Here is a 243,304-nt window from a genome sequence, read left to right as displayed (position 1 = left end):
GATGGGGTTTACCCTTTTCCTGCCACCATCCGGACAAAACTCCTACCCCCCCAAAAAAAAATCTTCAAGGGAAGCTTCCATGGGCACAATGGAGGCTTCCCTTGAAACGCAGCTGAGGAATTTCTAAGAAGTTTTTTCCCCCCCAGAACTTGGGGTCTCCTCCATGCAAATCAGGTACTCAATCACTGTGTTGTGGCTTTCCTTTGGTTAATTAACTTGTTGGCTGAGGACCTGAAAGATTTCTGTCCCACTGTGTGGAAGTCCAAATACAAGGTGACCAGTGAACCTGGTACTGGTCTTTTTCAAGATAGTTTTAAGACATCAGCTTATGCTTTGGAGAAGGGAGGCCAGCCACAGGCATGGCCTGTTTGTGCCCTACAGATGAGCTTCCAACATCATTTGCCAACCACACCTTGGTCTTATCTAGCAAGACGGGCCTTATGCAGGCTGTGTTTGCACATGAACAACAAACGAGACTTCCTGGTTTATTGTATGTGTGTGTTTCTAAACAAGCCAGCAGTATGCGATTGTTCTGATTTCATTCCTCCCTGGGTGCAAGTGGGGTAAGACATACCGGGGAGCCTTGTTTGTTTCTCCCTAACAAGCCATGATCGGGAGCCAACCTGAAGCCATGGGTTGTTAAGAACATAAAGAGTCCTGCCGAATCAGGCCAGTGGCCCATCTGGTCCAGAATCCTCTTCTCACAGTAGCCAACCAGATGCCTCCGTGGGAAGTCCATCAAAAGCACTCTCCACTCGTGTGATTTCCAGCAACTAATATTCAGAAGCATACTGCCTCTGATAATGGAAGTAGAGCAATGGCCATCATGGATTGTAGCCACTGACAGCCTTATCCTCCATGAACCCTCTTTGAAAGCCATCCAAATTGGTGGTCATCCCTGCCTCATTCCATAGTTTAACTAGGCACTGTGTGAAGCAGGCCTTTCTTTTGTTGTTCGCTTGCTGATTGCAGCTTGTTGGAGAAACAATCTATAGTGCCTGGCCTGGCTGTAAAGAAAACCAAGGTTTCCTGGTTGGTTTATGTCACTTGCACCAGAGGCGGAATGAAGCAGCAGCTAAACCGCAATAAACACGAGACCAGACTTTCCGGTTGTTACATACAAACACAGCCTGCTCCTCCATTTTTTTCATAATGAATCAAAACACCGGCATACAAAAACCATTTATTTAGCAAGAAAAAAACAAACACCCGTTTTGCAACAAATTGCTTCTACCGGTGCTGCTTGTTTTCATAAAAGAAAAAGGAATGTTGAAAATGATGCAGTTAAGCACATTTTCACAGTTTGTAATGGTCACGGCTCTAATGCAAAACATGCACTCCCTGCCCAAACTTCCTAGGTTCAAAAATGCTTTGGGGGCTCACTTAAAAAGACATACATTTTAAATGACTTGCTTAGCTCAGTAAGATGGCAGAAAGGTTGGGAAGAGAAGGGACTGTCATTATGGCTCTTTTTAAAAAAGGTACTAGTGAAAAGAAATTGGCACACTTTCCACACCCCCCCCATGACCCACTTCCTCTTGCTATGAGATATTTTTGTTGCAATGCTTCTAAGGCACTCAAAATAATTAATGGACATGTGATGACCTCTTATGACTGGACTGAGGACCTAGAAATGCCTGATATTATTATTACTGTTACTGTAATTAAATATGTCATCCTTCCTCCAAAAAAGGAGCGCTGGGCAACACTCAAATGTTCATCATCTCCAACCAGCATGGTCCATTGTCAGGGATGAGGGGAGCTATAGCCGAACAGCATCCAAGGGACCTCTGCTTCCAAAGCCCTGTTTTAGGAGGTTGTTTAGGGTTGGGGGGGGGAGCAGAAGTTGGTAGATCCCCATCTGTTTCCAGCAGCTCAGCAAGGGTTTCTTATTCCCAACTGTGTAGCCACAGCAATAACTCAAATAGCTGCTCCTCTTGAAAGAAAAAAAAAGTGAGGCTGTTGAGAAACAATATTTGTTTAACAGAAAACCAGGAGTGGGGTTTTGTGTGTGAAAGAACGGGTGACCCCGGTTCTGGTTCTGATCACAAATTCCTAGGCAGAGAGCATGTGCACCAGGATCTTCCTGGTGGGCCAGCTTGCTATCTTATCTCTTTGCGAGATGCAATGATCAGCCAAACATCGGTGCTTGCAAAGCCCTGATGTGACAATGTGCCCCCTTCTAGCTGTAGATGTAAAGGCCCAGAAGAAAACCAGAAATATGTTTTTTGGGGGGGAAGGGGGAGGAACCACACACACAAAAATTCTTATTTCCAGGCCTTCACCTTTCTACATCTGGCTCAGTAGTAGCGTTTCCTTAGCGAGGGGAACTGACACTCAGGTGTGTGTGTATATATATGTATGTATGTGTATATATAGATGTGTGTGTGCGTGTGATGTCAGATGTAGGGGGTAGGTGGGTATGGTTTGGCCAAAAAGGCATTGGGGGCAACTAGGGAGAATGGGTTGGCCTAAGTAGGTCCATGGGCTGAAGCCTACCCATCACTAATGTAATATAATAATCAGCTGTGGGGCTGATGGGAGTTGTAGTTCAACATCAGGCGGGCCAGAGGCTCCCTATAGCTGGATGTCTAAAGATCAGCAATAAGGATGATCAACAAAATGTTTGCTAAACCACTTCTGTACCTGCTTGGTGCTGACCAATGCATTCTGACTTGGCAAATTGCACATGGTTTTTGGACACAATGAGCTGCTAATAGCTTCAGAAGAGTTCTTTTTTTTTATAAGAGGAATATAATGTGACAGGAAGAGACAAAAAGAATTCTGGCAAAATACGTTCTACAACCTCTTGAAGACAAAAAGGACAAAGGGTTGACACACAATGTTTGCTTCTATTTTCCGTACCGAACCACACAGCAATTGGAACCATGCATGTAAAGAAATATATATTCAGAAGAAAATGCATCGCTCTTAAAAATGACCGACTGCTGCAAATGACCCCTTTGCAAAATAAAACTCTTTCTCTCACACACACACACGGGCATCACAAGAGTCCTGAGGTAAGTGTTGCTGCAATAGATATCCAGCCCTTACGAGGATCAGCACAAAGCGTTTAGGGGCCCTCTCTGAGCTTACTGATAGTATATGACAGAGCCGTATCAGGAATCCACCGTGATGGTGCCTTATAATAGATTTACAGTGAATGAAATTAATTCATCAACCACGTGGAAGAAGCGGGCCTTCCTGTCAGAGGATCAGCATGAGAAGAGCCCTGCTGGATTAGGCCAGTGGCCCATGTTGTTCAGCATCCTGTTCTCACAGTGACCAACCAGATGCCCCAATGGGAAGCCTGCAAGTAGGACCGGCGCGCAAGAGCCCTCTCCCTGTTTGTGATTCTCAGCATCCAGTGTTCAGAGGCCTTTGACGGGGAGGGAGCACATCGCCTTGTCCTCTATGAATAGCTTTGGACCAATCCTTGCTCCCAAGAGGGGCGCGAAAATGGAACTAACTCCACAGCAGGAGCAGGCATGGTTCTTGGCAAACAAGGCATTTGTTGCTGCCTCCTTTCATATGTTCCTTTGTTTCCTTAACAATAAATGGAACAATAAATAAAGCAAAGAGGAGGAGGCAAGTACCATCTTCGCCGCCTCTGTGCGACAGGAGAGGCTTTGTGTCCTGAGGGACCAGTGAACAGCTCACTGACAAGAGGAATTAAGGGAAAAAGACGGTTGGGGTGAGGAGAGAACAGCAAAGAGGAACGGGGAAAGTGCGGGACACCCTAAACTGGAAGATCTAGCGCTGTCGTGAGGGTACACCAAGCCTCTTCCCAAAAAGAGAGACTCAAGCTACCACCAGTGTCCCATTTTTTTTTTTGTTTAAAAAAAAGTACAGTCATTGATTGTTCTTTCGTCATCCCTGTTCGATGAAAACACCACATCTTCCTCCCCGGAAGTGCTTGGAGTTTTGCTGCCCTTTGACCTCGGAAGAAGCCCTGAAGAATGGCACAGAGGCGGCTACAAGAAAGGGGAAGTGATGTCACTTCTTCCAGGGGCAGAAACAAAGGGTTACGTGCAGTAGCCCCCTTTTTGCAGTCTTTGAAGACTCCTGACCTGTGGCCTAGAGGCCCTTTTCAACTCCCATGCAGGAATCCACATGAGGGCTGTTGAGGCATCCAAGAATGTGACTCCCAAAGATGGAGGCAGCCAGCCTTCCAAAAAAGTTAAGAGGGCTCTAATTCTTCACATGTTGGGTGCCTTGGACCCATAATTATTATTATTTTGCAACTTCAGCTGAATCCAGCGAAGAGGGCCTTCACCCCTCTTGGTTCCTCTCTTTCTAAAAGAGGCAGGATCCTCGCAGACACCTCGCTTTATTCAGATCTGAAGCCAGAGACCTGCTGATCCGCTTGGTGGTGAGCTTCATATCCCTGGCGGCGCCCACGGCACGGCTCAGAGACCAGTTCAGGTCCTGCAGGCTGCTGCAGTCAAGCGCCAAAGAGCAACAGGGACCCTCTCGCGGTTGGCGCCAAGAAGTCCAGGTTTTCGGCTCTGCAGCCTGGTGCTTGCTGGTGTGGTAAGAAGGACCAGCTGGGGAGGAGGTTGATTGAGGCATGAGTGGAGAACAATAACTGGAAAGAGAGAAAAAGAGACTGAATAAAGCTCATTTCTACACTATGGGTTGAATACACCTAAGTTTTACTCGGCATTTGTTGTTATCTGCCTTCAAGTCAATTACGACTTTTGGCGACCCTATGAATCTTTTTGAAATATTCATAGGGTTTTCATGGTAAGAGGTATTCAGAGGTGGTTTACCATTGCCTTCTTCTAAGCCTAAGGCACCCGGTATTCCCAGGCGGTCTCCCATCCAAGTACTAACCAGGCCTGACCTTGCTTCGCTTCCGGGATCAGACAAGATCAGGCCTGTTCAGGGTAGTATTGCCGTAGGCAGGCCAAAGCTTAGATGGCATTAAAAGACAACAACGAGGGATTGGAAGGATCTAGTACTAGCACTCAGCTATGACAAGCCCAAGAACAGGATCCGAGCACAACAGCAACTCTCCCCACTTGGAATTCCCAGTATCTGGTATTCAGGGACAGACCGTCTCCAACAGTTGATAAAGAACAGTTGTCACAGCAAGTAGTGGTTGACGGATGGCCCCGACGGCATTGTGAAAAACATCTGCCAACCCACTGTCATGTTAGTGGCCAACTAGCTAAATGTCCACAGAGCGAGAAGGTCATCTCCAAGGATGGGGAACCTGTGGCCACTCCAAATGCAGCTGGACTACAACTCCCATCATTCCTAATCACTGACCATGTTGGCTGGGCCTGATGGGAGGTGTGGTCCATCAACATTTGGAGGGCCACTGGTTCCCCATCCTTGGTCAGCACAATAAGGGAGAAATTGTATCTCTCACAATTCTGACTCAACTTCGGGTTGAGTGGTTCTTACGTTACAGATGATGGAGGATAGGGTGCCAGGGGAATCGTGGGGACGTAGCTGATGGACGAAGCAGGGGACGGGACTACCCAATACCAGAGACCAGGCTGCTGTGGCTGATGGTGGCGGCTGACGGTCTGCTGTGCTCCAGAGCTTTGCGCTAGTGGGTTCTCTTTGCCATGGTCTATCCCTGAGGGCGAGTGAGAAAACAGGATTTAAAACTTGCCCTGGACAGAACTAGGAAGAGCTGATTATCACCTATCTATCATCTATCAAATCTACACACACACATTATATATATATATATACACACACACGCACACACACACACACACACAACACGTCCAACAGGCATACACACGACCACCTTCCTCCCAAATGTGATTCTTGAGAATGTCTGAACCTTGTAATCAAAGCCAACAGGCCATAGCCTGCTTCCGAATTGTCATCTCAGGAAAAGAGGCAGATGCTGCCCAAAATGGCTGCCCAGGACTAACCAGTGCTGGCTGGTGCCCGTTGGGATTGGTGGGGCGGAAAGCAGGGAGACCAGCAGGAGGCGGAGCCAGACCCAATGAGAGACAGAGCCGTCCCTTGATTAGCTGTAGGTAAGAAGGCAAGCAGGTGGAGGCTGGCTGAAAGCAGACTGAGGCTGGTGGCGCAGCGCCCCCCGTCGCCCTAATGGACCAGCCTCCACCACCACAAACATTCCCAGACACCAGGGCTGGCTGGGCACTGCGAGGCATACTTGGGGCAACTTTTGTGGCAGAAACACTCTGGGAGAGTCCATCCCTGACATTTGTCCTGGATGCCATTTTTATTTTTAAAAATCCCTTTAATGCGGGGGGCACTCCACTGCTTTTTCAGATTTGCCCACAATGGTCCAGAAATTGTCATTCTGGAGCATTGCAATGGGGGGGGAGGAGAGATTGCCTCCATTGTTTTGTGGCAGCTACTTCTTCCATGATCCAAAGCGATGCAACTTCCAGGGCAAAGCCAAGGTGGCACCTGGAAACCACTCACAGTACAGATTAAAAAAAAGGAAGTGAATATCATTTTTATTTTTTAAACAAATAACTGGTTTTTTTAAAGGGGGAGCGCCTAGGGCAGGCATCCTGCATACAGTGGGGCCAGCCAATGGTACTTTACCTCTGTCCGTGAAGTTGGCCCCATCAGTCATGGCTATAACATTTGCAAAAAGAAACTCACCCCCACCCCCCACATCAAGCTGTAGTCCCTGAAATAAAAATGGAGGGAGGGAGGAGAAGGGAGCTTGAGGAGTCGCCTAGAGAATTTGCAAGCATTAATGAATGACTTTGGCCCCAAATATCTGAAAGACTGCCTCCTTCCCAACAGACCTTCTCGCGAATTGAGGCTGTAGGCCGAGTGGCACCAGAATTTCAGAAAACGGTTCCCCGTAGAAATCATATAGGTACCTCCAATTTTGATAGCTTGCTGCCTGTTGAAACCTTTCTGTTTCGCCCCAACGTTTTTAGAGAACTAATTTGATTTGGTGTCAGTCTGAATTTTATGATGTTGCACATTTTTGCAATGTTTATTTCTTAAATTTGTTAGTCGCTTTTCTACACAAATATGTGCACTCCACATCCGCTTCGGAGGGGGCACACGAAGAAGGGCCTCTGATGCTGAGTGCAGGGTCCGGGTGGGTACATAATAAGGAGAGGCGGCCCTTAAGCTATCAGGGTCTTGAGCTGTAGAAGGCTTTATAGGTCAAAACCAGCAGTTTGAATTGCGCCCAGAAACTAATTGGTAGCCGGTGCAGTTGCACCAGAATTGGTATTATGTGCTCAAACTGTCTTGTCCCAGTGAGCGGTCTGGCTGCTGAATTCTGCCCTAGCTGCAGTTTCCAAACCATCTTCAAACGCAGCCCCACATATAAAGCATTGCGGGAATCTAACTGAGAGGTTACCACAGCATAAACCACAGAAGTCAGGCTATCCCTGCCCAGACAGCATCATGATGTCACAATGTGTTCAAGATTTTTACTGTTACTGATATTTTTTTATGAGTTGTTTATAAATAACTCTTTATAAATAAACTGTTCCTCATAGGATGTGATTGCCAAACACCTCATCATCCTGGCCGCGTCTGGACATGGCCCAGTTTGTCAATCTTATGTCAGTTTCTCACACCAAAAATGTCCGCTCACCATGCACAACTTTACTTTTTGGTTTCCCAGCGTCCTTGCACAGACGGCAGAGCCCTTCTGGCTTCTTTTGAGTCTTTTGCTGGGAGGGTCTGGATGAATCCCCTGGGGAGTCGCAACCTAAAAATGCAGGGCAAGGCAAATCAGTACCTCCCTGCCCCACAGACCCTGAACCCCCAAACAAAAGTACCCAGAATCAAAGACTTGGAGAGGATTAACATCTATCATTGCGTGGAAACAGATAAGAGACTGAGCGTTAAGGTATGCTTTAAGTTGGATTTCTGCACTGAACAGAGGGGTGGATACAATGTTCTTGTAGGCCCCTTCCAGCTCTGCTCTTCTGTGATTCTATGAGCTATGAATCAGTCAGAAAGTCCCGAGTTCGAATATTGCCTCAGATGCAAAACTCATTAGATGGTATTGGCCCAGCCACTCACACTCAGCACCTAACCCAGATTTGGATTTTTAGAATCTCTTTAAAACACAGATCAAGTTCTCATTTTTTTTAAAAAAAAAAATGCAGACTGGGCCCTCATTTTAGGAATGCAGCAATAAATAGGGCACCAGTTAACATTTAACCGAGGGTAATAGAGCCCTGTAGCACTTCATCCCACTTGTTGCTAAGCACCGGCATTGTAAAAACAGAAAAGTCAAAGAGAAAATTAAGACAGAGAGCCAGACGAAATACAATTTCCACCACCTGATCATTTCCACAGTTGTTTCCGTGAGCCGTGTGGTTGTGCGAGCCACATGTTAGCTAAACTCTTCTCATCAGTTACAGTGCAGAACTCCCGGTTCAGAACCGATCCTGCTCACAGAATCCGATCTCCTTGCTTCTCTGATAGAGTCCGCTGCTCACACAAGTCAGCCACTTAAACAACATTTCCTAATTCCTGGCACTGAGAATTTTGTCCTGATTCTGAGGTCTGGATTGTGTGAGATGAAAATGGAAATGGGCTGCCTTCAAGTCGATCCCGACTTATGGCGACCCGATGAATAGGGTTTTCATGGTAAGTGGTATTCAGAGGGGGTTGACCATTGCCTTCCTCTGAGGCTAGTCCTCCCCAGCTGGCTAGGGCCTGCTCAGCTGGCCACAGCTGCACAAGCCCGCCCCTTCCTTGCAACTGCCAGCTGGGGGGCAACTGGGCTCTTTGGGACTATGCAGCTTCCCTGTGGCTGCACAGGTGGCAGGGCATGTAACCCCTGAGCCACTCACTGTGGGGGTGATCTTTAGCTGGCCCTTGACACCCAGGAGACATGAGTGGGGATTTGAATTCACAGACTCTGGACTCCCAGCCAGGCTCTCCTCCCCTGGCAAGCTGTAAGTGGGGCTCCCCTTGATATCTACTCTAGAAACTGCAGCTGGTGCAGAGCGCAGCTGCCAGACTGCTCACAGGAGCAGGCTACTGACAGCATGTTACTCCTACCGAGAGAGTTGCACTAGTTGCCAATTTGCTACCGGGCCACCTTCAAGGTTCTTGTACTAAATTCACAAAGCTCTAAACAACGTGGGTCTAAAGTACCTTTAGGACCATTTGATTCCTTATACCCCACCTTGATCACTGCGATCTTCTGATGGGGCACTTCTGGTGGTTCCCCATGCTTCTGAACGTCATCTGGCCTTTATTCAGGACTGAGCCTTTAGTGTTGCAGGCCCTGCCCTGTGGAACTCCCTGCTGGTAGAGGCCTACTTTGAGATGTCTCCTGAAAACTGTGTCATTCAGACAGGCCTTTGCAATGCAACCTTTCCTTTTACCAATCAGTTTTTACTGATGTTAATTGTAATTTTGCATGCTGTATATCACCTTGCTGTATTGTTACGGAAGTGCGGTCTATAAATATTTCAATAAATAAAAATAAACAGTTAATTAGGAACTCGCATCGTTGGCCATAACTTACTGAGGCTCATGGGAATTGGGAATCCCAGTGACATTCTGGAGGGCTATCCCTTGTGTAAGTTAACTGAGATGAGAATATTGCTGGGTGATCTCCTCCCACCCCAAAGCTAGCATGGTTTGGAATTTGGTTTGGTAAACTGAGCTATTTTACAAAAGCAACACTGTAAAAAATCCCTATATATTGCGAACCCAAAGCACTGAAAACCACCATATTCTGAGCCCAAATCTGACCTCACACTCCCAATGCTGTCATCAGGCGTGCAACAGGATCTGAACATATCCCCCACCCACTGATTACAACCCCTTCCACCTCAAATCCTTTCTGTATATAAAGTTGCATGCTCTACTAATAAAGGCACAGTCCTTTCCACACGAGAAGAACACAGGGCGCCTCTGCAATTTCTTTATTTTCTGCAGAAAACAAGTGTGCCTCTGGGGAAAATGCACCTAAACTCCCTTTACAAATAATTTTCATCGCATCATAGAATAGAATAGTCGGAAGGGGCCTATAAGGCCATCGAGTCCAACCCCCTGCTTGATGCAGGAATCCTACTTAAAGCAGATAGCTTTAACATTCATCATTCACTGAAGTTCACCACTGAGTTACCTATGAGTTCCTACCTGTGAAAGCACATAGGGGCTGATTACAGGGACCATACAACTCCCCTGTTAAAAAAGCTCCACTGGCTGCCAGTTTGTTTCCAGACACAATTCAAAGTGCTGGTGTTGGCCTATAAAGCCCTATATGGCTTGGGTCCAGGCTATTTGTCAGATTGCATCCCCCTCTATGTGCCTGCCCGGACCCTGAGATCTTCAGGAGAGGCCCTTCTTTCAATACCTACATCTGCACAAGTACAACTAGTGGGAATACGAGATAGGGCCTTCTCGGTGGTGGCCCCTAGGCTTTGGAATTCCCTCCCTAGGGAGATAAGAATGACCCCTTCCCTGCAGTCCTTTCGCCGACAGTTAAAAACCACCTTATTTCAGCAAGCCTTTGATTCCGAAGGCGGCCAAGGATAGGCCCAAAAGGATGTTATATTGTTCTTGCCAGTTTATTTTTTTAATTATTCTGATTTTATGATTATGTTTTTTAATTATTAGGAACAGTTTAGTGCTATTTTAAACTAGAGTTCATTTTTTTAATTATATTTGTTTATACTTATTCATTTATGTATTATATGCTTTTATTTTTGATAGGTTTTTAATTGTATGTGTCTTTTATCTGGAAGCCGCCGTGAGTTCCAATTTGGAAAAACGGCAGGGTATAAATAAAGTTAATAAATAATAAGATAAGATAAATAGGCAGGCAACCGTTTCCCCCCCTACTGAGGACCTCATTTGCTTGGGATCATTCTGTCAGGGACCTCATACCAGCCGCCGAACCGCTCCCTTTCTGCCGTCCCACATTCCCCTCCCCCCCACTTGCCACCTGCATGAGCCAACCCCTGCAAGCTGTGAGCAATCAGCGCTGTTGGAGCAATGCTTCATCACACGGCACCTAGTCAAACTATGGAATTTGCTTCCACAAGAGGTAGCCACGGCCACCAACTTGGACGGCTTTAAAAGAGGGTTAGACAAATTCATGCCAGAAAAGGCTATCAGCGGCTACTAGCCATGAAGGCTATGTCTGCGTCCACTGTTGGGGATCGCCGGTTCCTGGGGATCACAAGTGGGGAGGAGTTGCTCTTGCACTCGGGTTCTGGTTGTGGGCTTCTCATCGATGCATCTCGTTGGCAACTGTGGCCCCGTTGGCACTCTACATTTAAAGCAGTGTTAATACCACTTTAAACAGTCACACCTTCCCCAAAGAATCCTGGGAACTGTTGTTTGTCAAGGGTGCCGAGAGTTTCTGGGAGACCCCCTATTCTCCTTGCAGAGCTACAATTCCCAGAGTGGTTTAGCAATTAATCCCTCTTCCCAGGGAATTCTGGGAACTGTTGCTCTGGGTGGGGAGCAGGGGGTCTCCTAACAACTCTCAACACCAACTACAGTTCCCAGGATCCTTTGGGGGAAGCCAGGACTGCTTAAAGCAGTATGGTACTGCTTTACACGCCTAGATGGGGCCTGTGAGAAAAGGATGTTGGACTAGATCAGCCTTTGATCTGATCCAACAGGGCTGTTCCTATGTTCTTACGATACCTTTGGAGTCTCTGGCTTCTGGCTCACTTGTGGATTCTTCTTCAAGCTGTGACTTGGCATCCTGGCATTGCGGGCAGGGGGCAGAGCCTTTGAGGGTCTTTGGTTCTTGGGATTCAGGACTGAAAACAGGGTACCGGATTCCTACAGAAATCGAAACAAAGAGAGTTGACACACACACTCACAGCATGTGGCTGGTCTCTGTGGGAACGGGATACTTGAACTAGACGGCCTTTGACCTGAACCAGCAGTCAGGCTCCTCTGATGTTCTTATGTTAGCATATGGCTTTTACTGTAATGCATTGCTCTGCATTGTAAGGTATTTTTAAACCATGCTATGATTTATATCGTAAGTTGTCAATTAACTAATAAATTTGAAATAATGATACCTGTCCACAAAACTGGTCCAAAATCCCAACCACTTTGGCTAGGATGCTTTCCCAGCGGGGACCACCATTTCCCCCCAGAAATGATGGCCACTAACCAATCAGAGGAAATTCCCCCTGAAAATGACATCCCCAAAATGTTAATAGGGAAAAAGGCAGTTTTGCCACCGCCCCATCCTCACCCACTCTGAATTTGGGCCCAATTTTTGACAGTATGGAACTTCAGCCCAGCCTTCCTAGTCTACCTGACTGCTACCTCTCTAGTTTTCCCCCAGAGAATTTGTGTTGGTAAGTGAAGAGTAGGCTCAGAGGAAAGACCTTTGCTCACCTGTGTAAGGTCCTCGGAGGATGGGCTGCTTTGGAGATTTCATTCTAGAAGCAGAGGTTTCGTGGCGCTTTCCTTTCCAGGGCTTTGGTGGAGAGTAGTCAGACTCTGAAGGGCCTGCAAACAACAGAGGAAGGCACACCAGTGCAGTTACTACATTATGTAGTCCAGGATCAAGCGCAAGGGAATCAAGCACTGTCAGTTTGGAGCAGAAGCCACTTGTGCATAGCACTGATTGGATAGTGCCTGTGACATCATAGACACCGTAAAGCTGGAAAGGGCTTAGGTTAGATTTATTCAGTTTATACATTGCTTCCCATTTTTTTAAAAAAAAAGTCAAGCAGTTTTCAATCGATGTAAAAATATAGACATAAAAATAACATAAAACATTACTAAAAATAGATTTAGGAGTATGATATGTAGTACTGCCCAAATGCCCAGGAAATGGAAAACATATTTGCCTGATGCCAAAGAGATGATAAAGCTGGTGCCAGGTGGACTTCCCTGAGAAGGATTCTGTAAAGGGGAGGGGGGCTACTACAGAGAAAGCCTGTTCTCTTGCTGCCACCCTCAGGACATCCCTCAAAAGTGGCACGCAGGGAAGGGCCTCAGATGATTATGTTAGGGTCTGGGCAGGTTCATATGGGGAAAGGAGCAGGGTCCAGGATCACTTTGCAGGACAAAAGACCCCACACCACATCTTTCTGAAAGGCATGCCTGTACGCAGCCTCAGTGTAGAAGATAGCTCTTTACCTAACCAGACTAAAAAGCGGTGTGCATCACTTTAGTCTGGTTATGCCAAGAGATGTCTTTTATACTAACACTTCTGCTACTTACTGAGATCCAGCCGGGTCCCGTCTTGTGGGAGCGATGGTTTCTTTGCCCAGCTGTCTGCCTCGATCAGAGCTGGATCCTCACAGGCAGCTGCGCTCTTCCTGGACGTTTGGCTACTGGATGAGATGGGGATGTGGTCAGACCTGGAAGTTAGGAGTGAGTGAGTGAGTGCAAGAATATGAATATATGTGCGTGTGTGCGAGAGAGAAAGAAAGAATTTAAAGGGGGGGAAGTGGTGGGCAAGAGGAAGGGGGGTCTTTCCCTCTGCAACGCCACCTCCGTTCCTTGAAAATCTGAGTCCCAAGTCCCATTTTTGCAGCAGCAGCTTACCAAGTGTTTGATTATAAACTCCCTTGGGCATCGTGTTGTATGCAAAATAACATTGTGGGATCTAAACATTCTAAACAGACAAACAATAACGTATCTTAGGACTGTTGTCACTGGGGCTCTAAGTGGGCTTCTAGCTGACATAAACCCAGTGAAATAGCAAGGAAGAAAGCTGGGCACCTGGCACTTTACATGAGCAGCCAATGGCATCGGAGAGAACAGGCTTGTTACTGTGTAGAACTCCATTGCCGGGGCTGGTGTCAGCAGTTGGCATCTTTAGGCAACACCCGGGGGCTGGGTAACGACTGTTGGAAGTGGGGCAAGAGCAACTCCTGTTTTGTTCTTTTGTTTAAGCTCCAGAAGGAAGATAGGGCTACGGTCCTCCAGATGGATAGGCTTGTTTACCTTTACCTGTGATGCTCTGACTGACTTCCTTCTGTTGCTAGACTGTTGCATCTTTAGGGAAGCTTACCTGCCCCTCCTCCTTCCACCCTTTCCACTCTATTGTCCTCTGACTGTCCGGGAGACAGGAGAGATCCCTTTGTCTCTGCTCTCTCTCCTAGTCATGCGGCTAACTCCTGCACCTGAGTGTTATGCCTCCAACTTAGCTAGTTAGTTAGAACTAGGTATGCCTTTACTATGTATTTCTATAAATAAAGTAGCTTTTCTTATTTTACTAAGTCTCAAGTCTCAGTGATGCTGATGCAGGGTAAAAGTCTGCTTTCTTAGGCAAACACACGCTGGCACACTCGCATTTCAACATCTGCTGTTACTCTGCTGCTGTTGTGTTGCTTTAAATGAAATTAAGCACACAAATGACACACAGCGCAACAAGGACCACCACTGCTCCCTGCTCCGGGCATCTGTTTGATTCCACCCTCACCCTGGCACTCCAAGCAGAACACGGCAGCTGAGTCCAGCAGCTGTTTTCATTTTCCACATCCCCTAGAGAGATGCTACGTCAGGGGCATTGTGGGAAACTCCTTACATGAGCTCCTGCTTCTCTGCCGTACCTGCCCTGTGCTACTTACTCAGGACGCTGCCGCCAGCACTGCCCTCAGGGGCCACGGGGAGAAAAGAGGGCCCACTAGAGGGGAGTTTGCCCAGGCCCACCTCAAAACTGGAACTGGACCTGCCCAACACTTACCCCTTCGGACTGGCACTTGTGGAGAAGCTGGCACTGCCTTGGCATGGCACCCGGAGCGTAGAAGTGCATGGGGAAGATGCCCGGTTTGGGTCACCGTGTGGCTGGTGGAGGGTCTCCTCCAGACTCTGGCGCAGCCAAGAGACTTCCTTCTGCAAAGCCGCGATGGCCTGGCTAGGATTGGGACAGAAACCCCCCACAGGATCAATTAAAATCAGGACTGACCGTGACTACAGGTATTCTTACCAGGTAGTATTAAGTGTGCTGTTATAATCCGAGGCCAGAAATCCTAACTGTGCACACGAGGGGGTGGGATGGGATGGGGGGAATCTACAGTCTGCATGAATGATCTGAACCAAACGTGTATATGTCCTCTCCTGCGCAAAACAGTTGTGTTTTTAGAAGCTGTTTAGAATAATTTAGTCTGATGGTGCGATCCTGCATATGAATGTTAGGGAACCTCCAGCCCAGGGGTCAAATGTGGCCCTCCAGGCCTTTCTGTCTGGCCCTTAGAACTCTCCTGAGACCACATCCCTCAATGGCCCTGCTCTGCCTTCCTCAGTGGTTGTTCTTTTTTTGGCCTAGCTGGAATGTGTCCTTTAATTCAAATAATCCCTGAGTGCATGTTAGAAACTAGCCTACCATACAAAGGTGAAATTCACATTTGTTGCTCTGCCTGCTTTTGCCTCTGGCTCTGCCCACCACAGGCATGTGGCCCTAGGAAAGTTGCCCAGAAGAGAATGTGGCCCTCAGTTTCCTCCCCCTTGCTATGCATGCCTACTCAGAAGTTCCTCTCACTGAGTTCAATGGGGCTTACTCCTAGGCAAGTGGATACCACTGGAAATCTTGTTAACCTCACATACACACCCTAGCACTTGTGATTTCCAACAGGCACAGTCCTCCCAAATATTTCTTTTCAGTCATAAGGACTAGAATTGTGACTTTTAAAAAGACAGCTGAGATTCTCTGCAAGCCGGATTCCATGCTCATGCCATATTCTGTGTTTTTAAAAATGTACTCCCGTGAAATGAAATGAACAATGAAATAATGAAAAATGTCTGATAGCTGAAAACAAAATTACTAACTGGTAATCAAACTGAAATAAGTTTTCAGGGCTAAATCAAAATATCCAGGCTGGGGCAGACCAACCAGCTCAAGGAAGACTCCTAACACGACTTCACCCTTCTTGGTGAGGCCCCTTTATTTATGGTTCTCATAAATTAAATACAACACGCAGCTGGATTGCTGATGGAAGGTTCTTCCTGCTGGAGTTAACTCTCAAGACCGCTGGGAAGTTCCTTGGCTGACAGTTCAATGGAAGCTTGCCAGAGCGCAAACCCTTAACAAAGGGTTAAATTGCTGCCTTTTGGAGTTAATCTGCCGTGGAGGGAAGATCCATAGTTGAGTGACAGAGCTACAGCTCTGCATGCAAGAAAGACTGCGGCTCCGTTCCAGGCGTCTCCAGACAGGGCTGAGAGAAACTCTAACTTGAAACCCTGTAGATGTGCTACCAGTCAGGGCAGGGGTGAGGAAGCTTCTTCAGCCCACGGGCCACGTTCCCTTGTAGGCAACCTTCCGAGGGCCACATACTAGTGGCGGGCAGGGCCAGAGGCAAAAGCAGGCAGAGCAATGAATGCTGGTTTTAACTTTGCACAGTAGGCTTGCTTCTACACAGGCACCCTGCTCTATTCTCCCATTGGCTTTCATCAGAGCTCCTGGACACATTCCAGCCAATCAAAAACACTCCAGGAAGACGCAAAGCAGGGCTGGTGAAAGGTGCAACCTAGGGAGTGTACCAAGGGCCAGAGAGAGAAGCCTGGGGGGCCCCATTTGGCCCCCGGACCCGAGGCTCCCCATTCCTGGTCTATCATGTTCCTTAAACCCACCCACCCCCCATTTCCAAAGGGGAAACTTCGTTGTCGTTATGTGCCTTCAAGTTGACTTATGGCGACCCTATGAATCGGTGACTTCCAAGAGCATCTGTCATGAGCCACCCTGTTCAGATCTTGTAAGTTCAGGTCTGAAGGGGAAACTTACTCTCGTTCCAAGCGGGAGTCCAGAAGGCTGTGGCGGTGAGTCCGGACTGGAGAGAGCGAATCGGCAGAGGAAACAGGAGACTGCCTCGCTTGATCGGGAGGGGTATCGTAAGGGTCGAGTCCACCAGGCACCTCAGCCTCAGAGTCGGTGAGAGCTGGCGAGAAGGAAAGCCCCACTGAATGTTTCCAGATACAAAGCCGCCTTATGCAGAGTCAGACCACTGATCCATCTAGCTCAGTACTGCTGCACGGACTGGCAGCAATTCTCCAGGGTTTCAAGCAGGGTCCTCTCCCAGCCGCCCCCCAGAGATGCTGGGGATTGAAGCTGGGATGTTCTGCACGTAAGGCAGATGTTCTGCTACTGAGTGACGGCCCTTTCGCCTTTTAAAGCCCTCCCCGCGTGACTTAAAGAGGTGATTCACAGCCACACCCATACTACACTGTGTCCCTTCCTATTCAATGTACTGCATCTCACAGAGTGTCAAGTGGTGCAAAAGGTCCATGATTCGGGAGCGTTGTCTGATCTGTGCAAGCCATTGCATGGAACTAGCTCTCATTGAGGCGGTGCAGCCCAGACAGACGGAATGTGTGTGAGGGTGGGGGAAATGGAGGCTCATGGGAATGAGCGTTTGGGGTGCTGAAGTTGGAAAAGTGAAGCCCGTCATTTGGGACAGGTAACATTAAACTGGCCTTCCTTCCCACTTACTCAAAGCAATTAAGCACTTCTCAACTCACTGCCATCTGTGCCCGGATCCATCTCGCTGGTAATGCTGTTTGTCCACCTGGGAGGGGAGTGAAGCTGGAATGGGGTTCCTTTGGACAGGCTGCACCTCTGCACACCGTCTTCTGGTGGTGTGTGCCTGGACGACGTGTTCATCCTCAACATTTCCATTGCAACAGGCACTTTCTTTGGAGATGTTGGTTGGAAGGCTACTCCAACAGGTTTTCCCAGCATGCCACGGGACCTGTACATAAAAAAGGAAAACAGGAAGCCATTTTATACTGAATCAGACCACTGGTCCATCTAGCTCAGTATTGCTGACACTGACTGGCAGCAGCTCTCTCTAGAGCTTTGAGTAGGAGACTTTTCCAGCTTCACCTGGAGATCCTGGGGACCGAACATGGGATTGCATGTAAAGCAGATTAATTTCATATTATTATCACCTTCCTCCTCCTCCTCATCAATAACAATAAATTAAATTTATATCCCACCCCTCCTCCCAGTAGGAGCCCAGGGCGGCAAACAAAAACACTAAAAACACTATAAAACATAAAAACAGACATTAAAATATATTACAACAAAACATGTTTTGTGTTAATATGTTTTTAAAGATGTTTTTAATATGTCTTTAAAAACATCTTAAAAAGCAATTCCAACACAGAGGCAGACTGGGATAAGGTCTCTACTTAAAAGGCTTGTTGAAAGAGGAATCACAAAATGTTAGATGTTTCAATGATTGTAAAGATATGCATAACTGCCCTGAGCTCCTATGGGAGGAAGGATGAGATAGAAGTACAAATGGTGATAATGTTAACAACAACAGCAATAATAATAATGAGGATGCAGGGCTGGGGAGCCCGTGGTCTTGCAGATGTGGTCAGACTTCAACTCCCATCAGCCCCAGCCAGCATGGTCAATGATCAGGGATGTCAGGAGCTGGAGTCCAACAACATCTGCAAGGCCACAGGTTCCTCCATCTCTGCTGTGTATATTTACTCAAGAAGCAAGTCCCACTGAGTTTAACTGCCCTTACTGCTAAATGAGTACAGAATTACAGCAAGATTCTTCAGTAAGCCACACTTAAAGGTCATGCCAGGGATCTGTGGTCATGTCCCCCAAATACAATTTATTTTTTTTAAATCAAAGCTTGCACCAATTTGTCATTTTCTTGCTCCAGGTCTTTCCTCGCCCCCCAGTACTGATGCATGCCAGCCCAACACCTGGTTTTATCCGCTTTGGTCTTCAGATACCTTCCATGCTTTTAAAAGCTTGTAAATGTTCGACATGTTCTAAAATGGCTTTTCGTGGTTTTTAAATACGTTTTCATTTCGTTTTAAAGAGTGTTGCTGTTTGATGCATGCCGCCCTGGCCTCCTTTGGGAAGAAGGAAGGGCGGGATGGGAATTTAAACTAGGATCATCTTCCCCCCGTTCAGTCACATCTCAAAAGGAGGACCCAAAGAGTTAATGCAGCAGCTCATAGGAAAAGATAGATGGAAAGGGAAAAAAGAAAGAATAATAAGGAAGGAAGGAGAGAAAGAAAGACAGAAATAGGGAGGGGACAGTCCATACCTGAGCTGGGTTGAACGGTGCTTTGGCGTCTGTGCCAAAGGGGACACCCTGCTGGCTTCTGACCCCACAAATCCACTGTCCGTCTCTGGGGACACAAGCCGTGGATCCTGCAACAGAGGAGAAAAGGAGGTTGACCAAATAGAGGGTGGGGACCCTCTGGCTCGGGGGCCAAATGTGTCCCTCCAAGCCTCTCCGTCTGGCCCTTGGGACTCTTCTCAGACCACACCCACCCCTGGCCTGGCTTTGCACCCTCCTGGAGTGGGAGGCGACCTCGAATTCTGGCAATGCCTCTCGCTTAGTCGGTATAGAGGCTAGGGAGGGTATGTAGAAACTAGCCTACAATAGAAAGGTTGCTCTACCTACTTTTGCCTCTGGCCCCACCCACCACTGACATGTGACCCCTTAGAAGGTTGCCCAGGAGGGAAGGCAGCCCTCGAGGTGTGAAAAGTTCCCCCACCCCTGCTGTAATGAGATGGCCACTCAGGCCAATCAATGCTTACCTCGGGCAATATTGTTTCGTTCTTCCACAAGGACTTCCGGGCCACGTGTTCGGGAACAGCGCTGCCTGTCACACCGGCCATGCTGCTCTGTGGCGAGAGGTGCTCTTGCGGCCTCCTAGACAAGGATGCTTTGCGAACAGCAGCAGAGGGCTTGTTTTTCTCTGCTGATTCCTGAGGGACTGCCTCGAGTTCTTCCGGGGCAGATGGTGAGCGGCTGATCCGTTGAGATAGCTCCAGGGGCTTTCCTGAAAACAGCTCAGGAGGTTCCTTTCGTTGAGGCTCCCTGATAGAAATGGGAGATCAGAGAGATAGAGACTCTTCAGAACCTTATGGACCAGAATGACCTATTCCAGTTATATTCTGGTTTGGCAGCTTCCGAACAAAGCCGTCGGGTCAAAGAGGTAGGCCAGTGTGGTGTAGTGGTTAAGGTGTTGGACTAGGACCTGGGAGACCAGGGTTCGAATCCCCACATAGCCATGAAACTCACTGGGTGACCTTGGGTCAGTCACTGCCTCTCAGCCTCATGAAAACCCTATTCTTAGAGTTGCCATAAGTCAGAATTGACTTGAAGGCAGTACATTTAGATATACTTTAAAGAAAACATAGGTGGCTTCTGGGAAACATTCACCCACAAGGGCTAAGCTGTCAACAGTCTCTCGCGTGCTGGGCAACCCCCGATTTCTGGGGTAATTTGCTCAGCAGGTTTGAGAAGACATCAGCTGATGTCACAACAGGTTAATGGTTGCTGGAATGTCCAATATAAAGATATTCAAGATGGTAGCTGTTGTCCAGGGTGGGGAACCTGCAACCTGCCTGGGGGCATTGCCAGACCACCAGTTTATTGAGCATTCATCCGGATTTGCATGCAGGGAGATTAGATGACGTTGGCTATTTAACAAGTACTTCTTATTTGTTTGCAAAGAGGTTAGATGATGTTGCATCAAAGCAAATGTTATCCGACACTTTCTCATTACTTTCCTTAGTTGCAAAAAGTCTGATTTTGGGGGGAAGCGGGTTTGTTGCACAAGACCTCTCAATCAGCTGTAACTGCACAACCCGAATTTGCCGGAATGTGATTGAATCCCACCTGAAAATACCGACAATCTGGAAGAGTCTCTACTTTAATGCAAGGGAGAAGAGGTGAAAGGGGGTGGCAGAGAGAAAAGAAGGTTCCCTGCCCACTTCACCTACTTTTGCCTCAACCCCCCCAGCTTTGACCCCCACCCACCGCCACCTTGCAGCCCCCAGAGATTACCGCTGAGGGAATGCAGCACTTGAAAAAAGGGGGAAAAAAGATTCCCACCCTTAAATTAGCCTCTCCTAACCTTTGGGTCCCCAGGTGTTGCTGACTACAATTCCCATCATCCCCAGCCAGCATGGCCAATGGACAGGAATTATGGGAACTGTAATAAGTTTTTTTTAATAACGTTTATAACCCTTTTCTAAAGTTCTTTTTTAAAAATGTTTTTAACGCTGTTTTGTTTTAATGTATTTTAAGACCTGTTTTTATGATGTTTTAAAATGTTTTTAGTGTTTTGTTTGCTGTCCTGGGCTCCTGGCTGGGAGGAAGGGTGGGATACAAATTAAATGATAAATAAATAAATAATAAAATAGTCCACCAGCATCTGGGAACCCAACGGTTGGGAAAGGCTGCCGGGTTTAAATGGCATTAGGAGCTCTGCCAGCATGTGTGTGTGTGTGTGTATATATATATATAAAATTTAATAAATCTAGCCAAAACGCTCCAGGCTCAATATGCAGTCCAGCTCATTAATCTGGGGCCTTCCACTGCAAATCTCTCTTTCCAGCCTTCCCCTAGGATCCCTCACTGCAGCTCCGTGTCTCTGCTTACTTTTACCACATTTGAGAGGAGCACAGTTGCTATGTAATTTCATGAAAATACTTTGGGGTCAATAATAATAATAATAATAATAATAATATTCCATGCTACTCCTAGACAGACTAGACCTACTGAGGTTAATGGATATGATTAACTTAGTTTCATTAATTTCAATGGGTCTACTCGGAGTAGATTTAGTGGCATCTAACCCAATAACTTAATAAAAAATTGATTTGTATCCGTCCACATTTTACTCAGAGTAGACCCACTGAAATTAATGGATCTAAGTGAGACATGTCCATTATTTTCAATGGGTATACTCTGAGCAGGACTAGCATTGAATACAATTCATTAATATTATTGTCATTTCCCCAAATTGTTTTTATGAGATTGCATATAAAAAAAGGTTCCAAAACAAAATTCACCCAGTCACAAAGTATATAGAAGAGAGACTATACAGAAAGCAAGTAAATAAAATATGTTGATTCGCCCCTATAAAGTTCTGAAATAAGAGATACAAAAGCTTGTATCCAGCTAAGCTCTACTCAGAGCAGAGCCATTGAAATGAAGGCACCTAGGTTAGTTATGGCCATTATTTTCAATGGGTCTGCTCTGAGAAGGACATTGGATGCAACTTCCAAAGAGACATAAAACAAGATCAGCGACTAAAAAAAAGAGAGTATTACAGTCAAACTATTCCTAAGAAAGCATATGGCTGAATTACTTAGGGTCCCTTGTCATTCCAGTACTGGATAAACGGGCCCCATTTCTGTACAAACAGGTCATTCTGTCTCCTACCTCACCCCCGAGATCATAATATTAATAATCCCAAATCCTTAAGAGCCGATCTTCAACAGAAGGTAGATTAACCTCCCCCACCCCCATGTAGAAGTTATAGATATTGCGTTGTCGATGATAATATTTTTAGCCTGCCCAGGCATCCGGTAAGAGCCTTCTAAAAAGCAAGAGGTCCATCTCTGCTACAAGGACTTTGCTAACACCCCCCCCCCCCAAAAAAAGAGGTTGTTCCTGTCAAACCTCACACACCCAAGGACTGAGGAGGCCTTTCGTTCCCAGCCTCTGAAAAATCGGAGCAGGGTTGTCGAACCACAAAGGGGTTTTTCCGTGGGTTTATAGAAGCGGCAGTGGGTTTTACATAAGCGAGGCAGGATGGGTGGGAGGGAGCTATGAGCCTGAGCCACTCACCGTGCGGAAAACCAATGAGCCTCGGGCCTCCTGTAAATATGCAATGAAAGGGGGGGGAAAGGAAGATTTTGGTACACAGCCCCCTCCCTCCACTCCTTCAGATTCCAGGCTTAGCATTTACTTCCTTCCTGTCAAATTCCTCCTTTTCTTCAGTCTCCCTGTTCTTCCTCGGCCCTGCCAACTCAGCCCTACCAAGCAGCATGCAAGCAACAGCCAAAAATAAAATAAGGTCAAATAAAAGTTCCTTTGTCCAACTCTGGGAAAGAAAACAAAGAGGAAGAAAAAAGCAAAGGCATCTTTGTAAAAGAAAAAAAAAAAGGCAAGCCCCTGCTTCTAAGTTTAGTCACATCCCAGAACACCCACAGGCATCAAGGCGGCCAGTAAAAGGGCTCCCACCAATATTTGCAAGACAGTGTGGCACAGTGGTTAGATCAGACACAGCCAATCTGGTGCCCTCCCAATGTTTGTTTATATTATTGTGATTGTGATTATTATTCAATAATATGGCAAACACCTAAATGATAAAACAATGAAAGTGTCTACAAACAATTCCAATACAGACACAGTCTGGGAAAGATCTCTACTGTACTTCAAATTTGCACTTTCTGAAACCATACGAGAGCCGAAACGCAGCCATCCGTTGAAAGTTGCACTTATCCAAATTTTGCAATGCAGTGCTTCAACCAACCGATATTTCAAAAAATACATATTTTCAGGGAAAGCGTGTATAAAAATGAATATATTTGTGCACATAACCTACAAAATTGCATCAGATGAGGAGAAACAACTGGCAAAAATGTGTACGCTACTCAAAGGTGCATACAAAAATGTGTTTATTAGGAGAAATTTTCACTAAAAAGCCAGACAATTTTCAGGAGGATTTAAAAAACCCACACAAATTACTGCAGAATGTGAGCTGAATTTAAGACTGGAAAAATGAGAAACTGAGAGAATCAAAATTGTCAGATCTTTCCAGCCGTAGTCTACAGCAGGCACCAAAGAGTGTTATTAAACGAGAGACAGGGAAATTCAAAGAGCAGATGCCACAACACTAAAGGCCCAATTCCTATATTACACAGAAAAAAAACTCCTGCAAATTCCATCTTATCCTTTCTGCACAATACAGGAACCAGGCCTTTGGCATTCGTCACCTACCCTTTGGAATTCCCTCCGGTTAAGTATTTGATGGTATCTGCAGGAGGCTGTCATCTGCAGAGTACAGTGATCGACTGGGTATATGAGGGGTGAGACGTTCTATCAGGGATGAAATGCGTTGTGGGACTCCAACTCCCAGCAGCTTCAGCCAGCAGCACGGCCAATGCCCAGGGAAGATGGGCGCTGTAGTCCGACAACATCCAGAGAGCCACAGGTTCCCTACCCCCGTAATAATCAGGGTATGGATGATGTGCGTTTTTCCCCCTCCTGGATGACTTACTGCGATGCTGAAGACACGCGGGCAGCCTTGCCATCTTTAGACACGGTCAAGGGTGAGCCTTCCTTTGTCCCAACGTCCCCCGAGGCTGCAGCATCTGTTACGTCTGGGGGCAAGTTATGTCCACCGAGGTCCAGCTGTTCCAAGCTCAGAGCCTCGGGCAAAGACTTGAAGCTGCTGTAACTTTGGGCAAGAGGCAGAGGATTAAACTAGGGTCCGTCAGCTAGGTTTGGTCCCCAGCATCTCGAGATGTAACTAGGGGAGAACCCTCCCTGAAACCCCAGAGAGCTGCTGCCAGTCAGTGTAGACAATACTGAACTAGATGAACCAGGCAGCTTCCTATGTTCCTAACTCGGGATCCCAGCTATTGTATTGGTGTAATGGTAGAGCATCTGCCTTGCGTGAAGAAGGCACCGGGTTCAATCCCCAGAATCTCCAGGTAAGGATGCGAGAGACCCCCAAGTGAAACCCCAGAGAGCTGTAGAGAATAGTGAGCTACATGGTTCAATGGTCTGACTATGGTGCAATGGGCTCCACCCCTAAGCTCTTGCACAGCCTGCAGGGGCATTCAAACAAACAGGGACATGGGAACAGAGGACGCCGCCTTATACCGAGTCAGACCATTGGTCCGTCTAGCTAAGTATTGTCAGCACTGACTGGCAGCATCTCTACAGGGGGGTTCAGGCAGGAGACTTTCCCAGCCCGCCCTGGAGATGCCGGGAATTGAGCCTGGGACCTTCTGCACATAAAATGAACACTGCCACTGAGCTCCGTCCCGTCCCCATTCCATGGAGCTAAAACCACCATGCTAAAACAGCAGCAAAATGCAGGAATTATGATTTCAAGATTATAAAAAACAATGTTAACCTTAAAAATATTTTTAAAGTCCTATATTTGTTTAAAAGTCTAGGTTTGTTTAAAAAAAAATATAAGTCAACAAGTCCAAAAATGGAGTCAACAAGCATCTAGGCCATATACACAAAAGTCATTCCCTTACTGGTCCAGGAGCTGATCAAAGTCCTTCTCCACTTGGACCTGCATGTGCCGCAGTGGTTCAGGAAGGCCTTCTCCCTCCTCCCCGGTCTCATCGCTGATGGAGCCCACTTCTACATCTGCCTGGCCTCGGCTGTGGCTGCTTTTGGGGACAGGGACCTGAAGAGCAGACAGGAAAGACTTGAGCGAGGCCCATGCAAAAGCACCAGCCTCTAAGACCAAAGCAGCATCTGGCAATTCGTATAAGATGCTAGGCATTTTTTTTTAAATTGAGTATCAACCTAGAACGGGTTGCCAAGCTTTCTGGGGCCGGTGGGCACGTTTTGGAATCCAGAGAAAGCGCCGTGGGTGCCAGTCACAAAATGGCTGCCGTGGGGGCGTGGCATATCATGAAGTGGATATTTACAGAGACCTTTTCCAGGCGCCATAGGAGGTACCTGGAGCAACCCTGACCTAGAATACCAACACAGAGAGATAGCAAAGATCCAGGGAAGGTACACTCTATAAAGAAATTAGAAAGATGAATCAAATTTGAGCGAAAGGAATTTGGAAACTGGGACGGCAGGAATTGGCCCTGGCCACCAGTTGCTGATCATTATCACAGCCAGACAGGAGCCTTCTTCAGGCACTCTACTCCATGCAATTTTAATTGGGTAGGGGAAGAGAAGAGGGCTGTGGCCACTAGCTCTACTCCCCCCCCCCCCAGCAGCCAGACATTGAAAGGGCACAAGTGTCCTACATAGGTGCTTGTCCTACACAACTAAGCTCCCCCTATGATGATAAACCCCACACAATCACCGGAGCAGCCCATGTGCACAGAGCTATCTTTGGAGTCTCAACCAACCCTCCCCATAGATGGTGGGGTGTGAGGCCCTGACCACAATCATATGAAGGAACGTCCCTAAAGCAGCAGCCTAAAATCACACACTCTGGACTAAAAATATGAAAGTGGGCACTCATATATTCAGAATATTAAACAGGTTTTTTTTTTAGATGGGTCCCAATAACCTGGGTTGCGGCAGGAGAGTAACATGCGCATACTCGCAGATTTCTGCCTGCTCTACGGATCAAGGAGCCTGCAATGACTCTCCCAGCCTGCAGGGGCCACTGCTGTCTTTACACTCCAGTAGGAGTGTGCTCCAGACTGAGGGCCGCATTCCCTTCTGGGCAACCTTCTGGGGGCCACATGCCAGAGGTAGCAGGGGCCAGAGGCAAAAGCAGGGAGCGCAATGAATGTACATTTCATCTTTGTACACTAGGCTAGCTTTTTAGACACACACACACACATGCACACTCCTCTCTGACCTCCATGCAGGCACTCAAGAGGCATATTCAGAGTACAAGGTGAGATTCTAGCCAGGCAAAAACACCCAAGGAAGGCCGGTAAGATGGCATGGCCTGAAAAGAGTCCCAAGGGCCAGACACAGAGAGAGGCCATTTCTTCCTTCATAAGAACGGAGATAATAATGTGTGAACTTCCAGCTGGTGGACCAGACTTGGCCCACCAGGTCTCCCCATTTGGCCCACAAGGCCGTTTCGGGGAAGGTGCGCCCACGTTGGAAGTTGAAAGGATCAGCGCGGGGTGCCCTGCAAAGCACAGAGTGGGCAATGCCCCTTCAGCTGTGCTTCCCAGGCTTGGGAAGCCTGTGCAAGGGATTTTGACAGGTGGGTGGGGCAACATGAAACATCAAAATGATGTCATCTGATGGGCTGGCAGATCCCCCATCTGCCTATTAAAGGTGGCCTGTGGGGTGGAGCCAGGTAAAGATCTGCCCCCCCAGCCATAAATGTTCCCCACCCCTGTTGTAAAGGGCCCCCATGTAACACCATGACGTCCAGGGTCCAAAATGACTTCGCTGCACCACTGTGCAAGGGAGAGACCTTTAAATACTTCTTCATTGCAAATCCCCATTTAAACACACCATTCGTCACTCCCCACCCACCGGTTCCTCACTTGGGGAAACTTTGAAAAAGTAATCGGATATAACCTGAGGGTACGCAGTACGGGCAGCCGGGACTGGGGCTCGAAGAGATGGCGCTGGCGACCTCATCTGTGCCTCAGAAGGCTGCGCTGAAAAATGGGTGGGAGTCGAGAGAGGTGCCTCGGTGCTGCTCTGTGCAATTGGCTGGTCCCACAAAGCCCGGCCAATCCTCTCCTTCAGCTCCTCCAAGTGCATCTGCAGATGGAATATCTCTCCTTCCACCGCTCTGGAAAATGGGAAAACAAGTCAGTAAAAAGGACAGACTTTAAAATATATTACAACAAAGCATCCTTAAAAACACCTTTTTTAAAAAAAGCTTTAAAAACATCTTAAAAAGCAATTCCAGCACAGATGCAGACTGAGACAAGGTCTCTACTTAAAAGGCTTGTTGAAAGAGGAAAGTCTTCAGCAGGCACTGAAAAGATTACAGAGATGGTGCCTGTCTAATATTTAAGGAGAGGGAATTCCAAAAGGTCGGTGCTACTTCACTAAAGGTCCGCTTCCTATGTTGTGTGGAATGGACCTCCTGATGAGATGGTATCTGCAGGAGGCCCTCACCTGCAGAGTGCAATGACTGGCTGGGCATATAAGGGCCAAGACGATCTTTCAGGTATCCTGGTCCCAAGCTGTATAAGGCTTTGTACACCAAAACCAGAACCTTGAACATAGCCCAGTAACTAATGGGCAGCCAGTGCCATTTTTTCAGCAGCGGGGTGACATATTGTAGATACCCTACCCCAGTGAGCAGTCATGCCGCTGCATTCTGCACCAGCTGCAGCTTTTGGACCAACCCCTAGGACAGTCCCACGTACAGCACATTACAGTAATCCACCCTGGACAACAGTGATCAGGCTATCCCGGTCCAGAACCCAGGTGCCACTTAGAGCTTTGGAAAGCATAGTGCCTTTCGCTTCTGCGTTTCAAGGGGGCGGAAGTTAACTTACCTTGCCATATCAAGGGGGCCGCCAGTTAGGGGGCCTTAAGTGGAATTCTCACCCACTGGACTCCGGTGTCAGTGGAAAAGCTGCTGAGTTTGCAGCAAGCATGCTCAGTCTGCAAACTGGGTGAGCGTGCGCACGGTGATAAAATCCGGGTTCAAATCCAACTAAAGTGGAATGCTTGCCCATCCCTAGTCCACAGCGACTGACAGTGGCTCTGAGGGTTCCTCTCCCAGCCCTGCCTAGGGAACCTGTAACCTTCCACACATCAAGCAGCTGCTCTGCCACTCAGCCACGGCTGTTCCGCAAAGGGGGAGAGAACTTCCAAGCCCTCCAGAAGTTGACACAATAGATTCGCATGAGCCGCCAGCCATTGCGGTTGGTGTGCCAAGTGCAAGCATATACAAACACAACTAAGTCGACAAAAGGTCCAAACTAAATTAGAAAATATATCTACAATCTAAAAACGCAGAGCATCACCGGGAGGCTTATTTTAGGGGCAACTGCTAGAAATGTGGCAGTCTTTTGCCGTCACCAGCTTATCTGGGGAAAAGTCATATACTAATCAGCTGGATGCCTCAGATGATATAATAACAGGGTGATTATTAACTCTTTACACAAATCTCTGTACAAAGAGCAAAATAGTGGTGCAGGAACCAACATTAGTTACCATCTCCACATGGATGTGATGGACTCCAAATCCCATCAGCCACAGCCAGCGCAGCCAGCATTGAGGGAGGATGGGAGATGTAATCCAGCAACATCCAGATGCCAGACAAGAGGGACTTTCGATCAGATCTAGCCAGGCTCTTTTTAAGTTCTTAAAACAGCAGCATATTTTCCGGGCACCAAAAAGTTGCTAAATGCACATCTCTCTGGGAAGAGCATTCCGCAATCAGGGTGCCACCACTGAAAAGGCTTGTTGCACCTCTCTCAGAGGGAACACACGAAGAAGGCTCTCAGATGATGTTCAGACGTCTCCTCCCCCTCCCCTAAAGCAGGTGGTCTGAGGGCGCGACAATAACAAGGTCTCTGCATTTATACAGTTCTTGCTCTGCTTACATTTTGGGAAATAGGTCAACCATTATATATTCCTGTCTGACTGGAGAGCTGCTGCCAGTCAGTGTGGACAATTCTGAGCTAGACAGACCAATGGTCTGATTCAGGATAAGGCAGATTCCTGAGTTCCTAAGCATTTGGCTTGCCTTCAGGCTTTTAGGTACATGGGTGAAAAAATGCTACATCAAAAGGCTTAGGGAAAGAAGTTATAATTTCTAAAGACTCATGACAAGATGCTTGACAAGCTGGAGAGCTGCTGCCAGTCAGTGCAGACAATACTGGGCTCAATGGAGCAATGGTATGACTTGGTATAAAGTAACTTCCTATGTTCCTGTTTTAAGGGGAACAGCTGTAGAGCATCTGCTTTGCATGCAGAAGGTCCTGGGTTCAGTCCCTGGCATCTCCACATGGGGCTGAGACAGACCCTGCCGGAAACCCTGGACAGACGCTGCCAGTCAGTGTCCTGAGCTAGATAGACCAATGGTCTGGGCTCAGTATAAAGCAGTTTCCTAGGTTCCTCACTTGATCAGCCTGTGCAATGATATCTACATACCGGTCAGGATCAAAGTCTTCTTCCACCCCCAGAGGTTGCTGATTGTTCTGCAGCTGCTGGAATTCGTCTCGAGCTTGTAGGTATGCCTGTTCCAGGGTGCCTTGGGCTCCCTTTAGCCTTGCAAACCCCTACAATGGAGAACAGGGTTGAAAGAGGCAGGTGATCTTGAGTAACTCATCATCCCTTCTGGGAGGAAGGACAGGAAATACATTAATAATAATAATAATAATAAAAGAAGAAGAAGAAGAAGAAGAAGATTTAATAAGTTGTAACATTCATTCAAACAAAGAGAAGAGGCTGTACCTTTAGCTGGTCCTGAAGCGGCAGCCTCCCAGTTCGAATCAACTCCTCCAAGTTTTCCATCTAAATAAGAGCATGCAAAACACTTTTTCATATCCTGCTTGTTTTAAGAGCCAGAAATGCCATCTTCAGATGAACCCACTCCACTTCTTCTGAAGTTATCCCCATTTTATTTTAAAAATCTTGGCTTTTTAAAAATATTTTTTCCATCAGTCTTCATAAAGTACTGCCTTGCGATCTCCATTTGCGTCGTTTCCCCACTTCCCTTTTATGGAGAAACGATTGGTTCGTCTGCCTCAGGATTCCCTACACTGAGTCTTACGCAGCTCAAGACCCCAATACCTTAGTGACCACCTACCACTGTAAGAATCTACCCAGAACCTGCGTTCATCATCTGAGAGCCTTCTTCGTGTGTTCCCTCTGAGAGAGGTGCAACAAGCCTTTTCAGTGGTGGCACCCTGATTGCGGAATGCTCTTCCCAGAGAGATGTGCATTTAGCAACTTTTTGGTGCCCGGAAAATATGCTCCTGTTTGAATTCACATTTGGTTCTTAGTGGTATGAAGATACCCTAGTCTGCATTGGCGATCGTCTTTTAGTAGGATGGAATAGGAGTCATCCTTTTCCTTATATTGCAGGATGAGCACCGTTGCAAACCCGCCCTTCACCAGGGATCATCCCTCCTGACACCCCACGCTTGGTTCAGGAAATCCCCACACAGCAGGATGCTTGTCTCAGCCTGGGTCAGAAATGCTCTCTTGCACAACAAGCTTCAACCCTTCTACCTTTCGTCCCACCCAAAAGGTGACCACTGGCGTGCCTGTTAGCACAGGCTATACCGATCCTGTAGGTACAGGAACGGAATAGGACCCTGATATGGTAGCACATGTGACCAGGCAGACACGGAATTTAAATGAACGAAATAGCTTTATTAAAATACAAGATGTTCAACAGTATGTTGCTGTATAGTCCCTATCTTCCCTACCTGTCCTATCCCCTAACTAATATGTAATCCACCGTTTTCCACCCTGCTCACTCCCACAACACAACCTCCCTCCTTCCACTCCAAATCCTGACAACAAAGAACTCCTGACTGTCAAAACCAGCTGTCTTTCATTCAAACCTCCCTTAGAACTCTCACTCACACGCCCCCTCCCACCTGACAGTCTTACATCGCTCAGACTCCCAGGCATTCCATTAACTCCTTCAAACCCCTAACACATTTAATAACAGTTCCCGACAAGTGGTTTCGTACAAGCACTTTCAGTCAATAGTGTTCTTTTATCTTGTTTGATGCATTTTAAATTTTGCATTCTGTATCCTCTTACAATTGCATGTCACTTTGAGACATTTTATGTAGTAAGTGACAAATAAATGTCAATAATAATACTAATACACTGACTGGAAGCAGTTCTCCAGAGTTTCAGATAGGAAGTCTCTCTCAACCCTTCCTGGGATTGTCTGGGATGATGCCATGTGTCTGCTCCATCACGGAGCTACAGATAAACTGGGTGCAGAATTTTAATATTTCTAGCACAGGTTGCAGATGACCTTGGCTGTGCCACCCTTTGAACCCATTTACCTAGGAATGACTGCAGTGGCTTTGCCCTGCACTTAAAAAGAGTCAGGGCAGGAGCCCATGGGCACAAATTTGCATATGCCAATTTATATTTATTTATTATTTAATTTATACCCCGCACTTCCTTTCAGCAGGGGCCCGGGTCAGCAAACAAAAGTAGTAAAAACACTTTAAAACATCCTAAAAACAGACCTTAAAATACATTAAAACAAAACAACTTTAAAAACATTCTTTCAAAGAGCTTTAAAAATATCTTAAATAAAAGGGTTAAAAAAAACATTGTTTAGAAAAAAAATGTTTTTAAAAGAACATATTAAAAGCAATTCCAACACAGACGCAGACTGGGATAGGTCTTAACTTAAAAGGCTTGTTGAAAGAGGAAAGTATACATGCAATTTTAGAATGCAAATATCACAGAAGGCGAACCAGCTAATTTCCCATCCAAATCACCCCAGATCATTCTTCAGTTCATTTGCACCCCACTCTAAAATCAATTCCTCTTCAATTCATCTTAACCAATGAATGAACGGAAATAAACACAGTACCAACAAACTGAGTGAAAAAACAGACCATCAAAACATCCTCCCAATGTGTCTGTAATTAAGGCTCAGTGTTCTCTAACAGCATCCCTTCCCTCACTCTCTCCCCTTCGCCATGCCGTCAATGGCGCTGATTGAAAAAATAGTGCTAATTGGGTTCCATGCCCAATTAGTGACCAAATGAGCACAGCAAACCAATGCCATGCTAAGACGCTGACTTTTCTCCCTCTCCCTACTGCGATTCTATTGTTACTGAGGGGCTGTGATCAGATTAGACCAAGTGGGTGTGTGCATGTCAGTTGTGCAACAGCAGCCCCCCCAGAAAGAAAGGGCAGCGTGATCAAACAGAGGCTCCAGTATTACAAAGCATGCTGTCTTGAATGAGTGCATGTGTGTTCCTTTAAGCGAAGATCCAGAGAGAAGTGGGCATTTGAACAAGAAAAACGTAATGATACAGACCCAGGGCCTGCAGGAAGAGAACATCGCTGCCCAGGGAAGGAGAGTCTGCTGCTGCTGTGGGATTATCACCTCCACCACCCTTCCCTGTGGGACTTCTGCCTGGCAGACCTGCATCCTGCAGGACCAGGCCCCAGGTACCCAGCCAGCTGGGACTGATTGCTACCACCTGTCCCTCCTTGGAGGGATACATAAGCCGGCTGGCTGAGGTGGCCTGGGAGACCCAGGGCCTGCAGGAAGAGAACATCGCCGCCCAGGGAAGGAGAGTCTGCTGCTGCTGCTGCTGCTGTGGGATTATCACCTCCACCACCCTTCCCTGTGGGACTTCTGCCTGGCAGACCTGCATCCTGCAGGACCAGGCCCCAGGTACCCAGCCAGCTGGGACTGATTGCTACCACCTGTCCCTCTTTGGAGGGATACATAAGCCCGCTGGCTGAGGTGGCCTGGGAGACCCAGGGCCTGCAGGAAGAGAACATCGCCGCCCAGGGAAGGAGAGTCTGCTGCTGCTGCTGCTGTGGGATTATCACCTCCACCACCCTTCCCTGTGGGACTTCTGCCTGGCAGACCTGCATCCTGCAGGACCAGGCCCCAGGTACCCAGCCAGCTGGGACTGATTGCTACCACCTGTCCCTCTTTGGAGGGATACATAAGCCGGCTGGCTGAGGTGGCCTGGGAGACCCAGGGCCTGCAGGAAGAGAACATCGCCGCCCAGGGAAGGAGAGTCTGCTGCTGCTGCTGCTGTGGGATTATCACCTCCACCACCCTTCCCTGTGGGACTTCTGCCTGGCAGACCTGCATCCTGCAGGACCAGGCCCCAGGTACCCAGCCAGCTGGGACTGATTGCTACCACCTGTCCCTCTTTGGAGGGATACATAAGCCGGCTGGCTGAGGTGGCCTGGGAGACCCAGGGCCTGCAGGAAGAGAACATCGCCGCCCAGGGAAGGAGAGTCTGCTGCTGCTGCTGCTGCTGTGGGATTATCACCTCCACCACCCTTCCCTGTGGGACTTCTGCCTGGCAGACCTGCATCCTGCAGGACCAGGCCCCAGGTACCCAGCCAGCTGGGACTGATTGCTACCACCTGTCCCTCTTTGGAGGGATACATAAGCCGGCTGGCTGAGGTGGCCTGGGAGACCCAGGGCCTGCAGGAAGAGAACATCGCCGCCCAGGGAAGGAGAGTCTGCTGCTGCTGCTGCTGCTGTGGGATTATCACCTCCACCACCCTTCCCTGTGGGACTTCTGCCTGGCAGACCTGCATCCTGCAGGACCAGGCCCCAGGTACCCAGCCAGCTGGGACTGATTGCTACCACCTGTCCCTCTTTGGAGGGATACATAAGCCGGCTGGCTGAGGTGGCCTGGGAGACCCAGGGCCTGCAGGAAGAGAACATCGCCGCCCAGGGAAGGAGAGTCTGCTGCTGCTGCTGCTGTGGGATTATCACCTCCACCACCCTTCCCTGTGGGACTTCTGCCTGGCAGACCTGCATCCTGCAGGACCAGGCCCCAGGTACCCAGCCAGCTGGGACTGATTGCTACCACCTGTCCCTCTTTGGAGGGATACATAAGCCGGCTGGCTGAGGTGGCCTGGGAGACCCAGGGCCTGCAGGAAGAGAACATCGCCGCCCAGGGAAGGAGAGTCTGCTGCTGCTGCTGCTGTGGGATTATCACCTCCACCACCCTTCCCTGTGGGACTTCTGCCTGGCAGACCTGCATCCTGCAGGACCAGGCCCCAGGTACCCAGCCAGCTGGGACTGATTGCTACCACCTGTCCCTCTTTGGAGGGATACATAAGCCCGCTGGCTGAGGTGGCCTGGGAGACCCAGGGCCTGCAGGAAGAGAACATCGCCGCCCAGGGAAGGAGAGTCTGCTGCTGCTGCTGCTGTGGGATTATCACCTCCACCACCCTTCCCTGTGGGACTTCTGCCTGGCAGACCTGCATCCTGCAGGACCAGGCCCCAGGTACCCAGCCAGCTGGGACTGATTGCTACCACCTGTCCCTCCTTGGAGGGATACATAAGCCGGCTGGCTGAGGTGGCCTGGGAGACCCAGGGCCTGCAGGAAGAGAACATCGCCGCCCAGGGAAGGAGAGTCTGCTGCTGCTGCTGCTGTGGGATTATCACCTCCACCACCCTTCCCTGTGGGACTTCTGCCTGGCAGACCTGCATCCTGCAGGACCAGGCCCCAGGTACCCAGCCAGCTGGGACTGATTGCTACCACCTGTCCCTCCTTGGAGGGATACATAAGCCGGCTGGCTGAGGTGGCCTGGGAGACCCAGGGCCTGCAGGAAGAGAACATCGCCGCCCAGGGAAGGAGAGTCTGCTGCTGCTGCTGCTGTGGGATTATCACCTCCACCACCCTTCCCTGTGGGACTTCTGCCTGGCAGACCTGCATCCTGCAGGACCAGGCCCCAGGTACCCAGCCAGCTGGGACTGATTGCTACCACCTGTCCCTCTTTGGAGGGATACATAAGCCGGCTGGCTGAGGTGGCCTGGGAGACCCAGGGCCTGCAGGAAGAGAACATCGCCGCCCAGGGAAGGAGAGTCTGCTGCTGCTGCTGCTGTGGGATTATCACCTCCACCACCCTTCCCTGTGGGACTTCTGCCTGGCAGACCTGCATCCTGCAGGACCAGGCCCCAGGTACCCAGCCAGCTGGGACTGATTGCTACCACCTGTCCCTCTTTGGAGGGATACATAAGCCGGCTGGCTGAGGTGGCCTGGGAGACCCAGGGCCTGCAGGAAGAGAACATCGCCGCCCAGGGAAGGAGAGTCTGCTGCTGCTGCTGCTGTGGGATTATCACCTCCACCACCCTTCCCTGTGGGACTTCTGCCTGGCAGACCTGCATCCTGCAGGACCAGGCCCCAGGTACCCAGCCAGCTGGGACTGATTGCTACCACCTGTCCCTCTTTGGAGGGATACATAAGCCGGCTGGCTGAGGTGGCCTGGGAGACCCAGGGCCTGCAGGAAGAGAACATCGCCGCCCAGGGAAGGAGAGTCTGCTGCTGCTGCTGCTGTGGGATTATCACCTCCACCACCCTTCCCTGTGGGACTTCTGCCTGGCAGACCTGCATCCTGCAGGACCAGGCCCCAGGTACCCAGCCAGCTGGGACTGATTGCTACCACCTGTCCCTCTTTGGAGGGATACATAAGCCGGCTGGCTGAGGTGGCCTGGGAGACCCAGGGCCTGCAGGAAGAGAACATCGCCGCCCAGGGAAGGAGAGTCTGCTGCTGCTGCTGCTGTGGGATTATCACCTCCACCACCCTTCCCTGTGGGACTTCTGCCTGGCAGACCTGCATCCTGCAGGACCAGGCCCCAGGTACCCAGCCAGCTGGGACTGATTGCTACCACCTGTCCCTCTTTGGAGGGATACATAAGCCGGCTGGCTGAGGTGGCCTGGGAGACCCAGGGCCTGCAGGAAGAGAACATCGCCGCCCAGGGAAGGAGAGTCTGCTGCTGCTGCTGCTGTGGGATTATCACCTCCACCACCCTTCCCTGTGGGACTTCTGCCTGGCAGACCTGCATCCTGCAGGACCAGGCCCCAGGTACCCAGCCAGCTGGGACTGATTGCTACCACCTGTCCCTCTTTGGAGGGATACATAAGCCCGCTGGCTGAGGTGGCCTGGGAGACCCAGGGCCTGCAGGAAGAGAACATTGCCGCCCAGGGAAGGAGAGTCTGCTGCTGCTGCTGCTGTGGGATTATCACCTCCACCACCCTTTCCTGTGGGACTTCTGCCTGGCAGACCTGCATCCTGCAGGACCAGGCCCCAGGTACCCAGCCAGCTGGGACTGATTGCTACCACCTGTCCCTCTTTGGAGGGATACATAAGCCCGCTGGCTGAGGTGGCCTGGGAGACCCAGGGCCTGCAGGAAGAGAACATCGCCGCCCAGGGAAGGAGAGTCTGCTGCTGCTGCTGCTGTGGGATTATCACCTCCACCACCCTTCCCTGTGGGACTTCTGCCTGGCAGACCTGCATCCTGCAGGACCAGGCCCCAGGTACCCAGCCAGCTGGGACTGATTGCTACCACCTGTCCCTCTTTGGAGGGATACATAAGCCGGCTGGCTGAGGTGGCCTGGGAGACCCAGGGCCTGCAGGAAGAGAACATCGCCGCCCAGGGAAGGAGAGTCTGCTGCTGCTGCTGCTGTGGGATTATCACCTCCACCACCCTTCCCTGTGGGACTTCTGCCTGGCAGACCTGCATCCTGCAGGACCAGGCCCCAGGTACCCAGCCAGCTGGGACTGATTGCTACCACCTGTCCCTCTTTGGAGGGATACATAAGCCGGCTGGCTGAGGTGGCCTGGGAGACCCAGGGCCTGCAGGAAGAGAACATCGCCGCCCAGGGAAGGAGAGTCTGCTGCTGCTGCTGCTGTGGGATTATCACCTCCACCACCCTTCCCTGTGGGACTTCTGCCTGGCAGACCTGCATCCTGCAGGACCAGGCCCCAGGTACCCAGCCAGCTGGGACTGATTGCTACCACCTGTCCCTCTTTGGAGGGATACATAAGCCGGCTGGCTGAGGTGGCCTGGGAGACCCAGGGCCTGCAGGAAGAGAACATCGCCGCCCAGGGAAGGAGAGTCTGCTGCTGCTGCTGCTGTGGGATTATCACCTCCACCACCCTTCCCTGTGGGACTTCTGCCTGGCAGACCTGCATCCTGCAGGACCAGGCCCCAGGTACCCAGCCAGCTGGGACTGATTGCTACCACCTGTCCCTCTTTGGAGGGATACATAAGCCGGCTGGCTGAGGTGGCCTGGGAGACCCAGGGCCTGCAGGAAGAGAACATCGCCGCCCAGGGAAGGAGAGTCTGCTGCTGCTGCTGCTGTGGGATTATCACCTCCACCACCCTTCCCTGTGGGACTTCTGCCTGGCAGACCTGCATCCTGCAGGACCAGGCCCCAGGTACCCAGCCAGCTGGGACTGATTGCTACCACCTGTCCCTCTTTGGAGGGATACATAAGCCGGCTGGCTGAGGTGGCCTGGGAGACCCAGGGCCTGCAGGAAGAGAACATCGCCGCCCAGGGAAGGAGAGTCTGCTGCTGCTGCTGCTGTGGGATTATCACCTCCACCACCCTTCCCTGTGGGACTTCTGCCTGGCAGACCTGCATCCTGCAGGACCAGGCCCCAGGTACCCAGCCAGCTGGGACTGATTGCTACCACCTGTCCCTCTTTGGAGGGATACATAAGCCGGCTGGCTGAGGTGGCCTGGGAGACCCAGGGCCTGCAGGAAGAGAACATCGCCGCCCAGGGAAGGAGAGTCTGCTGCTGCTGCTGCTGTGGGATTATCACCTCCACCACCCTTCCCTGTGGGACTTCTGCCTGGCAGACCTGCATCCTGCAGGACCAGGCCCCAGGTACCCAGCCAGCTGGGACTGATTGCTACCACCTGTCCCTCTTTGGAGGGATACATAAGCCGGCTGGCTGAGGTGGCCTGGGAGACCCAGGGCCTGCAGGAAGAGAACATCGCCGCCCAGGGAAGGAGAGTCTGCTGCTGCTGCTGCTGTGGGATTATCACCTCCACCACCCTTCCCTGTGGGACTTCTGCCTGGCAGACCTGCATCCTGCAGGACCAGGCCCCAGGTACCCAGCCAGCTGGGACTGATTGCTACCACCTGTCCCTCTTTGGAGGGATACATAAGCCGGCTGGCTGAGGTGGCCTGGGAGACCCAGGGCCTGCAGGAAGAGAACATCGCCGCCCAGGGAAGGAGAGTCTGCTGCTGCTGCTGCTGTGGGATTATCACCTCCACCACCCTTCCCTGTGGGACTTCTGCCTGGCAGACCTGCATCCTGCAGGACCAGGCCCCAGGTACCCAGCCAGCTGGGACTGATTGCTACCACCTGTCCCTCTTTGGAGGGATACATAAGCCGGCTGGCTGAGGTGGCCTGGGAGACCCAGGGCCTGCAGGAAGAGAACATCGCCGCCCAGGGAAGGAGAGTCTGCTGCTGCTGCTGCTGTGGGATTATCACCTCCACCACCCTTCCCTGTGGGACTTCTGCCTGGCAGACCTGCATCCTGCAGGACCAGGCCCCAGGTACCCAGCCAGCTGGGACTGATTGCTACCACCTGTCCCTCTTTGGAGGGATACATAAGCCGGCTGGCTGAGGTGGCCTGGGAGACCCAGGGCCTGCAGGAAGAGAACATCGCCGCCCAGGGAAGGAGAGTCTGCTGCTGCTGCTGCTGTGGGATTATCACCTCCACCACCCTTCCCTGTGGGACTTCTGCCTGGCAGACCTGCATCCTGCAGGACCAGGCCCCAGGTACCCAGCCAGCTGGGACTGATTGCTACCACCTGTCCCTCTTTGGAGGGATACATAAGCCGGCTGGCTGAGGTGGCCTGGGAGACCCAGGGCCTGCAGGAAGAGAACATCGCCGCCCAGGGAAGGAGAGTCTGCTGCTGCTGCTGCTGTGGGATTATCACCTCCACCACCCTTCCCTGTGGGACTTCTGCCTGGCAGACCTGCATCCTGCAGGACCAGGCCCCAGGTACCCAGCCAGCTGGGACTGATTGCTACCACCTGTCCCTCTTTGGAGGGATACATAAGCCGGCTGGCTGAGGTGGCCTGGGAGACCCAGGGCCTGCAGGAAGAGAACATCGCCGCCCAGGGAAGGAGAGTCTGCTGCTGCTGCTGCTGTGGGATTATCACCTCCACCACCCTTCCCTGTGGGACTTCTGCCTGGCAGACCTGCATCCTGCAGGACCAGGCCCCAGGTACCCAGCCAGCTGGGACTGATTGCTACCACCTGTCCCTCTTTGGAGGGATACATAAGCCGGCTGGCTGAGGTGGCCTGGGAGACCCAGGGCCTGCAGGAAGAGAACATCGCCGCCCAGGGAAGGAGAGTCTGCTGCTGCTGCTGCTGCTGTGGGATTATCACCTCCACCACCCTTCCCTGTGGGACTTCTGCCTGGCAGACCTGCATCCTGCAGGACCAGGCCCCAGGTACCCAGCCAGCTGGGACTGATTGCTACCACCTGTCCCTCTTTGGAGGGATACATAAGCCGGCTGGCTGAGGTGGCCTGGGAGACCCAGGGCCTGCAGGAAGAGAACATCGCCGCCCAGGGAAGGAGAGTCTGCTGCTGCTGCTGCTGCTGTGGGATTATCACCTCCACCACCCTTCCCTGTGGGACTTCTGCCTGGCAGACCTGCATCCTGCAGGACCAGGCCCCAGGTACCCAGCCAGCTGGGACTGATTGCTACCACCTGTCCCTCTTTGGAGGGATACATAAGCCGGCTGGCTGAGGTGGCCTGGGAGACCCAGGGCCTGCAGGAAGAGAACATCGCCGCCCAGGGAAGGAGAGTCTGCTGCTGCTGTGGGATTATCACCTCCACCACCCTTCCCTGTGGGACTTCTGCCTGGCAGACCTGCATCCTGCAGGACCAGGCCCCAGGTACCCAGCCAGCTGGGACTGATTGCTACCACCTGTCCCTCTTTGGAGGGATACATAAGCCGGCTGGCTGAGGTGGCCTGGGAGACCCAGGGCCTGCAGGAAGAGAACATCGCCGCCCAGGGAAGGAGAGTCTGCTGCTGCTGCTGCTGCTGTGGGATTATCACCTCCACCACCCTTCCCTGTGGGACTTCTGCCTGGCAGACCTGCATCCTGCAGGACCAGGCCCCAGGTACCCAGCCAGCTGGGACTGATTGCTACCACCTGTCCCTCTTTGGAGGGATACATAAGCCGGCTGGCTGAGGTGGCCTGGGAGACCCAGGGCCTGCAGGAAGAGAACATCGCCGCCCAGGGAAGGAGAGTCTGCTGCTGCTGCTGCTGTGGGATTATCACCTCCACCACCCTTCCCTGTGGGACTTCTGCCTGGCAGACCTGCATCCTGCAGGACCAGGCCCCAGGTACCCAGCCAGCTGGGACTGATTGCTACCACCTGTCCCTCTTTGGAGGGATACATAAGCCGGCTGGCTGAGGTGGCCTGGGAGACCCAGGGCCTGCAGGAAGAGAACATCGCCGCCCAGGGAAGGAGAGTCTGCTGCTGCTGCTGCTGTGGGATTATCACCTCCACCACCCTTCCCTGTGGGACTTCTGCCTGGCAGACCTGCATCCTGCAGGACCAGGCCCCAGGTACCCAGCCAGCTGGGACTGATTGCTACCACCTGTCCCTCTTTGGAGGGATACATAAGCCCGCTGGCTGAGGTGGCCTGGGTGTTTGTTTGTTTGTTTTGTTTTGTGTGTGCTGCTTTTTTTTTTTTTTGTGGGATTAAGGAGGATTAATTTTATGATGTTTTAATTGGAAATTGGTTTTAAATTGTTTAGGACTGTGGTTTGTTTTTGTATATGTATATTATATATAGCTTTTTGTTATTGTAAGTCGCCTAGAGTGTCCACTAACCTGGACAGATAGGCGACCAATAAATAAAATATTATTATTATTATTATGATAAAAGCGATCATACTGTTGCCAAAACGGCAAGCGTTTATAGATGGGCTGTGTTGCATGGAAAGGAGATGAGCTTCACTTTCTATGTGTTGCATGGAAAGGAGATGAGCTTCACTTTCTATGTGTTGCATGGAAAGGAGATGAGCTTCACTTTCTATGTGTTGCATGGAAAGGAGATGAGCTTCACTTTCTATGTGTTGCATGGAAAGGAGATGAGCTTCACTTTCTATGTGTTGCATGGAAAGGAGATGAGCTTCACTTTCTATGTGTTGCATGGAAAGGAGATGAGCTTCACTTTCTATGTGTTGCATGGAAAGGAGATGAGCTTCACTTTCTATGTGTTGCATGGAAAGGAGATGAGCTTCACTTTCTATGTGTTGCATGGAAAGGAGATGAGCTTCACTTTCTATGTGTTGCATGGAAAGGAGATGAGCTTCACTTTCTATGTGTTGCATGGAAAGGAGATGAGCTTCACTTTCTATGTGTTGCATGGAAAGGAGATGAGCTTCACTTTCTATGTGTTGCATGGAAAGGAGATGAGCTTCACTTTCTATGTGTTGCATGGAAAGGAGATGAGCTTCACTTTCTATGTGTTGCATGGAAAGGAGATGAGCTTCACTTTCTATGTGTTGCATGGAAAGGAGATGAGCTTCACTTTCTATGTGTTGCATGGAAAGGAGATGAGCTTCACTTTCTATGTGTTGCATGGAAAGGAGATGAGCTCCAACTTAGGGAAAAGGATGCAGCTCAGTGGTAGAGCACCCGCTCTGCAAGTACAAAGTCCCAGGTTCAAACACCGGCATCTCCAGGTAGGGCTTGGAGAGACCCCGGCCTGAAACCCTGCAGAGTTGCCGCCAGTCAGAGCTTGGAAAAGTTACTTTTTTTGAACTACAACTCCCATCAGCCCAATCCAGTGGCCATGCTGGCTGGGGCTGATGGGAGTTGTAGTTTTTTAAAAAAAGTAACTTTTCCAAGCTCTGCTGCCAGTCAGTGCACACAATAGTGAACTAGATGGACCAATGGCTTGACTCAATATAAGGCAGCTTCCTGCATTCTCTTCTCCCCCACAACCCCCTGACTCCTGAAACAGAAGGCCACACCTTATAGAGCAAAAACAGCATCTAGACGGAAAGGGACATCAGTGGACTGTAAATTGTTTTCACTGTTTTTAATATTGAATTTTAAATTGCTGTTAACCCACCCAGGGACCTGCTGGTGAAGGGTGGGTACGTATTATCATTATTCATTATCATCATCTCCTCCCTGCCACTTGCCCGTAAGCATCCTATATACTAATGGCTACAGAGGGAGCAGAAATTTGATTTTGTTTGTCTTTGAATGAGAAGCTATCCAATTTTCAGCTCTCAAATATGCAGAACCAATCCTTTGAAATTTGCACTTCTCCAGATATCGCAAAGCAGTTCTCCAATCATACAATATGTACAAAAATGCATATATTAGGGGAAAATGTGCATTAAAAAAGCATACATTTGAGAAAACATACAAAAATGCATTATCTTGGGAGAAATTGCTTGGAAACATGCACATTAAGATTAAAATAGCATGCAAAAATATGTTTGTTAGGAGAAATGCAGACTAAAATGCTGATACATTTCATTAGTTTTTTTAAAAAACTAATAATTGCAAATAGCTGTGGAAATGTGGAGAACTAAATTTAAGGAAGGAAAAATGAAAAAGTTAAGGGAAGTTAAATGGATAGATTTGTCCATCCCTATTAATGGCCAACTCATCTTCTAAAATCAGGATCATTCAGACCCTGGTCTTCCCGTTCTCTATGTATGGATGTGAAAGTTGGACAGAGAAAAAATAAACTCATTTGAAATGTGGTGTTGGAGGAGAGCTTTGCACATACCATGGACTTTGAAAAAGACAAATAATTGGGTGTTAGAACAAACTAAACCAGAACTATCACTAGAAGCTAAAATGAAGAAACTGAGGTGATCATACGTTGGACACATAATGAGAACACATGATTCATTAGAAAAGGCGATAATGCTGGGAAAAACAGAAGGGAGTAGAAAAAGAGGAAGGCCAAACAAGAGATGGATTGATTCCATAAAGGAAGCCACAGACCTGAACTTACAAGATCTGAACAGGGTGGTTCATGACAGATGCTGTTGGAGGTGGCTGATTCATAGAGTTGCCATAAGTCATAATTGATTTGAAGGCACATAACAACAACAACAATTAAGCATATGGTCAGGAGGGAGGGGAAGGAGATGCAACAGGTCACCTCCAGACCACTTGCCCTGGCCAGAACGACTTTGGAAGAGATTATTTGTTTGCTTATTTGATTTATATCCCACCCTTCCTCCCAGCAGGAGCCCAGATGGATAGTCAATGACATAAGTCTTAATTGACTTGAAGGCACTTAACAACAAAACAGCCTTGAAACCGGAGATCTTCCACTTAAGGTCACCAGAAGTTGTTGGACTAAAACTCCTGTGAACCGTGGCTAAGGCAGCTGGGGATTATGGGAACTGAAGTCCAAGAACATCTCGGAACCCAGGTTGAAGAGCACTGCTCTAAGCCTTCCATGCACAAGAGAGAGAGAGAGAGGGAGAGAGAAGTGTCTCAGCAGGCAAAGGGCACCCCAAACTTTGCAGAAGGATGACCTTGCCACCACTCTGCTCCTGTTGCGTTAAACGGTAGTGACACCGCTATGAGGAAACCACTCCTACCCAGCCTCTGCTTAAAATACCCCACAAACAGCCCACCACTCCTTCTGTTCCGCTGTTGAACCGCTGTCATCGTTGGGAAGTGTCTCCTAATCCAAAATCTGCTTCCTTGCCATTTCCACCCACTGGCTCTAGTCCTGCCCTCTTGAATACCTCTTGAATAGGGATTCAACCAAGCCCTACTCAAAGTAGATCCTCTGAAGTTAATGAACATACCCAACTTAAGTTCATCAGTGGGTCTAGTGTGAGTAGGGCTTAGTTTAATACAAACCACCATCTTCTGCTTGGGAGCTCTCATGGTTGTTCCCAATTTGAAGGAAATTCGGTTTCCTTACACACACTCCAAAACACTTGCTGGATCTAAGCAGCCAACTTGCCTGAGTCTGAAATTTGCTTGCTTGGGCAGCCAACAGCCGTGTCAAATGATCTCCTGAAATTGGTGTTTCTGCAGAGGTGCAGCCGTCCGCTCCAGGAATGTCTGTGATCGCGGAATTGGGAAGGAAGAAGGAGCCCGCCTGCACTCCAGGAAACCCTGCAATTAAAGCACACAAACGCCTTTGTTGCCTATGCATCGGGATCACTAAAACTAGTAAGGTCTTCCCCAGCTGCGCTGCGCAGAAGAAAAAAATTAGGATCTTTCCTCTGCATTGGATCCTGGTGCCAGTTCCAGACCACTGACCCTTTAGAAGAGACCAGTGGAACCTGCAAGAGAATGTTGTAGTCTGGAGTGCTCCAATTCAGGGTTCCAGCCCGGAAGCTATGTTTTTCTATTTCTCTCGCGCCGCAATAGCCGGTCAACATTTTGCAGCTGCTGAACATGCGCAGTCCTTGTGGGACTGCTTGGGGGGAGGGGGATTTGCACCCTTTGCTTTTGTTTTTTTTTTCATAAAGCTTTTTTCATCCTTCTGCAAAGCTTGGAATAAGGATCCATGCTCAGAGAATACATTTATTAGGAACTGTCATGTTAAAAAAAAGGAGAGGGGCTTCAGGGTTAGTGAATCCACCAACTTGGGGGCTTCCTATCAGCATGAGCAGGATGCTGGACTAGATGGGCCGTTGGCCTGATCCAGTAGCCAGGGTCTGCTGATGATCTTCTGCTCTTATAATTCAACAGAAAATCCACCAAGATAAAACATATGAATGTTTCCAAGGTACATATGAAGGCTTTAGACAGGGGCGGGGAACTCTTTTCAAACCAAGGCCTACATTTCCTTCTGGGTGACATGCCAGCAGTGGGCGGAGCCAGATGCAAAAAGTGGGCAGAACAATGAATGTACATTTGACCACAGTACAGCAGGGAAGATTCTTCACACACCCCTCTCTGTCCTCCACCCAGGCAAGCCAGAGGCATCATCAGAGTTCAAGGGCACACTCCATCTAGGCAAAAACACTGAAGGTGGGTGTGGAGCGGGGGCAGTGAGGAGTGAGGCATAGGGAGAGTTCCGAGGGCCAGACAGGGTGGCCTGGAGGGCCGCATTTGGCCCTTGGGCCTGAGGTTCCTCGCCTCAGTTCTGAGAGACTGCCATTCTGGTGGCTCAGTTAAGAGCATGGTCAACATGATGTCCTCTAGGTACTGCTGCATTGCAGCTCCTATCCTCCCCACCCATTGGCTGGTGGGAGTTGGCATCCATCATCATCTGAACAGCCACATATTCCCCATACTGGTTCTATGCTGTGATGGTGGCTCAGGATAGAGTGTGTGTGTTTGTGTGTGTAGCAGTATTTAACTATCAACATCATTATTTTGTTATGTATGTTATTTTGTTTATTACATTTCAATCCCACCCTTCCTCCAAGGAGCTCAAGGTGATGTGCACGGTTCTCCTCCCTCTCCGTGTCATCCTCGTAACACCCCTGTGGAGTAGGTTAGGCCGAGAGATTGTCCCTGGCTCAAGGTCACCCAGCAAGCTTCATGGCTGAGTGGGGATTTGAACCCTGCTCTCCCAGGTCCTAGTCTGACACTCTAACCATTACACCACCCCCTGGCTGTCTGAGAGCAGCCAACATCTAAGATAAGCCAATAAGTTGCTCACCTAAACCATGTCGTTTTTCCTAAACGGAACTTTCTATGAAACCACCTTTGTTTTTTTTTATTTCGGAGGATGATGCGCAGATCCCTCAGACCTACCTTCATTCCGAGCAACATCCAGTGCTGGGCTAGACCTCCCTGTGACCTCCACTGTCCTGACCTGAGGGATGGTGAAGGTCATGACCTTGGAGGCCTGAGACACAGTCCCCATCTGAACCCCGTGGCTGGGCTTTGGAGGGTCAGAGTACAGGCGCACCTGAGAGGCAGAAGAAATGCAAAGGGATGTTCAGTCTCAACATGATTTGGAAGCACATGAAGTCCTTAGGGAATGGCAACTTCTCAGGGAAGCACCTTCAGGCCTTGGACCAACTTCGCCCGCACAGGCTGGACAAGCAACAGGATGGACCCCAATGTCCATTGCCCTAACTTAGAAATCAGGCAAAGAATTGTCTTTTCTCTTTTAATGCCAGCAATCAGTCAAAGATTTTTTTAAAAGTTTAAACTTTATGGAGTTTTAAAAATAATTCCAACCAAAACACACTACAGTGAGATATCGAAACACTTCAGCCTAATAAACACAACACAAAAAAAAACAATTCCATGGGAAGATCCTGTTCACCGTAAGCTGAGACAATAACTGGGTGGCAGGGATCATTGGAAGAATTGATACAGTTCCTCCGTACATGTACAGAGTGTCTTTCAGGCACCATACCCCAGCTTTTAAAGCACATGCTGAAGGCCCCAGTTTCAGTCTGTGATATCTCCGGCTAAAAAGGATCAGGTAAGAAAGAATGGGAAAAGTGCTCCTCGTTGCTTGAGACATAGAAAGCTGCCTTATAGCGTAGTCAGGCCAGTGGTCCATCTAGCTCAGTATTGTCTACACTGACTGGCAGGGGCTCTCCAGCCCTACCTAGCCAGGGACTGAACCTTGGAACCTTCTGTTCGCAAAGCAGATGCTTTGCCAGTGAGCTACGGCCCTTCACTAGAAGCTGGAGAGCTGTCCCCAGGCAAATCAGACAGAACTGGGCCAGACAGACAAACAGCCTGGCCTAGTTTAAAGCAGTTCCTGGTGCGGCCAACCAGAGTCAGAATAAGAGTGCTAAGAGTGGTGTGTGAGCTCATCGCTGAACTCATTCATAAACCACTCCAGGGGCTGGGAAAAAGTCCCTTATCTCCCCACTCCTTCAGCCTTTGTTCATCATCGCTCACGTCTTTTCAGATGGCAGGCCCTAAAGCTGGGTTTCAATAATCCCTGCCATCTGTGCTGTGCATGTGCGTGACTCTCTCCCTCTCCCTGCCCCTCAGTGAACCACAGACCTGGAAATCCACTCTAATAGTATCTCGTAAGCGCATCCATTCAGAATCTAATTTCTGAAGAAGCCTTTCCTTTTGGGGGGAGGGCCGTAGCTCAGCGGCAGAGCGTCTGCTGTGCACGCGGAAGGCCCAAGGTTTGATCCTCGCCATCTCCAGGCAGAGGTGGGAATGCCCCTCCTGGCTGAAGCCCTGAAGAGCAGCTGCCAGTCAGTGTAGACAATATTGTGGTAGATGGACCAATGGTTGATAAGGCGGTTTCCTACGCCCCTGTTGGTCTGAATGCCCCTGCAGACTGCGCCACACGACCGTTCAAGACCTTAGTTGAGGTGCCCACTACAACTGAGCCACAGGACTAATGGTGGCCCCTACTATTGAAGAGTTTAAAAAAGGAGTTGGATAAATAAAAAGATAGCTGCGTTTTGGTTTGTGTATTGATTTGGGACGGTCTAATTAAGTCTGTTAGCATTAAAATGTAAGCCAAAGGAATTTCTTCCCCATCCCTAATTAATTTAATGCACGATAGCAAGACAGAGCCTCCACACCCAGTGGCATGATACCCAGAATACCAAACAGTAGGGACAAAAAAAGGGGAGGTGGGACTTGTCATGTTCATGCCCTGCCATTGGCTCTCTTAGAAGCATCTGGGCTGACCACTGTAGGAAGCTGGATATTGATCAACATTTGGCCTGATCCAGAAGACCTCTTTCTTTTTGTGTCTCACATCTTCCTTCCTCTTTCTGGGCTGCCGCTGTGGCTGTGCTGCGGTTTTAGAAGGTGCAGCTCTAAAATGCAAGAAAGGGGGCGGGGGGGGGCCTGTCGCAACCCTGAGCTGCTGAATGTTTTGGCACACTTCCCCCGCACTTCCTGTTCAAGCCGAGGCCGCCTGACTCACAAAAGCAAACAGGGCCCGTAAACCAGAGTTGGGGTGTGTGTGTTTCCTACAACAACAGACAGAACGATGATCCCTTCTGTCCTTGAAACAGATTCTCAAGAGCTTAAAAACGTTTGAAAGGTGACCTCATCGATCCAGAAGAGTCGGAGGAGGTCTGGGTGAGAAGAGCCTGGCTGCTGGACCTAGCCAAAGGCCCACCTTGTCCAGCATCCTGGTCTCACAAATGGCCAACCGGATGTCCCAATGGGAAGCCGGCAAACAGGACCTGAGCGCAACAGCACTCTCTCCGCTTGTGATTTTTAGCAACTGGTGGGGACATAGGAAGGTATCTTACACAAAGTCAGACCATTGGCCCATCCAGCTCTGGACTGTCTACCCTGACTGACAGTGGCTCTTCTGGGTTTCAGACAGGGGTCTCTCTCAGCCCTGGAGATGCCAGGGGTTGAACCTGGGACCTTCTGCACCACCTCTGAGCCACAGCCCGTCCCCATACAGCCCTGCTATTCAATGGCAGACCAGCTCTGACAGTGGATGGAAAAAGTAGCCATTGTGGCTAGTAGCCACTGATAGTCTTACCCTCCATGAATTTGCCTAATCCTCTTTTAAAGCCACATGTTGGCGGCCATCTCTAACTCTTGTGGGAGCAAATTTCGTAGTTGACCATGCGCTGTGCAAGGAACAACTTTCTTGCCAGCTAACCGCCTGCTGGCTGCAGGAAATTCAGAGCTCAAACATCCCCATCTGCTGGATGTCCTGCAACGGAGAGCCCACCACTTCTCCAGGTAACTGGCTCCATTCTTGAGTTGCTCTCATCATCAATATTATTTATTAATTACATTGATACCCCACCTTTTTTTTCATGACAGAAACCCAAGGCGGCTTACATATGGTTCCCAGGCAGTCTCCCATCCAGGCAATGACCAGACCTCACCCTGCTTAGCTTCAGCAGGGAGCTGGCCTTATGAGCCTTCAGACCATAGCCTGGGACAATATGTGTCTCCTTATGTGAAACTGACATCTCCCCTCCTGTAACTTAAGCCCATTAGGCATCTGGCAGCAAAGAAATCTTTGTCCTCTTCTGTATGACACAGTCTTGTGTTAAAGCCAGTTGCCTAGTCATCACTGGCGATCAAGAATTCCCTCCAGGTGAGTGAGTGCACAGGCTGGCAAAGGAGGGTCAGAGAGCCTGGAAGGGTGGAAGGCAGGGAGACCAACTCTAGGTGAAGCCAAAGTCAATGAGAAGCAGAGTGGTTGTAAGTAATAGGGCAGGCAGGTGGGGTGATTGAGGCTGGTGGGGCAGAGCCCCATTTGCCCTGATGGACCAACCTCCACTGCCACAGGGGTTGAGGAGATAAGAATCTAGCCCACCCACCAAATCCAGTTCCCCACTCCTGTCCTACACGTAGAAATCTAGCCTGGCAGGGAGACCATTGGATGAAAAAGAGAGCCAGGCAATGAAACAGCCCCAGATGCCTCCTACCTTTGCACCCAGACGTAGCCGGTCAATGGTGTTCTCAGCTTCAGCGTACTTTGTCAGGAGTTTGTGGTAGTCCTCCTAAAAAAGAAGAAAAGGAGATGGCATGCATTAAGTTCCTATGCAGAGTACCAGCCATCCCCACTGACAGAGCTCAGGCTGGCCAGATAACAAGAACATAAGAAAAGCCCTCTAGGATCTGAACATCAAGTCCAGCATTGTGGTTCCCACAGTGGCCACCCAAATACCGATAATAGGCTCTTAACATTTTGGAGAACCTTGCTTTTTCGTTACCCAAGATGTTGGCCCAGTTCTCCCCGAGGTGATGAATTCATGTCTAAAACTGTACCGCTTCAGATGGCAGAAGACCCACTTGACTGAATGCTCTTCCATACAATAAAAATACATTTTTTTTAAAATCCCCATACATAGAAAACTAGCACATCATCATGGAGAAGGGTGCTCATCCAGTCTTCTTCCCAACATGCTAGCTGTCTAGGTGTGGGGAGTTTCATATGGAGGAGAGCTCAATAATGTCAAATCATGGAACAGTGTCCTTTCTTTCTCCACTTGCTGTCCAATTATGGAATTTGCTAAACTATGGGTTGTAGCCAATGCTAGTCTAGTAGCCATGAGTAATGTAGGTCTTTCATTGGGTCTACTCTGAATAAAACTTACTTGGATACAACCCTCTATGGAATTTGCTTCCACAAACTGTACTGATGGCTTCCAACTTGGATGGCTTTCAAAGAGGACTAGACAAATTCATAGAAGATGAGGCTATCAATGGCTGCTAGCCACGACGACGGTGTTCTGCCTCCACTGTCCGAGGCAATATATGCCTCTGAAAATACCAGTTGCTGGAAATCACAAGTGGGAGAAAGCTCTTCCACTCAGGTCCTGCTTGCAGGCTTCCCATAGGCAACTGGTTGGCCACTGTGAGAATAGAGTGGTGGACTAGATGGACCACTGGCCTGATCTGGCTCTTCTGATGTTCTTAAGAGGTACAAGTTCAGACCCAGGTTGCCCGCCCAAATGAGAAGCAAGCCACATGTGGCTTCAGAACTTTTACAATGCACCGTTAAGACGTTACCTGAAGCTGATGTACCAGCTCCGTAGCTTGCTCTGGGGATTTGAATTCCTCAGGAATGACAGAAATGGTGGGGCATTTCTGCAGGGAGCCCTCACCACTGCTCAGCAACACCTCGCGGACAATCTCAGCAGGGGACTTGAAGATCACTGGCTTCCTCGACTCTTTGGCCCTCGCCGGGAGAGTCTTCCCCCGGGGCGGATGGTAGCTGTGGGGGTCCTTGGGGAACCTGACTCGAGGCTCCACTTTGGAAAGATCCGGAAGCGGGTAGTTGAGCTGCCCTCGGCCGTACCGCGAGGTGTCACTCATGATCGGGGACACCTGACTTGCTTGGATGGGCTTGCTCGAACCAGACCCCCCTGCCTTTCCCCGAGCGGCCCTCCCCTGTGGGCTCAGAGACCTTGACTGCCTGCTCAGTTTGGATGGAAGCCCATGAGGCACATCCGCTTTCAGCTTCCACAGTCTTTCCCGCTGCTGATAGCCAACTTGCCTCAGGGTATGAGGCACTTGCATCGCCCCGTTCAGATCCAAAGGCCTCTCCTTGGGTTTAGCCGCAGTTAAAGGAAAGCGCTTAGCTGATCTGGATCTGCCGGAAGCAGCAGCCGTCTTGACAACAGCTCCCACAGGTTGGCCCAGCTTCTCCACCCAGGAGGATTCTGGGAAGATCTCGGCCTCAATGCCAGGAGGATTCTGAAGGTCTTCTTCAGACAAGGGGCTATGACTCCGGTGTGTGGAGCCTGCCGGAGAACTGAGCCCACGAGGGTTTCTCCTTGATGGGTAGGTGAGCGCTGTTTCCTCAGGAAACTCCTGACTTTCGCCCTGTAGGCTCTGAGTCTCAAAGGCATCTATTTTCAAGTGGGTGCACTCCGGAGGAGGCCCAGAGGGAGAGGGGCTGAGGTTGGAGTTCTCCGAGAATTCCTCATCCTCACCTTCAGAGGTAAAACTGTAGGATTTGCTGGACTTATACAAGGCCAGAGAGTTTCTCAGCGCCTCAGGACTGGCGCTATACTCTGACCCATACTGGCCCTCGTATGAAAGTTCAGGGTAGGACTCTCCCTCGCTGTTGGCACACCACGCCTGTCCTCGCTTGTCTAGATCCTGGGAGCTGTCTAGACCTTGGTCATCTTCTGGGATGGCCAACTCTGGGCCTCTGTGCAGACGCCAGGTAGGAATCAGGCCATGGTTTTCGGGGCTCCTACTGTCCTCTAGATGTTCTGGGGGGAGGGGAAACAAAAGCTTAACTATTTTTGATTGCAGAGCTCAAAGCAGCTTACAAGCATTAAAACATTACATTAGGGCCTCATCCACACCATACATTTAAAGCACTGTAATACAACTTTAAACGGTCATGGCTTCCCCCAAAGAATTCTGGGAAGGATCCTTCAACAAGCCTTTTAAGTAAAGATCTTATCCCAGTCTGCGTCTGTCTTGGAATTGCTCTTTAAGATGTTTTTGAAGCTTTTTTAAAAAAATGTTTTTAAAAATGTTTTGTTTTAATATTTTTTAAAGATGTTTTGTTTTAATATATTTTAATGTTTGTTGTTATGATGTTTTATAGCATTGTTAGTGTTTTTGTTTGCTGCTCTGGGCGCCTGTTGGAGGAAGGGGGGGATATAATAATAATAATAATAATAATAATAATATGTGTTGTTTTTTAAGGGTACTGAGAGTTGTTAGACCCTCATTCCCATTCACAGAGTGCAGAGCATTCCCTGAGAAGGGGAAGTCATTGTTAAACCGCTATGGGAACTGTAGCTCTTTGGTCCTCCAGATGTTGTTGAACTACAACTCCCATCAGCCCCAACATACATGACCAATGCCCAGGGATGATGGGAGTTGTTGTTCAGCAATATCTGGAGGGCCAAAAGTTCCCCACACCGGCCACAGTTTAACTATGCACTGTGCAAAGAAGTGCTTTCGCTTGTTTGTCCTGCATCTCTCAACATTCCTTGTGCAGCTCCCATTCATTTGAACGAGGTCCACACAAGCAAAGCCTTAAAATGCCTCCGCTCAATCGATGGGCGTTCCTGGAGAAGCATGAACCAGATCTCTTGCGTTACTCACCGTGTGGGTCAGTGGGACTCCTGCGGTCGGTCTCTCCTGCACATGCAAAATCGTGAAGTTCACCGAGGTCAAAGCGCCAGTCACCTTCTGCCAAAAACCCCTGGTTGTCCTTAAGCTCTTCCAGAAGTCCGTTGTCCTCCGGTATCTCGTGGGGGGACAAGACATCCCACTGATCCATGCCCCTTGCAAGTTTGCTTTCTCCCACATCAGGGACTCCATCCTGATCCGCACCCTCCTCAAGCTCATCTTCCTCCTCCTCCTCCTGTTGGGGGAGCTGCTGCCATTCAAAGCCATCACTTCCCACGTTGGACATTCCCGTGATCCCCGGTAAGGCAGACTGATGCAGGGTGGCGTGGCAGAAGAACCTCCCGGGGCAAAGAAAAATAAGTGGGGGTGAGGCTCACTTGTGCCACTTCATCGCGGCTTCTAGAAGAGCGGGGGGAGGCAATACAAGCCTTGAAAAAGCAGGTCACATTGCGGCTTCATTCAACATTTCTCCACATTTTGACCCCAGGCTGCAAAGGGAGGAAAAAGACCGGAGAGAGATTGAATGGCCGTCCAGAAAGTTGGCGTGGACCGTCCCCAAACAGGCCTTTGCAGATAGTGTTTCTGAAGAGAGAAAGGCCTTAAAGCTGACCTAGAAGATATGCTCCAAGTGGCCAGCGAACAGCAAAGCAAGGCGATGCCTACAGACAGAATTTGGACAAAACAAGTGGTTGGTGGTCCTGATTTTCCGGCAGCAGCCCCAAAATATGCTCCCAGCTTTGGTCAACTCAAGAGCTTGATGTCATCAATCCTGCTCTGGCACTCTAACCCAGGCTGAATGTGGCCCTCCGGACCTCTCAGTCTGGCCCTTGGAACTCTCCCCAGGCCACGCCCCTCACCAGCCCTGCTTGAAGGTTCCCCCTCTAGCTTGAATGTGTCCTTGAACTCTGATAATGCCTCTTGTCTTGCTTGTTTGGATGGAGGACAGCAAGGGAGGTGGGAGTGTGTGTAGAAGCTACGGCTTGCATGCATCCAATATCAGCTCTACTCAGAGTAGACCCACTCTGTTAATGGACATGGCTCACTTCGGTTCATTAATATAAATGGGTCTACTCTGAGTAGAACTCAATTGGATACCACCCGAGCTTATTGTACAAAGGCAAAATTGGCATTCATTGCTCCACCTACTTTTGCCTCTGGCCCCATCCACTACTAGCATGCGGCCCTCAGAAGGCTACCTAGATGGGAATGTGGCCCTCAGGCTGACAAGGGGTCCCCACCCCTGTGCTAACCATTACAATGTGCCATCTTTATTTTCCCCCAATTTGTACATTTGATTGCAACACTCCTTTGCTGTTTCCTCTTCACTGGTTATCTTATGAGAAGCTTATGAGCTCTCCCAGGGTCAAGAAACAGAGATAAAACAGGCAACTTGTGGAACTTTAAAAGGCTAGAGTGCTAGAAAGCCTGAGTGGGGCAGCTGTGAGAGTGCTGGATGAAGGCAAATCCTCATGAAACTGGGGACAATCACCAGCTGTCAGTGTAACCTACCTTGCAGGCTTGTTGCAGGAATAAAAGTTGGGGTGTCTGTGGGTGGGTTAGTGGGGAGAACCATGCAGGTCATCCTGAGGTCTTTGGAGGAAGGTTTGGATGATAAAAAATGCCATCAATCAATCAATCCATCCATCCATCCATCAATCGAAACCTAAGGCCAGGGTGCCTTTTCTCGTGATTGGGACCACTTTGCACAATAGATCCTTCACTCTTCTTTGCACTCCTCCCCCCGACAGCTTTCCCCCCTCCCCTTCCATGCATCTGGGAGACACACAGAAATTCCTGTCTCGGGCTGTGCCATTTAACCCAGGCAAAGCGAGAGGCAGCGGAAGACAGAGCTCTCTCTCTCCCCTCTCCAGCCACAGAAAACAGTGGCATCAGATAACATCCCGTTTCCTCCAACAGAGAGATGGCATCGACACCAGAGCCAGCAAGGCCATGAAGGACTCGCGTAGACTCGAGAAACTCACACAACCCACTTTCAAGACTATGTTCATCAACTCTGACGTGCACAGCTGTTGGGAAGAGGAGCCTGTTGGATCAGGCCAAGGACTATTTTCTGTTTTATTTGGATTCCTGCATTGAGCAGGGGGTTGGGCTTGATGGCCATATAGGCCCCTTCCAACTCTACTATTCTATGATTCTATGACTCACCTAGCTCAGCATCCTTTCAGGGAAGGGCCAGAGCTCAGCGGCAGAGCATCTGCTTTGCATGCCGAAGGTCCCAGTTTCAATCCCCGGGATCTCCAAGTAGGGCCAGGAGCATCCCCTCTCTGAAACCCTGAAGAGCTGCTGCCAGTCAGTGTTGACAGTACTGAGCTAGATAGACCATTGGATCTGACTCAGTATAAGTCAGCTTCCTAGGTTCCTACCCTGGTCTTACAGTGGCCCTCAGATGCCTCTGGGAAGGGCAGGCCCTGAGCGCAACAGCACTCCGCCCACCTGCGATTCCCAGCCTACTGTCTCCGACTGTAGAGGCAGAACCTAGTCATTGTGGCTAGTAGTCACTGACAGCCTCATCTTTCATTAATTTGCCTAAGCCTTGGTGGTTTAACCTTGGTGGCCATTAGAGATGGAAGAATCTTGTCAACTGTGGTTTGCTTTTTTTCTCATTTTCCCAACCTGAATATTCCTGCAGCAATTTGTGAGGTTTTTTTTTTAAAAAAAATCCTCACGAACATTCTTCAGCATCTCAGTGCAAATTTCTCCTAACAAACACATTTTTTTTGCATGCAGCTTTGACTAATGCACACATTTTTGCAAGCAATGGCTCCCAATATCATGCATTTGAATGTTATTTTTACTAATAGATTCATCCGCATACACGCCTCCCCAATATATGTATTTTTGTAAACTTAGGATGGAGAACTACATCACAAAATTCAGATAAGCGCACACTTTGAAAGATGGCTGTGTTTCGGCTCACATGCAAAGGGCTCTCCGTTTTTGAAAGCTGCTTATATAAAAACAAAGTATTATTATTGGGTAGATCACAGCCCTTCTTAGAAAGTATAGCAAGGCTCCAGTCCTATGTCTGCTGACCCAGGAGGAAGGTCCATTGAACAAGCCTGTATAGGATTGTGTTGCAAAACCCTTGGTGAATTTCTGGATTGAACATAAGGGCAAAGAAACAAATAAAATTGTAGGCAGGCTGTTCGCTGACCACACCACCCTGTCAACTTTTCGGAGCTCTTTCACTACTATTGCACCATCCCATTTCCTCTTGAGGGCCTCTTGTGCTGTCTCCTACGCTGCTTTGCTGGCCAGCCTCAGAAAGCATCGTGGCAAAAATCACAAGTACAACAGCTCTGCAGAAAGGGCTCTGACGGCAGAGGAAGCCCCCCCTTGCAACCCTACACAGAAGGGAGAATTAGGAAGAGAGAGACAGCATGGCGTCGCAGTTAGGGGTGAGAGACTCTTTTCAGACTGAGAGCTGCATTTTCATCTGGGCAACCTCCAGGCCGGCAGTGAACTGGGCCTGAACAAAAAGTGGGCAGAGCAACGAATGTACATAGGCTAGTTTCTACACACACTCAGACACACACACCCTGTAATCCTCCACCCAGGCAATCAGAGTTAAAGGGCTCGTTCCAGTGAGGCAAAAACAGTCAAAGAGGGGTGGAAAGCAGGACTGGTGAGGGGTGTGTCCTGGGGAGAGTTCCAGGGGCCTGACAGAGAGGCCTGGAGGGCCACACTTGGCCCCTGAGGTTCCCCGCCTCCAAGTCAGAGTTTTTGACTAAGACCAGAGGGAGCCAGGTTCAAACCCCCACCCAGCCACAAAGCTCCCTGGGTGAGCTCAGGTCAGTCACACATTCCGTCTTGGCCCATCCTACCTCACAGGGTCGTTGGAAGGATAAAATATAGCTGGGTGGTGGTGGTAGAAGAGCACATATTCATGGCCTTGAGCTCCTTGGAGGAAAGACAAGATGATCAGCGAAATAAGACAAAACCAGCCAAGAAGTTGGGTGACCGAGACAGTGACTTAGTCACTGGTCAGCATTCTCGTGCCCTACACAGAATCCCACACTTGGAAAGATGCACCCAGCAATCCCTCCTTCACTTCTTCCGAGACCATCAAGGCAAACCTCTGAAAGCTACTGTCAGATAGGAATTCTCTCCTAACTCTTAAAAACAAAAGTCTGCTTGCAGTCCAACATCACTCCTACTCTTTGGCGGCCAGCCAGGTTTGTGCTGTTAGAAGCTAAAGAGACAGCAGGGACCTTGCTTTTTTTCCCCCCTTCCAGAAAAAGGGAGTGTAGCTTGGGGTGTCATTGAGAGATTTATTTCATGGGTCCCTGCAGACTGAGGCCCCATCTGCCCAATACATTGAAAGCAGTATTTTACCACTTTAAACAGTCACAGCACTTTTAAGAATCCTGGAACTGCAGTTTGTTAAGGATCTTGAGAGTTGTTTGGAGAGACACACACACAATTCCCCTAACATAGTGACAATTCCCAGAGTCCTCTGGGAAGAGGGGTAGATTGTTAAACTGCTCCAGGAAATGTAGCTCTGTGAGGCTAAGAGGGGCCTCCGAACACCTCTCAGCATTCGTTAACCAACTACAGTCCCCAGGATTCTGTGGGGGAAGCCATGACTGTTTAAAGTGGTTACGATCCAGCTTTAAATACATAGATGAGGCCTGGCGTTTTTTTGCAGGTGTAGTCTACAACATGTCGCTGACAAGGTAACAGAGCATTAGTGGCGGATTTATACTGGACCATTCACCCATCATTCTGCTGTATTAGTGGCCCTGCGATGCATCCCTAATGATATTATCGCCACCTGGAGGGGTGCTCTTGCGCTATGCCCCGACAAATGCCCCAACAAATGCAACAAAAAACCCCAGAATGAAAAAGTTACAGGATTTTAGCAGTAAGTTACAGGTCATGCACTGATTGGGTTAAAGCAATATTTCCACTCTGAAACTTTGCGAACGGTATTGAAAGCAAGATGACTGGCCCAGTACCAGCAGGAGCACAAATCAAAATGAATGCACAATTAAAAAAATATATATCTGGAGAGGCTTTTTCTGTGGGACTCCCCTGCGTCGTGCCCTGCTGCAAGAGGCAGCTGATTTCTCTCTGTTTACAAGCTCTCTGACTGCCAGCAATGGTCAGTCCGGCTCCCAAAGCAACATGTGACAATTTTACAAAAATAAGCTGAGCTTAAAAAGAAAATCTCCACCCAATACATCCAAAGAGCCATATTCAACTGCAGCTCCTGAGGCTGTAGGTTTTTTTTTAAAAGCCACTTTTTAGCCATTTTCTCATGCAAGGTTTACCAGTGGCCGAACTGTGCTTACAGTATCCTTTTGGGAGGAAGGGCAGGATATAAATTTAATAAATAAATAACTCTAATAATAATCAGGACTAGAAACTTAGGGTGGCGTTTAGTTAAGTCCTACTCTGAGTAGACCCATTGAAATTAATGGGCCTAAGTTAGCCACGTTCACTCATTTCAAGGGATCTACTTTGAGTAGGACTACCATTGAATACCACCATTAAAGGATGCTGTAGAAGACATCACTTTGAACAGAGACTCTTGGAACATGAAGTGGCCTTTGCATCTCTTAAACGTTTTTTAAAAAAGGTACAGGACCTTCGTCAAGCAGCAAAGCAGACCGAAATTAATCATCCAGGCTGCAGAAAATTGGATCTGTTGAACGGCAAACTTTCTTATAGCAAGGGGTCAGGCGGTCATTAAAAACATCATTCCAGCTTTCCCCCAACACATAACCAAGAAAAAAGCAAAAAAGCAAAAAACACAGGCTGGCTGGTAGAGATAAACCACAATGGATGCTCAGCCAGTAGTCAGAGACAAAGCCAGCAGGTTATCAATCAGGGATGAAGATGCCTGGCACTCTTCACTCCTTGACAAGTGATTAGATTATGGCTGTATGCAAGATCCCGATTCAGAAGCAGCATGAAACACCAGTTGGCAGCTCACAACAGCAGGCAAGGGCTCACACCCTCCTTCTGGGCTTTTCTCAGTGGCTGGGAATTGCAGGAATCCCTGCTGCACTCTGGTCCTGCTTGCGGGCTTCCCATTCGGGCATCTGGTTGGCCCCTGTGAAAATAGGATACTGGACTAGATGGGTCGTTGGCCTTACCCAGCAGTGCTTTTCTTGCATTCTTAAATGATTCCCTGGGATGGAGAAGGGAAAGGAGCTCTGTATGCGTTCAGAGGCATTCTAAGGTCTTGCTATTCTTTCATTTTAAAGCTTTTATTTAACAAAATTTATATACTGCTTGATTGTAATAAAATCCCAGAGCAGTTTACAATTAAAAAGATCACCAGTAAAAGGTAGTTAAAAAACAGATATTGAAAAATGTCCAAAAATTAATTAAAAACAGCAATAAGCTAGAAACTAATTAAAACACATGTCTGGATTAGATTTATGTTTCAAGCAGGTGACAGAAAGGATACAGCAAAGGCACCCTCTGATGTCAATGGGCCGGGAGTTCCAAAGTATAGGTGCTGCCACACGAAAAGATCGGTTTCTTACAAGAGTGGAAAAAAGGTTTACGTGGCACCTGTCCCAGTGTCAGCTCTACAGACTGAATTAATGCCTGTTTTGCATTGCTTTTAAATGTATTTTATGTTGCTGGACACCACCCTGATGATTTGCAAAAAGGCAGATATATAAGGGTGTTTTAGTAAACAAACAAACAAACAGGCCTGAACTGGAAAGGGAATATGTCCAGTATATTTATCCAGGGTGACACAATTTATTTATGTAACTTGCGACTGATCCATTGCTAATGTATCACATGACACAGGGCAGGCGACACAAGTGGCAAAGATGCATTAACCCTCATTAGGCATCAAAGGCCTTCCAAATTCTTTGATTGCCTTCCATGTTATATCCAAACACACTGATCTCTCCCTCGGCAACTCTTGTATCCAAGAGGTGGGTGGCGTGGGAAGCTACTGTTCAGCACCATGGGAATTATCCTGTGGTGTTCCGCAGGGTTCCATCATGTCCCTCATGCTATTTACCATGTATATGAAGCCATTGGCAGCTGTCATCTGGCGTTTTGGAGTGAGGTGCCATCAGTATGGAGATGACACCCATCTCTACCTCTCTCTTCCATCTGAATCAGGAGAGGCAGTCGAGGTGTTGAACCAGTGCTTGGAGGGAGTGATGGACTGGATGTGGGCTAATAAATAGAGGCTGAATCCTGAAAAGACAGGTGTTATGTGTCTGGAGTTCTCATGTCCAGGAGGTGGGAAGATGGCCTGTTCTGGAGGGAGTTGCTCTTTCCTTGAAGGAACGGGTCCGCAGCCTGGGGGTCCTCCTTGATCCAACTGTGTCACTGGAGGTTCAGGTGGCCTCAGTGGCTGGGAGCGCCTTTTTCCAGCTCTGGCTGGTTTGCCAGCTTTATCCCCTTTTGGACAGAGAAGACAGTGCTCCATGCTCTGGTAACTTCCAGACTGGTTTATTGCAATGCTCTTCACGTGGGGCTGCCCTTGAAGACGACTCGGAATCTTCAACTGGTCCAAAATGCAGCAGCCGGATTACTGGTTGTGGTTCTCTTTAGGTCTCACATAACCCCTGTTCTAAAACAGCTGCATTGGTTGCCAGTTCATTTCTGGGCCCACTTGAAGGTGCTCACGTTAGTGTTTAAAGCCCTAAATGACTTAGGTCCCGGATATCTGAAAGACCACCTCCTTTCCTACAGACCCTTTTGGGTGTTGAGATCAGCAGAGGGGGCCGTTTTGGTAGTTTTGCCACCCTCGGAAGCTCAAGGGGTGGTGGCCTGGTAGAGGGAATTCTCTGTGGTGACCCCTAAACTGTGGAACTCCCTCCCACCAAGGTGTGTCTGGAAACTTCACTGTGCAGCTTTCAGCGAATGCTGAAGATGCACCTCTTTACTCTGGCCTTCGACACCTGAGATGTATATTTTTAGGACCCAGGCTATTTTCTGTGATGTCGTTTAGGTTGTTTCTAACTGTTTTTAATTATGTGCTTTAAAATTGTTGCAATCTGCCCTGGGACCTTTAGGTGAAGGGCAGGTAATGAATTCTTATTCTATAATAATAATAATAATAATTCAGTAATTCAACAGGAATGTGGCAAATGGAGCACAGCAGGGCAGATAACTCCCCAAGAATCCTCACTTTCATTTTTTTTTTAAAAAAAGCAAATATTTAGATTTAAAAAAAATTAAAATCCACATCCAGGTGAGGGTGGGAAAATCTCCATTGCACAGAGGGCATGGGACACAGAAAAGAGAGCACCCATGATTGAAGCGGAAAGGGGAAACTCACTGGGCATCTCCCCACTACCAATGCAATTGGCATGAGGGCCTATGGGGGGAGAGACACAGTCGACATAACAGGGTCATTTCAGAAGTCAGTCAATGCTAGGGGTGTCGGAGCATTCTGACAAAAACAGACACAGGTGTGGAAACTGTCGAGACTCGTTTACTCCTCCCGTCTCTGCAAGAGAATTCAATCCAGCAAATATAACTGGCATTAGCTGGTGTTGTTGCTTTCAGTCTGCAAACAGTATGTTCCGCCCCTCCCAATTTGCATTGCGTTTCCTTTGCACTGAAATGAGTGGGGTGAAAGAACGTCATGACAACGCAATTTGAGTAATTTATGCAATTAAGGACATTAATTACGCAAAGCTACATAATTTCACCACAGCAGACATCAAGAAAAACAACAGAGGTTTCAGGGGGAGGCGAACTGCAGTAGAACAGAAACGGTGCTGAGTGCAACAAATGCAGGGCGGAATGGAAAGCGACATCTTCTTACCTCCCTACTAAGGAATGACATGCCCCAGTTCTAGCAAAGTGGGATCTATGGGGACGGCTGACCTGGATGTTAGCCTGCCTCGCAGTGCTTATTCGGGCCCATGTGAGCTGACAGATGCAGGCGCGCACATCCCCGTCTGGGGTTCAGTGAATGTGCATAATGCAACACAACAAAGGGTTGCATCCAGCTAAGCTCTTCTCAGAGTAGACCCATTGACATCAATGGCTCTAAATGGGTCAACTCCATTAATTCAAATGGGTCTACTCTGTGTAGAACCAAGTAGGCTACAACCCTAGAGGTGGACTGGAGCCTTTCAGCTTCAACTTACTATGGACATGGATGATGATGATCCAGCCATACAAAAGCCAAAGATTTTTTAAACACACCCACCCCTCAGTCCTACATCCAAGCAAGCAACAGGTACCATCAAAGTTAACGGGCAGAGAAACATAGGAAGCCACCTTATTTTGAGTCAGACCATTGGTCCAACTAGCTCAGTATTGCCAACACTGACTGGCAGCGGCTCTCGAGGGTTTGCAGCCCTCCTTGAACCTGGGATTTTCTGCAGCAAGGCAGATGCTCTACCACGAAGCTACGGCCCTTCCTCTTGGCCAAATCCTCCTGGGGCACATCCCAAAGAGGAGAAAGGCACCGCAAAAAGCATGAAGGGTCCGGCCTAGTAAAGTCCTAAAGGCCAGAAGGGATAAATTCAGTGCAGAGTTTCCCCTCCTCTGGTTTACAGGGAGAACTTGGATTGCTCAAAGGTTCCCTTTCTCGGCACATGTTCCCTGTAGTTCCACTATCAGCAACCCCACGAGGAAAAAACAAACGCAAGTCGGACTGAAGTCAAAGAGAGACGGGCCGCCCTGTCTGCAGACAAAGAGCAAGCTCTTTTTTAAAAAAATGCAAAAGCCACAGAAAGAGGCAAAGCTCAAACAAGAAGCAGAAGTGCCAACGCACGCGGCAGAGAAAGTGGATGGGAGAGAGGAAGGAAGGCAAGGACCAAGGCAAACATCGCCATTGCATCACTTCTTGCGAGTCACTGCAGCGGGGGGACTGCCGGGGCCAGGGTGGTTGGGCACCTGACGCGGGCCCACATCCCAACAGGGGGGCCCCCTGGCCCAGAGGGAGTGAGAAAGCAAAGACACAACAGTGGTGGTGCTGGGAGGAGATGTCACTGCCTGCTCGCTCACCGATGCTCTGCCTGACAAGCAAGCAGATGTTATAGCAATGGTGAGGAACGGGTAGAGACAAGGGTGGGGAGGAAGGGGGGATCCCTGAAGAAGGAGGGCTTACAGAGGCTGTCTTGCCCAATGGCCCTGCAAAACCTGAGCCAACACTATTTGGCAACGTCACATTCAAAGCACCCTTCAGGTATCAGAAGAGAAAGCAGGACTGGGACGTAGGAAGCGACTGAGTCAGACCATTGGCCCATCAAGCTTGGTACAGCCTCTGCACCAGGCGTGGGGGACCTTTGGCCCTGCAGATGTTGCTGAACTGCAAGGCCCATTGGCCCGGCTTGCTGGGGCAGATGGGAGGTATAATCCAGCAAGATCTGGAGAGCCAACGGTCCCCCGCATCTGGTCCAGACCGACGGGCAGCCGCTCTCCAGGCAGGGAGTCTGGCGATGCAGGCGAAAGGCCCTTGGTTCAATCCCTGGCATGTCCAGGTAGGGCTGAGAGAGACCCCATCTGAAACCCTGGAGAGATGCTGCCAAGAGGTATAGATTGGTGGTTCCCCCCTCCCCCCCATGGACCACTTGACAATTGCAGATGGTCTTGGCAGGCCACTCAATGCCTGTTGTAGCAATTGCAATGCGCTGCACTGGTTGCCGCAGGCTTTTCACTTTATTTCGACTTTCACCAACGATTTCTACTTTTTCTTTACTGCTTCTTTCATTCCTTATATTGTGTTTTATGGTAATACCATTTGCATTGCAATAAAATCCACTATAAGAAATGAATGCAGCAATAAAAATGCAATTAAGAATAAATATGAAAAAGTGTGTGTGTGCGCGTATATATATAAGTTATCCATCTGTGTGATGAAACACTTTGTGCTTTTATTTTCTGCTTGCTGAGTTGTTCCCCCCCCCTTTTTCTTTTTATTTCTGTCATGTACGCTTCGTATGCTTGGCGTTTATCATTGTATAAGTCTGGTTTTGTTTTTAATATATGTTTTTAAAATTAAAATAGACAGGCAACTAAATATAAACATGACCATGCTGTAGACCACCTGAACGAAGCTCGTGGGTTTGGGAACCTCTGGTGTAGAAAATACTGAAGTAGGTGGGCCAGCCGCCTGATTCTGCATAAGGCAGCTTTCTATATCCTGCACTGCACTGCATGCTACCTCCACCGCTACTCAACTATCATGCATTAAAAAAGTTTCCAAATAAATTCTATTTTTGAACAAACAACGTCAGATTTAGACAACAGATAAGGCCCCCAGCATTTGCTCTCTCACATTCTGTATAGGTCTCTCTCTTTCTCTCTTCGCCCGCACAGTTGTCAAGCAATTAAAGATTTTGCTATCGACACATGAGTTCTGCTCTTTGTTTTACACCAAGTCGTTTTCAGTAACCACGAAGAGCTCCCATGCAAGCTTTGCTCAGAAAGACTCTTCTCCTTGCCACCACATGCACCACAGAAAAAGTCCAGTTAAGAGGAAGCTTACATGCCTCTCTTCCCCCCGCCCCCTTCCTGCTTGCATGCGGTTCAGAGAAGTCAGCTCTGCTCATTGAATTATACATCTTCCCCAGCCACAGCCTCTTCTCCCTCGTAAGCGTTTCATAAAGCTTCACACAGCCCTCCCCCATGTCTGTCCAAGAGGCACTAAATAGGAACGGTCAACGGACGCATGTACAAAGCGTACATACAAAAAGCATGCACTATGTAGTTTGGAAAGTTTGTTCACTGTCCATCTGGACACCTCTTCACAAATCGTAACTATATTTTGCCATATGGTTCCTAAGATCAAGAAGCGGGTTTTCGTCTACGTTTGGATACAACGGGACGCCATCTTGATTCAAGATGGCAGACTGAGCCTTGGAAAACTGCACTGGTTTGGCAGGTTTCTTAGAGTTCCCAGGCAACACCAGAGACAAGTGACCTGTCCATACAACTGTACAATCTGCAATGTTATAACTTTGTGTCCTCATTAATTCACCGTCATCCATATGACGCTGCAAGCTAGTACAGACTTTTGCATTCACAAATCTGCATTAGAAATACCACCACAACCCCGATATGTTTTACGGTACCAATAATCAATTGCATGAACGTCTGTGTGCTCAGATGCTATGCCGCAGACTTTCCTTCAATAAGCAGTCCACGGGCGTTCCTCCATCATATGCCAGGCCCTGTCTCTTTCCCACCCAATAGCACATCCACAAGCCTGCACATGAGTGAGTGAGTGAGTGAGTGAGTGAGTGAGAGAGAGAGAGAGAGAGAGAGAGAGAGAGAGAGAGAGAGAGAGAGAGAGAGAGTTTCTGCGCTCTTCCAAAAATGCGTACGAAAAGCCAACAACTGTTATGGACTAATCACTGAAGGGATGGACTTTGGGGAGTCATCAGCACCCACACATATGGATGCTTGATAATCAGGTTTTCACATGAATCCGACCACAAACAGGACACACATGGATCTCGAGGCCACCAAGCAAATACGGAAAAAGTGGATTTTGCTAGGTATGGATGGGCCCACGGCTGCTAGCAGTTTATAATTGTCAATCTCGTTTGGATATCTATTCCAACACATAGTCTGCCTAAACTAATTTATACGTTTAAGTCAGGATTGACAGAATATTTTTATTGTTAATGTTTCTCCTCCCCACCCCACCCCCAAAATAAGTTTTAGCTAGGATCAGATCCCGGTTTGTTGATGGAGTTACTTTGCAACAAGTATCAGAAAACAGGGAATGTCAAAGGTGGGGAACCTCAGGCCTGGGGGGCAACTGTGGACCTCCAAGCCTCTACTGTTTGGTCCCTGGGACTCTCCCCAAACTGCACACCCTCCCTGGCCACACCCTTCCCTGACTCAGCTTTGCACTCTTCCCAAGTATTTTGCCAAACTGGAATGTGTACTTGAACTCTGATCACGCTTCTCGCTTGCCTGGATGAAGAACAGAGAGGGGCGTGCGAGTGATGTAGAAACTAGCCTACTTTGCAAAGGTAGAAATCTCATGCATTGCTCTGATTGCTCCTCCCTGGTATGTGGACCCTGGAAGATTGCCCAGAAGGGAACATGGCCCTTGGACTGAAAAAGGTCCCCTGCCCTTGTAATACAGAAACATTTGGAGGGTATGTCATGATGATGATTCCCCAGCCTGGAGCCTTCCAGGTAGTACAAACAATGCACAGGAAAGATGGGCGTTGGAGTAAAACAATATCATGTAGCCACTTGGAGAGTTTTGTGATTAAGCGGTCTATAAATCTTTCTAAAGAAACAAACCTCAGGTTGCACTGCACTGCAGAAAACTGCTCTGGATATTCCTCTCTGCTGAGTCTGCCCTTCGCAAGAGACTCTACAGCTTTTGTTGTTAAAACAAACAAAATATCTCCCACTACAAGCCTGCCTCATAACTGTGCAAAGATATCACACCATCCTGCTCTTTGTACATTCAGAAGATGAGCTGACCAATCTTCACTGCATCCACTTGACGGCTCCTGTTCTGCGGAATAGTATTCCGGCCGAGAGACGACACTATCAGTACTTTCTGGGAACAATAGAACAATTTTTGTTCTGACAATGGGCTTTTCCCAGCTGGATGAATAGGTCTCTGCCATGAGCTTCTGTTGGTTTTGTTTTAAACATACCTTTTTTTTTGCAGTTTTTATCGTACATCGCCTTGAGACAATGGTGCAGAAGGCAATTTATTAATCTGCTTGGAAATAAGTCCCACTGATTTCAGGTGGGCTTACTTCCCAGTGAATATGCCTTAACATCAGGACACATTCAGAGATCAATAAAGTACATATTTTGGCATGATATATTGTCCAGTTTGACAAACAAATTGGTATAACGTATACAACATTTGCAGATGTTTTTGCGAGCCAGAGAATGGAGCTTTGTAGATTGCTGCTGCTGCTTCAGGGTGCCCCCCCCCCCCGCCACAGAAACATTTTCTGGGTTCTGAAATACGAGCACACATTGCTCAGTCACAGTCACAGGCAATAAGGACTAGAATCTTGTTTATATTTTTTTAAAAGGAGAGAGATGTCAAGAATGCTGGATTCTGTGGCCCATACCACGTTCTTTGTCTTTATGGATCTTATATCCTGGCCCCTCAGTTTGATTTTTGATTTTTTTTTTATTTCTCAGTTGTAAGATGAAAAGATTAAAACAGAGCACAAAAAAGAACCCTAGAAGACCACTATGATCATTAGCAACTGAAGACACATTCCTTCTCCCAGAACAATACATGGGTCCTTTTGGAGGGGGGCATGGAGAGATGATGTAAAAACATTTGTCAAACATATTTTTCCAATTGTTTTGAGAGGTTGAGCACATAGCAAGCCAGTGAGAGATGTTTTGCTCTTAAGCGAGCACGTGCTAGTTTGGAAACGTTCAAGATCAAAGGCCCTCCTCCGGGTACCTACTCCAAGGGAAGCTCAGAGGGTGGCAACAAGGGAGAGGGCCTTCTCAGTGGTGGCCCCCAAATTATGGAATGATCTTCCTGATGAGGTGCACCTGGCGCCAACACTATTATCTTTTCAGCGCCAGGTCAAGACTTTCCTCTTCTCCCAGGCATTTTAGCATGTGTTTTTAAAACTGTTTTGATATTGTTTTGAATTTTAAAACTGTGTTTTAAATTGTTTTTAAAATATGTGTTTTAAATTGTATATTTGTTTTAATGTTTTTGATTGCTGTAAACTGCCCAGAGAGCTTCGGCTATGGGGTGGTATACAAGTGCAATACATAAATACATAAATAAATAAATAAATAAGATCCCAGAAAGCAGGAGGAGCAAGCCACCATCCCTGCCTCCTTTGGCAGTCCGGATGTTTGGAAGTTGCTTCCAGAGGACTACTTGTTTTATTGCGCATTCAATCCCAATTTGTTTGCAGAGAGATTAGACATCACTGGTTGCTCATTGGGAATCCATTGCAATTTGCTGACAGGGAGCTGATACTATGTTGCATCAGGCAATCATTAGCTACACTTTCCGGCAACAGCCATGCAGCATGGTGTGCATGTTTGGAGGGGGTATTCATTTTAATTAGGGGGAATATACTCTCTAGTGCTTCAAACGGGGAGCTTGCAGCCTAGAATTAAAATTTAAAAATGCAGCCACCAAGGGCAGAGTTCCAGGCCGTTGCTATTTTCGGGTGGGATTCCATTGTATATCAGCAAATTCAGGTTGCACAGTTACAGTTTATTTGGCATGCGCGCGCAACAAACCCTGTCCCCCCCCCCAAAAAAAATTGGACTTTTTGCAATAGGGAAAGTGACAGGGAAATGCACTAGAAGCGAGGGATAACAATTGTTTGACGCCATGTCATCTAACCTCCCCGTGAACAAATCAGAATGCATGCTCTATAAATAGCTGGCATTGTCATCTAACCTCCCTGCAGACTTTGTACAAACAAATAGGATGGATGTAAAATCAAAAGGATGCCTTGAAACGACTTAAGATTCAGCTTGGCCCTCGTCGACCCCGAAAGTCCGTGACGCATTTTGTGAAGCCTACTGAAAATGGCCCTGTCAGCATCAATCAGAGGAAAACAGCTTACTGGCCTCTCTCCGAGGCCACAACTTTCAGCCTCTAGAGCTGTAAATCACCCTACCGCACTGTTTCCATTTAGTGTGTGTCTCTCCTATCGCTTAACTCCATGTCAGCAATTTCATTCAAAGCCTATACTTTTGTGTGCCGCGGCAGAGACTTGGAGATGCCCATCATAAGCCCAGTCTTGACAGCATTTAAGGGATTAATTCCCACGGATCTGAGCCTGGCTTACTTCCAAGTAAACTGTGCTTCAGATCAGGACACACAGTTACAATTTCTTGGCAAGGAAAGTTGTTTAAAATCCAGACATATATTATCTCTGTATGACTTAAGTATTATTATCAATTACTATAATGACAACTTTCTATTTATCATCATTAATTATTATTGTGACTTACTATTTATTAATTAGGCAGGCACAGAGCTTGTGTCGTTTTCAGAGCTTGCTGAATTTTGTTTGTTTGGGCAAGCCTATCCAGGCATGTGACTATAATGTCATTTTATAATGCAGAATGGTGTTTATATGTTTGGTTAATCACAATTACATTATATATATTTCGGTCACTGACCAGCTCATGTAAAACACAATACTTTAAAAAAAATCCACGCAATATTAAATACAATAGGTTCACACCCACACCATACAATTAAAATGCATTGATGGCATTTTAACCAGTCATGGGTCCTCCCCTCTGACCCAACCCTAAGAATCCTGGGAAGTGTAGTCTACCCCCTCACAAAGCAACAATTCCCCTTGATAACACTACATTTCCCAGAATTCCTTTTGGGGGGGATGAGGTCCCGTGCTTCAAATGCATGACGTGGACATAACCCAATGGCCCTGGCCTACTGAAATTAGCAGGTAAGAAGCAGCGTGTGACATTCATCGCACAAGGGCCGCCCGCTCTATTTCTACCCGGCCCATGTTAGCCATAACTGGCCCCTCTCAAAGACACTGCGCTGGGTGGTGGCAGCCATCCTGCCCGCCATGCAGAATGTTTTTAAACTGCTGAGAGCACCCTCCCCATTTATGATTCCCGGCAACTGGTATCCAGAGGTGTACCACCTCCGAGAGTGGAGGCAGACCATAGCCATCATGGCTAGAAGCCACCGATAGCCTTATCCTCCATGGATTTGTTTACTGTTTTTTTGAAACCAAATGCAAGGCTTTCCCTGGCTGTCTCAGCAAATCTGATGGCAAAAGAATAAATGGACACAAGCCTGACATCAGGAACGGCTGAATCAGTGAGAGAATATTTCCATTCCTGATTTTAAGGTGGCGATTCAGGTGCAGAGGAACTTCAGAGGGAGATTAAAATGTCATCAGTTGAATTGCAACGCATCGAAAAATTCAGTCCTATCACATCTGGGTTAAATCAGATAAGACTAACAATTTTTATCATACGTGTGTTAATTAGCTTACCAATGCCAGGATCTCTGTGCCGTCCATGACTGTTTCTTATAATGGTTCCCTGCCCCGCTATGGATGTTAATGAAGTCATCTCAGAAATGCATTGCTGAATAAATTATCACCAATCGGCTACTGTATAAAGGTATGCATATTTCACATGCATATAAGCCATGGATGGGGAACCTCTGGCCCTCTGGATGATGTTGCATGACAACTCCCATCAACCAGTTCAGTAAAATCTGGAGGGTCGAAGGTACCCAACCACTGTTGTTGTGAACTGCCCAGAGAGCTTTGGCTATGGGGCGGTATATAAATGTAATAAATAAATAAATAAATAAATTAAGGCTCTAATTATCACCGACTGTAATTTTCACTTCTCATTGCCATTAAACTCCCACCTTATTACAAATAATGAATTACTAGTGCTGAATTGAGTGATTTGAATTTGTTGTGTTTCCACTCTTCATTTCTCCTGCTCCCCGATTAAAATATGTCGACTGGGACACCATGCAAACCAACATCCTGCACGGCACTGATGTGTCCTTTTCTTGAGCTTGCCAAGTTGCAAAATGGAAATTGCAACAAGTGTATCGACAATTTTGTAAAAAAAAAAAAAAGTCAAAGAAAACATGTATCCATTTTATGAATATCTATGAACGTTTTATGAATATCTTTGATTTTTCATTTTATTTAAATAAAGTTCATTTTCTGATGAAGAGAAGTGTTTCCACTTCTTCATAGATGCATATCATTAATTAGAAACAAAAAGTGCTGTATAATAGTATAGTAAAAAAAAAGATAACATGTATCATTAATTAACTCATTCTTATGCATTTAGCGCCATCATATTTTAGCACATCGTCACATTTATTTAGGTGAACAAATAGGGACCTCCCAAAAAAGGGATGCATGCAGGATCCCATGGACCATAAATCCATCACTAGCTCAATGGGATGTATAAAAGGACCACCCTAACTGTGCATAGAAAGAAACCATGAGTCAGTGATGATGCGGAAGCACTGGCCTGATGTGCTTATACTGCCTGCTTAGGAACATAAGTCCTACTATGACATTTATACTATGTCAGACCATTAATCCATCTAGCTCTGTACTGTCTCCACGGACTGGCAGCTCCAAGGTTTCAGGCAGGAGTCTCTCCCAGCCCTGCCTGGAGATGTAGGGAATTGAACCTGGGGTCTTCCGCATGCAAAGCAGGTGCTCTGCCACTCTACGGCCCTTCCCCCTTCACCGTCTAGCAGCCATATTTGGAACTGAATTTTCGGGAGGGTTTCCAAAGGCAGCCTCTGTGTGCAGTTTCAGTTCTGTATTCAGTTGGCTGCTTTTTCTTTCTTTTTAACAATCTGCAGGTGCCTTCTTTTAATGGTCCTCCAAACCGAAGTTTAGAGTGCACACATAATTCATTTTGAGCATTTTTTGAAACCAGCAGGAAATGCGGCAAAGAGCCAGCTTTGCAGCTCTGATGCGAAACCTGTGTTTTCAGAAATTTGGAAAAGTGTGTGTGTGGGGGAGGCCTTAATGTTTTTAAAATTCCGTATTTAGCATGTGGCATATTTTACTTGATTTTGGTTTAAAATGTCTTTGAACAGGAGCACTTTAATTTCTCAGCATGAATCTGCCCGTCCCACAGTGACGGTTTTATTATTTATTTTATTTCAACAATTTATATACCACTTAATGACAATGGTCTCTCAGCAGTATATGAGAAACTCAACGTAAAGGAAGCAAAGATCAGTGAAAGTGATAACATCACCTGTCTGTTTGCCCCTGGCTCTGTTGGTGGACCTTGGCAGTGGATGGAAATCTCATCAAAACCAAAGCAGATTGTAGCTCAGTAATGGAGAACCTGTAGCCTCCAAATGTTGCTGGACTCACATTCCCATCAGCCCCAGCCAGCATGGCCAATGCTCAGGGGAGTTGGGGGCCATAGTCCAATAATATCTGGGAGGGCCTCTTGTTCCCCATCTTGGTGCTAGCATAGCAAGTTTTTGAGTTGCACAGAACTCTTCTTCAGGATAAGGAAACAAGGTGTGGGAACAGCACCAGTGTCTTAGGATGGAGATCTCCAGATGTTGGACTTCAGCTCCCATCATCCCTGACCATCAGCCATGCTGGCTGGGGTTGATGGGAGTTGGGGTCCAACAGCATGTACAACAGCAGTCGCTTCAGTTCTACGCACTTGAAAAATGGACTGCCTTCAAGTCGATCCCGACTTATGGCGACCCTACGAATAGGGTTTTCATGGTAAGCGGTATTCAGAGGTGGTTTACCATTGCCTTCCTCTGAGGCTGAGAGGCAGTGACCAGCCCAAGGTCACCCAGTGAGCTTCGTGGCTGTGTGGGGATTTGAACCCTGGTCTCCCAGGTCGTAGTCCAATGCTCTAACCACTACCACACTGGCTCTCACCACACACTTATGTTACAGGATATGTTACAGGCTACATTCCAGCAGGACAGCCTTTCCTAACATGGTGCCCACCCAGATGGTTTGGACGATAGCTCCTATCATCCCTGGCCATTGGCCATGGTGGCTCAGGCTGAGTCCAACAGCTTTTGGAGGACATCAGGCTAAGGAAGACTGCAGTTGTGTTTGTAAACCCTATCCTGAAGTGTGTGTGTGTGCATGGGGGTGGGTGGGTTTATAACTATAGAGTCAGGGCATTATATAAGCCAGAAGGTCTCCTTTCTTCTATGAGCAACTGCTCATATTAACACCATCACAATATTTTAATATACAGCAGGGCCCCACTCATACAGCGGGTTACGTTCCAGACCCCCACTGTAAAGCGAAAACCTCTGAAAAGCGGAACCCATTGAATAGAATGGCGAGCAATGCCCGAAAACCGCCGTAAAAGAGGAACAAGCACCATATGAGTGGGGCTTTAGTCTAATTGCGTCTAATTGAGACCACTGTATTAGCGAATCACTGTAAAGCGAAGCGCCGCAAAGCGGGGCCCTACTGTATATAAATGTAAAGGCTGAATCCAATGGTTTGCCATGTCACTCATCAGAGCTTCAGATCAGAGGCAAAGCACTCTCTTGGCTGAGGAACTCATGATAAAACTCTGTTTTTTGTGTGCAAAGAGGCCCCTAAGCCTCAACTTCTATAAAAGCTTGAAAGCATAATTGATGCATTATTTCATTTATTGAGTTTCCTCCCAGGAGCTCAAAGTGCCTTACATAAGTTTTCCAACACACACACACACAAAAGCAACTCCAGGTACTATTAGAGTGACTGGTTCAAGGTTAACTCCATGACCTTCATGGAGATATTAACTTTGGCTCTCCTTGCCCTAATCCAATACTCTCACCCCAGGATAAAATATGTTTTCACCCAGAGGGCCACATTCCCTCCTGGGCAACCTTCCAGGGGCCACAAAGAAGTGGTAAGGAGGCCCAGACGCAAAACTAATGTAAATTAGAAACTAGTAAGCTGATTTCTACACACACGCCTCTCTCAAGCCAGAGGCATTATCAGAGTTGAAGGACACATTCCAGCCAGGCAAAAAACAATTTGAGGTGCAAAGCAAGGTCGGTAAGGGGTGAGGCCTAGGAGAGTTCTGGGAGCCAGACAGAGAGATTGGGAGGGCAGCATTCTGTCCCTGGGCTTCAGATTCCCCACCCCTGCTTTAAACACTACATTAACGGTGGAAATCTTCCAGATGTTGCTGGACTCCAACTCCCATAAGCTCTGATCATTGGGCATGCTGGCTGGGGCTGATGGGAGTTGGTGCAAAAATATTTGGAGGGCCACAGGTTCCCCACCCCTGCATGATGTTAATTAAACAAAGAAAGCAACAAAGACATTATCAACAGAGAATAAGCCTCTGCCACCCCTCTCTTTTGAGCAAAAAGGATTTGAGACTTTGAGGTGCTTCTCTTTAGGTGAAACATGGGGAAAAGCAATCACTGTGCTCCTGACTCTGTTTTCCTGTCTGTAAAATGGGACCTCTCAATTGACCCAGCAACTGACCTCTTGAAATTTGTTCCAGGGCAAAGCGAGATTGTTAAACGAAAACAACCAAACTCGCTCTCCAAAGAGCCACTTAACTCATTCCACGTGCCCATCTGAACTTTTTTGTCTTCAGCCACAGCTGTCACCACACACCCTTGCTGCACAGGAAAGCCCTTTTGATGAGTTACAAAAGCAACTTTTGCTATGGCATGAATTTACCCTGCGTGCTTTGCCTTACATCTCCACGATTCAAAGGGTTCTGCTGAATACTAAAACCTAATTTTCTTACTAGACACATTGAGTATGACCAACGTTGGATGCAACCTGGAGTAGACCCATTGAAATTACCAGTCATGACTCACGTAAGGTCCATTCATTTCAGGGGGTCTACTCTATGTAAAATGTAGTTGGCTGAAACCCATTTAGACTTACTCTTTTTAATCAATCAATCAATCAATCCTAGCTCCAGGTATGAAGATACTTCCTTGAGTTCTGTATAGCTTTACCTTTCCGTTGTTAAAAGACTTTGCAAGAGACTGCAGATTGCAGCTCATGTCCTGCCTGAATACCATTGATAATGACTCTTTATGAAAAGTACCTTTAACAACAATGGATATTGTTTCGCCACACATACACACACCCAAAAAAATAAAAATCAGAGAGGGACCTTTGAATTTCTGGAAGGGGGCAGACAATCCCCTCCAGCTACAGCCCTGTGGAAGAATTTAGGGCATTCCCTTATTGCTCATCCTAGTGTGTGTGTGTGTGTTTCTTTGTTTATCAGTGATAGAGCATCTATTTTGCAAGCAGAAGGTATTCCTGGCATAGAATCTTAGAGTTGGAAGGGGTCTATAAGGCCATCGACTCCAACTCCCTGCTCAATGCTGGAATCCAAGCTTACATTCAAAAAACTTGACAGAGGAGCTTGAAAGTGCTTCACAATACCCACCCTGCTGAAGCAAGGGTGTAGTCTTCCAGGGTCTCAGGGGGTCTTAGACCCTTTACTTTTTTGGGAGCCAGGTCCCAGTAAGGTGCCTCAAGCATCCTGGGAGCCAATCAGCATGAAAGGGGAGGGTGTTGGCCATTGAAAAGTTTTCTGACATGCGTCCTTGTCCTTTCCTGCTGAGAGGAGCCAATCAGAATGAAAGTAGGTGAGTCAGCCACTGAGAAGACTCTTTTCAGCAGCTAACACACTCCCCTTTCCTGCTGATGAGCTCCTAGGGATGTCTGTTGTTGCAGGAGAAGGTATGAACAAGGATAGAGAAGCAGAAAGCAGTATTCTGACCAGATTATAATCTTAGAAGGTTGTATAATCTTAGAAAGGGTGTAGCTATGGGGTGCCACGGCTGTGACTATCATGAAGGGAACCTGCACTTCTGAATTTGCCACTGGGCTACTGTGCTGAGGAGAGTTCTCACTTGCAAGTGAGCGGATATCCGCTAGTGACGGAAGTAGGATGAATGTTCTGTTTAACCAACTCATCTGCATTTTTTAAGAGTTCTGCAGCAATCATTGCCACAGGGGTGGTCCCATCATCTCCAGGTAGCACTGAGAGAGACCCCTGCCTGAAAACCCAGACAGCTGCTGCCAGCCAGTGTAGACAACACTGAGCTAGATGAGGCAAGTCATGTCCATTAATTTCAGTGGGTTTAGCTGGTGTAGCACAGTGGGGAGGAGAGCCTGGCTGGGAGTCCAGAGTCTGTGAATTCAAATCCCCACTCATGTCTCCTGGGTGTCAAGGACCAGCTAAAGATCACCACGCAGTGAGTGGCTCAGGGGTTATGTGCCCTGCCACCTGTGCAGCCCTGGGCAAGCTGCATAGTCCCAAGGAGCCCAGTTGCCCCCAGCTGGCCGTTACAGACAAGAAAGGGGCTGGCTTGTGCAGCTGTGGCAAGCTGAGCAGGCCCTGGCCAGCTGGGGAGGACTAGCCTCAGAGGGAGGCAATGGTAAACCCCCTCTGAATACTGCTTACCATGAAAGCCCTACTCATAGGGTAGCCATAAGTCGGGATCGACTTGAAGGCAGTCCATTTCATTTTTACTCTGAGTAGAACTGACACTGACGACGGCCCTATGTATGTAACTAATATTCGACACTAAACTACCCTAAGCACATCTACTCAGAAGTAAGCCCCGTTGAGCTCAATGGAGCTTACTCCCGGAAAGCGGATCGAGAGGCATGCAGCCTCTCTATACCAAGGATTGTTGTATTCAGCTAAGTCCTACTCAGAGCAGACCCACTGAAACCGATGCACCTCCAGTTAGTCATATCTATCCATTTCAATGGGTCTACTCTGAGCAGGACAACCAATGACTATCACCCCCAGTGGTTTCCTTTCTCCCCTGGGGTCAGAAGGGAAATCTTAACAGTCTTACAAAGGGAAGCGAGCGAATCCACTCACCAGCCCTGGCGCGCTCCGTTCGGTTGCTTAGCAAGCGGCCCGACACTAACAAAAGTTCCCCGCAGCCGTGCCTTGTTTTCTCCTTAAAATGTAACCACAGCAACAACAGGCTCGATTCCCGCTTTGGGAGAAAGACACACGCACGCACGCACACAGGGCAGCGCAGGTTTCTTGCCCTCATTAAGGACGCGCTTCACTTGGGAGTAAGATCCCTTTGACACGGTGGGACTTGGCTGGACAACAAAGAGGGTCCTTGATTGAAAGAGAAGGATTTAAAATAAAATAAAAAAAGTTGAGCGTAAATCCTTTGCTTTCTGGGAAATCGGACCCAACTGAAATGAAAGCGAAGAGAAGAGTTGGGACTCCCCCCCACCCCAGCCCACCCCAGCCCGGGATGGGGTGGAGAGCTTCACCATGGGCGACATATTGGGGCCCACGTTGTCAACTTTGCCGCTCGGAAGAAGAAAAATCTCCACGGATGGAGGGTCAAAGAGCCACTGCAGAATTTCTCCACGGGGGCGAGAGTGGAGATTTTGCCTCGACTGGGAGGGCCGGCCCTCCCTCCCTTCCTTCTCGATTTCCCCCCATACAAATACGCAAAGCAGTTTTGGAAAAAAGAGTGGCAGTCGAAAGAAACAACCAAGAAAGGGCGAGGATGTCTCCAGACCGAGCCCCCTGCCAAAGCCAGCTGCTCACCTCGCCAGCTCCGCTTTTTCCTCCGCGCCCCCCGGCCACAAAGCTTCCGCTTGGCCCCCTCCACTCGCAGCTTCGAAGCGTAGCGCGACAAGCGCGCTTTCCCCTCCTTGCGCCTTGAGTCAATTTCCTGGAGTTGTAACTTGGCGGCTCGCGGGAGTCTCCGCCAATACTGAGACGGGCAGAAGGCTGGGGATGGAAAGGGCGGGGCTCGCAGGGCTATCTGCATAAGGCTCCGCCTCCCAGCTGCCGCCAGCCTTCGTTAGCATAAAAGGAGGAGAATTCTGAAACTGGCGAACGGGACTTTTCGGGCTTCGCGGTGGTTGGGCAGAGATCGGGGGTGGGGGGTGAATTGGCATGCAGCTCCCCCCCATTAAACTAAGCAGAGCTTCCCCAACCCAGGGGGTGAGGGGGTTTCTTTGGCTAGGACCGGGGAGGGCAGCTATGAGAGAACTGGAAAAGGTCCTCAAATGCAAAGATGTATCACTGCACCCTAAAGTCAGGATCATTCAGACCATGGTATTTCCGATCTCTACGGATGTGAAAGTTGGACAGTGAAAAAAGCGGAAAAGAGAAAAATCAACTCATCTGAAATGCTGCGTTGGAGAGCTTTGCGCATACCATGTACTGTGAAAAAGACAAATAATTGGGTGTTAGAACAAATTAAACCAGAACTACCATTAGAAGCTAAAATGATGAAACTGAGGTTATCATACTTTGGACACATCATGAGAAGACATGATTCACTAGAAAAGACAATAATGCTGGGGAAAACAGAAGGGAGTAGAAAAAGAGGAAGGCCAAACAAGAGATGGGTTGATTCCATAAAGGAAGCCACAGACTTGAACTTACAAGATCTGGTTCATGACAGATGCTCTTGGAGGTCGCTGATTCATAGGGTCACCATAAGTCGTGATCGACTTGAAGGCACATAACAACAACAAAGGGGATCCGTTATAGCCCTGGTGCCTAATCTGTGACCTGGTGGTGAGAGATGACCGGAGTTGTCCTTCAATTTTGTTACCTCGCCCTTCAGCAGCAGGTCCCAGGGCAAGTAACAACAGTTTAAAAATCAATGTTGAAAACAGATTACAGTCAAGGAATGGGGTGGATCCTGAAAACATAAGCCTCAAGCATCAAAGGGAAAAGAGGGGGGTCATACCTTAAAAGCTCACCCAATGCACATTTAAATCACATGACTTCCCCTAAAGAATCATGGGAACTGTTTGTTAAGGGATCTGGGAAGTTGCTGCTCTGTGACATGAAAGCCACCCATTTCCCAGAATTCCTTGGGGGAAGCCATGTGCTTTGGACATGCTTTACTTGTACTCCACCTCTTTACATCTGGAGGGCTCCTGGTTCCTACCCGTCACATGTAGCATGCGTGGGGAACCTTTGACTTGCCAGATGTTGCCAAACTACAACTCCCATCATCCCCAGCAAGCATGGTGAATGCTCATGGATGCTGGGAGTTGCAGTTTGGCAACTTCTAGAGGGCCAAAGGTTCCCCCCACTATCATTACAAGGGCAGAGCTTTTAATCCTATGCACTTCCTTGGGAGTAGGCCCCAATAAAGTCAGTAGGACTTACTCCTAAGTAAACATGGCTAAGAATCATAGATGCAGTTCCCCCACACCCGTCATTCCCAGATTCCTAGCTTGCTCAGTGTCTTTTTTAAAGAATAAGCTTGTAGCATTTGTAGAGCCTGAGATATGATGAAGTGCAACATGCAGGCCCTGTTCTTGCATGTAAGAACATAAGAACATAAGAAGAGCCTGCTGGATCAGGCCAGTGGCCCATCTAGTCCAGCATCCTGTTCTCACAGTGGCCAACCAGGTGCCTGGGGGAAGCCCGCAAGCAGGACCCGAGTGCAAGAACACTCTCCCCTCCTGAGGCTTCCGGATGTGTTTGGTAGGCCTTTTCCCTGATGCTAATTAAGTATATTTATTTAATTGGAGTATTTACTTTGCACCTGCCCCTCCCAACAAAAACATCGATGTAGACACCCCTGCTAAGAAGGCTCCAGATGTTTACCCAATCTGTACTCCATAAGACGAGAGTGCCAACAAGCTGCCCTTATAAAACGTGCATTTTCATGCATTTAACGTGGCTGGTGGGCCAGGGATGATGGATCTGGGTGTCCAACCTCTTCTGGAGAACATTGGGTTCAAGACAGCTGAAATATGCATTTCACTACTGATCAGACGTTTGTCTCACCATAAAAAAAGAACACACACACACTCACTAGACACAGCCTTTCCCAACCAGTGTGCCTCCAGATGTTGTTGGACCACAACTCCCATCAGCCTCAGCCAGCATTGCCAATGGTCAGGAAAGATGGGGATTGTGGTCCAACAACATCTGGAGGCACACTGGTTGGGAAAGGCTGCACTAGAGGCTTCTTCACACACAGCAACCCCCAACCTGGAACTCCCAAACACACACACACCAGGCACTCCCCAACCCCCCCAGGCCTGACTCGCTTGCCCCGCTTGCTGCCCCCCACCTGCCATCCTTGCTTTCCTCCCTCCCTTGCCTCCCTTATCTATCTATTTATTTATTACATTTGTATACCGCCCCATAGCCGAAGCTCTCTGGGCGGTTTACAATTAAAACATAAAAACAAATATACAAATTCAAAAACATATATTTAAAAGCCAATTAAAACGATGTTTTAATTGGCAATGTTTTTGTTTCCAACCAATTTGTTCAGCTCCCAAGAACTCAAAATTTTTATTAAGTGTGGACATATGTATAGCAGATTAACAGACTGCCCACCACTGTACTGCACTATGACAAAACAAACGTTTTCCTTATAAGTACAAGTTACTTTCAACTCTTTTTCTTCTGGAATTCCTCTTTTTTTGTTGACTTGGAGTATCAGAGTTCTCTGCTAAGTTTCTCACAATTCCACTATTCACCAGATGCTCATTCTGGCTTATCGTCAAGGCAATCTCCCTTGCCTGCCGTCTTGCCGCCATGCCCCATCCCCATGTGTGACGACATGACGGCTTACAAAGATATCATATGGTTAGATACACACAGAGAGACAGACTCCACATCTCTCCATCTTCCTCCCAGGCAAGCAAGCAGAAGTCAATGAAGCATTCCAGACACTCAAAAACACTCCAGGAGGGTGTGGCCTCTAGTAGGGGGTGTGGTCTGGGCAGAGTCCCGAGGGCCAAACAGAGAAGCCTGGAGGGCCGCCTTTGGTTCCAGGTGCCCGAGGTTCCCCACCCTGTTTTAAATCAATCAATGAAACAAAACACCAGTTGCCTTTTTTCCCCCTTAATGTGTTTGGTTTATTGAAAAATTAAAAGCACAAGCTCTTTCATATATAAATACAGCAACACTGCTGGCCATTTACAAGGCATCTTCCATGGCTGGCTGTGAACGGATGGGAAATCAGAGTGTGGGAACCTCACACCAGGTGGGTCACGGAGAAGAAATCCCAAAGCGTTACAGGTGGTGCCCCCTGGAGGTGCCTCCCTCCTCTAGCAGTGCTTGGGAAGTGGGGGGGGCAATACATGGCTCCTTCCCGCACCCAACCCATGGGTGCTCTGAAGCAGTTGCAAGATGCTACCGTAAGATGCAAGGGGAGGAAGAGCTAGAAAGGCTGGGGTGAGGTTTTCAGAGAGGCGACTGGCCAACTCATTCAAACACAGAGACAAAATGGGCAGAGATGGGACATCTAAACCATAGTTTACCCACCAGGTGAGGATGATCTATGGAAAGAATTATTATCAGGAGGCGACTCTCTTTGTTTCCTGCTCCGTGTTCCTTTGCTTCTTGTTCCTGCAAACTGCCCTGTTAGGCTCTCGGAAGTGGTGCGAGCGGTGGGATACCTTAGCAGAGCAGCTGCCTCGGTCGAGTACCAGTGCACCAACCCAAAGCCTACGTGGTTGGAAATCCTGCACGTGTTCTGGGCCGGCAGCATGTGAACATGTGCTGTTGGGCTTCATGTGGGAGTTATCTGGATGTCGTGATAGTACACGTGCTAACCTGTGCGCGTAGCCACTTGAAACCTTGTTCTTTTTCTCTCATTTGGCTTTGAGGCCTTCCACAGTCTTACCCCTAAAGTGCAACGTTAAACTCGGTGACTAGGAAATCGACACAGTCCTTGTCCTTTGTTTTAAATGCCTCGGCAATGATGCGAGCCGCCTCGCGGTGCTCCTTTCCTTGGAGGGTGACACCATTCACTTCCAGGATCACATGACCCACCTTCAGCTGCCCACAGTTGTGGGCAGAGCCTCCCCTCTGCAATCCGTTGGAGCGAAACCAGAAGAAAAGGAAGAAGATAAGAGATAGGAGCTAATTTATGGTTATGAGTTTTGCTGTCTTGAGTAGCCTGAAGGGGCCCATTGTCATAGTGACTTTGGTTTTACTCTGCATGTTACCCAGAGAACTCTTGTTATTGGGCGGCTGGTAAATTGAATCAATCAGTGGCTCCAAAACTTTTTTCCCCTGCGGACCACTTGAAAATCGCTGATGGTCTCGGCAGACAACTTAATGATTTTTCTCCCTGCTGTTGCAACTGGAATGTGACTCTATGATTTTTAACTGTATTTGTATTGCTTCTTTCATTTCTTATATATTTTAATTTATTGTATTCCACAGAATTCAAACTGTAAAACAATAACATACAATATAAGAAATAAATTACGCAAAAAAATACAATTAAAAGCCAATATGAATATCTAATGCAGACACGCCATGGACTACCTGAATGAAGCTGATGGGCCACTTAGCGATCCAAGGCTCACAGTTAGGGGACCCCTGGGATAAATAAATAAAATACATACTTGCATTGATGATAAAACTTTTTTTTTAAAGAATAAATCTGTTGCTCAATTAATTGGGGACACATTTTAGTCAATCAAAATGCTTTCCGTCAATTTATCTGCCTGGCTGGGGCTGCACTCCTATGCACCTTCATCTGGGAGTAAATCCTACTGCATGTTGGAAGTGGGGCAAGAGCAACTCCTGTTTTGTTCTTTTGTTTAAGCTCCAGAAGGAAGATAGAGTTGGGGTCCTCCAGATGGATAGCCTTGTTTACCTTTACCTGTGATGCTCTGACTGACTTCCTTCTGTCACTAGACTGTTACGTCTTTAGGGAAGCTTACCTGCCCCTCCTCCTTCCGCCCTTTCCACTCCTTCCTTTTCTGACTGTCTGGGAGAGAGGAGACATCCCTTTTGTCTCTGCTCTCTCCAAGCCATGAGACTAACTCCTACACCTGGGCGTTATGCCTCCAACTTAGCTAGTTAATTAGAACTAGGTTTGCCTTTTCTATCTACAATGTATTTCTATAAATAAAGTAGCTTTTCTTATTTTACTAAGTCTCAAGTCTCAGTGATGCTGATGCAGGGTAAAAGCCTGCTTTCTTAGGCAAACGCATGCACACGCTGGCACACTCGCATTTCAACATCCGCTGTTACTCTGCTGCTGTGGTGTTGCTTTAAACGAAATTAAGCAACACAAACACACACAGAGCAACACTGAACACAGCGGAGTTTATTTCTGAGGAAGCATGCACAGGATTGCATACATAAAGGCTGCAGTCCTCTTTAAGGATGGGCAGCAGCTCAGTGACAGAGTCTATGCTTTGCATGAAGAAGGCCCCAGGACTGATCCTTGTCGTTGCGAGCTAATAAACAGGTTGCGGGAAAGGCCTCAGTATGAGACCCAGTCAGAGTGGACAATTTTGGGCTAGGCAGACCAATGATGAGGCTCCACGTAAGCCAGCATCATACATTCATGTGCATATTTTATAAGCTGTACTTCCAAACAGATCTGTGTACACTTTGTCCTGATCTTGTGGGAGTGAATTCCATAGTTTAACTATGTGCTGTTAAACCATAGTTAAAAATTATAGGCTGCCTCCCTCACCTGTATAGTGACAATCCGAGGCAGTGGCTGACGAGTGTTGGCTCCTCCTTCAATGGCGATGCCCAAGGTCGGGGCGCTCTTTGTCACCCGGATCAGGTGGGACGTCGGTTCCAGGAGGCCAGGCTGTGGGGAGGCAGAAAAAGAATGTGGCCACTCTGGGTTGTTACTTACATCTTAAAAAAACACACTTATACCCTGCCCTTGAAATGCACGGGGTGAGAGTGTCAGACTGGGACCTGGGAGACCAGGGTTCAATTCCCTGTTTGGCCATGAAGCTCACTGAGTGACCTCAGACCAGTCACTGTCGCTCAGCCTAACCTACCTCCCAGGGTTGTTGTGAGGATAAAATTGGCAGGGGGAGAACCGTGTCTGTGCGGCATCTTGAGCTCGTTGGAAAAAAAGTGGGATACAAATGTAATAAATAAATACATACGTACGTACATACATAAATAAGTACCACTCAGGCTGACGTACAACTTTTAAAACCAAATCAATCCCATAAAAGAAATAAAATGGCAGCATTTTTTAAAAAAAAAAAGCAGCTCAGCAGATAAAAATGTTACAAAATGTGGATAGGTGTTAAAAAAAACAATCTGCCTAGTGAAGCAAATGAATGTCAGAAGAGGAAACTTAACCGGAATGGTTAGAGTGTTGGACTGGGACCTGAGAGAGACCAGGGTTCAAATCCTGACTCAGCTCACTGGCCAACTTTGGGCCAGGTACCTTCTCTTGGCCCAACCTACCTCTTAGGTGTAGAATTAAAATTCTATAGGGCTTAAACTCTGGTCAAACCTTGCATGTATGAAGGGGGTGATGGGAAGAATGATGTCGTAAAATGCTCCAAAGGATGTGTTGCAAGAGATGTCACAGTATGATCCAAGAGAACCTGCTGATGTTTAACCTTCTTAGATAAGCATATGTGCGTAGCGCTGATGAAAGCTGCTTCCTGTGACCTCTGAATAACCCCTATAAGAATGAGTTGGAAACTGCTCGAGACAGTGAATTTTGGACTTACGCTTGTCTGAATTTCTCTCCAAGCGGCCGCTTGCTTTGTTTTGTTTTACTTGGGTTTACTTTCCTTTGTTTTAATAAAGTGTCTCTGACAAGATCTGGATTTATACGCAACAGGGGGGAGCTCTGTTTCTTCCACACAGGGTTGTTGTGGGAATAAAATGAGAGGAGGGGGAAAACCATATACGCCACCTTGAGTTCCTGGGAGGAAAGGCAGGATAGAAATGAAATAGATAATAAAAATAAAAATGGTCCAGAAAATGGTGAGAGATGGGGACAAATGGATCTCATGGAAAGTTATTCCAACCTCCGAGAAGGCTTTTGCTCTCCTCCTGACCAATCATACCTCAGCCACAACCATGCCATGGACAGTCCAATAGATCTTGGAGCAGCCTTTCCCAACTAGTGGGCCACCAGATGTTGCTGGACTACAACTCCCATCAGCCCCAGCAAGCACGGCCAATGGTCAGGAATGCTGGGGCTGATGGGGGTTGTAGTACAGCAACATCTGGTGGCCCACTAGTTGGGAAAGGCTGTCTTGGAGCAAGGGCAGGGAACTTTTTTGGCTAGATCCTTATCAGATTCCAGTCTCATGGGCCAAATTTGGCAGGTGGGCGGGGATGCCCACCTATCAATCACCTGACACCCTAACAATGCCAGGTGATTGGGTGCTTTGAAGCCCCAAAGTCAGGGCTTCAAAGCACTGCACGGGGCTTGCAAAGAGCCCTGCACGGTGCTTAAAAGCATCTCTTCAGTTTAACTCTCCATCAGCCTGCTTTGCCCTGCCAGTGCACAAGGGGGAGCTCACTTTAAGGCTCACTTTAAGGCTCCTGATTAGGATTTTAAAGGTAGTCACTTACACTTTGAACGTTGCCCCAGAAACAAGTTGGCAACCAGGCTTAGAAGGAACGTGGGGTGAAAGCTGAAGATGAACCACCCCAACATTTCGCCTTTTAGAACAGGAGTGGGGAACCTTTGGCCCTCCAGATGCTGCTGAACTACAACTCCTATCAGACGCAGCAAACATGGCCAAAGGGAGTTCAACAACACCTGGAGGGCTAAAGGTTCCCCACGCCTGTTTTTGAACTTAAAAAAGACTTATGCTGTCCTCTAGTGGCAGAGTGTGATATAGCCCCTTTAACTTTCCCCTTGCTGTTGGAGGAAGACTTTGTGTGTCATCACACAGTAAGTCAATAATATCATAGGACTGTTTCACACATTACATAGTAGCAAAGCTGTACTGGCCGCCACGCATCCCCCCCTCAACCAAAAGATGGAGCCAGTCATCCCAGCTGCCTCATGACTGTGCCGGTAGAACACAAGGGTTTGCTGGCATTCACACATGACATTTTGAGGGGGAAGCTTACAACATATTTGATGGACGCCGAAATGTGGGGATGGGCCTCTTTGACGGATTCTTTTCTGTGACAAAAATCCACAGTCTGAGGGCCCAAAAAAGTTGGAACAGGAAGGCGACCCAAGCCCAGCGCATGTCGGATCGTGACCAGGGCATGTGGCCAGGTGAGTAAAGCTTTAAAGGCACAGAAAAGGCAGGCAGGGAACCTTCCCCCAGGCTATACTCCCTAACGAAACTGGAAGAAAAAATGTTTTAAAAGAGCATTGGGTTGTGTGTGTGGAGATGAGAGCTCACCCTCCTGATCCGTTCTCCACTTTTAGGCTCCCTCTCCCCCCCTCCCCCCCACCTACTCTGCAGAATTTGGTGGCATCCCTAATCCTGCCATCGCCACATCGACAGTCTGGCCTGGAGGCAGCTTCCAGTTTTGCTTGAGATCATCTGAGGCTGGAAACAGCAAATGCTTCCCGAAAGCCAGGGGAGGGGAGCCATTTTGCCTTCACTCAAGGGCTGCATTTGCTCACGGGGAAGCTTTCAGGGGTGCAAGCCAGCGGTGGGCAGGCACAGAGGCAAAAGTGGGTGGAGTAGCCCTGCAAAAGCCAGAGGTTTCTACACACGTGTGTGCCCCCCTGCCCTTTCCAGCCAGCAAGAGGCATTATTGCAAGGCACATGTCAGGTAAATATTGGATTTTTGATACATGTTGCAGCGCAGTGCAGAAATAGCTAGTCTGTTAAGAGTGGAAGTTGAAAGAATAAAGAAATGTAAGGTTTGTTACTACAAAGAGGAAAAGTCATACAGATTGAAGCAACCATGCGGCTTCCACTCAGGGAGCAAATTACAAACTAACTGGGGAAAAAGACAGGAAGAGAAGGGAGGAAAGGGAGGAGCAAAGGCTGCAAAAACAACAAACATTTTAGAGGAGGCATCAGCAGAAGGAAGAATAGATTGCCTACAAAGAAATAAAGCCATTCATGCTGTTGCAGCCATTGTGGAGCCGTGCGGCTTGCACTCACAGGCACTACCTCTGACTGACTAGACAGGAAGAGAAGGGAGGAAGGTGAGGAGCAAAGCCTGCGTAAATAAACAAAGTAGTTCCCTGTAAAGGAGGAGTCAGCGAAGGAAGAATAGATTGCTTTTCTGTCTATCGCCCTCCCCCCACGGGTTCAGGTCACTGGTAACATGCGGTGGTGCTTTACTCCCCACAGTAAAAGCACTCCAAGTGGGTGCAGAGCAGGGCTGTGGCCTGAGAGGGTACTAGGGGCCAGACAGAAATGGATGGAGGGCTGGATTTGGCCCCTGGGCATAAGGTTCCCGCCCCCCCAAAAGCAACCAGAGTGAGGCCTTGCGTTCCCCCAGTGTTGTAGACTTCCCTCTGCTCAAGCCAGCTGTTGAAACGAAGTGTAGAATGTGAAGTGCTTGGAATGATCAAAAACACTGTGTAAATGTTATTCTTACCAATGACCCATCTATCATCTGTCTTCAGACTATGGCTGCAATAACGAATCCCTTTTCAACAAGCGCACGTTTTTTAAAAAAATTGCCTGCTGACTAGCAGCAAGAATCAGCCTCTGGCAAACCCTTCCCTCTGTTCACAGACCGCCTTCTTAGAATCATAGAATCGTAGACTTGGAAGGGGCCTATGAGGCCATCCAGTCCAACCCCCTGCTCAATGCAGGAATCCAAATTAAAGCACACCCGGCAGGTGGCTGTCCAGCTGCCTTTTCAAGGCCTCCAGTGTTGAAGAGCCCACCACCTCCCTAGATCCTTGGTTCTATTGTCGCACCACTCTAACAGTTAGGAAGCTTTCTCTTGATGTTCAGCCAAAATCTGGCTTCCAGTAATCCGTGTCCTGCACCACTGGTGCCCAGAGATGTCTTACCGGCTTTGGGCTTGCCTCTACTGGCCCATCGGCTTTCAGTGCTTCCGGGGAGCTCCTGCTTTTTACGGGACCCTGCGGCCGGTTCCTGTCTTTGGTGCTGAGCTCCGCATCCCCGATATCCACGCCGCTGTCCTCGCTGAGGGTCTGCCCGCTGTCCGAAAGCTGAGAGAGCGTCGAGGCTGGGGCAGGCAACAGCGGGAGAAAGGCTGTTAAAAGAGCGGCACAGAAGAGGAAATGGGCAGGGTGGTGAGAGGCTCTGATCTTGTTAGGTCACATCCACCCCATACATTGAAAGCACATGCCTTCCCCCCCAAGAATCCTGGGAGCTGTAGTTCGCTAAGGGTGCTGGGAATTGTAGCCCTGGGAGGGGTAAACTACGGTTCCCAGGATCCTTTGGGTGCTTGAAATGGATGGTATGTGGTAAATTCTCCCTAGAGATGAATCTAACTGTACCGAACAATGGGTTGTACACAATACTAGCTATGAAAATTAACATGACTAACCTAGGTCCACTAATTTCAATGGGTCTACTCTGAGTACAAATTAGCTGGCCACAACTCATGGCACTGGACAAACTTTCAGGTTCATAGCAGGGGTTTCCATCCTTTTTAATTTCATGGACACCTTTGGAGTTTTGCCTGATTCTCAGAGATGCCACTCTAATTGGTCACCACTCCTTGGGATCAGCACCCCTGATGTTGCCACATAGCTGTCACCACTTAACACCCGGTATTCAGTGCCAGACTGCCTCTAATCATGGATGTTCTATTCTTATCTACCATGGACTAAACCAACATTGTGGAATCCCCCTGCTGAACCACACCCATTACCCACCCTGTTTTGCACCATCCTTGAGTGTCTTTGCCTGGCTGAAATGTGACCTTGAACTCGGATCGTTCTTCATGTTTGCCTGAGACAGGGATCTTTGAGCGTGCATAGAAAGAAGTAGTAAATCTCTGTTGAACCACCCTGGAAAGTCAGAGGAGGAGCAAAGCAGGAGTTGTCTGCGCAATCATGGCAAGATCACAAACGGACAGGATAGTCTTTCCCAAGCTGGTGCCCTCCAGATGCCCTGGATCCCAACTCCCATCGTCTCTGCCTCCTGCCCATTAGGGATGGGATCTGCTGGCCGGTGCCAGTTCAAAAGCATTCTGTCGACCTAACAGGCAGGTATTGATCCAAGTTTGTTCTTCACCTGCTACCTGCTGCTTTTACTGACTTATTTTTTCCCTCTGCAAAAATATTGATATTCCATAAGAAAGATACTCTGAAAGGAAATATCAATAGTTTGAAAGATAGATAACTGAAAGGAAATGACAATAAAATTATTGTTCTTAATATTGATATTTTTGAGGCAGATATTTTTAAACTGTTTTTGAAAATAGCCGCAGCTACATAAATCCGATCTGCAACGGTGAAGGATAAGCAAATTGATGGCAAATTTGGTACCAAATCCGAATTGGGTAGAATTCTAGTACATCCCTCATGCTCATGCTGACTGGGGATGAATACCATCTTGCAAGAAAGCTGGGAGCAGGCAGACTACCGTGCCATTTGTTGAATGGGGCTCTTTCCTTTAACCCCAGAAATGTGTTATTCAATGGGAGAAGAATGCTTACAGATAGTCAACAGTGGTTGATTTGCTACTCTTTCTGAAGAGATGGCAAGAATCCAAAGGGCAAACAGCAAAACACATCTGCAATTGTATGCCAAGGGATGCTTTAAATCCAGTGTCGGACTCAAGGAAGGGCTGGATGGGAAATTATATTCTGTGATGTGAAAAACAAAATATATTTGGATCAGTTGGCCTACCGGCAGAAAATGATCCATCTGGACACTCTGGGGTGCAATGCTGACTAAATAAGAAATGGGAATAGGTTTCAGCACCTTGGAGAGCTCTTTCAAAGTTTGTGCTAAAATCCAGAGCAGACTCACTGACCCAAGGAAACTGATCTTTCAGTGTGGTAGCACTACACTTTGGAACTCCCTGCCCATTGACATTAGGCAGATGCACTAGTTTTGACGCCTGATTAAATCTCTTTTTGTTTAAGCAAACCTACCCAGACATGTAAATTAGACAGGCATCTGAATAGGGAATTTTATTTTATAATGGTTATTTATTTATTTATTTATATTGATTTTTTAACAACTTGATTTTAATATCTGGTTTTATTGGTAATTTCATTGTGTATTTTTATATTTAATGCCAACTGCTTAGTGGGCTTGATGATTAATTGCCTTATTAAATGAATGAATAGAAACAAATCAGAAAACTGCAGCCTCTGTCGCTGTCCTATATATCTTGAGCAGAGCTTGGGAAGTTACTTTTTTGAACTACAACTCCCATCAGCCCCAGCCAGCATGGCCACTGGATTGGGCTGATGGGATGTGTAGTTCAAAAAAGTAACTTTTCCAAGCTTTGATCTTGAGTCCCCTCCTCTTTTCTGTCACGTTAAAACAGCAGAAAGTGGAGAAATAGCCACCGCCTCTTAAGAAAGGGAAAATATATAAAAAGGGACAGCACTTGCAGCCAGCAAATATCACCACAAGAGGGAAGCAAAGTCATAGCTTGAGAGTTCAACACTCTCTAAAAAGCTCTGCTCTGTGGCGTCCGGGTTACTAGAGTCCTTTGCTAATTGATGGGATTTCTCATCACATGTTGTGGCGACGGTCTAGATGCCTCTGCAAAGAGATTGGACAAACTTAGCCGTCAAATCCAAAGAGCGTCTCCAAGTTAGGAACACAGGAAGCCGCATGACGCTGAGTCAGCCCAATGATCCATTTAGCTCAGTACTGTCTGCACTGACTGGCAGCCACTCTCCAGGGTTTCAGACAGGGAGCCTCTCCCAGCCCTACCTGGAGATGCCACTGGGGACCTTCTGCATGCAATGCAGGTGCTGTAACCACTGAGCTTTCCTCTAAAAATAAAGTAAGATTGCAAAATAAGATCCTTGAGCAAGATGTCATTATCCAGCTGCGAATTTTAATCCAGTTCTTTGTTTTAATCATTTTATTGCTTGCATGTATTTTGATATAGGGGTGCAGAGCCTCAGGACCAGGGGTCAAATGTGGCCCTCCAAAAACTCTCGATCTCGCCCTTGCGGCCCTCCCTGCACCACATCCCCTCCCCGGTCACACGGCTTTCCCCAGGCCATGCCCCTCACTGGCTCTGCTTTGCACCTTCCTTGAGAGTTTTTGCCTGCCTGGATTGTGTCCTTGAAGACTAAGAATGCCTCTTACTCATCCGGATGGAGGATAGAGAGGAGGGTGTTGAGTGTGTGCAGAAACCAGCCTGCTGGACCAAGGTAACATTTAGATTTGTTGCTCCGCCCACTTTTGCCTCCGGCCCTACCCACCACTGGTATGTGGCCCCTGGAAGGTTGTTCAGAAGGGAATGTGGCCCTCAGGCAGAAAAGGTACCCCACCTCTGTTTTAATTGATGTTTGCAACCCCCCTCGAGTGCCTGATGAAAGGTAGGATATAAGTACCTTAATGGACAGAACCAGAGCTTGGAAAAGTTACTTTTTTGAACTACAACTCCCATCAGCCCCAGCCAGCACGCGCTGGCTGGGGTTGATGGGAGTTGTAGTTCAAAAAAGTAACTTTTCCAAGCTCTGAACAAGCCCATAAATACCCAGCACCCAAAAGAAGAAGATCTCACCTCTGGCTTGGGGCAAGGACCTCACTTCATTGACATCTGGCTCACTGTCGGGCCGATGAACTTCCACCATGATAAAGTGCTGAGTGATGCCGGCCTCAGCACCTCTCTTCTCACCGGGAGGAGGAGGAGCCGGGTGGGGCGGAGGTGGTGGAGGGGAAGGGGATGGTGTGTTGGGGCTTGGAAGGGTGCCAGCCAGCATGGCCCTCTCCGGAGAGGGATTCTTCAACCGTGTTGGCGACTGGACGCGAGGGAAGGGTCCTATCAGGTGCTGGTTGACCAACAATAGGTGGGCATCCATGGGCCTTCGGGAAGCACGGCCGACCGTGGAGATGGAAGTGTAGATGGCGCTGGAGGTGGAGTCATCTGTGGAGGAGGAGGTAACGCTGCTTGTGTCCTTCTCGGAGAGGCTGGTGGGCGGTGTGGGGCTCTGGGGGGCCACAAAGAAGAGGCCCGATTGGGACGATTCCAAAGATGGCCTCTTGAGGGTGTCGTTCTCCGTGGCTCTGTCCTGTGGAGTAGAGGGGTCCCCCACTGTTGGCGATGAGGGAGAAGGAGGAAGCCTGAAGGCAGGAGGCTCTTCAGGGAAAGAGGGAAGGTTGTCCTGATAAAATCACAGAGGCAATTTTTTTAAAAATAACTCCTTTAGATGGTGGTAAAAAATTGGCACCTTGCCCTCCTTTGAGAAACAACCAATAGCAAAGCCTCGGCAATATGCAGTATGCAGTGTCAGACATTGGCCCATCTGTTGTTATTATTCATCTATTTGTATGCCAAAATAGACTTTCAAGTAATTTACCAAGCAGGAAAGCCAGTGACATTAAAACAGAAACATCCAAAATTAAAATAGACAATAAAACAATCACATTAGAATGTAAACATTCAGAACTAAAAACAGGGGAAAAAACCCCACAGCCCTATTAAAACAACACAGCAATTAAAAGAGGGAATCAAGGGAATGTGGGTGTAAACAGGTGCGTCCTCAAAAGCTGTCGGAATGCCACAACAGATGGGCCCTTTTGTATTTCAGCCCAGAGGGAGGGATCTAGCCCAGAATTGTTTATTCTGATTGGCCGTAGCTCTCTAGGGTATTGGACAAGGGCCTTCTCCATCACCTGCTAACCTGACCCTTTTACCTGGAGGCATCAGAGATTGAACTTGGGACCCTCTGCATGCAACACAGGGGCTCTTTCACTAAGCTATGACCCTCTCCAATTGTGTCCACTACTTGCAGCAAGCATGTCAAATTCTGTTTCCTGGATGAACCTGCTTTGTGCATTGTGGTTATCCAATGAGGCCCTGCTCTGGGTCCCCACACTCTCACAGGCCCATTCTCTGAAGCTCAGAAAGTCGGGGCAGGTGAGTGTTTTCTCACAATAGGGGTCATGCAAATTTTGTTTGGGGAGGACACTAAATAGAGACAGTCTCTATTCTGCTGTGGAACCCCAACTGCAGAATGCCCTCCCCAAACATAGCTGCCTGGCACCTACCTTGGAGAACACTCCCTAACACTCCTGTAATGAGCTACCGAACTAAGTTCAAGGCATTGGTACTGGCGTACAAAGCCCTATACAGCTTCAGAGCACGATACCTAAAGGATCATCTCATCCCTTTTAAACTGGATTGATGGCTGCACACTGCAGGAGAGAGCTTTTTGTAGATATTTATTTACTGAAGTTGTATACCACTTTATATTTCAAGAAATCTCTAAGCAGTTTCCCTTTCATTCCATCTGTACGAGGAAGGAACTGGGCCTTTAGCGTGGGGCCATCGACCCTATGGAACTCCCTTCCACAACATATCAGATAAGTGCTGTCTCTATTGTCTTTTTGGCTATTGAAGACCTTCCTTTTCCAACATGCCTTTAAGTGGAGATCTTTGTCTCAGTCTGCATCTGTATTGGATTTGAAATGGTCTTTACTATTGTTATAAATAGTTTTCATATATGAAATTGTGCAATTGTTTTTATCGCTGATGTTTTTCTAATTGTGAAATCACTTTGCTATATTATATGAGAAGCAATAGAAAAATGGAATTAAATATATACATAAATATCAGGCTAAATGCAACAGCAGCAGCAGCAGCAACAAAAACCCTCTCTATTTCTCTGAAATATTCCTTCCGCAGCAGAGCATGGCAGGGGATCATGCCTGGTGTTGCAGAACGAGACATGATTTATTCCATTTCCATCACCTTGCTTTGGCTGAGTGAGTTTCCAGCTGAAACGTCAGGATGGACAGGGACAAAAGAATGCCCTCAAATCCTGCTTGCACCACAGTAGCATAGTGGCAAATTCAGAACTGCAGGGTCCTTTCACGATAGTCACAACCATGACCCCCCCTTTTTCTGCGGGATTGAGAATGAGATCCTAGTTAATGCCTTCTTCTATGCAACTCTTGGATTCCATCCTTGTATGATCTACACACGCACACACGCAACACAGACGCCCCTAGGAACCATTCAGCATGAAAAGGGAGAGTGTTAGCTACTGAAAAGAGTCTCCTCTGTGGCCAATTCACCTCCTTTCACTCTGATTGGTTCCAATCAGCAGGAAAGGACAAGGAAGCATTTTAGAAGACTCTTCTCAGCGGGAACACATTCCCCTTGCATGATGATTAGCTTGCGGGATGCTGGAGACATAGGGACCCTGCTCCCAAAAAAGTAACGGGTCTAAGACTCCCTGAGACCCCAGACCACTACACCCCTGGTGCACCATGAAATCATAACACCTCAGGGGAGAGCAGATGGAGACCTGTGCCCTGGTGAAAAGTATCTGCCCATTGCAGAAGTTAAAATAGCAGCTGATGGAAGAAATTTCCCTCCTCTCGGATGTTGAAAGGAATGAACCATTAATAGAGGAGGCCCTGTTCACAGCACGGCCTGCAGAAGTTCACTTTATGATGCTGCAGAACAGAGCCTCATCTGTGGTGGCCCCCATCGCACCAACTGTTGGGTGCTTCCATCGTGCTTTAAAATGTATCTATTTGCTCAGGCATTCCCAGGCGGCTAAAGTCAGTTTTTAGAACCCTGTTTACTACAAGTGATGCTAATATCTTACTGATAGTTTTTTCCTGATATTTTATTATTTATTTATTTATTTATTTATTAAATTTATATACCGCCCGACTAGCGATAGCTCTCTGTGCTATTGATATGTTTTATGGTTTATTGTTATATTGGGTGGTAGTCAATGCTAGTTCTACTCAGAGTAGATCCATGGAAGTTAATAGACGTGACTAACTCAGGTCCATTAATTTCAATGGGTCTGCTCGGAGTAGGACTTCGTATTTTTGCTCGCCACCGCACTGGTAACTCACCAGAAGGAAAGGAGGCACGGAAATAGTTTTATAAGTAAATCAGACCCAGTCCACAACACCTCCTGCTCCAAGCTGCAAGGTCCATGACAACCCGCTGTGACCTGCTGTGACACTTGTGAAATCGAGACCACAGGCTAGGCATTCACGCAGTATTAAGCCTGTGCTGTTCCTAATATTTACAACTGTTCATCTAAATATATACTCCACAATAATTTACAGTCAAGCTTTTCTAGTGACAGAATCAAGCTGCTCGTGTGTCAAGACAAATGTGTTGTGGAACACGGAAACAGTAGGATAACGGCCAGATGGCGGCTAAATAGCGAGCCTGGCATCAAACGTGTTCATGGAAATCAGGTGCCAATTATATTTATTTTTTGCATGCCAAGAAAACACAGATTTGCTGCATCTTGTAAGACACCCTGATTACGCTTCCTGATCCTGGTACAGAGAGAGCACTATTGTGGGGAAGAAAAGAGTGGGGGGAGACACAAGAACATGTCTTACCAGTGAGATGTCGGGCAGGGCATTGATGTTGCTTTGACTTCCCTTCCCGCCTCCTTCCAAGTCTGATGTGTTCTAGCCGCAAAGAAGGGAAGGAAAAGAAAGATTGTGTTTTTATTTTGTAAAAATCTCCCCCGCCTCTCTCAAATGCGGATTGCTTGCAGCAGGGGTTGCCAGCCTTTGTGGGCCCATGGGCACATTTGCAGACCAGAGAAACTACTGTGGGCACCATGCAATACTGCAACTCTTCCCCTCCCCAGCAATAACTGGGTTGGCTACCAACTTGGATGGCTTTAAAAGAGGATTAGAGAGATTCATGGAGGATAAGGCCATGATGGCTATGTTCTCCCTCCACTGCTGGAGGCAGTCTACCTCTGAATACCAGTTGCTGGGAGTCGCAAGTGGGGAGAGGGGCTGTCGCACTTGGGTCCTGTTTTGGGGCATTCCATTTGGGCAGCTGGTTGGCTATTGTGAGAAGAGGATAGTAGACTAGATGGGCCTTTGGCCTGATCTAGCAGACACTCTATGTTCTTGGCAGTGGCCACTTGTGCCCATTGGGACTGGCAGTGCGGAAGGCAGGGATCAGGTTACAGGTTACACAGGATTCTGCATCTCTACTCAGCATAACTAGGCATGACTACTCAAAGCTAAGACATTGTCGCAGCCATTAGACGCACACCCCTGAAACTCTCAAGTAGGTTCGGGGCAGGCTCTTTCTACTTGCGTGTGGGAGGTGTCACAGAACAGGAATCAGCGAGCAAGTGAGTGCTTCTCCTTGTTGGAAAAGTGGGGGGCCATCTGAACCTGCTAGAGCATCTTTCTGCACATCCGGGGTGGTGGTGCAGCACCTCATCAAGATCCTCCTTCCGTAGAGGAAGTTTGGGCAAAGGGAATGGAGGATAAAGGGCTGGCTCCTGGTCAGCCAGCATTTCCTCTCTTGTAACTGGAGCTAAGGGAGAGGAGCTGTCACTGTCAAAAGTGCTGAAGCCTTCTGCTTCAGCGCCTTGTTGCTGCAAGCCACTGGGCCCCTCTCCTGGTTCCCATTCTACTTCTTCTCGATCACTCCAGGAACACTCCGCTGGGCTTACGACAGACAGCAGTAATGGCGGCAGGCTCCATGCCGGTGGGGTAGCGAAATCTGCTCTGGTTTTTAATCCGAACTTCAGGAGCTGCCCAGCTGATGTGGAGCCACCAGTCACCACTGCTAGAGAGAGTCCCAAGGGCCAAAAAGAGAGAGCTGAAGGGCCGCATTTGGTCCCCTGGGACTGAGATTCTCCACCCCGGAGTAAGGTCTGATCTAGGAAGGTAATTCTTACATGCTTCTCATTCACATGCATTGCATCTCTCTCTCTCTCTCTCTCTCTCTCTCTCTCTCTCGTTTTCACTGTCACCAAAGCAGCACCATCCTATATGTTACACAGGTGACAGATGCTACTTACCCCCTTCTTCTAAATCTAATTATAGCCCAAATGTCATTATTCAGTGTCAAAATACAGCTCAGAATGAATTAACAAAATTGGCAGATCTGAACGGAATAATTAGCAAATGCTAAATAGCCAGTTTCTCTCTCTGATGGGCAAGGGGATGGGGGGGCTGTCAATCAGGAAGGTGCGTGAGGACTAGAGATGTGGGGCAGGTGGAGAGAAGAGAGAAATGAAATGATGAGCCAGAGAAGGCAGAAACCGCCTGCTGATTTAATTCACATTTGGGAATTGATTAAAAAATGTCATGCTTATATTCAGGGCTGGGAGGCTGGCATGCAACTTCTCCGCATCCAAATGAATCAATTACAGACCAAACCAATGGGGAGGTCTTCTTCTCAATTTTAAAAGGGCGAGGTAGGCATCTTGCAGCCAACGCGTTCAATCTGGCTGCCACTTGGCCCATTGCTCTCCAGTGCACAGATAGTTCTAGCTCTACCCAAGTTTGGGAGAGATTGCAAGCTAAGGGTGCTTCCAGACTGTGCTTTAGGTGGGATTCAGTTGCATACTGGCAAATTCTGGTTGTTCAATTAAAGTTGATTTGGTGCTCCTAGAAAACAACCCCATTTCCCCACCCCCACCCCAAACTGGACTTCTTGCGATAAGGAACGTGATGGGGGAAATGCATTCGAAAGGGTGGAATGACATTTGCTTGATGCAGAGTCATCTAACCTCCCTGCCGACAAATTAGAATGAATGCTCAATAAATAAGCAACATTGTGTAACCTCCCGGCAAAGAAATCAGGATGAATACTCAACACACTGGTCGCCTGCAAGCGATTTCAGAGACGTGCAGGTTCCTGTCCTGTGCCATCCAACTTTTTCCAACAAGGCCCTCCCAAAGACAAGCAGATGTCACTTTGGGTTTTGTGCTTCTAAGTCAGATGTGGGGAACCTTTGGCCCTCCTGATGTTGCTGGATTGCCACTCCCATCAGCCCCAGCAAGCCTAGCCAATGGCCAGGGTTGATGGACGTTGTAGTTCAGCAAACATCTGGAGGGCTAAAGGTTCCCCTAGAGAGCCAGTGTGGTGTAGTGGTTAAGGTGTTGGACTACGCCCTGGGAGACCAGGGTTCGAATCCCCACACTGCCACGAAGCTCGCTGGGTGACCTTGGGCCAGTCACTGCCTCTCAGCCTCAGAGGAAGGCAATGGTAAACTCCCTCTGAATACCGCTTACCATGAAAACCCTATTCATAGGGTCGTCATAAGTCAGGATCGACTTGAAGGCAGTCCATTTACCCTTTTTTAAGGTTTCCCCTACCTGTTCTAAGTATTTTACATCTTTCCCAGCATTTTTGCCTTTTAAGTGCCCTTTTCAGCATTTTTTTTAAAAAAAACTTCAAGAGCTTTGTGTTTAGGTTCTTAGTAAAAACAGCTATTGCTATGCCTTATCAGCATTTCATTGTGAATTCATCTTAATGTATTGCATGCTTGTGTGCAATTTTGCCGGATACATTTTTGCAGAGCAATTGCCCCCCCAAATATAACGCATTTTATGCACACTTTACCCCAGGGTATACATGCTTGTACACATTTGGAGACATGAATTACAGCTTTGTTTGGATTCTTGTACAGTAGGGCTACGCTCACACGGTGGGTTCCATTCCGGACCCCCGCTGTAAAGTGGAAATCGCTGTAAAGCGAAACCCATTGACGATAATGGGATGCGTCGCGCGAAAATGACGTCAAAATGGCACGCAATGGGAAAAAACCGCCGTAAAAACGGAACAAGCGCCTTAATGCGGGGACTTCCCCTAATTGAAAGCCGCCGCATTAGCGAATCGCTGTAAAGCGGGGCCCTACTGTATTGTTTAGAAAACTGTAAATTAAGTAAGTTCACCTTTTAGAACAAACTGAATCATATCTATAACTCTCTCTCTCTGTGTGTGTTACGGGATGTGCTAGAATTCTGCCGAATTCAGATTTGGTACAGAATTTTTCATTAATTCAACTATTCTTTATCATTGCGGACTGGATTTTTATGTAGCAATTTTCCGCGGCTATTTTTGAAAATGTTTTTTTTAAAAAAACCTTCTGCCTGTAAAATATTGATATGAAGAACAATATAGATATTTCCTTTGATTTATCAATATTTCTTTTCAAAATATCAATATTAATATAATATTTTTTCCTGAGGAGAAAAAGCATTAGCTAGTGGGCAAAGGACGAACCCAAATTGATGCTGCCCTGTAAGGTTGACGGAATGCTTTTGAACCAGTACTGGCCAATTGAATCCCATCCTTAATATATATGTTTTTTTCAACTTTTTCAGTTCACAAGCATCATAACTACATAGCCGGAAAACACATCCCTTGCCCCATCTCCCCCCCCCTTTGAGGCCAGCTCCATTTTAAACAAATTAGAACACAAATGTAGTGCCACAATCAGGCAAAGCCGCTCCCAATTAGCGCAGCACATAATTAGCCTCCCACCCAAGTGTGATCCGAAAAAAGTCATTAGCCAGGGAGGTGATGATAAATCGGGCCTGGCCAGATGGTGTGCATTTGGCCAAGCACAATAAAGAACCAAGAGAGCTGTTTTCTATGTGAAGTGATCAATCTGCTGGTGTCTCTCTCTCTCTCACCCGCCCCCCATCAGTTGGGCAAACCACACAATTACTGAAATATCAGTTTTGGGGGAAATGGGATTGATAGCCCTGGAAAGAGCCATACTGCATGAAACATTTCCGAGCAACTTTCCCTTGCTATGCTGCAGGTAGATGATTTAATATGTAGATGGCTGAGGCCAGGGAAGAGGAAACTCAGGCCCACGGGGCATATGTGTTGTGACCAGAGCATGGAAAAGTTACTTTTTTGAACTACAACTCCCATCAGCCCAATCCAGTGGCCATGCTGGCTGGGGCTGATGGGAGTTGTAGTTTTAAAAAGTAACTTTTCCAAGCTCTGGTTGTGACCCAGGGTTGGGAGGCGAGGCATCGGCGAGGGTGATACCAACTTTGAGGACTGGTGCGATGAGCTGAGGGAGGGCTCGAGCAGCGAGGAGAGTTCACAGCACACCCTGCTGGAGCACAACCTGAACTGTCAGAGACTGCTCCATTAGGTGTGCCTCCCTTGCCCATGCCAGAGGTGCCCCCTTGTCAACATGACATTCCCCAGCCAAGCACCCCACAGCTTCCCACGCTTGAGCAGGCAGTTAGCCCCTACCACTCGGAGGGTGAGGCTGAGATCCAGGCCCCATCGCCTTGGACTCAGAGGATTCAGAGGCGTGAAGTTCAACGGATGGAAGGAGTTAAGGAGGAGCTGTCGTTTAAGCACGGAAGCCAAGCCTACTTAAGTGGACTCAGGGAAGGGGTTCGTTGCTGAGTCAACGTTTAAAAGCTGCGAAGAGATGCTTAGTCAGAGTTAGCCAGGGCAAGAGTTCCTAGGAAGAGTAGTTAGGTTGAAGAGTTGAAAAGCTTTTGATGTATCTGTTGTTATGTGCCTTCAAGTCGATTTTGATTTATGGCGACCTTATGAATCAGCAACCTCCAATAGCATCTGTCATGAACCACCCTGTTCAGATCTTGTAAGTTCAGGTCTGTGGCTTCCTTTATGGAATCGATCTATCTCTTGTTTGGCCTTCCTCTTTTTCTACTCCCTTCTGTTTTTCCCAGCATTATTATCTTTTCTAATGAATCATGTCTTCTCATGTGTCCAAAGTATGATAACCTCAGTTTCATCATTTTAGCTTCTAGTGACAGTTCTAGTTTAATTTGTTCTAACACCCAATTATCTGTCTTTTTTGCAGTCCATGGTATGCCCAAAGCTCTCCTCCTTTCATGTATCTATTACTTTAATAAAAAGAGAAAAACTCACAGAACCGCCTGAGACTGTGTTCCTCGGCTTTGGGCAGGACAATATGTAGCCCTCAAGGTCTCTCTGTCTGGCCCTCAGGACTCTCCCCGCACCAAACCCCTCTCCCCAAGCCATATCCCTCATTAGCCCTGCTTTGGACCCTCGTTGAATGTTTCTGATTGGCCGGAAATGTGTCTTTGAACTCTGACAATGACTCTTGCTTGCCCGGATGGAGGACAGAAAGGAGTGCGCAAGTTTGTGTAGAAACTAGCCTGCTGGAGAAAGGTACAATTTACAGTAGCTGCTCTTACCATGTTTGCACCCAGCTCCCACCCACTGCGGAGCGTGGCCCTCAGAAGGTTGCCAAGGAACGTGGCCTTTGGGTTGGAAAAGGCATATAGTTTTGACTTCAAGTTCCATCCAGCTCAGTCTCCCTGCACCTTGCAAAAAGAAATCAAGCCCTAACCAGAACCCATGAAGAGCTGCTTACCTCCATGAGGTCGATAAGCCACAAGAGTCGCTCCTGTGGAGGGGGGGGATTTAAAAAAAAAGGTGGGAGAAGAAAAATATATTAGAAAGTAGGTAAAACAAGCAAACTATGGGTTGTTTACCACGAAGTCCTATCAGAGTAGACCCATTTAAATCAACGAATCTCACTTAATTTCAGTGGGCTGAGACTGCATATCCAACTTATCCTCCAGATCCATTGTTATAACTCCTCCATTCACACCAGCTGTATTCTGGCAGAACGAGGCATGAGCACGGGGATATTTTGCTACAGTAACTATTTAGAAATTGGTTTACTGCTTTCAAGTTGCTGGCTTTTGTCGTTTGTTTCACTGTGCTTTGATACGATGATGATTAAAAAGAACTGTAGTTATGAATCACCTTTCCTCCGGCAGAGCAGTGGGCGACGTGCAACAAAAAATAAACAGCAAAAAGGGCATCGGTGTTTAAAACAAATACCAAACCAAAATATTCATAGAATGAACCATCGTTATAAACACAAACCCACAGTTTACTGTTCAGGGCAAACGTTCCCGTGTCAGGCCTGGGCAAACGGAAATGTTTTTAGCCGACATCTGAATCCCAACAACAAAAGGGACAGGCGCAACTCGAGAGGGAAATAGTTTCAGAGTCAAGGGCCCGACTGGGCAGAAGGGCCTCCTATGCATTCCCTCCCAAGAAATCCTCATGGGTACCCGAAACCCCCCCTTCTTAAGGATTTTAAGGATTGTTCGGCTGGTTTGGAGGAAGGCTGGCTTGCAGACTATTGGGCTCGGGGCAGCGGTGGCTGCTACTCATTGGTACTGGTGGGGTGGAAGGCAAGGAGTCCCACAACAGGTGGAGCCACAGCCAATTACATCCTCCTGTCTGCCTCCTTGCTGAGTTCTACAAGGGCAACACTGAGATTCAGGAGCTGACAGCCGGTGCCACCCACTGTATGGGTTTTAAGTAAGAAGGCAGGCAGGTGGGGGTTGAGGTTGGCAATGCCCCACTTGCCCTAATAGACCAGCCTCCATTGGAAGGCAGATATAATCTAAACTGGGGCCAGAAAAACAATTGGGACCAATCAATTGCAGGGAATGACCCATTGGTCAGTGGTAGAGGACACACACTGCATGCAAAAATGTCCCAGGTTCAATCCCTGGCATCACGTGATAGGGCAGGATTGCTAGGGTGTAAGGCAGGAGGGCAACATTAGGCGGCGCCGGAGCCAACGACAGGCAGAGCCAACGAATCCAAGTTGTGCCCCCATGCTGAGTTCAAAAAGGGGCAATACTGAGACTAAGAGGGAGGAAGCTGATAGCGGGTGGCACCCCCTGAGCTGGTTGTAAGTAAGAAGGCAGGCAGGTGGGGGGCTGGCTGAAGGCAGATTGAGATTGGTGGGGCAGAGCCCCATATGCTCTAACAGACCAGCCCCCACTGGCTCTGAGCCATGTAGGGCTTTCTAAACCATTACAAACTCATTGAATCAGATCCAATAGATTAAAGGCAGCCAGTACAGGAGTACTTTAAGGAGTGGAGTTGCATTCTCCCATCCATCACATCCATTGCTCCACCCATTCAATAATTCCCTTCTGGAAATCTTCTGGGGGGGAGGGGCGCATGACAGTGGTGGTGGGGGGCTGGAAGCAAAAGTGGGCAGAGCAATGGATGTACATTTCAGCTTTGTCCAATAGGTTAGTTTCCACACATATTCAGGTATCTCTGACCAGACAAGCAAGAAGCATTATTAGAGTTCAAGGACACATTCTACCCAGGCAAAAAAACCCACAGGAGAAGCAGTAAGATGGAAGGATGATCTGTCAATTTCAGTCCTGTCAGTTTCCCATTTTTCCAATCTTAAATTTGGTTCTCTACATTTCTCAAGAACATTCACCAGCATTTTAGTGTAAATGTCTCCCCCTCAACACATCTTTGCATGCAGTTTTGACTAAGGTACTTTTTTTTGCAAGCCGAATACAATACATTTTTGCATGTTATTTTTGCTAATATATATGTTGTTTTTTGCACATTTGACTCTATTATATGTGACTTGGCTGGAGAATTGCATTGCAAAGTTTGGAGAAGTGCAAATTCTGAAGGATGGCTGTGATTCAGTTTGATATTGTTTTGGGAAGGGCCAATTTGTTCGATTCCCCTTCAAATGTGAACGGAATCAAATTTCTTCCTCAGCCCTAATCCTCAGGGCTAGACAGAGAGCCCTGAAGGACTGTATTTGGCCCCTGAGCTGGAGTGGAGGGAAAGCCAACAATATTTCTAGAATGAGCCCTGAGAAAGGACTGCAGTGGGGCTACTTGTTCCTCCTCCACCATATACCCCTAGCGTCCTCCACCACCCCCAGCCAAGCCTGCCTTTGAACCGCTGCAATCAGCATCTCCATTTATTCAAAGAGGTTTTCAGTTTCCAAGGCTGCTAATGCATTTATGATGAAAAGGTGTTTTATGGTTGGCAAATTAATTTTGCGCCCGCAAGACTGCATGCTTAGAGGCGATTACGTGAAGTTAATTGGACAGCGTGTGCGGCAAGGTCTCCGAGATGTTATATAACGATGACGCTGGCCTGCGGGGAAGGTTGGCAGAAGGTGAGGAGACTACATGAAAAAGGACATGGCTATGCATCCCATCCCTGCCCTACGCAAAAGGGTATGAGTTTAAAGAGTTGGAAGGCAGGGCAAAAAGACTCAAGGAACATAGAAGAGCCTGGCTGCTGGTCAGGCCAGTGACCCCTCAAGGCCAGCATCCTGTTCTCACAGGGGCCAACCAGATGCCCCAATGGGAAGCCCCCAAACGGGACCTGGGTACAAGAGCACTCTCCCCACTTGGGATTCCCGGCAACTGGCATTCAGAAGCAGACTGTCTCCAACAGTGGAGGTAGAACGTAGCCACCGTGGCTAGTAGCCACTGATAACCTTTATCCTCCATGAATTCGTCTAAGCCTGTCTTAAAGCCATCCAAGTTGGTGGCCACCATGACATCCTATTTGGCTATGTGATGATGTCATAAGGCCAAATCAGAAGGACAGCAGGGAGCCCTACCCAAACTCTGAACAGGCATCCCTGCAATGCCATTTGGCCAATCAGCTTCAGCTTCATAAGAGCATCAGAAGAGCCCTGCCAGTTTGGGTCAAAGACCCACTTAGTCCAGTATCTCACAGCTGGCCAGCCAGATGAAGGACCTGAATGCAACTGAGCTCTCCCCCCCCATGTGATTCCCAGCAATTGGTACTGATATTCTGACTGAGGAGGCAGAAGATAACATAACCATTGTGGCTAGTAGTCCCTGATAGCCTCATCCTCCAGGAGTTTGTCTAATCCTCTTTTAAAGCTATCCAAGTTGGTGGCCATCATTGCATCTTATGGGAGCAAATCCCATAGTTAAAACTATGCGCTATGTGAAGAAGTACTTTCTTCCAAGATTCAGCTTCATTGGATGCCCCAGAGTTCTAGCGTTAACGCGAGAGGGAGAAACACTTTCCTTTATCCACTTTATGCACACTCTAGAAGACTCACTGAGCGAATCAAGCTTGTGTCTGCACCAGCGCAGTTCCACAATCAGTTTAGGGCAGATGGCACATAATCTTAGCTTCCCAGCTGTGCCTTTAAGTGCAGGGCTGTTTTATTTTTTACACAAAAATCCAGCATGTGTGCATGTGCGTGTGCATGATCTGGACAGGGGCCCCACATCTGTGATTTGCATTAGTGGGAGCTTTTTTCCCTTATGCAAATTGCCAACTGAGGGCTCCCAGTTGGGAACATCAACAGGGGGAAAACGATAAACCCCTCTGACGCTCCCCCACAACCACTAAGGTCCCAATCTAGAATAGGGCATCTGGTACTGGCAGGTTGTGATTTAATAAACAACAACCCCAAAGACATGAGAACATAGGAAGCTGCCTTATACTGAGCCAAACCATTGGTCCATTCAGCAATAACAATAACAACAACAGCAATAACAATATTATAACAACCACCATTTATATCCCGCCCTTCCTCCCAGTAGGAGCCCAGGGTGGCAAAAGGGGACATGATAAGATGTCCAGCCTTGGCACGGGTCAGACCACTGATGGTGAGGTGGGAGCACTCACCCGAGCCGAGCTGACTGTGGTGGAGGTGAAATGGCTCCCGGTGGAAGAGGCAGTGTCACTGCAAGACATCAAGGAGTAAGAGTCTGTCCCTGTCCCCGAGGGCTGCCGAGCCTTCATGAATTCAATCTCCCTCTTCAGGACCAGGTTGTCAAAGCAGTCAAGGTCCTGAGGAGATATGACTCCCCTCACCTCCGACAAGAGCGAGAACTGTGAAGAACAGAGAGAGAGAGCCTTGGCACATGGCTGGCTGTAACAGGTGCAGGGAACTTCAGGCCCAGGAGCTGAATGCTGCCCTCCAGGCCTCCCTGTCTGGCCCTGGGTACTCTCCTCAGGCCACACCCTCTGCTGGCCCTGCTCCACACCCTCCTTGAGTGCTTTTCCCTGGCTGGAATGGGTCCTTGAATTCCGATTAGGGATGTGCTAGAATTTCACCCAGTTTGGATTTGGTACCGAATTCTCCATTCATTTGCTTATTCTCTGTTGCTGCGGATTGGATTTTAGTGTAGTGATTTATTTTCCACAGCTATTTTCGAAAATGGGTTTGCTTTATTGAAAAATCCAGCCTCCAAAATACCAGTATCAAGGATGATAATTTTATCGATATTTCCTTTCAAAATATCAGTATCAATATTAATATTTTGGCGAGGGAGAAAAACCTGGGTTGTTAAAAGTAGCAGCTAGCAGATGAAGAACAAACACGAATTAATACCGGCCTGTTAGGTTGATGGAATGCTGTCGAACCGGCACCAGCCAACGGATCCCATCCCTAATTCTGATAGTGTCTGTTGCTTGCCAGAATGGAGAGATGAGTGCATGTATATAGAAAACAGCAAAAGTGGATGGCATCCAAAACCACAGGAGGAAGAAGGAGGGGGGAGCCCAAGATGCCAAAAAAGGGGAGAATTACTTGATTAAGAAATCCAAATTGGTTTAATTGAAAAGAGGAAAGAAGCCCAACGCGTTTCGGCCACTCTGGACTTGGCCTTCGTCAGGAGCGAATCTAGAATGTCTATCTGGAACCATTCTGTAGGCAAAATATACAATCTTTAAAAACTTACCTCTGTACAAGTAGGCTAGTTCCTCGTTAATTTCTCATTGCACAGAATTGGCATAAAGATTATTTCTATATTCTGCCTACAGAACGGTTCCAGATAGACATTTTAGATTCGCCCCTGACGAAGGCCAAGTCCAGAGTGGCCGAAATGGGTTGGGCTTCTTTCCTCTTTTTAATAAACCAATTTGGATTTCTTAATCAAGTAATTCTCCCTTTTTTGGCATCTTGGGCTCCCCCCTCCTTCTTCCTCCTGCATGTATATAGAACCCTCTGACTTTTCAGTGGTTGAAAAGTAGCCTTCTGTACAAAAGTAAGAGTCATATCCATTGCTTCACCCACTTGGCCCTCTGGCCCACCACTGGCATGTGGCCCCTGGAAGGTTTCTCACATGGGAACGCAGTCTTTAGGCTGAAAAAGGCTCCCCACCCCGAGCTATAAGGACTCCTTTAAAGAGACAAAGCAGGACACACAACCACCCTACCGGCTCTTCCGTCTGAGTAACTTGTTGACCCAAGCTGGACAAATCTGTCAATTTCAGTTTTCTCTCTATTTAAAATTTGTCAGCATTTTAGTGCAGACATCTCCCAATATACACATTTTTGCAATCAGTTTTCCTTAACAATTTTCACTCACAGATGTATTTTTATGTACCCCTTGTGCTAGGATATGCATTTCTGTGCATGTTACTTGGCTTGAGAACTGCACTGCAAAACGTAGAGAAGTGCACGTTTTGAAGGATGGCTGGGTTTCAGTTTGCATATCAAGGAGGGCAAATCAGGTAGGTTCACTTTCACATGCAAACTGAACCCAATTCCTCCCCCCCCCCTTGCACACACACCTAATCTGAGCTGAGCTGATCACTAATCAAAGCTGTTTCAGGCAAGGCTCTAGCCTAACTAATCCCAATTTGTCTAATGTTGACAAGTTTTATTTTTGGCAGGGGCTCCTCTGCCTTTAAAAACTGCCTGAACTGGCAAAATAAAGAAAGAAAAACAATGAAGAATTTTAGCCCACAAAGGGTGTTCCTGACATAGAGATGATGATGATTATTATTTATTTTATTTGTATACCACTTCATACTTGCAAAAAGCCTCTTAGTGGTTTACAGTGACGCATCACGATTTGAACAAGAGTCACGACACCCAACACACAGGAGAGACAGCTGGCACTCAGGTAAAGGCTGGCAAAGTGTTTCCGTTAGCCACACGTAGATGGGGAACAGGTTGATCTGCCGATCAATTGTGAAACCTCTTTGAAGCTGATTTTTTTTAAAAAACGCACTCAACCTGCTCCCACCAGGTTTTACAGTAAAAAGGGGCCAGGTATGACTAGTGTTGTGTGTCCCCGTTTTCAGAAAAGAGTGGTGGAGATGCATTGGAACTGGCAGAACAGCGAGTGTGTTTCTATCCAAGGTTTTAGCTTTTCCTGGAAGCCTTTTCATAATCCTTCTGGATCAGGGAGAACCAGTGGATAATCTGGGTGGGTGGAGTCACTCCCTGCCAAGGGAATGCTCTGGCCTGCAATTCCATAGTTATGACACATGGGGTGGCAGCAGCACACCAGATCTATGAGTTCCTGGTTCCAAGCTGTGCATCTGCTGGCACTGCTTGCCACATTTCTGCCTGGCTGGCAGGAATGGAAGGCACAGGTACACCCTATCAGACAATGCTATTTCCACCAAACAACATTTGCATACTCAGCCAGGGCTGTGCCTGAGGACCATCTCACACACAATGCATGTGTGTGGGGGAGTATGCCCATGGCCCAATGCTATGTGCATTCCACACAGCCTATGAATGAACCTATAATGGAGAATTTTTATATATCCACACATATAAACATAGATATTAGAAGGTATATGACCCCCAGTCCAAGATCCTAAAATTCTTCATCAGCTATGTCTGGACAAAGTCTATGAGAATAAGTTTTGCATGCACAATCAGGGATCCTGCCTATTCACAAGCATCCCTGATTTATTTATTTATTTATTGTATTTATATACCGGCCCAGAGCCTTGGTCGCTCTGGTAGATGATATGCGGAGGGCATTGGATAGGGGTGAATACACCTTCCTTGTCCTCCTGGACCTCTCAGCGGCTTTCGATACCGTTGACCACGGTATCCTTTTAAACTGCCTAGAGGGATTAGGAATAGGAGGCACTGTCTTGCAGTGGTTCCGTTCCTATCTCTCGGATAGGCAGCAACGGGTGGCATTGGGAGATGAGGTTTCAGACCCTTGGCCTCTTCATTGTGGAGTGCCACAGGGTTCTATCCTCTCTCCCATGCTATTCAACATCTATGTGAAACCGCTGGGAGCAATCATCAGGAGTTTTGGGTTGCAGTGCCATCAGTACGCAGATGACACTCAGCTCTATCTCTCCTTTAAGTCCTCACCGGAGTTGGCTGTGAATACCATGTCCAAGTGCCTAGAATCCATAAGTGGATGGATGGGAGAGAATAGGCTGAAGCTGAACCCCGACAAGACTGAGGTATTACTTGTGGGAGATAAAAGGAAGTTAGGAATTACTGACCTGATGCTTGATGGAGTAAGTTTACCCCTGAAGGACCAGGTCCGCAGTCTTGGGGTCATACTTGACTCCCAGCTGTCCATGGAGGCTCAGATTACAGCAGTGAGCCGGGCAGCTTGGTATCAATTACATCTGATACGGAGACTGCGTCCCTGTCTTCCTGTTCACCTGCTTCCTCAGGTGATACATGCCCTGGTCTCCTCTCGCATAGACTACTGCAATGCGCTCTACGTGGGGTTACCCTTGAAAACGGTCCGGAAATTACAGCTGGTACAGAACGCGGCGGCACGCTTGATTACGCATAGCCGTCGCTGGGATCATATCACCCCAGTGTTATTAGATCTTCACTGGCTACCAGTTGTCTACCGGGCCCAATTCAAGGTGTTGGTGTTGACCTTTAAAACCCTCTATGGTTTCGGCCCAGTATATCTGAAGGAACACCTCCAGAATCACCGATTGTGCCGCCTGACGAGATCAGCCTCGCAAGACCTTCTCTCGGTCCCACCGGTGAGAACAGCTAGGCTGGTACGGACCACAGAGAGGGCATTCTCTGTTGTGGCCCCCACCCTCTGGAACTCTCTCCCTTTCGATCTCAGACATGCTCCCTCCCTGTCCAGCTATCGCCGAGCCTTGAAGACCTGGCTGTTTAGGCAGGCCTACAAGATTGGGACAGATTAACTTATGTTACAACTGAATTAATGAATGGTTTTTTAGCTTATAATTTGATTATGTTGATCTATATGTATTGTTTTTATTGTTGCTGTTCGTCGCCTAGAGTGTCCCTAACCCGGACAGGTAGGCGGCTGAAAAATAACATGTATTATTATTTATAGCCGAAGTTTTCTGGGCGGTTTGCAGCAATTAAAAACAATAAAAGCAAATATACAAATTTTAAAACACAAAAAACAATTTAAAAACACATGCTAAAATGCCTGGCAGAAGAAGAAAGTCTTGACCTGTCGCCGAAAAGATAACAGTGATTGCATGTATGTAGTCTATGTATGCAAGCTGAGGCATCAAGGTGAGGCCAATGGATGGAAGCAAATGCGATCCTGTTCCCCCACCTTCAATGTGGCATATAAACACTCAGAGCAAAAAGTCACAGAAAGCTGGAAGCCCCTACCTGGACATGGTCGAAACCCTGATTGGTTAACCCTTGCCTTCCTCCCCGCCACCCCGACTGGATCTCTCCCATCTAACCTTGGCGTGAGTGTTGAGCAGTTCAAAGAGAGCCATGACGAGGGCATCGACCGGGATGTTGTTCTCCTTATATTCATCCAGGTAATAGGCCATGGTGGCTCTTTCGGGTTCGTTCAGGAGATGGCGTGCTTGTTCCTCCAGCATTACACGGCTTTGGTTCACCAAGCTGGTCAGGGTTACCTGGGATCCTGCCAGGCCTCTGTAAAAAGATGGCTGGGAAGAGGAGGAGGAGTAACACAGAGCATTATAAAGAAATGGATTTATTAGGGCCATCATCACTTGATTGCAGACGGTGATTATTTAACCAACATGCTGTTTGTATTTACAGATGAATAAAACAATATAACTGAAGGGAGGGGGAAAAAACCATCCTTTCTGTGGCTTGTATCAAAATTTGGTCACATCCACAGCATACATTTAAAGCACACTGTTTTCCCCAAAGAATCCTGGGAACTGTAGCTTATTAGGGCGCTGGGAATTGTAACTCTGTCAGGGGTAAAATGCAGTTCCCAAGATTCTTTGGGGGGAAGCCATGTGCTTTAAATGCATGGTGTGGATGTCACCTCAACTCAGAGTAGTCACACTGAAATGAATGCATCTAAGCTAGTCACAGGTATTTTTTTCCAATGGATCTACTCTGAGTAGAACTTACAATAGATGCACTCTTTTGGTTTGAGGCGGCTCACAAGTGTGCTCCAGGAGACACCATCTTAGACGGAAAATTCCTTCCTTTGCACAAGAGAAAGGGGAATGCTTCTTATAAGAAGGCATCACCTTTTTTGGAGGGGGGCTGGTAAAAGCAGAAATGGAAGAAGCTTCCCCCCCTCCCAGCTTCTTGTTGAAATCTCTCCCCGCCCCGATGATGCCTCACTTGGCATGACCATATGCCAGGACGTAGTATTGTTCAAAAGGCATTGCTGAGGGTGGGTGTGGGAATGGCAGCACTCGTTCAAACTAAAACGGGACTTGCTCCTCAAATAAAGCCTCATTCTGGCATTTGGCACCCGCATGCATCGGACCCACGGAGGGGCTCGTGGGAACACGTGGGGTACCCCTGTTCCCCCCATGCTGACATGTGGGCTGGCCACTCTGTGTTGCGTGCCATGTTGCACTCACTTCCAAGGGGAGGAGAAGCCTTGTCAATCGGGGAACTGGGATGTGAGGCTCTCCACGGCGCATGTCAGTGCGGCTTGCCCCCTTGGTGCCCTCCGTGATGCTGCTGCATTCCAGATCCCATCGGCTCTAAGCAGCATGGCCAATGGTCAGGGATGATGGGAGCTCATTTAAGTACATCAGAGAGCCTGGCTGCTGGACCAGGCCAATGGCCCATCCAGTCCAGCATCATGTTCTCAAAGCAGCCGACCAGATGCCTCAATGGGAAGCCCGCAAGCAGAAGATGAGTGCAACAGCACTGCTCTCAAACGCGATTCTTACTAACCGGGATGCAGAAAAATATTGCCTTCGACAGGGGAGGTAGAACATAGCCATTTATTCATTTATTTTTACATGTCTAGCCCACCTTTCCTCCAAAGAGCTTAAGGTGCCGTATATATGGTTCTTCCTGCCTCTCCACTGTATCCTCACAACAACCCTATGAGGTCGGTTAGGCTGAGAAACTGTGAGTGCCCCAAGGCCAACCGGTAAGCTTCATGGCTGAGTGAGGACTTGAAGCCCGGTCTCCCAGGTCCTAGTCCGCCGCTCTAACCACTACACCACACTGGCTCCATAATCTAACACATCTGGAGGACACAATGCTGGCTATCCGCCAACCGGCCTGTGCATTCTCGCTAACTCCTTAATGCATTTGATACCCAGGACCTCCTGCATCTGGGAAGGCAATCTGCCACTCTCTCCTGAATCTGCCATCTCAGTTTACACCAACAGCAGAAGGTTCATTATCTGTCTTTGTGTTCAAGTGTCCACGGGAGCCTCTTCACTTTAAAATTAAAACCTCTGCATAATTTTTTTTTGCATCATGCCTTGATTATGAGGTTGTTCTTTAAAAACAAAAACACACACACAACCACATCAGCCCTACCTAGAGGAATGAATCAACAGAAAGTGGAAGAGACTAGCTAGCTGTCGTTGAGCTATGATCAGTAGTTGCAAGGTATCCTTCCATTAAAATCAAGCCAGTTGCTCTCAAGAGGGTTCAGAGTGGGTGGCCTGCCATTGGGTAACCTTTTGGCCTTTGGAATAATCAGCAGACAAAGGCTAACATACGAGGCCTGCAGTAGTTGATCTCTTCCTTGTTCGTAGCAAAGATATCAAATAACCCCTGATGTTGGCTGCCCAATTTGTTTTAAGCTTTCAACCCAGAACAAGGAGGGCACATTTCCTTCTGTGCTATCTTTGTGCGAGCAGCGGGCAGGGTCTAAGGATGCCAGAGAGTGGAGACGAAAACAGAAAAGGAAGTGGAAATTGCTGCAGGTCATGTGTCCATCTCTGGTCAGGAACGGAAATCCGTCAAATGAACACAAGCAGTATTTGCTCACATTGATGTTGTTTTTTCCACATCCACAAACGATACGCAATGAATGATGGAGGGTTTTCTTTTTTAATATGTTGTTTCGATGTCTCCTTCCATTCAAATGAACGTTAAGTTATGCAAGTTTAGTAAGTGGTGTGGACGTCGAGATGAATAATGTGGCGTTTGCCAGAAACCAAATGGTAGTGAAATAGGAACAGTGCTGATTGTGATGGCTACGGGTCGGAACAGAAATCGCCACCTTCTTACATCTCTAGGTGCGTTTGTCAGGATGGAGTGGCACTTTCCCTTCTGAGCAAGCTGCCAGCAGCTGTATAAGAACATCAAAAGAGCCTTCTGGATCAGACCAGTGGCCCATGTGGTCCAGCATCCTGTTCTCACAGTGGCCAACCAGATGTCCCTGGGAAGCCCACAAGCAGGACCTGAGCACAAGAGCATGCTCCCCTCTTGCGGTTTCCAGCAAGTGGTTATCAGAAATGTACTGCCTATGTCCGTGGAGGCAAAACACAGCCATCAGGGCTAGTAGCCATGGATAGCCTTCTCCTCCATGAATTTCTCTTGTGGGAATGAATTCCATAATTTAACTATGCGTTGTGTGCAGCAGTCCTTTCTTTTGTCTGTCCTGAAGCTTCCAAGATTCAGTTTCACTGGACATCCACGAGTTCTAGTGCTGTGAGAGAGGGAGAAAAAATTTTCTCTGCCCACTTTCTCTGTGCCATGCCTGATTTTATACACTTCTGTCATGTCACCTCTGACTCGCCTTTTCTCTAAACTAAAAAGCCCCAAATGCTGCAACCTTTCCTTGTAGGGTAGTTGCTCCATCCCCTTGATCATTTTGGCTGCCCTTTTCTGAACCTTGTCCAACTATCCCATATCCTTTTTAAGGTGAGGCAACCAGAACTGTACACGGTATTGCAAGTGCTGACAGCACATAGATCAAGGCTGGGGAGCATCTGGCCTTCCAGACATTGCGGGACCACAACTCCCACCGTCCTTACTCATTGGCCCTGCCTGACTTGGACTGATAGGATTCAGAGTTCAACAACAACAACAACAACAACAGCAACAACAACAACAACAACAACACACACACACACACACACACACACACACTTTTCTATTCTTCGTCCAGGTACTGTTGAGCCTCAGCTAAACCAGAATGGACAGGGAAGGGGGAGGCATGAGTTTCAGGCGCCTCCACCGCCAGAGGAAGCGGAGTTGGGAATTGTTGAGTCTGAACAGGACCTTGCAGGTGGGGGTCAGCATGCACACCAGCCAATTCCCACGGTTACCGCACTCTCCGAGGAACAGGGAGCGCTGCCCCTGGCTGATGCAGAAGATGTGTTGGGGGAAGTTCTAGAGACAGTGCCAGCTCCTCCCTTGCCAAGCAGTTCCCAGGAGGATTCCAGTGTGGCACAGCCCCCTGATCTTGAGCCTGTTGTTCAGGAGCAGGTGTCTTCCGATGAGCCGTTGGAAGCACGCCCTCTGTCCCCGTGCGCCCGCCACCGCGAGAAACGGACAGGGCAAAGACAGGAATTACGTAGGAGTCAGAGATTACGTGCGAAAACATTCCCTTCATAAGCTTGCCGCTTACAGTGTGAAGTCGTTGAGTCAACTTCCTTCATACGTTGCAGAGCATGCCTAGAGTGTAGTTAGGAATTCTAGTGAGCTAGTGTAGGGTTTTCTATGAAGCGCACTGCCTTTGATGTATCCATTACTCTAATAAAACGAGATTTACTCGCACCTACGCTCCTGCCTCGTCCTTCCGGCTCTGAACTGGACAGGTACGCAAGAGGAATTGTCAGAGTTCAAGGACACCTTCCAGCCACAAAGAAGCAAGCAACGACCGGTTATCTGCCGCTGCCTCGGAAGGAAGGATGAGATCTCATGGGTTCAGGTTCCAGGACAGGAGAGTTTGATTGACTGGGAGGACAAAGCTTTCGACATTAGGAGCCATTTGGCAACAGAGCCAATTCTCCTACAGGCCTTCAAGCAGAGTCTGGGCATCCATCTGTTGGGAATGCTGTGGCTCTGGGTTTCCTGCATGGTGCAGGGGATTGGGCTAGATGACCTTCAAGGATCCCTCCAACTCTACGATTCCTGCTGTTCTCCCCACCCCAAGCAGTTGGTATTCATCAGTAGACCACCTCTGAGCCTGTGCGCTCGACTTAGCCATCATGGCTAGTAGCTATTGATGAAACCATTCTCTGGACATTTGTCTAATCCTCTCTCAAACCCTCTTCCCCGGCTGCTTCCTAGCAACTAGTCCTGGGGACTCTTGGAAATAATGAAGGAAAGGGCCATAGGTCTGTGGTAGAGCATGTGCTTTGTATGCAGAAGGTCCCAGCTTCAATCCCTGGCATCTCTGGGTCAGGCTGGGAGCCACTCCTGGGTGAAATCCTGGACAGCTGCTGCCAGTGTAGATAATACTGAGCTGGACACACCAGTGGTCTGACTTGGCATAAGGCAGTTTCTTATGTTCCTCTTTGGGAAGGGCCACAACTCAGTGGCAGAGCATCTGCTTGGCATGTAGAAGGTCCACTCAGTAGCAGAGCATCTGCTTGTCATGTAGAAGGTTCACTCAGTAGCAGAGCATCTGCTTGGCATGTAGAAGGTTCACCCAGTAGCAGAGCATCTGCTTGGCATGTAGAAGGTCCACTCAGTAGCAGAGCATCTGCTTGGCATGTAGAAGGTCCACTCAGTAGCAGAGCATCTGCTTGGCATGCAGAAGATCCCAGGTTCATTCCTAGGCATCTGTAGAGCTGGAAATATTCACTGTCTGAAATCCTGGACAGCTGCTGCCAGTCAGTGTAGACAATACTGAGCTAGATGGACCAATGGTCTAACGCAGTATCAGCCAACTTCCTATGTTCTGATGAGGGATCCTTATGAAAGGAGACACAAATATGTATCTGTTTCACGACTGAATAATTTCCCCGACAAAGAGATTCAGAATGTGTTAGGAATAATTCATGAAAGCATAATGGTACCTAATAGGACTTGCTTCCGGCATTTCTGGGGGGCCCTCCTGTTGGTGGGGTCCCTCCTCTTTTGTTCCTTGAGCCCAAAGCCACAAAAGCAGCTGGGCTCGCAAAGATGGCATTGGTACTGTTGCCTTAAGAGAAGTCTGAATCCAGTGATTTTCACACGAAAACATTAACGGTAGATCAAGAAACTGTCCGACACAGTAATAGAGAATTCATTCTCTGAGTCTGAATCATTACGTAGCCAAAGCCCCACGATTCACACCCCAGGGAAGTATCTGTTGGCTCAGGGGAACTTCAAGGCTTACAGCAATACAGAAAAAAATGTGCATTTCGGAACCCTACGGGGCCCCTCCTGCCCCCCCATCAGCTTAGTGTGTCCTGAACATGCTCTGTGGGCATGGGGTGCTGCATGATTGTTGTGGGGTGGGGATGGGAAACTGGAGAGAGGGGCATTTGAGAGGCAATGGGATGGTGTATCCTTGAAAAGGGCATGGTTATATCAAGACATTTCCTGGAATATTTGTATCAGATCCAAAGAGGCTACAATGTATCTATCTGGAATCTGCAGATCTTGGAAAAGTTACTTTTTTGAACTACAGTTCCCATCAGCCCCAGCCAGCATGGCCACTGGATTGGGCTGATGGGAGTTGTAGTTCAAAAAAGTAACTTTTCCAAGCTCTGGATCTGTCAGTTTCCATTTCTCTCAATTTTCTCATTTTTCTAGCCTTAAATTCAATTTCCCAGCAGCAATTCGTCATTTTTTTTAAAATTCCTCACGAAAATTCTTAAGCAGTTTAGTGTGAATTTTTGGTTATAAACACATTTTTTGTATGCAGTTTTGACCAATATACACATTTTTGCAAGGAATTCCCCCTAATATAATGCATTTTTGTACATTATTTTTGCTAATATAATGCATCTTTTATGCACATTTCCCCCAATATGTGTATTTCTTTTTACCCACTGTGTAGCCAGAGAACTGTATTGCTAAATGTGGGGAAGTGGAAATTTTGAAGGATAGTTGTGTTTCAGTTTGTGCAGTCATTTGAGAAGTGCAGATTAGGTAATTTCTCAGTGAAATGCAAAGAAAATTGACCTTGTCTCCCATCCTTACATCCTAGACATCTACTCAGAAGGAAGCCCTATTGAGTTCCATGAGCTTTACTTGGATATGAGTGAGTTTAGCCAAAAGCTTCACACATGATTCCAAACATGACAAGTGGTTTTGTGTTTGTGTGTGTGTGTGTGTGTGTGCGAACAGACCAACCTCTCATTTTTCTCCCAATATATTGGGGATGCAAACAGTTTGCAATACCTTCCACCCTGGAGGGAAGCAACAGAGACAGCGCTGGCAAGCCGAAAAGATTGCAAACTCACTGAAGAAAGACCCTGCTAAACTCTTTTTATCAGCAAGAGCCACCTGCACAACTTAGCAGCTCATTTCCATTTGAGAAAAGGAGGAAAGCCAAGCTGGTCGCTGCAGACACTGCGGGTAAAATGGGGATTGCATGCAATCGTCTGGGGCCTGAATCGACCCACGATGGTGCGGATTCAAAAGCTCTTGAGGACAAGGATGGCAAGTTTATGAACAGCAGCACTGATTTACGTTTCTCTGCCTATGGCGCCCACAGAAGAAAACCTGAGGATCAGACTACCTTTGCGATAAGCGCACAGACACAGCTCAGTGACCAGAAGGCCAATTTCAACAGTCAGTAGAAGCAAGAGGTGAATCACTTCCCGAGCTGTGCTACATCGGGTTGCAGGTGGAGAGCAGCATTGGAAGTTGTTGGAATATGTGGTTCAACTCCAACTTGTGGGTTGAGGCTGCATGGGGTTAAAAAAGGTAGCTAGAGAGGAGACCTCCTGGTTGCTAGGCTATACCTATCCTTTGATCTCCTGCTGTCTCTTCCTTCCTGCTAGAGACTGATATGCAGAGGATGTTGACCACATCTCCTTCCTCCTCCTCCTTTCTCTTGAGAGGGAGAGCAGACATCTTCTCTTTGTCTCTCCCTCTCCTCCAAGCACGAGGGCAAACACTAGGCTTAGTGTTTGCTTCTCCAACTTAGCTAGTTTGTTAGATATAGGACTCTTTCCTATCAAGTATGTACTTCCAGAATAAAGTAGTTATTTCTTATTTTAAAGCTTAAAGCCTCTGTCTGACTAATTTGCAGGGAAGGTGTCATCTTTAGCAAAGATTCAAACACACATATAGGCTCACTCAGAAATCTCTGTTCCCAGCATCGCCACTCTCCGACAGAAGTTGCACATCTGAATGCACATATTGGAAGTGGGGCAAGAGCAACTCTTGTTTAGGTTCTTTTGTTTGTATTCCAGAAGGAAGATAGAGTTAGTCCTCCAGCTGGCTAGGTTTGCCTACCTTGACCTGTGCTGTTCTCTCCCTAACTTCCTTCCGTTGTAAACTGATATGCTCAGGGAAGCTGGCCTGCCCCTCCTTCCTTTGTCTTCTTCTTCAACTGTCCAAGGAGAGAGGAGACATCTTTGTCTTTGCTCTCTCTCCTGAGCCATGAGGGCAATACCCAAGTCTAGGCATTGCACCTCCCACTTAGTTAGTTAGTTAGAACTAGGCATGCTTTTCCTATCTACTATGTATTTCTATAAATAAAGTAGCTTTTCTTATATTACTAAGTCTTAAGTCTCAGTGATCTAAATGCAGGGTAAAAGCCTGCTATTAAGCTAAATACACATACTGGCACACACACAGCTCAGACCACTGAGGATCTCTGCATATATCCACATATTTCCATAACAGCATGGAGATTAAAAAACCCTTCTATCACTAGAAAAACAGCTCTCCTTTCACATGGGTCTTTAAGCTGGACTTGGATGAAGACAGCCCTTCAAACAGAGGACACCTTCAAATAGTGGACTGTCCTCTGTAAAAAACAATTAGGAAAACTGTGCTGGGCATAAGGATGGGAGAGAAATTCATTTCAGATTTCAATGCAAAGAAACCTAATTTGCACTTTCCAAAACAAAAGGTGAACCATAACCCAGCTATCCTTCAAACCAGGCCCGTCTCCGAATTTTGTGATACAGTCGCCCAACCTAAGAAGGTGTACAAAAAATGTATTTGGGGAAAGTGCACAGATTAGTGAAAATAAGATACAAAAAATGCATTATATTAGGGGAAAGCAGTTTGCAAAAAAAAGTTTCATGGTACAATACGGCATACCGACATGTATATATTAGAAATTTGCACTAAAATGCTGAGGAATCTATGAGGACTTGATACGGAAAGGTGGAGGGCTGAACTTAAGACTAGAACAATGAGTAACTGGGGAGAAGCAGAAATGGGACAGATTCCTCCATCCGTAGCTGGCGAAAGTGGTGTGTGCATGCATGTGCACGCACATGTGCATATTCTAGAGTTAGTGCTGCAACTTCACTGTGTTCTGAAAGTGTATGGCACTTGTCTCCCTGATAATCATGTGTGTGTGTGCGTGAGAGAAAGAGACGCTCATACTGGCATACCAGTCATGTGCCGAATTAAACTGCAGTGCTGAGTCTATAAAACACGGGGAATAAACTGATACCATAGATAGATGCCGCCTTGTCAAAGACTCCTTGCTAGACTCTCCGTTCATCTCCATCACACATTTTTGCCTCCATTTCTTTCTTTAGTTTATTTATTTATTATCTGATTTATATCCCGCCCTTCCTCCCAGCAGGAGCCCATGGCGCCATCCTATCTTTCTTTCTGCTTTTTCTCCCTCCTGGCTGCCATAAATGTCATAGGATTGGTGTCTACAGTATATGATTTTATTATTTTAAATTGTCCGCTGTTTTTAACGTATGTTTTATGGTTTTTAATTTTTCTCATAGTTTAATTCTATTTTAATTATATATTTCTGTATGTTTTAATGGTGTTGTTTTTAGTTGTAAGCCACTCTGAGTCCTATTGGAAAAAGGGCAGGGTAGAAATAAAGTTTATTATTATTATTATTATTATTATTATTATTATTATCTCAAAAGAAAACAGACAACAAGAAGAAGTGAGACGCAGCTAGCTAGGGATTTCCTCCCAATGAAAATAGTATCTTCGGAAGAGGGAACTTCCTCAGGACCGTAGCAAGGGAGGAACGGGTTAAATTCCTCCTCCATGCCTGACATGATCCTGATCTTTATCAGCCCCCTGCACCCACCAGCTGATTACATTTTGTCCCTCATGCAGGGGTGGGGAACCTCTTGACCCATCAGTCAATTTAGGCCAGCCTGTTTGGCCCATGTGGCTGTTTGTGGCTGGCTAAGCCCACCTGCCACTCACCTGATGTCATGTGATGTAAGATGCAGGACAGGTTAAGCCTGTCCTGGACAACCGCAGCTGCCAAGGAACAATGACTACTCCTCCTTGTTCCTTGGCAGCAGGGCTTGCTTTTGGCACTATTTAAAATGAATGCCGAATGCAAGCCCTGCTGGGATTGGCTCCTAAGTGGAGCCGATCTCTGCTGAATGAAGCTGGCCCCTGCGGATTTGAATTCAGCACCGAATGCAAGCCCCACATTTAAAAGGAATCTTTGGAGTCCCAACTTAAATTAAAGCCGGGGCTGCAAAGGAAGAATCACTGGACACCACATGGCATCAGATGAAGGACAGGCCACGCCACCTGTCAAAAGTGCTCCCTGAAGGGTGGGCCTGTTCTGGATCCAGCCCACTGGCCAAATCCAGTTCCTCATTCTTGATCTAGCAGGAATAGATTTTGCCAATGGCAGCTGGTGACTCCATGTCAGTGGGGCAGTGGAATCCGCTCTGGGTTTTAGTCTGAACTTTCATGGAGCTATCCAAGGTGCTTCATGGCACCTGGGCATGGAGCCACAGCTGCCACTGGATTTTGCTTTGGACATCTTGTGAGATCTGCTTCTACCTTCTCCATCTGTTTGAGTGCAAAGACCAAATAAGACCTCAAAATTGTTCCTTTGAGGCTGGCGTTTCCTTACCTTTGCTGTCACCTCTGCTTTGTGATCTCCAGAGACCCTAGAGTGAAGACAGCCATCATTAGCACCATGCTGAAGAAGGAAAATCAAGGTAGCGACTGAGTCTCAAAAAAGAAATTGATTATGACAAGAATGGCATGTCTTTCCTGAGCTCTTATTTCCATTTTAGCTGTAACAAGATTTGCCTCACAAATTAGGGCTGCAATTAATTTTCACTCCTTAACAAAACATTCATAATAGGATCCCTGATTGGCTGGGATCACATAGCAAGAGAGGGCAATGGTGCTGGAGAAGCACCAGAGAGGAAGAACAAAGTGGTTACAAACAGTGACAACCTCCCTCCTCCCCTCAAGAAAAAAGTATGTTTGAGTCCTGGTTGGCTTTTAGTCCCAAACATTTTTTGGGTGGGTGGGTGGGTGGGTGGGGAAAGAGTTGTAACTGTTTGTGACCAGTTTGTTCCCCCTCTCTACTGCTTCTCCAGCACCATCGTCCTCTCTTGCTATGTGACCCTAGCCAATTAAGGATCATGTAACAAATGAGGTGATGTCATGACACCATGTAGCTAATCAGATCTGATGATGCAGTGTCATTATTGAGGCAAATGGAGCAGCAATATCTTCATGGTGAAGAGACTCCCCATGTTGTTGAGTCCATGGTTCAATACTCGCTTTCCCCCCCCCCCTGCACCACAAAACCTCCCATGGAATGCAGCAAGTCAGGGCGTGTCTCTCGCTTGCCTCAACAGCAAGGGGAAGTGTCCCCTTTCTTACACACACACTTTCTCTTTCTCTCTCTCTCTTTCTCACAAGGCCGAAACTTTTGTCCCTGTTCAGATGGCTCCGAAAAGGTTGCCTGAGTGAGATTGCCCTACTCTTTCAATTCAGCTGAAATGAAATTCTTCATAAAATCTGGCAATGTTCCCGGAATTTCGATTTCAAACATTCCTGACATTTACATTCGAAGGTCATCACTGACGCCTTGATGCAACACACCCACATGCACTAACAAACTTGAATCCTAGACCCCTGGACATCAAGAGACCAGGGCCTCTCATCACGTTAAAGTACCTACCAGGGGGCTGCCTGCCTACTTAGGCAGAATGAGCAGCTGCCCTGGATGTTGGGGAGTGGTAGGGGGGGTGCCTGAGGACAGAGTTGTGTGGGCCAAGCAGCCTTCCCAGTATCCACTAGGCTAGATTGCGATCCTCAGGAAAGCGTTGTCCTAAGAATACAAGAAAAACCCTGCTGGATCGGGCCAAAGACCCATCATAGTCCAACGTCCTGTTCTCCCGTCCTGTTTTCAGTCATCCTCCCTGCCGGGACTTCTATGAATGTGGGACTGAAGGCCCTGTCTGCACTATACATTTAAAGCAGTATTGTCCCACTTTAAACAGCCACGGCTTCCCCCAAAGAATCCTGGGAGCTGTAGTTTGTTGAGGGTGCTGAGAGTTGTTAGGAGAAGTCAATTCCCATCACAGAGCGACAGTTTCTGGAGTGGTTTAACACTCGATCCTTCATCCCAGGGAACTCTGGGAATTGTGGCTCTGTGAAGGGAATAGGGGGGTCTCCTACCAGGTCTCAGTGCCCTTAAACTACAGTTCCTGGGATTCTTTGGGGGAAGCCACGGCTGTTGAAAGTGGCATGATGCTGTTTTAAACATAGAGCATGTAGGGGCCTTCTGGGATGGGCTCAGCGGCCACTGAAGAGGGAGAAGTCTTGATGAGATACCAACCCTGCCAGGTTGACCACCGTCTCTCCAATCTGGGAACTGGCTATCCACTTGGTCTCGTCCACTGTTGTCCGAGCATGAGGTAGCCTCCCAACGTCTTTGACGGTGATGATGAGGTGGCGCGAGGACTTGAGGAGCTTCACCGCTTCGTCGTGGGGAATGCTGAGGAAGCTGCGGCCATTCACCTCCAGAATCTGGTCCCCGACCTGTGAGCAGAGGAGGAGGAAAAGAGGCTGAGTGGGTGCACATATGCCTTAATGGCACAGGAAGCAAAAAGGACTTATTTATTTATTTATTGCATTTATATACCGCCCCATAGCCAAACCTGTCTGGGGGGTTTACAAAAATTAAAAACATTGAACATTAAAAACAAATATACAATTTTAAAAACCATACAAAGTTTAAAACCATGAAGCACAGATAAACCAGGTAAAAGACCTGGGGTCAGAGCTCAGCACATGCTGTTAGAATGCCTGGGAGAAGAGGAAAGTCTTGACCTGGCGCCGAAAAGATAACAGTGTTGGCGCCAGGCGAACTTCATCGGGGAGATCATTCCACAATTTGGGGGCCACCACTGAAAAGGCCCTTTCCCTTGTTGCCAGCCTCCCAGCTTCCTTCGGAGTAGGCACCCGGAGGAGGGCCTTTGATGTTGAGCATAGTGTGCGGGGGCGTTTGTGTCGGGAGAGGCGTTCCATCAGCTATTGTGGTCCCAAGCTGCGTAAGGCTTTATAGGTTAAAACCAGCACCTTGAATCGGGCTTGGAAACATGCCGGCAGCCAATGCAAGCGGCCATGCCATGCCTGGCCTTGATCTGGTACCAGACATGTGCTGGAGGGTGGTCCATTAGGTAGAATGGGGCCCTCAGTCTGCCCTCAGCCAGCCCCTACCTGCCTGCCTTCCTCCTGAGCAGCTAGCCCACTAAACAATTACTACTAAAATGTACACAGTTTTGCAAGCAATTTCTCCAAATATAAACAAGTTTTCTACTTTATTTTCACCAATTTATTGTTGCATGCCACCCCAGTCTCCAATCGGTGAGAGATCTCCAAGGGTCCCTGAGCTTGCCCAAAGTTTGGTTTCCTTAGAAAGAAGGTCAGCGGAGACTGTGGTGTATTTTAGGAAATATGGTTTTTATTTACACACATTCCAACCTGAGCTTAAGACGGAGGGGTTCAAAGCATCAGCAGTCCAATAGATCTTGCTTTTCCATCAAGCTTACAGGAGGCATCCTAAAGCCATGGTGCAGGGAGCCAGCCTCTCTGTGTCTCCAGTTCCCAGCCTTTCCTCAGACCAACTAAAAACACAAGCCTTTCTGTGGTCCCAGGAGGGAAGGGCTATCCTGAAGAGTTTCAATAACAATAGGATCTTCCTGGCTCATTTGCCAGTTAATGGGCACTTGGCAGACCCATTTGCCCACCTGGCCACTCTATTAGACTAACAAAAGAGACTCATCTGATCTGTGGAGCAGGTTTCTTACCTCCAGGTGCAGGGCTCCAAATCAGAGGCTGGAAAGGGCTCCTAGAAATCATCTATCTCAGACCCCAAAACCATAACAGTATTTGCCCCTAATACATGCAGTTTTGTAACTGTTGTTTGGTTTGAGAACTGCGTCACAAAATTCAGATATGTGCAAATTTCGAAGGATGGCTGTGTTAGTACACCTATATCCAAGGGCTGCTCTCTGCCGCTCGGGAACAATGGCAAAACCAGGCCTGATTGCTACTTTGCAACCCAGCAAAGATAATTAAAGATAATAATCTAAAGAGAGCCTGAGGTCTCTCTTGGAGCTTTCGGTATCCCTTTTTGCCAGCTCCTTTGCTGTCTCTTTCCATCTTGCACTTTGGGCCCCAAGCAAAAACGAAGCTCTTCTTTGCCAGGCTTGAGTCTCCTCCTGCTTGGCTTAGGACACCAGCCCCAAAGTTCCTCTGCAACTTTTTGGCAAATTAAAATGGCTCAAAGCCTCCACTGCCAAGGCCTGGGGGTGCTTCTGCAGCAGCCAGATGGGTGCCACCTGAAGGCTGCAAGACCTTCTGTGGTCCAACCTGCCTTGCCTGGCAGCACAGCTGGTTATTTCTTTGCCTGCAAGAAGGACAGCTTCAGACTGCATTGTCAGCTCAGAGCGGATGCTCCCCTGACAAACGCAGCTCTCTAGGAGTAACGCTTCCAAAATGCTTTGCCTTGGAACTTCTCCCCAGATTTAAGAGTTCCAGTTACCTGGTCTCGTTTCCTCTGCTGTTCCTTTCGATACGCTAATTCCATTGATTGGTATCTTATAGAAATGTTAGAATCTTAGCAGGAAATCTGATTAAGTTGTATATTTGCTCTCAATTGTTTTTACTGAATATTTTAATTGCAATGGCTTGTAGCTAATGCAAATAAAGGATTTCATTTCTGCTGTTCCTTTTTTTTAATTACTGAATTTTAACATAAGAATATAAGAAGAGTTTTGCTGGAACCAAATGCTCATTTAGGCCCGATCGGCACTATACATTTAACGCAGTGTTATACCACTTTAAACTGCCCTCCCCCAAAGGATCCTGAATCCTGTAGCTTGTTAAGGGGGGAGAGAATTGTTAGGTGACCCCCAATTCCCCTCCCAGATCCACAATTCCTAGAGTTCCCTGAGAAGAGGGATTGAGGGTTAAACCAGTCCGGAAACTGTCGCTCTGTGATGGGAATTGGCGTCTCCTAACAACTCTCAGCACCCTCAACAAACGACAGTTCCCAGGATTCTTTGGGGGAAGCTGTGACTGTTTAAAGTGGGATGATGCTACTTTAAATTTCGAGTGCAGATGGGGTCTTAGTCCAGCACCCTGTTTCCCTAAAGTAGCCAATCAGATGCCCCTCTGAAAATAAAACATTCCAGCCAGGTGAAAACAGTCCAGGAGGGTGTGAAACAGGGCCAGTGAGTGGCCTGGTCTGGGGAGAGTCTCCAGGGCCACATAGAACGGCCCTGAGGGCCACATTTAGCCCTTCGGCTTGAGGTTCCTCCCCCCCCCAGTTATAAGCAAAGTGATTTTTTTAAGGGAGGGGAAGTGAAAGGGCTAAAAGTTCTGAGGCCCAGCACAAAAGATCCAAGGCTCTGCCCCCCTGGGCTATGCCTGACAACACCTCTGCCAGAGAGGTTGTAACCAGTGCATGTGCTACTCTGGAAACATCGACCCAAGGGACCAAAAAGAGTGCATCTAGGATGAATTTCAGTGTTTAAACTAGAAATTCAGGTGGAGCGCGGATGCAGGATAGAGCAGTCCAGGGTAAGAGATGCACGAGGAGACTGGGGAAGATCCTTTCATCCCTCTACATGGGCTATTTGGCAACCTGAATCGATGGGTAGATTCTCTGACAGTCGTTTGGAGAGCATCCCAAATGGAAACAAGGATTCCAGCAGGACTGCCGCCATTTCCAAGAGGCGGGGAGGGTTGTGCTTGTTGGAATGTATGAGGTTCAACTCCAACTTGTGGGTTGAGGCTGCAAGGGGTTAAAAATGGTAGCTAGAGAGGAGACCTCTTGGCTGCTAGGCTATACCTATCCCTTTGATCTCCTGCTGTCTCTCCCTTCCTGCTAGACTGATATGCAAAGGATGTTGATCCCAGTTCCTTCCCTCCTTCCCAGTCTTCTTCTTACTCAAGAGGAGAGCAGACATCTTTCCTTTGTCTCTCCCTCTCCTCCAGCATGAGGGCGAGTACTGGGATCAGTGTTCGTTGCTCCAACTTAACTAGCTAGCTAGATATAGAACTCTTTCCTATCAAACATGTACTTCCAGAATAAAGCAGTTCTTTCTTATTTGAAAGCTTAAAGCCTCTGTCTGACTAATTTGCAGGGAAGGTAGAATCTTAGCAAAGATTCAAACACACACACATAAGCTCACTCAAAACTCTCTGTTCCGCTACGCAACTCTGCAGGGTCCTATAGAACATTGGGCCCAGCCTCCTATAGCGCTTAGGCTTGGGGGGGGGCAGTCCAGAACGGCACAGCGGCTGTGTCAATAAAGCCGCTGACCCAGTTTGTGGCTCTCCAGCGGTTCCGCAGGAAGAGCTCGCTGTCTTTTTCTGCGGCCAACGTTCGGGGGCCCTGCTGCCGCTTCGCAATTCAACTTGACCTCGAGCTCAGACTGCAATTAAATGGAGTTCTCCCTCTCCTTTTTTAAAAGCCCACAGCAATTTTGGACAAGCTGACTTTGAGCAAAAAGTCAGGGAAGGTGGGAGAGCGCTTGCCCATTTCGCTTTTCCCAGTTCATGATCATTCAACCTGCTTTTTCACACGCACACCCGAGTGGGTGAAACACCAATTTGGGGAGGGTGATTTTGAGCTGGGAAATGACTGGGGTTGGGGGAGAGAGAGACTAAACAGCTTATCTTATCCAATCCCTAATTCTGTTTGGATGGAATGCCACCCAGGTGGCTTTGGGTAAAACAAAAGCAGTGAAGAATCTCAGACCTCCATGCAACCTGAAGTTGGAGCATGTGGGTTGCAGCCAATGTTAGCCTTACTTAGAGTTGACCTTTCTGAAACTAATGGACACAACTAACTTAGGTTGGTGTATTAATTTCAGTGGGTCTACTCTGAGTATAAGTCTGCATAAGTAGATTGGGAGCGCGCGCACAAACGGAGGCTCCTCAGCTGGGTCTGTGGGTTTGGTTGAGCTTCTGCAGGCGGGGGGGGGGCTGGAGTTGCAGGGACTGTGGTGTCAAAGACAGGGCCCGGGGCACCCTCCAGGTCCGTTCTACTGCTTGACCCCTCCCCAAGTGATTCACCCCAGTCCACATCCTCATCACCTGTCTCGCCCCCGCCAATCCACTCTCACCTGGAGGGGCTCACGACATAACTAGTCTCTATACGGGCACACAGATTACGCACTTGTTGAACGTTGCATGTGAATAACCGTACAAGCGTGCAGCTCAAGAACTCATGTGCACAGGTGCAGAGATTGTACACTCATTGAATGCAATGTGCGAACGCCCCTTGTGTGAAAATGTCAAGAGTGAGCAACCTATTAGGAAACAGTTGTGTTTGGAAGTGTGTGTATCATACATTGGGGGAGGGCCTTTTGAAAATAAAGCAGCCAATATCATCATGCTGTTATATAAATCTATGGCGCAGCTGCATTTGGAATACAGGAATACCCCGCTTTACGGACCTTCATTTTATGTACACTCGTGAGTACAGACATACTCCATACACCACCATTCCCCACTTTACGTATGCGGGCTTCGCACTTACGGACACTTAACGGCATGACGCCGCTGCCATCTAGTGGCAAGTGCCATGCAGTACATGCATCGATAAGTGCTTCACTTTAAGTTCATTTTCTGTTTATGTACTCGCTCTGGATCCATTGCGTACGTTAATTCAGGGTATTCCTGTACTGTGTACAGCTCTGGTTGCCTCACCACAGCCTTGGAAAAGGCTCAGAAAAGGGCAAACAAAATGATCAGAGGGATGGAGCAGTTGAGGAAAGATTACAACATTGGGGCATTTTAGTTTAGAGAAAAGGTGAGTAAGAGAAGTGTATACAATTATGCATGGCATGGAGCAACATATGTTAATTCTTCATTGAGCAAGGAAGTTCTTTCCCCCCACCCCAGTCTTTCCATGCCCATCATTGGATGCCCTCAAATTCCAGCCTTATGATGAGATTGGAAGAAAAACAGCAATGCCCCCTCCTTTTTCTCCATGTTTCATTTCATGCCTTGTGGTACATACAGCGGGGGGGGGGGGAGGAAGAGAAGCAAACGTTCTTTGAGAGGCCTGGCTCTTGGCAGGAGAACAGTGGCCAAAGAAGGAGGAGGAATTTAGTCTAATTCTCATCATTCATTCCGATCACGCTGCTTGGCTTGATGATGATGATTTTTTCCTTGGTTCCAAATTTAGATTTTGGGGGAGGAAGGGAGGATGGATGTAGAGAGCTTGCACATTCCTGCCAAGGGCTCCCAGGCATTGCAATTCCAGCTTCCCTGTTAATATCCCAACAGCTTCCGAATGCTCTTTTGATAATCTCTCGCTCTCTCCCCCATATCAGTAGGCAAGACAATGAGTCAAAAGACCTTTTGCTGTTTTGTCAGGGGCAAGGAGAGAAGTGACAGCCCAAACCTTTCTGCCTCCCCTGCTCTTTTCCTCAGTCAATTGGGCCATAACTCACCTGCCAAAGCCAAGCAAGAGCCAATCTATCACTGCAGGGGACAAGAGGCATGCTGCCCTTTCAAAACAAGCCAAGTTTGGGGGTTGTAGAGCGAGCGAGTGAGAGAGAGACTGAGCTCCCTCCCTCTTTCCTCCCAGCAATGTTATTCCAAAAGATGATTAGACAAATTTATGGAGGAAAAGGCTAGCAATGGCTACTAGCCACAATGGATATCCTCTTCCTCCACTGACGGAGGCAGGATGCTTCCAAATACCAGTTGCTGGAAATGGCAGGAGGGGAGAGTGCTGCTTGCCGGTTTCCCATGGACAACTGGTTGGCCACTGTGAGAACAGGATGCTGGACTAGATGGGCCACTGGCCTGATCCAGCAGCCAGGCTCTTCTGATGTTCTTAATTGTTTTCTCCATCATCTAAACAGGTGTGTGTCTGTGTTGTGTGTGCATTCAAGAGCTAGCAGCCACCAGCCATCAAAGTGCCTTCTCAAAACAGCAACTGACCATCTGTGCCCATCAGGAAAATACTTTTAGCTATATGAAAGCCTGCAGATGTTTCTCTCCTTGCCTGACGCCACACAACAGCATTCCTTTTACAGTCCTAGGTATTAACAGCAAAGCCATTCTCTTTGACTTTGAAACAGACTTGGTCCCAGGCTATGGTCTGAAAGCACCTAAGGCCAGCACCCTGCTGAAGCTAAGCAGGGTCAGGTCTGGTCAGAGCCTGGATGGGAGACCACCTGGGAACCGTATGTAAGCCGCCTTGGGTTTCATGAAAAGAAAGGTGGGGTATAAATGTAATAAATAAATAAATAGCAAAAACAGCACCATCCATCCAAAGAAATCAGCAGACTTTGGGAGAACATAAGAACTAAGAAGAGCCTGCTGGATCAGGCCAAAGGCCCATCTAGTCCATCTTCCTGTTCTCACAATGGTCAACCAGATGCCTTAATGGGAAGCCGGCAAGAAGGACCTAAGCCAGCCTTTCCCAACTAGTGGGCCACCAGGTGTTGCTGGACCACAACTCCCATCAGCCTCAGCCAGCATTGCCAATGGTCAGGAAAGATGGGAATTGTGGTCCAACAACGTCTGGTGGCCCACTAGTTGGGAAAGGCTGACCTAAGCACAGGAGCACTCTCCCCTCCTGCAGTTTCCAGCATGTGGAATTCTGGTATGAATACACAAAGGGGTAGTGGGAACCAGGGGTGTAGACATCCACAGATTTGGGGGGGGGGCTTAGACCCCTTCCTTTTTTGGGAACAGGGTCCCAGCAGGGTCCCTATTTCTCCAGCATCCTACAAGCCAATCAGCATGAAAGGAGAATGTGTTAACCACTGGAAAAAGTCTTCTATCATGCTTCCTTGTCCTTTCCTGCTGATTGGAACCAATCAAAGTGAGAGGAGGTAAGTCAGCCTCTGAGAAGACTCTTCTCAGCAGCTAACACTCTCCCCTTTCATGCTTATTTGCTCATAGGGACGTCTGTTGTTGTGGGAGAAGGCATTTACAAGGATCTCACTCTCAAGCCAGCAGCAAAAAAAAAAAGAATGATTGAGGGTGTGGCTGTGAAGGGACCTTGCACTTCTGAATTTGCCACCACATTACTGGTGCGAACTAAAAATAGTCCAGTCAGGACTGCACATGTTAAGCTGTCACAGAAATGCTAACTATGTATATGAGAGATATTTATGGACTGCTTTGAGGTTATGGATTTATATATGAAGATTCAGAAAAATAAAAATGAGCAAATTAGCAAACATTTTTCTCTCTGTTTCTCTGTCAATGAACAGCACATGTTCTTCACTGTAGTAGAAGGCTTCCTGGGGCATTGGAGGCAATTGTGGTACTAGTCAGTGGGGATGGTAGAGAAATTAGAATCAGTTTGCATTTAAAGGTGAACATATCTAATCTGTCCTTTCCGGAACAATACAAGAACCAAAACGCACACATCCTTCTAAATTTGCACTTCTCTGAATTTTGCAATGTGGTGCTCCAGCCAAGCAATGTGTACCAAAAAAATAAAATAAAATCGTGAAATGTGCATAAAATGCAGATATATGTGAAAATAATAGGCAAAATGCATTTTATTAGGCAATATTGCATACCAACATGTGTCTATTAGGATAAAGTCACACCAAAATGCTGGCAAATTTTCATGAGGACTTAAAAAAATAATAATCACAAACTGATGTGGGAAGGTGGAGAACTGAACTTTAGACTAGAGAAAAAAAAAACCATAATTGAGAGATTTGTCCATCCCAACTAATCAGTAATTCTATTATTTGCTATCATTCTTTTTCCAATATGGAGTTGTTCTCCTGCAGCCCTCTGTTTTGGGACTCCACTACATTCTGTTCATATTCTCATTCCTTTGCTGGTCTTGGACCAAAATAAATTTATTTATTTATATTCTCATTCCTTCACCCTCTCTTGGCTTGTTATAAATAACGACCTTGCTCTAAAAACATCTCTGTTTTAGCCGCAGCATCAAAAGAAAGGGACATGAACCACCATATATCTTATTTAACACTTTGATTTTTGAGCTGAACGATCTGTTACTTTAAATAACTCTGCTCTTTAAGGATTAGATGGGCTTGGTGGGCTCTTGTTGCTGTTTTGCTTTCAATGCCCCACAAAGCCTATTAAGAGAAATCCCATTCAGCTTCAGTCTTTGTTTCACCTCATTCTTCTTTGCCTCTACACAAGATTGCGAAGGTCACCAGTGGATTCTTCTGACTGTGAGCCACATCAGCCTGCCAAGTAGCTTGAAAAGGTCATTCAGCCTGCCATGCTATACTCATTTCCCTGTGATGGAACCTACTGATCTTAATGAGACTTACTTCTGAGTAGATTTGCACAGGATCACTGGTATAGCACAGTGGAGAGGACAGCCTGGCTGGGAATCCAGAGTCTGAGAGTTCAAATCCCTGCTCGTGTCTCCTGGGTGTCAAGGGCCAGCTAAAGATCACCCCCACAGGGAGTGGCTCAGGGGTTATGTGCCCTGCCAAATGTGCAGCCATGGGCAAGCTGCATAGTCCCAAGGAGACCAGTTGCCCACAGCTGGCAGTTGTGGACAAGGAAGGGGCTGGCTTGTGCATCTGTGGCAAGCTGAGCAGGCCCTAACCAGCTGGGGAGGACTAGCCTCAGAGGGAGGCAATGGTCAACCCCCTCTGCATACCGCTTACCATGAAATCCCTATTCATAGGGTTGCCATATGTTGGGATCGACTTGAAGGCAGTCCATTTCCATTTTTCACAGTGGCCATTGGCAATTATTTACAACGTGAAGACCCGCCATTGGCCTTTACACATTGGTTAAGAACATCAGAAGATACCTGCTGGATCAGGCCCATCTGGTCAACTATGTTGTTCTCCCAGTGGCCAACCAGATGACTATGGGAAGCCCAAATGGTTCAGAAAAGGGAAAACCAGAATGCTCAAGGGGATTGAGCAACTCCCTTAGAAGGAAAGGCTGAAGCATTTGTGAATTTTTAGTTTAGGGACAAAGTGGATAAGAGGTGACATGACAGAAGTGTATAAAATTATGCATGGCACAGAGAAAGTGTATAGAGAAAAGCTTTTTCCTCTCTCTGATAACAATAGAACTCTTGGACATCCAATGAAGCTGAATGTTGGGAGATTCAGGACAGACAGAAGAAAGCAATTCTTCATGCAGCACAAAGTTAAACAATGGAATTTGCTTCCTATGAGGCAGTGATGGCCACCAAATTGGATGGCTTTACAAAAATGTTTAGACAAATCCATGGAGGATAAGGCTATCAATGGCTACTAACCCAGATGGCTGCCACCACGGTCAGAGCAGTATGCTTCTGAAAACCAGTTGCTGAAAACCACAGGAAGGGAGAGTGCTCAGGGCTTCTCACAAGCATCTGGTTGGCCACTGGGAGAACAGGATGCTGGACTAGATGGGCCACTGGCCTGATCCAGAAGGCTCTTCTGATGTTCTTAGGACCTGAATGCAACAGCGACTCTCCCCATTTGTAATTCCCAGCAATTGATATTCAGAACATCCTGCCTCTGAGACTGGAGGGAAAACATATCCATTGTTACTAGTAGCCATGGATAGCTTTTTCCTCTATAAATTCATCTAATCCTCGTTTAAAGGCATCCAAGTTGGTGCCCATTGCTACCTCTTGAAGTGAATTCCAGCCTTTGCCAGTCAGTGTAGACCAGGGATAGTACCCTCCAGATGTTGTTGCACTACAACTCCTAAGAGCCAGTGGTCAGGGATTGAGGCTACTTCTGGTGTAGACAATACTGAACTAAGAACATCAGAAGAGCCTGCTGGATCAGGCCAGTGGCCCATCTAGTCCAGCATCCTGTTCTCACAGTGGCCAACCAGGTGCCTGGGGGAAGCCCGCAAGCAGGACCTGAGCGCAAGAACACGCTCTGCCTCCTTCCAGTCTACAGGGGAATCTACCTAATTCACACTGGCCAAAACACTAGATGGATCAGTGTGCTGACCTTGGTATAAGGCAGCTTCCCATGTTTCTATATTACACCTATTTTATCGACTCCTCTGGCATGCAGCAGGAAGTTGTATTCACACAGCTGCATATAAGGATCTTTGGATGATCAGCGCTTGGAACTCATAGTTGGCCCCGAGATGGAGAATGCAGAACAAATTTAGAAGAGCATTCCACACTGAGAAACACTGCTATAGCAGCATTGCTTCCTTAGAAAAGCTGCAGCATAGATTTCGTTTTGCAATCTGTGGTTGAATTGTCCAAAATTGGGGAGGGGGAGTATTTTCAGCGCTTTGAGGCATAGAATAAAAACACAATTGCTATTGGCAACCAGCAACACACACCTTTGAAGGACCACATCAGTTCATCGAAACAGTTCATGGCCACCAGAAAATTTCACAACTGCATTTTGCAAGACGGATCTCCTGTGAACGTTGATGGCACTGGGCCATAATGCAGCTGTGTATACTGAGTGCTGAAAATCCCATCAGGATTGACTGCCGAGGTCAGAGACTCCCATAGTGCAGGTTTCCAAGGGGCAGAGCAATATCTTTCCACCAGCACCACTTTCTGAAGGCATCCAGACAGACAGGAGCGGAACCACCGCAAAGCATTGCTGCCCACCCCGCAATCAAGGTAGGATCCTCTCCAGGAGGATACCATGCTCTATGATATTGAAAGCTGCTGAGAAATCAAGAAGAATCAACAAGGCCACCCTCTGCTTCTCTCTCTCCCAACAGAGGTCATTGTACAGGATGACCAAGCCGGTTTCTGTGCCAAAAGTGGGCCTAAGTCCCAATGGGAAAGAATCAAGAAAAACAATTTCATTCAAGAGTGCCAGCTCCAGACCTGCTCCAGAACCTTGCTCAGGAAGGGAATGCTCCATCTATATGTATAAATGAGCATATGCAAATTTCATGGAAATCTGTGCCCTCTTTTTCAGTGATGAGTAAGTAATCATCCTATGGTTTCTTTTAAGAGAAATCAGCTAGGTAATAAGTAATGATTAGAACAGGTGGAAAAATTAAAATCCATTGGCATTTCTTCCTATATAATAAAAATGTAAGACCTCACCCTGTCACGCCATCACGCTGTCATGCCATCATGTGGTGTGATGTTGGGAGTGGGACAAGATGGCACAGATGCGGAGTGAGTGAGTGGGCTGCCTGGCTGCGGTGCCAGAGGCCATGCTGGAACAGGCCACGCCAGTTGAAGGAGTAATGATGACAGAGAAGGCTGTGCAGGCAGCGGCCCCATAGGCCGGCGCAGTGGCAGCAGAAGCCCCCCAGGCCTCCACGGTGGCAATGGAAGAAGCTGCAGCATAGGAGGTGGAGGAGGAGGCCGTGCAGGCCGCAGCAGCAGTGATGGAAGAGGCCCCACCAGCGACAATGGAGGAGGCCGTGCAGGCGGCAGTGGTGGAGGCCCCTCAGGCTGCGGCGTTGGAGTAGGAGGCTGCAGTGGCAGCAGAGGGGGTGGCACTGTCAGAGGAGGCCGCATAGTCAGCAACGGAGGAAGCCGCTGAGGCGTCAGCTAAGCATGTTGCAGAGGGTGGGAGGGCTGTGGCCTGGATGGGGAGGGTAGTGGTGGCGGTGGCAGCAGCGGCCCAACAGTCAAGGCAAGTGGTGAGGGGAGTGTGGGTGCCTGTGGTCAGGGGAGCAAGGGGTGTGTGTGAGACAGAGAGAAAGAGAGGGAGAGTCTGTCTGTTTGTTTGGGGGTGCCTGGGGTATGTGTCTGTGTGTTTGGGGGTAGGGAGTTGGCAAATTAAGGAAGCAGGGGGGCTCTGCCCCTCCCAGTCTACAGGGAAATCTACCTAATTCACACTGTCCAAAACAATACATGAGCGGAAGCGTAGAAAGAAAGTTAAAACAGAAAGCGCCTGCCGAAACTCTGTTGGTACAGCATTCCAGAGAACCGGGCCAACGACACTGAAGGCTTGATTTCATGTCGATGTTAAATGAGCCCTGCCAACTCAGGGGATGAGCAATGAAAGGGGCTCCTGTTCTTGCAACTTACCTTTGCCCAAGATTCCTTTCCAGGGAAAACTGAATTGGGGAAGTGGGGAGATGATAAAACTAAGCAAGACCTGCTTTCCCACTTTTGCAACCCCATTTGAGAGACTGATTTCTCAAGGAGCTATCCAAGGTGCTGAAACTTTTCAGCACCCCGGATAGCTCCTTGAAAGTTTGGACTATAACTCAGAGTGGATTCCACTGGTCCAGTAACCATCAGTGTAAATAAACAAAGGACTATTAATTCACTTCACCGATGGGGGACTTGCACATGTCATTGCTCACTTAGGGCTGCCTCCCTATGCTTAAGTTAACAGGGACACTGTTGTACATGCTGAATCTCCATATGCACATTGCAGCTCCCATGGAGCTCTGAATCTGTCAGGAGTCTGATTCTGTGTCCAGTCTCTGTTTGTTGGTCCTCATTCAACCCACTGCTGCATCCAGGTTCAGAACAGTTATGGCCTCTCCTGATTCAGATGCAACAGAAGCTGGGTGTCATCAGCAACTGACGACACCACATCCCAAATCACCTAATGATGGCTCCCAAGGGTTCATATAGGTATTAACTACCACTAGGGGCAAAAAAGTGCCCTGCAGCCCTCCACAGTACAATTATCAGAGGGCAGAACATAATCCCCCAGTGCTATTCTTTGAACCTGGCCCTCTAAGTAGGAGTGGAATTACTCTCAAAGAGTGCACCAACTCCCAACTCATGGAGATGGTCCAGGAGGATGCTGTAGGTCAACAATATCAAAAGCCACAAATTATGCAGTTGAGTTTCCCACATTCTGGGAAATCACAGGGGTCAGCACACCCGGAGTGCAATGGATGAGCCTCACCCTGGGAAAACCACCTTCATGATCAAGGTATCTCCCCTGCCAGACTTCAAGATCTAAGTGTTTGCAATTTCCCCCTTGACAAATTGGGTTCAAGACCTGCTCTTGCAGTGGGAGATCAAGCCAAAACAACAGGGTCGCACTCCCTCATCTCTTCCCTGAAGAAGGTGATTCATCAGGGCAGGTAAAGTAGTTTCTGTTTCAAAATTGGGCCTGATCCCAGTCTGGGATGGGCTGCTTCTCAATCCCACCTTGTTCTGTGGTCCTGGCTTGATCCTCAAGTCCTGCCTCATGGCTTGTCCTTCATCCTGACTTGTTCTTTATCCTGACTCCTGGCTTGTACCTCAAGCCCACCTCTTGGCTTGTTCTTCAGTCCTGATTTGGTTCCTTGGTCATGACTCCTGGCTTTCTCTCACAGCTCCTTGTTCCTGTCTCATCTCAGAATGCTCAGAATGGAAGAGCTCTGACCAGATCAAAGCCATTATGTAAAAGAAAAAAAAGCTAGAGAGACAAGAGACAGAGACAGGCACAAAGACAAACTTCGCACAGTTGTCATCTCTGTTCACTAATGGCTTTAATACCAGGTTGCTAATGGCTAGGAAGTCCCAAGAGAAGGGTCCACAAAGAGTTCCTCCGCATCCCTCTCTCCCTTTCCCCCAACACATTGATGACTGGCACAGCTTGAATCAAATGGGTAATGATCGGATCTCTCCAGGGCCCCTTCAAATGAACAAGCAATCCATTTTGGACCACTTTGCCACTGCTTCTAAAACAAGGCACATCCGATAGCTATTTTTCACAGCAGCACTAAAATGAGGGAGGTTGTGGAAAGGAAGAAAGAATTTTATTGCAATGGTGATTTTTTTTTCCTGTCCCAAGTATTGCATTTTCATGCATATGAGGTTTGTTGGCTTGTTTATCAGCTCTAGCCAAAATGGATCAGGGCACTTTTTTCCCCCCTGAGAAAATTGCTGAGATTTTCTCTTTGGTTTCCCCTCACCCCTCAAGAAAATGAAGGCCACTTTGCAGCATTTTCTCTACCATTGTGGGGTGGCAGGTGCCGTTTTGTCTCCCCCCACCACACACACGCTCATAATACCCTGGAATGATGGACAGTAGGTATGAGGGGTTGCGGAGGATGCAAATTGTGGCCAGGCTGGATAATTTCTTTTCCCTACAATGAAATTTGCTGAAATACTCCCCCTAATTTCTCTCCACGCAGACAGGGTGGAGGATTTTGAGATGCAAGATTTTGAGATTCCCACAGGAGGCAGAGATGGCCACCAACTTGGATGGCTTTAAAGGAGATTAGAGAAATCCATGGAGAAGAAGGCCATCAATGGCTACTAGCCAGGATGGCTATGCTTTCCTCCCCACTGTCAGAAGCAATGTGCCTCTGAAATCCGGTTGCCGGGAATCACAACCAGGGAGAAGTTTTCCCAGAAGCATCTGGCTGGCACATGTGAGCACAGGATGCTGGACTAGATGGGCCTTTATAGCCTGATCCAGCACCCAGGGTCTTGTTATGTTCTTATGTCATTTGTACACAGCTCAAATATAGAGAGTTTTAATTTCATCATGGTCCAACATTGGGAGACTTGGTGTCCTCATTAGATTTGGCCCACTGGCTGCTGGAACTGCTATCACCTGACCCACATAGCTCCTGATTCAAGCCCCTGCAGCTTATGAGATAAAGAATTGCATGTGCCTTAAAGACCCAGACCGTGATTGGAGATGGAGCGCAGGGGCAGATGTTGATGCATCCCTGAGTCGTTTGTCACTTCCGGCTCACGGATGGATAGCCAACACTTTCACACCTGCTGTTAATGCTGCCTATTCCCAAAATAGGCTCAGCACCTTGGAAAGCTCTTTGAAACGTCAGACTAAAACCCAGAGTGGATTCACTGGTCCACTGAAATTGGAGCCACCAGTCTCAACACAGGATAAAATGAACTCGGAACAGATTCGCACATGGATAAAAATCACTGGGTTAAACAGGAAAAGAATGCAATGGAGGGTGGCACAAAAGATCTGGGAGTAGATCCAGGCAATATCCGGTAGGCCGCAGGTTCCTCATCTCTTCTTTAGCACCAATGCAAAGTCCATGCAAGAACGGTGTGTCCAAATGGTTTCCTGGTTTGATGAGGTTGTGTGGGGGGGAGGGAATGTCTACAGTGACCTTGTGGAGAGGCTGCTTTACCACAATTGCAGTAAATGGCTAGACCAGGGGTTCCCAAAACTGTGGTCCAGGGACCACCACTGGCCCACAGGCTTTTTTTCAGGTGGTCCGTGGAAAGTCTGTAGATTTGTGGTTGAAGATGAGAAATGGCACACCCACCAAACTACTCATATTGATTTTTAATTATATGTTATAGCTTTTTTATTTCTTATACTGTACTTTACTATATTACAATTTGAAGTCTATGGAATTACAATGGCTCCCATGGGCAGAAAAATAATAATTCAGTGCTCTGCCAAGACCCTAAACAATTTGCAAGTGGTCCACAGGGAAAAAAGTTTGGGAAACACTGAGCTGGACACTACTGAATTGAATGAACTTATTCTGACATCGTAGAGGAAATTGGACCAATTCTTGTTTTGAATCATGTCCATTTGAAAGGTACAGCACCTCAAACAGCATGGCATGGAACAAACGGATACCCTGGCAAACCTAGATCAGGCCTCTTGCTATACAGGATGGATTCTAACTTGCATCTGTAGGTGCATTGATATCAAAAATCTTGCTTAGCTGAATGGTTTTACAGCGTGTATATGGACTGTTGTTAAGGATCGGGTGTACGTAATCTTCCTGAAATGATCTCTGACTGGTTAGGAACTGATCTCCCGTTTTTGGAAAAATCTCTCGACAGCATCAATTAAACACACACACTCTCTGGTAGCAGAAGCCCTAATATACAAAGCAACCCATTCCTGGGTTGTTTGCCTAGCCAACAGAAACAGCACATCCTCAATCTCATGGAGGCAGCACGTGGAAGGAGAAAAATAAAAAATCACAGGGATTAGACTAGGAGGATCATCTCTAATTATCTCCTCCTTTCTGAAATGGAGATGAAAGGACAGATGGAGTGATAATTATACTTATTATGGTCAGCCAAAGGCATAAAAGAGCTTGTTTGCAGAAGGCTGTGCTTGTAATGTGCCTGCAGTTATCATTTTATGTTTCTTACTTGAGCATAATGGTGCCTGCATCAAATGGGTTGGCATTTTATAGGAGGAGGAGGATCTGGGTGAACTGGAAAGAAAACCAGCAGCAGTACTTCCGGGAAGGGTGACTTCGCTTGTGCCTGCTTTTGGGACGGGCTCCCGCCTCAAAAGAAGCTTATTCAGATATAAATCAGTCAGAACATTTTTCTTTGACTGATGAAATTTCTCCCGGGCAGGGAGAAACGTAGAGATCAACCTCAAAAGCCTGTTTTTGTTGGGAGGACTGGATTTCATTAATTTATGAGATAAGGTCCAGCCAACAATGCCGGACGGACTTCCGAACAAGCTCTATCTGTTTAAGCGATACGTTTATCTTTTCTTTAAAGAGAGAACGGACTAACAGGCAAGCACCCTTCTTTCTATTATTTTTCTTGCTTGGTTTAAATTGTTGCAGCAAAAGGAGATTTGTCAGATTGATTGGCTTTGGACAACTTCTGGGTGAGATATAACTCTTCTCTGTTATTCACGAAATTAACAGCTTATCTCTGTTTCTGTCGCAAAAAGCTGTCCTGGAAGTGCATTCTAAAGATATAAACAGAAGAGGGATTTCTATTCCTGATTTCTATTCCGAGGAATATTATATTGTCTGGGACTATTCTCTTTTTGGTCTATTTTATTTTGACGAATCTGCTTGTTCACGACGCCACTAACTGTTTTCATGCTGGGAACTAAATTTGTTTTGCATTCTTGAACATAGAGAGATAAGGCAGGCTGCTCTGTTTATACTGTGATGTCATCAAGCCTGGAATACTAACCCAATTGTTGCTGAAATAAGAAGTGGTTCTTCTTTATTTTTGTTTTGCTTTGTTTTCGTGGTTTTAAAAATGGCAATCAAGAAAGTGGCTGAGAATCTGGAAGTAACTATGTTTCAGAAAATAATGGATGAGATTGAGATAACGAAACAAACCCTGCGACAGGGTAGTAAGGAGCTGAAAATTGAACTGAGCAAAATGACGCAGGAGCTTAAAGAAATAGGGGATCCTGTGAGAGAGGAGAATGAGATCAGAGATGAGAAAAGAAAAAATAAAGGGAAGATACAAGCCCTGGAGATTGGAACAAATGTGGAATTGGAAAAAGATCTGGAGTTTATGGATTTTAGAAATAAAATCTACTGTTTGGAATTTAACGTTATCTCTGAAGAAATTAATGAAGATATTAGAGATAAAGTTATCAATGGCTTGGATAATCTTTTGGACTGGAATGACGTGATGGAGTTTGATATAGAGAAAATCTATGGAATTAACTGCAGCCATGTGACAATGGAAAAACTCTCAAGAGATGAGCCAGTGCATTTTGTAAAAAAGAAGAACAGAGATATGACTTTACAACAGTATTTCAGCAACTTATTCAGAATGGATGGCAAGAAAATATTTGGGATAGAGGAAATTCCCATCAGACTCTTATTATATGACTATGGCTACGACAGCAAGATTATTATGGAATACTGATAATGGAAGATTGGACACTGAAATTACTGGACTTAACAGGACTATTGGAGATGGAAGATGGAACTAATAGGGATAATGGAATAATGGCTATTGAAATTATTGAACCTAACAGATTTTGATGAGATGGATTAATCGATATGTTTATTTGGACTATGGTTATGACACATCACACTATGTGACGTCATGATGGTTATGACAATAAGATTATTATAATTATGAATGAGATGGATTAATCGACATGTTTATTTGGAGAAAAATTGATAGATATATTTCTTAAAGAATTGAAACCTCTCTTTGACTTTTTGTGGAAAGAATAAAGTAATGTTTATGAGATTTGATGATTAATTAAGATAACTACTGGAGGAAAGTGATTTTATAATATGATTTAAGAGACAGGATTGTTATATATTGTAGACCTATAACTGATTTGATCTGTGACAAATGGGAAGTCAATATTTTATTTTATTTTGTTTAATTATTTTTGTTTTGTTTTGTTTTTTGTCTTTGAATGTATTATGATTTTGTTTTGTATGTTTTATGAAAATTTGAATAAAAATTATTGTAAAAAAAAAGAAAGAAAACCAGCAATTTCCTCCCAGACGGCTGAGGGAGTATGGAGGTCAGATAGCCCACTGATAGGCAATAAACAGAATATAGTCCCTGGGTAAGGAATAAACCTACCCATCCCTCCCAACTCCTTTCAATCAATTTTGGGATTATGAGCAATAGGATGGCAGGATATAAACAGGTTTGATTTCAAGGCAGCAGTTGTAAGATCCAGCAAAGTTATACCCTAAGGGTCCTTGTGAAGACACACCAGACTTCTGCTTCCATCAGATGAAAATCAATATGATAAATATCAAGATAAAGTAGATGGAACTGAGGCCACATTCTGGCCATACATTTATTTCACTATTATTCCACTTTAGACGGTCATGGCGTCCCCCAAAGAATCCTGGGAAGTGTAGCTTGTGATGGGTCATGAGAGTTGTAAGGAGACCTCTAATTTCCCTCATAGAGGCACAATTCCCAGAATTCTCTGGGAAGAGGGGCTGACTGTTAAACCACTCTGACAACTGTAGCTCTGTGGAGAGAGAGACACCTCACCGTGGAAGGCATTCCACAAAAGAGTAAGGAAAACAGAGATGAACTGTGAAGGAATCAAAAATTGTGGCCAACTGGAAAATGCTCAGCGTTTTGTATAAAACGCAGCCCGCGATAAAGAAAGCACACACACACACCACCACACACCTGTGCTAAACTACTGAAAATGTACAGAAAGGCTCATTCAAATTGCACGGATGTGGCCAGTGTTCCATGCATCACAATTTATGTGCAATACCTTGCCAAACAGACTGGTAATGGCCATCGGGTTTGTCTCCATGCCACTGCCAAACATATCTGCCAGCAGTTTGCAAGTGTGCAGCCGCCAATCCCTGCAGCAGGACTGTTGTGTATGATTTATGTTTTCCTTATTGATTTTTTTTTAAAAAAATTCTATCCTGCCTATTTCTCCAAAGAGACTCAAGGTTGTTAACAGGGTCAAAATAAAGCAAACACAATCCGTTAACCTCCCCCCATATGCATTCAAATTGACACCTTAATAATATCCAACTGGTTTAGCAAATCCCAGCAGCTCAAAAATACACAGAACTGCGCCAAGAAAGCATGAAAAGCCTTTTTAAAGAGCCAGGTCTCCACTGATCACTTGAAACAGCAGAGTGATGGGTCATGATGGACCTTGCTCAGCGAGGCAATCCACAGAGAAGGTGCCACAACAGAGAAAAGACCCTGCCCTTCTGAGACAAGCCTAGCCTCCCGAGGTTGAAAAATTTGGAACAAAGCCTCAGATGACAATTGGAGCATGTGGGGAGGAAAGTACTGAAAGGAGTGTGATGTAGTGGTTAAAGTGCTGGACTATGACCTGGGAGACCAGGGTTCAAATCCCTGCTCAGACATGAAGAGCTTGCTGGGTGACCTTGGGCCACTCATAGTATTCCAGCCTAACCTACCTCACAGGGTTGTTGTGAGGAAAAATGGAGAGGGAGGAGAACCATATATGTCACCATGAGATCCTTGGAGGAAAGGTGTTGATGATGATGATGATGCACCCAAACTCCCAAGTCATTGAGGGCTTTAAAGGTTCAGACCAGCACCTTGAATTGAGTAGTGAGTCTCAGATTGATTTTCCCTCTCTGGCAGGGGTTCAAAACCTTTTTTTCAGCCCAAAATTATTTTAGGTGGGTTTTGTGCCATTTTAGGTCAGGGGTGGGGAACTGGATCCAGCTGGTGGACCAGATTCCCCTACCCCTTGTGGCCCCTGCCCGTCTGTCCAAGGGGCTCATTGAAATCGCCAGTCAACTGATTGGCAGTTACTGTGAGCTGCTTAGAACGCAATTGCACCCACCCACACACCTACAATCACACACATCTTTAGCATGCATTACACACACACAGTCACACACACTCTTAGCACGTTATCACACACGTGTACAATCACACCCTTAGCATATCATCACACACACACACACGCACCCACACTCTTAGCACGCCATTGCAGACATGCACAATCACAAATACCCTTACCATGTGATCACACACACGCATAAACACACACATCCTTAGTATGCAGTTGCGCACGCACACACAATCACTCACACCCTTAGCATGCAATTGCACACACAAAATCATGCACACCACCTCTTTTTCCTCCTCGTCAGCCCCAGCTGATGGGTTCAGTTAAATTGGGAAAGGGAGGAATACTGAGAGCTCCCTGGTCCTCTGCTAATCTGGACTGATCAAGTGCAGAGTGGGGAGTATGACATTTTCATTCCCATTCCTGGCACGGGGTGGCCCTAAGAAGGACAAGGGATTTGACCTGGGGGAGTGCCAAGGGCTTGAGTTTCCTAGCCCTGCACCATGAGATATGCATTTATTCATTTTTATTCAATTTCTCAATCACCTTCCACATCTCAAGGCGATTTACATCAAAAAGGCTAAAAATAGCTTTACAGACAGTACAAAACACGAAAATTAAAGATAGGTTTAAGAACCCTGCACCATAAACATCAAACGCAAAGACTTTTTCATCCAGCTGGAAAAGCCTGTCAAAACAAACATGTCTTCAATTGTTTCCAGGAAGCATGAAGAGAAAATACCTGTCATATCTCAACAGGGATGCTGTTGCACAGAACAGGGCCAGCCACACTGAAAGCCCTGCTCCAAATTGCTATGGAGTTGGCTTCTGATATTTTAAGGGTTTCAAGGAGAAACTCTCCTGCAAAATGAAGTGACCTACTGGGTCTCTAAGATATAAAGCGGTGTTTCAGGTAACCTGTTAATGCCAACAGATTGAATTTGGCAGCTAATGCAGTTCCCACAGACAAGATGCTATATACTGGTGCTAGTCTGCCCCACAAGAAGCCTAACAGCTGCATTCTGCACTAGCTAGAGCCTCTGGACCAACGTCAAGGGTAGCCCCATAAAGAGCACTTTGCAGTAATCCAGCCACTTTTCCTCAGCAGGACACAGCTGCACTCACCTTCAAGCCAGCGCTTTCTGCTTCAGATCCCTTGTCCACACCTGTGATGTAAATCCCAAGAGCATACTCAGCTCCTCCTCGGATCATGAGGCCGAGAGATCGCCCTTCACTCAGCACCAGATTCACCTGTGGCAAGAAAATAATATAATGAGTGGTGGAGCTCTGCTGGCATGCACAGAGGATTGCATCCTATTACTAACCAGAGTAGACCCATTGAAGTTAATGTAAGATTAATAACTTGAGCTTATTAATAACTCTGAGCAGAACTTAGCTGAATACAGCCCAGAGTTATTGACATGGAGGTGGCTTCAATCCAGCTCTCTCATTGTATTCCATCCCCAGGAATTTGGATGATGGCAACCAAGATCCAGAGATTACCCCAATATCAGGGTTGTTGAGGTGAGATTTCAGAACTAACAGCACAATCCTCACCATGTCTACTCAGATGTAAGGCCTACTGAATTCAACAGGGCATACTCCCAGGTATGTGGGATTAGGACTGCAGCCTTGTTTATATACTTATATGCTACTTTTTAACCCCAAATGGGCAGTACTCAAATTATGGGTGAAAATGTAGGTCGGTTCTAAATGAACCCAGCTCTCCACTCTCTCTAGTTTTAGGGTAGAGACACACTTATTGTTCTGTCAGTTCCAGTGCATCTCCACCTCTCTTTTTTGAAAATGGGGGCACATGACGCTCGTCAACCCCTGCCACTTTTTACTGTAAAATCTGATGGGATCAGCTTGAGTGCAGTTTTTTTTTCATTAGCTTCAACTGATCGGCGGATCAACCCGTTCCCCCTTCAGGTGTGGCCAATGGGAATGGTTTGCTCTGGCAACTAGTGTGTTCACAGCCTTAGCCAACTCATAGCGTCCATCTCCAAAGCCATCTAGAAACAAGAGGCCCATTGTGCAAGGTATGGGGGCTGACATAAGACACTGTCCTCTGCTCCTATTTGGGTAGGGCTACAGTTCAGTGGCGGAACATATGCTTTGCGTGCAGAAGGTCCCAGTTTCAATCCTCAGCTTAATTTCTTTATAGGGTTTCTCGCCCACCCTGCTCAATAAGGTCCCAAGGTGGGTTACAACTCAGGACAGACAAATCTGTCAATTTCAGTTCTCTCTGCTTCTCATTTTTCCAATCTTAAATTCAGTTTTCCACATTTCTGCAGGAATCTGTGTGGTTGTTTTAACTCAAGAAAGCTCATGAACAGGAGCGAATATCTCCCAATATATGCATTTTTATATTTATTTACCTTCCTTTATTGAAAGCATTTCTATACCGCTTAAATCATTTGCATTGCTAAGCAGGGCACATAAAAACAAACCATAGATAAAATAAACAATAGCGCAATGAAATGCATCATAATACCAAACTTAAAATGCCTGCTGGAATAGGAAAGTTTGAGTCATACGCCTAAAGTTCAACAAGGAGGGGCCCTGTCTAATCTCAGCTGCGAGGGAGTTCCACAGACTTGGCCACACTAGACTGAAGGCATGGCATCTAGCTGTTATGAGTCGTGCATTTGAGCCATGGGGACCGTCAACAGAGACTTCCCCAAAGATCTCAGTGGACAGGCTGGGATATAAGAGATATTTGGGATATAAGGGATACGGTGGTCCTTAAGATTTTGCCTGAAATAGACGTTTTTTCAAAACAAGTTCCCCTATCATCACCATCATTATCATCATCATCATTCTAGCAGGGATCTTCTTATGTTCTGAAGATAATTCTGAGTTTGCTCAGTACTGACTGGTGTCCCCTGGGACTGGGAGGGCGGAAGGCCAGGAGGTCAACAGCAGATGGAGCCAGAGTAAATGACAGGTGGAGCCAACTAATTCTAGTTTTCTTCCCATCCTCCTCCCTGCTGAGTTCTACATAGTTAAAACAGGGGGAAGCTGATAGGCAGTGCTACTGCCTGGACTGCCTGTAAGTAAGAAGTCATGCACATGGGGGTTGGCTGAGGGCAGGCTGAGGGCAGGCTGAGGTTGGCACTGCCCTGTTCTCCTTGATGGACCAGCTGCCACTGACTGTTCGTGTTGTATGTGAAATGGTTCCTTGTGCTCTGGAGGAAAAAAAAATTGTTCCCTTCACTCTCTCCAGACTGTTCATAAATGTCTGTCGGGCACATCTCCATTCATATTTCCCTCCAAACATTTACCTGGCTGAATCAGAGCTCTGAGAGTGAGCAAGGAAACTGCTTTTCTCTAGAGAGTAATTAATGCAACAAAGTCCTCTACGTGCAATATGGATTGCTGAAATCCCAAGGGCTCTATGTCAAGCATGCAGGGACTGCAAGCCACAGTTGGGATGGCAAATGCTTTAATTGCATTTTGCAGCCAAACTAATATTCCGACGGCTCTTGGGAGAAAACCCAAAGCAGATCTGATGTCTATTAAAATTCAGGCAAAGCACAGCTTCGGCAGACAGCAAAGGAGAAAAACTCCCTCCCACTTTTAAATAATACTATGCAGCATATGCCTTATTGACAAAATGCGGCTGTAGGCACTGAGCGGAGGCACTCTGAGGAATCAGATAACTAAAGGAATGGATTTATTTCTCCTTAGACTTGGGAGCAATTATCTGGGCAAACTAGATGGAAGAATTATGAAGGCTTTCTGAGAGGCTTCTGATTGCATAGGCAGACTCCCCTTTATTGCAAAGTTGGAGGCAAGAGTGCATTAATCCCATATTAATTAAAGAGTTTAGCAGCCTGTGTGCAACAGAGTAGAGACAGGAGTGGGTTTAATAAAAGAGGTAAAGCATTTGCTTTTGAAAATGCTGCACCTATGCTATTCCTGATGCTATTAACCGTGCAGTGATATCTTCCAGGGAGAAGAGTTGAATGGGTATGTGGCTGTGATGGAGGTTTATAAGAATGAATGCCAGAGATATAGGCTGCAACAGAACAAAGTATCAGGAGCTTGGACCAAGGGACAATAATTCGTTATTACATTTCTGTCTTGCCCTTCTTCAAAAGGGCTCACGAAGATGTATACCTCAGACTGGGAACTGGATCCAGCCAGTGAGCCTGATTCTTAATCTCCCCCCCCCACACACACACATATACATCGTGAGCCAACTTTGACAGGTGGGCAGGGTCACCCACCTGTCTAAGGTCAAGGGGGCTCATTGTCCTGGCCAATCCCGTTAGACTCATTGGTGTGTTTTTCTCCGTTTTGTTTAACATGAAATCTCAGCTTAGAGCGTTTCATGGATCACCTTATAGATGATACAGGACTCTGCATCTCTGCACAGCACAACTAAATATGACTACTCAAGCTAACATGGTGTTGCAGCAATTGTACATGCTCCCTGAGACTCTTTCAATAGGTTCGGGGTGGGCTTTCTATTTCCATGGGGAAGGTATATCTCAACGGTGCTGCGTGAGCAAGCAAGTGCTTCTATAAACAGATTGAAAACCTGGCATGATCTGTTTGTGCTGGCGCATCTGTGGCAATGGCGATGCCAGCCCTTCAGCCACATTCTCCTCTGACACCACCTCTGGGTGAGCCTCTGATCCCACCTCCTCGGAAGAAAGAGCATGTGGTGGCTTGGGTGACAAGACAGGGCTGAGAGGCGGGACAAGGGCTGGCTCATGGTCGGAGAGCCTTTCTAAGGAACTAAGGGGGCAGAGTTGTCACTGTGTAAGCTGCTGAAGCCTTCTCCTGTTTTAGCCCCTTCCTGCTGCAATCCCCTCACTGGATTGTCACCTTGTAGTGGTGAGTGGGCTTGCGTGTTCCAATGAACCCTGTGAGCGATGCCGTCGAGAGTCATGTGCTCCCAGCAGGGTCACCCCTGGCGGTAAGGTCGAGGGAGAGAAACCAGGCAAAGAACAATCCAAGAATGTCCTCAATGGCAGAACAGGCAGAGGATAACAATGTGTACGTTACAACGGCTGTGAAGGTGGATGAAGGCTGCAGCAGATAAAAGACTTCCAATCGTTGTGGTATCCATGCCATTGGATCAAAGCCTTTTTCTGTCAAGACTGTGTGTTGATCGTCGTGTGCCGATCTCCCCACATGAAACAAATTCACGCACAGGCATCTTCCAACCAACCTTATTTGGGAAGACAGTCTTACTCGGTCATGAGTGATGGCCAATAGTAGTAGCTGCAGTCCACTGGGCCCCTCTCCAGGATTCCATTCCTCCTGATCACTCCACCAGGAGTCCTCCATGGGGCCCATGACACTCGCTCCACCTGCTGACCAGCTGATCACAAGTTAGTGTGCCCCTTTGAAGCCCACCCGGAGGCACTGTTTGCGTTCACCTGCAAATGGGCATTTTCCCTCTGCAGACAGTGACTGAGTACACACTAAGGATAGGGGAGAAATTTGATTCAGTTGGCAGTTGAAGGTGGAATCTATCAAATTCAAACGTTCTGAAACAGCATGAGAATGGAAACGCAGCTGTTCTTTGAAATGTCCACTTACCCGAATTTTGCAACCAAAGAATGTTTACACAACCGCATATGTTGGGGGAAAGTGTGCATAAACATGAATATATTTGCAAAAATAACATGCAAAAATGCATTATGTCAGGGAAAATTGCTTGCAAAAATGTGTGCATTAGTCAAAACTGCATACAAAAATGGTTTCATTAGGATAAATTTGCATTAAAATGCTGAAGAATTTGCATGTATTTTTTTTAAAAAAAATCACCAATTGCTGCAGAAATGTGCAGAACTGAATTTAAGATTGGAAAAATGAGACGCTAAGAGAACCGAAATTGAACGATCCTTCCATCCCAAGCACACACCATACATTTAAAGCACAATGCTTCCCCCTAAAAATCCTGGGAACTGTAGTTTACCCCTCACAGAGCTACAATTCCCAGCACCCATAACAAACTGCAGGTCCCAGGATTCTTTGGGGAAAAGGCATGTGCTTTAAATGTAGGATGTGTATGTAGCCTCTGTCATAATGATGTCAGGTGATTGGATTCAAACTATGTCTGCAAATAGACAAAGCAGGGCTTGCTGACAGCCCTGATCAGCTGATTGGGGCTGACAGCAAGCCCTCTCAGCTGCCCTAGAAAAGTTCCTGATGGGGCTTGCTGTCAGTGCCGATCAGCACACAAGATCCCCTTTCACCACATTGTCTCCTCGCATCAGTTCTTTGAGGTAGGTTTGGCTGAGAGAGAGAGAGAGAGAGAGGTTGAGAGGTTGAGAGGTTGAGATTGGCCCAAGATCACCCAAGGAACTTCATGGAAGAGTGAAGATGTCTGCCCCCAGCAAGCCCCCTGTCTGCCTCCTTATGTACAACCAGTCCAGTGGCTGGCCCTGCTTGTCAGCCTCCTCTTCCTTGATCTCAGTGTTGCCTTTGTAGAAGTCAGCAGGAAGGAGGATGCGGACAAAGCCAGAATTCATTTGCTCCCCCTCTCATTGGTTCTAGCTCCACCTGCCATTGGCTCTGGCTCCGCCTACTGTGGGCCTCTCTGGCTTCCGCCCTACCAGTCCCAAGGGGCACCAGCCTTCCCTGCAGGCAGGCAAGTGAGAAGCAGCTCCATGGGTAATCTAGCAGCGCAGACTTGAGCCTGCATCTCCCTGTTCTCGAAGCTATTTGTCGCATTTATTCCACCAGGATATACAGTGATGAGTTAGATACTTTTAGATTCTGGACTTAAGGGCTCCTACAGGGGTCCCCTTCTTTAGACGGCAGTGTGTATTACTTTAGACCGTGGTGGGTTTGCCCTCCCCTGCTCCTTCTGCCTCGTGGGGCCCAGGACGTCTGCCCGCAAGTCCTGCCCTGGTGGCACCCTGTGGCAGGCAGGCAACTACATGCATAGTTCATCTGGTGGTACAGAGAGGTACATGGGAGGGGTTGGGAGCATCAGTCCCGGGTCCCAAATGCAGCCTCCCACGGTCTCGCAGTCTGGCCCTTGCAACTCTCTTCCAGCCCCACATCAGTGGTTGCTAGTGGCTCCAATGCCAATGGGGCAGTGGACTTTCAAGGAGCTGTTCAAGGTGCTGAACCACTGTCCCACACCCTTTCCCAGACCACACCCCTAACTGCCCCTGTTTTCCACCTTGCCTGGCTGGAATGCGTCCTTGAACTCTAATCAAGGATGGATGGAGGATGTAGAGGTGTGTGGAAACTAACCTATAAGTAAAATTTACATGAGTTGGTCTGCCCATTTTTGGTCTGGTCCCGCTCACTATCGGTGTGTGATCCTTGGCAAGTTTCCCAGGAGGAAATGCAGCCCTCGAGTTGAAAAAGGTCCCCCAATCCTGGTCACTGATGAGCTGCTGCAATCTGGGAAGACTAGATTTATAGCAAGTGTAAGAACATTAGAACAGCCTGCTGGATCAGGCCAGTTGGCCCATCTAATCCAGCATCCTGTGCTCACAGTGGTCAGCAAGATGCCCATGGGAAACCCACAAGCAGGGCCCAAGCGCAACAGCACTCTCCCCTCCTGCAATTTCCTATTTTTGACCACGAAGGCACAGTATAGTCATTAGTAGCCACTGATAGCTTTGTCCTCCAGGCAGTGGCAAAGGGTTGGCTTTCTACCATTGCAAGAAACCCAAGGTCAGGAAGATCCCAGACAGGGAGCCCAACTAGCTTCAAATGCCCGCAGTTCTTTCTCTGATCAACAGGCATGGTGATGCTGAGAATGGGGAGCTATCGCCTGAGCCGCATAGCTCCTGATTCAAGCCCCTGCAGCTTATAAGATAAAGAATTGCATGTGCCTTAAAGACCCAGACCGTGATTGGAGATGGAGCGCAAGGGCAGAAGTTAATGCATCCCGAGTCCTTTGTTACTTCCAGCTCACAGATGGATAGCCAACACTTTCACACCTCCTGTTAATGGTGCCATGTAATGTTGGAATATGTGGTTCAACTCCAACTTGTGGGTTGAGGCTGCATGAGGTTAAAAAGGGTAGCTAGAGAGGAGACCTGGTTGCTAGGCTAATACCTTTCCTTTGATCTCCTGCTGACTCTCCCTTCCTGCTAGACTGATATGCATAGGATGTTGATCACATCTCCTTCCTCCTTCCTCCTCCTTTCTCTTGAGAGGGAGAGCAGACATCTTCTCTTTGTCTCTCCCTCTCCTCCAAGCATGAGGGCAAACACTAGGCTTAGCGTTTGCATCTCCAACTTAGCTAGTTAGTTAGATATAGGACTCTTTCCTATCAAGTATGTACTTTCAGAATAAAGTAGTTATTTCTTATTTTAAAGCTTAAAGTCTCTGATTAATTTGCAGGGAAGGTGCAATCTTTAGCAAAGATTCAAACACATAAAGCCTCATTCAGTCTCTCCATTCCCAATTTTGCCACTCTGCGACATGTAACACCTGCTTTAGGGAAGGGCCACAGCTGTAGCTTTGCATGCCGGAGACCCAGCTTCAACCCCCTGGCACCTCCAGCTAGGGCTAGAAGAGACCCCTGTCTGAGACCCTGCACAGCTGCTGCCTGTCTGTGTAGACAGTCCTGAGCTAGATGGATCAATAGTCTGACTCTGTCTAAGGCAACTTTCTATGCTGGTAAGAGTTAATGCTCTCACTTAAGCAAACCCTTGAAACTAGGCAACAGATGACCCAGAAAAAAAGAATAGAGAAAACTGTTAGGAACGTTCCTATCAACGACTCTGACCTTGCATCGTACCACTGATGTAGTCAGCTCCGAGTGTGCGTACATCAGAGGTGTGCAAAACATGCCTACGAATCCTGAATAACAAGCTGAGGCAGGGATTTTAGGCTTCTACAAGGGGAGGCGGGCGGTCTAACAAGGTGGGCACCAGTCAGTGCAGAGTTGAACTACTCTGTGTGCCTTGGCGAACCAGTCATTGAAAAAGAAGCTGCGGACAAGTGTGGATGAAAAGCGAAACAATGTATCAAAGGTTAACCATTAACACAAGGATGTGGGGGAGGGGGGAGGATTCAACTTTGCAAAAATCGAAAGTTGCAACTTTAGCTTCAGCATGAGGCTCAGGAATGGGGAGGGGGACCTCCTTCATGGCTGAAAAGTCTAGTTTGTAATTGGAGGGAATTGCCAGGGCTCTCCAATCCCACTGCTTTGGGGGAAGGACCCAGTTTGCAAGAGCAAACCAACATTTGTCTCCTCTAAAATGAAAGAGGATGCCAGCATGGTGAGGGGAGGGGCCAGTGGGTTGTGAAGGCCAGATCAGGCAAGCAAGTGCCTAGCACAAAAGCCTCTAGAGCCATTTCTCTGCAATTTTGCAGGTTTCTTTATCCAGGGACGCCTCTCACAAGTCTGAAGTTTTCAGACCGATTTCCTACAAAACACGATGGGCCCTCCTCAGCAGATGTCAGCCCTGGGCAGGGCTCAGCCCCGACAAGCTGGTTTGCCATGCTTATTTTCTCCACGCAACAATCACGTGTCCAGGAGCAGCTTGCTTTTATCTTATATTTCATTTTATATATTCATTACAGTGCTACCAATAAATATTAAGATCCACCACAGGCTTGGCAGAGGAGAGTACGGTTTTCTTAGGATGCCTTAAGAATGTTGAAGAAGGTGCCAGGTGACCATGTGAAACAAAGGAAGCTGCCTTATACTGAGTCATACCACTGGTCCATCAAGCTCAGTATTGTCTACACTGACTGGCAGCAGCTCTCCAGAGTTTCAGACAGGATTCTTTCCCAGCCCTACCTGGAGATGCCATTGGGGATTGAACCTGGGACATGCTGCATGCAAGACAGATGCTCTGCCACTGAGCTATGGCCCTTACGTGTAGGCACTGTGTTCCGTAATTGAGGTGCTACAACACAGAAGGAACTGTTGAAGGCAGCCACCTACTTATCCTCTGATAGGTGAGAGCTCCCACAGCAGGACCTCAGCTGCTGATCCTAATTCTTGGGCTCATTCCTATGGGACAAGGCGGTCATTCAGAATCTCAGATCACATTGAACTCATTCTCCAAGTGTGGATGTTCTCGTGTGCCCCCTCCAAAGGAGGTGCAGAGAGTGGCAACATGAGAACGGGCCTTCTCAGTGGCGGCCCCCCATTTGTGGAATGCTCTCTCCAGGGAGGCACGTCTGGTGCCATCATTATCCATCTTTACAGGCCATCTCCCAGGCATTTGGTTCTTAGCTTTGGAAGGCTTTTGGAGGGCTTCTGTCATGTAGCCTTCCTAAGAAAGGTTGCTCCATTGCTTTATATACTGTTCTTGTTTTAAACTTTTTATATATTTTTAATCTTTTACTTTATTATTTTAATTTTCTACTAACTGTAAGTTGCTTTGAGTGCACAAATGTATGACTAACAAATTAATTAAAAGACAATTTCTTAGATTTGTGCAATTCACCCTGAGGCCTGGGCCAGTGTGCTACATAAACCCATTTAAATCAATCTATACTTCTGCCTTCAACTGCTGGGCTGTTTGGCATTTTCTTTTCTGCATCTAATGAAAATCAGAGGCAGGTAAGGAATAATTTGAAGACAATCTGGTACAAATGAGGAAAACAAGAGTAGGGTCAATTTCAAGCGCCATCTGCACTACACTTTTAAAGAAGTATCATACCACTTTAAATAGTTGTGGCTTCTCCCAAAGAATCCTGGGTGCTGTAGTTTGTTAAGGGTGCAGACAGTTGTTAGGGGGCCTCCAACAGCACTCCATTTCCCAGAGTTCCCTGGGAAGAGGGATTGACTGTGAGAGCACTCTGGGAAATGTAGCTCTGTGAGGACAACAGGGGTCTCCTAACAACTTGTAGCTCCCTTAACAAATTACAGCTCCCAGGATACTTTGGTATGATATTGCTTTAAATATATAGTGCAAATGGGATCTCAGTTTGCCATTTTCCCAATTTTAAGTACAGTTCTTCACATTAGTTTTGCATTCAAAAAAGTCCTAATGAAAATTCGTTAACATTTTGGTGTGGATTTCTCTTAATATACACGTTTATGTATATCTTGCCTAATATAGAGATATTTTCCTTAACAGAATGCCTTTTTCTATGCTATTTTCTTTTTACTAATATCTGTATTTTTATGCACACTTTGCCCCATTATATGCATTTATGGGTACATTTCTTGAGCTGTATTGCAAAAATCGGAGAAGCACGAATTTTAAAGGGTGGATGAGTTCCAGTTTTCATTTTTCTTCAGAAAGCGCAAATTAGGTAGGGTCACCTTTAAATGCAAATTGCATTGATTTTTTTCTCCCACCCCTTAAGGAAAGAGAACCAAGAAACAAAGGGAGCAACTTTTTCTTAGAATTTATTGGAATCCTTCTCTGAACATTCAACTGGGGTGTTGCGTTTGCCCCCTGAAGGGCCATGAGGAAACTGACAAAAATCTCCCGCATTTTGTCGTTGCAAAAATGTTCTAATTCCCCTACTGAGTCATACTCCTGACTGTGCCTTTTGATCACTGCCACAAAACAAAAACAAACCTTTGGCATGTTGCTTGAGAAAGGAGAGCCACCTCTGAGTTAAGACCTTGCTGAGCAGCCTCAACGAAGAACATGTTGCTATCTCCAGCAGCTCTGCCTTGTGCACTGAATGCTGATGAAATGCATGCTTTAAAACAGGAACGTTTGGCTCTCCAGGTGCTGCTGAACTACCATTTCTATCAGCCCAAGAATCATGGCCACTGACCAGGGATGGTAGGAGTTGTAGTTGAGCAACATCTAGAGGGTCAAAAGTTCCCCTGTACCTGCTTTTTTTAAAAGAAGAAGACAACAAGCCTTGGGTTTTAAACACACAAATCTAGCTTGCATTCTGCCCCACTATAAATCTGGGCAGAGCAACAAATGCAGATATTACTTTTGCACAGTAGTCTGGTCACTACATTCACATACCCTTCTCTGTTCTCCACCCAGGAAGGCAAGAGGCATGATCAGAGTTCAAGGGCAAATTCCAGCCAGGCAAAAACAGTTGAGGAGGGTGAGAAGTCAGGGAGAGGTGTGGCTGAGAGACGGTGTTGTCTAGGGGGAGTCCTGAGGGCCAGTTAGAGAAACCTGGTTGGCCCCTGGGCCTGAAGTTCCCCATCCCTGTTATATGCAAACATCATTTTCATGCTTGGGTTTTAAAAAACCTTCCTTTTAAAAGGTTATTCTCACTTGTACAAAAAACCACCACATCCCTGCTCCTTTATTCTCCCCCGCCCCTATGCAGGTCCTTGGTGAATACTTGGGATAATCATTTGCAAGAGAGGATATGCCTTTTTTGCATTGCAGATCTGAAGGGCTGTTGCATGCCACTGCATACGTATAACCTACAATTGGCTAAATAGCACCTTGTTGTCCCCTTTCCAAAGCAGAGTCCTCTCTCGAAGCGATATTCCGCAGGTTGGAATAGTTGGCGCTATCAGGTGGCCTCAAATTGAAAGTCCTGCAGTTCAATCTCTCTCTCTCTCTCTCTCTCTCTCTCTCTCTCTCTCAGCTGGATGGAATTACAGATAGTTCCAGGGTGGGCCCCCTCTAGGATGCACACCTTAAAGTGGTGAGGGGCTTTGAGAGTGTTGAAGAAGCTGAGAGCAATGCCGTCAGGAGTCTAGACCAAGAGACTAGGCTCCTAGCAGGGGCACCCAAGACGGAATGGTCAAAGCTGAGACACCAAACTAAGATGCATCCAAACTCAGAGGAAGGCAATGGTAAACCACCTCTGAATACTTCTTACCATGGAAACCCTATGATCAGAGTATCCAAAATGCAACACGAGATAGTGCTGGAAGATGAGACCCCCAGGTCAGAAGGCACTCACCGAGCTACTGGGGAAGAACAAAGGACAAGTACGAGTAGCACTGTGACTAATGACGCAGCTGGGTCAAAGCCGAAAGGAAGCCCAGAGGCTGATGCGCACAGATGCGAAAGGAGAGTCTGGAGTTGTACGACGCACACAATAGGAACATGGAATGTGAGATTCCATAAAGGAAGCCACAGACCTGAACTTACAAGATCTGAACAGAGTGGTTCATGACAGATGCTCTTGGAGATCACTGATTCATAGGGTCGCCATAAGTCATAATCAATTTGAAGGCACATAACAACCACAACCACAACCACCAGGGTGGTGTGCTCAAAGAACTGCTCAGAATTCTCCTGGTCCTCGAGGTCAGGTGACACCAGAGGGCCAATCTGGGGCCACTGCCTGATAGAAAACTCACAGATCTGCAACCTGTCTTCGAATCAGGTCATTTTATTTATTTATTTACATATTTATAATCCACGGGTTCATGAAAATATATCAAGGGAGTTTACAACATATAAAAATAAAAGCAGCAAAAAGCACCCATTAAAAACATCATTAAAAACACCATAGCACGAAAGGGGTGGGTCTATTTGTTTAGATTGTGCTCTGAACAGAAAGATCACCCTTCTAAAGGTTTTAATTTGGCTATTAACTCTTTTGCTGTGCAAAGAAATGGTGCTAACAGGAAACGCACGGAGAGCTCTGGGGATTTCATCTACCTTTGAGGGTATTCCATTGAAGGAGAAGAGAGACAGGTGAGAGCTCACAAAGGGGATTGTTCCCTCTCTTGAGAGCACCACCCCAAAGGGGCAGAAAACACAAGCAAAAATTACTCACTTCTTTACTCCCATAGTGGCAAACAAGGCAGCTGATGATGAGCCTTTATATACTCCACACTTTCCCTTTGATTGACCCTTGGACCTCAAGGAAAATATTCAAGCCCTTAATGAGTATATCTCTATAAAGCTTGCAACACAGATAGCACTCACGGAGAATCCGGCATCTGCAAGGTTAACTCAACCATCTGGTAAAGATACTCAGATAAACGATGAAACAACTCTCGAAGCTGGCTATTAGTGATAAAGAAAAAAAGAAAGAGACTTCTGAGCAGCACGAGGAATTCAATGGAATAGTTTACCAACTGAAGGATGGCTTTACATGCTGACAAGGGACAATGAACATGTCAAATCCTTCTCGGCTGAATGTAACCATCTACTAATTCTGTTGGTGGAAAGGTTACAAAAAGAGAAGATTCACAGTGCAAAGGCCGGTCTAAACAACATGGTTTTAAAGAGACGTCTGAAAAAAAGGATGGTTCCTGCAGAACCTCTCCTGGTAAAGTTCCTGCAGGGCTGGGCCTGCACACTAAAGTTCCTAGTAATGCCAGGCCAAACTTCAGGGGCAGGGGGAATGACCAGAAGGGCCCCATTAGAGGATCTCAGTGATTGAGGTGGAGCATAAAGGATCACATGGTCCTTAAGACACTTTGGGCTCAAGTGGTTTAGGGCTTTGTGAATTAACACAGGATCCTTGGACCCAGGCCATTAGCAAATTGGCAACGAGTGCAGTGCAGTCATAGAGGGAGGTCGGCAGTGTCTCCTTCTACACTTTGAGACTGCTGGCAGGGATGTAGTGCTAGGGGAAGGCAGGGGAATGCAGCTAGGGGGACCTTTTTCAGAACAGGCAGGAGTGCCAGAGCACTAGGGTAAGCACCAGACCCTCCTTTTGCTGACAAGGGAATGAGTTGATAATGAGGCATTCACACTTGTCTGTGATAGATCAGCATAAAGGAAAGCAGAGAATGAGGAAAATCATCCAATAAAGGCTGGTTACGTCTTTCCTTTTCTCCAATGGGGTTCCTACTCCATGATGGCAACATTTCATGGCAAGATTGTTTGCATTTCTAATTGACAGCTTAGAGGTTACATTTCCACTTATTGAAGAGCTGTTGTTAAAGTTCAGTTTTACAATTTGATGTCGTCAGAAGGAAGCACCATCGAGTTCAATGGAGCTGACTCCCAGGAAACAATGCATTTAATTGGACTCATGCTGATCCCAATTAAATGGATATACAACAATTAAATCCTGGCTGTGAAAAGATGGCATATGAAGATTACCATCCTGTTCTTTTCCCTGAGCTACTAGTCTTCTATATTCAGGAACTTTAAAAAAAGTCTGTCCTGGGAGGGCTATACCACAGAAACATGACCTTTCTGAATGTGTCATTCAGCTCTAAGACTCTGTTTTTAGGTATATGACTCAGTCAAATAGTTCTGTTCCCTAGGCAGAAATCAGGAAGCTTGATAGCTTCTGCTGTCGACATAAAACAAGAATACAGTGGAAGGAAATATTACTGACATTTATAAAACCTTTGCTCAGATTTACCAAGCCATCTAAAGCAAACGAATCAATGAGAGCTCACTCATGACTGTAATATGATGTGTGTGAGAAATAATCTTGGATTGTCTGAAACGTGAAAGGAGATGATTAAATGTTCATCAGAGTCCCATTGAAATTCAATCCATCTTTTTTGCAACAGGGTTTGCACATTGGGTGCCAAACATAAAGAGACTCCTGATCCTTGGAAACATGAAGAAATTAAAGTGTGGGTGAGGATAGGATTGTTCCAGGAATATTAAGTTTTATATAGAAGCGAATGGGCACACTTTAATATATAATTCTAAAATCTTTTGAAGGAACGAAATCTTGGAGAAGGGCCACAGCTCAGTGGGAGAGCACCTGTTTTGCATGCAGAAGACCCCAACTTCAATCCCTGGCATCTCTAGATAAGGCTAGGAGAGACCCCAGTCTGAAACCCTGGAGAGCCACTGCAGTTGGCATAGGCCAGGGGTGGAGAACCTCTGGCCTGTGGGCCAAATTGGGCCCAGAAGGGGTCCCATTTTGCCCAACCAGCAGTGGTGACTGGTCAGTGGGGCAGTGGAGTCTCCCTCAGGTTACAGTTTGAATGTTCAAGGAGCTGTCCAAGGTGTTTGGGGAATAGACTTCAACACCTTGGACAGCTCCTTGAACATGCAGACTAAAGTCCAGTGCAGATTCCAGTGTCCCAGAGACACCACTGCCCACCAAGCTGTTCATGACAAACAATGCCCACCTGCCCCACACCTGAGGTTATTTGTGATACCAGGTGTGTGGCAGCTAGTACCTGTTGCGCTGTGTGTAGTTGTGTTGCTTAATTTTGTTTAAAAGCAGCACCACAGCAGCAGAGAGTAACAGCAGATGTTGAAATGAGAGTGTGCCAGCGTGTGCGTGTGTTTCCCTAAGAAAGCAGGCTTTTACCCTGCATCAGCATAATTGAGACTTGAGACTTACTAAAATAAGAAAAGCTACTTTATTATAGAAATACATAGTAGATAGAAAAGGCATACCTAGTTCTAACTAACTAGCTAAGTTGGAGGCATAACGCCCAGGTGTGGGAGTCAGCCCCATGCTCGGAGAGAGAGAGACAAAGAGAGTCTCCTGTCTCCAGGTCAGCCGGAGAACAAAGGAATGAGAAAGGGCAGAAGGAGGAGGGGCAGGTAAGCTTCCCTAAAGGCGTAACAGTCTAGCGACAGAAGGAAGTCAGTCAGAGCATCACAGGTAAAAGGTAAACAAAGCCTATCCATCTGGAGGACCCTAGCCCTATCTTCCCTCTGGAGCTTAAACAAAAGAACAAAACAGGAGTTGCTCTTGCCCCACTTCCAACAGTACCGATGTGGCTCCTAAGGAACAACTGGGAGCTTAAGGTGGTCTCCCAATTGTTTCTTTGCTGGACCGAGATGTGCTACCTCCACCCATCAGCTGGAGTGTGCCTTTCTCCAGAAGCAGGAAGTGGTTTGCCTTGAAACCACTGCTAAAATGAAGGGGGCGGACCCCTCTGCATTAGCAGCAGTTTCAGTCCAAACCACTTCCTGCTTCTGGAGCAAACCTCTTTGAAGACATGCTGTGATGTCAGGCAATTGGCAGGAGGGTGGCCCTGCCCACCTGTCAAATTCAGCCTACAAGAGGTAGCACGAATATAGATCTGGGGCATGGGGGGGGGAGAAGGTTCCTTGTCCCTGGTGTAGACAATACTGAGCTAGATAGGCCATTAGTTTGACTCAGCTTCCTAGTTGTGGAAGGGCCGTAGCTCAGTGGCAGAGCATCTGCTTTGCATGCCGAAGGTCCCAGGTTCAATCCCCGGCATCTCCAGGCAGGGCTTGGGAGTGTCTCCTGTCTGATATCCTGGAGAGCTGCTGCCAGTCGGTGTACACAAAACTAAGCTGGATGGACCAATGGACTGACTCGGTATATGGGTAGCTTCCTATGTTCCTCTGACAGAGTTGGAAGAGGGAATCTGTGCTTATATTGAAGCATGGATATCTTTGGACCACACACAGACGTTTTCTCTGAAGCGTTTGCTCAGCTATCCTCAACCTAGTGCCTCCCAGTTTGGGGGACTGCAGTTCCCATCAGCCCCAGCCAGCATGGCTGATGGAAGCTGTAGTCCAAAACATGAGCGGGGGGAGAGGACACCAGAGTGGGGAAAACTGTGTTAGTTCATTACTTTCCTATTAGGCATACTGCCTTGATGTGTCCCAGCTGAAGAATATATGAGGACAATGTAAAGACTACTCATGGTGGTAGTGGTCACAGGGATGAGCAGAACAACAGTGGAACCAATGACCTAGGGAGGTGGTGGGCTCTCTAGTTCTGGAGGCATTCAAGAGGTAGCTGGACAGCCACATGTCAGGTATGCTTTAACTTGGATTCCTGCATTGAACAGGGGGTTGGACTCAGTGGCCTTACAGAACCCTTCCAGTTCTATGATTCTATGGATAACAACAACAACAACATGCTGTAGGTATGGCTGCCACATCTAAAAGAGCATCAGACAGGCCTATACGAATGTTGGGGTGGAGTAGTTTTTTGTATCTTTTAATTGCTGTTTTTGTGATGTTAGATTGATTGTTGAATATGTTGTTTTTATATTGTATTTTAAAATGTTATGTAAGTCACCTGGAGTGTTTGTTCAGTCAAACAGATAGGCGACTAACAAATAAAATGTATTATTATTTATTAATTTATTATTATTAAATGGTGTGAGCATGTTCCCCCCTTAAACACCCCCCTATCAATGGGGGGGGGAAGCATCTGCATCAGCTGCTGCCACACTTCCTCACAGAGAGAAGCTCTTTGCACCTCTCCTTTGTTCAGAAGGGAAGGGAGGGCTGGTGTGCAATCCTGGCATCCAATAAAAAGTCCCTGAGCCAGTGCAAACAGGAACTGACCAAGAAGAGAAAACCATCTCTCATGCATTGTGGGTTTCTGAAGGGATGTTTATTGAGATCTTTCACAAACACCAGAGGAGGTACTGGCTGGCACACCAGTGCTTGCGGACATTATGCTGGCTACCCCTGGTATAAACACAAGATTGTATCCAAGTAAACCCTACTCAGAGTAGACTCACTGGAATTAATGAACCTAAGCTAGCTCTGTCCTTTAATTTCAGTGGGTCTACTCCGAGTTGGATTCACAGTGGAAACAACTCATGTCCATTAACTTCAATGGGTCTCCTCTGTGTAAGACTAGCACTGAATACCATCCAAAATGCTCCTTGCCCGCCTTCTACCGTCTTCGCAAAGCCCACCTTTTTCTCATCTCCTTCTTGCAGAAGTTGGAGATGGCTCCTTTTCTCACCATCCTTGTGCAGGGAACTGCTCTGGTGCTGGGGCAGGCCCGTCGGGGGAGAGACGCTCCGGCCCTGGGGGTCCACCCAGGTGTAGATGTGATTGGTGACATAGCCGCCGGGGATACGCCCCACCGAGTGGACAGACAGGTTCAGCTTCTTGGAGCCCTTGAGCGCCTGGAGACAATAAGACAATGACATCAGAGGACAAGGCCCTCAAAGAGACAAGAGGCAATTTAATGGAAGTCGAAAGCCAATAAAGCCCATCGCCAAGTGACAGAGCACACACTTTGCATGCTAAAGACTCAAGGTACAGCCCCAGAGATCTCCAACAGTAGAAAAAACCTACAGAAGAGGTAGGGAACCTGGGGCTCTCCAGACGATGTTGGACTCCAACTCCTGTCGACTCCAGCAACCATGCTCAGTGGTCAGGGAACTTGTTCTCCCTCTCTCATAACACTAGAAATCGTGGAGCTCCAACGAAGCTGAATGTTGAAAGATTCAAGACAGACAAAAAGAAGGACTTCTTCACGCAGCGCATACGGAACTCGGGCCCAGAGGAGGGATGGCTATCAACATGGATGGCTTTAAAAAAAGGATTAGACAGATGCATGGAGGATAAACCTGCCTGTAGCTCCGTGGCGCAGAGTGGTAAGCGGCGGTAACGCAGCCGAAGCTCTGCTCACGGCCGGAGTTCGATTCCAACGGAAGGAGGAAGTCGAATCTCCGGTAAAAGGGGTCAAGGTCCACTCAGCCTTCCATCCATCCGTGGTCGGTAAAATGAGCACCCGGCATACGCTGGGGGGTAAAGAAAAGCCGGGGAAGGAACTGGCAATCCCACCCCATATATACGGTCTGCCTAGTAAACGTCGCAAGACGGCACCCTAAGAGTCGAAAACGACTCGCACTACAAGTGCGGGGACACCTTCACCTTTACTTTTTAGCTACTGGCCATGAAGGCTACACTCTGCCTCCATAGTCGGAGGCAGTATGCTTCTGAATACTGGTTGCTGGCAACTGCAGGGGGGGAGAGTGGCTCTTGCACTCAGGTCCTTCCTGTGGGCTTCCCATTGAGGCGTCTGGCTAGCCACTGTGAGAACAGGATGCTGGACTAGATGCACCTTTGGCCTGAGCCAGCAGGCTGTACTGGGCTAGATTAACCAAGGCCTGTCTTGGTATGCAGAAGGTTTGTGTTGTTGTTGTTTACTACTACTAATTGCCATTTTCATGTATTGCCTGCCCTTCACCCAAAGGCCTGCCCCTCTGCCCCTGATCTGAGGAGCAGCCACTGATCAATGGTGGAGCTCGTGCTTTGAGTTCAAAGCCTGAGGCTCAGCGTCCAGCATTTCCATTTATGAGGATCTCGGCTAGCAGACTCTTAATTTACCCTCTTCTGCTCACAGAAGGGCTTTTGCTGACCTAGCAGATGAGCGCTGTGCAAAAAAAAAAAAAGGGGGGGGGACTGTGCAACCTGAGAGGTCCTGCTGCTTGTGTAAGCTCTTTCCCAAAACCTTTATATAATGTGTGTGCACCTTGCCTCTATTTATTAAGGCTGTACACAGCCCCCTCCCAACCCAAGCGGGGGCACTGGATCACCCCTGACCTAACCTGGGAAACACCCAACCTGGATCTGGGTCTGAATCCATTCGAGGGCAGTGCTAATGTTTAATTAGGGTTTTAAAACCCTGAATTGCACATATGATTGGTAAAGGGCAGGGGAAGGAGATGCTGCATCTCCTTCACCCCTCCCAGTTGCACTGCAGAGAGCTGGAGGTGTTCAATCCTGCTGGGTGCTGTTTCACCAACATGTTCCCTGTGTCTCCTGCAGCCTGCAGGATTGAATCCTCTACTCACCAGCTGGTGAGTGAAGGATCCAATCCTCCTGGGGTCTTCTCCATGAGCACATTCCCTGCAGGGAACAGACCCCTGCAGCCAGCAGGATTGCACTCTCCACTCACCAGCTGGTGAATGGAGAGTTCAATCCTTCTCAGTTTGACTGTGCATGTTCTCCTGCTGGGACCAAACACACCCAGCCAAAGCTCCTTGTTCCTGCACGATGCCCTGCCCCTGACAGCCGTAGATTGCTGCGGGAGGCCTGCCTCAATCTGGAGTCATCCAGGACTGTCTCCACCAGTCTCAACTGAAGCCTGATTTGGTTTGGGTTTCGACTGAATCCAATCCATAGCCCTGCTGTTTATGCTCCACTCTTATACTTGAAGTTCCAATGCTCTCTTCTCCAAAGGAAGCTGAAGCCAGGTTTAGGAACGGGAGAGAAATTTGATTCATTTGCATCTCAAGCTGCATTTATCAAATCCACACTTTCCAAAACGCTATGAAAACCAAAACACAGCCATCCCTCAAAATGTGCACTTATTTGAATTTTGCAATGCACTTTGGCAACCAGTGTTTACAAAAATGCATAGACTGGGGAAAGTGTGCATGAAAATGAAGAGATGAGTGAAAACAAAATATAAAAATGCATTATAGGAGAAACATGGCTTACATAAACATGTTCATGATAGTCAAAACTGCCTACAAAAATGTGTTTATTAGGAGAAATTCGCAGTAAAATGCTAGAGAATTTTCATGAGGATTTTTTTAAAAAAAAAATTGAAAATTGCTGCAGAAATGTGAAGAACTGAATTTAAGACTGGAAAAATGAGAAACTGAGAAAGCCAAAACTGGCAGATCTTTGCATCCCTAGGCAGGTTGCACTGCCCCCGGGAACTTTTCACTGCTTGGGAAAACACGTCATGATATACAACCACGGAGGGGATTGGGGTGGGTAGAGATGCAAATCTCTCTCTCGTTAGAGGAGGTGCTTTTTCTATGATGTCAATTTCATGGGACTGTTGCCCAAATACATTCACTGCTCCATTCTCAACAGAACACTTCACCAGAAATTTAAACACCCTGAAATCATTTCTGAATCAACGAGCCTTATCTGTCAGCGAACGATGCATTTAAGAACTAGGCGTTCTGGTGAAAGAGGCTCAGATGCTGGGATTGGCAGGGCTGTACCCCGGTAGAAAGCACAGAAACATAGGAAGCTCTGAGCAAGATAAGAAAAGAGCCTGTCCTGATATAAGGCAGCTTCCTACATTCCTACAAATGTTTGCCTAAATTACTTACAACAAAATTGCAGCATCAGTTATTGGTCTTGCGTGGGGAACTGTGTGGACCTCGTGTAACCACTCATGTGTTAACATCGCACCCATCTCTTCCAACACTTGCACCCACCAAGGGAATCCTAGAGGTCTAGTATTAGGAGAGAGGGAGATAATAATCTTCTGTAGCCTCTTAGTTGGACAGTTTATATTGGGGGATCAAATTGTCCTTTCCAATGATACAGATGGAAGTGTTGCATTAAAACTTGCACTTGTTGTTTCATCATTCCTATTTAATCAAAATATCTTCCTGCTAAAAGCTGAGAGAGAGAGAGAGAGAGAGAGAGAGAGAGGTTCAAGCACCTCTGGTTTGTCATACATTTCGGCTCTATGTAATAGACTGCAATGCAGTCCTTTTAGAAAAGTAGGACAGGATTGGAACCTTTGGACCTCAACTCCCATCAGCCTCAGCCAGTGTGGCCAAGAGGGAGATGCAATCCAGCAACTAAAGGACCAAAGAACAACCAAAGATACTGGAACAGATGAGAGCTCTGGAAGATATTTTTGCTCAAGTGAGGCTTAGATGGTACAGGAAGTCCTCTTCTGCTTCATCCTGTCCAGGAGGATCCAATGGGTCCACCTGGGTAGGCAAGAGTCCATCCAGGGCCTGAAGGTACATCACTCAGAAGCTGCCACCTGCAGTTCCATGGTTCAGCACATGGGGCAGCTGTAGGAAGCCGCAGCTGCTCCTGTCAGGGACTTAATAGTGTCACGCTCTTCACCACCAGGGGGCATAAATGTGCCTAGGTATATAACAAGACATTGCCCTCTTCCCCACCCCCAGTATTTCCAGTCTACAATCTCTACCCCTACAAACACCCTCCCCATCATAACGGGAGGCAGTTTGCTCACAGATTAATCACTAGGGTGTGCAATTAGGAGTGAGGAGAGCCAAAAAGAGAGGAGCCAGCGAGATTTCATAAGGCTGCCGATCTCTTCGAAATGCAATCTTTTAATTATCTGTCAAGTCTGCTATGATTTAAGTAAATTGCCGCTCGCTCTCATTCTTTTGTAAAGAAAGAAATAAAAGGGTTGAAAGCCGGAAATAAGAGACAGTGCACTTTTAAAATAGCATCTTTCCTCTGAAGTCCCTTTCACTCCGCTGAGTCATAAATAGAAACAGAGTGACAGACAACAGCTTGGAGCTCTATTAAATAGATTTGCAATACAGTGTTTTATTAGCTGAGATCAATGGCTGTGACATAGGCCATCCTTCATGTAGATCCATATATGTCAATAATTGCGCCAGCCAGCCGGTGTCAAGTAATGTCAGGGAAATGCAACCCAAAGGTCTAACTCGTCAGTTCTTTGCCCGGAGCAAGTTCCTAATTTTATGCTCCCCATCTGGGACATGGAACAGCATGCATTTTTAAATTGTCGTTAGGAGGTTATCTGTAATACTGGCAAAGGCAACATAGGAGTTTTCCCTTTGTGAGGAGTAAGGGTAAGCTCTGGGGAGAATTAAAGAAGGGTGTGAACAGAGCGCTATTGAACCCTAGAGCTAGAAGGAGTCTTGTGGACTATCTAATCCAGCCCTCCTCCAAAAAACCTGGCTCCCTCCAGCTCACTGGCCGCTGGCCATGCTGCAGCTCACTGGCCACTGGTCATGCTGGCTGGGGCTGATGGGGGTTGAAGTAAAAAACATCTGGAAGGAACCATGCTGGGGGAAGATTGATCTAGTCCAGGGGTGGGGAGCTTTGGCTTTCCAGATATTGCTGAACTACAACTCCCATTCATCCCTAGCCATTGGCCACGCTTGCTGGGGTTGCTGGGAGTTGGAGTTCCCCACCCCTGCTCTGGTCTAACACCTGCTCAGTGCAGGAAATCCAGGGCATCCCCCAGCAGATGGGCATCTGCCTGAAGACCTTTTATGGGTGCCGCTGCTCAAATGGCAAAATAAGCATGGATATAGAAAGGTGCTATAGGCAGAACGAGTCCCTTGGTGTCTGTCCTGCCCTTCTTCATAGCCTTCTTCAGGAGGTTCAGTAGCGAATTAAGGAAGGGCATTTTGGTGAAGGCGGGGAGTAGGCAGGTGGCAAAATTATCTGAGGTTTGGGAAATGTCTTCTCATTGGTGGATGCCAGCAGGTGTCTTTACTTTCAAAGTGGGCTGCTACTGAGGTAGTGTTGGTAGTAGTGGAATCTACAGGCTACCATTTTCTGTTTTCCAGAATGCCACAGATGTAGTATAATACCCAGGCATTCTCATGGTGGCGTTGGGGAGAACGGTGGCCCCCACACAAATGGAGGTTCCTCCTGGTGGACCCCGGTAAGAGCAAAATAAAAATAAAATAAAGTTCAAAAATAAAGAGACTCATCACCACCAACCTATGGTAACCTCCCCAACCTCTCACAAATTTCACCATACCATGCTTCATTAACGGAAGAAGAGCCCAGTTGCATCAGGCCAAGAGCCCATCCAGTCCTGCACTCTCTTCTCACAATGGCCAACCAGATGCCAATGGGAATCTTGCAAGCAGGACCTGAGTGCAACAGCTCTCTCCCCACTTGCAATTCTGTGGGTGCAGTTTTGACTGACAGACACATTTTTACAGGCAATTATCCCTAACATAATGCATTTTTGTATGTTATTTGACTAATATGTTTTATTTTTATGCACACTTTCCCCTAATCTACTCATTTTTGTAAACATTATTCGGGAGGCGAACCGCTTGCAAAATTCAGATGACTGCACATCTCAAAGGATGGCTGTGTTGCAGTGCTCGCCTTGTTTCAGAAAAGGCAGATTTGATAGATCCACCTTTAAATGTGAACTGAATCAAGTTTCTCACCCATCCCTACCTACCAGCTTCCAAAACAGAGTTTATTCATACCACCAAGATTTTACTCCCCTTAGGCGGACTTCAGATGCCAGAAACTGCTGCCATTTAATCACTGGCTGTTTGCTGGCAGGGCAATGAAGCCCCCCTCGCTGGGCCATACTTGCACAGAGCCAAGCCAGGGGCGTATTCACACTCTTAGTGAAATTAGCAATCTAGCTCAATTCATTTGGTGGCAGCGACGCTACCGCTGCAGTCCACAATGGGATGCAACGAGCCTTAACAACAGTTCAGCATTTTTGTGCCCTCCAAAACCTCATTTGACCTAACCTTAATGGGTTCTAGAGCACTACCCATTCGGAGAACGGGACTCATGCACAACCCCCTCCACACTTACATTGTGCATCATGATTTTCTCCCTACATTCAGAAATAACAAAAGTCCAGAAGGAACAAGTGAAAGCTTTCCACTTAGTTCTGCCAGAAGCACCATTCAAAAACAAATCACTGGCTGTGTGATGGGAAGAGCACAGTGAACATACGCATGGCATTATGATGCTAGCCTTATGCAGAAGTAAATGTGCATGCAATGAGGGCATTCATTTACTTGCATGTGGCCTGAGTGAGCCTTCTATTGAGCCAAAGCCCAAAGGTGCATTTCATGGGGGGGGGGAAACTCTAGGCAAAATAGGCCTCCTGTCGTCCTCCTTTAGGTGATAACTGGGGAGGGGGGGCAATGCTGTAAATCAGGGTGAAATTGTTGTCCCATGCAGCGTAAGGGTAGGAACATTGCCGTCCTTCCCTCTGATTTAGCTTTGTGATGTCATCACATAGCCAAATCCAACTGGCTACGCCGTATTTTGCTATAACCAAGCCATCTGCCTGATCCCTGATTGGCTAGATCACACAGCCAGGAAGAAAAAGAACCCATCCAAAATACACCAGAGCAGCTGCTGAAAGAGGTCATGTAAGGGAGCAGAGTTCAAATCCTATTGGCTATGTAGTGCTTTGTCATAATCACACTGTCTGCATGATCCCTGACTGGTTAGATCACACAGCCAGCAAGAATAAGAATGCTTCCAAAGTGCACCAAACCTGAGAGAGACGACGAAGAGGAACAAAATGGAGTGAAGCAGAATTTAAAAACAGAAAGTTGGAGAAGATTTTTTTGGTGGGAGGGGACCCTCAGCTTCCCATTTTGCACTGAAAATGTTCTGTGCCTGAGAAACATGCACCTCCATAAAAGTTTCAGCCCTCTCTCTGCAAATAAATCAGAATGAATGTTCAATAACCTAACTTCTCTGTAATCTCTGGCCAAGCAAATTCAAGACGAATGCTCAATAAAGCAGTCGTCTGGAGAAGCCCTTGGACAAGTTCTCCAAGGTCCCTTACAATTCTACAGATCTACGATGCTAGAGCAGTGGTTCTCAAATGTTTCCCCCCCCGTGGGCCACTTTAAAACTGTGCAGGCTCTTAGTATACTACTTTTTTTTTTTTTTGCTTCTTGTAGCAATTGTAACGTGCCATGCTAGAGGCTGTATGGATTTTAATTGTATTTGCATTGCTTCTGTTATTTCTTAAATATTGCAATTTATCGCATTCCACAGACCTGCAATTGCAATGCATTAAAATGCAATCAAAGTAGTAGGAGTAGCAAGAAAATAGAATTAAAAATCAATTGGAAAAGATAAAGTGACTGATGTGCTGTCTCCCACCCCAAAACCACAGACATGCCACGGACCACCTCGAACAAAGCTCGCGGACCACCGTTTGGGAACCCCACTTCCATGGCATGGTTTGTCTAGACTGTAAAGTTGCGTCTTTCTTTTGGCATCTCATTGCTCCTGCATTGCCTTGGGGTGTTTTTTGTTCCGTTAGCAAATGCAGGTGAACTGAAAGAGGTTGAACAACCCTTGCACTTAACCCTCTGGGCTCAATTAAATGAGGAAAGACATTAAGAACACCAAGCAGCAGCAGCAACAGCTACAATCTGTAGCCTGATTTGGCTCACGGAAGAGAAGTGGAAAATTCCACCTCTGAGGGTCGTTGTTATTGGTATGTAGATAAGATGGAAGGGGATGGATGTTGCAACAGGACAGGGCAGACAAAAGATGAGTATGTGTGTTCTTACTTCCCTGTAATGGAGAATAACCTGGCGAATCACAGAGCCAGGTGGAAGCGGGAAACAGGTAAAGCCCCTTATTGGGTACCTTGGGACACATGACTGTGAGAGCGGGAAACAGGTAAAGCCCCTTATTGGGTACCTTGGGACACATGACTGTGAGAGCGGGAAACAGGTAAAGCCCCTTATTGGGTACCTTGGGACACATGACTGTGAGAGCGGGAAACAGGTAAAGCCCCTTATTGGGTACCTTGGGACACATGACTGTGAGAGCGGGAAACAGGTAAAGCCCCTTATTGGGTACCTTGGGACACATGACTGTGAGAGCGGGAAACAGGTAAAGCCCCTTATTGGGTACCTTGGGACACATGACTGTGAGAGCGGGAAACAGGTAAAGCCCCTTATTGGGTACCTTGGGACACATGACTGTGAGAGCGGGAAACAGGTAAAGCCCCTTATTGGGTACCTTGGGACACATGACTGTGAGAGCGGGAAACAGGTAAAGCCCCTTATTGGGTACCTTGGGACACATGACTGTGAGAGCGGGAAACAGGTAAAGCCCCTTATTGGGTACCTTGGGACACATGACTGTGAGAGCGGGAAACAGGTAAAGCCCCTTATTGGGTACCTTGGGACACATGACTGTGAGAGCGGGAAACAGGTAAAGCCCCTTATTGGGTACCTTGGGACACATGACTGTGAGAGCGGGAAACAGGTAAAGCCCCTTATTGGGTACCTTGGGACACATGACTGTGAGAGCGGGAAACAGGTAAAGCCCCTTATTGGGTACCTTGGGACACATGACTGTACAATGTAAAAACCTATAAAAGACCCTCGGTTTGGGGAAGAAGGCAGTCTTCCGCCATAGCACATGCTAGCAGGAACTCCTTACAATTGTAAATATAATAAACAGCTATAAGCTTCAACCTGCCTCAATGTCGTTTCTGGGACAAGGACTCCATTAAGGGGAAAATTCCACAACAGAAGCAAGCACCTGAATGGGAATCGTAGGTCTGATGTTTCCAGGAGGGAAAGGACCATAGAGAATCCAAGCGGGCTGGAGAATGGGATGCTCCAGAAGCACTTGCCCTTGCCCTGGAGTGACTTTTCCTTATGGACCAATCGACACAGCAGACATGAACAAAAGTTTGCTCGAAAGCAAGCCTCCCTTAGTCCGTTTGCATAGCCTTCTTTAGGGAAGAAAAAAAAAGAGTAGTATCCCCAGTCCGGGAAGTCTGGAGCTTGGAGCTGAGATGAAAGGGGTTGCTCCAGCAGAGAGAGAGCCAGCTCAGGCTGAGCAGTGGCAGAGGTGAGCCAATGGCAGGCACTGGCAGCTACTTCCTGTTTTGTCTCCCTTGATGAGTTCTCAGAGGAGGAGGAAGCTGATAGACAGTCATAAGGAAGAAGGCAGGCAGGCTGGCAGGGCCTGGCTGAGGGCAGAACTGAGGATGGTGGGGCGTTCGCCTTAATGGACCAACCTCCCCTGACACGGGGAGTTTATATAGGAGCTGGAGGCCTCATCCCTTCCTGGCTCTGGATTTGGCGACGCGTGTCCATGCACTTGCCTGGCTAATCATTTCCTCTGCTCTTGTGGCTCCAGAGGGCGTGATGTGGGGAACGTCCAAGAGCTGGCCAACAACCCAGAGGGATGGTATAGTGATCTGCAGTTCTGGAGCATAGATGTCTGGATCTATCAGCTCTTCAGGGTCACTGGCAATGTGGAGATCTCCTCCGGGGGGGGTCTGCTCCCCCTCCTCCAAGAAGACCTCAGGTCCAAGGTACGGGCAGGAATGAAGCCTGACGCTACTGTAGCAGGTTGAGTTTTGGACTGGCACCTGAGAGACCACACTTAGCCTGGATGCTCACTGAGTGGCCTTGGAACACTTGTCGTATCTCAGCCTAGCCTACCTCACAGGGTTGCTGAGAGGATAAAATAGGGAACCCCATACACCGCTCTAAGCTCACAGTGTGATGGTGTGATGAAAATGTAATAAATAAATAGCAAGTGTGAAGTGGTGTAGTGATCCAGGGTCTCAGAGGGTCTTAGACCCTTTACTTTTTTGGGAGCAGGGTCCCTATGTCTCCAGTGCCCTATGAGCCAATCAGCATGAAAGGGGAGTGTTTTGACCACTGAGAAGAGTCTTCGAACATGCTTCCTTATCCTTTCCTGCAGATTGCAGCCAATCAGAGTGAAACGAGGTGAGTCAGCCACTGAGAAGACTCTTCTCAGTAGCTAACACCCCCTTTCATTCTGATTGGCTCCTAGGGATGTCTGTTGTTTTGGGAGAAGTTGCATGTGGGACTGAGGAGTGTGGAGATGACAATGGAGAGTGAACAAGGGTATGTGGCAGTGAGGGGACATGGCATGACTATCATGAACAGACCCTACTCTTCTGAATTTGTCACTGCACTACTGCAAGTGTGCTTTTTTTTACACCGAGAAACCATAATTGACTTTGATGCAAGCACCACAGTACTGGTCCCTCAGTACACCAGGCAGGTTAGGCTCCGTGGATCATGACTGCCCTCTAGGTTGCAATTCTAGCCTGAATGCAGTCAGCTGACTCTACAGGCCAATCAGAGCACACCAGGCTATATAAAGCCCTCGAACCCAAGTCAGCTCTTCATTCTGAGCAACTCGTCTCCCTTGCCTGGCTTCCTCCAGAATGTTACCATCCGCCTGTCTTCAAGCACGCCATCATCCCTTGGCACTTTTGATTTTCATTTGCCTTTTCCAGATTCTGACCACTAGCCTGCCATTGACCTAGTCAGGTAGTCTGACCACACAGCAGCATTTTGTGGCCTGGAGGCAACAGTGTCTTCACAGAAGATAGTCCTCATCTGCTGGTGTCCTCTGTCTCAGTCCGGCTTAACAATAAAGACCACCTTTTCCTCCATTGCGTGGTAAAGGCATTAAGATCAACAACTGGAACCTGGTTAGTCTCAACATGGCCTGATAATTATCAGCACAGGCGTGCTTTACCACTGGCAGCATTGGTATTATGGGACACACGCCCTGCTGAAATTCAACAGCTTGCAATCTTCATTGGCATTTTGCTGGCTTTCGAAGAGAAGATGCACCTGCTTACACAGGAATTCTTTTAGGTGCTGTGTTATTCTAATGGGATTATATGGTGCGTTTTAATCACGGATGCTGATATTTAAATGTTTGCCTAACAGGTTTTTAGACTTTTACAGCTGACAATGAGGACATTGAACTTGTCAAGGATTATCAATGCCTTGGCACAGTCATTAACCAAAATGGAGACAATAGTTAAGAAATTAGAAGGCTAGGACTGGGGAGGGCAGCTATGAGAGAACTAGAAACGGTCCTCAAATGCAAAGATGTATCACTGAACACCAAAGTCAGGATCATTCAGACCATGGTATTCCCGATCCCTGTGTATGGATGTGAAAGTTGGACAGTGAAAAAGGCGGATAAGAGAAAAATCAATGTATTTGAAATGTGGTGCTGGAGGAGAGCTTTGCGCATACTATCGACTGCGAAAAAGACAAATAATTGGGTGTTAGAACAAATTAAACCAGAACTGTCACTAGAAGCTAAAATGATGAAACGGAGGTTATCATACTTTGGACACATCATGAGAAGACATGATTCACTAGAAAAGACAATAATGCTGGGAAAAACAGCAGGGAGTAGAAAAAGAGGAAGGCCAAACAAGAGATGGATTGATTTCCTAAAGGAAGCCACAGACCTGAACTTACAAGATCTGAGCAGGGTGGTTCATGACAGATGCTCTTGGAGGTCACTGATTCATAGGGTCGCCATAAGTCGTAATCGACTTGAAGGCACATAACAACAACAACATGACTTGGAAGACTATTTTGGCATTAAGTGGTATAGAAAACAATCGTATTATTATTAAGTGGGAGCAGGGGCCTTGAAATTGCCCGTCAACAGCTAGCAGCACCTGGACAACAGAATGAGCAAGCACACAGGCCATCTGGTCACAATCTTTTGGGAGTGACAGATTTCTGCTCTTTTGAACATATGTAAGTGCCATCCCAGCTAGAGCTTGGAAAAGTTACTTTTTCTGAACTACAACTCCCATCAGCCCAATCCAGTGGCCATGCTGGCTGGGGCTGATGGGAGTTGTAGTTCAAAAAAGTAACTTTTCCATGCTCTCGTCCCACTAATATTATAAATTTTAATTTAAAAAAAAGTGTGTCAGCCTTGGGGAAGGGCTCTAGCTCCGTGGTGGAGCATCTGCCTTGCATGCCAGAAGGTCCACTCTCTGGCATTTCCAGGTAGGGCTGGGAGAGACTCCTTGCATGAAACCCTAGAGAGCTGCTGCCAGTCAGTGTTGACAATACTAATGGACCAATGACCTGACTTAGTTTAAGGCAGCTTCCCATCAAAGTTGGACAGATGTTGCTTGAACCTCATGATCTGATGACTCAAGATTGAACAGCCCTGGTTAAAGTATGTTGTCAACTTCACAATCAAAGCACCATCGTTTCCCCAAGAACTGTTGGCGAGGGAGGGAGAGGAGGAAGGAAGCGACAAGACTTTTCCCATCTTTGCAAGGGAGAGGCGAACAAATAACAATTCAGCTATGAATTATTTCTGCATGATACGGCTCCATTATCTTCTAAAATGCATTTCGGTGGTGGCTGGAGAAAATTATAATTCTTTCATCTCATTATATGGATAAGCTGAAGTAAAGCCCCTTTCATTTTTAGTGAGAAGTTTTCCGTTTTGTCAACTGATCCTCCAAAGCCAAGGGGAAGATAGGGAGGGAGAAGAAAGGGTGTGTGTGACGGGGGAAAGGAAGAGTCTTCACTGGCAGGGAGCACAAACTGGGGCCTGTACAACGGTTCATTCTGGCTCTGCTGCAAAACTAACAGCTCCTTCCTGTCTCTTCCAATTAGTGACTGTCCCACAAGGTCAAGGATCTTGTTCTTTTTACACAAACACATCTTCACATTTCAGTCACATGCCAGGGTGAGGACTACATATATTCTTTTCTTAATAAACAAATATTCATGAGCCTTAGAACTCAACTCGTAAGGTCTCCAGAATCACCCTCTTAGCACCTTCACACAGCCAAAGACTGCAGTGACATCAGAGCAGCTACGCCAATGGCAGTCAGAGGAGCCACAACCCCCTTTGCCTGCACAGCCTCACTGCAACATCAACAGACTTTAGCCACTTAAGCCACTGTTGGATGCGACATCCTGTGGGGTGTCAGCATGCTCTTGATTATGTACCTCTCATCTTGGCGCAGTCACTTTCTTCCTAGCTGGAGCATTGTTTTAATTTGTTGCTATTCCAGACTCGGTGGTCTGCACTATACATTCTATGCAGTCCTGGGAACTGCAGTTTGCTGAGGCCGCTGAGAGTTGTTAGAAGACTCCCACTCCTCTCAGGGAGCTACAGCTTCCAGAGTGGTTTAACATGCAGTTGCTGATAACTATCCCGAGTAGTAGCCATTGGTAGATCTATCCTCCATGAATTTGTCTGGCTCCTACACCTCCAGTACTCCTCCTTTCCAACCACTCGTCTTTCTCTCTCGCTTCACTCTTCCACTCTTCCCAGTTCAGGGCAACCGCACACCTCCCTCTCCAAATAAATCTCTCTCCAGATCACTTTAGAAAGCCAGTGTGGTGTAGCGATTAAGGTGTTGGACTATGACCTGGGAGACCAGGATTCGAATCCTCACATAGCCATGAAGCTCACTGGGTGACCTTGAGCCAGTCACTGCCTCTCAGCCTCAGAGGGAGGCAATGGTCAACCCCCTCTGAATACCGCTTACTATGAAAACCCTATTCATACGGTCGCCATAAGTCGGGATCGACTTGAAGGCAGTCCATTTCCATTTCCAGATCGCTTTGTCTCCCATCTGAGACGACTGTGCCTTTGTCTCCCATCTGGGGCAACTGGCATGTCTCCCCATGCCCCACCCACTGAGGTCCTGATGCATACACTGGGCAGCCCTGAACCTGGATTGTTTGGAAGCCAAAAAGACACACAACATTGACCCTATCTACCTCACTTTGAGGGGGAGGGAGAGAGAATGGTCCTCTAATTAGTTTTTTGGGCAGATGTAGTGGCAGCCGGCAACTGGGATGGTTTTGCAGGAGGATTAGAAATGGAGGATAAGGCTATCAATGACTGTTACAATAGCTGTGTTCTACCTCCACTGCTAGAGGCAGTATGTCTCTGAATGCCAGTTGCTAGCAATCACAAGTGGGGAAAGAGCAGTTGCGCTCAGGCCCTGTTTGCAGGCCTCCCGTTGGGGCATCTCGTTGGCCGTTGTGAGAACAGGATGCTGTACTAGATGGGCCCCTGGTCTGATCCAGCAGGCAGGCTCTTCTTACGTCCTTTAGAATGCCAGGTATTTAAAAATCATGAATGCAATCACCCTTGCAAGCAATTCAAATAAACATTGGACAGTGAGGATCATTAGCTCAGGCTTGTTATCTTTTTCAGCTGTCCTGATCAATTCATTGAGCAATGGGACAAAGCAAGCGAATGAGACAGTTTTCTTTTTTTAAAAAATGAAATCCTCTGGGCAGGTGCCTTTGTTTTATTTAGGCCACATAGATCTGAGCATCCCCTTTGCTGTGGCTCTGTGCTTCTTGCAAAGCAGGAAGGTCCCCCCCCACCCCTCCGGGTGCCAGAGCAGAGGCACTTTAAGCTCTTTCAAACATGCAGATGATGGCTGCTGTTTTTTTAAAAAAGGTCACTCTGTCCAGCAGCCAAGCAAAGGGAACATTAAAATAATTACTAGGAGATTTGAGTTTTAAAAAGGGAGAGAGAAAGACGCCAACTTGGCATAATTGGTGTGCAAGATGAATGTTCCAAAAGAACATTGCAGAAAAAAATCCACCTCTACAGAAGAAAAAGAAAATCTCCAGAGAACATACTGTATTTCACCCTTCAGCACCTTGAGCCTGCCACTGCCTACATCTGAAGCCTCTTAGATAGAGCAGAGGGGAGAAACATATAAACCCATCAGACAGAGAGGTGGCTATGGATGGTTCTCAATCAGGACTTTGCTGTCTTGCATTTGTCTGGTTTCAATTTGTTGCCTCCTTAATCTTTCACTTTCAGGAATCAGGCTGTACCTGTTTTACTGCAAAATGGGAGAACCGGGACCCACAGCTCAGTCACTTGTGCTGGAGTGGCAAGCAGTGGTAACGCAGCCGAAGCTCTGCTCACGGCCCGAGTTCGATTCCAACAGAAGGAGGAAGTTGAATCTCCGGTAAAAGGGGTCGAGGTCCACTCAGCCTTCCATCCATCTGTGGTTGGTAAAATGGGTACCTGGCATATGCTGGGGGGTAAAGGAAGGCTGGGGAAGGAACTGGCAATCCCACCCCATATATACAGTCTGCCTAGTAAATGTCGCAAGACGTCACCCTAAGAGTCGGACACGACTCGCACTACAAGTGCGGGGACACATTTACCTTTACCTTTGCTCTTTCAAAACCCAAGCAGAGCAATGTTTGATTGAAAAATGGCAGTCAGACAGAAGAACTTGTCCTAGATGGCTAGCTAAATTATTGTTTTATTGAGGATTGATCAAACGCATCACTCTGAGACCTGATGCCAGTGATGGGGAACCTGTGGCCCACTGGATGTTGTTGCAGACTAGTCCCCATGAGGCCCAGGCAGCAAAGTCAATGATCAGTGATGATGGGGGGTGTAGATGAACAACAGGTTCCACATCCACGGTTTGTGCTATATATTCTAAGTGTTCATAATTAACCAAAGAGACAATCCATATGCTTGCTAAAACACCATCCCTATTGTAGGGGTGTCTTGTTCAGATTTTAAATTTTATTGGAATGGATTGGCAGAGTCATTGTTCTCCTCTCCCACCCCTATTTTCTAGTTGCTAAATCTCTGAGTGTAGGAGGGATGCAACTTGTCTATCACACATGCATCTAAACACATATACATGAAAGCTAACATGCCATGCTGTGCATATTATACACACTAGAGGGCTCTTGACATAGTGGATCAGAAGATGAAGAGGACTGGGACCCAGGGGAGGGGCCCAGTGGTCTGCAGTGGGTGGCCAGCGAAGTTGGAGAGGAGCCCAGTGACCTGCCGAGTGACAGCCGAGCCCCTGAGATGAGGGCTGCCGCGGATGAGGCTGAATTACCAAGCAATCGCCCACCTACCCAATCTCAGGAATGTTTGCTATCTCCCGCCCCGTCCCCCAATCCGACTCCTGTAGGAGACGCATCTGCCAAATGGCAGGAGCTCTCGGAGATGGAGCCCTAGGACAAACTGGCCAAGGTATCTCTGCCTCCATCGCCAAGAACACACCGATGCTGGTGGAGGCACGAACAGACAAAGGTGACGCTCCAGCCTATTTGTAGGAGTGCCCATTGGCTTGCAATCCCAGAGACAATTTCTGCACAAGCAGTGTGGCTACCCTGATCCTTCTTAAGGGGCTCTTGGAGGCAGGTCTGATTGTTGCAAGATAGAGAAAAACACGCCACTAATCCCAAGTCTGACTACAAAGGGGTTGGCCAGGACACTAATAGCCCACCTAGTGCAGCAACCTGTTCTCACAGTGGCCAACCAAATGCCCGAAAGGGAAGCCCACAAGCAGGATGTGTGTGCAACAGGACTGTCCCCACCTGCAATTCCCAGAAAGTGGCATTCAAAGGCATGCTACCTCTGACCACGGAGGAAGAACATAGCCACTGTGGCTGGTAGCCATGGATAGCCGCATCCTCCATGAATTTGTCTAATCTGTTTTTAAAGCTACTCAAGTTGGTGGCCATCACGGCTCCTGTGAGAACAAATTCTATAGGTTAACTGTGTGAAGGTGAGCTTTCTAACTGGGGTTAACAGGGGACAAGTGCATTTTAGTTGGAATGCTTAGAAAAGTTCTTGATATCAGGAAGCAGCAGTGGGCATGCTAGATGCACATACAGGCAACCCCAAAAAGGGTGACATCAGAGCAGTAGATCATGCATATAACCCATCCGCTTCTCATCTCTTTTGCACCGATTTAGGGGCTGTCTTATCTCGGCACTAAGATTCCACTCTAAATACGTAACATATATTTAGCCAAGCTTTCAGGAGAAAAATATATATATGACAGTATTATTTTCAGAACCAGAGAGAGAGAATGCAGTTAAGAAAGCGGGAGGGGGGAACCCACAATAGTCATATATTTCTTCTTGTCTCAGTTTGTAGCGGGAAAAATGCTAACATGAGCCAAAACAAGCAGCACTAAAAAGAGACATAACAACCAGAAACATCTGTCTCTGCTGATGGAAAGCTAAGCAGCCTGTGAAAGTTTTTAAACGACTCCAGGAACAGAGAGCTCAAGGTATTTATTATCCACCCACCTGTCAAAATGAATGGCTGGAAATGCCTAGGCTCCCGCCTCCCTCCCCCCACAGACATACAGCCTGCACTGGGAGATGTTGCATCAGAGCACCAGTGTGTTAAACCAGCATAGGGCATATGTTGTCATTGGCATGCCAGCTGATGTTTGGCAAGAATGGAGGAAGTGTGTAATGCTCTTAAGCAGTGTCACTTAAGAGAACAAGACAGTGTCACTTTACCCCTCGTTGGGATGATCACTTTTATGCATCAGGGAAAATAAGACTTTAGTTTGCTACTGATTTTAACCACGGAGGATTCTGTGGATGTATTTGAGTGCCGGAGTGGTTAGAGTGTCAGACTGGGATATTATTATTATTTGCCTATTTATATCCCGCTCTAGTTCGGAAAAATCCAAATTCAGAGCGGTAGACAATAGATATAACCAGTACAACCATACAAAAAATATAACAAATTAAAACAAAGTTACTGCTAGAAAATCAGAGCAGTTCCATTTAAACCTTAAAAGTTTGTTGAAATAAAAACGTTTTGGTCCGACGGCGAAAGTCCATGAGAGAAGGAGAGAGCCCTATCTCAAGCGGTAAATTGTTCCATAAACTAGGAGCTACGACTGAAAAAGCTTTCTTTCTAGTGGCCATTTGGCAGATGGTGAAAGTCGATGGAACATTAAGGGTAAATTCGGCAGCCGATCTCACCGGACAAGAAGATTTAAATTTAGAGAGACGATTTGCTAAATATGCAGGTGCCAATCCATGTAAAACTTTGAATGTTAGGACCAATATCTTAAACTGGTGACGAAGTCCTATGGGGAGCCAATGCAGGTAATAAAGAAGAGGCGTGGTATGGACCCGAGGGCCAGTTCTCATGCTCATCCTTGCTGCTGCTCTTTGTACCAACTTAAGCGGTCGAAGTGATCTAGCTGGAAGTCCGACATACAAGGAGTTACAGTAATCTAACCGCGAAGTTACAAGGGCCTGAGTTACTTTTCTCAAATCAGACATTCCTAAGAACGGTCGAAGTTGACGGACAAGCTTTAGTTTGGTAAATGCAGCTTTGGAGACGGCTGCAACCTGAGGTTCAAAGGTCAAGGTTGAGTCCAAAATTATGCCCAAGCTGCGGACTTGCGTTTTCAGAGGAAGTAATACTTCATCCAGTGATGGCAAAATTCCAACTTCTTGGGGGGGACTTTTTCCAATAAGGATGACCTCTGTCTTTTCTGGATTGAACTTCAGTTTGTTTTTGGTCATCCAATTCTGCACTGCCGTGAGGCATTGATTAAGGGGACGAACAACTTCTTTAGCATTTGGAGGAAAAGAGCAGTAGAGCTGTGTATCGTCCACATACTGATGCTAATGAATCCCAAATTTTTGAATAATCTTACCTAGAGGTGGCATATAAATGTTAAATAACATCGGGGATAGGACGGAGCCCTGCGGGACGCCATATCGTAGTGGCCAGGGCTCTGAACAGTAATCCCCGAGGGCAACTTTCTGAAGCCTGCCTTCTAAGAAGGAGCGAAGCCACTGTAAAACCGTGCCATTAAGTCCTATTTCAAAGAGACGATCCAAAAGGATGTCATGATCGATAGTATCGAAAGCGGCTGATAGATCTAATAGAACTAGTAGGGACAAATTGCCCTTATCTAGTTCTAGCCGAAGATCATCAATTAGTGCGACTAAGGCTGTTTCTGTCCCACGATTTGGCCTAAAACCTGATTGAAAAGAGTCGTAGCAATTGGTGGTATCAATAAACATTTGAATCTGTGTAGCTACTACTCTTTCGATGACTTTGCTCAGGAAAGGCAGGTTGGATACTGGGCGAAAGTTGTTTAACAGTGTGGGATCAAGAGAGGGTTTTTTTAATAGTGGTGTAACGATGGCTTCTTTCAGGCATTCAGGTAAACGGCCTTGTTGAAGAGAAGAGTTAACAATTATACTGAGCCAACTCGCTAATTCCGCTTCAGATGTTTTTATAAGCCAAGATGGACATGGATCGAGTAGACAGGTCGTTGGATTCATTCTACTTAAAAGCTGAGGAATATCATCAGGAAGAACAGGTCGAAAGGTAGAATAAGAAAGGGGGCAGCCAGTATCTGATATGATGTTAGTTACCTCTGTTACTTCAGTATGATCTAAGGAAGAACGAATCTGATCAACCTTGTCTTCGAAGAAGGTAGCAAATTCTTGGCAGCGGGCCTGGGAATAGACTGAATGGGAAGCCGGTTGGGATGGATGCAAAAGACCATTCACTATACGGAAAAGTTATTTCGGTTGGTTTCCCGCTGAGGCAATTGCTATCGAATAGAAAGATCTTTGAGCTGCAAGTCTGGCAGAGGCATAGATATTGGCAGATTTCTTGGCATATGTTCGGTCAGAAGGGCTCTTTGTCTTTTGCCACCACCTTTCTAAACGCCGATAGGAGAGTTTCATTTTTAATAGGCCTTCTGAAAACCAAGGGACAGATTTAGGTCTAACTATTTTCAATGGGCGGAGAGGAGCCATTGCATCCACTGTTTCAGTCATCCTACTATTCCACGAGTTGATCAAGGTATCAACTGGCTCTCCCATAGAGGGATTTGCATGGTTCTTAAGCCTGGATATAAACGTATCTGGGTCTAATAATCTTCTGGGGCGGTATAGTTTGGTAGAGGACGTAGTCCTAAAAGAAGAGAACGTTGCTGATAACTTAAATTGGATCAGATGGTGATCCGACCATAACAATGGAGAGATCACAATATTATCTATTCGAAAGTCATTTATATCTAGGTGTGATTGAAAGATAAGATCAAGAGTATGGCCTGCAATATGAGTTGAGGCCTGCACTAGTTGTTGTAAACCCAAAGTAGACATCATGGTCAGAAAATCATGAGCTGATCGCAGAGAAGGAGAGTCTACATGAATGTTGAAGTCTCCCAATATTAAAAGTTTGGGAGACTCCAACATCAATCCTGAGATCAGATCAAATAGTTCAGACATAGAATCAGTTAGGGAATGAGGAGGACGATAAATTAATAAGATTACAACAGCGTTCTGACGACCGAGCTTTAGACAAAGGAATTCAAAACCTAGATAATTTTTATAAGGTAGTCTGGATAGAAAGATGGATTCACAATAAATAAAAGCTACCCCCCCTCCTCGATTGTCGAGTCTAGGCTGATGAAAGGCAGAATATCCCGGGGGACAGAGGCTGTTTAAATTGGCTCCTCCTGAATCTTCCAACCATGTTTCTGTTATACAAGCGAAATCAGCGCATTCATCTTTAATAAGGTCATAGATGATGGCAGTTTTGTTATTAACTGATCTCGCATTAAAAAGTAACGCTGAATAGTCAGAGTAGATTGATTTGTTCAAAACGGGATTTTCTGCTCTTTGTGAGGCTCGAGTAAGAGTTACTATGCAACGCGACGAACAATAGCTCTTAAAATGTCGAAGAGTGGTTTGGCGATTATATCTCCCTTTTCCTAGTATTGTTGGTATAGAGATAGCGGCCATATTTCTAGTCCGCTCATTTTTGGGCCCATTAGGTCCTAAAGGGGGTTGATGAATATTAAATCGCCATGGCTCGGTGGTTCAACATGTAAGAGAATTCTTGAAATTGTGATGCCTCAGCAGTTGGTATAGACTTGAGGCGTTCTGTATTTATATGCTCCCTGGTTGGAAAGGACAATACTGAGGTATTAGTCAGCGTTACATCAACAACCTCCATATCAGAGGTGGGTTGTTTATTCTGTAGAATTGAAAGAAGGTTCTGTAAATTATCAATAATATCACTTTGGATATCAACAGAAAAATTGGGGATACCAGAATTCAAATTCCTGCTGGGTGGCCGTGGGCCGGACACTGTCTGTTTGCCTAACCTACGTCACAGGGCTGTTGTGAGGATAAAATTGGGAAGGGCAGAACCATGTTTGTATGCCACCTTCAACTCCTTGGAGGAAAGGTGGGAAATAAATGTAGATGATGTAGTAGCAGTAGTAGTAATACCTGTTGTTATGTGCCTTCAAGTCGATTACGACTTATGGCGACCCTATGAATCAGAGACCTCCAACAGCATCTGTTATAAACCACCCTGTTCAGATCTTGTCAGTTCAGGTCTGTGGCTTCCTTTATGGAATCAATCCATCCCTTGTTTTGCCTTCCTCTTTTTCTACTCCTTTCAGTTTTTCCCAGCATGATTGTCTTTTCTAGTGAATCATCTGTTCTCATGACATGTCCAAAGTATGATCACCTCAGTTTCATCATTTTAGCTTCTAGTGAGAGTTCTCGTTTAATTTGTTCTAACACCCAATTATTGGTCTTTTTTGCAGTCCATGGTATGCGCAAAGCTCTCCTCCAACACCACATTTCAAATGAGTTGATTTTTCCCTTATCCGCTTTTTCCACTGTCCAACTTTCACATCCATACATAGAGATTGGGAATACCATGGTCTGAATGATCCTGACTTTGGTGTTCAGTGATACATCTTTGCATTTGAGGACCGTTTCTAGTTCTCTCATAGCTGCCCTCCCCAGTCCTAGCCTTCTTCTAATTTCTTGACTATTGTCTCCATTTTGGTTAATGACTGTGCCAAGGCATTGATAATCCTTGACAAGTTCAATGTCCTCATTGTCAACTTTAAAGTTATATAAATCTTGTTGTCATTACTTTAGTCTTTTTGATGTTGAGCTGTAGTCCTGCTTTTGTGCTTTCCTCTTTAACTTTCATCAGCATTCGTTTCAAAGCATTACGGGTTTCTGCTAGTAGTATGGTATCGTCTGCATATCTTAAATTATTGATATCTCTCCAATTTTCACACCTTCTCCATCTTGATCCAAACCACAGTCATTGTCCTACAGGCATTGGCACCTACAACTCATAGCTAAACCTGCTGTAAGGTATCCTTAAGGACTTGCAGCCTATCCTGAACAATGACACTTGTCTCTTGCATACTACTTGGGTTTCAGACTAGGTGTGGGGAACCATTGCCCCCCCCAATCTTGCTGAACAACAACTCTCATTATCCCTGGCCATTGGCCATGCTTGCTGGGGCTAAGGTGCAGCTCAGCAACATTTGGAGGGCCACAGGTTCCCTACACCTGTTGTAGACCTTACACTGGAGACAGAGGTGCAGCTATAAGTAATTTAGACTCTGCACTTGGTAGTCTAACTGGGGGAGGGGGGAGGGCACTTTAGATTGAAGTGGGGAACATTTTTTTTAGTTAGAGGGCCTCATTCCCCTCTGGGCAATCTTCCAGGGGCCACATGCCAGAGGCAAAAGTGGGTGCAGCAATGGATGTGAATTTTATCTTTGCACGGGAGGTTAGTTTCTACACACACTTGCACACCCCTCTCATATCCTCCTTCCAGGGACAAGCAAGAAGCATTATTGGAGTTCCAGGACACATGCCAGGTAGGCACAAACTCTTGAGGAGACAGCAAAGCAGGGGGTGAGGGGTATGGCTTGGGAAGAGTTCTGAGGAGCAGAGAGAGAGGCCTGGAGGCAGGTGGCTCCATGTCAGTGGAATCCACACCAGGTTTCAATCTGAACTTTCAAGGAGCTGCCCAAGGTCCTGAAACCTAGCCCCACAATAAGTTCAGCACCTTGGACAGCACATAGAAAATCTGGACTAAAACCCAGAGTGGATTCCATTGCCCCACTGACATGGAGCTACCAGCCGGACTGCCTGGAGGGCAAAAACTGGGCAGTAAGGGCAGTTCGGTAATGGAACCGACTGCCTAGGGAGGTGGTGGGATCCCCTTCACTGGATGTCTTCAAGCAGAGGCTGGATAGCTATCTGCGGGAGATGCTCTAGCTGTGGATTTCCTGCTGTGAGCAGGGGGTTGGACTCGATGGCCTACAAGGCCCCTTTCAACTCTATGATTCTATGATTCTATGAAGCTGGCCCCCAGAGCCGAGGTTCCTCAGCTCTCCTCCCAACTCCAAGCTCCATCCTTCCTGACCTGTGGAAGCCATCAGCCTCACCATAATTATTTATTTATTTATTTATTTATTTATTTATTTATTTCATTTTTAAACTGCCCATAGCGAATAGCTCTCTGGGCGGTGAACAAAACAAGATTAAAATACAATATTACAATAAAATTACAATAAAATCAGCAACAAGTTAAACGAAAAAAAAATTAAATGAAACACATTGAACATTAAAATGCCTGGGAGTATAGCCAGGTCTTAACCTGGCGCATAAAAGAAAGTACCGAAGGCGCCAGGCGTATCTCCACAGGTAGGCTGTTCCACAGTTCGGGGGCCACTACAGAAAAGGCCCTAGATCTAATAACAATCCTCCGGGCATCCTGATGAGTTGGTACCCGGAGGAGGGCCTTGGATATTGAACGAAGTGAACGGGTAGGTTCATAGCGGGAGAGGCGTTCCACAAGGTATTGTGGTCCCACACCATGTAAGGCTTTATAGGTCAAAACCAGCACCTTGAATCTGGCTCGGAAACAAATAGGCAGCCAGTGCAGGCGGGCCAGGACAGGTGTTATATGCGCAGACCAGCGGGTCCTCGTTAACAACCTGGCTGCCGCATTTTGCACTAGCTGAAGTTTCCGAACGGTCTTCAAGGGCAGCCCTACGTAGAGCGCATTACAGTAGTCCAGTCTAGAGGTTACCAGAGCGTGAACAACTGAGGCGAGATCGTCACTGTCCAGATAGGGGCGTAGTTGGGCTACTAAGCGAAGATGGTAAAACGCATTCCGTGCCACCGAGGCCACTTGAGCCTCAAGCGACAAGGAAGGGTCAAAAAGGACCCCCAAGCTACGAACCTGTTCCTTCAAGGGGAGTGTAACCCCATCTAGAACAGGATGAACATCCACCATCTGGGCAGGTAAAGAGCTCACCAACAGTGTCTCAGTCTTGTCTGAATTAAGTTTCAGTTTATTAGCTCTCATCCAGTCCATTATCGTGGTTAGGCAACGGTTCAGCACATCAACAGCCTCACCTGAAGAAGGTGAAAAGGAGAAGTAGAGTTGCGTGTCATCAGCGTACTGATGGCAACGCACTCCAAAACTCCTGATGACCGCACCCAGAGGCTGCATGTAGATGTTAAAGAGCATGGGGGACAAGACCGACCCCTGAGGGACTCCACAATGGAGAGTCCAGGGTGTCGAGCAATGTTCCCCAAGCACTACCTTCTGGCGATGATCCGCTAAGTAGGAGCAGAGCCACTGCCAAGCAGTGCCCCCAACTCCCAACTCCGCGAGCCTCCCCAGAAGGATACCATGGTCGATGGTATCAAACGCCGCTGAGAGATCAAGGAGAATCAACAGGGTCACACTCCCCCTGTCCCTCTCCCGACAAAGGTCATCATACAGGGCGACCAAGGCTGTTTCAGTGCCAAAACCAGGCCTAAAACCGGATTATCCTTTGATCATGACTACTGGCTTGTCAAACAGCATGTTCCCAGCTCCTAGCTAAAACAGACTGCTGCCTATGGACCAGCCCTAGCAGGAACAGAGGAGTCAAGCCATTGGTCCAGCTAGCTAGCGGCAGTGCATCTCAGGGGTTTCAAGCAGGGCTGGTTACCCTGGAGATGCCACAGATTGAACCCGGACCTTGTCCACAAAGAGCAATTGTGATGCAACTGTAATTCCAACCAAACATTTTATAATGTGCATATCAACAAGACACGCACACAAAGAACCTTGAGACAAACAATGTGCGATCACGTCAGGATTTAGGGAGGGGGAGTGCAGCATTTTTTATGCGCAAATGACACTACTCTTGGCTCATGCCCAAATCTGACAGTTATTTTTTAAATGACTATATATGAGCTTTGTGTGTTTTTTTCTTCCAGAATTATGTCTTAGTATGTGATGGGTTTCTATTAAATGCTTCCCCATGCTTTGGGATCATAGTGGAATGAAAAGCGGGTTTAAAGGTGTTTTAAAGAAAGACAGTAACAGAGAGAGGAAAAAAAGAGACAGAGTTGCAAATGTTCTAAAAGTTGTGGCAGAACAACTAAGCACCAATTAAGGAATTAATTCTGAGTTAGAATTCGAAGAAACCTGAAAATCAGGAGGAACAAGTGGGACCTCCAACAAAATGTTGTGGCATGGAACATTCCTGTTCAGACTGCCAACCAGCCATGCCCTCTTCCAGGATACCCTATACCATTCCTCACCTTTATTTGAATCACTTGAAAGGGTGATTGCATTTATGATTTTTAAACACCTGGTATTCTAAAGAACCTAAGAGCCTGCTGGCTCAGGCCAATGGCCCATCTAGACCAGCATCTTGTTCTCACAGTGGCCAACCAGATGCCCAAATGGGGAGCCTGCAAGCAGGACGTGAGTGCAATAGCACTTGCCTCACTAGCTCAACCACTGAGCTCCAGAGAAGGACTCAGACTCTGCATAAGGCAGCTTTCTATCTTCTGTAGCTCAGTTGAAGAGCATCTGCCTTGCGTGAAGAAGGTCCCAGGTTCCATAACTAACATCTCCAGATAGGGCTGGGAGGGAATCCTGCCTGAAACTCTGGAAAGCTGCTGCCAGTCAGTGTAGACAATACTGAGCTAGGTGGACCAATGGTCTGATCCGGTATAAGGCAGCTTCACTTATGATTCCCAGAGGTTTCAACGCCCCTCTGCTGACAAGAGTGAGTCATTCAATGCTCACTGAGCATGCTCAATTCTCAGTGGGTTGTTTCAGCTGTCCCAGCTTTTAGGGTTTCCCCCCCCCAAAACCTGCCAAGCCTCCCAACAACACCCTTTTGTGTGTAACTTGTGCTGTTTTGGCTGCATAAGCACTCCCTGAACATCAGAAATAGAGGAAATCATGGAATGTAGGACAGAGTAAACCCTATGGGTAATTAAGGAATGGAAAGGAAGGGTGGCTGCTAATCCCTCTGTCTAGGAACAGGCAGATTTTTCCATTTCGGTTTCTCATCTTTCCAGTCTTAAACATAAGAAGAGTCTGGCTGCTGGATCATTTTATAAAACTCATCAAAACTATTAAAAACAGTCCATTATTACCATCCATTAAAAGCTTTGGCACTCAGGTCTTCAAGATAAAAGTTTTATAATACATCATAATTCTTGATATGGAAATGGACTGCCTTCAAGTCGATTTCGACTTATGGCGACCCTATGAATAGGGGTTTTATGGTAAGCGTAATGCAGTATAATATATTGTTTGGTTGGTGAACTGCATTGCAAAATTCAGAGCTGTGCAAATTTTGAAGGATGGCTGTGGTTCGGTTCTCAAATTATTTTGGAACATGGAAATTCTAGAGATTCAGCTTGAAATGTCAATCCCCCCCCCCATCCCTCTGTAGACTGTACAGAAGTACTTAACTGCTGAAATTCCTGCAAAAACATTCCAGGCGGTGTTCCAGTGAAGCAGATTCACAAGGACTTTTGGCTGGGCAAGGGAGCAACCCCTCCCGTTCCATACCATGTGTGTATGCCCCCCTAAATCTGTTCTGGAGGATTGGGGAAAACCCCAGAGCAGGTCTGGGTAAGGTGTGCAGTGAGAGGAAGTTCCATTGCACAAGCAGAAATCCTTGCACTACCAGATCTACTTTGCTGGATTCTGCCATCAGAGACAGAAATCTAGGGGTACTACTCTTCAAAAGACCCTTACTAGCCAGGAAACATTATTGCAAGGCAGCAGACCATTTGTTTTTCATGTGAACCACTTTGAGCACTGACATATTTGCAGAAAATGTGGTCTATAAATTGACTGCATACACATCCTCTGTCATTATCGCCCACTATTCAAGGCATCCTATTTTCTATAGGAAATAATTGAGTACAGATAGCTGACATTAAAAAAGGAGAAGAGCACCATTCAGAAACTACTGAAGGAGCATTTCATAAGCCTGGATGTTCCTCTCACTTCAACAAAAGAGGCACCACAGTAACATGGCTGCATGGAGAATTCACAAGTACGCTGAATACACAGAGTTTGGACTCAGTCGTGATTATGGGTCCCTTTCCCACTAACAGAGAGTAATTCCCTCTCTTTCAAAAAACACTGTTCTGGTTCTACTGATTTATCTCCAGCAGCTGCTGCTGGGAGTGGATCTGTCCGATTCTATCTGTATATAGTGTGCGCCCTGCGTAGAAGCAGGACTTGCCTGCCAACTCCTCTTGCATTTCATTGACTTTTTGCCCCAACTGTCAGTTCTTCTTTTCCCCCACTTGAATGTACAGCTTTGCCAGTTTCGAAGAAAAAAAAAGTGCATGTGATGGAATGAACACGGGCCTACAATAGCTTATGCTGCAAGAAGTGGGGTAGGTTTTTAGGTTAGGGCACCAAACCTTTTGAAGAAGGGCCATTGATTCATGGGAAACGTCAACTGGGGACCACACCTTGTGGCCTGATGGGGCATGGAGTCTGTAGTGCTTTCCCTGTTTGTGCCACCCTGTTCCAGTGCGGGCTGGCTGTGGGCAGAATGTCGATGGGGCACTGCCCCATCCCCCCCCCTCCATGGACCAGTCTCCAATGCTTGGTGGTGGCTGTCCATGGTTTCAGGCAGGAGTCTTTCCCAGGCCTGTTTGGAGACACCAGGGATTGAACGAGAGACATTCTGCATGCAAAGCAGCTGCTCTGCCACCGAGCTATAGCCCCCTTTGAGATTTGTGGGACGTCCCCGTAATCTTCAACACTGCAATGCCAAGCAGGCAGCTTCAGAGCTGCTGTTTGCTGAGTGCTTAGAACGTTTACATTCCTCCGGATAGGGCAGGGCTTAAAAACATCTTGCACTGCCTTTATTTATGGTTTTGTATTAGAGAAATACAATATTAAGAGAAGTAACTCTGTGGTAGAGCATCTGCCTTGCACGCAGAAGGTCCTAGGCTCCATCCCTGGCATCTCCAGATACGGCTGGGAGAGAACCGCATCTGGCACCCTGGAGAGCCGCTGCCAGCCAGTGCAGACAATGTTGAGCAATGTGGACCAATGGTCTGACTCTGTACATAAGAACATAAGAAGAGCCTGCTGGATCAGGCCAGTGGCCCATCTAGTCCAGCATCCTGTTCTCACAGTGGCCAACCAGGTGCCTGGGGGAAGCCCGCAAGCAGGACCCGAGTGCAAGAACACTCTCCCCTCCTGAGGCTTCCGGCAACTGGTTTTCAGAAGCATGCTGCCTCTGACTAGGGTGGCAGAGCACAGCCATCATGGCTAGTAGCCATTGATAGCCCTGTCCTCCATGAATTTGTCTAATCTTCTTTTAAAGCCATCCAAGCTGGTGGTCATTATAGGCAGATTTGTCGGCTCCTCCTCTTCAGATGTGTCAATGCTGGGCCATTTCTATTTTAGGACACAAGTGGTGTTTTCATATATGGGGGGGAGGGGAAATGGCCCCTGACAATCCCATACATTATGTGATTGATTCACCTCTCTGCTGCACCTCTTGATTTTGCCCATAGAATTTCTAGTCTTTCTGTGATATAGATAATCCCAGCCAATTGAAAATCATTTAAGCTCTATTTAGCCGTTACTCCTGTGAAGAATCAATACAAGTACTTGTTGGAAGTGGGGAAGGAACAACTCCTGTGTGGGTTCTTTTATTTGTATTCCAGAAGGAAGATATTAGTCCTCCAGCTGGCTAGGCTTGCCTACCTTGACCTGTGCTCTTCTCTACCTAACTTCCTTCCATTGTAAACTGATATGCTCAGGGAAGCTGGCCTGCCCCTCCTTCCTTTGTCTTCTTCTTTGACTGTCTGAGGGGAGAGGAGACATCTTTGTCTTTGCTCTCTCTCCTGGGCATTGCACTTCCAACTTAGTGAGTTAGAAATAGGATTGCCTTCCCTATCCACTATGTATTTCTATAAATAAAGTAGCTTTTCTTATTTTACTAAGACTTAAGTCTCACTGATATAAATGCAGGATTAAAGCCTGCTACTTAGATAAATACACACACTGGCACATGTAGCTGAGACCGCTGGGGATTTCTGCATACATATTTCCATAACAGTACTAAGGAGGTGTGGGGCCAGGCTTTTAGCCCCATGGTTGTATGTTTCCTTTCAGTTTCCCACATACATCTCTAACAGGGAGCTCACGATACTCATGTAGGCTCCCTGTATGATCTAGAGCCCAGTGTGGGGAGTCTATGCAAGACCATCAAGATTCTTGCTGCAGATGTTTTCCCTGAATGTGTGGGGAGTCAGAAGGTGCTGCATGGCAATGATGGTGTGGCTAAAGGTGTGGCCCTATAACCTGTTAGTACTTGTTAGCACTTCAACAAAGCTACAGAAAAAAGTTTTGCAATGCTGCATAGCCAATCAGATTTGACATCAGAGTGACATTACAGAGAGCAAACAAAGCCAACTGTGAGTGATGGCAATGTCTGTTGGGTCAGTATTACCCTCACTCCGAGTGAATACTGAGTGAAGTCTCTCCAAAAATTGCTGAAAGAGGGAGAGTAATTTTTAAAGCTGTCTTTTTTTGAAAAAGCCCCTCCTCTCAACACATGTGGACTAAGCCCTTGTCATAAATATTGGGTGTCATTTTTAATACATCTATCAACCATAAAACCAAGCCCAAAAAATCAAAACCTCAAATCCAAAACCTGGATCTTTAGTATTGATCCAGATATGCTTCTGTGCTTAATCCCTGCAGCGTAATCCTCAATAGGAGGTGAAATTCCATTCTCATTCACCATGGTGTAACTTCATAGATCGAACGGCCTTTATCGGCAGGTTTTAGAAAACAACTGCCAGATTGAATTTGCCCTACTTACACAAACACTGATGATGGCGCTGATGCCTATTCTCAGGAAGAGAATGGACAAAAAATGCAGGATTAGGCATTAGTAGTCTGCAGAAATGAAACTGATACATTAGAAGCAGGTAACAGCACTTATTAATTACCATCTGGAATCATATGTATCATTCCACGATTGCAGAATCCAAGCACCAAGTGTGATGTTCAGCACTGATTTTTTTAAATAACACATTTTGTCCTTTTTGTTGCAAATAACAGCCTGAAGATATATGGACAGTGCCTGCTGAAACATCAAATGCCCTGGGAAACCAACCAGGGGTGTAGTTGTCTGGGGTTGTAGACCCCTTACTTTTGGGGAACAGGGTCCCAGCAGGGTCCTTATGTATGAACCAATGAGAATGAAAGGGGAGCATCTTAGCCACTGAGAAGAGTCTTCTCACTTGGCTAACAACATGCTTCCTTGTCCTTCTGTGCTGATTGCAGCCAATCAGAGGGAAAGCAGACGAGTCCATCACTGAGAAGACTCTTCTCAGCAGCTAACAGACACTTCCTCCTTTCATGCTGATTGGCTTCTAGGGTAAGTGAGAATGTTTAGCCCTCAGAGAGAGATAATGTGGGGGTGGGGAAGCTTATGCATATAGCAGTTTTATTCTGGTTCTATAATTCTGTAATTGCAGAAGAGACATCCTTCGGGTGTGGTGTGACTATCATGCAGGCACATATCTCTTCTGAATTTGCTTTGCATTGACTAGACCTGCCTTCCAGTGTCCTGGCTCGCCATAACGACAGAAGCAAACTAATTTATGCAAATTAAGTCCATCAATGTATATTTGCATAATAAGGACTAATAAATTCCGCTTTTCTTGGAGCAGAGTTTTGGTGGTGACTTTTTATTTTTTAAAGGCACAGAGTATAAACATAAGCCTGGGAATATGAGACACCTCTTCACTACGAATGCCACGAACGCCGCAAAACCCGGCTTGGTTTATTCTTGCAGCTGTTTTGGCGAGGACAGAAATCTTATTATCTAAGGCTCTGCTTATGAAAAAGGAAGTAGAGTATCTATTTTTTTAAAAAAACTCATAGCAAAGCCAGAATTAACCTCCTGTCAATACAGATATTGTTTCTACAGGGATTAGTACTGAACTCAATTTGAGAAGGGGGTAATCACAAAAAAACCAACCTTCATGAAGGATAAAGTAATCAGTGGCTACAATGGCTATGTTCTACCTCCACTGTCAGAATCAGTATGCCAATTACTGGGAATCACAAGTCGGGAGAGTTGCTTTTCCACTCAGGTCGTACTTGGGGGCTTCTGGCATATCACTGTGAGAACAGGATGCTGGACTAGACGGGCTATTGGTGTCCTGGCCAACCTCTTTAGGATCAGACTCAGGCCTACTGGCATCTTTTTCTCTATTATCTTTAATGTGAAACTTAACATGTGATCAGGCTACCACTCACACAGGTCTCTACAAGGCATTATTAGGCATGGCTACTTAAGCAGAGGTGATGTCACAACAATCAGGCTTGCCTGCAGGGGCTCCTTGAGAAGGATCGGGGCAGGCACACTACTTGCACACAAACTGTCTCTGGGATTGGGACTGAGCAGGTAAATGGGCACTCTTACAAATAAGCTGGAGTGTCACCTCGGTCTGTTCATGCCTGCACAAGCAGTGGTGCACCCTTGGTGACAGAGGCGGAGACACCGTGGCCAGTTCATCTCGGGGTCTCCACCTCCGAGCGCTCCGGCCACTCAGCAGCTCCCACAGGAGGCAGATTGGGGGATGGATCAGGAGACTGCAAATAGATGATGAGTGAAAATGGAAACGGACTGCCTTCAAGTCGATTCCGACTCATGGCGACCCTATGAATATGGTTTTCATGGTAAGCGTTATTCAGGGGTGGTTTACCATTGCCTCCCTCTGAGGCTGAGAGGCAGTGACTGGCCCAAGGTCACCCAGTGAGCATCATGGCTGCGTGGGGATTCGAACCCTGTTCTCCCAGGCTGTAGTCCAACACTCTAACCACTAGGAGACTCCTATTCCTCTCCCACAGCTACTATTCCCAGAGATCCATGGGAAGAGGACTTGATAAGCCAGTCGATCACTGCACTCTGCAGGTGAGGTCTTTCTGCAGATACCATCTTATCAAGAGGTCCATTCCACACAACATAGGAAGCGGACCTTTAGTGTGGTGGCACCGACACTCTGGAATTCCCTCCCCTTAAATATTAGACAGGCGCCATCTCTGTTACCTTTTTGGCGCCTGCTGAAAACCTTCCTCTTTCAACAAGCCTTTTAAGTAGAGATGTTATCCCAGTCTGCGTCTGTGCTGGGAATTGCTGTTTAAGATGTTTTTAAAGCATTTTTTTAAAAGATGTTTTGTTTTAATATATTCTAAAATCTGTTTTTAAGATGTTTTAGAGTGTTTTTAGTGTTTTCAGAGGGGGTTTCCCATTGCCTCCCCCTGAGGCTGAGAGGCAGTGACTGGCCCAAGGTCACCACGTGAGCTTCATGGCTGTGTGGGGATTCGAACCCTGGTCTCCCAGGTCGCAGTCCAACACTCTAACCATAAACACAATCAACCTTGCAGGCGATTCAAGGAAACATGGAACAGCAACAATCACCGTTATCTTTGTCAGCTGTCCTGATCGATTTGCTGGAAAGCAAGTGGGGAGAGAGCTGTGGCACTCAGGTCCTCCTTCTGGGCTTCCCATTGAGGCATCTGGTTGGCCGCACTGAGGACAGGATGCTGAAGCAGATGGGCCACTGGCTCTTCTTACGTTCTTAAGAACAACCCTGGCAAAGCTGACTTAAGGCCCATCCAGTCCATCATCTTGTTTTCTCACTGTGGCCAACCAGAGCTCCCCACCCATAAGAAAGTAAGAGGAGCCTTGCTGGATCAGGCCAGTGGTCCATTTAGTCCAGCATCCTGTTCTCACAGTGGCCAACTAGGTGCCCTAATGGGGAGCCCGCAACCAGGACCTGAGTGCAATAGCACTCTTCCCTCCTGTGGTTTCCAGCAACTGGAACTGGGAGGCATATTGCCTCTGAAAGTGGAAGTAGCATACAGTCATCAAGCCTAGTATCCACGGACAGCCTTATTCTCTTTTTAACAGCCACCAGCCTAGATGGTTTTATTACGTCTGGTGGGAGCAAATTCCATTATTCAACTATGTACTGTGTGAAAAAGTACTTTCCTGTTATCTGTTATTATTATTATGTTTATTGAAGCATCCAGGCTGGTTAGGTTGCAGGTCATTGGCACTATTGGTGTGTGCCATCACTGCAGAACACAAACTGCCTGAAGAACATCAGAAGAGCCTGCTGGATCAGGCCAGTGGCCCATCTAGTCCAGCATCCTGTTCTCACAGTGGCCAACCAGATGCCCGTGGGAAGCCTGCAAGCAGGACCTGAGCACAAGAGCATGCTCCCCTCCTGCGGTTTCCAGCAAGTGGTTGTCAGAAGCATACTGCATTCGGCTATGGAGGCAGAGCATAGCTATCATGGCTAATAGAAACTTGGATTTCTGCACTGAGTAGCCTTATAGGCTCCTTCCAAGTCTACTGTGCTATGATTCTATGCATTCAAGTTGGTTGCCATCACTGCCTCCTGTGAGAGCAAATTCCATTTAACTATGCACTGTGTGAAATACTTCCTTTTGTCCTGAATTTTCCAACATTCAGCTTCACTGGATGTCCATGAGTTCTAGTGTTATGAGAGGGAAAAACTTTTCTCTGTGAGTCTGCTTTCTCCATACCACACATAATTTTACACTTTTATCAAGGCACCTCTTACTTGCAGACTTGAGTGCAACAGCACTTTTCCCTCCTGCACTTTCTGGCAATTGGTATTTGGAGACATACTGTCACTGATCTTAGAGATGGCATACAGGTATCATCATGATGACTTGTAGCCACCGAGAGCCTTATTTCTCCACACAGTTGCCCAACCCCTTTTTAAAGTTGTCTAAGCAAGCAGCCATTCCCACATCGTGCAGTTAGGGACGGGGAAGAAATTAGGTTCTGTTCACATTTAAAGCCAAATTGATTAAATCCACACTTTCCAAAACAATATGAGTACCGAAACACAGCCATCCTTTGAAATTTGCACTTATCCGTATTTTGCGATGCAGTCCTCCAACCAAGCAATATTTACATCACGCATGTATTAGGGGAAAAGGTGCCAAAATGAATACATTGGTGAAAACAACATAAAATGCATTAGGATAAATTGCTTGCAAAAACATGTACATTGGTCAATATAAAAATTATTAGGAGGAATTTGCACTAAAAATCTGAAGAATTTTCATGAGGATTTTTTTAAAAAAATCAAAAATTACTAAAGAAATGTGGAGAATCAATTTAAAGATTAGAAAAACCAGAAACTGAGAGAACTGAAATTGACAGAACCTTCCATCCCTACTTGTGGCACCTTGCAAAGAAGCGCTACCTTTTGTCAGTCCTAACATTTCCTGCTTCTCATTTTCATTGGATGACCCTGAGTTCTGTTATGATGGGAGTGAGATAAAAAGATCTTTCTCCCTCTCCTTTCTTCACCACACCATGCACCATAGTGATAGGAAAGATCTCTCTGTGCCAGAGACCCTGGAAAGGAGCTGCGAGTCAGAGACAACAATGCATAGATAGATAAAGAGCCTGATTTGGTACAAGGCAGCTTTCTATGATCCTGCCTTCAGTAGGCTGTTGCAAGTTGAGCGATGAGCTATGCATCTCAACGAACTGAAGAGACACATTCTGCCCAAACTCTGGTTTTTATTTTATTTTATTTTTTAAAAAAGATCAACCACCATCAGCTACCCCACTGCAATTCTTTCCCAAGCAGCTGCAAAGGAGGCACACCAGTGCAATCATTTCCCTCAGCTTTCAAGTCTTGAAAAAGGAGGCATTTCGGTGTTCTACAGAAAATCACATTCAATCAAAAGACGGGGCAAGTTTCTCTCAGTACTATCATGCAAATCACCTTTAATTCAACCAGCTGGAGATTTTCCAAAAAGGCATGCTTTCAGACTTCTTGTACATGCCATGAAACGGTCAGAGGATTTCTGGCAGGGGAGCCAGAGATATCTAAGATCTCTATACTGCCACTGATTTGTAAACGATCCCAGAACCTGCTAATTCCCAGGTCTGTAGAGCTGAAGGGCAGCACACTCTGGCCTCTGCCAGCATCCAGGAGAAGAAGGGCCACTGGGAGGTTGTTGCATCCCCTGACTCCCCGGAAGAACCCCATAGCGATGAGTAGCGATAGGGGGGACATTAAATTCAGTTCACATTTAAAGCCAAATCTATCAAATTTGCACTTTCTGAAGAATACGAGCCCCGAAATACAGCCATCCTTCAAAATCCACTTACCCGAATTTTCCAGTACAGTTGTCCAGCCAAATAATATTTACAAAAATGCATATATTAGGGGAACGTGTGCACAAAAATTCATATATTCATGAAAAGATACAAAAATGCATTATATTAGGAGAAATGCTTGCATAACTGTGTATTTTAGTCAAAACTGCATACAGAAATATGTTCAGTAGGAGAAATTTGCTCTATAAGGCTGAAGAATTTTCATGAGGATTTTTTAAAAAGAAATATTGCACATTGCTGTGGAAATGTAGAGAACTGAATCTGAGATTGGAAAAATGAGAAATGGAGAGAACTGAAATGGAAGGATCCCTCCATCCCAAGCAATGGCCAACCACCTTGGCCCCATCCATTGGCTAAGGAAGAACAGCTGCAGGGAGCTCTGCATGAAAGAACGCTTAGCTGCAAATGCCAGCTGATCTAGGACCACAGAGCTGAAAAGAAACACACTCTGGCTGCCGCAACTGGCTGGGAGATCCAAGGGCCACTGGGAGGACGCATCCCCTGGCTCCTGAGAAGAGCACCATGGCAACATCAAATTATGGAACGATCTTTCTGACGAGGTGCGCCTGGCGCCAACACTGTTATCTTTTCAGCGCCAGGTCAAGACTTTCCTCTTCTCCCAGGCATTTTAGCATGTGTTTTTCAATTTTTTTTAATTGTGTTTTTCAATTTTTGCGTGTGTTTTAAAATTTGTATATTTGTTTTTAATTGCTGTAAACCACCCAGAGAGCTTTGGCTATGGGGCAGTATATAAATGTAATAAAATAAATAAATAAACCTCAGCCTGGCCCCATCCATTGGACAAGAAAGGCGCAGCGGCAAAGAGCTCGTTCCCCTTCTCCTTGCCTGAAAGAACACTTCCCTCCAAATGCCAGTTGCCAGTGGAGGTTGGCCCTGTAGGACAAGTGGGGCGCTGTCCCACTATCCGCAGGCTGCCCTCAGCCAGCCATCACTTGCCTCTATTCTTACTTACATCCAGTCCAGGGGCCAACACTGCCTGTGTCAGCTTCTGCCTCCTTAGACTCAGCTGTTGTAGAACTCAGCAGGGAGTGGGTGGATGGGAACAAAACTAGAATGAGTTGGCTCTGCCTGCACTTTGGGATCCCTGCCTTCTGCCCTACCAGCCCCGATGGGCCCCACCCTCCACTGCCAGTTGATCTAGGGCTGGAGAGCTGGAAGGAACTACACTCCGGCTTCATCTGTTTGCATGAAATCAAGGGCTGGTGAGAGGGAGGGAGGGAGGAAGAGACAGAGAGTGAGAGAGAATTGAGGGGCATACTATTACACCCCATTATAAGCCACTTTGAGAAGGTGGCAGTATAAATCTGTAAAATAAATAAATAAGGTGATCAAGGGTCAGAGAATCACAATAACAGTTTTTTTTCTTTTAACCTAAATATGTTTAATGATTTTGCAAGAATATTGAGCACGGGCATATGCTTTGCAATGTTCTTATCAGACTCTCCAAGTATTTTACATGAATGCTAATCAGTGAAGCATAACACCACACGTGGAGAGACAGCAAATAAAATCATCATCATTTTAGCATCAAGTAAACTCAGGTGCAGAGATGTTTAAGCGAATTACTCCAAAGATTACCAGTATCCTTCAATTGCACCTCATAGTGTACCATTTTTCTTTCCAGATTCTTGGCATGAAGGATGCCGTTACTGCTGAGCTGCACACCAATGCTGGGTTCTCAGGCATGCATTTTATCATGGGCCTGTGGCCTGGGCCAGAATCTGTGCTCTCAAGGACTGGCTGGTGGCTCAGTCTGGACTCTACCAAGGGCTCATCCATTGGCACTCACACTAGAATCAACCCAAAGGACCCCTCAAGAGGATCCTCTGGAGGTTCCCCCTGGACTCTCAGGAACTTCAGTGCTGGTGCTAACAGACTCTACCTACTTCCAAGTCTTTAGTCAAGAGGGGGTCTAGTGCATCCTCTCAGGGGTTGGTGTCTGATTCTGGAGCAAGGATGGGCCTGGCACCTGTGTCGTTTGCACATTTAAACAGACAAGGGGACAAGTAGACTGTTTTGCAAAATCTGAAACTGCTTAAGAAATGAGTGGATAGGGAGGGAAATACACATGCAAATGTAAAAATGCAAACAGCCCTTTGTGTTTGAAAACCCCTGTATCCTACACACACTCATTTGGACACCAGGATTGTCAATGAACCCTGTCCAATGGCAAACTGTTCGGTTTCCTCCATCGTGTGTGAAAAGGACCTAGCCGTTGCCAGGCACTTCCTTATGCTTCACTGATGTACCTGATCATCTGAGTAGAAGGCAGAAGTAGCAGCAGAGACCAGGTTGTCACGGCCATCCCTCAAACTGCCCTCACCAAGCTTCCCAAGCTGCCGCTTACATGTGGCTCTGTTTTCTATCTATTTCATCTGAGCTGAAGATGCCACCACCCAACTGCATTGCAGGCAAGAAACAGTGGATGGAATGGAGGCCAAAACACCTCCCAAAAACTCATAGGAAGCTACCCTATACCAGGTCAGAGCAATGGTCCAGGTAGCTCGGTGATGCCCACACCAACTGTGGGGAACAGGTGGCCTTCCAGATGCTGTTGAATGACAACTCCCATCATCCCTGGCCATCGGTCATGCTTGCTGGGGCTGATGGGAGCCAGCAACTTCTGGAAGGCCAAAGGTTCCCCATCCCTGGCTGCCATGACTGGGAGTGGCTCTCCAAGGTTTTAAGGCAGAGAGTCTCTCCCAACCCTACCCAGAGATGCTGAGGACTAAGCCTTCTCCGTGCAAAGCGGATGCTATACTACTGAGCTGCGGCCCTTCCCAAAAAGTCTGTGTGTTGAACTTGGCCTGCAGGCCTGACCAGAAGCACTTTGGTTCTGCAGAGTGCCCAGAAGATGTACAAATATATATTGCAAGTCACGGGCCCAACCCAGTAGGAACGTCTCCAGAGCAAACTGTCACACCCACCCCTTACTCACTCTTCCTCTCTCATACACACACACCCTAAGCTCAGACGAGTTGTCACGAAACCACTGTTCATTTCAGTGGGAGCTTGCACATAACTCCAGACAGCTGGTATTCCATTCTAGAATACTTTGAAACTTGCCTCTGTCCAGCTCTGGGGCAATACAGAAAGTACTCTTCTGTGGTTGCTGGCCCTACTCCGAGTAGATCCACTGAACTCAATAGTCTGACTTAGGTTCATTCATTTCAGTGGGTTTGCTCTTAGTAGGACTTGGTTGAATACAACCCTTTGTCTGGATTATAGAAAGAACATATCCTCTGCTGCATTGAAGGAATACTCCTCCATCATCTCCCCAACTGAAACAACGTGTGCTCTAGGATAATTCAATTTTTCAATAAATGAAAAAGCTTTATACAACTGAATCATTGCAAATGTTTCCTGAACGGTTCGCTTTTTATATGTACACAACACAGTTACATGAGTATTGTGGGACCTGAGATAAAAGGTTGCAGTGTGAGTTGCTCACTGTTCCAATCAGCAAGCCATGCCCTCTTCCAGGATACACCATTTCATTTTGCTTCTGAAGTGATTTTCAATCCCTTCTACTCCACCCCCCCCCCAATAAACCCACAGGCAACTGCACATTCTATTATCCTTGGGAACACTAGTTCTCATTCAGCTGTTTTGGAGTCTCCCCTTAAGGTCGTCCTTCCTCCAAAGATTATTTGAACTTCTGCAAACCTGGGAGTTCCTTGAAACTGCTGACGCCCCCCTCTTGCCCGTGGGCAGTGCCATTTTGGTTACATAGGCATGAGCATCAGAAACAGAGGGAATAATTATTCTTGTGAAGTGTGGAGCACATAAAGGGAAGGATTAACAGGAGAATTTGTTTGCAGCCTTTGATTATAAATACACACCTATTACGAGATTAGTAACAGGGCAATTTTCTAGGATTTTTGGGGTGTAGAAAATCTTCGAGTGGCATAAAGGAGTGAGGCTGGATGGGAGAAGGGGGAGGGGGAAGGAGATTAATCACCCCAAACACTTTCCTGACAATTGGCACAATTTATTATCCTCCCATTCCAATTGGCATCACCAGATGATGGGGATGTGCCAGAAGCAAAATACTGTTATTACTAGACAGCCCCTAGATGAATCTCTTGCATTCAGTAGATGCGCGAGAGTGGGGCGCACCACACTTGAAGACTGTTTGGGACCTTCAGTTGCTGCAAAATGTGGCAGCCTACCTCCTACTAGGGACCGAGAGCGGCAGAAACATATCATAGCATCAGCATTTCAACAGCAACCTGGAACTGTATCTGCAAGACGTTGGCTTACTTCTCCCTGAGTTAGTCAACCTGCATCTGGGCTGTACCACTTCAGACTGCATGTGGGGTGGTGATGGAATCTGCAGGTGATAGAATCCTCCTTCATACAAATATAGGAGATAGAAAACTCTTGGGGATACGACTAGGTTAGAACCATCCCCCTTGACATGCAGGACTTCTATGTGCAGGGACATTTTTACTTTTATTTTATATGCAGGAGCGTTACACTACATGAGCTTCCACCCCCAGTTTGAAATGGCACGGGCAGGATGCCTCCCTTCATGAAAACCAAGTGTCCATGCTGGTTCTCTTCTGGACACAACTCAAGGTTCACCCCCACCCTTAAAAAAATCTATAAAAGAGAGCAGAAACACCTCCCTCCCGGAGGGGGAAATGTCTTTCACTTCTCCCAGGGGCTGCATGGGTGTCAGTCCCCCCAGACACTTCTTGGTTTGTGCATTGGGGGGGTCCCAGGGCTGCAGGGGGGAGGATGCATAGGGGGGGGCTGTGCAGCTGATCCATTTGGGATCCACCACAACACCCAAATTGGGGAATGGAGATGTGCCCTCTCTCAGTCTTCCTCTCTGCAAAGCCAGGCCCCCTTGATATATTTTTTTTTGGGGGGGTGGATATAAAGTACATCTGTAATGCTGAGTTGGTCTTAGTGGAAGTGAATCCTCAATTTTAATTGGCTTTCAAATATGTGTTTTTAAATTGTAGTGGTTAAGGTGTTGGACTATGACCTGGGAGACCAGGGTTCGAATCCCCACATAGCCATGAAGCTCACTGGGTGACCTTGGGCCAGTCACTGCCTCTCAGCCTCATGAAAACCCTATTCACAAGGTCGCCATAAGTCAGAATCGACTTGAAGCGAGTACATTTACCTTTGTTTTATGTTTTAATTGTTGTAAACCGCCCAGAGAGCTTCGGCTATGGGGCGGTATACAAATGTAATAAAATAAATACAAGCCCAAGGCCACAACACTAGCATACATAATAATAATATAATAATAAATTTTATTTGTTAGTCGCCTATCTGTTCGAATCAACGGACACTCTAGGCGACTTACAACAACAGAATAAAATACAATATACAATTAAAAGACACAAAGGTAGTCTAAAACATCAATTAATAGATTATTAATACTCATCCACCCCGAGGATTCTGTAGGCCTGCCTGAATAGCCAGGTCTTTAAGGCTCGGCGAAAGCCCATCAGGGAGGAGGCATGTCGGAGATCGAAGGGAAGAGAGTTCCAGAGAGTGGGGGCCACAACCGAAAATGCCCTCTCTCTGGTCTGCACCAGCCTAGCTGTTTTGACTGGTGGGACCGAGAGAAGGTCCTGTGTGGCTGATCTTGTCAGGCGGCATAATTGGTGATGCTGGAGGCGTTCCTTCAGATAAACTGGGCCGAAACCGTATAGGGTTTTAAAGGTCAAGACCAACACCTTGAATTGGGCCCGGTACACAACTGGTAACCAGTGCAGATCTCTTAGCACCGGGGTAATATGATCCCGGCGGCGACAGTGTGTGATCAAACGTGCCGCCGCATCCTGTACCAGCTGCAATTTCCGGACCGTTTTCAAGGGTAACCCCACATAGAACGCATTACAGTAGTCTAAGCGAGAGGAAACCAGGGCATGTATCACTCGTGGGAGCTGATGTACAGGAAGGTAGGGTCGCAGCCTCCGTATCAGATGCAATTGATACCAAGCTGCCCGGCTCACTGCCGAAACCTGAGCCTTAACACACTACACTGGGAGTAACCTTCACTGACCTCCATGAGGATTACTTCTAAATCAGGTGTGGGGAAACTTTGGCCCTCTGGACGTTGCTGAAATACAACTCCCATTCATCCCTGCACATTGGCCTGGCTTGCTCGGGCTGATCCGATGTTGCTGAACTTCAACTGCCGAGGGCCAAAGGTTCCCCACTCCTACTCCAACACTATTTGCATAGTGTTGCAAATAGCTCAGCCCCAACATATTTTGGAGGCTGCCTCCCCCTTCCGCAATGTTTCCCTATATTTAAAATGGGGTTGGGGAACCTCCTGATGTCACTAGTCTATAACACCTATCATTCCTGCCCACTGGCCATGCTGGCTGAGGCTGATGGGAACTTGGGTCCAACAACATCGGAAGGGGCATGGGTTTCCTATCTCTGATTTAGACTGAACAGGAGAGCCCTGCTGGATCCAAACACAGGCCCTTGTCGGCCCTTTGCAGCCCAAGGGCCACATTCCCTTCCAGGTAACTTTCCAAGGGCCACATGCCAGTGGTGGATGGGGCCAGAGGCAAAAGTGTACAGAGCAACACATAGAATCATAGACTAGTAGAGTTGGAAGGGGCCTATAAGGCCATCAAGTCCAACCCCCTGATCAATGCAGGAATCCAAATCAAAGCATCCCCAACATGTGGTTGTCTAGCTGCCTCTTGAAAGCCACCGGTGTCGGAGAGCCCACTACCTTTTTAGGTAATTGGTTCCATTGTTGTATGGCTCTAACAGTTAGGAGGTTTTTCCTGATGTCCAGTCGAAATCTGGCTTCCTGCAACTTGAGCCCATTATTCCGTGTCCTGCACTCTGGGACGATCGAGAAGAGTTCCTGGCCCTCCTCTGTGTGGCAACCTTTAATGTACTTGAAGAGTGCTATCATATCTCCCCTCACTCTTCATATAGAATTTACCTTTGTACAAGAGGCTAATTTCTACACATGCGCTCACATACACCTCCCTAGCTTCCATCCACACCAGCAAGAGGCATTAGCGGCATTCAAGGCTATTTTCAAGCCAGGCAAAAAAACCCTCAGGTTGTGAAGCAAAGCCAATGAAAGTTGTGGCATAGGAAGAATCCCGAGGGCCAGGCAGAGAGGTGTGGAGGGCTGCACTTGGCCCTTGTGCCTGAAGTTCCCTGCCCCTGATCTTGTGCATTATATGGTATCCAGAAGCAACTACAAGAAGACTCTAAGAAGCCAAGAAGCAGGGCATAGAAGCACCAGCCCATCTTGCTGTTGGTCCTTCAACATCTGATATTTAGAGATATGCTTTCCCTGAACATGGAGGTTCTACTATGCCTAAATATCAAGGCTAATTAAAAAATACAGCCTCAGGAAATGGTCTGAAGGCATTTGACAGGAACACAGGAAGCTGCTTTATACCGAGTCAAACTATTGGTCAGCCTAGCTCAGTATTGTCTACACTGACCGGCAGTGGTTCTCTAGGGACTCAGACGGGGAGTCCCCCCTAGCCCTTCTTGGAGATGTTGGGGAATTGAACCTGGGAGCGTCTGCTTGCAAAGCAAATGCTCTACCCCTGAGCTACGGCCCTTCTCGACATTCAGCAATGTGATGCAGCAATGTGATGCCGCAACGCGGCTGCATTGCTGAAAGCGAAGCATATTTGGAGCTGGCCAGTGCTTGGGACTCTCACGCGTATTCCACCCTGAGTTCCATGAAGTAAAAACAAAAGGAGCCAAATGTGTTATATAAGCCAGGGGTTCCTAACCTGTGGCCCACAAGCTTCATTCAGGGGGTCTGCGATGTGCCTGTGGATTTATGGCTAAAGACAGGAGACGGCACATCCCTTACATCAAATATCCACGTCGATTTTTAACTGTATTTCTATTGCTTCTTCTGTTTCTTGTATTTTATCCTTAGAACTTGAATTCCAGGGAACACAATAATACGTCTAAGAAATACTGTAAAAGGAGCAATCAAAACACAGTTAAAAACCGCGCAGCATCTAGCGCAGCCCATTGCAGTTGTTACAAGAGGCAGAAAAACCACTATGTGGCCCTCCAAGACTATCGGCAATTTTCAAGTGGTCCACGGGGGGGGGGGTGGATTTGGGAACTACTTATCTAAACAAACAAACACAGCCAAACAAAGCCCTTCCAGATCATACGAAAGGTCCATTGGTAGTGCACATCCTGTAGCCAGCCAGATGCCTCAAAGGCCACAAGCAGGGCTTGAAGGCGATAGCCCTGCCGTGCTGTGGCTCCACAACAAATGGTATTGAGTGATGAGAGCCAGTGTGGTATAGTGGTTAAGGTGTTGGACTATGACCTGGGAGACCGGAGTTCGAATCCCCACACAGCCATGAGGCTCACTGGGTGACCTTGGGCCAGTCACTGCCTCTCAGCCTCATGAAAACCCTATTCATAGGGCCACCATAAGTTGGAATCGACTTGAAAGCAGTACACATTGAGCGATGTACTGCCTCTACATACAGGGGTTTCATCTCAGCCTTCATGATTTATAGGCTGGCTTTGGAGAGATCTGGATAAGCTAGTACAGCGTGATTGTGTGCGAGAGAGAGAGAAAGAGAGATGGTGCTACTTCTGATGATGATGATACAATCTGAAGAGCTAGTATACTTGAGCAGCCAAGAGAGTGAGCTCTAAACCAAAAAGTTACAGATTCAATCAGCAGCTGCCATAAACCCACTAAGTGTCCGCTATTTTCTGGGCTTCCCCCCACCCCCAAACACAAACTGAACTACTTTCCAACATGCATGAAGCCCTTTGACCACCTGAAATGCATTATGAGAGGGATGGGGAAACATTTGAGCAGAGGGCCACATTCCTAGATAACTATGGACACTTCTAAATATATATTTGGTGCCAGTATTGTGCTAAATGATGCATTAAAAAAACCAAACCCTTAAATTTATGGCCAAACTAAACATGTTAATTGTGTGAACACAATTAACATGAACTTTTTTTTGTTAATAGCTGCTGCAGGATAATCTGAGCAGCCCAAGGGTGTATGGGAAGGGGCAATTTAACTCTCTCTCCCTCCTTGCCACAATCCTATTAAAAAAACCCAACTCATCGGAGCTGATATTTGAATTTCAAGGGAAGCATCACTTGAAACTGAAATTCATTCGTGCATTTATTTAAAAAGGCATACCCTGCTTGGCAGAAACTTCCTCCACAAAGCAGCTTACACCTCTAATAAAAAAAATCTGACAATTTTTTTAAAACAACGACAACACAAAATACAGTACATAAAAAGTGAAGCACAAAAGTAGAATCTTAAAAAGAAAGAAAAAGAGTAAAGACCATAAAGTGGTATCAAACCCAGTAAGAATTCAAAACTGCAGAAATGCAGCTCATTTTCTTTGTGGAATCCACCTCTTTTGCTGAATTTATGTTGTTCCATATGGAAAGGCTTTACAAATACATATAAATGAAATGAAAATAAAATGAATGAATACACACACAATTGTAATAGTTTTATCTGTTCTTATGTCTGTATATTAGACTGCTATAACTCAGCCTGGGACCTGATAGTGAAAGGCAGGTAAAAATTCTAAATAATACAGAGTAGCAGAATTTGGGAAGACTTGGGGAAAAAGGAAAGTTTTCAGCAAATGTTGAATGCATAGTAATGTTGGAGTTTGCTTCATTTCTGAGGGAAGAGAATTCCAGAGAACTGGTGCCACAAGCTAAAAGCACACACTGGAGACACAGCATGCTTTACCGCAGGGGTGCAGTGGCACCATCAACAGATCTAAATGGCTGGGCTGGGATGCAGGGAAGAGGCTGCTTCTCAAGACATCCTGGTCTAGAACTGTCAAGGGATTTATACACCAGTAGTAAAACCTTGGATTTAGTTCATTAGGAAAGAAAACCCAAACAACTTCAGAGAGGGGATTGTAGATAGGACCACGGTAAAGGGTTAAAATCCCCTTCCCCTTCCCCGCCCCAGAGTCCAGAGCCTGTTCAATCTTTCCCCTGCTGCTATTTACACTGCCAAGCACACACATCCCCTACATATTCATTGTATTCATGTAATTCTAACTTCATGTCTTGGTTTGCTCCTTCCTTATGGGCTCTTTTATTCTGTTCCCTTCCGGTCTCTGCGACGGGTCCTCTTCACAATGCCCAATCCCATGTTGTCGCCCTTTGGAGAGGCAGAAGTGTTCCGAGGGGCTGCTTTAAGGAACCCCCATTCTCCTTTGGATACTTGCCAAAAGACTTCAACCTGAGTATCATTGGCTAGCAGTGTGAAACCCTGTTTGCCACAATATCCCAGATTGTTTTATAGAGGTCCACATAGAAAAGGCTAATTGGCAAGCCTGGACTTTTGTCCACTTCAGAAATTAGTGGGGTGAAATTGACTAGATCCCATCTTACTGGTGGTCAGGGTTTGTGCAATAATTTTTTTTTAGTTGTGCCAGGTGATCCTCATTCGATCTGAGTGTTGTTTTTTTAACAGCTCTTCAAGGGTCTCCTTTAAGTTGTACTGACCAATTTATTTGGGAAGAGCGTCCCCACCCCAACTTATGTTTATTTATTTATATCTCACCTTTCCACCAAGGTGAGCAGGTGACCAATGTGAAGGTTATCCCCATTCTATCAACTGAGGAATTAACATCTTCCCATTTGATGGCAATAACTCAGCAGAGGTTCACTGCACTGAGAACATGCTGGAGGCCCAAACTCCTGTCCATGTTTCCATGGACAGCGATGTCAGTCTGGAGCAGCCTTTCCCAACCAGTGTGCCTCCAGATGTTGTTGGACCACAACTCCCATCTTCCTGACCATTGGCAATGCTGGCTGAGGCTGATGGGAGTTGTGGTCCAACAACATCTGGAGGCACACTGGTTGAGAAAGTCTGGTCTTGAGGGTCCAGGACCTGGTACCTTCCAGATGTTTTGGACTACAACTCCCATTAGCATTGGCTGATGGGAGCTGTGGTCCAAAACATCCTAAGCACATCAGGTTGGCGAAGGCTATGCTATGTCAACTTCCCTGGCCATGCTGTCTGGGTCTGATGGGAGTTGTAGTTCAGCAACCTCTGGAGGGCACCAGGATGGGGGGGAAAGCTAGCATGTGCCTTGACCACTAAACAACCCTGCCTCTTCCACCATGCTAGACATGTCAAATGAAATACTAGAACTACTGGAAGCGATTTCAGTGGCAAGGAGCCAAGGCAGTCAACTACAGCCCTTTGCCAGCCTGTCAGTAGCGTAGTGGCAAATTCAGAAACACTGGGTCCCTCCATGACAGTCACATCATGCCCCCTCACAGACACATCTCCTTTTCCATTTCCTCTTGTCTCTTGCTCTCCCTATCATGTGAGTTCACACCCCACTGCAACAGACATCCCTAAGAGCTTGAAAAGAAAGGCTGTGTGTTAGCTACTGAGAAGACTCTTCTCAGTAGCTGACTAACCTCATTTCACTCAGATTGGCTCCAATCAGGAAAGGACAAGGACTCTTCTCATTGGCTAACATGCCCTCCCCTTTCGTGATGATTAGCTCCTACACAGGGCCCTGGCTGGGATCCTGCTCCCAAAAAAGCCTTGCGACTCCGGATAATGACACCCCTACCGTCCCATCTTACCTTCACAGCTTCAGAATGGGTCACCTTGTCCAAGGGCTTGTCATTGACTTTCAGGATCTGGTCTCCCACCCGGAGGCCTTCCTTCTCCGCCAGGGAGCCTGGTTCCACCAGGGAGACATAGATCCCAACGCCGTGCTCGGAGCCCCCTCGGATACTGAATCCTAAGCCCTCCTGCGCCTTGTGCCTCTTGAGGGTGACTTGCCTGACCTCCCCGCGAAGTTCCTCTAAGCCAGAGGGCCCCGGCGGAGCTGTCCCGTCGAGCGTGGTGCTGAAATCCTGCAGGGACTTCCGCGAGACGACAGGGGGAGGCCAGATGGGAGACGCGGAGCAGGCGGACGAGGCTGGCGCCGCGGGCAAGACGCGCGGGGAGCCGGCGGAGTCGAGGCCCGTGTTGCCGGCGGGCAAGAAGTCCGCCTTTAAATAGAGCCCCTCGGAGGTGTACTGGTCGAAGAGGAGCTGATCCGAGCGGGGGATGACTAGCCGCAACATGGGCAGGAGCTGCCTCTTCTCGGGGCCGTCGAGGAGGACTTTGAGGGTCTGCACCAAATCGAACACATTCCTCCGGCAGTGATAGACGTTCAAGCAATGGATGAACTGCTCCCGCTCCGCCTCGCTCAGGAGCAGGTTCAGCGCCCCGTGGAGCTTCCGCACGTTGGCCGACAGCAGGCGGATCCCAGCTCCAGACGCCCCCGCCGCGGCGGGCCCCGGTTGCCCCCCAAGCCCCGGGGCCCTCGCAGCCGCTCCGCCGAAGGTGTTGGACCGGGAGGAAGAGGCCGCGGAAGAGCACGACCCTAGGGACATGCGGTCCAAATCCGCGCTCATCGCCCCCCACCTCTCCTCAAAGGGGGCGAACTTTGGGGCAGCCTCTGGAAGGCGCTCGCGGGTGCGCGGGGAGAAATAGTCAGGACATCGGAGGGCAAACTTGTGGGGGGAGCTGCCAGAGCTTAGACGGGGAGAGGCTCCGCTGTCCTCCCCCTCGTTGGCCTGAGGGGCGAGCCGGGGGGGGGGCAGGGCAGCAACGGAGAAAGGAGGTGCTGGGGGTGCAGTAAAAGAGAAATCGCTTCTTTTCTCCTTTTCCAAGCCGTCGAGGGAGAACTTCTGCGGTGTCTCGGAATTCTGTCGCCGGGAGAGTCCCCCCCTCCCTTCTTCTTACGCAGAGCAGGCGCGAGCCGGGCTTGGCTGCGGCCGCTTCAGCGGGGCAGGCAAAGTCGGTCCTCTTTCAACTCCCTCGCCTTCGCCCTCCGCAGAGCTCCGTGGGAATGGGCGGCGAGGGTCTTCCGTGGTGCATTACCCTCTGACTGGGGAAGGGAAAGGCTCCCCCATGGATCTTGCCGCTGCGCGATATAGTGCCAGGTCCGGGGTCTTCTCCGATCCTTTATTATTACTGTATTATCGCAATCCGGTGCCTTGCCACGAGATACGAGCAGAAACCGACTAGTAAGCCAGCAAGGGGGGGGGACCCGACGGTCCCTCCTGCTTCGCCTACTTGAGGCTCTTTGAGTACGAGTCTTCTTCCCCCGCGGCGTGCCCGGCTTGGCTGTGCACAAGAAAGTCCCTGCAGAGCAGACCTGGGAGCTTTGCTCGCCCCCCCTCCTGCTGCCGCGGGGGGGGGGAGAGTTTGCTAAACTGTTGAGCGGCTCTTGCTCCGCCGAGCTGCCTGCCTGCCGGGGCCAGCCTCTTGGCAGCAGCTGCTCAGGAAGTGACGCGCCTTCCCCGTTGCCGGGAGACGGCTTGATACAGTCCGGCTCGGCAGAGGTGAAGGTGCGGGGGAAGCCGGGACGGGCTGGCAAGGAGATCCACTCAGACGGCTCCGACGGCAACTTCAGAGAGGGCTGCCTGGCGCCGCGATCTTTCCTCACCCCCCGCCCCTGGGTCTTTCAAAAGTGCGCGGCAAGCGGAAACGCAACAGATGGAGTGCTCCACTACCACCACGGCAGCTGCCCGGCTGAAGGCCTGTCAAGTAAGCTGCAGAAACAGGTAGCTAGGATGGCAGCCCCTGATAGGGCTAGCACCATGGTATGTGTGTGTCTCCCCACCCCCACTCCATGCACAAAGGACAGGTGGAAAGCTAACAGGTGAAGCTTTCCCTTGAAAAGTAAAATAAAATAAACACTCTCCGGGCTTCTTGAATTCCTATGAGGCAGGAATCCAGGCGACTGCCATAATACAGGAGCCTTTAAAAGTTGTGCAGGGGGCGCTCTCTCTCTCTCCCCCCCATCACACACACATGCATACACACAGACACATACATTTTACAGGTGGAGTCTGTTTTGCTGCTTTGCAAAAGACCAGGTTCATTGAATTCCTGCCTATTAAACACCTATTAAAGGTACAGGGATCCCAGGCTAATTTCAAGACAACACAAACAGCTAGGACTGCCACTGAGAGGGCTGCTATCTTTTTTGGTGTCTCCCTGCCTGAACCTTTAAAAGATGCTTGATAGGTGGAAGTCTTAACAGGTAAAACTTCTTCCACGACTTGCAGAACAGCTGCACCTGTAGGATTCCTGCCTACTCAGCAGCAATCCAGATGATTAGGATGGAATGCCCTACTCAGGCTGCCACTTTGTGTGCCCCTTCCCGCACCCCAGGCTTGTAAACAAGACACAAGAAGCAGAAATGCAACAGATGGAGTTTTCCTCCCTACTTGTTAAAAGCTGTTCAGGTTGACATCCTGCTCACAGGCAGCTATTAAAAGGAACTGAAATGACTAGGATGGCAGCTCCCAACTTGATATGCTCCTCCCCCTCTACATAGCAGAGGATGTGACAGGCAGACACACAACAGGTGAAGTCTCACACAAGTGGCAGCAAAGCAGCACTTGTTTAATCCCTGCCTGCTAAGCAGGTGTTAAGAGCACAGGAGGCCTGGAAGGGGAGAGAAGAGAGGTCCCTATCTGCAATCTGCCTTACTTCTCTTCCTTTGCAGGCTGAAGGGAAAGGCTCAGCCCAACCACCTCCAGGCTGTGCCAGGTTCAGCCCATATGTAACACGAAAGGTGGCCTCTCTGTAGTCTTCAAAGTCCCCTGCCCTAACTGATTGTAGGGGTTTTTTTGCCAAGCCTGAAATATATGATTAAAAATATAGTCAGGAGGATTCTGAGAAAGCAAATTGCACACCTAACTAGTCATCCTAACCCAAGGGTGGAGAGCCATTTTCAGCCCAAGGGCTGCATTCTCTTATGAGCAACCTTGATGAAGGGAAAGCACTCTGCGCATGCCCTCTCCGCAAGCTCTCTCGCCCACAAACCCCTCAGAGGCAATGTTGGATTGAGGTGTCTTTCAGGAGAAGGGGCATATCTCAGCAGTTGAGTCCTATCTGCTTTACATGCAGAAGGTGCCAAGTTCAGTCCCTAGGTGGCCTGGGAGAGATCCCTGCTTGAAACCCTGAAGCGCCACTGCCAGCCAGTGCAGGCAATACCAAGTGAAGTGGACAGATGGTCTGACTCAGAATAAGGCAGCTTCCCAAATTCTTAAGATCGAGAACCATCCGCACCCTTCTGTGTGGCATCAGAAACAGAGTTGGTGACAGAAGCAGAGCGCAAAAGCTTGGCACAGGCTTGGAGGAGATACAACAATGCTGGGTTTCGGGGAGTTAACTATGACACCCAATTTGATGTGTCAATACACATTTGGAGGCGACAACACAAAGCTCAGGGTCTGTAGCACAAAACAGGAAAAAGCTTTGGTAAAAAAAAGCATGACAGATTTGGGGTTCATGGTGGATGGAGCGCTCTCTGCACGTGGTTCACCCCCACCAAGGCTGAGCCTACACACTTAAAAAAAGGTGCCAAGAGCAAAGGCCTAACGTATAAAGGTAAACGTTACATTCCTTGCTATGCCCATGTGTTCCTCTGCCCCTGTTCATCACTGTTATGTGGCCCTCAGAAGGCTGCCCAGATGGGAATGCGGCCCCTGAGTCGAAAAAGTTTCTCTGCACCTGCCCTGGATTGAGCACAATCACTTCCCTCACTCTGCCCCCCCATTTAGGTGAGAATTGTTGGGATTAAAACCAGGATTAATAATATACAAAGAAAACTAATCTTCTTGAAATTTGTGTTGTGTGTTCTTTAGCTGGGCTGCTTAATTATAACAGAAAGCTCTCCTATTTACAGAGCACTTTTAATCTCTGAAGTGCTTTGCAGAAGAAAAGGCACCCAATTAGCTGAAAAAATGCCATTCCTACAGCAGTGCCGGGAAGGGGCAGTGCACAGGAGTAAGTGTGTGATAGGTGATTGTAAAAGCATTTTAATTTCCATCCTGGCTGCAAAGAAAGGTTAAGTGCCTTTGCCAGAGGCTCCATGTGGCGTCAATGGCACAGGCAGGGAGGAAAAACTCCCCACTTCATCCTGAGTTATCATTATGCTACCCTGCTGACATTAATTTGCAAAGAGTGTTCTTGCACTCGTCTCCTGCTTGCAGGGCTTCCCTTTGGGGCATCTGGTTGGCCATTGTGAGAACAGAATGCTGGACTAGATGGGCCTTTGGCCTGAGCCAGCAGGCATGCTCTTCTTAGGTCTTCTAAAGTGGCAGGTATTTAAAAATCAGGAATGCAATCATCCTTGCAGGCAGTTCAAATAAACATGGGACAGTGAGGCTCATTAGCTCAGGCTTGTTATCTTTGTCAGCTGCCCTGATCAATTCATTGAGCAATGGGATGAAGCAAATGAATGAGACAATTTTCTTTTTTTAAAAAAAATGAAATCTTCTGGGCAGGTGCCTTTGTTTTATTTAGGCCACATATATCTGAGCATCCCCTTTGTCGTGGCTCTGTGCTTCTTGCAAAGCAGAAAAGTCCGCACCCACCCCTCCCGGTGCCAGAGCGGAGGCACTTTAAGCTCTTTCGAACATGCAGATGATGGCTGCTGTTTTTTCATTTTTAAAAAAGGTCACTCTGCCTCCAATTCAAGTGATGCCATAGTTACTCCACTTGAGGAGGAACCTGCAGTACCTCCTTCTGCATCACGTTAGCCTGAGGATGTAGCTCTCCCATCATCCTCAGAGTCTGAGGATTATTCTCCTTCAGCCTCTGCTGCTCCACTACCACATAGGTTATTTAAAGCCTATAGGCCTCTTAAGTACTGCAAATAGCTCTTGCAGAAGGGTGGGGCCACTGTAAGGTCAAACCCTGCCAGCTGCATTTGCTGTTGGAAGTGGGGCAAGAGCAACTCCTGCTTTGTTCTTTTGTTTATGTTCCAGAAGGGAGATAGAGCTAGGGTCCTCCAGATGGATAGGCTTGTTTGCCTTTACCTGTGATGCTCTGACTGACTTCCTTCTGTCGCTAGACTGTTATGTCTTTAGGGAAGCTTACCTGCCCCTCCTCCTTCCGCCCTTTCCACTTCTTTCTTCTCCAACTGTCCAGGAGAGAGGAGACATCCTTTTGTCTCTGCTCTCTCTCCTAGCCATGGGGCTAACTCCTACACCTGGGTGTAACGCCTCCAACTTAGAACAGAAAGGCATACCTAGTATGTATTTACTATGTATTTCTATAAATAAAGTAGCTTTTCTTATTTTACTAAGTCTCCAGTCTCAGTGACCCTGATGCAGGGTAAAAGCCTGCTTTCTTAGGTAAAAGCATGCACACACTGGCACACTCTCATTTCAACATCCGCTGTTACTGTCTGATGCTGTTGTGCTGCTTTAAACAAATTTAGCAACACAAACACACACAGCAACATTTGCTGAGACAATGTCTCCCAAAATTCAACTAGTAGAGCCCATTGGAAGTTGCCCAAGGCCTGGCCAGTGGTAGAGCACCTGCCTTGCATGCGGAAGGCCCCAAGTTCAATCCCCACCATCTCCACATAGGGCTAGGAGAGACTCCTGCCTGAAACCTTGGAGAGCTGCTGCCAGTCAGTGTAGACAGTACTGAGCCACATGGACCAGTAGCCAGCCATAGTATAAGGCAGCTTCCTATGTCCCTTGGAAGAGACCTCGGTATTTGTTACCATTGTCCCTATAGGTGTCAGCAGAGCAGGATAACCTGTTTTTGCTCTTTTTCTTTCCTTTTTAAATATTACATTACCTTTTTATATTATATCCACATCATGTAGAGATGGGGGAAATTTTTTATTCTGTTTGCATTTAAAGGTGAACCCACCTAATTTATACTTTCCAAAACAATGGAAATGGAAATGGACTTCCTTCAAGTCGATTCCAACTTAATAATAATAATAATAATAATTTAATTTGTGGGTTGCCTATCTGGCCAATGGCCACTCTAGGCGACGTACAATTTAACAACAATACATTACATCATAATAAAATACATCATAAAATACAATATAACAATAAAACAATAAAACAGTTCCAGTACAGAGTAGTAGGCTATTGGTCATAAAAATTTAACCCTCCCCGTAAGTCCCAAAGGCCTGTCTGAAGAGCCAGGTCTTCAAAGCTTGGCGGAATACATTCAGGGAAGGGGCATGTCGAAGGTCATACGGGAGGGAGTTCCAGAGAGTGGGGGCCGCCACTGAAAATGCCCTCTCTTGTCCCCGCCAACCTAGCTGTTTTAGTTGGCGGGATTGAGAGAAGGTCCTGTGTGGCTGATCTTGTTGGGCGGCATGGTTGGTGGCGCTGGAGGCTTATGGCGTGTTCATGGTAAGCAGTATTCAGAGGGGTTTGCCACTGCCTTCCTCTGAGGCTGAGAGGCAGCGACTGGCCCAAGGTCACCCAGTGAGCTTCATGGCTATGTGGGGATTCGAACCTTGGTCTCCCAGGTCATAGTCCAATACTGTAACCACTATCCCACACTGATGCAGCCATCCTTCATAATGTGCTCTTCCCCAAATTTTGAAATGCAGTTCTCCAGCCAAGTAATGCATACAGAAAAAAATACATGTACTAAAGTGTGCATAAAAATGCAGATATTAATGAAAATCCCTAAAAATTATTGTGTTGTATAGGGGAAATTGCTTTGCAAGAATGGGCAAAATTGCATACAAATGTGTATATTTCAGAAATGTGCACCCAAATGATGAATTTGATGAGAACTTAAAAAAAAGAAAATAGCAAACTTATGAGAATTGGAGAACTGAACTTAAGAGTTGAAAAATGACAAATTGAGACAAACCTAAACTTACAGATTCATCCATCCCTTGCATCGTATGCCCGCAGACCTTGTTTAATCCTTTTTCTACATTAGACTAAACCTCTGTCTGCTTTTTTATCACTCAGTCTCAGCACCCAAATAATAATTAGCAATCTGTGTGCAGCTTTTTTAAAACAACAACAACAACAAGGCAATGAGAGATTCGACAGAAGCTTTGGTAAACAAAATGGCTCATGACAACTTTAGGGTTTTTGTAGCTCTTTCATTCTAACTCAGAATAAAAACAAATTTAGTCGCTCCCACAGCAATATCTGATAAATTAAATATAATTGCTTCCCATCACTTTGGCTTTAAAACCACTTTAGTTAAAACAAGAGAGTAGAAAAGAGTGTAATGCAAATGTTCTTTGACAATATTAATTAATTTACATATTAAATAGATTTTTATCCCATTCTTTTATAAGATATCCTCACAAAGCAGTAAGTGTTATAAACTAAACAACATGCAACAGCAATATAAAAACACAAATTAAAGCTTTTCGTTCCTGCTCAGGGCTATAGTCAGCTTGAAGTAGGAGCCTTGTACGCTGCTTACGTACCATACATTTGAAGCACACGGCTTCCCTCAAAGAATCCTGGAAACTGTAGTTTTCTAAGGGTGTTGGAAGTGTAGTTCTGTGAAGGATAAACTACAGTTCCCAGGGTTCTTTGGGTGAAGATGTATGATAGGTATGCAACCAGAGTCTCATTTGGCCTATAATAATTTGTTGCCTGATTAGATGGGCAGATGTTTTTAATCCATTTCATATATTTAGATACTGCTTCATACCAAAACAGTGTCAGTGGTTTACAATAACAAATAAACACAGTTCAAAGTTACAAGTAATAAAATCCTCCAAGGCAAAAACACAGTAGCACATTTGAAAACATTTTAAGAGTCAGATGTCCCTTACCTCTCCCTTTTGCTAAAGTACTACCTCATTCATAGTACGCAATGGTCACCCCACTAGAACATACATATTATATCCAAATTTAGTCTTACAACTGCACAAATCATGTAATACCCACTTCCAATGGTGTCTGGTCAGGTGGAAAGCTGGGAGCCCAACACAAGGTGGCGCCAGAGCCACTAATTCTAGTTTTGTCCCCATGCTCCTTTCTGGTGAGATCTACAAGAACAACACTGAGGAGGAGGAGGAGGAGGAAGCTGAAAGCCAGGGCCACCCCCTGGACTTATTATCAGTGCCAGGCAGGTATGGGCAGAGCCCCATTAGCCAAGCCTCTGCTGTTCACTACTCTCACACCTCCAAACATCCATAGGCACTCCATCCAATAATAATATAATTGTACTGCCTTCAAGTTGATTTTGAGTTATGGCAACCCTATGAATAGGGTTTTCATGAGGCTGAGAGGCAGTGACTGCACCCAGTGAGTTTCAAGTGTATTGCACCAGAAGGCAATGAAACCATTCACTGACAAAGACTGCATGGAATACCTGAACAAATTCCCACCCGTCAGTCACACAGAGGGACTAGTAGCCTAGATAGCAATCTGCCACTCACCCAGGTTGCTGTCTCCCACTGTCATGCTCCAGGGGATAGCCTTGGGGGCTAGGATCTCAGTTAGAGAAGATGAAAGCCTTCACCAAAGCGTTCACCAACGAGGACAGGATTACAGATGCAGCAGCAGCATCCAAACCAAGGTGAAGTACAGAGAATTAGTCTAGGTCCAAACATGATCCAGAGGCAAAGGCAGGCAACAGTCCAAGTTAAATTTCACAAAGAATTCAGGCAAGGTACAGCCCATTAAGGCAACTCCAATCAGGAACAAAAAGCCAAAGACCTGTGTTATTTCCAGCAACTAGAAAGCGCAAGAGGGAAGTCTTATATACTCTGGCCTCCAAAATAGCACCCTAGCCACATCTGCTGGCAGTAAAGGAGCATCAACAATTCCTTACTCACAGGTAGACTCCTTACTTATGAGTAGACTGATGACTCTAGGTCCATAGACACATGCTTTGGCCTGGACCCAAGACTTTTGGCACTGGTGCTCTTGAGGACTGGGGGGGGGGAGAGCTCCACCTCCCCTTCTGACATTTCCAGAGGTTCTTTTCGGATATCAACCCAGAGGGCCCCATAAGGGAATCCTTGATATCAGAGTCAAAGGAAACTTACTTTAGCACTTACTTTAGACACTTCAGCACTTTGGACAGCTCACTGAAAGTTCAGACTAAAAGCTGGAGCAGATTCATTACAGATGATACAAAATTGGGAGGGATACCTAATACCTTGGAAGACAGAAACAAAATTGAAAGCGATCTTGATAGGCTGGAGCATTGGGCTGAAAACAACAGAGTGAAATTTAACAGGGATAAGTGCAAAGTTCTACACCTAGGAAAAAGAAACCAAATGCACAGTTATACTTGGCTCAGCAATGCTGCATATGAGAAGGATCCTGGGATTATTGTTGATCACAAGCTGAATATGAGCCAACAGTGCGATGTGGCTGCAAAAAAGGCAAATGCTATTTTAGGCTGCATTCACAGAAGCATAGTTTTCAAATCGTGTGAATTATTGGTTCACCTCTATTGGGCACTGATTAGGCCTCACCTTGAGTACTGCGTCCGATTCTGGACACCACACTTTCAGAAGGATGCAGACAAACTGGAACGGGTTCAAAGGAGGGCAATGAGGAGGATCAGAGGACTGGAAACAAAGCCCTCTGAGGAGAGACTGAAAGAACTGGGCATGTTTAGCCTGGAGAAGAGAAGATTGAGGGGAGATAGGATCGCACTCTTCAAGGTCTTGAAGGTTGTCGTAGAGGTGGGCCAGGATCTCTTCTCAATTGTCCCAGAGTGCAGAACAAGGAATAATGGGCTCAAATGACAGGAAGCCAGATTTCAACTGACCAGCAGGAAAAAATGTCCTGTTAGAGCAGTACAACAAGGGAACCAATGACCTCGGGAGGTGGTTTGTTTGTTTATTTATTTATTACATTTATATCCCGCCTTTCTTTTCATGATAGAAACCCAAGGCGGCTTACATATGGTTCTCAGGTGGTCTCCCATCCAGGCACTGACCAGACCTGACCCTGCTTAGCTTCAGCAGGGTGTTGGCTTCAAGTGCCTTCAGACCACAGCCTGGGACCGGCTATGTTTGTTGTCCAACCCTGGAGGCATTCAAGAGGCAGCTGGACGGCCACCTGTCAGCTATGGTTTAATTTGGATTCCTGCATTGAGCAGAGGTTGGACTTGATAGCATTACAGGCCCCTTCTGACTCTATGATTCTACTGCCCCATTGACATGGAACCACCACCTGCCACTGAACACATCTATCTCTCCATCCTCCATCCAGGCAAGCAAGCAAGAGGCATTTATTACAGTTCAAGGACAGATTTCAGCCAAGCAGCAGCACTGTGGGAGTGGGAGAACACTGAAGAGGAGAGAGGGGCCTGGAAAGTGGGGGCCTGGCTTTGGGAGAGTCCCAAGGGCTAGTGAGAGAGGCCTAGAGGGCCACATTTGGCTCCCAGGCTGGAGATATCCCATCCCTGTTCTCTTTTTTAAAAATTAATTTTACCCATAGAAACATACAAAGAACATATCTTGAAACTAAGTAAGATTCTGAAGATACTGTTGCGCACCTCCCCAATCTCCGAATGGTGAGATCTCAAGGGTTCCTGCGCTCATCCAGGGTTTGGTTTCCTTTGGAAAGAAGGTCAGTGGAGACTGTGGTGTCTTTATAAAATATGGTTTATTTATTTACACACATTCCAACCTGAGCTTAGGATGGAGGGGTTCAAGGCATCAGCAGTCCAATATCCAGCTTTTCCATCAGTGTGACAGAAGGCATCCTAAAGCCATCGTGCAGAGAGAGATAGCCTCTCTGCCTGCCTCCAGTTCCCAGCCTTTCTCCAGAGACAACTAAAAAATGCAAGCCTCTCCTAGGCTCCAGGAAGGGGGGAGAGGTTTCTCCCGAAGAGTTTCAATAACAAAAGGATCTTCCTGGCCCATTCACCCATTGCTGGGCACCTGATAGACCCATGACAAACCTGGCCACTCTATTTGTTTAACAAAAGAAGCTCATCTGGCTAGCAGAGCAGAGTTTCCCACCCCAAGGCACAGGATTCCAAATCAGAGGCTGGAAGGGAACCCACAGGGATCATCCATTCCAACCCCAAACTTACAACAATACCTTAAAATATAAATAAAATTCAGTTCCAGGGATTAATGGACACGGCAAAAAATCACACCAGAATTGTACTCTCCGAAGCACAGGATGAAGATAGGAAGGCATGTGATAACAATAACAACTTCCTCCAAGTCTATAGAAAGATAGCATGCCAGGGGAGGCTTCACCACAGTGGCCACTGGTGGCTCCGCATCAGGCAGGCAGTGGAATCTGCTCTGAATTTTAGTCCAAACTCTCAAAGAGCTGTTCAAGATGCTGAAGTACCTTTTGAAAGTTTGGAAGATCCCCACGGAGCCATCAGGCGCCACTGCTTCACCGCTTGCATTTGAGGCAGTGTTGATACATCCCAACTGATAAAGAAGCTATTCATTAACAGTTCCCTTCCATTGATGGAAGCATCAACCAACCACATTGGATTATTAATGGGCAATCCAACTATCAAACAAACGGGCAGCCATGCCTTGATTCAGGGTCATCTAAACTCTTGTCGTCCTCAGTTCTGCCATTGCAGGTGCATTTCCAGGCAGAGGAGAAAGGGACAAAATACTTTTTTTTTTTAATTTGCAAAGGGAATCCAAAAGAGCAATTTATTCTCAAACACAATGCCTGAGTGGAGACTTGGTAGTAAGGCATTTACTGTTTGACCCTTGTAAACTGGAGAGACTCTAATGAGATCCCACAACCCATGCATTGGCAAGAAAAGTACAGGGAATCGGATATAGAACTTATTAAAGTTAAAAAAATGGAAAAGGAGCTAGGTTTTAAATTCAGAAATATTTTTTTAAAAAAAGAAGAGGAAGATGAACATTCATAGCTGGAGCCTGTTTTGCAAAAGGAGTCCAACAAACTATTCACAGATCAAAATAAAGTAACGCTTGGGACATTCCTATTATCATACCAAGGTTTACTGTCCACCTCCTACCCTAAATTACATATTGCTGAAGGTTTGGTTCTGTCTGCTGTATGATATATTCCTTTACTCTGTCCTTTGTGGATTTCAAAGCCGAAAATATTGTCTTCTCTATAGATTCAAGATATGCGAGGAGAAACAGAATTGCCCTGTAGGATGCACAGAAGCACACGGGTTTCTGTGAACAACGCAATGCAAAAACGAGTCACTTGACACATCATTGTGATGTCAGGTGTTTGACAAGCGCTTCCCCCGGCCAAATTAAATGTAGCCTGAGTAAGGTGGGGAGATAAGGATCCAACTCACTGGCTAGATTCAGTTGTCAGAACTGCAGTGCATGGGAAAGGATGCTTAGAAAATAAAAAGAGCCCTATGGAATTATGCCAAAGCCCCAACTAGTCCAGCATCCTGGTCTCACAGTGGCCAACCAGATGCCTGTGGGATGCCTGCAAGCAGGACCTGAGTGCAACAGCACTCTCCCTACTTGCGATTCCCAGCATCTGGTATTCAGAGACATACTGCCTCTGACAATGGAGGTAGAGCAAAGCCTTGTGGCAGAGCTTGGAAAAGTTACTTTTTTGAACTACAACTCCCATCAGCCCCATCCAGCATGGCCACTGGATTGAGCTGATGGGAGTTGTAGTTCACGAAAGTAACTTTTCCAAGCTCTGCCTTGTGGCTACTAGCCATTGAGATCCTTATCCTCCATGAATCCACTAAGGGTTCTCCACCCTCAACTAAAGCAAACATAGGAACCTAAGAAGAGGTGCCAAATTGGGCCAAAGGCCCATCTAGCCCAGCACTCTGTTCTCACAGTGGCCAACCAGATGCCCCAATGGGAAGCCCACAAGCAGGACCTGAGAGCAACAGGACACTCCCCGCTAGTGAATCTCAGCATCTGGCATTCAGAGGCATATTCTGCCTCTGACAGTGGAAAGAGACAATAGCCATTGTGGCTAGTAGCCCTATCCTCTGAAGTCTTTTCTTATGGATACGTTTTTCCATCACCAGCATTGAAGGAAGAGTCAACTGTCAGTCCGATTAGTTTTTTAACATCAACAACAAAAGACCTAAGTCATAGGAACCGAAAAGAATATCAAAAGTTATTATAAGAACGTGAACAACTGTCTCACATGAACATATGTAGATATGTGTATATGGAATTCAACATTACAAAATGCAAATACAAATTCTCAAAGCCATATATTCACATGTATAGCTATTCCTGTTCTTATAACAATTATTTGTGATATTCATCTTTTTAAAATTTGGATTCCTGTTACTCATTTTTGGGTCCCTCTCCTTTTTTTAATAGTAAAAAGGGTGCCATCATGTCCTTTGTCTCTGACAGCAAAATCCTTTGGACTGGCCATGGTTTACCCAACGTATGTTGTCAAGTTACTGGATGTAGCTTCTTGAGAAATGAAGGAATATCAATACCAGTATCATAATTATTATTCATTAATGTCAGATAAACCTTTAATTAGTAGGGTTCTTCGCATCTCCCAAGATCTTTGTCTGTCTGTGAGGCAGGCAGCCCATTTGAAGTGTGATTAATGGGGGAGTGGCAAGTTCTTCACTGCATGCAGCAGAGATACGGCCACTGGAAATGACCATTAAGAGCAGAGGAGATGAAATTAAAACAGTGCTCAATTGCTATTCTTGCCATCTGTTGGTGCGATTCCATCACACGCAAAATTGATGAATTGCTTGGGCCATTTCAGCAGGCGCCAAAGTTAACATCACATCAGTAAACACTGGCTTGAGCCATCTGGATCTTTTACTACTAAATCTATCATTTGACCTGGGGTCAAGGACATACTGTCACCAGAGGGAGGGGTGCTTAGGGGAACAAGGCTCATCCAGTGTGCTCCCAAGAGTATTAGGTCAGATTGGTAACCTCCAGGCTGGATTACTGTAATGTGCTCTATGTGGGGCTGCCCTTGAGGTTGGTACGGAAGCTGCAGCTGGTGCAAAATGCAGCGGCGAGACTGCTCACTGGGACAAGGTATTGCCAACCTGTCACCCCGCTGCTGAAAAAATTGCACTGACAACCTATTAGCTACTGGGCTAATTCAAGGTTCTAGTTTTGGTGTACAAAGCCCTATGCAGCTTGAGACCAGGATACCTGAAAGACCGTCTTACCCCTTATATACCCAGCAGATCACTACACTCTGCAGGTGAGAGCCTCCGGCAGATACCATCTTATCAGGAGGTCCATTCTGCACAACATAGGAAATGAGCCTTTAGTGTAGTGGCACTTATCCTGTGGAATTTCTTCCCCTTAAATATTAGACAGGCACCGTCTCTGTTATCTTTTTGGCACCTGCTGAAGACCTTCCTCTTTCAACAAGCCTTTTAAGCAGAGACCTTATCCCAGTTTGCGTCTGTACTGGAATTGCTTTTTAAGACGTTTTTAAAGCTTTTTTAAAAGATTTTTTTTTAAAAAAAAGTTTTTAAAGGTGTTTTGTGTTAATATGTTTTTAAGGATGTTTTTTGTTTTAATATATTTTAAATTCTGTTTTTACAATGGTTTAAAGTGTCTTTAGTGCCTTTGCTGCTTGGGCTCCTACTGGGAGGAAGGGCAGGATATACATTAAATAAATAAATAAATAAATTGCTTTAAAATATGTCCATTCCACCTTTCTTTCAAAGGATATCCAATTCTCTGTTAAAATACAAATGGAGGGAGAGGAGCCTGTAGTCCTCCAATTGTTGTTGGACTACACATCCCATCATCCCTGACCTTTGGCCATGCTGGCAGGGGCTGATGGGAGTCCAGCAACATCTAGACGGCTGCAGGTTAGCCACCCCTGAGATACAGGGTTGTATCTTGAGGTTCTGTTAACAGAAAGCAGCTTGTACAACCAATCTTTCCCTTCCCTTTCTTCTCCTTGTGACATGTTTAGCATGAGCCGGTCTTGTTGGGCTCTAAAATGTCTTCTATGAATTTTAACTGTTCCTTCATCCCGTTGTGCCACTTCAAGGGACTTTCGTCAGCAATCTTTCCCAGTTGTCCCAACTTCTGCTTTTCCAGCTTTATTCATTTTTGCTGCCACTGGAAGATTCCTGCGTAATATCTTATCCTTTCTATAACATCCATTCTCTAAATAATTCAACATCTGTTTGAATGCATTTCAACATTTTAATGACAACCCTATCATTTGATAAATAATCTGAGCCTCCTGGCCTCAGTATAATTAAACCTCACAGCAGCTCATCCGGATATGACAAAGATCTGCTCAGTTGGCATTATTTCCATAATAATTCACATAATAAAATTTATTTACTTGCTAGAGATGTCCAGGGTCCTCTCTATGGCTCTTTTTACCTTCACAACAACCCTGTGAGATTAGGCCGAGAAAGAGAGTGAGTGACTGGCCGAAGATCACCCCAGTAAGCTTTATGGCTGAATGAAGATTTAAATCAGAGTCTTCCCAATCCTAGTCCAACATTGTGACCACGACACAAAACCTTCATGGCCATGACAGCTAGAAAGTGATTACTCTTTTTAAGAGAGAGCTATGAACTTCCATGAGAGACAGTGTGGCATAGCGGTTAGAGTGTTGGACTACAACCAGGGAGACCAGGGTTCGAATCGCCACACAGCCACAAAGCTCACTGGGTGACCTTGGGCCAGTCACTGCCTCTTAGCCTCAGAGGAAAGCAATGGTAAATCCCTGAATACCGCTTACCATGAAAACCCTATTCCTACAGTCTCCATAAGTGGACTCGACTTGAAGGCAGTCCATTTCCATTTTCATGACTTCCATAAAGCAAGGAAGACATCTGCACCATACATTTAGAGCAGTATCATACCACTTTAACTGTCATGGCTTCCCCCAAAGAAGCCTGGGAGTTGTTAAAAGACCCGTTCCCATCACAGAACTAGTGTGAGGGGAATAGGGGGTCTCCTAACAACTCCCAGCATCCTGAACAAACTACACTTCCCAGGATTCTTTGGGGGAAGCCATGACTGTTTAAAGTGGCATAATGCTGCTTGAAATGCAGGTTGCAGCTAGCCTAGGTTCTTTGCTCAGTACAGTCTGTGTTTTTTGTCTGCCCTCATGAAATAGCACTCGGCCCACTGTCGTTAACCCAGCAGTTTGTTTTGAGTTTAAAATTTCATCAGACAAGAATTCTGTCTGGCAAAGGGTCACCCCTGTGCAAGAAATTCTTTTGGTTCTGCCTCCAGGGTTGTGAGCTTGCCGGTTTATGTTCCCAATGGGTGCTTTAACAAATGAGACGGCATTGCCAGTCCCATAAAAACAGCTGTTCTAAAATGAATGGGAAGGATTCAGCACTCTTGACGTGTAAAATGTCCCCGTATTAATTATTGGTTGTGCATGCACTCTTTGTCTATACTGTTTGCCTTTCCCCAACTGTATTACCAGATTACGCAAGAACGTGATTCGAATTGAGCCTGCTGCATTGCCTCATTGTCGTCCATCTGTTAACTGAAGAGACTATTAATAGCTTGGGAAAGCTTGCAAACTTCTGGCCGCATGTTGATTATCACCTCCTGGCCTGGCTACTGTATTTATTGACAGTTCATTTGCTTAAAGGGCTTTGCCTTTTTTTTCTCCAGCAGTAAGAGGTGAAGCGTATTTTTTTTTTTAAGGAAACAATGTAGACTTACAGTCTACCCACGTCCCAGAATGGTGAGACAAGTAAAAGGGGGCATTACCATAGAGTTTAATTTCCTTTAAATGAGAAGCTGGATTTAGAGAGGGCACTTACGCATTGTCAATACAGAGGCCAAAAGATGACACCAATTTTCATAAAAGCCACATGCTAATTTATATGCATAGATGAAAACTTAAGAGATAATTACTATAATTTTAAACAGAAATCCAGTACGTCTCACCACAGTGTGGGAAACGGTGATGATGAGATCTGTCTTCCTGCCAAGTCTGCGGTCCAGACTTAGAACCAGTTTAATGGCACAATCAAGAACAAACATATGTAAGCGAGAGATGGCCGAGGGAAATTTATAATCTGCTGATGTATCATTACATGTCAAGCACTTTGCAATGTATTTGCCAGAATGGCAGGTTGTAAATCCTAAAATTAAATCAATACTGTAAACTATAATGTGCATGGGCAACCTCAAGGGTCCTCCTGCCCTCCTTTCCAGTGGTGCTTTATCTTTCAGCTTGTGGACATCCAATGAAGCCGAATGTTGGAAGATTCAGGGCAAAGAAAAGAAAATACTTCTTCATGCAGCGCATAGTTGAACTATGGCATTCACTCCCAGAGGAGGCAGTGATGGCCACCAACTTGAGTGACTTTAAAAGAGGATTAGACAACTGCATGGCGGATAAGGTTATCAGTGGCTACGAGCCATGATGGCCATGCTCCGCCTCCATGGCTGGAGGCCGCATGCTTCTGAATACCAGTTGCTGGAAATCGCAGGAGGGGAGAGTGCTCTTGTGTTCAGGTCCTGTTTGTGGGCTTCTCGCAGGCATCTGGTTGGCCATTGTGAGAACAGAATGCTGGACTAAATGGGCCATTGGCGTGATCTAGCAGGCTCTTCTTACGTTCTTAATTTAACCAGACCTGGACTAGACAGTCCTTCAAATAGAGGACTGTAGAATCATACACATGGCCACCCTAATTAGGATGAACTGTCCTCCCTGTTTCATTCCTTTAGCAATTTGTGGGTTCACTCTTCTTTCCAAGAAGACTAGATGTCTGTTGTAGAAGACCAAGGATTCAAACTATATTTCAGGGGTGGTAGTGAAATGCATTTCTCTTGTCTTGTTTCTTCCAAGATCTGGATGTGCCAAGTGGTGTTCTTCAGCTGTTAAAGGCATCTACTGGGCAGGCATTTACTGGCCAGTGATACCAACTATTACAAAAGCCATTATCTCCCTCCCAAGTTGCTTAAAACACACACACACACATATAAAAGATTCTGCTGGATCAGGTCAAAGGTTCAACCTGGTCTAGCATCCTGTTTATCGCAATGGCCAATCAGATGACTCTGTGAATCCCACAAGCATGATTTATATCATCAGGGGTGGGCCATGGACAACAGTCTGAGATAAGCTCAGAGCAAGGAACCAGAAGCCAACGGACAAGCCAGTAGTCAGGACTGAAGTACAAACCAGGAGGCAGGGCTTGAGAGAAAGCCAGAAGCCAGCACCTAAGGAAACAAAAACACACCAAAGCTGAGGAAGATTTTGTTGCTCAAGTGACGCTTAACTAGGAACAGGAAGCTAATCATACTCCTTGCCCAGAAGCAGAGCTTGGAAAAGTTACTTTTTTTGAACTACAGCTCCCATCAGCCCCAGCCAGCATGGCCACTTGATTGGGCTGATGGGAGTTGTAGTTCAAAAAAAGCAACTTTTCCAAGCTCTGCCCAGAAGTACCCAATGGCCAGCCTGGGTGGGTAGAATTAATCCAGGGCCTGAAGGTACCTCACTAGGAAGGCTGCCACTTGCAGTTGAACAGCTTGTCACATGGGGATCTGCACACAGATCCAGTAGTCCCTGATAATGTGAAGGCAACAGCCTGTTCCCCGGGAACTGATATCGTGTGCATACTGCCTCTGAACTTGGAGGTTCCATCTTGACGTTTGCAACCGATGAACAGAAAGGTGATGCCATCAGGGCAAAGATGGTGCTCCGCTGGCATTACAGGTGAACTATTACGGCACGACTGTTTCAGGTTTGGGGGGCATTGCCAGTGTAGCATTAAGGGGGGAAAGCACAAGAAAGAATGATCTGTGAGTTATTTACCACATTTCCTTCATGCGGCCAAGTGGAAGGCACTGACAACGGAACACAGCAGGAGCTTTGGAGCTTCTCTTCATGCACACAAGGTGAGTGTTGAAAGTTTGTGCTCAGCAGAGGTCTTGATTGACACCTGTGCTTTAAGGTGAAGGGTCAGGCAATGTCCTTGCCTGGTCCTTGTCAAAAGCAGCAACGCATTTTATTCCGAGGAGAAGAGAAGCCCCAGGAGAAGAAAGGCATGTGCAGTACATCCTCAGACTCTCATTTCTTTCCGAGTAAACTTTCTCACATTGCTGGGCAAATGCAGGCCTCTTGCCTCTCTTTGCCTTACTCCAGGTATAGGGAACCTACAGCCTTCCAGATCTTGTTGGACACTGAGTCACATCAGCCCCAGCCAGCAAAAATTAGGACATGGTGCAGATTTGCATAATTTATGTGTCCAGATGCACATTTAGACAGAATCATTAAATAGAAACACGATATATCTCACCATGGTTGTCCTGGGGAAGGCAGTCACCCAGACTTCTGCCCAAGTACTAACTGCTGGTTGCTGTCCTTTCTGATTGAGTCTTTATCTTTAAACCAGACTTGGGCCAGCTAGCCCTTTAAAGAGAGGACCTCTTTAAATAGAGGATTGTCCTCTGCAGTGGTGGCCGTGGCTCCATGTCAGTGGAGCAGTGGCACCTTGAACAGCCCCTTGAATGTTTGAACTAAAACCCGGGGCAGATTCCACTGCCCCACCGACACGGACTCAGCAGCCACCACTGGTTCTCTGACAGCTCTTCAAACAAAGGGCTGTCCTTTGTAAAATAGGACCCGTTACTACCCTACCCACAATCTGGATTCCATCATACAAAAGGCCTTCTTCATTCTTCGTTAGTATGACTTGCTAATGCCATTATTCATTAGGGACTAATTCTTCCCCCAGCCCCATGGTCTTTAGAAGGCATACAGCTGAGTGGGAAATGGATGTGTCTGATCTCTAGCGCACATTATCCTGAAGTGCATGCATGAACATAGAGGTGCCATGGGTTGCACAGCCATTTCATACACTTCAGCTGGTAAGGCATATAAAAACATAAGACCATAAGAGGAGCAGCGTGCTGGATTAGGCCAAAGGCCCATCTAGTCCAGCATCCTTTTATCACAGTGGCTGACCAAATATCTATGGGAAGCCCCAAGAAGAATATAACAAGAGGTACGTCTTGAACTGTTGGGAATGTATTATAGGGCAATTACTTTTTTATTTTTCAGATTCATCTTTAACCAAAATAACATTATTGATTGATTGAACGAATGAATGAACCAATGAATTAATTAATTAATTAATCAATTATCCCACCCTTCTTTCCAGAAGGAGACTAGGGTGTCGAACAAGAAATAAAACACTAAAAACATTATTAAAAAAAATCTTTTAAACACCTTTAAAAACAGTTTCAACGCAGCAGCACACTGGGATAAGTTCCCTACTTCAAAAGCTTGTTGAAAGAGGAAGGTCTTCAGTAGTTGCTGAAAAGACGACAGAGACAGTGCCTAATATTTAAGGGGAGGGAACTCTACCAAACTTAAGGTCTGCTTCCTACATTGTGTGGAATGGACCTCCTGATGAGATGGTATCTGCAGGAGGCCCTCACCTGCAGAGTGCAGTGACTGAATGGGTATACAAGGGGTAAGGCGGTCTTTCAGGTATCCTAGTTCCACCAGAATGTGCACCATGAACTTCATTTACCTTGGCTTTTAAGTCAATGGAAGGTAGGGTTATTGCAGAATAAACCACTACAACATAGAGCAGATAGAGTTCAGATTCCAGTGCCCTGTAGAAGTGTCTCTATGTGTGTGTCAGGCAGTGTGATGCTTGGTTGAGAATAAGGATGACATTTTATACCTACTTCCCTGGAAGTAAGACCCACTAAACGCAAAGATACTTGTTTCTGCGTAGACATATATAGGATCGCAAGGTTAAGGTTAGAAGCATTTCTCTCCCTGCTACTGGAGAACACAAATGCCTCTGAAATGTATGTTTGGAAAACAGCAGTAGAGGTTGCCGCGGCCAGCTTTTTCCCTCTGGCATGAGGTGAACAATCAGCTAGAAAGCCACATTTCCAGCTTCTTCTCCTTACACAGCCTTCAGGCAGGGGATGGGGAGAAACGCTTACAACAACAAAAAAAGTCTTATTATGTACACTAATGTAGTGTGCCTGATGGGCATAACAATTAACACTTCTGCTTTTCACATCATGCAAATTAAATCTGCCTAGAATTTGGAGGTGGAATTGGAGGCTTTGATCTGGCTGCTGTGAATGAGGCATGAACGGGCAACAAGTAAGAGAACACAAGAACACTATATAAGAAGAGCAAAGGCCAACCTAGCCTCAGATTCTGTTCCCACAGTGATTCCCAACCTGATGTCTATGCATAGCCCGCAAGCAGGACACAAGGGCAACAGCACTCCCTCTTGTGCTCCCCAGTAGCTGGTTTTTGGAGGCAGAGTGCCTCTTAACGTTGGAGATAATATTGTGGAGTGCCTCCCCAATCTCTGATCGGTGAGATTCCAGTGGTCCCTGCGCTCCTCCAGGGTTTGGTGTCCTTTGGGAAGAAGGTCAGTGGAGACTGCGGTGTCTTTATGAAATATGGTTTATTTATTTACACACATTCCAACCTGAGCTTAGGATGGAGGGGGTTCAAGGCATCAGCAGTCCAATATCCAGCTTTTCCATCAGTGTTACAGGAGGGATTCTAAGGCCATCGTGCAGAGAGATAGCTGCTCTGCCTGCCTCCAGTTCCAAGCCTTTCTCTAGACACTCTCAACACACTCAAAGCCCAAACCTCTGCTAGCTGTCAAGGGGGGGGGAGGCTCTCCTGAAGAGTTTCAATGACAAAAGGATCTTCCTGGCCCATTCACCAGTTGCTGGGCACCTAATAGGCTCATTAACAACCTGGCCACTCTATTAGCTTAACAAAAAAACTCCAGCAGAGTCAGCCCCTCACCTCAAGGCACAGGATTCCAAATCAGAGGCCAGAAGGGGACCCACAAGAATCATCCATTCCAACCCCCAAACCCACAACACTATATAGCCATCACGACCAGGAGCCACTGATAGCCTTATCCTCCATGAATTGGTACAATCTCCTTTTAGAGACATCCAAGATGGAGGCCATCACTACATCCTGTGGTGGTGAATTCCTGTTGAGCCCCAGCTCTCTCACGAGGCCCTGGGAGGGGGTAGGCATGAGTTTCAGGTTCGGCAGCAGTCAGAAGGCGCGGAGGATCCAGTCATTGTTGAGTCTCCTCAAGACCTTGGGGAAGGGAGTGGGTTTGACGTCGTGCCAGTTCCCACGGACGGCGCTGCCTCTGAAGAGGACAGCGCACAGCCCACAGACTTGCCAGGAGAGCCGTTGGGTGATGTTTCAGAGCGCGCTTTGACTCCCTCTTTACTAAGCAGCTCTCAGGATGCTTTGAACGCTTCTCCGCCTCCTGACCTCGAGCCTGTCACTAAGGAGCCGGTTCTTTCGGATGAGCCTTTGGAAACATGCCCCCCTTCACCTCGCTCTCGACGTCGCGAGAAACGGATGGGACAGAGGCAGGGCTTGCGAAGGAGTCAGAGACTATGATTCAAGACTTTTCCTATTTAAGACTGCAGCTCCCTGATTAGGGTGCTGAGTCAACTTACTCCATACGCTGCAGAGCATGGTAGAGTTTAGCTAGAGAACTGTAGTGAGTTAGCATAGGGAGTTCTATGAAGCATACTGCCTTTGATGTATTCATTACTCTAATAAAACAAGAATTGATTTCACCTTTGCCTCTGTCTTGTGGCTCTCGCCCTGAGCAGGACAATTCCACTATGTGCGAAGGCATACTTCATGTTGCCTCTTGTGAATCTCCCACCATTCATTGGATGATGACCAGGGGTTCTATTATGGCAGGGTTATTATCTGAATCCTTTTCAATCTGTTTGCAGGCTGAGGTATGTCACCCAAACTCCCTCGATTGCTGAATTTCATCAGGAGAGGGACAGCGGAGTGCAACTCTGATTCTGCTTGACCTCTCAGTGGCTTTTGGTACCATTGACCATGGTATCGTGGTTCAATGAGTTGGGAGTGGAGGGCACTATTACAATGGTTCTGCTTCTACCTTCGGGGCCATCCCCACAGAGTAGCAATGGGGAAGTACTTTTCGAAGCCATGGGAATTGACCTGTGGGTTCCCACAGGGGCTGATATTGGCCCTCATGTTCTTTCATATCTATATGAAGCCACTGAAAGGTGTCACTAGGGGATTTAAAGTGACGTGTCATCAGTATGCTGATGATCCAGCTCTTCTCCATCAGGAGAGATGGTTCAAATGCTGGACCACTGCCTGGAGGCTGTAACAGGCTGGATGTGGACCAATAATTTGAAGCTGAATCCAGACAAGACAGAGGTGTTGTATGCAGTGGGCTCAGGAAGTGAGTAGATGGTCTGTTCTGGATGGGGTTGCACTCCCCTGGAATGATCAGGTATATACGTTTTTGTTTTGTTTTCTGGTGGGGGTACTACTGGATCCAGCATTGTCACCGAAGGCCTAGCAGTGCCTATTCCCAACTCCGACTAATTTGCCAGCTGTGTCTCTTTCTAGACAGAGATAGCCTAGCTACAGTGATCCATGCTCTGCTAGCCCACAGATTGGGCGATTGTAACGTGCTCTAAGTGGGGCTGCCTTTGAAAACAGTTCAGAAACTGCAAGTGGTGCAGATTGCAGTCCCTGGGGTGCCAACAGGCCCCTCCTTAAAGATCTGCACTGGTTGGCAATTTGTTTCCGAGCAAAATTCAAGGTACTTATACTGACATATAAAGCCCTAAGCAACTTGGGCCCAAAATATCTGAAGGGGTGCCTCCTCCCATACAGACCTGCCCGGGTGTTTAAAAATGGCAGAGAAAGCCCTCTGTTAGCAGTACTGCCACCCTGTAAAGCTTGGTGTCCTGAGACGGCCTTCTCTGTGGTAGACCCCAGGTTCTGCCACTCTGTGAATGCCCTCCCTCTGAAGTGTGTGTGGCCTCATTGTGGTGTGCTTTCCAGCCACAGGTTGAGGCACACCTTTTTGCCCAGGCCTTTCGGGGTGGAGGTTAAAGATGAAATGACTGTTATAGTACTTTTTTAAAAAAACTGTTGGTTACATTATAATTTGAGCTTCTATTTATCAGTGTAAGCAGTAGGCATCCATGAAGGCTGACGAGAGAATCTGGGAGTGTGTATTCTGAATAGGCTTCCTCTGTGGCCATGGACCTCTGGATTGCTTGCTGTGTATTCTTTGCCTTAAAGACTACATTGCTGATTTGTCCCCATTCCAAGATCCCAGTCCTTCATGTTTTGAGACAAAATCTCTCCTCCCTGCTTTCTTTATGGAGATTGTGCCAAAACTAGCGTATGCAGCTAGGTAGCAGCTAGATCCATTTAAAAAATCCCTAATTAACCCTCTCAGTGAAACGATGACAAAAAAAAAAGGACATCTGCTTGCTGGCTCCCCCCTTTTTTTGCAGTTGAAACACCACTACAAATCAGATGGAGATGGAGAGCAAGGAGACTGTAGGAATGGCTCAGTGCCACCATGTGAACTTAAGAACAGCACCCAACATTTAAGAATATCAATTGTGCCCACTGAGAGTTCAAGGCAGATTTTTAGCCATCTTTACAACAACCCTGTAAGGAGGAGAGGACATTCCTGTACACTAAACAGCCATTCTCCATGTGTGAATCCTCAGCTAGCCAAAACAGCACCCTTCATGCACTTGCGGGAGACATCATCAACCCAAAGTTTTCAGAAGTACAAAAACATCATTAGGATTTAAAAAAAAAACAAAAAAACCTTGTACGTGGTGGTGGGAAGATTGAAACAGCCCAATGAGGAGTGAGCAAGCTCAGTGGCCATGGAATGCTGGCTGAGAAGGAGAATTCCTAGGGGAAGAACCATGGCTTGGGGTAGAACATCTGCTCTGCAACTAAGTGTTGTAGTGCATCCCGAGTGCCCGGTGCAACCTGAGCCTATGGCTGAGAGGGTTGGAGGGAATAAAGTTAGCATCAAAGACAGGATCCTACTCTACCTTGTAGTGTGAAGTGCTCCCTGTTTAAGATTCCAGTCACTCCACCCCCTGCCCCCCACTTCCTCCCCCCCACGTTCTCAGCCAGCATGCCATAGCCACTGAATATTGGAAGGGTTTTGCTTTTATGTCAGCATGCTTAGGAACAGGCCATACAAGGAGTTAGAGAGAAGATGCTGTCTCTCAAAGATCTGAGAGAAGGGAACCCATAGAAATATGCCAAAGAGGTTACTGAAGTGCTAATTTCTGTTGATTAGTGCTATCTCAAACAATCAGCAGCTGCTGCCATTGATTAACCCAAGAAGTAAAGCCCGGGCCTTTAATCAATCACATATCTGGTGTGGTTTCCTCGCAACTTCTGTCTAAAATTAATTTTGTACGGGGCTGGATGTTGTTTACCTGCTAGACGGCAAAAGACCAAAACTCTCCAGCACTCTCATCAACACACTGCTTCACACATGCTCCTACCGCAAATTGAAGCTCAGCAGCATAGAGCATTATATGATCACTCTGCAAACATTCTGTCAATCGCAGAAGTGATATTTAATGCATATCAGTTACCTCGCAATTGGAGCACAGCTTAAACGGCTTACCTTGCTTCAGTTTGTTTAACGAGTGTCACAAACTGTCTCCTATTTTCGGTGATTCATTTTTGATACTTGTGACTTTTCCCCCGTGCCATTTTAATGCTTTTCTTGACTGCTATTTTCTTTCTTTCTTTTGGCCCTCGTTATCTTTGATCTCACTGCCCAGGCTGATGTTGAATTCAGTTGTCTGGAGGAATCTATGGTCGGTTGGTTTTCTGGTGGCAATCCAAGGGCCTGTCACATCAGATGCAGCATTGTGACATCATCGTCAGTAGGGTGAATAAGGCCAAACAGGGGCAGTGAGGGCAAATAAAGGCAATCTCGTTGAGAAGCAGTAGCGAGAGCCGGGGGAATAAAAGGGCACTGAAACAGTGTCAATGTGCAGCAAGGTGAGGGTGTGGGTTTTGTTCTTTTTTTGGGAGGGGGGTAATTTGTGCTAATTTTGAGGCAGATGTCACCATAAGTCAAAATTGACTTGAAGGCACATAACAACAGCAAATCAAAATGAGGGATGAGCACATCCCAACTCCTGACATATCTCAGCCACCCTTTTGCACTCATGATGATTGTAGCTAAAATACAGATTTTGTTCCTCTCACTGTCTCTACGTTCAATTCATGCTCAGCAGAGTGTCAGGGCTGGACCAATGGGGAGCAGCCTTGAGGTGAGCTGGGAATCTGCAGTTGTAAGAGGAAGCCAGGAGTCGGGACTGAATAAGGACAAGCCAGGAAGGAGGTTCGAAGAACAATCCAGAATCCAGTTCCAAAGGGCGATCAAAGGATACAGGAACACACTAGAGCACAAGAAGGCTTAGTTGCCTGCGCTTGACTATACTCATGGGTGGGGAACCTTTTCTAGCCTGAGGGCCACACAGTGGAAACTGGTGGCTCAGATGTCAGCGGGGCAGTGGATTTGCTCTGGGTATTAGTCTGAACTTTCAAGGAGCGGTCGAAATTCAGACTAAAACCCAGAGCAGATTTCCTGCCCCACTGAAATTAGAACCATCAACCTCCATTGGGGCCACAGTCCCTTCTGGACAACCGTCCGAGGGCCACATGCTAATGGTAGGCAGGGCCAGAAGCAAAAGGTAGAGGAGCAACAAATGTAAATTTGACCTTTGTACAGTAGGCAAGTTTCTACACACACTTACACGCCCCTCTCTATTCTTCATCTAGGCAAGCAAGAAGCATGATCAGAGTTCAAGACATATTCAAGGCTGGCAAAAGCACTTAGGAGGTTGTGAAGCAGGGCTAGAGAGAGAGGTGTAGTCATCCGAGGTCTTGGGGGGGTCTTAAACCCCTTACCTTTTGGGGAGCAGGGTCCCAGCAGGGTCCCTATGTCTCAGCATCCTACGAGCCAATCAGCATGAAAGAGGAGTGTGTTGGCCACTGAGAAGACTCTTCTAACATGCTTCCTTGTCCTTTCCTGCTAGAACCAATCAGAGTGAAAGGAAGTGTGTCAGCCACTGAGAAGACTCTTCTCAGTAGCTAACATTCTCCTTTTTCATGCAGATTGGCTCTTAGGGACATCTGTTGTTGTGGAAGAGGGCATTAACAAGGATTTCATTCTCAAAAGGGGTGAGAGGGGCAAGAGACTCTGTTTGTAATCAGGGGAGGGCTATTTCCACCTGCCTTGCCCCACCTCCAGCCCTGGAAGCCTTCAAAAGGCAGCTGCCTTCAGAAGACTTCCTGGCTGTTTGGGTCGGGGGGATGGAAGAGATTTTTGTATCAGCTGGGGGTTAGTTTTTAAATAGTTTTGCTTTGGCTTTGTTGTTGAGCTTTATGCTCATTTATACTTTGATATATTTTTTTCTTAATGTTGTAGTGATTATACTTTTTATTACGTGGTGTTGTATTACCGCATTTGGACTGTTTGTGTGAACCGCTTTGAGCACATGTGTATTTATGGAAAATGCGGTATATAAATAAATATAATTATAATAATAATAATAACAACAACAACAGAAAGGAGGGAATGGCTGTGACTAACATGAAGGGACCCTTCACTTCTGAATTTGCCACTGTATCACTGCTGAGGAGAGTGGCATGGGCCAGACAGAGAAACTGAAAAGGCTGCATTGGATGCCTGGGCCTGAAGTTTCCTACCATTGGCTTATCTGGAACAGGAAGTCCTCTTGCATTCGTTTCTGTGCAGGAAGATCCAATGAGCAGCTAGGATGGATGTGGTCAGTCCAGCACCTGATGATATTAAGCTGCCTAGGCAGATGCTACAACATTCATTTCAGCGGCTTACCACATGGACAGCTTAACACAGATTCCTAGTTTGAACTGCAGCAGCTGCTGACAGGAAAGGACGATTCCAGTCCATATTTATAACCTGCAGGCAGGTGTTAGTAGATATTCCACAGGAATTATTCCAAGAAAAAGGAGGTCGCTTACACACATGCACACTAATCCAGGATGGAAAAGAGGCTACGACTGGAAGAGCCGGCAGTGCAAAAGAGCAGAAAGGGAAGAGCTAACATAACCATCTTTTGCTGGCACTGAAACATGACAGAGACTTTTCAGTGGTGTCTCCCCATTTGTGGAATGCCTTCCCCAGTGAGATGCATGTGTCTCCACCAGAGCTTGGAAAAGTGACTTTTTAAAACTACAACTCCCATCAGCTCCAGCCAACATGGCCACTGGATTGGGCTGATGGGAGCTGTAGTTCAAAAAAGTAACTTTTCCAAGCTCTGGTCTCCACCACTATTAACTTTCAGGAGGAATTTGAAAACATTCTTGTTTACCTAGGCATTGGATGGCTGAAGAGGACTGTTCCTGGCAACCCGAAGATCACTGATGAAAGAATGTTTTTAAGCTGTGGTTTAGAGTGTTTGTAAATATTTTTAATAATATTTCTAACTATGCTTCAGAACGTTTTTTTATTGTCATTGTGTTTTGTAGTGTTTTCAATTGTTTTGAATATGTTCTTTTTGTTAAATTGCTTTGTTTATGTTTGCCTCCCTGGGCTCCTTCGGGAGGAACAGCAGAATATAAATTGTAATAATAATAATAATAATAACAATAGCAGCAACAACAACAGCAATAATAATATTTAGCCATTGTGGCACTAGCAGCGCCAGAGGAGGCTGGGAAGTATGGCCTGAGCACTCTCGCTGTACATGGCATTCAGAAGCAAACAATGAAGAGGTCCCTGCTCGCAAGGAGATTCCAATCCAAAATAGAAAATAACAACGCAAAGAGAGGCAGGAATGGAGGGAAACAGATGGATTTGTGTGCTTGATCTTTGTTACAGTCAGGAGCACCCTCTTCAGGGCAGGAGGCAATGAGGAGATAAAAATGTCCATTTCATCCAGCAAGTGAATTTGGTCATTCCTGTAGAGAGGCGAGATAAATGGATTCTTTGATCTCCTGGCTCACCTCTGTTAATGCCTCCCGAGGTGTCTCTAATTCCTTCCATTTTCATTCATTAGCCAAAGCATCAGAGACATGTCAGTGCGCCATGTTATCATTTAAAATCCTGCTGCATCTCCCCAATGGCTCCAATTACATTTTCAAATATTTATTCATCATTGTGCCTGGCAGGGCATCTCAGTCTTGGCGCCGGAGAGCATTTCAACTCAGAATTGGGGGGGGGGCAGAGAGGAGGAGAGGAATCACTGCGGGGGAGAAGGCGGCAGGGCGCCCAAGGGCATCCCTCCCTGTCATCCAGCATGAAAAGCAAACGTTTAACTGAGCACTTCTAGATTGTCACATTGCAAAAGTGGGAGGGGGAATAAGATGCCACATCAATCCCAAATGATGACATCTAGCACCCACACAGACAGAGGCTTTCCCCCTTTCCATGCCAAGAAAGAGCAAGACCCTGCTGCACTTGCATGCCACAGACAGTAGAATCCACACAGGGAGTTTTTTGGACCACATTGGTCCAGATTTAGGAGTGGAGGTCTCCATATTGGATGTCTGGGCTTCCCAGCTGAATCTCAGATCATGCCCATGTCAATCATTTGCTGACCATTTGCTACTGGGCCAAGTTCAAGGTTCTAGTGTTGGTGTACAAAGCCCTATACAGCTCGGGACCAGGATACCTGAAAGACCATCTTATTGCTTATATACCCAGTCAATCACTGCACTCTGCAGGTGAGGGCCTCCTGAAGATACCATCTTATCAGGAGGTCCATTTTGCACAACATAGGAAAAGAACCTTAAGTGTAGTGGCACCTACTTTTTGGAACTCCCTCCCCTTAAATATTATACAGGTGCCATCTCTGTTATCTTTTCGGCGCCTATTGAAGACTTTCCTCTTTCAACAAGCCTTTAAGTTGAGACCTTATCCCAATCTGTGTCTGTGTTGGAATTGCTTTTCAAGATGATTTTAAACTTTCTTTTTTAAAATGTTTTTTAATATTAGAAGATGTTTGGTAGCCTTTTTTAAGTAACGTTTTTGAAGATGTTTTGTTTTAATGTGTTTTAAAGTTTGTTTTTGTGATGTTTTAATGTTTAAAATATCTGGCCTATTGTTAATCAGGGGATGCAATCAGGGCTCGTGCATACCCCACCAAATTCTGGCCTGCATCAACCTTCATTGGATTCTTTCAATCCTGATTCTATCTGCTCAGCGGCAACTCATTGGAAGAGGAAGGAAAACACAATCTATGACTCAAAACAAAACTTATCATTGAAACAAATACACCGGTTTAATGATGTACAAGGCTTAATGGTATTACAGTATAGATAAAATGGAATATAAAACAAAGATAACATGAATGCCATTTAAACTAAAAAGAACTTAAAGAATCAACATATGTATATATCAGCCTTTCCCCACCATTGTGCCTCCAGATGTTGTTGGACCACAACTCCCATCAGCCTCAGCCAGCATTTCTGACCATTAGCAATGCTGGCTGAGGCTGATGGGAATTGTGGTCCAACAACATCTGGAGGCACACTGGTTGGGAAAGGCTGGTATATATGCTTAACAATGTTGTGGGAACAAATGATTGAGAATAAAATAAAATAAGGATAAAATCACAAGAACATGGACTTGCAAAGTTAGAATTACAATTAGACAGCATTGACAAAGCAAACCTTTTAGATAAACGGTTATATTTACCCCCTAACTCCCTCCTGCCTCACTACTTGTGTGTTGGGTCTAAGTTTCCTAGAATATTAGACTAAAGAAAGTAATAGTTACCTATGAGTGGGTAGGCTTGAAGCCTTCAGCTGAGCAAAACATGTGAAAGCAGGGCAGCACAGACAGCAGCAAGAGAAAAAAATTAATCCAAAGACAATTCCCCCCACCCCAAAGAACTAACTAACCCAAAATTCGAATAACTTTTTTTACGAAGCAACAAACTGGATCAGGGGCTAGGAATTACTCAGTAAATGTACACTAATTTCAATGATCGTGGGTGGACCCCCACAATACATACTCCAAACGTAGATTATAAATGATCATAATCTGTCTAGGAGGAGGACAAAGAAGAGCATCTAAGACCCCTGACACCTTTGACACAATTTTATCTCGCCTTACACTCGTATGTTGTTCTTTCACTTGGGTATTGTTTTGTCTATCAAGAACATAAGAACATAAGAAGAGCCTGCTGGATCAGGCCAGTGGCCCATCTAGTCCAGCATCCTGTTCTCACAGTGGCCAACCAGGTGCCTGGGGGAAGCCCGCAAGCAGGACCCGAGTGCAAGAACACTCTCCCCTCCTGAGGCTTCCGGCAACTGGTTTTCAGAAGCATGCTGCCTCTGACTAGGGTGGCAGAGCACAGCCATCATGGCTAGTAGCCATTGATAGCCCTGTCCTCCATGAATTTGTCTAATCTTCTTTTAAAGCCGTCCAAGCTGGTGGCCATTACTGCGTCTTGTGGGAGCAAATTCCATAGTTTAACTATGCGCTGAGTAAAGAAGTACTTCCTTTTGTCTGTCCTGAATCTTCCAACATTCAGCTTCTTTGAATGTCCACGAGTTCTAGTATTATGAGAGAGGGAGAAGAACTTTTCTCTATCCACTTTCTCAATGCCATGCATAATTTTATACACTTCTATCATGTCTCCTCTGACCCGCCTTTTCTCTAAACTAAAAAGCCCCAAATGCTGCAACCTTTCCTCGTAAGGGAGTCGCTCCATCCCCTTGATCATTCTGGTTGCCCTCTTCTGAACCTTTTCCAACTCTATAATATCCTTTTTGAGATGAGGCGACCAGAACTGTACACAGTATTCCAAATGCGGCCGCACCATAGATTTATACAATGGCATTATGATATCGGCTGTTTTATTTTCAATACCTTTCCTAATTATCGCTAGCATGGAATTTGCCTTTTTCACAGCTGCCGCACACTGGGTCGACATTTTCATCGTGCTGTCCACTACAACCCCGAGGTCTCTCTCCTGGTCGGTCACTGCCAGTTCAGACCCCATGAGCGTATATGTGAAATTAAGATTTTTTGCTCCAATATGCATAATTTTACACTTGTTTATATTGAATTGCATTTGCCATTTTCCCGCCCATTCACTCAGTTTGGAGAGGTCTTTTTGGAGCTCTTCGCAATCCCTTTTTGTTTTAACAACCCTGAACAATTTAGTGTCATCAGCAAACTTGGCCACTTCACTGCTCACTCCTAATTCTAGGTCATTAATGAACAAGTTGAAAAGTACAGGTCCCAATACCGATCCTTGAGGGACTCCACTTTCTACAGCCCTCCATTGGGAGAACTGTCCGTTTATTCCTACTCTCTGCTTTCTGCTTCTTAACCAATTCCTTATCCAGAAGAGGACCTCTCCTCTTATTCCATGACTGCTAAGCTTCCTCAGAAGCCTTTGGTGAGGTACCTTGTCAAACGCTTTTTGAAAGTCTAAGTACACTATGTCCACTGGATCACCTCTATCTATATGCTTGTTGACACTCTCAAAGAATTCTAATAGGTTACTGAGACAGGACTTTCCTTTGCAGAAGCTCTGCACCAGTTGCTTATCAGACATTCTTCTTGCTGACAGCAGAAAGCGAGAGCACTTTGCAGACTTCCAAGCAGCTTTCCGACCAAAAATGACGCACACAGCAGAAAAGTGTCATCCATCTTGGTTCATCATGGCTTCATCATGGCTCTAGTCTGTACATCCACTTTTAATCTGACTGCCATATGGAAGCCTAATAGGCACTGAATTAACAGCCTTCATTGTACCCAGGAGCTGAGGAGATGGTGAACCAGGCAGGAGCTTCGGGGCTGGTGGCAGAGTGCCCAGCTAGCCTCATGAGGCTACGATTCATGTGAGACTACTTGGGGAGGGGGGTAAGAAACCTGTGTGGATGGCTGCCTGGATCAGGGCCTCACTGAGACCTGAAATGGAAATGGACTGCCTTCAAGTTGATCCCGATTTATGGCCACCCTATGAATAGGGTTTTCATGGTAAGCGGTATTCAGAGAGGTATTGATCCTTCAATATCAACTTCGCTGGGCTGGCCAAGTTGTTCGAATGCCTAATCACTGTCTTCCAAAGCAGCTACTTTACTCCCAACTTAAGGATGGAAAACGGAACATTGGTGGACAGCAAAAGAGGTTTAAAGATGTTCTTAAAGCGAATCTAAAAAAATGTAACATGAACATCGACAACTGAGAAGTCTTGACCCATGAACATCCCAAATGGAGGTTGGCTATTATCAAAGGTGTTGTGGACTTTGAAGAAGCACGAATACAGGGCGAACAGGACAAACGAGCTAAGCGGAAGGCACATCAAACAAATCCTTATCGCGACCATCTTCCATCTGGAAACCTATGTCCTCACTGTGGGAGGCTGTGTGGATCCAGAATTGACCTCCATAGTCACTGTTAAAGACCTTATCTTGGAAGACAATCATACTCAGCCATGAGTGATCGCCAATGAAATGACCATTGCCTTCCTCTGAAACTGAGAAGCAGTGACTGGTCCAAGGTCACCCTGTGAGCTTCATGGCTGTGTGGGGATTCGAACCCTGGTCTCCCAGGTCATAGTCCAACACCTTAACCACTACACCACACTGGCTCCACTGAGACTTAGGAAGGGACAAAACCTCCAGTTGCAACACCGGCTCTTGGCCTGAGCCAGGCTATTGTTGAAGCAACTGCTCCCTTGAGACTCTCCAACAAGTGCTAAGCACCAGTTTGTGGCCTGCTAGCCAACTGTCAGGGTTTGTCATCTGCAAGCCTCTCCAGAACTGGGGAACTGAGCAGATGTGTGGAGCCAGTTCCTCATCCAAAAGGCTTCTGGCTTGAGCTCTGATACTTGACACTGATTCCCAGCTCAGCTCCATGGCCTTGATCAGTACTTGCTTACCTCCAGTCAGGATTAAAGATGAGTGGTCATGAAGGTTTTTATTAGAATGAGTTGAATCTTTTTACTCTGTGAGCGCTTATTATTCCTTTCATTCTGCATGAAAAGAGCTTTCAGCTAGCCCATTTGAGTATGTATAGACACACACTGTTTAATAAGTGAGAGAGGAGTACTTGAAAGCCTGCGCAAACCTAACCCCCCTGGAAGTTGCCATCAGCAGTGGAAGACAAATATTTATGGCTATTCACGTTGAGCTCTGTGACAGTCTTGCCTTTCCCCATTAGTCTCACTGGCTCTGTTGCATTTCCTCAGCCTGCACTTCTCCCTGAGACACAGAAAGCTGCCTCAGGATGCCTTTGTCCATGTACCTCAGTATTGGCTGCTCTTTCTAGCAGAGGTCTTTCACATCATAGGCTAACTGATCATTTTAACTGGAGATGCCGAGGACTGAACCGACGACCTCCCAGAAGCCTCTAATGCTGACAGAGAAAGTTTGCCAACAATCCAGCTGCTCAGGGAGCAAACTTCTTGGAATCTCTGCAGTCCCAGCTTCTGTGACAGAGAGGAGAATTGTGAGTTTGGCTGGGATTCAAAGCCTGGTTGGCCTTAGGGACCGCAGCAGATTTGTGGGGCAGGCGGAGGATTGGCACAGGGAAGCTAAGGGGCAGCCAGGTAGCCCAGAGGTGAAGTAGCTGAAGGAAGGGAACAAAGTGAGAGAGAGGTGGAGAAGGAAATTTGAGGATGGGGCAAAGATGACAGTGAACTAAGGCAAGATGAGGATAATGAGAGGGAGATGTGGATTTTTTCCCATAGTGCTTAAGGCAGTGGAGACTGGTGGCTCCAATGTCAGGAAACGGAAATGGACTACCTTCAAGTCAATTCCAACTTATGGCGACCCTATGAATAGGGTTTTCATGGTAAGCGGTATTCAGAGGGGGTTTACCATTGTCTCCCTCTGAGGCTGAGAGGCAGTGACTGGCCCAAGGTCACCCAGTGAGCTTCATGGCTGTGTGGGGATTCAAACCCTGGCCTCCCAAGTCATTGTCCAACACCTTAACCACTACACCACACTGGCTCTCCCAATGTCAATGTGGCAGTGAAAGTGCACTAGGTTTTCGTCTGAAGGAGCTGTCCAAGGTGCTAAAACCTACTCCCACTCTGGGTTCAGCACTTTGGACAGCTTCTTGAGAGTTCAGATTAAAGCCCAGAGGGGATTTGCTGCTTCACAGATGTCTGAGCACTAGTCTCTACTGGCTCAAGGTAAGGAGAGACTATGGAGAGAGGAGGAGAGTGGCTGAAAGGAAGGTTCCTGGAAAAACTGCAAATGGTAAAGAAAGGAAGAATCAACAAGAAAGAAGGATCGTGGCAAAAACCTCGCCTAGAGGAGGGGGAGGAGTTGAGAGGCAAGAGAGATACAGAGATCAACCAGCCATATGGCTTTGAGCTCTAGTTTTTGACAGAGCTGCTGCCCCCTTAAGGATTATTTATTTCTTACATTTATTTATTTCCTACATTTATGTACCACCTTTCCTCCAAGGAGCTCAAGGTGGTGTACACAGTTCTCTCCTCTCCATTTTATCCTCACAACAACCCTGTGAGGTAGGTTAAGATGAGAGACAGTGACTGGACCAGGGACACCCAGTGAGCTTCATGGCTGAGTGGGGACTCGAACCCTGGTCTCTCAGTTCATAGTCCAACCCTCTAACCATTACATCACACTGACTTTCTACATAGAATGAGAATTCTGTTAGCTCTGGTTTCTCCCTTCACTGCAGAATTGTGGCCTAGAAGTTCTAAGGAGACAACGGAGGCGAAGAAGCAAGGAGGAGAGTGCAGGATTTTCACAGTATTGACAAAAGAAAGTACTACTTCACACAGCGCACAGTTGACCTATGGAATTCACTCCCATAAGATGCAGTGATGGCTGTCGACTTGGATGGATTTAAAAGACAAATCCATGGACAAGGCTATCAATGGCTACTAGCCATGGTGGCTATGTTCCACCTCTACCATCAGAGGGAGTGTGGCTCTGAATACGGTTGCCGGGAATCACAGGTTGGGAGAGTGCTGTTGCGCTGATGTCCTGTGCCTCTTCTTATATCCTTCTTGTGGTTTCCCACAAGCATCTGGCTCACCACTGTGGGAACAGGATGCTGGATTAGATGTGCCCTTGGTCTGATCCAGCAGGGCTCTTCCTATGGTTTGAATGAATCAGTCATCCCTTGACCACAGGCTTCCACTTGCATATTTAGGGTGGAGGCTCTGAATTTCTGAATGATCTCCAGTACTGTCAGTCCAAGGCTGTCCTTAGAGCAGCCTTTCCCAACCAGTGTGCCTCCAGATGCTGTTGGACCACAACTCCCATCAGCCTCAGCCAGCATTGCCAATGGTCAGGAAAGATGGGAATTGTGGTCCAACAACATCTGGAGGCACACTGGTTGGGAAAGGCTGCCTTAGAGTGTGAAAACCCACAGTAAAGGTCCTCTTGAAAATACAGTTTGATAGATTCCAAGCCATGATGATGATGATGATGATGATGATAACAACAGCAGCAACACTAGGCTAGATGGACCAATGGTCTGACTTAGTATAAGGCAGCTTCCTATGTTCCTAGTGTGGAAAGATGTCATTACACGTGCTTAGAGCTTTGTCACAGGTGGATATGAGGATTTAAAGAATATTAAACCAAAGGGCTACGTGGGACAGGTGGGTTTTAGGGGAGAGACTTAGGAAAGGAGTGTAGCTCAATG

General features: G+C 46.9%; 2 protein-coding genes, 1 non-coding gene and 1 pseudogene across 15 annotated transcripts; all 4 read right to left on the bottom strand.

Annotated features, from left to right (window-relative positions):
- Positions 1-2,832: 2,832 nt before the first annotated feature.
- Positions 2,833-76,427, bottom strand: AKNA (AT-hook transcription factor). Of its 8 annotated transcripts, XM_061604094.1 has the most exons (23): positions 76,263-76,427; positions 75,567-75,818; positions 52,254-52,768; positions 50,193-51,403; positions 49,106-49,180; positions 45,519-45,675; positions 43,768-43,922; positions 29,748-29,807; positions 29,445-29,572; positions 26,901-27,120; positions 24,917-25,071; positions 23,923-24,102; positions 19,442-19,724; positions 18,942-19,048; positions 17,386-17,615; positions 16,652-16,805; positions 14,618-14,788; positions 13,147-13,286; positions 12,313-12,426; positions 11,602-11,742; positions 7,568-7,684; positions 5,413-5,590; positions 2,833-4,588 (listed from the first exon to the last, which is right to left on the bottom strand). In XM_061604094.1, exons 3-23 carry the CDS (start codon positions 52,564-52,566, stop codon positions 4,297-4,299), a joined length of 4,581 nt encoding a protein of 1,526 aa, XP_061460078.1. In that variant the 5' UTR covers positions 52,567-52,768; positions 75,567-75,818; positions 76,263-76,427; the 3' UTR covers positions 2,833-4,296. The 8 variants fall into 8 exon arrangements, with proteins under 8 accessions (XP_061460078.1, XP_061460076.1, XP_061460081.1 ...); XM_061604092.1 differs by lacking the exon at positions 75,567-75,818; XM_061604097.1 differs by lacking the exon at positions 75,567-75,818 and having other exon boundaries at positions 13,147-13,259.
- On the bottom strand, positions 4,788-4,906 carry LOC133374098 (5S ribosomal RNA; annotated as a pseudogene).
- Positions 76,428-79,549: 3,122 nt separating the features above from the next.
- Positions 79,550-207,574, bottom strand: WHRN (whirlin). Of its 6 annotated transcripts, none has more exons than XM_061604251.1 (14): positions 206,737-207,574; positions 159,626-159,841; positions 142,345-142,470; positions 120,672-120,874; positions 118,944-118,980; positions 108,514-108,726; positions 103,733-103,939; positions 99,633-99,665; positions 93,871-93,942; positions 90,053-90,653; positions 87,226-87,360; positions 86,392-86,597; positions 82,147-82,269; positions 79,550-80,516 (listed from the first exon to the last, which is right to left on the bottom strand). In XM_061604251.1, exons 1-14 carry the CDS (start codon positions 207,556-207,558, stop codon positions 80,334-80,336), a joined length of 3,177 nt encoding a protein of 1,058 aa, XP_061460235.1. In that variant the 5' UTR covers positions 207,559-207,574; the 3' UTR covers positions 79,550-80,333. The 6 variants fall into 6 exon arrangements, with proteins under 6 accessions (XP_061460235.1, XP_061460236.1, XP_061460238.1 ...); XM_061604252.1 differs by having other exon boundaries at positions 86,392-86,570; XM_061604254.1 differs by lacking the exon at positions 87,226-87,360.
- Positions 134,022-134,182, bottom strand: LOC133374041 (U1 spliceosomal RNA). Its single transcript, XR_009759800.1, has one exon. It is a non-coding gene; the product is annotated as a U1 spliceosomal RNA (small nuclear RNA).
- Positions 207,575-243,304: the final 35,730 nt, after the last annotated feature.

This window comes from Rhineura floridana, chromosome 20, assembly GCF_030035675.1.
Source record: "Rhineura floridana isolate rRhiFlo1 chromosome 20, rRhiFlo1.hap2, whole genome shotgun sequence".
In the NCBI taxonomy this organism is placed as follows: domain Eukaryota; kingdom Metazoa; phylum Chordata; class Lepidosauria; order Squamata; family Rhineuridae; genus Rhineura; species Rhineura floridana.
This window is presented reverse-complemented; position numbering and strand designations above follow the sequence as displayed.

What these genes read in the sequence shown, in the direction of transcription:
- AKNA (XM_061604094.1), bottom strand. Translation starts at nt 52,566, where the DNA reads ATGTCCAACGTGGGAAGTGATGGCTTTGAATGGCAGCAGCTCCCCCAA. An exon ending in GGCTACGTCTGGGTGCAAAG is followed by an intron (nt 45,676 to 49,105) that starts GTAGGAGGCATC and finishes TCTGCCTCTCAG; the next exon opens with GTGCGCCTGTACTCTGACCC. An exon ending in CCTCCGAGGACCTTACACAG is followed by an intron (nt 11,743 to 12,312) that starts GTGAGCAAAGGT and finishes CGATTTCTGTAG; the next exon opens with GAATCCGGTACCCTGTTTTC.
- WHRN (XM_061604251.1), bottom strand. Translation starts at nt 207,558, where the DNA reads ATGAGCGCGGATTTGGACCGCATGTCCCTAGGGTCGTGCTCTTCCGCG. An exon ending in CAAGGATGGTGCAAAACAGG is followed by an intron (nt 86,598 to 87,225) that starts GTGGGTAATGGG and finishes CTCTTTTAACAG; the next exon opens with CCTTTCTCCCGCTGTTGCCT. An exon ending in TAGAGGCAAGCCCAAAGCCG is followed by an intron (nt 82,270 to 86,391) that starts GTAAGACATCTC and finishes GCCTCCCCACAG; the next exon opens with CCTGGCCTCCTGGAACCGAC.